The sequence below is a fragment of the Heptranchias perlo genome, chromosome 37 (assembly GCF_035084215.1).
Source record: "Heptranchias perlo isolate sHepPer1 chromosome 37, sHepPer1.hap1, whole genome shotgun sequence".
Classification (NCBI taxonomy): domain Eukaryota; kingdom Metazoa; phylum Chordata; class Chondrichthyes; order Hexanchiformes; family Hexanchidae; genus Heptranchias; species Heptranchias perlo.
The window spans coordinates 913658-1202015 of record NC_090361.1 but is presented as its reverse complement, the minus strand read 5'-3'; the positions used below and the strand labels follow the sequence as shown (position 1 = coordinate 1202015).

At 46.5% G+C, this 288358-nt stretch overlaps 3 protein-coding genes and 2 long non-coding RNA genes across 5 annotated transcripts in view; 3 read left to right on the top strand and 2 right to left on the bottom strand.

Moving 5' to 3' along the window:
* Positions 1–130198, bottom strand: part of pde4a (phosphodiesterase 4A, cAMP-specific) — a 245506-nt gene extending 115308 nt beyond the window's left edge. Inside the window, exon 1 of the mRNA XM_067972902.1 lies at positions 128878–130198. Within this exon, the coding sequence (XP_067829003.1) occupies positions 128878–129140 (263 nt within the window). The 5' untranslated portion in view covers positions 129141–130198. The remainder of the gene's footprint in view (positions 1–128877) is intronic.
* Positions 14758–26807, top strand: LOC137304260 (uncharacterized). The gene is made up of 2 exons (XR_010958532.1): positions 14758–15543; positions 26271–26807. It is a non-coding gene; the product is annotated as an uncharacterized lncRNA (long non-coding RNA).
* Positions 130199–163862: 33664 nt separating the features above from the next.
* Positions 163863–236166, bottom strand: LOC137304259 (uncharacterized). Its single transcript, XR_010958531.1, has 5 exons — positions 235941–236166; positions 235479–235578; positions 225943–226085; positions 196265–196373; positions 163863–164150 (listed from the first exon to the last, which is right to left on the bottom strand). It is a non-coding gene; the product is annotated as an uncharacterized lncRNA (long non-coding RNA).
* Positions 208635–234875, top strand: LOC137304257 (heme-binding protein 2-like). Its single transcript, XM_067972810.1, has 7 exons — positions 208635–208702; positions 220664–220720; positions 223882–223960; positions 225573–225693; positions 231619–231758; positions 232741–232904; positions 233606–234875. Coding segments are annotated over exons 1-7 (645 nt in total). The 5' UTR covers positions 208635–208700; the 3' UTR covers positions 233688–234875.
* A 104-nt stretch (positions 236167–236270) lies between the features above and the next one.
* On the top strand, positions 236271–277883 carry LOC137304231 (uncharacterized). Its single transcript, XM_067972788.1, has 7 exons — positions 236271–236397; positions 237884–237997; positions 239754–239849; positions 240705–240812; positions 244743–244841; positions 273666–273827; positions 277798–277883. The coding sequence occupies exons 1-7, from the start codon at positions 236271–236273 to the stop codon at positions 277881–277883; spliced, it is 792 nt and encodes a 263-aa protein (XP_067828889.1).
* Positions 277884–288358: the final 10475 nt, after the last annotated feature.

Sequence of the window (288358 nt, the reverse complement as noted above, 5' to 3'; positions counted from 1 at the left end):
TGGAGGGAGAGGAGGCCCCACTAGATCCCCCTTCCATCCAGGGACTCAGGGATTTTCCTGTCACCACCCCAGGGACTGCTGTCAGTCTTCCCCTGGCAGTAAGAGGGTCGGACGATGGGGAAACAGGCTGCAAATGGCTGACATCTGCACGGGGGCTGGGGAGGGAAATTGACGTCGGGGCAGGAAGGCAGTGGTAGGCCTCATTGCCAAATTTCCCCGTTTCCGATGCTATCCCACCTGATTTGGGGCGGGGCAGAAGAGGAAATTCCAGCCATTGGTCTCTATTATTCCAAACATTTTTCACACTTTGAGTAAATACGTGCTTCCCAGTATCTGTTTTAAATTTACTTTTCGTTAGGAAGAAAGGAGTGTACAGGTCTGGAGAACACTCTCAGTCCACCAGGCCAGTCCCAATAAGTCGTACTCCTCAATCACAAACTCCCTCAAATATCCATCCATTTCTCCCTTACTTGTTTCCACACTCTCTGCCTTCCTCAGCAGTCTGTTCCATGCACCCACCGCCCTCTGTGTAAAGTAATCCAATCTAAACTGTCTGCATCTTCACACTCTCGGCCTGAGCCCGTGTCCCCTTGCTCTAGAGTCTGTGGCAATCTGGACTATATTATCAGGTTCAATTTAACGTTTCCCTTAAGGATCTTAGATACTTGAATAATCTCTCCCGAGACAGTTCTTCCCCACGGTAAACAATCCCCACTCTTCACTCTCTCCATAGCTGCTATACCTGAGGGTTGGCATCAGCTTGTTGTCTCCTTCTGCACTGCCTCCAGTGCCTGGACATCCCTGCACAAGTATGGTGCCCAGAATTGTACCCAGTACTCCAGGTGTGGCCATACCAGTGCCCAGAATTGTACTCTGTACTCCAGGTGTGGCCATGTTGGAGCCCAAGGCCATTAAGTCCCATTATTTACTCCCCTCCCTAATTTGAGTCCATCTTGTCTGGTCCTGTTTCCATGGCTCACTCTGAAGTAATATTCCTGGTTCACATTTTTACACTATCTGATATTTAATGACCTTGATGAAGTCCCCTCATAACCCCCTTCTCCCTAAACTTCACAGTTTGTGTTTTGATAATTTTTCTACAAAGCTCATGCTTTACTCGTGTTGTTTCCCCAATATGGCATGGTAACCACAACTGAATATAAACCTGGACACACATTTTAAAATCTAATTGGATGTATTTGTAACATTATCTGAAGCCTAGACTTTGTACGTAAATTAGGCAGGGCTAAAATTACGCAGTTTCAAGCCTGTAATTTTATACTTAGTGATAAACTTCAGTGTCTAAGTGGTTGGAGACATTTTGGACCTGCACTGTGCTCTTTCTCTCTGCCTATAAACCAAATCTAAAACCATTGGGACAAACTCTTCAGGGAAAGCCCTGGAGACACCATCTCAATTTCAGAGTGTCACTTCTGGGGGTCAGTGTGACCCCCGTGTGTTTTAATTCACACGCGTTCTACTTCAGAAAAGGCACGCAGCAAAGTGACCCAGGATGTCAAACTCTGCCTCTCGAGTTCTTCAACTGAAGCCTCTGAGAAATCAAATCAACTTATTCCGTCTCTTGTTACAAAGGTCACATCAACACATCACATCCACAGCTCTGTCCAAGCTTGGCCGAGAGAATACTGGCTCATCGCTCAGCGATTGTTCAGAGCTGTGGTGAGATTTCCTGACAGGCAGCGGCTCTTGTGCTGATGCTCATTTTTCTGGCTATCTGATAGGACCTGTCTCTCGGGATCTTCCTCAGCATTGTCAAACTAAAGTCTTCTTGGGATTTTTTCAGGATCAATGCACTTTTCAGTTTTTGCAATGCTTATACTTCTGACAGGAGCATTTACAAGGAGGTGTCCGGCAAATGTTCATGCTGCCAGTTCTAAGGGATGGTTTAAACTGTGTGAGAGGCAGCTGGTGCTCTGAATTTGTCCATTTTACATCACGGGGCACAGACACAGCACTAGTGGCAGGGCTGAAACAACACTGGCTCGCCCGGTCACACACACACGTTGAAAGATCACCAATCTCTGGCCGAGGCTTTCCTTGATGTCAAAGTGAATGTCAGAGGGTTATTTGGTATGGGTGGACATCGCAGCAGGCCCAATCCTATTCTCATCTAACGGCCACACACATACACTCCTCCAGCAGGGAGAGTGGTTTACGGATAATGATCAGAAGCAGAGACCGGAGCTAACTTGTCCCCTCCCTAACCTCTACAGCTGAGAATTGCTAACAGCTCAAACCTGGGATCAAACCTGGAACCTTTTTGGCCTGTACTGTCCAAGCCTCACTCCAGAGACTTGAGCACATAATCCGGGCTGACACTCCAGTGCAGTACTGAGGGAGCGCTGCACTGTCGGAGGGTCAGTACTGAGGGAGTGCTGCACTGTCGGAGGGTCAGTACCGAGGGAGTGCTGCACTGTCGGAGGGTCAGTACCGAGGGAGTGCTGCACTGTCGGAGGGTCAGTACCGAGGGAGTGCTGCACTGTCGGAGGGTCAGTACCGAGGGAGCGCTGCACTGTCGGAGGGTCAGTACTGAGGGAGTGCTGCACTGTCGGAGGGTCAGTACCGAGGGAGTGCTGCACTGTCGGAGGGTCAGTACCGAGGGAGTGCTGCACTGTCGGAGGGTCAGTACTGAGGGAGTGCTGCACTGTCGGAGGGTCAGTACCGAGGGAGTGCTGCACTGTCGGAGGGTCAGTACCGAGGGAGTGCTGCACTGTCGGAGGGTCAGTACCGAGGGAGTGCTGCACTGTCGGAGGGTCAGTACCGAGGGAGCGCTGCACTGTCGGAGGGTCAGTACTGAGGGAGTGCTGCACTGTCGGAGGGTCAGTACCGAGGGAGTGCTGCACTGTCGGAGGGTCAGTACCGAGGGAGTGCTGCACTGTCGGAGGGTCAGTACTGAGGGAGTGCTGCACTGTCGGAGGGTCAGTACTGAGGGAGTGCTGCCCTGTCGGAGGGTCAGTACCAAGGGAGCGCTGCACTTTGGAAGTGCCGTCTTTTGGATGAGACATTGAATCGAGGCCCCGTCTGCCCTCTCAGGTGGATGTAAAAAATTCCATGGCCACTATTTTGAAGAAGAACAGGGGAGTTCCCCCAAGTGTCCCAGCCAATATTTAGCCTCCAACCATTAGCTAAAACAGATTATCTGGTCATTCATTGTCTCACTGCTGTTTGTGGGATCTTGCTGTGCACAAATTGGCTGCTGTGTTTCCTACATTACAACAGTGACTACACTTCAAAACTACTTCACTGGCTGTAAAGTGCTTCGGGACGTCCTGAGGCCGTGTAAGTTTCCACACTTCTGAGGAACACTAGCTGAAAGGAAGGATGTAATGGTCACTGTGCGGTACAATCTCATTTAATTGGAAAAACACTGTTTTACATTAACAACAAAACATCTTTTGGACCGTTTAAGGGTTTGGATGAACTGGATTCTAGCAGATAATTTAAAGTTTGCAGATCAGCATCAGTGATGGTTAGACTGGGGCTCTGGATGGCAACAACAGATATGGGAAACAGAGCAGCACTGTTTACATACCGTGCTCTGGGGCTCACAGTAAATCACAGCAGAGAGTGGGTCTTTTGTAAATTTGAGGCTCAATGGAGAAGATTGAATGAGGGAAGGGATCCCACAGTTCTGAGGTCCTAGAACACACTGGCCCAGAAATCGTTGGAGCGACACATCTCGCGGTGAAGGCCCTGAATTGGATTTTTTACCTCACCTATTGGGTCATATTATCTTTGAGCCGCAAATTGCTGGAAGTGCGAATCGATAACAGGGCAACTGAGTCCTCCTGGACGTCAGGTCCAAGGGTCTATCTCCTTAACCAATGAAAGCAAAGGAGAGAGAATCAGGCAAAGGAAATCGGGTGAATTAGAGTCAAATTAGATACAGAAAGAGAAATAAAGAGAGGGAAAGAAAGAGAGTGGGTTGAGAGAGAAAAAAGAGACAGAAAGGAAAAGTAAGAAAGAATTAATTAGAAGAAGCAGAAGATGAGGATATTGTAACCCAGATGTGTTTGGGAATTGTTGTATTGGTCTTTGAGAAGTTATGAGTGAATGGAACGGTAGGTGTGTGAAACGTACAAACATTCTTGACCCATGATGTATAGAACCAGCGGCCCCGTCCATCAAGATCAGAAACAGTGGAATCGGTAAATGAAACATGACCAAGTTCCATCTAGTTCGCCTTCTACCACCCTGGTGATACAACGATAATGGATTGTTCACTAATCATAGCAATCAATCTCCATCAATTAGTCTAAAACAGACCCAGACATGAGGTGAGGAAACCCCCAGTGGTGGAGAGCTTTGGGATCCATAGGTCCAAAGTCACATTTATCCTCACCACGTCATGTATCAAATTACTCACATACTGTGTCCCAAAATGTGATCCAGAAATCTATCTAATTTGCATTTCTGGGTGTTGAAACAGCTTTGCATCCTGAAAATTATTGTCTTCCAACACTACCAGGAGTGCGGATGGCAAGACTGGCACAAAAATACTGCCAAGATCGACAGATGTTAAAAAACTTCTAGGAACAATTTATTACCTGCAGGAGTGAGACACCACAGCTTCATTGCTCCCTTTCGGGATCTCCAAGGTTGCGTGTCATGTCAGGACCATAAATCATATGATTAACAGGGTCCTTACGACACAAATTACCAGCCCATAGTGGTTGTGGCAAGACACATTACTCGTAAATCCAGCAATTTCAAGACACATGATCTATTTGAATGGAGAGGCTCACGGCGAGGTTGCAATTTTTCTACAACCGAACACTCAAACCACCCAGGAATAGACTCCTCGGACACTCCAGGAACAGGAACCCACCCCACTCCTCAACACCTTTAAGTAAACCGACAGTAGCCTCAAGTGAAGGTTTCTCAGTTCCACCAAGCCTGTCCTGTCCTGATCCGCTTCTCAGAGTTGTGAAGGTGACCCTGAACTCAGGCCTTTCTGGGATGAAGTGAGTGCTGTTCTCTACTCATTCCAGCTGTGCTCCCTTTGCTGTTCTCTACTCATTCCAGCTGTGCTCCCTTTGCTGTTCTCTACTCATTCCAGCTGTGCTCCCTTTGCTGTTCTCTACTCATTCCAGCTGTGCTCCCTTTGCCGTTCTCTACTCATTCCAGCTGTGCTCCCTTTGCTGTTCTCTACTCATTCCAGCTGTGCTCCCTTTGCTGTTCTCTACTCATTCCAGCTGTGCCCTTTGCTGTTCTCTGCTCCTCATTCCAGCTGTGCTCTCTTTGCTGTTCTCTGCTCCTCATTCCAGCTGTGCTCCCTTTGCAGTTCTCTGCTCCTCATTCCAGCTGTGCTCCCTTTGCAGTTCTCTGCTCCTCATTCCAGCTGTGCTCCCTTTGCATTTCTCTGCTCCTCGTTCCAGCTGTGGCCTCTTTTGCAGCAGATCACTTTTCACAAATCAGGAGTGAGAGAAAATCACTTGGTTCTGATGGGAGTAAAAGGGACTCACTTGAACCCAACAACAAGAGGTTTATTGACAATAAACACAAAATCGATTGGCCGGCTGTCTCCAGCGCTGGCAGAGGGTTTTGTTTTTTGTGGCAGCTCCTCAGTGAAGACCAATAGAGACAGAAATCCCCGGTGTCTGTCACCAAAGATGAGAGCCGTACACACAGAATCGAGCAGTGTCACCAAGTCTCGGGTCTTTCCGATCATCACAGAACAGAGCTGTTGAACTCCACCCACCACAAGCATGCTGGAAATGTGAAATGAAAATGAGAGAGTGCAAGTTATTCTTCCATGGCCAATTTCCACCCCCCCAGATTTACTGTATTCAATCTCACAACTTTGAACACACGACTGCTGGTCCAGTAAAAAGGAAGAACTTGCGTTTTTACAACCTCAAGATGTCCCAAAGAACTACTTCTGAATTGTAGCCACTGTTGTAATGTAAGAAACACAGCAGCCCATTTGCGCACAGCAAGATCCCACAAACAGCAATGTGATAATGACCAGATCATGTGTTTTAGTGATATTGGTTGAGGGATAAATCATTAGCCCAGGACACCGGGGTGAACTCCACTGCTCTTCTATGAATAGTGCCATGGGGTCGTTTACATCCACCTGAGGCAGCAGACAGGGCCTTGGTTTAATATCGCATCCGAAACACAGCCCCTCCGACAGGGCAGCGCTCCCTCAGTACTGACCCTCCGACAGTGCAGCGCTCCCTCAGTACTGACCCTCCGACAGGGCAGCGCTCCCTCAGTACTGACCCTCCGACAGTGCAGCGCTCCCTCAGTACTGACCCTCCGACAGTGCAGTGCTCCCTCAGTACTGACCTCCGACAGGGCAGCGCTCCCTCAGTACTGACCCTCCGACAGGGCAGCGCTCCCTCAGTACTGACCCTCCGACAGGGCAGCGCTCCCTCAGTACTGACCCTCCGACAGGGCAGCGCTCCCTCAGTACTGACCCTCCGACAGTGCAGCGCTCCCTCAGTACTGACCCTCCGACAGTGCAGTGCTCCCTCAGTACTGACCTCCGACAGGGCAGCGCTCCCTCAGTACTGACCCTCCGACAGGGCAGCGCTCCCTCAGTACTGATCCTCCGACAGGGCAGCACTCCCTCAGTACTGACCCTCCGACAGGGCAGCACTCCCTCAGTACTGACCCTCCGACAGGGCAGCGCTCCCTCAGTACTGCCCCTCTGACAGGGCAGCGCTCCCTCAGTACTGACCCTCCGACAGGGCAGCGCTCCCTCAGTACTGACCCTCCGACAGGGCAGCGCTCCCTCAGTACTGACCCTCCGACAGGGCAGCGCTCCCTCAGTACTGACCCTCCGACAGGGCAGCGCTCCCTCAGTACTGCCCCTCCGACAGGGCAGCGCTCCCTCAGTACTGCACTGGGAGTGTCAGCCTAGATTTTGTGCTACAAGTTTCTGAAGGGGGGACTTGAACCCACGACCTTCTGACTCAGAGGCCAGAGTGCTCCCCACTGAGGCACGGCTGTCACCAAGTACCACCACCTGTGCATTACTGCTCGCTCACCTGTACACTGTGGTCTCATCAAAGAGGGAAGGCTCATTTTAACATATGCCACTAGAATAAAGGCAGCTTTTAATTGAGCAATATAATCTGCCAGCCTGTGCTGCCTCAGTCAATGGAGGACAGGTGGTTGACTAAAGCAACCAGCTGCCGCCCCTCCCCGTGGCCTTTCACTCTCTGGGACAGCACAGGCTGATTGACGATAGTATCACACGTTGATAGACAACTCTTTCCCCCATAATTTTCTTTTCTGACTGGGATTAATCTGAGTGGAGGCTTTCTGTTTTATCACATTTGTCCCCTGTTTTTTTGGTGGCAGTCACACACCGAGAGATTCCAGCCCACTCCTGAGAAAGGAAACTTGTGGACTATGTGAAGTTTTTCACTTTCCATGTAAGCTTATTCTGCTTGCCATTACATTCTGGGGAAACTCAGTTAGATGCCATGTACACAGCCCGATGCTTTAGTCCTGTGAAATCCCTCTGCTATGTTAAAGGCCTGTTACATCGATCAGGCCTGCTACGTTGAGCTGAGCCTGCTGTGTGAATCTGGCCTGCTACGCGGGTCAGGCCTCCTACACTGAGTCGGGCCTGCTGCACGGGTCGGGCCTGCTGCACGGGTCGGGCCTGCTGTGCTGAGTCAGGCCTGCTGCGCGGGTCGGGCCTGCTGCCTACATTGAAATGCTGTGAAGAGCACATTATGCTGCATAAATCGTACACCGATGTAGGAGCGAGGATCCAGGGCCCTGGAGTGAGGGTTCTGTGTGTTTGAATTCAGAAAGATTCTGTTAGTCAAACAACCTGCTTGACCTCCGAACTCTGTGGGGGTTTGGGGACTTGTGACTTCAGTGCCCAGGTGGGAAAGTTGAAAATGACCCCCGTAACTGAGTTAGCTCCGTACACAGGTGCTGGGGACCCTGACTAACTCCTTTATTAGTTTCTTTGAGTAATGTTATCCAATGAATGCAAATTATGGACAATCACAAACTGGGCGGAGCAACGCCCAATGGTTCCATGAAGAATGAGAGAGAGCAGAACTCCGACTTAAAGTCTGGATTTGAATCTTGTTTTAGGGACAGGGTAAAATTCTAGCACATCGCATAAGACAGCCTGAGAGCTGATTATCACACAGTTACATCTCAATTAGTTAACAGCTACCTCATAATCGGCATTACAACACACATCAATAAAGCTTTAGTGATGCCGAGCAGGATACTGCAATTCAGATTTACAGTTCGGTACCCAGTATATTACCACATGTGAGTGCAGTTGGACGCAGCTTGTTTCTCAGGGGTACAAGTTGTTATACACAGGCTCTCGAAGGGTTAGTGTATGGTAAGGACTCCTACTGCCCCCAGAGTGGGGGGGTTTCATTAAGAATTCATGAGGCTCGGCAGCTTATCGCTGCCCAGAGAAACAGCCGACAGGTTGGAAATATGTCAAAAGCAAAATACTGCGGATGCTGGAAATCTGCAATAAAGACGGAAAATGCTGGAAAGCTGAGCAGGCCAGGCCTCGTCCGTGGAGAGAGAAACAGAGTTAACGTTTCAGGTCAAAGACCTTTCGTCAGAACTGGAAGTATGTGACTGTGTGACTCCCATGGAACCTGTAACAGGTCTCATGTGACCAAAGACTATGAGGTGGGCAGTGCCATTCGATTTGGACCATTTGAGCTTAGAGTCAGCTGGCCATATAAGTAGGATGGGAGGAGACGCTGTGTAACACGCTGTGTGATTGCTGTGTACAAAACAATTCATTTTCAAAGACTAAACCCCCAGCACCACCACCTCCCCCAATGACTAAGGAGGTAAGTGCTATCCATCATCCCCATTGGACAGCGGGTGTTGGGTGAGGACAGGATCAGATTGTGCTGTGATGCACCCATGGTTGAGTAGCTTGTCAATGCTCACTGTGCAGTTTAGCAATGGTCATTAGGATGAAGTACCAGAGAGTGCCTGTAGCACACCCTGCACTCCAGCAAGAGTTAGCACCTTCTGGAAAGAGGAGAAGAGAGAGAAGCAGAGAAGATAATTGGAGGGAAACATTCTAAAATAAATGTTGTAAAAAGACACCAGTTTGGGGTGAAGTGAATTCAAAGAAACTTGAAACATATGTTCCTGATACCCACAATAAATAGTGTTAAAACCTATAAATAATGGATAAATTGGGATTTCTCCACCATCTGGAATCTTCAGGATTTAATGCAAGTATCTGACACTGGAGGAGGTGTTCCCAGCCCCACATCTCTGCCGTCTGCTTCTTAATTCCATTTACAGCTCTATTTCCCCATTTTGCAGTCAGCTGCACATTTCAGGTACATTACTGCTTAAGCACTGAACAGGGAATTGAGATTTTACAGACAGACAGACAGAGACACACACACAAACACTCCTGCACAGATAACAATATATAAGTGAGGGGTGTTATTTTTCTCTCCTTGGCTGTCACCTGCCATCAGAAATCATGTATAATTAATTCACCTGCCACTGTGAATGATTAAACTTGGATCAAGCTACTTCATCAAAATAAACTCTGTGCAACCTGAGACTTGAAACGGCAATTCTCCAGCTAAAACCGACTGCAGACAGCTGACAGTGCTGTGTATTGAGTGGTGTTCGGTGCTGTGTATTGAGCGGTGTTCGGTGCTGTGTATTGAGCGGTGTTCGGTGCTGTGTATTGAGCGGTGTTCGGTGCTGTGTATTGAGCGGTGTTCGGTGCTGTGTATTGAGCGGTGTTCGGTGCTGTGTATTGAGCGGTGTTCGGTGCTGTGTATTGAGCGGTGTTCGGTGCTGTGTATTGAGCGGTGTTCGGTGCTGTGTATTGAGCGGTGTTCGGTGCTGTGTATTGAGCGGTGTTCGGTGCTGTGTATTGAGCGGTGTTCGGTGCTGTGTATTGAGCGGTGTTCGGTGCTGTGTATTGAGCGGTGTTCCGTGCTGTGTATTGAGCGCTGTTCGGTGCTGTGTATTAAGCGGTGTTCGGTGCTGTGTGTTGAGCGGTGTTCGGTGCTGTGTATTGAGCGGTGTTCGGTGCTGCGTGTTGAGCGGTGTTCGGTGCTGCGTGTTGAGCGGTGCTCGGTGCTGTGTATTGAACGGTGCTCGGTGCTGTGTATTGAGCGGTGTTCGGTGCTGTGTGTTGAGCGGTGTTCGGTGCTGTGTATTAAGTGGTGTTCGGTGCTGTGTATTAAGCGGTGTTCGGTGCTGCGTGTTGAGCGGTGTTCGGTGCTGCGTGTTGAGCGGTGTTCGGTGCTGCGTGTTGAGCGGTGTTCGGTGCTGTGTATTGAGCGGTGTTCGGTGCTGTGTATTGAACGGTGCTCGGTGCTGCGTGTTGAGCGGTGTTCGGTGCTGTGTATTGAACGGTGCTCGGTGCTGCGTGTTGAGCGGTGTTCGGTGCTGCGTATTGAACGGTGCTCGGTGCTGCGTATTGAGCGGTGTTCGGTGCTGCGTGTTGAGCGGTGTTCGGTGCTGCGTGTTGAGCGGTGTTCGGTGCTGCGTGTTGAGCGGTGTTCGGTGCTGCGTGTTGAGCGGTGTTCGGTGCTGTGTATTGAACGGTGCTCGGTGCTGCGTGTTGAGCGGTGTTCGGTGCTGTGTGTTGAGCGGTGTTCGGTGCTGTGTATTGAACGGTGTTCGGTGCTGTGTATTGAGCGGTGTTCGGTGCTGTGTATTGAGCGGTGCTCGGTGCTGCGTGTTCAGCGGTGTTCGGTGCTGCGTATTGAGCGGTGCTCGGTGCTGTGTATTGAACGGTGCTCGGTGCTGCGTGTTGAGCGGTGTTCGGTGCTGCGTGTTGAGCGGTGTTCGGTGCTGTGTATTGAACGGTGTTCGGTGCTGTGTGTTGAGCGGTGTTCGGTGCTGTGTATTGAGCGGTGCTCGGTGCTGTGTATTGAGCGGTGCTCGGTGCCGCGTATTGAGCGGTGCTCGGTGCTGCGTGTTGAGTGGTGTTCGGTGCTGTGTGTTGAGCGGTGTTCGGTGCTGCGTGTTGAGCGGTGTTCGGTGCTGTGTATTGAGCGGTGTTCGGTGCTGTGTATTGAGCGGTGCTCGGTGCTGCGTGTTCAGCGGTGTTCGGTGCTGCGTATTGAGCGGTGCTCGGTGCTGCGTGTTGAGCGGTGTTCGGTGCTGTGTATTGAGCGATGTTCGGTGCTGCGTATTGAGCGGTGCTCGGTGCTGCGTATTGAGCGGTGCTCGGTGCTGTGTATTGAGCGGTGCTCGGTGCTGCGTGTTGAGCGGTGTTCGGTGCTGTGTATTGAGCGGTGCTCGGTGCTGCGTGTTGAGCGGTGTTCGGTGCTGTGTATTGAGCGGTGCTCGGTGCTGCGTGTTGAGCGGTGTTCGGTGCTGCGTGTTGAACGGTGTTCGGTGCTGCACGTTGAACGGTGTTCAGTGCTGTGTATCGAGCGGTGTTTGTTGCTGTGTATTGAGTGGTGTTTGGTGCTGTGTTTTGAGCGGTGTTCGGTGCTGTGTATTGAGCGGTGTTTGGTGCTGTGTATTGAGCGGTGTTCAGTGCTGTGTATTGAGCAGTGTTCAGTGCTGTGTATTCAGCGGTGTTCGGTGCTGTGTATTGAGCGGTGTTTGGTGCTGTATATTGAGTGGTGTTCAGTGCTGTGTATTGAGCGGTGTTCGGTGCTGTGTATTGAGCGGTGTTTGGTGCTGTGTATTGAGCGGTGTTCGGTGCTGTGTATTGAGCGGTGTTTGGTGCTGTGTATTGAGCGGTGTTTGGTGCTGTGTATTGAGTGGTGTTCAGTGCTGTGATTTATTACACACTGTGTCAGATAGTCCAGGGACTGCTGGTGTTCATATAACTGTACAGCACAGAAGGAGGCCATTCGGCCCATCGTGCCTATGCGGGCTCTTTGAAAGAGCTATCCAATTAGTCCCACTGCCCTGCAGATTTTTCATTTTCAAATATTTATCCAATTCCCTTTTGAAAGTTATTATTGAATCTGCTTCCACCGCCCTTTCAGGCAGCGCATTCCAGATCAGAACAACTCGATGAGTAAAAAATTCTCCCCATTTCCCCCCTGCCTTTTTTTGCCAATTATTTTAAATCTGAGTCCTCTGGTTACCGACCCTCTTACCAGTGGAAACAGTTTCTCCCTGTCTACTCTATCAAAGCCCCTCAAAATTTTGAACCCCTCTATTAAATCTCACCATAACCTCCCTCTGCTCTAAGGAGAACAATCCCAGCTCCTCCAGATAACTGAAGTCCCTCATCCCTGGTATCATTCTAGTAAATCTCCTCTGCACCCTCTCTAAAGCCTTCACATCCTTCCTAAAGTGCGGTGCCCAGAATTACATAGGAACAGGAGGAGGCCATTCAGCCCCTCGTGCCTGCTCCGCCATTTGATAAGATCATGGCTGATCTGTGATCTAACTCCATATACCTGCCTTTGGCCCATATCCCTTAATATCTTTGGTTGCCAAAAAGCTATCTATCTCAGATTTAAATTTAGCAATTGAGCTAGCATCAATTGCCGTTTGCGGAAGAGAGTTCCAAACTTCTACCACCCTTTGTGTGTAGAAATGTTTTCTAATCTCACTCCTGAAAGGTCTGGCTCTAATTTGGGACACAATCCTCCAGCTGAGGTCTAACCAGTGATTTATAAAGGTAAAGCATAACTTCCTTGCTTTTGTACTCTATGCCTCTATTTATAAAGCCTGCTTTTTGAACAGCCTTCTCAATTTCTCCTGCCACCTTCAAAGATTTGAGTATGTAAACCCCCAGGCCTCTCTGATCCTGCACCCCCTTTAAAATTGTACCATTTGTTGATATTGCATCTCCTCATTCTTCACATTTCTCTGCATTAAATTACATCTGCCATGTTTCTGCCCATTTCACCAGCCTGTCTATGTCCTCTTGAAGTCTACTACTGTCTTCCTCACTGTTTACTGCACTTCCAACCTTTGTGTCATCTGCAAACTTTGAAATTATTCCCCCGATACCCAAGTCCAGGTCTTTAATATATATCAAAAACATGTATTAATGTTCAGTGCTGTGTTTTATCTCCCAATGTCAGGTAGCCCAGGGACAGATTCTAGAATTCTAGATTCTAGAACGGTCCCAGTGGATTGGAATGTAGCAAATGTAATCCCGCTATTCAAAAAAGGAGGAAGAGAGAAAACAGGGAACTACAGGCCTGTTAGCCTCTCATCGGTCGTTGGGAAAATGCTGGAATTCATTATTAAGGAAGTGGTATCAGGGCACTTAGAAAATCATAATATGATTAGGCAGAGTCAACATGGTTTTATGAAAGGGAAATCGTGTTTGACAAATCTACTGGAATTTTTTGAGGGTGTAACTAGCAGGGTAGATAAAGTGGAACCAGTGGATGTAGTATATTTGGATTTTGAAAAGGCATTCGATAAGGTGTCACATAAAAGGTTGTTACACAAGATAAGGGCTCATGGGGTTGGGGTAATATATTAGCATGGATAGAGGATTGGTTAAAGGACAGAAAACAGAGAGTAGGGATAAACGGGTCATTCTCAGGTTGGCAGGCTGTAACTAGTGGGGTGCCACAAGGATCGGTGCTTGGGCCTCAGCTATTTACAATCTATATTAATGACTTAGATGAAGGGACCGAGTGAACTGTATCCAAGTTTGCTGATACAAAGCTTGGTGGGAAAGTGAGCTGTGAGGAGGACACAAAGAGTCTGCAAAGGGATATCGACAGGTTAAGTAAGTGGGAAAGAAGGTGGCAGATGGAGTATAATGTGGGGAAATGTGAGGTCATTCACTTTGGTAGGAAAAATAGAAAAACAGAATAATTTTTAAATGATGAGAAATTATTAAATGTTGGTGTTGAGAGAAATTTGGGTGTCCTCATACAAGAAACACAAAAAGTTAATATGCAGGTACAGCAAGCAATCAGGAAGGCAAATGGTATGTTGGCCTTAATTGCAAGGGGGCTGGAGTGCAGAAGTCCTGTTACAATTGTATAGGGCCTTAGTGAGACCACACCTGGAGTACTGTGTACAGTTTTGGTCTCCTTACCTAAGGAAGGATATACTTGCCTCAGAGGCGGTGCAATGAAGGTTCACTAGATTGATTCCTGGGATGAGAGGGTTGTCCTGTGAGGAAAGATTGAGTGGAATAGGCCGATACTCTCTGCAGTTCAGAAGAATGAGAGGTGATCTCATTCAAACATATAAGATTCTGAGGGGGTTTGACAGGGTAGATGCCGAGAGGCTGTTTCCCCTGGCTGGAGAGTCTAGAACTAGGGGGCATAGTCTCAGGATAAGGGGTCGGCCATTTAGGACTGAGATGAGGAGGAATTTCGTCACTCAGAATCTTTGGAATTCTCTACCCCAGAGGGCTGTGGATGCTCAGTCGTTGAGTATATTCAAGGCTGAGATAGATACATTTTTAGGCACTAAGGGAATCAAAGGATATGGGGATCTGGCAGGAAAGTGGAGTTGAGGTCGAAGATCAGCCATGATCTGACTGAATGGCGGAGCAGGCTCGAGGGGCCGTATGGCCGACTCCTGCTCCTATTTCTTATGTTTTGATGACAGCTGGTGAGCTGCCGTCAGCTCTGGTGATATTGCAAGGCTGAACCCACGTCAGCAGAGAAGCTGAGATGATTGTTTTTAGAGGCTCTGAGAGATCGTCAGTGTCAGATACAAGATCCTCCTCCGTCGCCAGCACTCACAGTATAAATAGCCCGGGGTCGTCACTTCTGACAACAGCACAAACGTCGCTTTTCTTGAGTCTTGTGATCTGCCATCACATTAGCCGCCTCCTGGGCCAGCCAGTTGAACATGTGGAGCAGGGTCTGTGTGTTTGCTGTTTTGGCTTCAGAACTCAGAGCTGCTCCGTGTTTTGGTTTTTAAATAATTTTATTTATCTACAGCTTTTGATGCTCAAACACGCTAGACGTGCAGTCCCAGACACACCAGATGTGGAGTCGCAGACACACCAGATGTGGAGTCGCAGACACACCAGATGTGGAGTCGCAGACACATCAGACCAGGAGTCGCAGACACACCAGATGTGGAGTTGCAGACATACCAGATGTGGAGTCACAGACACATCAGACCAGGAGTCGCAGACACACCAGATGTGGAGTTGCAGACATACCAGATGTGGAGTCGTAGACACATCAGACCAGGAGTCGCAGACACACCAGATGTGGAGTCGCAGACACATCAGACCAGAGTCGCAGGCACAGATTGAAGGGATATTACCCCTTACAATTGTCTTGAATTTCACGGCTTCCTGATTCCATCCTTGTCCAATTCACAACTAAACCTGCTCATTAATTTGAAAGGATAGCTGGGCAGGATAGGACACGAGTTGAAAACAAGTTCACGCAAAATGTGACTGTTTTGACTCCTGTCGTGGTGGCTTAATTTAATTTTTTGAGTAAATCTTGTTCTTAAGGAACTTTGGTTGAATTTTCGCTTGCTCGTCAACAAGTGAACAATGTGGGTGAACAACAGTGTGTGGTCATTAAATCATCCTGTGCTCTATCGATTACTAGTGAAACAAATAACACAAGCTAACAACTGGAGCAGAGGCCGGTAGCATTAAAATGACAGGTAACATCGTACTGACACCTTTATACCTTGTAAACTGAGGGTTCCCAGGTTCAGTGACACAGTGAGTTGCATCTCATGTTGTGATACAGACTGTATCCTGAGCAGACCCTTGGAGGGGGTGGGAGGCAGAGGGGGACTTGTTATAATTATTACTTAGGAGGCTGTACGTCACGACCCACTCCCCTGTGAAAGGGGACCGAATGGATAGATCTGTTAGCCAACAGGACATGGAATAAATCAGCCTGTGTGCTCCCCGTTCCATCCTGGCTTTGAGCTGCGAAGAGTTTTAATGATGGTTTATTGATAAACTAATTAATTTTATGTTCATGAAAAGGAAGGATGTTAATGTTGGAATGAAACAGTTTACATTTCAGGGACCCAGTATCAGCATCAGGTCAGGTACAATATCAATAGATCCCTCTACAGGGCAGGTCAGATACAGAGTAAAGCTCCCTCTACACTGTCCCATCAAACACTCCCAGGGCAGGTACAGGGTTAGATACAGAGTAAAGCTCCCTCTACACTGTCCCATCAAACACTCCCAGGGCAGGTACAGGGTCAGATACAGAGTAAAGCTCCCTCTACACTGTTCCATCAAACACTCCCAGGGCAGGTATAGCATGGGTTAGGTACAGAGTAAAGCTCCCTCTACACTGTCCCATCAAACGCTCCCAGGGCAGGTACAGCACGGGTTAGATACAGAGTAAAGCTCCCTCTACACTGTCCCATCAAACACTCCCCGGGGAAGGCATAGCACGGGTTAGATGCAGAGTAAAGCTCCCTCTACACTGTCCCATCAAACACTCCCCAGGGCAGGTACAGCACGGGTTAGATACAGAGTAAAGCTCCCTCTACACTGTCCCATCAAACACTCCCAGGGCAGGTACAGCACGGGTTAGGTACAGAGTAAAGCTCCCTCTACACTGTCCCATAAAACAATGAATTCAAAGTCAGGTCCAGAGGTAAAAGGCCGACTCCAATTCTCTGACCCATTCAGACTTGTGCCATGAAAACCTCTGCTTAACTGTTTGGACGTACGAAAAGTGTCACTGGGGAAAATCTTGTGCTACAATTAGTGTCCTCAAATCGAGTGGTTTCCACACCTTTATAATTACAAAAATATACTCTAAATTGCATATTCTGTGACATGGATAGAACATGATAAAAGCATGTTGTGCAGTAAGAAAGTCAAGGCCCATGAAGGTGAGTTGAACTGTGAGACTCTCTTATATCTGGATAACCTTCATTTCTCCAATGACAGCACTTCCCTCATCAAACTGGCACGCAGAGCTCCTGAACTGGAAGGTGCTGTTCGCTCAAACTCTCAACGTTCTATAGGAAGAACCATTCGCAAACAGCCCTGGGGTCTTATACATGTTTAATTAGCTTTGCCATTACAAGTTTATCTCTGTAACGGATATAGTTATGAAGACTTCCCAAATTCCACTTAGAGGGTACGACATGGTGGCCATTATTGAGACATGGCTGCAAGACGGTCAGGACTGGGAACTGAATATACCAGGTTATAAGGTCTATGGGAAGGAGAGGGAAACTGGTAGACGGAGGAATAGCCTTCGTGATTAAGGATGAAATTACTTCAATGATAAGGGAGGATATAACGAGAGGTAAGCAGGCAGAGGAGACTTTATGGGTAGAATTAAGAAGTAGAAAAGGATTTAAGACTGTAGTGGGAGTTGTGTATAGGCCCCCTGGTAGCAGCTGTGAAGTGGCAGAATGTATAAATGCAGAGGTTAGACAAGCATGTAGCAAAGGCAGAGTGGTTTTAATGGAGGATTTTAACTTTCATATTGATTGAGATAAGCAGACGAGCTCATGTCAGAAAGTTAGTGAATTTCTTGAGTGTGTTCAGGACAGCTTTCTGCAACAATATGTCCTAGAACCAACAAGGGGGCAGGCCATATTAGATTTAATAATGAGCAATGAGCCAGATTTAGTTAACAGCCTAACGGTGTGTGAACATTTATCTAATAGCGATCATAATATGATCGAGTTCAACGTCGTGTTTGAAAGGGAGAAACCCGTATCGGTTACTAAGATTCTAAATTTAGGTAAGGCCGACTTTAACGGGACAAGACAGAGACTGTCCACAGTAAACTGGGCAAATCTGTTAATGGGTAAAACGACAGAAGATCAGTGGGAGTGTTCAAAAAAGAATTTAACGTGATACAGAACCAGTTTATATCCCTAAGGGGCAAGAGCTCTACTTGCCAAAAAAAACAGCCATGGACGACAAAAGAGGTAAAAGAACAACATCAAACTAAAAGAAAAAGCATTCAAAAACGCAAAAAAAAGCACAGATTCTGGCGACTGGGAGAGATACAAAGAACAGCAAAGGGTGACAACACAGATAGTAAGAGCTACAACAAGGGAGTATGAAGAGAAACTTGCAACAGATATCAAAATCAACACAAGAAACTTTTACAATTATATTAGGAAATAGAGGGTGGTCAAGAGCAATGTGGGCCCCTTAAACACTGATAATGGTGATATTGTAAATTAAAATAAGGAAATGGCGGACATGTTAAATAATTACTTTGCGTCAGTATTTACAATAGGGGAAGAGGCTAGCATGCCGGACACCCCAAGAAAACTAATTTTGAATCAGGGATGGGGACTCACGTAAGCAAATTAACAGTAATGAAGAAAATAATGGCTCTAAAGAGTGACAAATCCCCAGGACCAGATGGTTTCCATCCCAGGATTTTAAAGGAAGTAGATGAGAACATTGCAGAAGCCCTAACAATAATCTTCCAAAATCCTCTTGATTCTGGAACCGTTCCTTTAGATTGGAAAATTGCACATCACTCCACTATTTAAGAAAGATGAGAGAAGGAAACTGGGGAATTGTAGACCAGTTAGCCTAACATCTGTTGTTGGGAAATTACTAAAGTCTGTAGTTAAGGATAGAGCGACTGAACACCTTGAAAATTTTCAGCTGATCAGAGAGAGCCAGCACGGATTTGTGAAAGGTAGGTCGTGCCTGACAAACCTGATTGAATTTTTTGAAGAGGTGACTAAAGTAGTGGACAGGGGAATGTCTATGGATGTTATTTATATGGACTTCCAGAAGGCATTCGATAATGTCCCACATAAGAGACTGTTAGCTAAAGTTGAAGCTCATGGAATTGAGGGCAAATTATTGACCTGGTTAGGAAATTGGCTGAGCGGCAGGAGACAGAGAGTAGGGATAATGGGCAGGTACTCAAATTGGCAGGATGTGACTAGTGGTGTCCCACAAGGGATCTGTGTTGGGGCCTCAACTATTCACTGTATTTATTAACGACTTAGATGACGGGATAGAGAGCCACATATCCATGTTTGCCGATGACACAAAGATAGGCAGCATTGTAAGCAGTGTAGATGGATGCATAAAATTACAGAGAGATATTAATAGATTAAGCGAATGGGCAAAACTGTGGCAAATGGATTTCAACGTAGGCAAGTGTGAGGTCATCCACTTTGGACCTAAAAAGGATAGAACAGAGTACTTTCTAAATGGTGAAAAACTCAAAATAGTGGAGCTCCAAAGAGACTTAGGGGTTCATGTACATAGATCATTAAAATGTCATGGACAGATACAGAAAATAATCAAAAAGGCTAATGGAATGTTGGCCTTTATATCCAGAGGACTAGAATACAAGGGGGCAGAAGTTATGCTGCAGCTGTACAAAATCCTGGTTGGACCACACCTGGAGTACTGTGTTCAGTTCTGGGCACCGTACCTTAGGAAGGATATATTGGCCTTGGAGGGAGTGCAGTATAGATTTACTAGGACTCCAAGGGTTAAATTATGAGGAGAGATTACACAATCTAGGGCTGTATTGCCTGGAATTTAGAAGATTAAGGGGTGACTGAACAAAGTTTTCAAGATATTAAGGGGAACTGATCGGGTAGATAGAGAGAAACTATTTCCGCTAGTTGGGGAGTCTAGGACTAGGGGACACAGCCTAAAAATGAGAGCCAGGACTTTCAGGAGTAAAGTTAGGAAACACTTCTACACACAAAGGGTGGTAGAAGTTTGGAACTCTCTTCCGCGAACAGCAGTTGATGCTAGCTCAATTGTTAATTTTAAATCTGAGATTGGTAGATTTTTGTTAACCAAAGGTATTAAGGTGTGGAGATGCCGGTGATGGACTGGGGTTGACAAATGTAAGGAATCTTACAACACCAGGTTATAATCCAACAGTTTTATTTGAAAATCACAAGCTAACCTGACGAAGGAGAAAGCCTCCGAAAGCTTGTGATTTTCAAATAAAACTGTTGGACTATAACCTGGTGTTGTAAGATTCCTTACAAAGGTATTAAGGGATATGGGGCTAAGACGGGTATGTGGAGTTAGGTCACAGATCAGCCATGATCTCAATGAATGGAAGTACAGGTTTGAGGGGCTAAATGGCCTACTCCTGTTCCTATGTTCCCCAGTAGACACAAGGAAATTTGCTCTGAATGAACTCATTCTCAAGTCTTTCAAACTTGTACAGTGTACGTTGATCATGATGGATATAAAGCTAAAAAATGAACTATTCTGGGTAGACATCACTAATGCTAAAAATCACTGGGAATATGCTTTGGATCACATGGTCAGCATAAGGAGGACAATTTTCTCCATGAAGAGATAGAAAGGGTATATGAGAACAGGAAAGTTACGTGAATGGCAGACTTTAATCAACCTAATATAAACTGGGAATACCCAAGTAGTTTAGAATCGGTGTTGACGATGTGATGCAGGACTGTTTCTTGACACAGTGCTCAAGGAAGCCAAAAGAGGCAACATTCATCTTGACCTGGTATTTGGAAATGGCCCAAGAAAGTGTATAAGATATGGACCAGGGGGAACTCCTTCGGACAGTGACCACAAGCTGTTAGTGTGTGTGTGTGTGAGTGTGTCGGTGTGTTGTGTTTGTGTTGAGTGTGTGTGTGTGTGTTTGTGTGTTGGTGTGTGTGTTTGTGTTTAGTGTGTGTTGGTGTGTGTGTTTGTGTTTAGTGTGTGTGTTTGTGTTTAGTGTGTGTTGGTGTGTGTGTTTGTGATTAGTGTGTGTTGGTGTGTGTGTTTGTGTTTAGTGTGTGTGTTGGTGTGTGTGTTTGTGTTTAGTGTGTGTGTTGGTGTGTGTGTTTGTGTTTAGTGTGTGTGTTGGTATGTGTGTATTAGTGTTTGTGACCCTCCGCGATCTCTGCGGCCCTCCAACTCTTGCCTCTGGTGCATCCCCCACTCCCTTCGCCCCACCGTGCCTCCAACTGCCTAGGGCCTTTGCTCTGGAATTCCCCCCTAAACTTCTCCGCCTCTCTCTCCTCTTAGAAAGAGCCGGCACAGGCTCGATGGGCTGAATGGCTTCATTCTGTGCTGTAACCATTCTATGATTCCTCTTTTAAGATGCTCCTTAACACCTACCTCTTTAATAAAGCTAAACTGTCCTAATATCTCCTTATGTGGCTCGGTGTCAAATTTTGTTTGATAATCACTCCTGTGAAGCGCCTTGGGACGTTTTACCACATTAAAGGCGCTATATAAATGCAAGCTTTTGTTGTCGTAATGTGTGTGTGTGTGTTAGTGAGTGGTGGGTACTGTAACGATAGGGAAGACACTTTAATAATATTATTAAAATATCACAGGAGAGCAATATCCTCTCCTTGCTATTTGTACAGATATGTTGAACACACAGACAGGACACATTTACGAGGTAATTATTCCCCAGCTGACAGTTACCCTGAAAAGCTACAGCTGTGCGCACCGAAGCAGAGAAGAATAAGGGAAGATCGAACAGGAGTACGGAAATTATGAATAGGTTTGAGAAGATAAACAGTAAAAGATTATTTCCACCAGTCAGTGAATAAACTCAGGGTTAATACTCGAAGCATAAAGGGGGAGAGGAGAAGAATCTTTTCACACAGGGAATTATTAGAATATAGAATACATTACCACAAGATGCAATCGAAGCCAAGTCTGTCATGGCATTTAAGAGGAATTAGGTTAAAATTTGAAAAGGAAAAATAATAATAGATTTGAGGAAGAGCAGGGAAATGGAAGTAGAGACTCTAACATGGAGCTGGCACAGGGACAGGCAGGGTGGGCCGAGTGGCCTCTTTGTGTGCTGCAATTTTTATGGTTCTTGAACAAGTTAAACTTTCTGTCTCCATAACAACAGTCATTGCACTCCAAAAAAAGGAAGTGTTGGATGAGGCATTGTAGAGGGAGCTTTACTCTGTATCTGACCCTGTACCTGCCCTGGGAGTGTTTGATGGGACAGTGTAGAGGGAGCTTTACTCTGTATCTGACCCTGTACCTGCCCTGGGAGTGTTTGATGGGACAGTGTAGAGGGAGCTTTACTCTGTATCTAACCCATGCTGTACCTGCCCTGGAGTTCTTGAAGTTGACACTAGTGCCTGATTTCTCTTACCTCGATAAGCACAAAATTCACTCAAAAATACAGCATTAAAATACCCTTAGAATGGAAATTGCAGCACACAGTACAGAGTGCGTGAGGTCAGCACAGACGCTGATATAAAGGTCAGTGTTGGGAAGGTGAAGATATGATTGCAATGAGGAGACAGCTCTCAAACTGAAATGCATCATTTCACTGCCTCTGGGACAGACAGCACCGTGCGTGTCAGCACCAATCTCCCATCCACTCAACGGGATCACACAGATCACAGCACATTCACAGTATCACAGGCATTCACCCAGACAGTCAAACAGGGCCTAACAAAACAGGCTGGAGAAATTGGGATTGTTGTGCTATTTTGCCATGTATATTTAACACCGCTGATGCCTCAGCTAGCGGAGGCAATGTGTAGCCAAGAACGCAGAACAGGCAGGTCTCAGGTTCAACTCTTCGTCTGCGCTGATCTCAGGGAGCTGTTGGCCTCAGTACCCGTGAGCAAGGGACGGGAGGAGAAAAAAAGTCAGCTCCTGATTCCACTCCTCATTCCCATCTGGTGACCCCATGTGGAGGTGAGGACAGGTCTGGAGCAGGCTCCGCCGTGAGGTTCTGACCAGATACCCTACTGACAGTCCTACGATGTGTTGGAGAGCTGCAGCTGTGGTGGGACTGACCCCCAGCAAGAATTAGCACCTTCAGAATTGTCGAGTGCAAATTGCCTGCCGTAGCTGAGGCTCATACAATCATAGAAAGTTACAGCACAGAAGGCGGCCTTTCAGCCCATCGGGTCCACGCCGGCCAAAAATGAGCCATCCAGCTTAATCCCACTTTCCAGCACTTGGTCCTTGCTGGGGGTGAGTTCCACCGCAGCTGCAGCCCTGCAACACATCGCAGGACAGTCCACTCTCCCTATGTGAGAGTCAGCAGGGTATCTGGTCAGAACCTCACGGCGGAGCCTGCTCCAGTCCTGTCCCCACCTCCACATGGGGTCACCAGATGGGAATGAGGTTACAGCACTTCAGGTGCTCATCCAGGTACTTTATAAATGAGTTGAGGGTTTCTGCCTCGACCACCCTCTCACGCAGTGAGTTCCAGACCCCCACCACCCTCTGGGTGAAAAACATTCTCCTCAGTTCCCCTCTAATCCTTCTACCAATTACTTTAAATCTATGCCCCCTGGTCACTGACCCCTTTGCAAAGGGAAATAGGTCCTCCCTATCCACTCTATCTAGACCAGTCATCATTTTATACACCTCAATTAAATCTCCCCTCAGATTCCTTTGTTCCAAAGAAAACAACCCCAGCCTATCCAATCTTTCCTCATAGCTAAAATTCTCCAGTCCTGGCAACACCCTCATAAATCTCTGTACCCTCTCGAGTGCAATCACATCTTTCCTGTAATGTGGTGACCAGAACTGTACACAGTACTCAAGCTGTGGCCTAACCAGTGTTTTATACAGTTCCAGCATAACCTCCCTGCTCTTATATTCTATGCCTCGGCTAATAAAAGAAAGTATCCCGTATGCCTTTTTAACCACCTTACCTACCTGTCCTGCTACCTTCAGGGATCTGTGGACATGCACTCCAAGGTCCCTCTGTTCCTCTACACCTCTCAGTATCCTCCCATTTATTGTGTATTCTCTTGCCTTGTTTGCCCTCCGCAAATGTATTACCTCACACTTCTCTAGATTGAATTCCATTTGCCACTTTTCTGCCCGCCTGACCAGTCCATTGACATCTTCCTGCAGTCTACAGCTTTCTTCCTCACTATCAACCACAAGGCCAATTTTTGTATAATCTGCAAACTTCTTAATCAAGCTCCCCACATTCAAGTCCAAATCATTAATATATTCTACAAAAAGCAAGGGACTGAGTACTGAGCCCTGCGGGACCCCACTGGAAACAGTCGTCCAGTCACAAAAACACCCATTGACCATTACCCTTTGCTTCCTGCCACTGAGCCAATTTTGGATCCAATTTGCCACATTCCCTTGGATCCCATGGGCTTGGACTTTTTTGACCAGTCTGCCATGTGGGACCTTGTCAAAAGCCTTGCTAAAATCCATGTAGACTACATCAAACATGTCACCCTCATCGACCCTCCTCGTCACCTCCTCAAAAAATTCAATCAAGTTAGTCAGACACGACCTTCCCTTAACAAATCCATGCTGACTGTCCTTGATTAACCCGTGCCTTTCTAAATAATGATTTATCCTGTCCCTCAGAAATGATTCCAATAATTCGCCCACCACCGAGGTTAGACTGACTGGCCTATAATTACTCGGTCTATCCTTTTCTCCCTTTTTAAAGAATGGTACAATGTTAGCAGTCCTCCAATCCTCCGGCACCACGCCTGTATCCAGGGAGGATTGGAAAATGATGGTCAGAGCCTCCGCTATTTCCTCCCTTGCTTCTTTTAACAGCCTGGGATACATTTCATCCAGGCCTGGCGATTTATCCACTTTCAAAGATGCTAAACCCCTTAATACTTCCTCTCTCACTATGTTTATCCCATCCAATATTTCACACTCCTCCTCCTTAACTACAATCTCTGCATCGTCCCCCTCTTTTGTGAAGACAGACGCAAAGTATTCATTAAGAACCAGACCCACATCATCCACCTCCACACATAGGTTACCTTTTTGGTCTCTAATGAGCCCTACTCTTTCCTCAGTTATCCTCTTGCTCTTTATGTATTTATAAAACATCTTTGGATTTTCCTTTACTTTACTTGCCAGTATTTTTTCATGCCCTCTCTTTGCTTTCCTAATTTCCTTTTTAATTTCACCCCTGCACTTTCTATACTCCTCTAGGCTTTCTGCAATATTGAACTCTCGGTGTCTGACATAAGCTTCCCTTTTTTGCCTTATCTTACCCTGTGTGCTCCTTGATATCCAGGGGGGGCTCTAGATTTGGGAGTCCCTCCCTTTTTCTTTGTGGGAACATGTTTACTCTGAACCCCTTGAATCTCCTCCTTGAATGTCTCCCACTGCTCTGACACTGATTTACCTTCAAGTAGCTGTTTCCAGTCCGCTTTTGCTGAATCACTTCTCAGCTTAGTAAAATTGGCCTTTTCCCAATTGAGAACTTTTACTCCTGTTCTATCTTTGTCCTTTTCCATAACTACTCTAAATCTAACTGAATTATGATCACTACCAGCAAAATGCTCTCCCACTGATACCCCTTCCACCTGCCCAGCTTCATTCCCTAAAACTAAGTCCAGAATTGCCCCAGTGCTTGTGTCTGAAGTGGGGCCTTACTGTCTGCCTCAATCACTGGACAAAGCCTTGAGCCCCATTGACAGGCCAAGTGCTGCCACGCAGATAGCATCAACTTGAGTGACACCGTGTCCTATATCACCACAGGGATCAGAATCGCATCGAACACAAGTGCCTCGACTCACTTCAAGGATTACACTGCACAGATTCAAATACTCTACTGACAACTACCAGCTCCAGAACTATACTCAGCCCCACTGACAGTGGCAGGGATTGGTGTTTGTTAAAAATATATATCCCAGACCTGTTAATGCAAGAAATGGACTGGGTCAGGCCATCGCTCCCAAACGGCTGCAGGTGGGGGCGCACCCAACAGATGCCTGGCAAAAAGCACTGAGTGCACAAGGGGTGCGTGATGGCCTCGGTTGTGGAATAAAGGAGCAGCGGAGAGAGCACAGTGAGAGCGGTGGGAATATAAAGTGCGGCAGCAGCGGAGATCGGGGAATAAAGGAGCAGCGGAGAGAGCACAGTGAGAGCGGTGGGGATATAAAGTGCGGCAGCAGCGGAGGCTTAGGAAGGATGTCAAAGCCTTAGAGATGGTGCAGAGGAGATTTACTAGAATGGTACCAGGGATGAAAGACTTCAGTTATGAGGAGAGACTGGAGAGGCTGGGAGTGTTCTCCTTAGAGCAGAGAGATGCTGTCTTTTGGATGAGACGTTAAATCGAGGCCCTGTCTGGCCTCTCAGGTGGATGTAAAAGATTCCATGGCATTCGACGAAGAGCAGAGGAGTTCTCCCGGGGGTCCTGGGCAATATTTATCCCTCAACCATCATCACTAAAACAGATTATCTGGTCATTATCACATTGAAGTTTGTGGGATCTTGCTGTGCGCAAATTGGCTGCCGCGTTTCCTACATTTCAACAGTGACAACACTTCAAATGTACCTCACTGACTGTAAAGCGCTTTGGGACGTCCTGAGTTTGTGAAAGGCACGATATAAATGCAAGTTCACTCTTTCTCTCTTTCTTTCTAGTGGAAATCCTGAAGTCTACAGACCGTTAAAACCAAACTTCACCTAATTACCTCTTCCTGTTCTATTTCAACCTCAGAGCTGTCCTGCACGATGGACCCGAATCCCCCAGGAATGGATCTGGGTGGGTGGGGTAGATACCTGCGCCTTCTCACGGTCGCCATCGTTTTGCGGGAAGTGTCTACTCCACTGAAGAAGTGTGGAGAGAAGAATCTAACAGCCAAGGGAAGGGGCACTGGTAGATGTGAACCAGTGTAAACCATTTCTTCAACAATCACAGACACTGCTGTCAACTGAATGGGAAATAAGAGACATTTTATAACTCAGCTGGCAGTCGCTGTGTGATGGTGAACAATGCTCCTACAGCCCAGCCCTCAGCAGTAATCACAATCATCAGCAGAGTCAATGTATGAGTCAGCGGCACAAACAGCACAGGGGCTGCACACGGCCGACAGATACCTTCACTCATCACCAACCGCAAGATTTATACCTGCCCTGACTGCACAGACTGGCCTGAGACTGACCCATGTCCTTCTATAACAATACAATTATCAAAAACGTTCATTCAAGGCATTAAATCAGATGAAGCTGAACAAATAAAACATGTTCTTGCTCAGTCACTTGTGCAACAAGTAAGAAAACGATCACAAATAACTGGATTGTTATTTTAGACACCACCACAAGCAGGACCTCAAAGGTAGTAATCTCCGGATTACTCCCAGTGCCACGCGCCAGTGAGTATAGAAACAGGAGGATAGAGCAGATGAATGCGTGGCTGGAGAGATGGTGCAGGAGGGAGGGCTTTAGATTCCTGGGTCATTGGGACCGGTTCTGGGGGAGGTGGGACCTGTATAAGCCGGACGGGTTGCATCTCAACAGGGCCAGGACCAATATCCTCGTGGGGAGGTTTGTGAGCGCTGTTGGGGAGGATTTAAACTAGATTGGCAGGGGGATGGAAACCTGAGCTTAGGTTCAGAAGGGAGAGAAGCAGAGCTGGAAATGGAAGGCAGAAAATTAGTGAGCGAGTTTGGAGGGCAGAGGAAACAAGGGTTAGAAAATAGACAATAAAGGAGTTTGGCAGTGCTTAATGGTATATACCTCAATGCGAGGAGTCTAGTGAATAAGGCAGATGAGCTGAGGGCACAGATAGACATGTTAAAGTACGATATCTTAGCTATTACTGAAACATGGCTTAAAGAGGGGCAGGAATGGCAGCTCAACATTCCTGGTTACAGGGTTTTCAGACGAGATAGAGAAGGGGATAAAAAAGGAGAAGGGGGGTGACAATATTGGTTAAAGGAACAATTACGGCTGTGAGGAGGGATGATATGTTAGAAGGACCATCAAATGAGGCCAAAAGGATAGATCCCCAGTCAGAGGGAGATAGAAGAGCAATTATGTAGGCAAATTTCTGAGAAGTGCAAAATCAATAGGGCAGTAATAGTCGGGGATTTCAACTACCCTAATATTAACTGGGATACAATCAGTGTAAAAGGTATAGAGGGCACAGAATTCTTAAAATACATTCAGGAGAATTTTTATACCAGTACATAGCAAGCTCAACAAGAGGGCGGGCAGTTCTGGACTTAGTTTTAGGGAATGAAGCCGGGCAGGTGGAAGGGGTATCAGTGGGAGAGCATTTTGGTGGTAGTGATCATAATTCAGTTAGATTTAGAGTAGTTATGGAAAAGGACAAAGATAGAACAGGAGTAAAAGTTCTCAATTGGGGAAAGGCCAATTTTACTAAGCTGAGAAGTGATTTAGCAAAAGTGGACTGGAAACAGCTACTTGAAGGTAAATCAGTGTCAGACAAGTGGGAGGCATTAAAGGGGTTCAGAGTAAACATATTCCCACAAAGAAAAAGGGTGGGACTCCCAAATCTAGAGCCCCCTGGATATCAAGGAGCATACAGGGTAAGATAAGGCAAAAAAGGGAAGCTTATGTCAGATACCGAGAGCTCAATACTGCAGAAAGCCTAGAGGAGTATAGAAAGTGCAGGGGTGAAATAAAAAGGAAATTAGGAAAGAAAAGAGAGGCCGTGAAAAAATACTGGCAAGTAAAAATCAAGAAAAATCCAAAGATGTTTTATAAATTCATAAAGAGCAAGAGGATAACTAAGGAAAGAGTAGGGCCTATTAGAGACCAAAAAGGTAACCTGTGTGTGGAGGTGGACGATGTGGGTATGGTGCTTAATGAATATTTTGCGTCTGTCTTCACAAAAGAGAGGGACGATGCAGAGATTGTAGTTAAGGAGGAGTGTGAAATATTGGATGGGATAAACATAGTGAGAGAGGAAGTATTAAGGGGTTTAGCATCTTTGAAAGTAGATAAATCACCAGGCCCGGATGAAATGTATCCCAGGGTGTTAAGAGAAGCCAGGGAGGAAATAGCGGAGGCTCTGACCATCATTTTCCAATCCTCTCTGGCTACAGGTGGGGTATCGGAGGATTGGAGGACTGCTAACTTTGTACTGTTGTTTAAAATGGGAAAGAGATAGACCGAGTAATTATAGGCCAGTCAGTCTATCCTGAGGGTTAGTGTTAATCGTCATTTAGAAAGGCACGGATTAATCAAGGACAGTCAGCATGGGTTTGTTAAGGGAAGGTCGTGTCTGACTAACTTGATTGAATTTTTTGAGGCGGTAACAAGGAGGGTCGATGAGGGTAGTGCATTTGATGTAATGAACATGGATTTTAGCAAGGCTTTTGACAAGGTCCCACACGACAGACTGGTCAGAGAAGCAAAGCCCATGGGATCCAAGGGAAAGTGGCAAGTTGGATCCAAAATTGGCTCAGTGGTAGGAAGCAAAGGGTAATGGTCGATGAGTATTTTTATGACTGGAAGGCTGTTTCCAATGGGGTTCCCTTGGTTTTTGTGGTATATATTAATGATTTAGACTTAAATGTAGGGGGCATGATTAAGAAGTTTGCAGATGACACAAAAATTGGCCGTGTGGTTGAAAGCTGTAGACTGCAGGAAGCTATAAATGGACTGGGCAGAAAAGTGGCAAATAGAATTCAATCCGGAGAAGTGTGAGGTAATGCATTTGGGGAGGGCAAACAAGACAAGGGAATACACAATAACTGGGAGGATACTGAGAGGTGTAGAGGAACAGAGGGACCTTGGAGTGCATGTCCACAGATCCCTGAAGGTAGCAGGACAGGTAGATAAGGTGGTTAGGAAGGCATACGGGATACTTTCCTTTATTAGCCGAGGCATAGAATATAAGAGCAGGGAGGTTATGCTGGAACTGTATAAAACATTGTTTAGGCCACAGCTTGAGTACTGTGTACAGTTCTGGTCACCACATTCCAGCAAAGATGTGATTGCACTGGAGAGGGTACAGAGGAGATTTACGAGGATGTTGCCAGGACTGGAGAATTTTAGCTATGAGGAAAGATTGGATAGGCTGGGGTTGTTTTCTTTGGAACAAAGGAGGCTGTGGGGTGATTTAATTGAGGTGCATAAAATTATGTAGGGCCTAGATAGAGTGGATAGGAAGGACCTATTTCCCTTAGCAGAGAGGTCAATAATCAGGGGGCATAGATTTTAAGTAATTGGTAGAAGGATTAGAGGGGAGCTAAGGAACATTTTTTCACTCAGAGGGTGGTGGGGGTCTGGAACTCACTGCCTGAAAGGGTGGGAGAGGCAGAAACCCTCAACTCATTTAAAAGGTACTTGGATGTGCACCTGAAGTGCCGTAACCCACAGGGCTACGGACCAAGAGCTGGAAAGTGGGATTAGGTTGGATAGCTCTTCTTCGGACGGCACAGACAAAATGGGCCGAATGGCCTTCTCCTGTGCTGTAAATTTCTATGATTTTATGATTCACTTGTGTATGAGGCACTCCCCAGACCTAAAGCTCACTGTGGTGCCCTGCTCTTCCATGTTGAGAAGATTCCTTCAACCTTCAAACGGCATCGTGCGGAGGGTGAATCTGCTCTGCTGGTGTGGGGATTTCTGACAAACCATTTGGCTGTTGTGGGATTGTGAGCACGGGCTGTGAACGTGACAGAGTGCCGCGGTCAGCTTTTCGTTGCTGGAGAACTCAATTATTGGGCTGAGTCCCAAGCGGAAGAAAGGGTGATGGGAATGGGATTAGGATAGACATCACCAGTTAAAGAGCTAGCAGCAGCTCAGGCACAATGGGCTGAATGACCTTCTACTGTGCAGTATCTTCTATGATTCAGTGAGTCTTGCTGGGAAGTGTGGCCGTTGTGTGAGGTCAGGAATGGGCTCAGCAATGAAGCCTCTCTTAGTCTAATAGCCTGCAAACATTTTACTGTCTAGATTTGCACATGAAAAATGTCCCTTTAGGTGTGGTTCTGGGAACTGTACCCCAGGGAGAGTCAGTGCCTTCAGGAGAGGAGGTGGAAAACACAGTTGCAGACTATCAGCAATGCGAGGGTTAATGTTTCAGAGGCTCCCTCCCGAGCGCTTTTTCCCACGGCGAGTGCTGTGTGTACAACAGTGACACAGAACACTGCCTCTGATTTATCTCCATATCTCTCCTGATTTATGGGAGCTGGGCCAGTCAATAATAGTTTTGATTTGTTTTTATATTGCAATTTGTCAAAATGCTTCACAGACCTACAAACAGCCTGAAACTAATCCCGAAACGAGAAGCATTCTGCAGCTTTCCTCAGCTGCAATTACCCAGCAACCTTTCAAATCATTTTCCACAAAAACTCACAGCACAACTCTGACCAACCAGAACAATGGGGCAGGACTACAAAATTCAATCATAAGAAAGGCAATCTTCCTGGCCGAGCTCGCATTCCACAATTTACCATCATCAACTTTCCATGTTATATTAGGCTAACCTGATAGGAACATTAAACCCACATCATGGAGAGTGGGGGTAATCAGTAACCACTTACAGGGTGAAAGGGCAACTCAACAGTTCCACCATGGAGAGAGAGAGGGAGCAAGAGGACCACCTGACAGTCCCACTACAAAGAGAGGGGCAGTACTGAGGGAGCGCTGCACTGTCGGAGGGTCGTTACTGAGGGAGCGCTGCACTGTCGGAGGGTCGTTACTGAGGGAGCGCTGCCCTGTCGGAGGGTCAGTACTGAGGGAGCGCTGCACTGTCGGAGGGTCGGTACTGAGGGAGCGCTGCACTGTCGGAGGGTCGGTACTGAGGGAGTGCTGCACTGTCGGAGGGTCGTTACTGAGGGAGCGCTGCACTGTCGGAGGGTCGTTACTGAGGGAGCGCTGCCCTGTCGGAGGGTCAGTACTGAGGGAGCGCTGCACTGTCGGAGGGTCGGTACTGAGGGAGCGCTGCACTGTCGGAGGGTCGGTACTGAGGGAGCGTGGCACTGTCGGAGGGTTAGTACTGAGGGAGCGTGGCACTGTCGGAGGGGCGGTACTGAGGGAGTGCTGTACTGTCGGAGGTTCGGTACCGAGGGAGCGCTGCACTGTCGGAGGGTCAGTACTGAGGGAGCGCTGCACTGTCGGAGGGTCGGTACTGAGGGAGCGCTGTACTGTCGGAGGTTCGGTACCGAGGGAGCGCTGCACTGTCGGAGGGTCAGTACTGAGGGAGCGCTGCACTGTCGGAGGGTCGGTACTGAGGGAGCGCTGTACTGTCGGAGGTTCGGTACTGAGGGAGTGCTGCACTGTCGGAGGGTCGATACTGAGGGAGCGCTGCACTGTCGGAGGGTCGGTACTGAGGGAGCGCTGCACTGTCGGAGGGTCGGTACTGAGGGAGTGCTGCACTGTCGGAGGGTCGGTACTGCGGGAGCGTGGCACTGTCGGAGGGTTAGTACTGAGGGAGCGTGGCACTGTCGGAGGGTCAGTACTGAGGGAGCGTGGCACTGTCGGAGGGGCGGTACTGAGGGAGCGCTGTACTGTCGGAGGTTCGGTACCGAGGGAGCGCTGCACTGTCGGAGGGTCAGTACTGAGGGAGCGCTGCACTGTCGGAGGGTCAGTACTGAGGGAGCGCTGCACTGTCGGAGGGGCAGTAATGTGGGAGCGCTGCACCATCGGAGGGTCAGTACTGAGGGAGCGCTGCACTGTCGGAGGGGCAGTACTGAGGGAGCGCTGCACCGTCGGAGGGGCAGTACTGAGGAAGTGCCGCCTGTCTGTGGCCAGTCTGTCTATTTGATGCTAAAATGTCTGTTTTTAAGATTCAATTCAATAGATAGCTGTCAGCCCAGGTCCAGCTCTTTGCTCTAGTCAATACCACAATCTGGATCCTGTGATGGTTTCTTTGAGCTGAGTTTAAGGAATGACACCATGAAAGCCACAAGTGGTTGTTCCGCACAGTGCCGACTTTGACCTGAAATTTCAGCGAGAGCTCACAGTCTTTTAACGTGGTAAATTTTAGTGACACGGGTACCAGGAAGGCAATTGACTGGCGTTAATTTAATCATGCAATTGTCTGATGTTAATCACCCTGTTTGCTAACAAGTACTCATCAAGTCAACAGGTCAGTATTTTCCTTTCATACTGTTGGGACTAGTTCCATAGCTTCGTTGCTGCAAGATTTGGTACAGCCCAGGGAGTGCACAGGCCAGTGAGAACAGCACTGGGAAAGTTAGGAACTTAGGAACAGGAGGAGGCCATTCAGCCCCTCGAGCCAGTTCCGCCATTCAATTAAATCATGGCTCATCTGTATCTTAACTCCATTTACCCGCCTTGGTTCTGTGACCATTACTCCCCTCACCCAACAAAAATCCATCAATCTTAATTTTGAAATTTTCAATTGACCCTCAGCCTTCACGGCTTTTTGGGGAGAGAGTTCCAGATTTCCACTACTCTTTGTGTGAACAAGTGTTTTCTGACATCAGCCCTGAACGACCCAACTCTAATTTTAAGGTTATGTCCCCTTGTTCTGGACTCCCCCCACCAGAGGAAATAGTTTTTCTCTAATCCTTTAATCATCTTAAACACTTCAGTTAGATCATCCCTTAATCTTCTATTCGGTTATAAATATATCTTAAACATGCATCCCTAGATGCAGGATGCTCGGAGGAGCTCCACGCACTGCGGGACGCTCGGAGGAGCTCCACGCACTGCGGGACGCTCGAAGGAGCTCCACGGACTGCGGGACGCTCGGAGGAGCTCCACGGACTGAGGGACGCTCGGAGGAGCTCCACGCACTGCGGGACGCTCGGAGGAGCTCCACGCACTGCGGGACGCTCAGAGCAGCTCCACGGACTGCGGGACGCTGGGAGGAGCTCCACGGACTGAGGGACGCTCAGAGCAGCTCCACGGACTGAGGGACGCTCGGAGGAGCTCCACACACTGCGGGACGCTCGGAGCAGCTCCACGCACTGAGGGACGCTCGGAGCAGCTCCACGCACTGAGGGACGCTCGGAGGAGCTCCACGGACTGAGGGACGCTCGGAGGAGCTCCACGGACTGAGGGACACTCGGAGGAGCTCCACGGACTGAGGGACGCTCGGAGCAGCTCCACACTCTGCGGGACGCTCGGAGGAGCTCCACGGACTGAGGGACGCTCGGAGGAGCTCCATACACTGCGGGACGCTCGGAGGAGCTCCACGCTCTGCGGGACGCTCGGAGGAGCTCCACGGACTGCGGGACGCTTGGAGGAGCTCCACACTCTGCGGGACGCTCGGAGGAGCTCCACGCTCTGCGGGACGCTCGGAGGAGCTCCACGCTCTGCGGGACGCTCGGAGGAGCTCCACGGACTGCGGGACGCTCGGAGGAGCTCCACACTCTGCGGGACGCTCGGAGGAGCTCCACGCTCTGCGGGACGCTCGGAGGAGCTCCACGGACTGCGGGACGCTCGGAGGAGCTCCACGGACTGCGGGACGCTCGGAGGAGCTCCACGGACTGCGGGACGCTCGGAGGAGCTCCATACTCAGACTGTGGGGTGCTCCGAGGAGCTCCATACTCAGACTGGGCGATGGTGCTGTTCTTTAACTGATCCTTGTGGGAATTGGAGGCCGATCTAGTTATACTAAGGCTGTATTGAAAATATTACACTCTACAACCTGTTATAAAGAAATCAATGAGTATTCAACTCGATCTTGCTCCCTTCCGGCTCGCAACAGCGTGAGGAAAAAATGATTTCCCTGTTAGTTTTGCAGCAAATTTAACCCTAAGAGTTTTCTGTAAACACAGTTTTGAGAAAATCTTTTGAAAAATCCTAGCCGAGCAAACTGTTGCTTGTGGAAAAAAATCTAGTGACAGAAGTTGAATTTTATTTCTCCAAGTTCCTCACAGTCTTTTAAGCAGAGTTCACTGGATAGTGATCAGGGGCAGGAACCCTGGCTGATATTTTCTCTTCCTAACGCAGGGAACTGAGGCCAATTCTAATGACCCTTCTGCCACTGCAGCTGAGATCAGCTCACGGCTCTGACTGGGGATGAAACCTGGGAGGCTCCTGGAAATAACTTGCATTTCCACCCCACTTTTCACAACTTCAGGATGTCCCAAAGCGGCAGCCAATGAGGTACTTCTGAAGTGTAGGCACTGTTGGAATGTAGTGTGATTGGCTCAGCACACCAGGCATTGCAATTACAAACTGAACCATCCAGGGACCTTTACAATTGATTTTCATTGACTTTAAAATGACCAATAATTCTTCTCCCACCTTCTCCAACTCTACGGTTTAGTCCGAGAGGAAATGTTAATTCACGGTGCAACACACCGAGACGCAAAGCATAAAACCAACAGCTCTATCATCAGAATACAGATGTGCAGCAGCGACTAATCGTCCAGTTGTTCTAATGAAGCGCATGGTAATTAATGGGCTGGAGATCAATTAGAAAAGATGCACAAAGTTCCATATCGATTCCGAGGAAGTGTGCCATGTGTGTGTACACAGCCCCCTGCCCCAGTAATCTGGCCCCGACCGGTATTTGTGTGTATGTTTGTACAGTGAAGCCAAATACTCTTATCTACCTAGAAACAGAGACCAACCCGTATAGAATTACATAGAAGTTACAACATGGAAACAGGCCATTCGGCCCAACCAGTCCATGTTGGGGTTTACCCTCTATGCGAGGCAAATAATCAATCACATTTACCCACCTTCTTCAACCCCTTTTCCTTCGTCCCCCTATCCAATCTAATCTTGAATGTTGACATTATTTCTGCCTCAACCACTAACTCAGGAAGTGAATTCCACAGCCTCACAGTTCTCTGAGTGATGAAGTTTCTCCTGCTCCCTGCTCTAAATGTTCTATCGATGGCCCCTTACTCTTGACCTGACAACCACTGGAAACACTCTGCTTCTATCTACCCTATCCCATCCTTTCAAGATTTTTAAACACTTCTATCATATTGCCCTTAATCAACCAACACCTAAAACAGATGGGGGTTAAATTAGTTAACCCCCGAAAATGGGCGCTGGTATTACGGTGCACGATTAACCCGTGCCATTGGTTGAGATGCAGGTAGCACGTAACATTCGTGCTGCCTGATGATCTACACGATTGCTGCATGCAGCCAGCGCTACTTGTGTTGTTGATTGGCTGCATTCACCAGCATAGGGCCCCGATATCAGGAGTGGCTGATGCTACTTAAAGGCATTCTGCACCTCTTAAAGGGGAGGTGCACTGTGGCTGCAGGAAGTGCTGGAAGCGCCTTGGGAAGTGAATTTGTGGTGGAATATACTGAAGAATAGCACACGTGGCAAGAGAGCGTGCACCAAGGGTCTCGGATGGTGCAGTAGAGGCCTTGGTGGAAGAGGTGGGGGGGCAGGAGGCCCTCGAGACACGTGCTGAAGAGGCAGTGGGAGGCTGTGGCAGATGAGGTCAATACCAGGAAAGTTGCACCACGTACATGGATGCAGTGCAGAAAGAAGTTCAATGATTTGATACGAGTGGTCAAGGTGAGTGAGTTCAAGTTTCAAGTGGCATCTCCTACCAACTGCACCGCTAGCCTCATCCACTGCTCCACGAACTACAACCCCCATCACCCACCGACCAACAAACTCTTTCAATCACTACTCAACCCTTCAAATCACATGCTGCATCTCACCCTCACACATTACCACACTGGCAAGCAGCACACCCACAACTCACAGGTCACACACACTGGCAACTTTTCAACCATGATAGCCACCTTACCCAAACATCTTGCAGGACACTCACTGACACATTTCCCTCTTTCGTGTAGGAGAAGGTGGCGCACAACAGCAGGCAGCAGGAAAGAACTGGGGGAGGATAGGCACGCCAACACGTCCTCACCCCCATGGAGGAGGCAGTGCTGTCCATCATTGGACGAGCCATCGCTGAGGCCATGGCCACTGGCGGTGCTGGAGTTATGGATGATGAGGGTCTCTGCATATCTAATCCTCTTTCTCGCTTCCCATTTCTCCCTCAGCCCACAATCTTTTCTGACTCACATGCTGCAATGGTGTGAGCACGCATGTCTTACTTTCTCCTCTCCCCGCACCACAACTCAACCCATGTCCCTTTGTCATTTCAGATACCTAAGAACTGGAACTGGCACCGTCAGAGGAGGAAGAGGAATCTGACAGTGATGATGCAGGCATACCTTGACTCGATCTTACACTCGCAGCCACCAGCTCAGATACTGACACTGCGCGTATTTTAGAGGCTAGGATAGAGGAGAGATCTGCACGTGGTGAGACACTGGGCACAAGTGCGTAGGAGCCGGGGCGGGGGGGTTGGATACCACAGGTGCCAGCGCGCCGGAGGGTGAGGTCGCTCACTAGTTCTGCTGCAGAGGAGTCAGGTGATGACTTCGATGGGCGAGGCTACAGAAGAAGGCTGATGGACGTACAAAGCCAAATGCTTGGTGCATTGGAAAGTCTGCATGGAAGCCTGTGCACAATGTCAAGGGGCAGGAAGGGATTCAGCTCCAACTTGGCACAGGGCTTTGCGCAGAGCTTGGAGCCCATCCTTTCCCACATGGAACAGGTGGTCACCTCCATCAGCACACCATGATGCAGCATCTGATGACTGATGTCACAGCTTCCATTGCAGCACAAACATCTGCCATCAAAGGTCTAACTGCTGCTTTGAAAGGTCAGACTGCCGCTATCGTGGTTCTGGGTTCCACTGTGGAGCGGGGCTTACAGGGCTTCACAGCAGTCCAGCAAACTGTTCTCCAGTAGATCACCAGGATTGCTGAGGCACCGCCCCGGGAGAGTGGCAGTGGCGCCATGGAAGACGAACTTCTCTCAGGATGACAGCATTCCTGCTCCCACTCCTGCCTCTCTACCAGTGCCCTTGCTGTTACCTGTCAGCCAGTCAGGCCAGACTGCTGCAGCTCAGGCCGAGATGGTGCAGTGTGAAGCCGGGCCTCCCGGCCCAGAGCTGCTCGAGGTCGTCCTCCACGGCCATCTTCTCGCCCCTCAATTGAAGGTCAGCAGCCTCCCACCACCCATCCTCCAGCCACTGGGGATGCACCTCGTAGGAGCACTAGGATAGGTAAAGGCACACGATTGATGGGCTCTAAGGCAATGCACAGGAGTGAATAATATCAGTTTGTATGAATCAGTTAATCAAAAGTAAATTACTGCAGATGCTGGAAATTTTTTTTAATTCATTCATGAGATATGGGAGTCATTGGCGAGGCCGGCATTTATTGCCCGTCCCTAATTGCCCTTAAGAATGTGGTGGTGAGCCGCCTTCTTGACAACTGAGTGGCTTGCTAGGCCATTTCAGAGGGTGATTAAAAATCAACCACATTGCTGTGGGTCTGGAGTCACATATAGGCCAGACTGGGTAAGGACGGCAGGTTTCCTTCCCTAAAGGGCATTAGTGAACCAGATGGGTTTTTACGACAATCCAGTAGTTTCATGGCCACCATTACTGACACTAGTATTTTTTTTATTCCAGATTTTTATTTAATTAACTGAATTTTTAAATTCCCGAGCTGCGGTGGCGGGATTTGAACTCATGCCTCTGATTACTAGTCCAGTAACATAACCACTATGCTACCGTACTCGTAATCTGAAATAAAAACAGAAAATGCTGCAAATACTCAGCAGGTCAGGCAGCATCTGTGGAGAAAGAAACAGAGTTAACGTTTCAGGTCGATGACCCTTCGTCAGAACTGGAAGACGTTAAAGAGTTAACAATTTTTAAGTAAGTACAGAGCCGGGGAAGGGGGAGGGGAGGGGAGGAAAGAATAAAAGGGAAAGTCTGTGATTGGGGAGGGAAGGAGTGATTAAATGACAAAAGGGATGATGGTGCAAGGCAAGGATGGTGGTAATAGGACAGGTAAAGAACAAAAGATGGGTCTAGAGGAGCTGTAAATGGGAACATCAGAACCATTACCAGCGCCTGCTGTCCAAAAAAATGGGAGCAGTGGTTATGATCCCACTGGTACCCCCGCGAGAGTCAGTACCGGTGGGAGTCAATGCCCCTGGAGGGAGTCAGTGCCCCCCGGCGGGAGTCAGTGCCCCCCGGCGGGAGTCAGTGCCCCCGGCGGGAGTCAGTACCGGCGACAGTCAGTGCTCCCGGCGGGAATCTATACCCAGCGGGAGTCTGTACCCTCGGTGGGAATCTGTACCCGGCGGGAGTCAGTGCCCCCCGGGGGGAGTCAGTGCCCCCCGGCGGGAGTCAGTGCCCCCTGGGGGAGTCAGTGCCCCCCGGGGAGAGTGAGTGCCCCCCGGGGAGAGTCAGTGCTCCCGGCGGGAGTCAGTGCTCCCTGGGGGAGTCAGTATCGTCAGGGGAGGGGGGGAATAATGAGGGGGAGAAACGTAGCTAAACCTGGAATGTGGAATGTTTAAGTCAGCAATGTTTACTGAGGTGTGAAGGATGACACCAGCACGTTGATACAGCCCAAGGTCAGGGATCAGCTTCTTTCGAGAATTGCTGAGACGCCGGCTGTGTGTGCAACACACCGACTACTGCACTTCAGCAAGAATGGCCCAATCCCAGTCAACAGGATGACATCAGCTAATGAGTGCAGCACTAGACTAACTTTCCCCGACCTTTCCTCAGCCCCACACACTCACAATATTTTCTATTTCTGGGTCTATAATTGACCAAAGTGAGGATTTCATTTAGAGCGAAACACTTTCGGGGTCGAGGCTGGAAACTGAATTCGACACAGGCCCTGAACAGAGAATGAGATTAATGAAGATTATAAAATAAGCTGCATTTATTTCTGGAAGCTTTCTCAGACTGAAGCACAGCCAGGTCTGATTTCCACAGTTTCCACAGAACTCCTGACATTTACCTGAGGAAGGAGGAAGCCTCCAAAAGCTTGTAGATTTCAAATAAAATCGTTGGACTATAACTTGGTGTTGTAAAATTGTTTACAATTGTCAACCCCAGTCCATCACCGGCATCTCCACATCGTGATTTCCACAGGACAGCTGTGTTAGTGAGGATGGAGGAACCAGTGCACACACTCTGTGTCGCTGTGCATTGACTGTGGGCTGATGTGATTCACCACTCGCTGTTTACCATTCGCTAAATCCGAAAGGTGACAAATTACTGGAACTATTTTACTATTTAGATTGATTAACAATGTCTTTGGGCTTCTCCACTCTAGCTCAGTAAGCAAACAGTGGCCGGAGCGATAATGAGCCACACAGATCAGCAGGTCCTGCGTTTGATCCCTGATCTGTGCTGAGTGAGTTAATCGCAGGTATAAAGGGGTCCATGGTGACAGTGGCAGTGCTCTTCCCCCACAGGGGTTCAGAGTTTGGAGCAACAATGTGCTCTCTCTCTCTCTCGCGCACGCTCTCTCTCCCCACAGCAGGCACAGTTTGCACTCTCACTGCTCTCTTTAAAGCGATGATGTGGAGATGCCGGTGATGGACTGGGGTTGACAATTGTAAACAATTTCACAACACCAAGTTATAGTCCAGCAATTTTATTTTAATTTCACAAGCTTTCGGAGGCTTCCTCCTTCCTCAGGTGAATTTTGTCCTGAGGAAGGAGGAAGCCTCCGAAAGCTTGTGAAATTAAAATAAAATTGCTGGACTATAACTTGATGTTGTGAAATTGTTTACAACTCTTTAAAGCAATGCTCTTATTAAAATAATGAGCCCCTTATAAATGTCTCACTACACCAGGGACAGGAGGAATCGCGCACTAGAACTGTTGCCAGCCAGCCTTGAGACAGCTGCCATGAAATATGCAAGAGTAACATAAGAACATAAGAAATAGGAGCAGGAGTAGGCCAATCGGCCCCTCGAGCCTGCTCCGCCATTCAATAAGATCATGGCTGATCTGATCCTAACCTCAAATCTAAATTCATGTCCAATTTCCTGCCCGCTCCCCGTAACCCCTAATTCCCTTTACTTCTAGGAAACTGTCTATTTCTGTTTTAAATTTATTTAATGATGTAGCTTCCACAGCTTCCTGGGGCAGCAAATTCCACAGACCTACTACCCTCTGAGTGAAGAAGTTTCTCCTCATCTCAGTTTTGAAAGAGCAGCCCCTTATTCTAAGATTATACCCCCTTGTTCTAGTTTCACCCATCCTTGGGAACATCCTTACCGCATCCACCCGATCAAGCCCCTTCACAATCTTATATGTTTCAATAAGATCGCCTCTCATTCTTCTGAACTCCAATGAGTAGAGTCCCAATCTACTCAACCTCTCCTCATATGTCCACCCCCTCATCCCCGGGATTAACTGAGTGAACCTTCTTTGTACTGCCTCGAGAGCAAGTATGTCTTTTCTTAAGTATGGACACCAAAACTGTATGCAGTATTCCAGGTGCGGTCTCACCAATACCTTATATAACTGCAGCAATACCTCCCTGTTTTTATATTCTATCCCCCTAGCAATAAAAGCCAACATTCCGTTGGCCTTCTTGATCACCTGCTGCACCTGCATACTAACTTTTTGATTTTCTTGCACTAGGACCCCCAGATCCCTTTGTACTGCAGTACTTTCCAGTTTCTCGCCATTAAGATAATAACTTGCTCTCTGATTTTTCCTGCCAAAGTGCATAACCTCACATTTTCCAATATTGTATTGCATCAGCCAAATCTCCGCCCACTCACCCAGCCTGTCTATATCTCCTTGTAGGTTTTTTATGTCCTCCTCACTCTCTACTTTCCCTCCCATCTTTGTATCATCTGCAAACTTTGATATGTTGCACTCGGTCCCCTCCTCCAAATCGTTAATATAAATTGTAAAGAGTTGGGGACCCAGCACCGACCCCTGCGGAACACCACTGGCTACTGGTTGCCAGTCCGAGAATGAACCATTTATCCCAACTCTCTGCTTCCTGTTAGATAACCAATCCTCCACCCATGCCAGAATATTACCCCCAATCCAGTGATTCTTTATCTTGAGCAATAATCTTTTATGTGGCACCTTGTCGAATGCCTTCTGGAAGTCTAAATACACTACGTCCACTGGTTCCCCTTTATCCATCCTGTACGTTATGTCCTAAAAGAACTCAAGCAAATTTGTCAGACATGACTTCCCCTTCATAAAGCCATGCTGACTTTGTCCTATTAAATTATGTTTATCCAAATGTTCCGCTACTGTCTCCTTAATAATAGACTCCAAAATTTTACCCACCACAGATGTTAGGCTAACTGGTCTATAATTTCCAGCCTTCTGCCTACTACCCTTTTTAAATAAGGGTGTTACATTAGCAGTTTTCCAATCTGCCGGGACCTTTGCCGAGTCCAGAGAATTTTGGAAAATTATTACCAAAGCATCCACAATCCCTACTGCCACTTCCCTCAAGACCCTAGGATGTAAGCCATCAGGTCCAGGGGATTTATCCGCCTTGAGTCCCATTAATTTACTGAGTACCAATTCCTTAGTGATTTTAATCGTATTTAGCTCCTCCCCCTCTAGAGCCCCCTGTTTGTCCTGTGTGGGGATAGGACGATTCAGCCCCTGTCCCTCTGTGGAGACTCTGTCTCCGGGTCTGTCCCTCTGTGGAGACTCTCTCTCTGGGTCTGTCCCTCTGTGGAGACTCTCTCTCTGGGTCTGTCCCTCTGTGGAGACTCTCTCTCTGGGTCTGTTCCTCTGTGGAGACTCTCTCTGGGTCTGTCCCTCTGTGAAGAGTCTGTCTCTGGGTCTGTCCCTCTGTGGAGACTTCCTCTCTGGGTCTGTCCCTCTGTGGAGACTCTCTCTCTGGGTCTGTCCCTCTGTGGAGACTCTTTCTCTGGGTCTGTCCCTCGGTGGAGACTCTCTCTCTGGGTCTGTCCCTCGGTGGAGACTCTCTCTCTGGGTCTGTCCCTCTGTGGAGACTCTCTCTCTGGGTCTGTCCCTCTGTGGAGACTCTCTCTCTGGGTCTGTTCCTCTGTGGAGACTCTCTCTGGGTCTGTCCCTCTATGAAGACTCTCTCTGGGTCTGTCCCTCTGTGGAGACTCTCTCTGGGTCTGTCCCTCTGTGGAGACTCTCTCTGGGTCTGTTCCTCTGTGGAGACTGTCTCTGGGTCTGTCCCTCTGTGCAGACTGTCCCTGGGTCTGTCCCTCTGTGGAGACTCTGTCTCTGGGTCTGTCCCTCTGTGGAGACTCTCTCTCTGGGTCTGTCCCTCTGTGGAGACAGTCTCTGGGTCTGTCTCTCTGTGGAGACCCTGGCCCCGATATTATCGGGGCGCGGGATGGCAGCGGGGGGTGATTTGGCGTGTGGGTAACCAGCCCAATAAAAAATGTCTGTTTCCCACGCGATCGCGGGTCAATTGGAGTCACTTAACGTGACCTCCGGGTTTCCCGTTGGAAAGCTGCACAGCGGGCAGACTGCGCACCCGCATCACAGGCTGTCAGCTGGAGGAGTTCTATTTAAAGGGGCAGTCCTCCAATGGCTGCTCTTGGAGCAAACACCCACACATCACAATGGAGCAGCACAGGGGACAGTACTGGATGGGGTAAGGAGGAGGAGGGATGTCTTCTACCCGGCGGATGGGAGGAATGGCCTGCCAAGAAGGCCTGGCTCGTGGTGGCAGAGGAGGTCACCAGCAGCAGCAACATCTCCCACACCTGGATCCAGTGCAGGAAGCGCTTCAATGACCTAACCAGGTCAGTCAAAGTGTACACGTACTCATTCTCCTACACTCCGTCTTCCACATCATCGCCCCCACCCACCAACTCATTCTGCACTGACAACACTACTCTATCACATCACTCCTCACACCCACTCAAAGCTCATCCTCATCTTACCTGCACGACCTCACCTCCCCATTACTCAACCCACCACTACCACTCAACCCAATCCTCATACAAGGTCATGGCTCTGTCTCATACGCACCCTCTGATGCACCTCTTTCACGGTCAGCCGTACCCAAGGCAATGCATTCAACGGTTGGCCACGTCACCATCACTCACTCACACGTCTGTACTTTCTCCCGTTACAGGAGAAGAGAGCCCAGAATCCCCGGGAGAGGGCGAGGACCGGAGGGGGGCTGCAACAAATCGTCGTCCTCACAGACAACAAGCAGGAGGCGCTGGAGCTGAGCCGCACCCTCGAGTGCCTGTCCACCGGGGACGCCGAGACTGGCACCCGACAAACGTCTGGTACCCGACAAACATCTGGTGACAGAACTTTAACATTCAGCACACACAATATGAATTGATGTTAACATGCCTTGCCATCTTCAGCACCTCAGTATGCTCATTGCAACATGACACATCTGTGATCATGCTTAATATTGCCTTCTGTTCTCTTGCAGGGCCTTCAGCGACCACTGTGACAGCAGAGGGCGATTCCTCAGAGGACCTGCCGGCCTCTGAAGGTGCACCGTCACATCTGAGCGAGCCATCCACCAGCGCAGATACACGCACCTCGGTGGGTCCTAGTCCGCAGTTAGTTGGGGTCGCACATGGTGAGTTATCACACACATGTGAGCACGAGCAGACACTGGTGGCAGGGGCAGCTGTGGAGAGTCCCCGTCGGTGGGAGCACTCCTCTCCAGGCTATGCTCAGCTGGACACAGTTGCTGAACCCTGGGGGCCATCCTTTAAAAGGAGAATGATCAAGGGGCAGCAGCACATTTGTGAGGTGCTGGAACATGTGCCACGCGCACTCTCCACAATAGCGCAGAGGGTGGAGGAGTCCAACTCCTGCATGAGTGGAATGGTGGCACAGGTACGGGAGGGAATCTCTGAGATACTGTCACAGGTACGAGAGGGAATCTCTGAGATACTGTCGCGGGTAAGTGTGGGAATGTCTGCGATGGAAGGAAGGCTAACCTCCATCAAGCTTCAAGCATGGCTCACAAAGGAGTCCATTCAGGCCCTGACAACGGCTGTTCGGACTCACAGTGAACAACATTGTGCCGCCTTAAACAGGCTGACAGATACACTGGCACTGGCCTTACAAGGCTTCACACATGTCCTCCAAACTGTTGTCCAGCAGAATGTAGGAGTGGTTTGGGCCTGGCCCAGGGGAGGGATGATGGCGAAAGGGGACATAGAAGTGGGGACGCCACTCAAAGTGCCCCCACGTCTCACCCGTTGCCCCCCTCCTCTCCACCAGTACCCGCAATGCTGCTTCCTCTCCAGGTGGCCGAGTCTGCCCCTGCACAGGTGCAGGTGGAGCAGTCTTTGGAGGGGCCCAGATGGGCACCGAAACCCAGAGGGCGTCGGCCCAAAGCATCTAATCGGTCAGGACATGAACAAGAGCAACCTGCCACTACCTCTGCTGCAGCCACAGGGGAAGCACCACGTAGAAGTAGTCAGAAGCGAAAGGCGAAGGTTTTGTGAGCACGAAGGTGATGCACAGGGTGTTTGACGGTTGGTCATGTTTTTTATTTATATTTGCTTTTTGTTAAACTCACATTAAGTATTATTATTGTCACCACTACTGCCACATCTTGACCATTCTTGACTGGCTTGTGTAAAAAGGCCCTTTCATGAGGTTCACCATGAACGCCCACACTTGATGCCACCCATTGGGTCACTCTACAGTGGGTGTATGTGTAGTTGCAGGACTGTTTTGTGCAGGGACGGGTGAGGCGGGGGCGAGGCTGGTGTGGCCGCGCCTCTGTCCAGGTGGTGTGAGGACTGGACTCTTCACACTGTCTGATGTTTGGAGAACCGTTCGTATATCAGTGACTCCCTGGCCTCACGAGCATCCAGGTGAGCCGCTGCTCTGCCCATGGGTTGTTCCTGCTCCTCCTCCCCCTCCTCCTCCTCCTCCTCCGCCTCCTGCTCCTCCTCCTCAATGTGGGTGGCAAATGTGGATGGGGCCTCCTCAAATGGCATCCCTCTCTGTTGTGCTATGTTGTGCAGGGCACAACACACGACTATAATGCGTCCCACTCTGTCTGGTGCGTATTGAAGCGCTCTCCAGAATGATCAAGGCACCTGTAATGCATCTTGAGCAGCCCTATAGCATGCTCAATTGTAGACCTGGTGGCGATGTGGCTGTCATTGTATCGACGCTGGTGGTGGGGTTCCTCAGAGGAGTCATGAGCCACGTGTGCAGGGGGTATCCCTTGTCCCCGAGGAGCCAGCCCTTAAGGGTGTTCAGTGCGTGGAAGAGGGGCGGGATGTTAGACTCCCGGAGGATGAAGGAATTGTGGCAGCTGCCAGGGAATCCGGCGCACAAGTGAAGGAATCTCTTGCGGTGGTCACAAACGAGCTGAATGTTGATGGAGTGATAGCCATTCCTGTTGATGAACAGTCCTGGCTCGTGTGGAGGTGCTCATATTGCTATATGGGTGCAATCGATTACACCCTGCGCCCATGGGAAGCCAGCCACAGAGTGGAATCCCACTGCCCTCTCCGTCTGGCTGAGGTCATCCATGGGGAACTTGATGTCGTGCGAGGCCCTGCGAAACAAGCCGTTGGTGACCTGCCTTATGCACTTGTGTGCAGATGGCTGAGAGGCCCCAGCGATGTCCTTGGTGGCATCCTGGAATGATCCGGAGGCGAAGAAGTTGAGGACAGTGGTGACTTTGACAGCGGCAGGGAAGGAGATGCTGCTCGGCCCAGCCGGGAGCAGGTCGGCTGCAGATGTCTGCAACTACCCGGCGACTGACTCTGAGCCTCTGTATGCACTGCTTCTCCAGGAAGCTGAGCCTCGGTCTGTAGACCCTGTGGCGAGGGTAGTGCCTCCTGCGACACCGCTCTCTCTGTTGTTGCCCTCTGTGCTGTTGTGCAGATGCCTGTGGCGCAGCACTGTGTTGTGGAGCTCCACGTGGCGGAGGTGGAAGCCGTGCCTGGCGAGGCTGGTGATGTTGCTCGTCCTCAGATGTAGTGGTGAATGCAGCCATGGCGCCCCCCCCCGATCCTGACGGTGTGAGTTTGAGGGGGTCTTCAAAGCAGTTAAATATGTTGAACAGCAGCGTTTTGGGTGGAAAGTAAGAATTTTGAGTGAAAACACAAAGATCTTGCAGCCAAAACTTTGTGTGAAGTGACAGTGAGCTCTGCTGCAATAGATGACATTTGCTCCCCACCTGTCAAATAAGCATTTGCATCAACCACTGGCTGCTGGCTGAAACACATCTGTTGCAACAGGGAGCGTTTCCCACAGCACGGAAACAAGCTGAGGATGCTTCAAAATCGCACCCGTCAAAATGTCGGCTCAATCAAGTGCTTCAAATATTTCAACCAGCTGACAAATGCAAAGTATCGTCCCGCCGGCTTTAATTGCCGGTGGGACTTCCGCATTCGGGAGGCGCACACCCGGACGCGTCACTGGGGAACCCGGAAGTCAGCGAGTTGGAGCCGGGCTCTGAACCCGCTCGGGATTTCAGCGATTTTCGGAGCCCCCCCCCAATGCACCTGTTCCTTCACCCGAAAATCGAGCCCTCTGGGTCTCGGTCTGTCCCTTTGGGGAGACTCTGTCTCTGGGTCTGTCCCTCTGTGAGGTTTTGATGGAGTAAATAGGGAGAAACTGTTTCTAGTGGCAGGAGGGTCGGTAACCAGAGGACACAGATTTAAGGTAATTGGCAAAAAAAACCAGAGGGGAGATGAGGAAAATTTTTTTACGCAGCGAGTTGTTCTGATCTGGTTTGTGCTGCCTGAAAGGGCGGCGGAAACAGATTTAATAGCAACTTTCAAAAGAGAATTGGATAAATACTTAAAGGAAAAATTTGCAGGGCTACCAAGGGAAATGGGGATCGGGTGGGAAAGTGGAGTTGAGTTTGAATATCAGCCATGAGCTGATTGAATGGTGGAGCAGGCTCGAGGGGCCATATGGCCGACTCCTGCTCCTATTTCTTATGTTCCTTATGTTCTTATGCTATGGGGAAAGAGCAGGGGAGTGGGACTAATTGGATAGCTTTTTCAAAGAGGCAGAGGCACCATGGCCAAATAGCCTCCTTCTGTGCTATATGATTCTATGGAGAGGGGCGACTCTGTCTCTGGGTCTCTGTCTCTCTCTGTGGAGTTGGATGATTTGATCCTCCTATAGAGCATGGTGAGTCAGTCCTCAAGTTGTCCCATTCTGTAGCACATCTGTTAAATCTTGTTTTAATGAGTAATAGAAAGAAACACAGAGTTCAGCTGCCCAGAGACTCAGTGCTGCACTCGCTCCCACTGTTGCATTTAATAGGAGGTGAGGTACATCAGACTGTGTGATGCTCACACTCTACAGAGAGATGCTCACTCAGACACAGCCACTGTCACTCCCAGTTCTTTAATATACCCTTATTTTCTTCTTCTCTCATGTGATGAGAGAATAAACAGTGAGATAATGGAGTATTGCACACTGCCATCTGGCACAGAGACACATCCATCCTGATCTGTACACCTCATTAGTTTTTATACTGATAATAACCACTACCTTCCTTGTTCAATAGTCAGATAAATGGCAGCTCGACCTCTGTGCACAGTCTGACTACGTGTGGAACATCTTCATCTAATGTCACTATAAAGAGTCCGCACATTTCCCGATTTGTGTTTCCAGTTGTTTGTCCATCTTTCGCTCTGTTTGTGTGTATCTGATACTCTATTTACATTGCTTCAGTGCCACCATATGATCTGGTTTCCTGGGTCTCACAAACACAGCTGCAATGAAGTTACAGTCGTGATTTTAACATTTGGTTGCAATAATTATAATGCCTCATTTGTGTTGTGCTCGTCATGTCTCCAATTATCTGACACAATGAATTGTTGAAGTGCACTGATCGTTATGTAGAGCCCAGTGATGTGAATCCCTCATTGATGGTCTGTGTCGGCAAAGAGCTCAACTCAGCTACAGACAAAATACAATGGTGCACACAATGGGAAGAGGCACGGCCCGCACGGAACATTAACCCTTCACCGGCACGGAACATTAACCCTTCACCGGCACTGAACATTAACCCTTCACCGGCACTGAACATTAACCCTTCACCGGCACTGGACATTAACCCTTCACCGGCACTGGACATTAACCCTTCACCGGCACGGAACATTAACCCTTCACCGGCACGGAACATTAACCCTTCACTGGCACGGAACATTAACCCTTCACCGGCACTGAACATTAACCCTTCACCCACACGGAACATTAACCCTTCACTGGCACGGAACATTAACCCTTCACTGGCACTGAACATTAACCCTTCACCAGCACTGAGCATTAACCCTTCACCCACACGGAACATTAACCCTTCACCGGCACTGAACATTAACCCTTCACCGGCACTGAACATTAACCCTTCACCGGCACTGAACATTAACCCTTCACCAGCATGGAACATTAACCCTTCACCGGCATGGGACATTAACCCTTCACTGGCACTGAACACTAACCCTTCACCGGCATGGATCATTAACCCTTCACCGGCACTGAATGTTAACCCTTCACCGGCACTGAACATTAACCCTTCACCGGCACGGAACATTAACCCTTCACCGGCACGGGACATTAACCCTTCACCGGCACGGAACATTAACCCTTCACCGGCACTGGACATTAACCCTTCACCAGCACGGAACATTAACCCTTCACCAGCACGGAACATTAACCCTTCACCGGCACTGAACATTAACCCTTCACCGGCACTGAACATTAACCCTTCACCGGCACTGGACATTAACCCTTCACCAGCACGGAACATTAACCCTTCAGCGGCACGGAATATTAACCCTTCATCGGCACTGGACATTAACCCTTCACTGGCATGGAACAACGGGGGCGGGGGGTGGGGGTGCGGAGAACAGTATTGGTATGGGGGGGAATTACAGTATTGGTATGGAGGGGTAGAAGGCGGTATTGGTACGGGGGGAGGGGGGCCAGTATTGGTACGGGGGGAAGGGGGCCAGTTTTAGTACGGTGGTGAGGGGGGCCAGTATTGGTACGGAGGGGGGGGGGGGTGGGGGGCCAGTATTGGTAAGGGGGGGGTTTTGTGGGGCCAGTATTGGTACGGAGGGGGGGGTGGGGGGCCAGTATTGGTATGGGGGGGGTCAGTATTGGTATGGAGGGTGGGTGGGTGGCCAGTATTGGTATGGGGGGGGTCAGTATTGGTTTGGGGGGGGTGGGGGTTGGGGCTCTGTTGAATATAAAACCAACTTCCTGTTATTGTCACAAAGAATGTGACCTGACAAGGGATTACGGGAGTCAGTGTCAGACTGACCTGGCGATTACATGGACAATAACAGCTGCTGGTTTGAATTAACTGGAGCTTCATCCTCTGCCTCTGACTATTTGAGAATGAATGGGGAACAACTGCCATTTATATAACGATTTTAATACAGAAAAAAGTCCCACAGTGCTTCACAAAGGCATAAGGAAACAAATGGTGGCCGGTCCCAAGGAGTGAATCGGGGGGCTGACCAATGCCTCCCCTCCTTTAACAATGAGTAAAGGAAACCAGGCCGCTGGGGGGGAATGAACGGCAGCAACACAACCGAGAGCATCGGCCAACACCCCGATGTAAGACTGTGTCGCTGCCTCCGGCTACAACCTGTTACCATCCACCCTAAACCACAAATCGTGCATTGTACAGAATCCCTGTTTATTCAGCAGGGTGGGGATTAAAGGAGTTCCCTGTTCTTTTATTTGCAGCAGCAAGTGGGACACGTGGGGAAGATCAGAGGTCGGATTTCTGCTTTCTCCCCAATATTTTTTGGCAGAAATGTGGACCAACAATAACAACTTGTATTTGTAGATACAGAGCCTTTAATACAGAAGAATAACCCGAACATATGTCAAGAGCTCAATACTGCAGAGAGCCTAGAGGAGTACAGAAATTAAAAAGGAAATTAGGAAAGCAAAGAGAGGGCAAGAAAAAATACTGGCAAGTAAAATTAAGGAAAACCCAAAAATGTTTTATGAATACATAAAGAGCAAGAGGATAACTGGGTTTATTAGAGACCAAAGGGGTAATCTATGTGCAGGGGCAGAAGATGTGGGTATGGTTCTTAATGAATACTTTGCCATCTGTCTTCACAAAAGAGAAGGACGATGTAGGCATTGTAGTTAAGGAGGAGGAGTGTGAAATATTGGATGGGATGAGAGAAAGTATTAAAGGGTTTAGCATCTTTGAAAGTAGATAAATCGCTAGGCCTGGATGAAATGTATCCCAGATTGATAAGAAAAGCCAGGGAGGAAATAGCGGAGGCTCTGACCATCATTTTCCAATCCTCACTGGATACAGGCGCGGTACCAGAGGATTGGAGGACTGCTAACCGTTGAAGTGTTGTTTAAAAAGGGAGAAAAGGATAGACCGAGTAATTATAGGCCAGTCAGTCCAACCTCCGTGGTGGGCGAATTATTGGAATCGATTCTGAGGGACAGCATAGATCATTATTTAGAAAGGCACGGACTAATCAAGGACAGTCAGCGTGGATTTGTTAAGGGAAGGTCGTGTCTGACTAACTTGATTGAATTTTTGAGGAGGTAATAAGGAGGGTCGATGAGGGTAACACGTTTGATGTAGTGAAAATGGATTTTAGCAAGGCTTTTGACAAGGTCCCACATGGCAGACTGGTCGGAAAATTAAAAGCCCATGGGATCCAAGGGAAAGTGGCAAGTTGGATCCAAAATTGGCTCAGTGGCAGGAAACAAAGGGTAATGGTTGACGGTGTTTTTGCGACTGGAAGGCTGTTTCCAGTGGGGTCCCGCAGGGCTCAGTACTCGGTCCCTTGCTTTTTGTAGTATATATTAATGATTTGGACTTGAATGTGGGGGGCTTGATTAAGAAATTTGCAGATGATACAAAAATTGGCCGTGTGGTTGATAGTGAGGAGGAAAGCTGTAGACTGCAGGAAGATATCAATGGACTGGTCAGGCGGGCAAATGGAATTCAATCCAGAGAAGTGTGAGGTAATGCATTTGCGGAGGGCAAACAAGGTAAGGGAGTACACAATAAATGGGAGGATACTGAGAGGTGTAGAGGAACAGAGGGACTTTGGGGTGCATGTCCACAGATCACTTAAGGTAACAGGACAGGCAGATAAGGTGGTTAAGAAGGCATACAGGATACTTTCCTTTATTAGCCGAGGTATAGAATATAAGAGCAGGGAGATTATGCTGGAACTGTATAAAACATTGGTTAGGCCACAGCTTGAGTACTGCGTACAGTTCTGGTCACCACATTACAGGAAAGATGTGACTGCATAGAGAGGGTACAGAGGAGATTTACGAGAATGTTGCCAGGACTGGAGAATTTTAGCTATGAGGAAAGATTGGATAGGCTGGGGTTGTTTTCTTTGGAACAAAGGAGGCTGAGGGGAGATTTAATTGAGGTGTATAAAATTATGAGCAGCCTAGAGAGGACCTATTTCCCTTAGCAGAGGGGTCAGTGACCAGGGGGCATGGATTTAAAGTAATTGGTAGAAGGATTAGAGGGGAGCTGAGGAGAATTCTTTTGCACCCAGAGGGTGGTGGGGGTCTGGAACTCACTGCCTGAAAGGGCGGGAGAGGCAGAAACCCTCAACTCATTTAAAAAGTACATTGACGTGCACTTGAAGCGCTGTAACCTACAGGGCTACGGACCAAGTGCTGGAAAGTGGGATTAAGCTGGATAACTCTTTTTCGACTGGCACAGACGCAATGGGCCTAATGGCCTCCTTCTGTGCTGTAACTTTCTATGACTCTATGATTATGAAGGGGCTTCTCAGACACACAGGGGAGTCAATGGACGCCGGACCATAAAATGAGTGATTCGGAGGGCCGACCAGAAGCTTGGTCAAAGACGTGAGTTTTAAGGAGGATGTTAAAGGAGGAGAGGGTGGTAGAAAGGCGGAGGGGATTAGGGAGGCAATTCCAGAGCCTGGTGCCTAAGTGGCTAAAGGCATGACTGCCAAAATTGGGGAGAAATAACGCGGGTACGTAAGAGGCTGGAGTAAAGGAAAGGACAGCTCGGGGGAGTAGGGCCGGAGGAATTGGAGGTGAGGTCATGGAGGGATTTAAACACGAGGGTAAGAATGTTAAAATCGAGGAATTGGTAGACGGGGAGCCAATGTAGGTCACTGAGCACAGGGGTGATGAGTGAGTGGAACTTGGTGCAGGATAGAATATGGGCAGCAGAGTTTTGGATGAGCTGAAGTTTGAGGGTGGAGGAAAGGAGGCCGGTCAGGAGAGCAGTGGAAGAGTCAAGTCTGGAGGTAACAAAGGAAGGACGAAGATTTAAGTGGCAATGGGTTGAGGTGGGGCGGAGGCTGGCATTGTTACAGAGGTGGAAGGAGAGTCTTTGCAATGGAGAGGATATGGTTCCCATTGCCTTTTCATAAATCAACTCCACCTACCCACCTTCTCACCATGGCCCTCAATCCCTTCACTCTCCAGAAGTACATTCAGTTGGCCCTCCCGACTATGTGATTCAGCAGCCTTCCCCGCTAACTGATTCCACATTTTTGCAGAATTTTTATTTCTTGAGAATTGCATCCAATTTCCCACGGCACTGTCCTAAATTTATTGTCTGTATTGTGGGATGTGTTAAAAATACTAAACAGTTCATCAAAGTAGATGATGCTGGAAATATAGACAGTCAGGAAGCAGTGAAAAGGCAAAAGACAGGTTAGTGCTTTGGGCAGAGACCCTTCATCAGACACCCACAGTGTTAACCTGTCTGTTCTCCTTTGGATGCTGATTTCAACAGCAACTTGCATTTGTATTTAGAGTAATAAAATGGCCCAAGTCACTCTGCAGAGAGGGATGTGCTGAATGGGAGAGGGTTTGGAAGAGAGATGGACTGAGGGGGAGAGGATTTAGGAGAGAGATGGACCAAGAGGAGAGGGTTTAGGAGAGAGATGGACTGAGGGGGAGATGGTTTAGGAGAGAGATGGACTGAGGGGGAGATGGTTTAGGAGAGAGAGGGACCGAGGGGGAGAGGATTTAGGAGAGAGATGGACTGAGGGGGAGATGGTTTAAGAGAGAGATGGACCGAGGGGGAGAGGATTTAGGAGAGAGAGGGACCGTGGGGGGAGAGGATTTAGGAGAGAGATAGACTGAGGGGGAGAGGGTTTAGGAGAGAGATGGACTGAGGGGGAGAGGGTTTAGGAGAGAGATGGACTGAGGGGGAGAGGGTTTAGGAGAGAGGGGACCGAGGGGGAGAGGGTTTAGGAGAGAGATGGACTGAGGGGGAGAGGGTTTAGGAGAGAGAGGGACCAAGGGGGAGAGGGTTTAGGAGAGGGACTGAGGGGGAGAGGATTTAGGAGAGAGATGGACTGAGGGGGAGAGGATTTAGGAGAGAGATAGACTGAGGGGGAGAGGGTTTAGGAGAGAGGGGACCGAGGGGGAGAGGGTTTAGGAGAGAGAGGGACCGAGGGGGAGAGGGTTTAGGAGAGGGACTGAGGGGGAGAGGATTTAGGAGAGAGGGGACCGAGGGGGAGAGGGTTTAGGAGAGAGAGGGACCGAGGGGGAGAGGGTTTAGGAGAGAGAGGGAGTGAGGGGGAGAGGGTTTAGGAGAGAGGGGACCGAGGGGGAGAGGGTTTAGGAGAGGGACTGAGGGGGAGTGGGTTTAGGAGAGAGGGGACCGAGGGGGAGAGGGTTTAGGAGAGAGAGGGACCGAGGGGGAGAGGGTTTAGGAGAGGGACTGAGGGGGAGAGGATTTAGGAGAGAGATGGACTGAGGGGGAGAGGGTTTAGGAGAGAGAGGGAGTGAGGGAGAGATGGTTTAGGAGACAGAGGGACCGAGGGGGAGTGGGTTTAGGAGAGAGAGGGACCGAGGGGGAGAGGGTTTAGGAGAGAGAGGGACCGAGGGGGAGAGGGTTTAGGAGAGAGAGGGACCGAGGGGGAGAGGGTTTAGGAGAGAGAGGGACCAAGGGGGAGAGGGTTTAGGAGAGAGAGGGACCGAGGGGGAGAGGGTTTAGGAGAGAGAGGGACCGAGGGGGAGAGGGTTTAGGAGAGAGAGGGACCGAGGGGGAGAGGGTTTAGGAGAGAGAGGGACCGAGGGGGAGAGGGTTTAGGAGAGAGAGGGACCGAGGGGGAGAGGGTTTAGGAGAGAGAGGGACCAAGGGGGAGAGGGTTTAGGAGAGAGAGGGACCAAGGGGGAGAGGGTTTAGGAGAGTTGGCTAAAATCCCAGTGATAAAAGGCTTGAGTAATTTTTCATGGTCTATCTCTTGGGACATCGCTGGGTGAAATGAAACCATGAGAGGAGAGAATGGAGGACCTGCTCCTCCCAAAAAAATGACCAATGTGTGAATCCATCCAGAGAGCTCCAACCCATCTCATCAAACTGAGGCCCAAATCGTCAGAACTTGAAACAGAAAGCATCGGAAGGGCTGAAAGGTTTTGTTTAATATCTGATGAAATTCTACAGACAGGAAGCTTGAGCCTATCAGCTGTGCAATCAATCACATTCAGACGAATTCTAACAGTAACCTGTAGGTTTATTTGAAACCACTGTTTCAATTTACACAATGTTTTATTATATACTTTCTTTAGATTCCCGTTCTATAGACTGCGGGCAGCAGGTTTACAAATCAAGCAGCATTTGTTCCGTTACCATGTTGCATCATTCCGTTGATTACAGCAATACCTTTCTGAAGCTTCATCAACAATAAAACTAACTCTCTACAACGGGCCGTCCCCTATTCACAATGACATCAGAGAAAGTACCTCAAGCTAATCCCTCAACAAGATCTCTGCGCTCCTCCAATTCTGGCCTCTTGAGCATCCCCGATCTTCCTTAGCTGCCTGGGCCCTAAGCTCTGGTCTTCCCTCCCTCAGCCTCTCTACCTCTCTCTCCTCCTTTGAGACCCTCTTTAAAACCTACCTCTTTGACCAAGCATTTGGTCACCTGTCCTAATATCTCCTCAAATTTTGTCCGATTACGCTCCTGTGAAGCGCCTTGTGACGTTTTACTACATTAAAGGCGCTGTATAAATGCACATTGTTGTTGATGATGATCCCAATCCACGGGAATACAACCTCCTTTGGCAATACCTAAAATGTCACTGCTATCGAAGCAAGCACCTACCATTGCAGCTGGGGGTGGGCTCGGGGGTGGGGGTGAGGCATAAGGGCTGGGAAGAAAGGGAACAAAATTAAAAACTGGGCTTGTTTTTTTTACAGAAAAAAATAAAACTAAATTTTAGGCCAGGTATTCACCAAGGAATGAGAGCGTGATGCTAGATTAACATCCCTGACACGATCGTGGTATTGAAAGTACTCCAGAGAGTAAGACAGAAGAGACAGCATCGAAGTGTAAAGAATGACTGAGAAAATATAATTTAATTGCCTGTAAATCAAATGCCTGTCAAGCTGCATCAATCCTGTCATCACACACAATACATGGAGATGGCAAGGTCCTGAACATAAAAACAAGCTCACATATTGAAGATTGATATAATCAGGGAGCAGGCACCTACAGAAAATAAATCCCACTAAGACACAACAGAGCTTGTGCACCACAGGATCTGAAGCTGAGAATGAACATTCAGTTCAGCGTAACAAATGGGATATTCCACTGTTTAAACAGAGGGCTTTCCCTATGGTCATGGTTGCTGGGCTACTCCTGACTCCATAGTGATTTCTTGCTTTCGTTTTGTGTCTAGCAAAAGAAATGTCAGCAATTGCTGGCACAGTTAACATATATGGGAGATTGCTATCTTCACACAGGAGGGTGGGAGAGTTAGTACACCTGATCGGGACCCTTCACTGGGGGTAAGCCACTAAAGCATGGTTTAACACAGAGTCCTTTGACATGGGCTTAACTCCCTGAAATCCACACCAAACAGAGTTCCCAATCTGAACCTTGCCAACAGGACCAAGGAGGGACTGTTATAGTGAGTTAACCTGAGCTATCCATTCAACACTGTAACAAGGTTCAAATATTGCAGTATCCCTGCACTCTGCAATGAGGGTTGGAATATTACAAGATTCATAAACCAGGTAATGGGTCGTTGGAATACTACAGAATCCTTGCATCCTATAATGAGGGGGTTGGAAATTTAAAAAATATATTTGTTCTTGAGCTGTGAGTGTTGCTGGCGAGGCTACATTTATTGCCCATCCCTAGTTGCCCTGAGGAGTGGGTGGTGAGGCCTTCTTCTTGATTGACTACAGTCCTTGTGATGATGATGCTCACACAATGGTGTAAGGTAGGGGATTCCAGGATTTTGACCTAGCGATGATTAAGGATTGCTGGTGATATGTGTCCAAATCAAGATGGTGTGTGACTTGGAGGGAACTTGGAGGTGATGGTGTTCCCATGGCATTGCTACTCTTGTCCTTCTTGATGATAGAGGTTATGGGACTGGGATGTGCAGCTGAAGTAACCATGGTGAGTTGCTGTAGTACATTTTCTAGACAGTACATATTGCAGCCACAGTGAACCTGTGGTGGAGGGTATCGATATTGGTCTGAAAATTCCATGAGGATTCTACCGATCTCCTGCTGGAAACTGGTGGAACCCCCAACGAAATGGGGAAGACCCAGTTAATCTGGGTCTCTGCCATTTCTGCATTGCCCCTTACAAGGCAAATGACAGGCAATGGGTTGTGCCTAGGGCAAGGATAAGGGGGCTAGAGTAACCCCACAGGGAGGGTAGTCGCCGCAGTTTCCTGGAGCATGGGACAGGTGCAGAAGTGTCCCAAGTGGTACTTTGACCCAGTGGCCCCATGCAAATGAGATGCCTGCCCACTGACCCCATAAACCTCTGAAGGGGTCAGTGTTGGAGAGCACTAGTAGGTATCAAGGTCATCATCAATGTAATTTCGGGGCCACTGGGTCCAGCGGCGGGGTATCGATCAAGCTCTGTCATGGATAGTGTTGAGTTTTGTGAGTATTGTCGTGGCTGCGTTCTTCCAAGAGCGTGGTGACTATTGCATCTGAATTTTGACTTGAGCCTTTTAGATGGTGGAGAGACTTTGGGGGTTAGGTGGTGACCTCCTCGTCACAGAATACCCGATCTCTGCCCTGCTCTTGTAGCCATGGTATTGATATGAATATTACAGAATACATATTACACGATCTGTACACCAAGTAGCGGGTAATTGGAATATTACAATATCTATACACTTTGTAATGAATCATATCATAATCATAAAGTTACGGCACAGAAGGAGGTCATTCACCCAGCCTAATCCCACTTTCCAGCACTTGGTCCGTAGCCCTGTAGGTTACGGCACTTCAAGTGCACATCCAAGTACTTTTTAAATGAGTTGAGGGTTTCTGCCTCTCCCACCCTCTCAGGCAGTGAGTTCCAGACCCTCACCACCCTCTGGGTGAAAAAATTTCACCTCAGTTCCCCTCTAATCCTTCTACCAATTACTTTAAATCTATGCCCCCTGGTCACTGACCCCTCTGCTAAGGGAAATAGGTCCTCCCTATCCATTCTATCTAGGCCCCTCATAATTTTATGCACCTCAATTAAATCACCCCTCAGCCTCCTTTGTTCCAAAGAAAACAACCCCAGCCTATCCAATCTTTTATCGTAGCTAAGATTCTCCAGCCCTGGCAACAGCCTCATAAATCTCCTCTGTACCCTCTCTAGTGCAATCACATCTTTCCTGTAATGTGGTGACCAGAACTGTACGCAGTACTCAAGCTGTGGCCTAACTAGTGTTTTATACAGTTTTAGCATAACCTCCCTGCTTTTATATTCTATGCCTCGGCTAATAAAGGAAAGTGCCTTATTAACCACCTTATCTACCCGTCTTGCTACCTTCAGGGATCTGTGAACATGCACTCCAAGGACCCTCTGTTCCTTTACACCTCTCAGTATCCTCCCATTTATTGTGTACTCCCTTGCCTTGTTTGCCCTCCTCAAATGCATTACCTCTCACTACCCCAGATTGAATTCCATTTGCCACATTTCTGCCCACCTGATCAGTTGATTGATATCTTCCTGCAGTCTACAGCTTTCCTCCTCACTATCAACCATGCAGCCAATTTTTGTATCATTTACAAACATCTTAATCATGCCCCCTACACTCAAGTCCAAATCATTAATATATACTACAAAAAGCGAGGGACCGAGTACTGAACCCTGCGGAACCCCACTGGAAACAGCCGTCCAGTCACAAAAACACCCATCGACCATTACCCTTTGCTTCCTGCCACTGAGCCAATTTTGGATCCAACTTGCCACTTTCCCTTGGATCCCATGGGTGTTTACTTTTTTGACCAGTCTGCCATGTGGGACCTTGTCAAAAACCTTACTAAAATCCATGTACACTACATCAAACGTGTTATTCTCATCGACCCTCCTTGTTATCTCCTCAAAAAATTCAATCAAGTTAGTCAGACACGACCTTCCGTTAACCAATCCATGCTGACTGTCCTTGATTAATCCGTGCCTTTCTAAATAACGGTTTATACCGTCCCTCAGAATTGATTCCAATAATTTGCCCACCACCGAGGTTAGACTGACTGGCCTGTAATTACTCGGTCTATCCCTCTCTCCCTTTTTTAAACAATGGTACAATGTTAGCAGTCCTCCAATCCTCCGGCACCACGCCTGTAGCCAGGGAGGATTGGAAAATGATGGTCAGAGCCTCCGCTATTTCCTCCCTTGCTTCTCTTAACAGCCTGGGATTCATTTCATCCGGGCCTGGTGATTTATCAACTTTCAAAGATGCTAAACCCCTTAATACTTCCTCTCTCACTATGTTTATCCCATCGAATATTTCACACTCCTCCTTAACTACAATCTCTGCATCGTTCCCCTCTTTTGTGAAGACAGACATAAAGTATTCATTAAGAATCATACCCACATCTTCCACCTCCACACTTAGGTTACTTTTTTGGTCTCCAATAGGCCCTACTCTTTCCTTAGTTATCCTCTTGCTCTTTATGTATTTATAAGACATTCTGGGGTTTTCCTTGATTTTACTTGTCAGTATTTTTTCATGCCCTCTCTTTGCTTTCCTAATTTCTTTTTTAATTTCACCTCTGCACTTTCTATACTCCTCTAGGCTTTCTGCTGTATTAAGCTCTCAGTATCTGACATAAGCTTCCCTTTTTTGCCGTGGGAGTAGTATATTACAGAAAACACTTATCAAGTAATGGGTATTGGAATATCACACATCCATATATGTAATGGACAGTTGGAATATTATAGAATCCTTACACCCTGTAATGAAGGGCTGTAATATTAGTATCCTTGTATCCTGCAATAAGAGAATTGTAATTTTAAAGAAACCACACACTCTGTAATGGTAGGGTGGATTTTTACAGTGTTGAGGTACCCTGCACTGGATGTTGAAATATTAAACTATTTACACACTCTGTAATAGGGACAAGGGGCTGCTACACACACCATTTTCCATTGGTAATTAAGTGAAAGCTAGAATAATTTTACTTGGTTGTCCAACTGCAATATAAGTCAGTGCCTCATGATTTCAACTTTTCATTTATTTGCAAAGCTCAGTCGAAAAGGGGAGCCTAAATTCAATATACAGAAACAATCTCGCAGGGACATTCTTCATTATTCCCAGAGTGCCCCAAAGCTGGTGCATACAGGTCCCGATAGTGCAGGACAGTCTCCTGGGAGTGAGTGTAACACAGAGCAGAGCACTATCCTGGGAGTGAGTGTAACACGGGGTAGAGTGATATCCTGGGAGTGAGTGTAACACAGAGCAGAGCGATATCCTGGGAGTGAGTGTAACACAGAGCAGAGTGATATCCTGGGAGTGAGTGTAACACAGAGCAGAGCGATATCCTGGGAGTGAGTGTAACACGGGGTAGAGTGATATCCTGGGAGTGAGTGTAACACAGGGCAGAGCACTATCCTGGGAGTGAGTGTAATACAGGGTAGAGTGATATCCTGGGAGTGAGTGTAACACAGGGCAGAGCGATATCCTGGGAGTGGGTGTAACACAGAGCAGAGCACGATCCTCGGAGTGAGTGTATCACAGAGTAGAGTGATATCCTGGGAGTGAGTGTATCACATGGTAGAGTGATATCCTGAGAGTGAATGTAACACAGAGCAGAGCACTATCCTGGGAGTGAGTGTAACACAGAGCAGAGTGATATCCTGGGAGTGAATGTAACACAGGGTAGAGTGATATCCTGGGAGTGAATGTAACACAGAGCAGAGCACTATCCTGGGAGTGAGTGTAACACAGGGTAGAGTGATATCCTGGGAGTGAATGTAACACAGAGCAGAGCACTATCCTGGGAGTGAGTGTAACACAGAGCAGAGTGATATCCTGGGAGTGAGTGTAACACAGGGTAGAGTGATATCCTGGGAGTGAGTGTAACACAGGGTAGAGTGATATCCTGGGAGTGAATGTAACACAGAGCAGAGCACTATCCTGGGAGTGAGTGTAACACAGAGCAGAGTGATATCCTGGGAGTGAATGTAACACAGGGTAGAGTGATATCCTGGGAGTGAGTGTAACACAGAGCAGAGTGATATCCTGGGAGTGAGTGTAACACAGGGTAGAGTGATATCCTGGGAGTGAGTGTAACACAGAGCAGAGTGATATCCTGGGAGTGAATGTAACACAGGGTAGAGTGATATCCTGGGAGTGAGTGTAACACAGGGTAGAGTGATATCCTGGGAGTGAATGTAACACAGGGTAGAGCGATATCCTGGGAGTGAGTGTAACACAGAGCAGAGTGATATCCTGGGAGTGAATGTAACACAGGGTAGAGTGATATCCTGGGAGTGAGTGTAACACAGAGCAGAGTGATATCCTGGGAGTGAGTGTAACACAGGGTAGAGTGATATCCTGGGAGTGAGTGTAACACAGAGCAGAGTGATATCCTGGGAGTGAATGTAACACAGGGTAGAGTGATATCCTGGGAGTGAGTGTAACACAGAGCAGAGTGATATCCTGGGAGTGAATGTAACACAGGGTAGAGTGATATCCTGGGAGTGAGTGTAACACAGAGCAGAGTGATATCCTGGGAGTGAGTGTAACACAGGGTAGAGTGATATCCTGGGAGTGAGTGTAACACAGGGTAGAGTGATATCCTGGGAGTGAGAGTAACACAGGGTAGAGCGATATCCTGGGAGTGAGAGTAACACAGGGTAGAGTGATATCCTGGGAGTGAGAGTAACACAGGGTAGAGCGATATCCTGGGAGTGAGAGTAACACAGGGTAGAGTGATATCCTGGGAGTGAGTGTAACACAGGGTAGAGTGATATCCTGGGAGTGAGAGTAACACAGGGTAGAGTGATATCCTGGGAGTGAGAGTAATACAGGGTAGAGCGATATCCTGGGAGTGAGAGTAACACAGGGTAGAGTGATATCTAGCACTACTCAGAGTATTTAAGATTAGCACTTTTTTCCAGTCCAGAAGCAGGTACTTCCTGGCTAACCAAATGCAGAGGAGGATCCATGGGCCCAGTGACCTACTCTTGCTCCTTGTTTCTTATGTTCCTATAAAATATGGAAGCACGATGCTGACACAGATGTTTCTGGATAGCCTCCCGAAAAAACAAACAAACTCGTCCAAAACGCTGGAGGAGGAAAAATTGGAGAAACAAATCCTGGAGCCTCTCTCGCTCTTTGTTCCAATGTCTGCTGACACACCTTGACTGCACGGACAGGATGGAGTACATCAATATCTATCAGCTGCATCGAGAGGTCCATCTAATCCCTGCTCACAGAAAGTAGGCCACCAACTGGAAAACAATGCGACAAAACTCAGGGAACTTGGGATCCTAATACTGAACTGGTTCAAATCAAGGCCCTGCCTCCTGTGTGACTCAGTCCCTGCCCACCAAACCCTTTCACAATATATTAAACTCCGCACATTTTAGAATTTGTCAGGCGAAAATGTTTCCAAAAAAGCCAAAAAGCTCCTTTGCCTCAGAAGGAAGAGGTTGTGAGTGAGGGCTGGGGAGAGCTCTGCCATTCAATGTCAAAAACGAGGCTGTAACCATTTTATTCATCAGTTTTATAAAAAGGTTTGCTGAACTCGATCAGTCTCTGTCCATTCCTCAAATCACGTCCGGCCAAGATTAGAGCAGAGCTGCCAATGCAGACCGATGGAAACCGCTCTCCGCTGATCACGGCTCGCCCACCTCCCTCAACACCTCCGGCACTGGTGACTCACCTTCACATTTGATGCAATTCATTCTCAATAAAGCTTAGAATAAAGTGTTTAGCAGCGAAGCCACAGATCCCTCACACACACCACAGGACAGTGCACACTCTGCCATTTAATAACAAAGAGAGCAATTCCAATTGCACAATATTGAACTTGGAAACTAAATGATCTTTTTTGAAGAAATGTGTAATTTTTTTCACACCAATTTTATCCCCTTCTTCTGTTTAATTGATGAATTCCTCGCTGGGGTACGGTTCCAATGACCACTTCACACTAGTGGCCAGTCCTCATGTACGAGTCTGGACAGTCAGTAAGATATAATCAACCATGGCAGGCATCGCAGCCCAGGCTATCATCAACCGATGGTCACTGAATAGTGATCGGGAGTGGGAACAGGGACCAGGGCTGATTGACAGTTTCCTAATACACTGCGGGCAGCTATCACACCCTCAGCACACACCAAAACCAAACCAAGGACCTTCCTAATGTACATGATGCTGTACCAAACCAGCCAGTGCATTTACTCACTGAGCCACCAGGGTCTTGACAGGAGGGGTTGTTCCTATTAAATGGTCTTTTATGGTCCTCTAATCAGTAAGGGCAAACAATGGTTCTCAACACAGGCCCATGGGCTCCACAGCTGAAACTCAACAGGCAATGGCGACACTGGTCACTTTTCCCAAACCATGGCCTGAGTCAACACTTCCCACTTTTACAGAAACCGCAAGACAATGGGTGGAAAAACCAAGAAGGAATGTAAACAAAGTGGGAATAAATTGCACAGCAGTGATTAACTACCCATTGACTTCATATTTTGCCATCTAGTCTTCTAAAGACAATCACTGTGGGCAGAGGGACTGCTTGAACAACAGAAAGGAAGAAATGAGTTGCACTTACACAGTGCCTCTCACCTCCCTGAGATATCCCAAAGCACTTCACACTGGTCACTGGTATATAAGCAAACCCGGCACCAATATGTACACAGCAAGATCCCACAAACAGCAATGCAATAAATGAGCTTTGCGGGGGGGGGGGGGGGGGGGTTGTTGAGTGGAGGGATTCTGAGTGGAGGGGAAGGGATGTTGAGTGGAGGGGAGGGGAGCAATGTTGAGGGGAGGGGGAGGGAAGGGATGTTGAGTGGAGGGGAGGGGGGTGATGTTGAGTAGAGGGGAGGGGAGGGATGTTGAGGGGAGGGGGAGGGATGTTGAGGGGAGAGGGAGGATGTTGAGGGGAGAGGGAGGATGTTGAGGGGAGAGGGAGGATGTTGAGGGGAAGGGAAGGGATGTGGAGGGGTGGGGAGTGATGTTGAGGGGAGGGGAGTGATGTTGGGGGGAGGGAGAGGAATGTTGAGTGGCGGGGAGGGGAGGGATGGTGAGGGGAGGGGAGGGATGTTGAGGGGAGGGGAGTGATGTTGAGGGGAGGGGGAGGGGAGGGATGTTGAGGGGAGGGGGAGGAATGTGGAGGGGAGTGATGTTGAGGGGAGGGAAGTGGAGGGGAGGGGAGTGATGTTGAGGGGAGGGGAGGGATGTTGAGGGGAGGGAGGGATGGTGAGGGGAGGGGAGGGATGGTGAGGGGAGGGGAGGGATGTTGAGGGGAGGGGAGTGATGTTGAGGGGAGGGGAGGGATGTTGAGGGGAGGGGAGGGGAGGGATGGTGAGGGGGGGGAGGGATGTTGAGTGGAGGGGAGGGGAGGGATGGTGAGGGGAGGGGAGGGATGTTGAGGGGAGGGGAGGGAGTGATGTTGAGGGGAGGGGGTGATGGTGAGGGGAGGGGACGGGAGGGATTGTGAGGGGAGGGATGTTGAGTGGAGGAGAGGGGATGGATGGTAGGGGAGGGGAGGGATGGTGAGGGGAGGGGAGGGGAGGGATGGTGAGGGGAGGGGAGGGATGTTGAGGGGAGGGATGTTGAGTGGAGGGAGGGATGGTGAGGGGAGGGGGAGGGATGTTGAGTGGAGGGAGGGATGTTGAGTGGAGGGAGGGATGCTGTGTTGATATGTCGGGGCTCGGTGGGGGTTTACTGTTCTGCACCCATCAAACAGCAGATTTCTGAAGCTCGTGGGCAATCATTGATCCTCCTGATTCAAAGATAGAAAATTTGGTTTGTTTCAAATAGAAAACCTGCAATTTGTTTCCTGCCTTAAAATGAAACCGTTGCTTCGACAACCATTTCACAGCGATCAGCGTCAGCAGTGACATCACTCAGGTTCACCACCCTCCTCTCCCATTTCTCGCTCTGCCTCTCTCTGTTCGTCTGTCTCTCTTTTCTCTCCCCCCGCCACCCCCCCCACCAAATGATTCTATTTCATAAAAACCATCTGTCTCTCTGCCACCCACTGAATCAAACACGGAATGATAATTGCAGCAAGCCTGCCAGCGACCTGCGAAGTATGGTGGGAAATTAAAGAATGTAGCATCTGTCTCCATAGTGTTTACTATTGCCCTTTTTGTTTTCCACTGTGACCTGTCACTCCGGCCAGTGAGAGGCAATCAGACCTGAAAATCTATGCTAACATATTTGTGAGATCTGTAGAAGTGCAGACACCTTGCATTTTCCACCAAGGGTTGGCTTTCGGATCTCAGCCTGGACAGGGGTCAGGGTTGCAACTGGTCTCAATGCTGAAGTTACCGAGGAGAACATTAAATGGGGATAAACATCCTATTACAAGGGGATTAACACCCGTGATATACAGGGATAAACACCCGCGATATACAGGGATAATCACCCGCAATATACAGGGATAATCACCCGCAATACACAGGGATTAACACCCGCAATATACAGGGATAAACACCCGCGATATACAGGGATAATCACCCGCAATATACAGGGATAATCACCCGCAATACACAGGGATTAACACCCGCAATATACAGGGATAAACACCCGCGATATACAGGGATAAACACCCGCGATATACAGGGATAACACAGGGATAAACATCCCACTACATGGGGATAAATACCCACGATATACAGGGATAAACACCCACGATACACAGGGATAATCACCCGCAATACACAGGGATTAACACCCGCAATATACAGGGATAAACACCCGCGATATACAGGGATAAACACCCGCGATATACAGGGATAACACAGGGATAAACATCCCACTACATGGGGATAAATACCCACGATACACAGGGATAAACACCCGCAACACACAGGGATAAACACCCTCCCATTATGCGGGGATAAACATCACCATTACACAAGGATAAACATCCCAATTATATGGGGATAGAAACTCATGTTGTACGGAGCTAAACATCCCCATTACACAGGGATAAGCTCCCTGATTTTACAGGGCAAAACACCTCCATTATAAATGTTTAGTGCCCCCATTATACAGGGAAAAACATCCCCATTATTCAGGGACCACCACCCTCATTATATAGTAATAAATGGATAAAGACTCCCTTTTTAACACCTACTTCATACAAGAATAAACACCAACAATATTAGGGATAAACACCTGCTTCATACAGGAATAAGCACCCACAATGATACAGGGACAAATATAATCCTTCTGTTAATGATAAACAACTGCACTACAGAGGGTAACACTGCATTATGTTAGGTTAAACACTCATATTACTCCAGCCTTGGCTCGGTGGGTCGCACTCTCACCTGTGAGGTAGAAGGTCGTGGGTTCAACTCCCACTCCAGAGACTTGAGTACATAATCTCAGCTGTCATCCCAGTGCAGTACTGAGGGAGAGCTACACTGTCGGAGGTGCCGTCTTTCAGATGAGACGTTAAACTGAGTCTCCATCTGCCCTCTCATGTGGATGTAAAAGATGCCATGGCACTATTTCAAAGAAGAGCAGGTGTGTTTTCCTGGTGTCCCATTTATCACTCAATCAACTTCGCTAAAACAGTTTAATTGGTCATTTATCTCATTGCTATTTATGGATTTTGCTGAGTGCAAATTGGCCGCCATGTTTTCTACATTACAACAGTGACTACACTTCAAAAATACTTCATTGGCTGTAAATCACTTTAGGACGTCCTTCAGATTGTGAAAGGCACCATAAAAGTGCAAGTTCTTTCCATATTATACAGGGATAAACAACCTACATTATGTACAATTAAACATCCATATGGATAAACACTCACATTATACAGGGAAAGCCCAGTCTTAGCAGGACAGCAAGCTCCCATCACATTCCACTGATCCACGTCCACAAACATTATTCTCCTCTCTTCTTGCCTGGCCTTTTTTTCTTACCATGAATTATCTTTAAATAGCAGCAAAACAAACCATTTACTTTATGTTTAAGGATTCTGAAAGGTTGATCCACTGTCTTGTGGTGATCCTGCAAACATATTGGGCCGGATTTTGCTGTGAAAATAAGGCTAACAGCGCTCACCGTTATTTATGTGCAAATCGGACGGCAACTTCCAGTGAGCTCACACGCGCAGTTAAATGCGAAAATTTGGAAGTTGCTGTCCGAGATGTGCTGCCCTCCATAACCTGCGCAGAAATGGCATCTCGCCGTCTGGCTCACCATTCAAATGTATTGAACGGCCTGAGGTTCCTGTACTGACGTCGTAGGTACGGTCTGAACTCGCCACAAAAAGTTATGGCTTGTCCATTCCAGTCGAGGCGCCCTTTTAACAGCACGTTAAATCTTAATTACTGCCAAACAACCTCTCTGGCACTGAAAATTAACTTTTACTAGTGTGGACTCTCATTCCTTCAGCTCTTAATTATTGGTGGAGATACGTTTTTTACTTTTTTTTCTGTCTCTTTTATTGCTCTCTCTTAATCCAATCTTTCTTTCCCTCTCTATTGCACTTTCTGTACCTGATTTGATATTGAATTCACTATTCTAACTTACATTTCCTGGTTCAGACTCTGCGCTGTTCATTAACGATTCTTCAATCTGATTGGATAAGGAGACGCACAGTTGCTTGCCCTGTTCACACAGGTCCCAGATGCCCTGTAGAGGGTGATGTGCTGTTGGATGTCCCATTGACAGCAACTTGCTGTGCAAAATTTCATAGAAAGTCCATGGGCAAGTGCAACTCACAGCAAAGTCAGGCCCATTGCAAGAGTGACAAGGAAGGGTTGTGTGTGTTCAATGATCTTTGTTTTATCTTCTCATTGGAACAGGAACACAGAGTGGCCTCCCCAGCGAAGCAGATGACAAAATTATGAACTCAGTGTGTTTCAGACTGAAGAAAATCAGTAAAACTAACATGGACTCATATTTAACAGCTACACTGGGATGTCTGATGAATCATGCTAAAATATCGAGTGAAGACCGTGTGGTTTGGCCTTCTGAACACAGACCGAAGGTATGTATCATGTATGAAAATGCAACAACTAAGGATACAATCTGTCAACCCATAACAAGAACCGAAAATGCTCCACCAATTCATGGCCAACTGTGTCCTCCAACGCACTGCATCAGATCTCCAAAACAGTGATGTGGACTATCATTGCACTGACCCATTTTATGTGCTTCCAGTTTGATTTTCTTTCTCTTTTCCTAATTTCCTACCATTTTTTTTTGAATGCCTCTGTTCTCTCGTTTTTCCCCTTCCCTACCCCAATTTGCTTTGAAACTCCCCCATTTTCAGCAAGGTGAACCCCTTCTCTCGAGCTTTGGTCATTGAGTAGTTGCTGCAATGCCTGTTTCTGCCTCTGGGTGGCACTCTAATGTACTTCTGGATCCCAAGAAACAAAGATCTCTGAGGGAATGAGATCGTCCAGCAGCCCTGGGCTCCTCATCTGGGCTCCACATCTGGGCTCTACAGCAGCCCTGGGCTCCACAGCACGCCTGGGCTCCACATCTGGGCTCTACAGCACGCCTGGGCTCCACATCTGGGCTCTACACCACATCTGGGATCTACACCTGGGCTCTACACCACACCTGGGCTCTACACCTAGCCTCTACACCCATGCTCTACTCCGGCTTCTAACAAAGACTTGCTGCTGAACTAAGACATAAAATAATGTCAGAACATGGACTAAACCGCCTGAGTCAGAAGGTCATGGGTTCAAGTCCCACTCCATAGACTCAGAATCATAGAATCTTACTGCACAGAAAGTGGCCATTCAACCTATCGTATCTGTGTTGACTCTTTGAAAGAGCTATCCAATTAGTCCCACACCCCTGCTCTTTCCCCATAACCCTGCAATTTTCTCTAGGCTCTACACCTGGGTTCTACACCAATGTTCTACACCTGGGCTCTACACCTGGGCTCTACACCTAGCCTCTATACCTGGGCTCTACACCTAGGCTCTACACCCTACACCTAGGCTCGACACCTGGGCTCTACACCTAGGCTCTACACCCTACACCTAGGCTCTATACCTGGGCTCTACACCTAGGCTCTACACCTGGGCTCTACACCTGGGCTCTACACCTGGGCTCTACACCTAGGCTCTACACCTGGGCTCTACACCTGGGCTCTACATCTGGGCTCAAGGCTCTACACCTGGGCTCTACACCTGGGCTCAAGGCTCTACACCTGGGCTCTACACCTGGGCTCGAGGCTCTACACCTAGGCTCTACACCTGGGCTCTACACCTGGGCTTGAGGCTCTACACCTAGGCTCTACACCTGGGCTCTACACCTGGGCTCGAGGCTCTACACCTAGGCTCCACACCTAGGCTCCACACCTGGGCTCCACACCTGGGCTCTACACCTAGCCACTACACCTGGGCTCTACACCTGGGCTCTACACCTGGGCTCTACACCTGGGCTCGAGGCTCTACACCTAGGCTCTATACCTGGGCTCTACACCTACGTTCGACACCTAGGCTCTACACCTGGGCTCCAGATCATAGTTACTCGCTGTGTAAAAAAGTTTTTCCTCATGTCACCTTTGGTTCTTTTGTCAATCACCTTAAATCTATGTCTCTGGTCCCTGACCCTTCCGCCTATGGGAACAGTTTCTCTCCATCTGGACCCTTCATGATTTTGAATACCTCTATCAAATCTCCTCGCAACCGTCTCTGTTCCAAGGAGAACAACCCCAACTTCTCCAGTCTATCCACGTAAATAAAGTCCCTCATCCCTGGAATAATTCTAATAAATCTTTTCTGCACCCTCTCTAAGGCCTTCACATCTTTCCTAAAGTGCAGTGCCCAGAACTGGACACAATACTCCAGTTGTGGCCGAACCGGTGTTTTATAAAGGTTCATCATGACTTCCATACTTTTGTACTCTAGGCCTCTATTTATAAAGCCCAGGATCCCGTATGCTTTTTTAACCTCTTTCTCAACCTGATCTATCACCTTCAACAATTTGTGCACATATACCCCCAGATCTCTCTGTTCCTGTACCCCCTTTTAGAGTTGTGCCCTCTAGTTTATATTGCCTCTCCTTGTTCTTCCTACCGAAATGTATCACTTCACATTTTTCTGCTTTAAATTTCATCGGCCACGTGTCTGCCCATTCCACCAGCCTGTCTGTATCCTCTTGAAGTCTATCACTATCCTCCTCACTGTTTACTACCCTTCCAAATTTTGGTGCCATCTGCAAATTTTGAAATTGTGCCCTGTACACCCAAGTCCAAGTCATTAATATATATCAAGAAAAGCAGTGGTCCCAGCACCAACCCCTGGGGAACACCACTGTACACCTCCCTCCAGTCCAAAAAACAACCGTTCACCACTGCTCTCTGTTTCCTGTCACTTAGCTAACTCATGTTGCTACTGCCCCCTTTATTCCATGGGCTGCAATCTTGATGATAAGCCTACTGTGTGGCACTTTATCAAATGCCTTCTGTAAGTCCATATACACCACATCAACTGCATTGCCCTCATCTACCCTCTCTGTTACCTCATCAAAAAACTCTATTAGGTTAGTTAAACACGATTTGCCTTTAACAAATCCGTGCTGGCTTTTCCTAATCAATCCACACTCATCCAAGTGACTATTAATTCTGTCCCGGATTATCATTTCCAAAAGGTTCCCCACCACTGAGGTTAAACTGACTGGCCTGTAGTTGCTGGGTTTATCCTTGCACCCTTTTTTGAATAAGGGTGTAACATCTGAAATTCTCCAGTCCTCTGGCACCACCCCCGTATCTACGGATGTTTGGAAGATTATGGCCAGTACTGTGGAAAACCATAAAGACCACATTAATGTAGAAATACGTGAACAGTTACTTGACCATAAAAAGAGAAAAGTATGATGGGTATTTGACCAATGTTAACTCCTTGACTCCCATACATGGGGTAGTTACAATTTCACACTCACACACAGAAAGACACAATTGTCCTTGGTACGTTGATAATTAAGTTGGCTGTCCAGGTGCTTGGTACTGTCTGGCCTCCCCCCCACCCCTCCCCCTTTGCAGATAAGGGTATTGCTGGCTTATAATATAATGAAAATACAGTTTCTTGAGAGGCCATGTAGCCTTGATTCTGACTTCAGCTCTGTGATTAACCAGCTTTGGAATTTAAGGAGGTGGTGTTTTCAAACCTGCAAGGCCTGCTATGTGCCAAAACAGGAATGAGCTATGGATGTCAGAGGAGGCAGGCTCCCTGTTTGATTGACTAACCACTTGAACCAATAAGAATGTACATGTACGCCCATATTCTATGATAGACAGATATTGCTGATTGAACTGTATAAATGTGGGGGGCGTCCTTTGTCCGGGGAGGTGGTAGTTCTGACTATTGTCAGAGCAGAACTTCCCTTGAGCTCAAGTTTCTCTTAATTAAAATTCTTACTTGTCTGAAAATAAGTGTTTGGAGTTAATGCATTGTATATAAGGGGTAATTAAGTTTTCGACAGTACCTCCACAATTTCCACCCTTACTTCCCTCAGCAGCCTAGGATGCATCCCATCCGGACCGGGTGACTTATCTACTTTAAGTAAAGCTAGCCTTTCTCGTACCTCTTCTTTATCAATTTTTAGCCCATCCAGTCTTAACTATATCTTCCTTTACTGAGACTCTGGCAGCATCTTCTTCCTTGGTAAAGACAGATGGAAAGCACTCATTTAGTTCCTCGGCCATGCCCTCTGCCTCCATGAGTAGATCTCCTTTATGGTCCCTAATCGGCCCCACCCCTCCTCTTATTACCCGTTTACTGTTTACAGCCTGTAGATGACTTTTGGATTCCCTTTTACGTTGGCCGCCAGTCTATTCTCATATTCTCTCTTTGCCCCTCTTATTTCCTTTTTCACTTCCCCTCTGAACTTTCAAATTCTGCCTGGTGAGAGAGGTTATCGAGGGTGTGGTGTGTGTAATGTTGATCTCTATGAATAAAAACTTGGAAGCAACTGGAGACCAGGCTCTAGTATTCTATGCCTCACCACCTGGCTATCCAGTTTGTAACAAATACTACCTTGTGTTTTCTGATTTATATTTTCAACTCCATGCTTTTAGTTAGTTCATGGACTCAAGAGACAAAGGGAGACCTCGCACTGTAGATAACACCTTGCAGCTTCATTCATGACTTTATAGGTTGGGTAAGAACACGACAGGCCTTAAACACAAAACATTTGGTTCTAACTGTTTTAGTCCTTGGGGAGGGAAAGTTCCAGTCAGCTGATGTGTCGTAATTTGAAGTGCTGAGGAAAAGTAAAAATATCCAGGTTCTCTAAAGTTTCAACTTGCCTTGTACTTTTTGCAAAATTTCCAAGGAGCTGAATATTTTCACAGCATCAATCCTTGAACCACAGAAACATTGTCCATTTCTAGTTCTACATACATGAGCTTCACTGTAAATATTTTACCCCTTTAAAAAAGAACCAGCAATATCATTTTCTGGTTCTGATGTCAGAACATGGATTAAACCTGTAATTTTCATCTTGTGACATCATTCATCCACTGTGTTTAATTACACCCTGTTTAATATTATAAACCCACTCCCCCTCTGCTCTGCTCCCACATCTGGCCTTGGAATTACAATTCTTGAGCCCAGACAGATTAGGGGCCTAGCCGAACATAATCTGTCATCATCCAAAGTTCACAAGTAATCTTTCCAGCAGGATATTGATCAGGAGCAGGAACCCTGACTGACTTTTCCATTGTCAGCACTTTTGATCCGACTCGGTGCACTTTACACGATCAGTCTGTCCCAGAATAATAATGCAGGCTCCCCTGTGAAACTTATAAACACTCAACTCTCAACAACCCAAATTAGGTGTTGGTCTGGGCTCTCCACTGGCAATGCTCTGGTGAGGCTAAAAATGGAACATAGTGGCAGCTGCAAGAGCAGTGTGTTTATCCCTTCTCCTCTTGTTCCTTACCCTGCCTCTGGTGCTGCCTCCAGCTCGCGATACATTCCTTTGTTTATCCCTGCTCCATGTCTGGTTCCTCAATTTCCCATTGTGTCTGATGATTTATGTCTTATCATTACTCCTCCCTCTGCCAACTGACTGGGTACTCGGTACTGAAACTGCATTTACTCCTTCTTCAGATTGAAGATCAAGTTCCAACTGCTGCTGAGCGCAAAAATAATTTACCAAAATTCCTCCCAAAAAAGACCAACTCGCCAAGCACCGAGCAGCACTTTCTGCCTCATTCCGGAGTCAAATCTGCATCAGGAGCTAAACATAAAGCATGAATGTCATTTGGGAAAATCAGCAGAGGCGTGTGGAGAGGGCTAAACACTGAAAGTAAAACCATTAGTCTATGTGGCTACTGTGGTCATTACTGGCCTGGGAACATTCAGGGCTAGCAATTATCATAGTATTGAAGTGGATAGAACCATTCAATTACAATCACCATCAGGCAAACCATTAACTCACATTTTCATTCAAAGTGAATGAGGAAAATTTTTTTAATGGATTTTAAAGGTAACCCATACAAGATATATCAGTGTGAAATTAATACAAGATTAGAGCTCAGAACTCTGCTCTCCAGAAAAGTAGCATCTGTCACAATGAGAACTGTCAACCTTTCATACCACCAACAAGGTACAGAGATACGAGCCAGCTTCCTGATGCTGAGCAGACTATTCCTCATTAGCAGGTAAATTACTGAATCCTACTGATTTTCTGAGAAGAGCAAACGGGGCTTTAAATGTTGGAATAGGTTCTTAGAGTAACAGCTGGAGCTCAGCAGTTTAGTTGCCATTTATTTTCTAATGAGTGCACTGACTGTTCTAGTGCGGTTGGCACTGGTTTGGGTACCAATGTGCTAATTAAAGCAACAGACTGCGCCTCACACTGCAACCTGCTCTGTTATAATGGAACAAACATAATTTCGTTTGAAAAGGTCGACATTTTTAGGTGTAACATTATCAGTGCGTCTCCTGAATGGCTCCAGGTTGTAAGTGTTACATTTTACAGATCAGTTTCCCCACAGTTAGCTGAATCCATGTTCCGTCTGATCACCATCGTTTGGTGCCGTCAAAATCATTTCAGAACAGGACAGTAACGTGAGAGTTAGGCCTCCTCATCAATTCCAAACTGTACCTGTAACTCCTTTCAGTGCCCTTGTAGACAATCCCGATAGACCAAATCCCTTTCAATTAATTCCCGTTGTACAGAATCCCGATGGACTAAAGCACTTCCCATCACTCCCAGAATTCCTAATCCATGCAGGGCATTTGAGTGTTAATTAAAAAGCTGATTCTGACAAATTGCGGGGGTGGGGGAGGGAAATTCCCCGCCCCCCCTGATAGGGACCAGGAGGCTTTGGGGAGGGGGGGGGTTGGGTCTTTGGGTTGATACCCTAGGTCCTGGTTCACAGCCGGGAGAGACTGATGGCCTGAAAATCTTGTTTCTATGCCAGCCATGGCTCGTTCTCGCCTTTGAGTCAGAAGGTTGTGGGTTCAAGCCCCAATCCAGAGACTTGAGCCCATAATCCAGGCTAATACTCCAGTGCAGTACATGCCATCTTTCGGGTGAAACGTTAAACCGAGGCCCAGAATGCCCTCTCGGGTGGATGTCAAAGATCCCCCCTGACACTATTCAAAGAAGGGCAGGGGAGTTCTCCCCAGTGTCCTGGCCAATATTTATCCCTCAACCAACATCACTAAAACAGATTATCTGGTCATTATCACATTGCTGTTTATGGGATCTTGCAGAAAATTGGCTAGTGCGTTTCCTACATTACAACAGTGACTACACTTCAAAAGTACTTAATTGTCTGTAAAGTGCTTTGGGACGTCCTGAGGTGGTGAAAGGTGCTATATAAATGCAAGTTCTTTCTTTTTATGTCAGCTGTGAGGGTCTCAGGTGACATGTTTAGACATCTTAATCCCAGTGGGCAGGAGTCTACAACACAGACTTGCCCATAACTCAACACTAAATCGCAATTTCATTTAAGGAATTGGTGTGGCAAATGGAATCATACCATACTGAGGCAGTAGGTATAATAATAGTAGAACAAAAGGAGCTTTATTCTGCCTCCAATCCATGTTGTATTGACCTGGATAGTCACAGGGCAGTGTAGAGGGAACTTCACTATATACGTAACAGGTGTTATACCTGGCCTGGGGGTGCTTGGTGCTGTAACATCGCAAAGACTATGAAGTGTTCCATTCCCCCAGGTCTGAGATCTATCATCTTGAAGAAGTTACCAAAAAATTAATAAAGATGGAAGTGAACTGTTATTTTACAGCACAAAAGATTTCATTAGACTTTTCCTTGACATTATCAGGTATCCTAGTGATGAATTGGCTAGAAATCATTTCAAAAAAATACAAAGAGAACTCTCTTTAATACATAATCCTGATTCAGGCAGAAACTTGCAGTGCTCAGCAAATCCAAATACCATTCATCTTCCGACACATTTCACTTAAAGACAGCAACATAGTCCAGGGTATTTGAGTTTTCCTAATAAAAACTCTGGGTTGAAGTTAAAAATACTGCAATGTAAACCAATGCAGTGAGAAGTTGTGGCCTTTTTTAGTCGTTCCCCCAGAGGTTGTATTGCTGTCAGTATTCTGCCAGCACTGAGCTCAGTTGGCCTGTCAGCAGGTGTGTGAGAAAGAGGGGTAACGCCTGACCTCTGCTCAGCCCCTAACATCATCTGAGTGGCAAATCACAGGTGCAACTTGTGCCCTTTGTCTGTGTCCCAGTGTGTGGGAGGAACGTCGGACTCTCCCCACAATAATTAAGTGTATTCCAAGACAAACTTGTGTTTGTATCACACTTTATTCCATCTCTCAGAAAAGTCTCAAAGAGCTTGAGATACACGGAATCATTTGCAGCTCAGTGACTATTGTTATGAAAGGGTAAATGCAGCAGCCAATTTGTGCACAGTAAGATTTCATAAACAGCAAATGAGATGGATGACCAGTTACTCTGCTTTTGGTGGTCTTGGTTGAAGGGAATTGTTCAGCAGGACACCGGAAGAACTCTCTGCTCTTCTTTAAAATAGTACCATGGGATCTTTAACATCCACCGACACCCGCAGAAGAGGCAAACACAGCTTCAGATTAGCATTTCCCCTGATCGACGGTGCCTCAGAAAGTGCAGCACTCCCCCATTACTGCCCTCCGACAGTGGGGCACTCCCTCAGTACTGCCCCTCCGACAGTGCAGCACTCCCTCAGTACCGACCCTCCGACAGTGCAGCACTCCCTCAGTACCGACCCTCCGACAGTGCAGCACTCCCTCAGCACTGACCCTCCGTCAGTGCAGCACTCCCTCAGCACTGCCCCTCCTTGTGCAGCACTCCCTCAGTACTGACCCTCCGACAGTGCAGCGCTCCCTCAGTACTGACCCTCCGACAGTGCAGCGCTCCCTCAGTACTGACCCTCCGACAGTGCAACGCTCCCTCAGTACTGACCCTCCGACAGCGCAGCTCTCCATCAGTACTGACCCTCCGACAGTGCAGCGCTCCCTCAGTGCTGACCCTCCGACAGTGCAGCGCTCCCTCAGTACTGACCCTCCGACAGTGCGGCGCTCCCTCAGTACTGACCCTCCGACAGTGCGGCGCTCCCTCAGTACTGACCCTCCGACAGTGCAGCGCTCCCTCAGTGCTGACCCTCCGACAGTGGGGCATTCCCTCAGTACTGACCCTCCGACAGTGCAGTGCTCCCTCAGTACTGACCCTCCGACAGTGCGGCGCTCCCTCAGTACTGACCCTCCGACAGTGCGGCGCTCCCTCAGTACTGACCCTCCGACAGTGCGGCGCTCCCTCAGTACTGACCCTCCGACAGCGCAGCTCTCCATCAGTACTGACCCTCCGACAGTGCAGCGCTCCCTCAGTACTGACCCTCCGACAGTGCGGCGCTCCCTCAGTACTGACCCTCCGACAGTGCGGCGCTCCCTCAGTACTGACCCTCCGACAGTGCAGCGCTCCCTCAGTGCTGACCCTCCGACAGTGGGGCATTCCCTCAGTACTGACCCTCCGACAGTGCAGCGCTCCCTCAGTACTGACCCTCCGACAGTGCGGCGCTCCCTCAGTACTGACCCTCCGACAGTGCGGCGCTCCCTCAGTACTGACCCTCCGACAGTGCGGCGCTCCCTCAGTACTGACCCTCCGACAGTGCGGCGCTCCCTCAGTACTGACCCTCCGACAGTGCGGCGCTCCCTCAGTACTGACCCTCCGACAGTGCAACGCTCCCTCAGTACCGACCCTCCGACAGTGCGGCGCTCCCTCAGTACTGACCCTCCGACAGTGCGGCGCTCCCTCAGTACTGACCCTCCGACAGTGCGGCGCTCCCTCAGTACTGCCCCTCCGACAGTGCGGCGCTCCCTCAGTACTGCACTGAAGTGTTTGCCTAGATTATCCTGTCAAGTCCTGGAGTGGAGCTTGAACCCATAATCTAGCTCAGAGATGAGGTGGAACCTATGGTCACGTCATTATCCATGTTGAAGGATGACATTAGTCAGAATACCAATTACAAATGTATTCGTATTCAATGGTGTATAATGGTTAATCTAATTGTTACTCCACAATTTGCCTTTTAGGAGTCAAGGAGTTAACCCTCCCGACAGCGCAGCGTTAGGAGCAGCGGGCATTAAGCTATCCGTGTAATGAGTGTTCTCCTTGTCCATTCCTCTACATGTCTGACCCATGACAGCCCAAGTTAGAGTCCGTGCAGCACGATTGTGTTCCCTTGGCTGTGTCGCCTATTCTTACTGCAGGTTTACTAGATCACACACTGAGGGGGAGCTCGTCTCCAAACAGCCAGGGGCTGCTTGCCTCCCAGGTGAGCTGTTTTACCCCCATGCAGAGGATGAGGGATCCAGACTGACTGGTGGATGATAAAATATTTTATATACATTGGGTTCAAGTGCTTTTCTATAATGGTTAAAAAAGGGAAGGACATTAAGAGGGTGGGATGGCCAGCAGCCTGTAGATGGATTCCATTAGGCTACACACTGAGAGGCAATGCACAGAGTATCAAAGCAGTCAAAATCCCACCTTCACTGATCACCAGGGGTGGGGAGAGGGAGGGAAACATGGAGACATGAAGAAGGAAAGAGAGAAGGAAAGGTAGACAGAGATTGGGGGAAGCCAGAGAGAGAGACAGGGAGTGGGGGCGGGGGGGGGGGGGGAGAGAGAGAGAAAGAAAGAAAGAAAGAAAGAGAGATGGGGCATTTTGACATTTTCTGTTTCTTTTTCCTTTTTACTCTGAGAAATCCACTTGCCTGGAGAGAATTCTGTATAAAAAAACCCTGTAGAGAAAATCTAAGAGAGCCAGGGAGAGAGAAAGGCACAGGGCAAGGAAGAGACAGACATGGGACAAGGAAGAGACAGACATGGGGCAAGGAAGAGACAGACATGGGACAAGGAAGAGACAGACATGGGGCAAGGAAGAGACAGACATGGGGCAAGGAAGAGACAGACATGGGGCAAGGAAGAGACAGACATGGGACAAGGAAGAGACAGACATGGGGCAAGGAAGAGACAGACATGGGGCAAGGAAGAGACAGACATGGGGCAAGGAAGAGACAGACATGGGGCAAGGAAGAGACAGACATGGGGCAAGGAAGAGACAGACATGGGGCAAGGAAAAGACAGACATGGGGCAAGGAAGAGACAGACATGGGGCAAGGAAGAGACAGACATGGGGCAAGGAAGAGACAGACATGGGACAAGGAAAAGACAGAGTGGAAGGAAGAAACACGCATACAGACAGAGAGATAAAAAAAGCGACAGTGCAGAGAGAGAGAGGCAGCGAGAAAGAAGAGAAAAACACAGATGGATGGGAGAGGAAAAATAAGATTAAGAAACACAGCCACACACACACAGACATGCACACAGGCTAGAAAGCCTGTCGGCAGGCTATTTTGTCGTGAGGTGCACCGCAGATGAATCACACACATACACATACACACACACACACAGATACACACACACACACAGATACACACACACACACAGATACACTCACGCACACACACACACACAGATACACTCACGCACACACACACACACAGATACACACACACACACACACAGATACACACACACACACACACAGATACACACACACACACAGATACACTCACGCACACACACACACACACAGATACACACACACACACACACAGATACACTCGCACACACACACAGATACACTCGCACACACACACACACACTCACGCACACACACACACACAGACACACACACACACACACACACAGATACACTCACACACACACACACACACACACACACACAAGACAGCCTGCAAGGAGAGATTCTTAACGATTATTCAATTTATTGGAAAACCTGCTGATATTAGGATTTTCCCTTCCCACAGCTAATACACAGGGATACACTGCTTCTCAACCACATTCCAGTAACAGGACGGAGTGTGCATGCTGGAAAATTGCTATCAGCCGTTTAGTTGCGCTGAAAGGAATGGAATGTGGATGTAGAGCTGTGATGCAGAGTGTACTGTCCATTATTAATCTTGCCTTTCCCTACATTCTGGAAACAGAAATTCTCCCCTGGCCTGATAAACAGGACTGAGGAGGCTCTGGGGGAACCATCTGCTGAGCAGATTAACCATGGATTTTCCTAATGTGATCCAAATCCAATAAACCAAGTTCCCACAGACATACCCAATTCCAACTAAGATGTATCTCTCGATCCCCAGGGTCTAGTATTTGCAGTCCCCTCCCACCTGGGTGCATCTGACTCCACCCCAGTGCTCCTTTCCCATGATCAGACCTTTTCTGTCCACACATTTCCCATTCCACCCTCTGTGTCTCCTTCCCAGGAGTCCTTTACCACGTGACCTTCAGGGTCGGATTCTAATTCCAGAACGCCGGGCTGTATCTGATGTTCTTTTCTCTATATTCTCCTGCAAACATTCACCAGAGAAGATCTCTCCTCCAGTCTCTCCCCATCTCTCCTTAAGGTGCCAACTCTTGCTGGAATAGAGTCCCACAACAACAGGGAAACAACCAGTACATTAAATGGCCATTCTTCGTCAGCCTAGAAAACCTGTCCGCAGGCTATTTTTGTTGAAAGGTGCATCGCAGTTGAATCTGATCCTGTCTAGACATGATGTCTACACACAGCAGGGGTCAGTGGATAGGGATCAGGAGCAGGAAAGCTGGCGAATTTTTCCACTCCCTAGCCCAGGAGTGCTAAGGCTAATCATAGCCTGCCTGACACCTCCATAGGTGAGGTTAGCTCACTCAGCACAGACCAGCAACATTCCCGATCGGTAAGATTTGGTGCATTGACCCATTGAGTACATCGTGCAATTTGCTTTTACTTTGTGCAAAGCTGCAGTAAACAGCAGATTGAACATGAAGCAGTAATTCAAGCAATGCTGAATGTGGAAGGATGGCACACTGATGGACAGCCAGCCTTGCTGGCTGCTCGTTCCCTATGAATTTAGTGAAATAACTCACATGTTCAACAACAACGGGAATTACAATTTAAAATCTAACTCAGAACTGAGCAATTGTCATGCTTTCCAGTTCATCTACTCGCAGTGAGAACTCAGCCCCAACCCTGTGTTTGCTGTATTGTGGGATCAGTGGATTTGCCACTTGCCTCAGGATCCAACACAGGTTCTCTCTCTATTGACAAACCATGCACAATGCAGTCACCATGTGTAAAATCTAACCTGCGTTAAAAAGAAAAAATCCTGGAAATTTTAATTAAAAACAGAAAATTCTGGAAATATTCAGCAAGCCCAACGGGATCTGGAGGCAGATTAATGTTCTGGGCACGGACCCCTCATTAGAACTTTCAAACATTTTCTCTTTTGTTTTCCTTTTCACTCTGTGAAATTCACTCACCTGAAGAGAATTCTGCAGTTTAAAGATCTCGTAACACGGACAGCCTGACACAATACTGAAGTGTTATTACACGCAGAGTCTGGGCAGGATGAGAAAAGTCGCCCACTCTATAGAGTGACTGCTTTACTCAACACAACTGAGTGATTTATCTCCCCTCCCCCAGTTAATTACTTTTGAACTATTCTGGATTCATTTCATGTTCTGGCCAATATTTATCCCTCAACCAACATCACGAAAACAGGTTATCTGGTCATTATCACATTGCTGTTTGTGGGATCTTGCTGTGCACAAATTGGCTGCCGCATTTCCTACATTACAACAGTGACTACACTTCAAAAGGGCTTAATTGTCTGTAAAGCGCTTTGGGACGCCCTGTGGACATGAAAGGCATGATATAAATGCAAGTCTTTCTTTCTGGATTCAGGGTAGGGATGAAGACAAAACATATATAAATAATAAGATTTTGACTTACATTAGAAGAGTGTCAGAATACCAATTAAAAAAGCTTTAATTCCCATATCAGGCATTAGTTAGAGCCCCACCTGGAGTATTGTGCACTTACGGAACAATATTATTGCTCGAGAGGCACTAAAGATAATTCTGTGTTTCGGGAATTTACGTTATTATGAGGAAAACAGGAGACATGATAAAGTTTTTTGAGATGATGAAGGAAATTGATCCAGGCAAATTGTTCACTGCATTGAAGGGTTCAAATCCCAGGAGACACGAGATAAAAATGAGGGAGTCAGGAGCAAGAAGAGAAGTTGGGCGAAACCTTGTCACCCGACGAGCAATGGACTGTGGAGTGAGTTTCCAGAGACAGACACTGAACCAGTCAGCATAAGACATATCTACATCATCCCATCCTCGCAGCACCATTTGGATATCTGCCTTTCAATTTTCTGTTCTCCAATATAAACAAGCTCAGTTCTATGAGTCTCACCTCACAACCTGAAACCTTAAGTCCCAGATTCATCCTTGTCACTCTCTTATCAACTCTCTCCAGTGTATCAATGTGCTGGTGGAGGTCTGATGCTCCAAACTCCAAAAGCAGCCCCCACAGTGGTCTGTACAAGGTTAGAATCACTTGCTTTGATTTATAGGTAATTGCCATTAGAATGTGTCCTGGTATTTGACCTGTTAATAATAGCTTCACAATGTCTGGATACTTTCAGCAACTGGTCAGTAATCACTTTCCTTGTTCACTCTGGAGAAAGGAAGGCTCAGGGGAGATATTATTCTCATGTTCAGAGATTCTTAAGGGAATGAATTGAGTTCTGATAATATGCGTGTTTTGCCACAAACTTCAGAAGCAGGGACACAGGCTCTCAAGTTTAGGAGGGGGATGGATGCATGGAACAGACTGGCCAGGGAGAACACAGTGAGGAAGATTTACAGGAGGATTGGAATGATGTTTGAACGGGTGGACGATTGAGGAGTGTGAATTTTCTGGAACTGTGGATTCTCTTCGGCTCCTGTACTTCACCATGTCCCTGCTCCCCCTTTGCTGACCGAACCTCCCAACCATGCCCATTTGCTCCAAAATACATTACTTTACATTTATCTACATTGAACTCCATGTGGATCATTTTAACTCTACCCGCCTGGCACAAGCAAGAGGATGGGAGGGGCCAGACAGTTAAAAACACCTTAGCATCTTCTTTAAAACAGAAATCTGTCTGGGCCCAACTACCTACCAAACTGGTTTGAATTTGTGACTTGATTTCCATTTGATATCAGTGGATCAGGAAGGCAGCTACTCCTTTTTCAGCTCCAGCGAGAAAGAAGGGTTTAAGAACTGCAAAGCACAGCCTGTCAGTGCTGCGTTTTATGAATGAAGCAGCCGCATGATTTATGCAGCATTCAGTGACTCAGTGTGCAATGCACGATGTCCTGGGGACACAGGAGCCAGCACTGGCTCAGAATTATAGATAATTTTAGCCTTTAAGCGTGACAGATGTTTTTCGAAATTCAGAGTAGATTGTGCCAGCCATTGGGATCAAGGATGCAAAGTACCAATTATTTTGACAAGTAATTTCCTCGTATCATTATGTGCGTGGTAGTGCAGGGATGTGATGTGGAATAAAAATAGAACAGAAAAGAAGACATTTTGGTTTGGTGAACATGACTCAACATTGTTTTTAATAAATGAAAAATGAGAAACCCCTGAAATATATACATATATTATATATTTCAGGGGTTATATGCGTGTGTGCATCTTATGGATGTGTTTGCATGGGGTGTGTGTGCTTGTTATGGATATGTGTGCATAGTGTGTGTGGTTATGGATGCGTTGCATGGTGTGTGTGCTTATGGATATGCGTGTGCATGGTGTGTGTGCTTGTTGTGGATGTGTGTGCATGGTGAGTGTGCTTGTTATGGATGCGTGTGCATGGTGTGTGTGCTTGTTGTGGATGTGTGTGCATGGTGTGTGTGCTTATGGATATGCGTGTGCATGGTGTGTGTGCTTGTTGTGGATGTGTGTGCATGGTGAGTGTGCTTGTTATGGATGCGTGTGCATGGTGTGTGTGCTTATGAATATGTGTGTGCATGGTGTGTGTGCTTGTTGTGGATGTGTGTGCATGGTGTGTGTGCTTGTTGTGGATGTGTGTGCATGGTGAGTGTGCTTGTTGTGGATGCGTGTACATGGTGAGTGTGCTTGTTGTGGATGTGTGTGCATGGTGAGTGTGCTTGTTGTGGATGTGTGTCCATGGTGTGTGTGCTTGTTGTGGATGCGTGTACATGGTGAGTGTGCTTGTTGTGGATGCGTGTACATGGTGAGTGTGCTTGTTATGGATGTGTGTCCATGGTGTGTGTGCTTGTTGTGGATGCGTGTGCATGGTGTGTGTGCTTATGGATGCGTGTGCATGGTGTGTGTGCTTATGGATATGCGTGTGCATGGTGAGTGTGCTTGTTATGGATGTGTGTGCATGGTGTGTGTGCTTGTTATGGATGCGTGTACATGGCGTGTGTGCTTGTTATGGATGCGTGTGCATGGTGAATGTGCTTGTTATGGATGCGTGTGCATGCTGTGTGTTTTTTTTAATTCATTCACGGGATGTGGGCGTCACTGGCGAGGCCGGCATTTATTGCCCATCCCTAATTGCCCTTGAGAAGGTGGTGGTGAGCCGCCTTCTTGAACCGCTGCAGTCCGTGTGGTGACGGTTCTCCCACAGTGCTGTTAGGAAGGGAGTTCCAGGATTTTGACCCAGCGACAATGAACGAACGGCGATATATTTCCAAGTCGGGATGGTGTGTGACTTGGAGGGGAACGTGCAGGTGGTGTTATTCCCATGTGCCTGCTGCTCTTGTCCTTCTAGGTGGTAGAGGTCGTGGGTTTGGGAGGTGATGTCGAAGAAGCCTTGGCGAGTTGCTGCAGTGCATCCTGTGGATGGTACACACTGCAGCCACAGTGCGCCGGTGGTGAAGGGAGTGAATGTTTAGGGTGGTGGATGGGGTGCCAATCAAGCAGGCTGCTTTATCTTGGATGGTGTCGAGCTTCTTGAGTGTTGTTGGAGCTGCACTCATCCAGGCAAGTGGAGAGTATTCCATCACACTCCTGACTTGTGCCTTGTAGATAGTGGAAAGGCTTTGGGGAGTCAGGAGGTGAGTCACTCGCCGCAGAATACCCAGCCTCTGACCTGCTCTCGTAGCCACAGTATTTATATGGCTGGTCCAGTTAAGTTTCTGGTCAATGGTGACCCCCAGGATGTTGATGGTAGGGGATTCGGCGATGGTAATGCCGTTGAATGTCAAGGGGAGGTGGTTAGACTCTCTCTTGTTGGAGATGGTCATTGCCTGGCACTTATCTGGCGCGAATGTTACTTGCCATTTATGAGCCCAAGCCTGGATGTTGTCCAGGTCTTGCTACATGCGGGCTCGGACTGCTTCATTATTTCAGGGGTTGCGAATGGAACTGAACACTGTGTAATCATCAGCGAACATCCCCATTTCTGACCTTATGATGGAGGGAAGGTCATTGATGAAGCAGCTGAAGATGGTTGGGCCTAGGACACTGCCCTGAGGAACTCCTGCAGCAATGTCCTGGGGCTGAGATGATTGGCCTCCAACAACCACTACCATCTTCCTTTGTGCTAGGTATGACTCCAGCCACTGGAGAGTTTTCCCCCTGATTCCAATTGACTTCAATTTTACTAGGGCTCCTTGGTGCCACACTCGGTCAAATGCTGCCTTGATGTCAAGGGCAGTCACTCTCACCTCACCTCTGGATTCAGCTCTTTTGTCCATGTTTGGACCAAGGCTGTAATGAGGTCTGGAGCCGAGTGGTCCTGGCGGAACCCAAACTGAGCATCGGTGAGCAGGTTATTGGTGAGTAAGTGCCGCTTGATAGCACTGTCGACGACACCTTCCATCACTTTGCTGATGATTGAGAGTAGACTGATGGGGCGGTAATTGGCCGGATTGGATTTGTCCTGCTTTTTATGGACAGGACATACCTGGGCAATTTTCCACATTGTCGGGTCGATGCCAGTGTTGTAGCTGTACTGGAACAGCTTGTCTAGAGGCGCAGCTAGTTCTGGAGCACAAGTCTTCAGCACTACAGCTGGGATGTTGTCGGGGCCCATAGCCTTTGCTGTATCCAGTGCACTCAGCCGTTTCTTGATATCACGTGGAGTGAATCGAACTGGCTGAAGACTGGCTTCCGTGATGGTGGGGACATCGGGAGGAGGCTGAGATGGATCATCCACTCGGCACTTCTGGCTGAAGATGGTTGCAAACGCTTCAGCCTTGTCTTTTGCATGCATGTAGTCCTGAGTTGTAGCTTCACCAGGTTGGCACCTCATTTTTCGGTACGCCTGGTGCTGCTCCTGGCATGCTCTTCTACACTCCTCATTGAACCAGGGTTGATCCCCTGGCTTGTTGGTAATGGTAGAGTGAGGAATATGCCGGGCCATGAGGTTACAGATTGTGCTGAAATACAATTCTGCTGCTGCTGATGGCCCACAGCGCCTCATGGATGCCCAGTTTTGAGCTGCTGGATCTGTTCTGAATCTATCCCATTTAGCACGGTGGTAGTGCCACACAACACGTTGGATGGTGTCCTCAGTGCGAAGACGGGATTTCATCTCCACGAGGACTGTGCGGTGGTCACTCCTACCAATACTGTCATGGACAGATGAATTTGCGACAGGTAGATTGGTGAGGACGAGGTCAAGTAAGTTTTTCCCTCGTGTTGGTTCGCTCACCACCTGCCGCAGGCCCAGTCTGGCAGCTATGTCCTTCAGGACTCAGCCAGCTCGGTCAGTAGTGGTGCTACCGAGCCACTCTTGGTGATGGACATTGAAGTCCCCCACCCAGAGTACATTTTGTGCCCTTGCTACCCTCAGTGCTTCCTCCAAGTGGTGTTCAACATGGAGGAGGACTGATTCATCAGCTGAGGGAGGACGGTAGGTGGTAATCAGCAGGAGGTTTCCTTGCCCATGTTTGACCTGATGCCATGAGATTTCATGGGGTCCAGAGTCAATGTTGAGGACTCCCAGGGCCACTCCCTCCTGACTGTATATCACTGTACCGCCACCTCTGGTGGGTCTGTCCTGCTGGTGGGACAGGACATACCCAGGGATGGTGATGGAAGAGTCTGGGACGTTGGCTGAAAGATCTGATTCTGTGAGTATGGCTATGTCAGGCTGTTGCTTGACTAGTCTGTGGGACAGCTCTCCCAATTTTGGCACAAGTCCCCAGATGTTAGTAAGGAGGACCTTGCAGGGTCGACTGGGCTTGGTGTTTTGCCGTTGTCGTGTCCGGTGCCTAGTGGTCCGATGCCGGGTGGTCCGTCCGGTTTTATTCTTATTATGACTTTTCGTAGCGAGATTTTACAACTGAGTGTCTTGCTAGGCCATTTCAGAGGGCAATTAAGAATCAACCACATTGCTGTGGGTCTGGAGTCACATATAGGCCAGACCGGGTAAGGGCGGCAGGCTTCCTTCCCTAAAGGACATTAGTGAACCAGATGGGTTTGTTATGGATGCGTGTGCATGGTGAGTGTGCTTGTTATGGATGTGTGTGCATGGTGTGTGTGCTTATGGATGCGTGTGCATGGTGTGTGTGCTTGTTATGGATGTGTGTGCATGGTGTGTGTGCTTATGGATGCGTGTGCATGGTGAGTGTGCTTGTTATGGATGTGTGTGCATGGTGTGTGTGCTTATGGATGCGTGTGCATGGTGTGTGTGCTTGTTATGGATGTGTGTGCATGGTGTGTGTGCTTATGGATGCGTGTGCATGGTGTGTGTGCTTGTTATGGATGCGTGTGCATGGTGTGTGTGCTTGTCCTGGATAGGTCCATCCACCATGCTAAAGATTGTAGAACTGATGAACAAATTCCAATGCCTGCCATTACAACTACTTGAAGTTGTTACCTGAAGACTGGGTATGAGACCACACACTCATATATTTAGGGATTACCTACCAACATTGGGTTGCAGAGGAGTTACTGCTGACGATCGGCATTTCCAACCGGCAGAATCATTGTTTAATTGTCTCTGGTGTGTGTGAAATCTATGGTTTTGATCTTCTCAATGTTCACTTGAACAAAGTCATGGCTCATCCAAGACTTAATATCGGACAGGCAGTCAGACAACACAGAAGTGATCTAGAAATTGAGGTTAGTGTTAGAGATGGAGCTGGGTATTGTTAGCGTACCCATGGTTGCTAAATCATGCCAGCAGATGATGTCACCAAGCGGCTGCAGACATGTCAGAGTGCCTTGATAAAGTACCGGGAATAAACGGTCAACATTTTTCCACCAAAGCAAATGTTTTTGAATATAACTTAATTCCACATGATTGACAGTGTTCCCTAAAGACACAGCAGCTGACATTTTGAAGGAATTGGAAATTTTATGGATTTAAAAACAGACCAGTTTATTACTTGGCTGGGACTTTTATATTTTCAGTAAACACTTATCAGTACATGTACCAGTGATCCTCGGTGTGTCTGCCACTGCACACTGATCTTCTCAATCCTCTCACTTAGTTTTTATGAAACATTAAGATAGAGCTCTGGAATTCTATTACAGCACCTTCAGCTACCAGGGCCTGGAATATGTTTCAATAACCCAGTTAGAAGGCCCATTACTGATATCGACTGTCTGCCTTCTCACTTCATTCTGGTTAATGTCAGTGTGGCTCGCAGCCGCCCTCCTGTATCAATGGGAAAACTCAGCTTATTTCCACTGCACTTTCATGAGCATGAGTGGGTTTTGCTTGATGTGAACCAAAGGATAAATAGTGAGGATTTATTTTCTATCCAAAATGACGTTAAAAAGCTTCAGATTTGTTCTTGGACCTGATTCAAACCCACTGCTCCCACCCACAAACCATTACCCCACCACACAATCCTCTTCATCAAGGAAGTTGCTTAGTTAGACATCCCCCTGCCCTTCAGCCAGCCCCCATCCCACATTAGCTCAGTATGCTGCCCGCCCCACACTGCCCCCGAGCCATTCTCTGCCCTCTGGCTGAGGTGTGCCCTTGTCTGCCCTGCCCCTAGCCTGAGCGACACCCTCCACATGTTGCCCCATGGTGAACCATCACTGCACTGTCCCTGAGCCATCCTGCCAGCCCTGCACTGATCCAGCCCTGCACTGCTCTACACAGAGTTTCTTGCTTACAGCACTCATTAGCTACGTACATTGTAATAATAAAACCAGCTCTTCCCCCTCAACTGTTAGTTAGTAAATAACTGTAGCTTCCTCCTCTGCTCGCCAGTGAGTCAGAGAAAACAAGTCCCAAATGAAGACAGCTTCTCTGAGCAGAATACGACGGGGAAGATGGGAACCAATGTTATTGGCACCAGTGAGCACTGTGCCACTGAGAGTAGCCACTTGTTTGGGTTTGAATCCACAGTCCAGTTCCAGTGATGTCTGCCTGCTTGTTTTGATCATCAAAAAGCTAATAATAAAAGTCTTCACAGTAAGGCAGTAAGAGTTTGGAATTGGTCCTATTAAAAGCACTGAGTGTGCTGTGCTTGTGCATGCACGAGCAGATAGTTTTGTAAATGTGCACAGTGCTTTTGTTAAATGCCCACCCTGTCTGGTTTCACACTGGACAGAAGCTGCCTGCCCAGTAATGCTATGCCGCTAGGAGGCTGTGTTCTATTTTAAGCTCGTTGTTTGTCACTAAAATAAAGTTTGATGCATTGGAAGGGCTGGATATTTGCCAATTAATCAGCTGAATCTTGGGCTGACTGGAATTCAACACAGAGACAGTGCGTGGGGTAGAGTGTGGTCTTCCTGTGTTGATTTTGGAACTAGCACAGTCCAACCATCCCAAGATTGTGTTTTCTAGACATCAGTCGATGCAGCAACTAGGCTGACCAGCACATAAGGGAACTGTCTGTCATCCAGAAACAAAATGCGCCAGTCTTGCATGAACAATTATAAAATGAGCCACTGCACTTGTATAATGGTGGAATGGATCAAACCCACATGGACACAGTCTGTTTTTATATTTAGCATTGGGAAACTGGACTTTTCCCGTCTGCTTTTCAATCCAAATCACTGGATAGGCATTTCCGTGAAACCAAACTGTGCAGTTCACAACCCGCTGGGAAGTGACGCTATTCGACAGGAATTTCCCGCTTGTACGACCACTGCTGGTAATTATTTCCTCGGTGACGGAAAGTGACAGAAAACACAGGCAAACTCCTAAGTCAGGCAGGCTGTGGAGAGAGAAAAGGAAAAAAGGGAGGCAGAGAAAAAGAAGACAAGAGATGGAGCAGAATCCATTGACGTCACTTTGCCTTGTACGCAGCCATGTGACATAAACCGAGTATATGTTTGTGGCACAAGGTGAGCAATCACGTGTACAGCTCACACCTGGAAATCTCACACCTCAAGATCATCTGCTCTGGTAACAACAAAGTGCAGCTGGGGATAACTGTAACCAGGACAGTCCGTCTGTTGACTATGACTTTGGTGGTTGCTGGGAGCACACAGTGACCTGAATTACCTGACACATTTATCTGATTTAATTCACTGCAAAACAATCTAGGGGGAAAAAATGTCCAATATTCCAGGTGAGCTAAGTAAATGTGACCTTTAAACAAGAGAGCACAATAAGGGGACGTGGAGCAATTGATCAGTAACTTTCAACATCAACTGCGTAAATCAGACCACAGCAATGGTATCGAAACAGTTGGTATAATGGACGCTTTCATGCTTCACCAATATAAGGTCATTCTGTGGTTTCTAAATATGTCTTGAGAACAAGGAGATCGATATCAGTGCTGCAATTAACTAACAGCGTTCTAAGTATTACAGAATCAAACTATTACACCCGACCCCAACTTATTTAAAATACAGAGTCGGACCATTCCTTAAGGCTCAGTGGGTTGATGGAGTGTAGGGTGTGGAACCCTGGTTTGATCACTGGTTCCTGCTCATCTCAGCTGGGGTTACAGTAAGGGGGGGTTACAGTAAGGGGGGGTTACAGTAAGGGGGGTTAATGTAAGGGGGGGTTACAGTAAGGGGGGGTTACAGTAAGGGGGTTACAGTAAGGGGGGTTACAGTAAGGGGGGTTACAGTCAGGGGGGGTTACAGTAAGGGGGGTTACAGTCAGGGGGGGTTACAGTCAGGGGGGGTTACAGTCAGGGGGGGTGCAGTAAAGGGGGGTTACAGTAAGGGGTTACAGTCAGGGGGTTACAGTCAGGGGGTTACAGTAAGGGAGGGTTACAGTAAGGGGGGGTTACAGTAAGGGGGGTTACAGTAAGGGGGGTTACAGTCAGGGGGGTTACAGTAAGGGGGGGTTACAGTAAGGGGGGTTACAGTCAGGGGGGGTTACAGTAAGGGGGGTTACAGTAAGGGGGGTTACAGTAAGGGGGGTTGCAGTAAAGGGGGGTTACAGTAAGGGGGTTACAGTAAGGGGGGTTACAGTAATGGGGTTACAATAAGGGGGTTGCAGTAAGGGGGGTTACAGTTAGTGCCCCTGGGCTGGGGGTGGGGGGAGGGTGGAATGAGCCAGAGTTTCTGAACTTGATCACTGTCCAGCGAACCCTTTTGGGAATTATGCATTTGTGGACAGAATTAGGTTTGTGTTGCCTTCCCCAGTCAAATAGCCTGCCAACACATTCTGTCTAGGCTCACACTTGACGTATGGTCACTTAGACGAGGGAGTGTAGGGTAGAACATTACCCTCAGCAACAATCACCACCTTCAGGGGAAAATAGGGAAGACAATTGGAGAGAGAAAAAATGGGTTTCAGCACAAGGTGAAGTAAATGAGCAAAACCAATCGCTGACATGGTGCAGCCACTGATACAAAGATAACCATGCAAACGCAACTGTGCAGCGCTGCAGGCTGGGTTATTATTCCTACAACCCTCTCCAGCTTTGTTCACAAGACCATATTTATTGGAGTCGTTGAGGTAACCACCAATGTGCACAGCCTGAGCTTGTGCTTGTTTTCAGTGGGAGATCTGTGTCGAGAAATCCATTAAGATTAATATTAATGGCCACACTTTCAAAGGATTGGAGTCAGATTAGGAAAATATATTTACCAGAGTTTATGCTACCCAGGCAACATTGTCCAAACAGGTTCACAGATTGCAATCTAAGCGCAGGTATTTTCTCCGCTGTGGATTTATAGGCACATAAGGAAACATAATTAAATACTAACTCTGTAACATTTTTCTCCCAGTTTGGAACAAATGCCTGTCCAGAACCATTTAATGGGTTGGCTGGGAGCAGCGGGGTTGGACTGGATTAATTGTGGTCAGCGGTGAGTGAACCTGACTAGCAGATGGGACAACTTCCTGCTATTGAGGACCTTATCAGCATCCCGCTGGTGCATGGTGTACCTGACGCTGTATCACTATCGCTGCTTTAATCTAACCGAGGCTGCACACAGCACCACCCTCTGTGTTGCTGGTGACAGATGTAAACAGCTGGATGCCCCAAGCTGCCATGTTCTGTAGTCACAGGGCAGGTGGAGTACTCGGTCTGCCCGTACTGACCAGAACTGCAGCTCTCAATTGCTGCCTTGTGCAGACTTGTCCAGCCAGCGGGGAAGGGGTGCGCCCATTACCACTTTTGAACAAACTGTTCACACAGCGTTTCATTCCTGTGCTGCTGCCACTGCTCTAGAATCTGCCCTACTGTGTAAATAAGGAGTCCAAAACAAACAGAAACACTTCTATCTGAAGAAGTTATTTATAACATAAAAGAGGTTTCGCTGGGTCAGTTAGGGGGAAATCAGTCAGGCTTCCTGCTCCTCATTACTAACCAATGACTATGGCTGGAAAGTGCATGAGCGTAGAGGGATTACAAAGGTTGGAGAACCGTAAAGCCCCTCTTTGATTCCCCAGTGCACTGGTGGGAAGCCATCAAGGCGAACATCAAGAGGTTCTTCATCCTCAAAGGTGTTCAGAAGGTGAGAGAGAGGCAATGGGAAACATCCCGACTCCAGAAAAGCATGCAGAATCTTCTCCTGCTGCAGTCACTGGGGATCGATATCGGGGAGGAACGCAGAGAGGTGAAGGACCAGCAAGCCTCGCTCTTTGCCTCCGAGGCCTCCAAGATCATCTTCCGGTCCAGAGTCCGCTCCATGGAGCAAGGCGAGAAGTGCTCGCGCTTCTTCTTCCAAAAGGTGCGCAGAGAGAGCTCTGTGATCAGCAGCCTGAAGGAAGAGGATGGCTCGGTCACGTCCTCGTAGCCCGACATACTGAGGATCTGCAAATCCTTTTATGCCGGACTGTATGACGCGAGGTCCACAGACAGCGTGGCCTCCCAGTCCTTCTTGTCGTCTATCACAGAGGTTCTAGACAACAACAAGCGGGAGAGTCTGGATCACCTGCTAACTCTAGACGAACTGACAAAGGCTGTCCATTCCTTCGAGAGGAGTAAGACTCCCGGAAGTGACGGCTTACCGCTGGAGTTGTACTCGGCTCTGTGGGACTGGATAGGCCCAGACCTGCTGGAAGTGTATGGGAGTATGCTCCTGGCAGGCAGCATGTCAGACTCCATGAGGAAAGGCATCATCACCCTCATCTACAAGTAAAAGGGGGAGAGGGAAGAAATCAAAAATTGGCGACCCATCTCACTACTTAACGTGGACTACAAAATTCTGTCCAAGGTCATCGCCAATCGGGTCAAGTCAGCCCTGGAGGTGGTGATCCACCCCGATCAGACCTGCGCCGTACCCGGCAGGAAGATCTCTGATAGCCTGGCGCTACTCAGGGATACGATCGCCTACGTACAGGACAGGGGGGTGAACACCTGCCTGATCAGCCTGGACCAGGAGAAGGCCTTTGACAGAATATCCCACACGTACATGATGGACGTGCTCTCCAAAATGGGGTTTGGGGAGGGAATCCGCAATTGGATCCAACTGCTCTACACAAACATCAGTAGCGCAGTTTCAATCAACGGGTGGGAATCAGAAAGCTTTCCGATCAAATCTGGAGTCAGGCAGGGCTGTCCTCTCTCCTCCGTCTTGTTCGTGTGCTGCATCGAACCCTTTGCTGAGTCCATCAGGAGGGATGCGGGCATAAGAGGGGTGATGATCCCAGGCAGCGGAGGCACTCAGGTCAAGGCCTCCCTGTACATGGACGATGTCACTGTCTTTTGCTCAGATCAGCTGTCGGTCCGCAGATTGATAAGCATCTGCAACCAGTTCGAACTGGCCTCGGGGGCCAGGGTAAATCGCACCAAGAACGAGGCCATGTTCTTTGGGAACTGGACCGACCGATCCTTTGTCCCCTTCACCGTCAGGTTGGATTACCTGAAGGTGCTGGGGATCTGGTTCGGGGGGGCCGGGCGTGCACCAAAAACTGGGAGAAGTGTATTGCCAAGGTGAAGCAGAAACTGGGACTGTGGGATCGACGATCCCTCTCGATCGTGGGCAAGAACCTGGTCATCAGGTGCGAGGTGCTCTCGGTGTTGCATGGCGCAGGTCTAACCCATACCTCGCTCCTGCTAGGCGATCAGCAAGTGGTCTGCATGTAACGTCCTCGAGACCCTGCGGGAAAAGGAGATGGTGGTTCCTGTCCGATGGTTCCCCAAGCAGACTGTCAATGTCATTTGGCAGAACGCCTCATCACCAGAGCTGTCAAACAAGCACCAAGACATAGCTTGGCTGGTGGTGAGAAGGGCCCTTCCTGTCAGATCCTTCATGCACTCCCAGAGTCTCAGTGTCACCGCGTGCTGTCCCCGAGGAGGCTGCGGTGGAGACGAGACCGTCACCCATCTCTTTCTGGAATGTGCCTTTGCAAGGAAGGTCTGGAGAGAGATGCAGTGGTATCTGTCCAGGTTCGTCCCGAGTTCCGTAACACAGGATTCTGTGCTCTACGGGCTGTTCCCGGGGAAGCACACCGAGACAGACATCAACTGCTGCTGGAAGACCATCAACTTGGTGAAAGATGCCCTTTGGTCTGCCCGAAACTTGCTGGTCTTCCAGCACAAGGAGCTGTCCTCGACCGAGTGTTGCAGACTGGCACATTCCAAGGTCCAGGACTACGTGCTCAGGGACGCACTAAAACTGGGTGCGACCGCCGCAAAGGCTCTGTGGGGAAAGGCAACCGTTTAGAGCCTTCCCGCCATTGTATACCGAGGGGCTGCCATCAGGGAAAAACCCCCTTGGACAGAATGTAAAATTCAAATTGATGTAATGTACCTGTAATGAATGAATCTGTAATCAATAATCTGTATTGAGTGTAATGCAATGAGGCACCCTAGAGTGTAATGAATTATAATTATGTACAATGTGTTCATTGAACTGTACTTGATGTAACCTGCAAATTGTATAATCTGTATTGTGTACACTTGGAATGTGATATGACGACTGTATTGTATGTATTGTTGCAAATTTTATGAATAAAGTATATTTTTTGAAAAAAAATGAGTGTGAACATAGGATTGGGCACAGCTGTGATGGCTTTCAGGGTCAAATAGCTTACGAATGCTCACTGTCTAGGTTCACACATGAAGAATGGCCATTTGGCTGAGGAACTGGGGAGCAGATGAGGTTTGGGGAACTATACTCAGTAACATTTGGTGCTGTCGACAGAGTATGAACATTGATGAGAAAATAAATTCAAATAAAAGCGTCATTTCCATTGAAAACCAGTGATGTCGAGTAGTATACGTTCAACATTATTGGTCCATAGGAACAGGAGGCCATTCAGCCCCTCGAACCTGTTCTCCCATTCAATTAGATCATGGTTGATCTGTATCTTAACTCCATCTACCCGCTTTGATTCCATAACCCTTAATATCCTTGCCTAACCCGCGATGATACCGGGGCTGTATGTACCACTGTGTTCATGCTAACACCTAGCTATGTGCTGCGAACAAGAGACGTCAGGATAGATTCCTGTCTTTACTGCCTGGGTGTTAAGCATCACCTGGGTGGAGTGCAGAGAGGAATGTCTTGTTGGAAGGGTTGCACATTGGTGACAGAAGCCCCCTGATCTTCCTTCCATTTGAAAAGTGATGGTGGGGGAAACAGACAGAGGCATGTGATCCTCCCCACCATGTTTTACTTTTGTGTTCCACCCACACGGTGCTTAATGTCCAGGCTGTGAAAATGATAATCTACCCCATTATCTTCCAGGGGTCCAGCAGATCAGCCTAAAGATAATGGGGTACTTGCTTTTATATAGCACCTCATCACATCTCTCAGTAACATGTCAAAGGCTTCACGTACAACGAGCTACTTTGGAGCGCAGTGACCTGTTATGTACACAATCGCAGCAGCCAATTTGCACAAAGAAGCATCTTAGTCATCATCAGACGAATGACCAGTTAATTTCTGTTGGTTGAAGATGTTTCCAGGACTCCCTGTCCTTCAAACAGTGCCGTGAGATCTTTAATGTCAACTTAAACAGGCAGGTAGGGCCTCAGCTTAACATCTCATCCAAAGGATGGCACAGATTGGACAGCTGAAAGATTTATCCTAAATACAGCACAATCTTCAACCTTCTGACCTCACTCTTGAAGGCAGTAATAAACTCCCACAGTGAAAATTGAATGTACTTCATTAAACACATTGCTGCTCTCGGCTAGAGTGGTCAAGGAGGCTTACTTACTTAGCTTCAGAGAGCTGGCTTAGGAGAAGAGTCAACCCAGGGCCCCATTCCTGATCACTATCCTTGCTGCAAAGTGCGTGTGTGTTGACACGATGCGAGGATAGGATTGGGGCCAGATGTGACGCCCTTCACAATTGAATAGCTTGCCTAGGCTCACACAAGAGGGCAGCTCATGCCTGTGAAACCATACCCTAGCATGACTCAGGTAATTGCGTTGAATTTTGGGTCAAGTCTTTTAATTGTCCAGTTTGTACTCCGGTTTGCTGAATACACTCTGTAACATTCTAAACTGCATCATTCCCTGCAGTGATTATGGACGTTCAGTGTGGGTGTCTCCTGCAAACGCTGCCACACTCCCCGAGAAACCCTGCTCTAACTTCCAAAAGACAGTATCAGCTACCCAAAGGAAATCAGTGCTGTCATTGCATTGAACATCCTTCATTAGTGTACAGCAACAGAAGTCATAGGCTGGTAAGTCCACAAATACAGAAAGTTGTTGGTAGACAGACAGAAAGCAGAGAGTCTCCGGAGGCCCCTGGCACCTCCTCGTGGACCCCAGTTTAAAACTCGACACCCTACACTCCTGTGAGCTTTCTATTACAGTTCTTTCACTCATCTCTTTAAAATCAGTGCACTTTTCTTCCTTTTTCTCTTACCAATTTCCCCTCATCTCTCCTGAAGGCATGACTCTTGCTGGGTTACAGGTCCATAGTTGTCGATCACCTCACCTAAAGGGCCATTCTTTGTACCTGAGCCTAGACAATGAGTGCCGGCTGACTAACCAACCATCGAGGAGATCACAGTCCATGCCCCGAGCCAGTGCCCACACATGCACATTTTCTGGGGGCCACCGGACAGCAATCCAGGTTTTTCCTCCTTAGCCCAAGGGAGCTGAGGTCAATGGTTTTCTTCCTATCACTGCCTCAGCTGAGATCAGCTAACAGCATAGACCCGGGATGGTCTTTACCATCTCCCTGGTCCATGTGCCTCACTGTGGTAAGCAGCTGATGTATTAAACAGCACCGAGTGTTCTGCAGTTCCCCGTGACCTGTCTACAATGTGGGTGTGAGGTACTGTGGGTAACTCTGCTGTCAGCACAGTTTGTTCTGGTCAAGCCTCATTTGCATAAAATTCCAATTAAAACGCTGCAGAGAAAATTTAAAGGGCATAAGCATCAATTTAAATCTATGGTCCATTTGAATGAGCTCATGGAAAGTGAACACTAAGTAAACAATAATAAAACGAAGAAGCTGGCTGGGAAAAGAATCCCCCTTATTTCAATTAGACATCTTAACTTAGGATTTCCAGTTAACCCATTGTTTAAACGGGATGAACGCTGGCATTAACTTAACGCCTTTTGGGAAATCCAGGGCCTTAATCCTTAGTTATGGCAACTGGGTACGTGGGATCTGCTCTTAGGAAAATGGGTCCCCCCCTTTCTACCGCTACAAATGTCATGGGCGGTGGGGCCAGTGAGGGTGGAGTCCTTTTTACCCCTTCTCCCCTCTAACCCAGTGCTGCCCTCGAAACCTGTGCTGCCCTCGAACCCTGTGCTGCCCTCGAACCCAGTGCTGCCCTCGAACCCAGTGCTGCCCTCGAACCCAGTGCTGCCCTCGAAACCTGTGCTGCCCTCGAACCCAGTGCTGCCCTCGAACCCAGTGCTGCCCTCGAAACCTGTGCTGCCCTCGAACCCAGTGCTGCCCTCGAAACCTGTGCTGCCCTCGAACCCAGTGCTGCCCTCGAACCCAGTGCTGCCCTCGAACCCTGTGCTGCCCTCGAACCCTGTGCTGCCCTCGAACCCTGTGCTGCCCTCGAACCCTGTGCTGCCCTCGAACCCTGTGCTGCCCTCGAACCCTGTGCTGCCCTCGAACCCTGTGCTGCCCTCAAACCCTGTGCTGCCCTCAAACCCTGTGCTGCCCTCAAACCCTGTGCTGCCCTCAAACCCTGTGCTGCCCTCGAACCCTGTGCTGTAAGTTTCTGGAGTTCTGTACCCAGTTCAGTTGCTACCTGCACTGTTAAGCAGTATTGCTGATAGCTAGTGTAAGAAAAAGGAAAGTTTATCTAGCTCACCCCATTGTTTAGTCCCCTCTACAGAGCAAGTTCAGACAACTCACATCTCCCTCTCAACATCGCAGCAGTTTTACACCCCGCTAAATCAACAATCTTTCAACTTTGAATGGCTTGATGGAGTCACTACTTCAAACAATCTGTGCAATGCATTAAAATGTCAAATGCAAAGTAGTTATTAAATGTTCTTGCTTTACAACTATATTGTCTCGTTCCCTCCTGCTGAAGGAGCATCCTCATGTCCACCCCATCCATTCACTTCAATTTAAAACTGGGATCATCATCCAATCACTAAGAGTTCCCCACTACCCACACGAACACTCCCAAAGACAGCACAGTACCTAAACCTCATCTACTGCCAACAAGCCCCCTCACCCATCCTCCCTGTCTGTCTGTTTCTGCATCTTGTGATGTACTCAATAAGAGTGTGGAAAATTCACAAAATCCAATTAAAACCTTTAATAAATCTTGGATCATTCACCCCGTCCAGGATTTATTTTTTACTTTGAGGAGATTTATCTCCCTCACTTCCTATGTAGTTGCCTGAAATCAGCTCCACTCCCAAACTTGTTACCCTTCTCTGAACCCTTTTCAATGTCTGTCTGTAAACACAGCCAACCTAAAATTATGATGTGGAGATGCCGGTGATGGACTGGGGTTGACAATTGTAAACAATTTTACAACACCAAGTTATAGTCCAGCAATTTTATTTTAAATTCACAAGCTTTCGGAGATTTTCTCCGAACATTTGCCTGAGGAAGGAGAAAATCTCCGAAAGCTTGTGAATTTAAAATAAAATTGCTGGACTATAACTTGGTGTTGTAAAATTGTTTACAAACCTAAAATTAGACCTGGTTTCCCAGGTGTGGTCTCACCAATGTTTCCTAGAGAGTCACAGTAACCCCCTTCGATTGGTACTCCACGGTTCAGTTTATACTCTAACATAATATTCACATTGACAATTCGATATAGTCAATGTTTTTTTATTCAAGGCACCCAAATCTTCACCCTGACAGTGTTTTTAAATAGAGAGACCCGCATGTCAGGGCTCCTTGCCTCAAGGCTGCTCCTGCGACATGAGTGACGGGAAGGAGCCTTGTGTCTCCCATGACACCTCCATTCAATGCAGCGAGGGCCGCAACCTCAGACTGGCCCGGGAACTAATCTGAAGATGGCCAACCCCAGGAAAGTACACTGCCTCTTTGTGTGGTGCGTGAATCCTCAGTGGGTCCCAATTCCTCTCTAAGTCCATTGTAGAACATTCAGCTATTGCAGAAGATTATTGATTATAGAAACATTATAATGCAGTGTAAAATATGTTCTTATTATGAGCTGAAAAAAATTCAAGACTTCTTAAACAATCTCATGAAGATGTCAATCCCTCTGGTTATTCTATCAATGGAGACACATATCTGACTGTAAGTGTAAACGGGACAGGAATTAATAGGCAAGGAGCCTAACACTCTCAATAAAGAGTAATAAGTTGTCTAATTTACAAAGAAAATCAGTCTATTACTGAACCAATCACACAGCTAAATCTCACACAGATTCAAGCAAGGAGCTTCACACTGACTTCAGCACTCAGCTCACTGAGGTATTGACGTGATAAAGCGATAAAAAAAAATCACATTGCTGCATCAGGAGTAATCGATCGCCATGTGATAAAGAACAAATTATTGGACTCTGCTTAATCTCACATCAAAACATGACATATTTTCTTGTATTTTTACAATTCTGACATCGTACGGCCTTGTTGCAAACCAGCTGTGTTCAAGGCATCCAGACACAAGACTGCACCACACCCTCGGTGACTGCACGGCACCCTCGGTGACTGCACCACACCCTCGATGACTGCACGGCACCCTCGGTGACTGCACGGCACCCTCGGTGACTGCACCGCACCCTCGGTGACTGCACGGCACCCTCGGTGACTGCACCGCACCCTCGGTGACTGCACCGCACCCTCGGTGACTGCACGGCACCCTCGGTGACTGCACCGCACCCTCGGTGACTGCACGGCACCCTCGGTGACTGCACCGCACCCTCGGTGACTGCACGGCACCCTCGGTGACTGCACCGCACCCTCGGTGACTGCACCGCACCCTCGGTGACTGCACCGCACCCTCGGTGACTGCACCGCACCCTCGGTTACTGCACCACGACTGCACCGCACCCTCGGTGACTGCACCGCACCCTCGGTGAATTCCCCCTTTCAGCCACTCCTCCCCATGTGGGGACCTGGGTTCATACCCAGCCTGCACTGCTGTGATGAAAGTCTTTTCTGGCCATTGGCTGAAATTATCTTGGGGCAGTCTCAACCCAGTTCCCAGTGGCCAAAGACCCACAGAACCAAACTGCACCTGATTTATCATAAAACTGGTACTAAGAGAATGAAATTGCATTCTGGGTGGGCACTGGCAGCCCTGAAGCATTCTGACCAGTGCCAGGCTCTAGGTTTTTTTGCTGTCCCCTCGTTCTCAATGCGATTTGCATCATGCACTGGGAGTACAGGAGATGAGCTAATGTCCAGGGAACAGGGAGGACAGCCTCTGTCAGGCAGAGAGACTCGAGTGGTGTGGTGCAGACACAAAGTTGAAGCCAAACATAACAAATAAACATCCAATTCAAAGAAACTTCCAATGCCAGGAAGCAAAAACAACAAAAGCTGAAGATTAATCCCATCAACAGGTCAATTTGGACAGTTTTGCCGCAACTTCGGGTAGCTGTGTATCTGCAGGAGTGCGTTTTGCTCCAGCTTTTAAAGGCGCAGAGTCCTGGCCTCCCACCAAGGGCACAACTCCTAGGGCAGCAAGGACATGCCTCCAACATGGCCCAAAGGCACGCTCTAATGAGGTTTGTACACAAGCCTCCTGTGCCCTCCAAGAGAGTAAAAAGCATGGAGTAAAAAATGTTTACGAAGGAAATTTCTGGGTGTTTATGATTGACAGCAAGAGTGGCCATTTACAGATGATGCTGGCTCCAAGCCCTGCGCCTCACACCCACTTTCCATGTGATGCCAAAAATTGCTGACTGAATTCTTCTGTTTGAAGGTAAAAATACATTTGTATGAAGCAACCCGTGTGTTTACTGTTCCAGAGAGGCTCAGGCAGACACACCGAGAGTGCAATTTGATATGTTTATGTCTGCAGCTGTTGTACTTATTTATCTGAGGAAAACAGTATTTACTTCATTTCCAGGAACCATTAAATGCTTATATTTCAGTATTTATAGAAACTCACAAACCAGTGCCAGCACATACAGGAACTCCTGCCCCAATACCGTCAGAGCCGTGCCCCTCCCTCTACCCCAATACCGTCAGACCTGTGCCCCTCCCTCTACCCCAATACCATCAGAGCCGTGCCCCTCCCTCTACCCCAATACCGTCAGACCTGTGCCCCTCCCTCTACCCCAATACCATCAGAGCCGTGCCCCTCCCTCTACCCCAATACCGTCAGACCCGTGCCCCTCCCTCTACCCCAATACCATCAGAGCCGTGCCCCTCCCTCTACCCCAATACCGTCAGACCCGTGCCCCTCCCTCTACCCCAATACCATCAGAGCCGTGCCCCTCCCCCTACCCCAATACCGTCAGAGCCGTGCCCCTCCCCCTACCCCAATACCATCAGACCCGTGCCCCTCCCCCTACCCCAATACCGTCAGAGCCGTGCCCCTCCCCCTACCCCAATACCGTCAGAGCCGTGCCCCTCCCTCTACCCCAATACCGTCAGAGCCGTGCCCCTCCCTCTACCCCAATACCGTCAGACCCGTGCCCCTCCACCTGCCCCAATACTGTCAGACCCGTGCCCCTCCCTCTACCCCAATACCATCAGACCTGTGCCCTCTCCCTGCCCCAATACTGTCGGACCTGTGCCCCTCCCCCTGCCCCAATACAGTCAGTCCTGTGCCCTTCCCTCTATCCCAATACCATCAGAGCCGTGCCCCTCCCCCTGCCCCAATACTAACAGACCCGTGCCCCTCCCCCTGCCCCAATACTGTCAGACCTGTGCCCCTCCCCCTGCCCCAATACAGTCCGACCTGTGCCCCTCCCCCTGCCCCAATACTAACAGACCCGTGCCCCTCCCCCTGCCCCAATACAGTCCGACCTGTGCCCTTCCCTCTACCCTCAAAATGCTGTGGAGATGCCGGTGATGGACTGGGGTTGACAATTGTAAACAATTTTACAACACCAAGTTATAGTCCAGCAATTTTATTTTAAATTCACAAGCTTTTGGAGACTTCCTCCTTCCTCAGGTAAATGTTCCAGGATCTCCTTGAAGCCTACGCATTTATACATATAGAACAATACATGGTGTTTACAGACTGCCCCTGCAACTGCCCGTTGCCAAGGCAATCACCGTGTTCAGACAGAGAAGTGTCACCTGCAGAACCCCCGAATACACATTCAACAAAAAAACAAACAGGGAAAAAAAACAGAGAAGAAAAACAGAGAGAGGCAGAAACATCCGGAAGGCAGAGAGAGCCAGCAAATGACCCATTATATGACCCTCAAAATGCTGACAGACCTCAGGAATCCCCCAGTGCTCCCTACCCCAGTGCTACCAAATTCCAGGATTCCCACCACAGCTCTGTCAAACCCCATGCACCAGAGATACCAAAGTTCAGGAAAGCCCCTGCGCTGCCAAACTCTATGACCCTCCCCCTTCCCCAACCTGCTCCATCTTGCCTGCTATCTTTCTATGCATTCTTAACTTTATAAAAGGTAAGAGATATAATTATCTAGAAAATTGTCTTTTGTATTGTTGGGTTGGAGCCTGACCCTGTAGTTGCTAACTTGCCCCCAGATCCATGTCTCTGTGCCTGCATGACACAGTCTGAGCAGGTACAGCAATATCATTTTCCACAGCAACTTCCCAAGTATGTGTCTTTATATTACAACAGGATTTTGGAGTTTCCTTTGTTATTCCAAATAATTTGAAAATCTGCTGGGGAATGAATTTTGTTCAGGTAAAGTTTTGCATTTAGCAACAACAACTTGCATTTATATAGCGCCTTTAACATAGTAAAACATCCCAAGGTGCTTCACAGGAACGGTTATTAATAAAATTTGACACCGAGTCACATGAGGACAGATGACCAAAAACTTGGTCAAAGAGGTAGGTTTTAAGGAGTGTCTTATAGGAGAGAGAGGCGGGGAGGTTTAGGGAGGGAATTCCAGAGCTCAGGGCCGAGGCAGCTGAAGGCATGGCCGCCAATGGGGACGCCAAGAGGCAAGAATTGGAGAAGCGCAGAGTTCTTGGAGGGTTGTAGGGCTGGAGGAGGTTACAGAGATAGGAGGGGCGAGGCCACGGAGGGATTTGAAAACAAGAGTGAGAATTTTAAAATCGAGGTGTTCCCAGAGTCAATGTAGGTTAGCGAGCACAGGGTGATGGGTGAACAGGACTTGGTGCGAGTTAGGATCCGGTTGGCAGAGTTTCGGATGAACTCAAGTTTATGGAGGATGGAAGATGGGAAGTCGGCCAAGGGAGCATTGGAATAGTCGAGTCTGGAAGTAACAAAGGCATGGATGAGGGTTTCAGCAGCAGATGAGCTGAGGCAGGGGCGGACACGGGCGATGTTACGGGGGTGGAAGTAGGTGGTCTTTGTGATGGAGCGGATATGGGGTCGGAAGCTCATCTCAGGATCAAAATGGAGCTATAAGCCATTTAAAGTTCAGGTGTCAGCAGGACCCAGTGGGCAGCACTCTTGCCTTTTAGTCAGAAGGTCATGGATTCAGGTCCCACTCCAGAGACCTGAGCACATAATCCAGGCTGACACTTCTGAGCAGTACTGAGGGAGTACTGCACTGTTGCAGAGGCCGTCTTTCGGAAGAGACGCTAAACTGAGGCCCCGTCTATCCTCTCAGATGGACGTAAAAGATCCCATAGCAGTATTTGGAAGAAGAGGAGGGAGCTCAACCAACAAAACTAAAACAGATTATCTGGTCATTATCACATTGCTGTTTGTGGGATCTTGCTGTGCGCAAATTGGCTGCTGTGTTTCCTACATTACAACAGTAACTACACTTCAGAAGTACTTCATTGGCTGTAAAGCACTTTGGATTGTCAAGAGGTCGTGAAAGGCACTACATATATGCAAGTCTTTCTTTCTCTTTCTTTATATAAATTAAAGATTGCACAGAGATTCTAAAAACAAGATCCTGGGATTTTCTGTTAATCCTCAGGGATTTTGTAGCTTTGCTTCTCAATATTTCCAATTACTGGATCAACTTTACAGACAAGATTCACAACCCAGTCTCAGCACATGTGAGGATTGTTTCTTCTTTTGTGTAGTCCCCAGTCTTGCTTTGATTCTGATTAGATTTAGATTGAATGGTATAGAGGGCACAGAATTCTTAAATTGCATACAGGGGAATTTTTTTAGCCAGTATATAGCAAGCCCAACGAAAGGGGGGGCAGTTCTGGATTTAGTTCTAGGAAATGAAGAGGGGCAGGTGGAAGGAGTAGCAGTTACAGTTAGTTTTAGCATAGTTATGGAAAAGGACAAAGACAGAGCAGGAGTTAAAATTTTCAATTGGGGAAGGCCAATTTTACTAAACTGAGAAGTGATTTAGCAAAAGTAAACTGGAAACAGCTACTTGAAGGTAAATCAGTGTCAGAGCAGTGGGAGACATTCAAAGGGGTGATTCAAGGGGTTCAGAGTAAACATGTTCCCACAAAGAAAAAGGGAGGGGCTGCCAAATCCAGAGCCCCCTGGTTGTCAAGCAGCATTCAGGGTAAGATAAGGCAGAAAAAGAAAGCCTCTGATAGACACCGGGAACTCAATACTACGGAAAGCTTAGAGGAGTAAACAAAGTGCAGGGGTGAAGTTAAAAAGGAAATTAGGAAAGCAAAGAGAGGGCATGAAAAAATATTAGCAGGTAAAATCAAAGAAAACCCAAAGATGTTTTACAACTACATTAAGAGCAAGAGGATAACTAAGGAAAGAGTAGGGCCTAATAGAGACCAAAAAGGTAACCTATGTGTGGAGGCGGAAGATGTGGGTATGGTGCTTAATGAATATTTTGCATCTGTCTTCATAAAGGAGAGGGACGATGCAGAGATTGTAGTTAAGGAGGAGGAATGTGAAATATTGGATGGGATAAACATAGTGAGAGAGGAAGTATTAAGGGGATTAGCATCTTTGAAAATGGATAAATCACCAGGGCCGGTTGAAATGTATCCCAGGCTGTTAAAAGAAACCAGGCAGGAAATAGGCTTAAAAAACATTTTCCAAACTTCACTGGATACAGGCGTAGTACCGGAGGATTGGAGGACTGCTAACGTTGTACCGTTGTTTAAAAAGGGAGTGAAGGATAGATCAAGTAATTATAGGCCAGTCAGCCTAACCTCAGTGGTGGGCAAATTATTGGAATCAATTCTGAGGGACAGGATAAACTGTCACTTAGAAAGGCACAGACTAATCAAGGACAGTCAGCATGGATTTGTTAAGGGGAGGTCGTGTCTGACTAACTATTTTTTGAGGAGGTAACAAGGAGGATTGATGAGAGTAGCACAATTGATGTAGTCTACATGGATTTTAGCAAGGCTTTTGACAAGGTCCCACATGGCAGACTGGTCAAAAAAGTAAAGGCCCATGGGATCCAAGGAAATGTGGCAAAATGGATCCAAAATTAGCTCAGTGGCAGGAAGCAAAGGGTAATGGTCAACGGGTGTATTTGCGACTGGAGGGCTGTTTCCAGTGCGGTGCGGCAGGGTTCAGTACTCGGTCCCTTGCTTTTACATTAATGATTTGGACTTAAACGTAGGAGGCATCATTAAGAAATATGCGGATGACACAAAGATAGGCTGTGTGGTTGATAGTGAGGAGGAAAGCTGTAGACTGCAGGAAGATATCAATGGACTGGTCAGATGGGCAGAAAAGTGGCAAATGGAATTCAATCCGGAGAAGTGTGAGGTAATGCATTTGGGGAGGGCAAACAAGGCAAGGGAATACACAATAAATGGGAGGATACTGAGAGGTGTAGAGGAAGTGAGGGACCTTGGAGTGCATGTCCACAGATCCCTGAAGGTAGCAGGACAGGTAGATAAGGTGGTTAAGAAGGCATACGGGATACTTTCCTTTATTAGCCGAGGCACAGAATATAAGAGCAGGGAGGTTATGCTGGAACTGTATAAAACACTAGTTAGGCCACAGCTTGAGTACTGCGTACAGTTCTGGTCACCACATTATGGGAAAGATGTGATTGGACTAGAGAGGGCGCAGAGGAGATTTACAAGGATGTTGCCAGGACTGGAGAATTTTAGCTATGAGGAAAGATTGGATAGGCTGGGGTTGTTCTCTATGGATCAGAGGAGGCCGAGGGGAGATTTAATTGAGGTGTGTAAAATTATGAGGGGCCGAGATAGAGTGGATAGGAAGGACCTATTTCCCTTAGCAGAGAGGTCAATAACCAGGGGCCATAGATTTAAAGTGATTGGTAGAAGGATTAGAGGGGAGCTGAGGAGAAACTTTTTTCACCCAGAGGGTGGTGGGGGTCTGGAACTCACTGCCTGAAAGGGCGGGAGAGGCAGAAACCCTCAACTCATTTAAAAAGTATCTAGATGTGCACCTGAAGTGCCAGGACCTACAAGGCTATGGGCCAAGTGCTGGAAAGTGGGATTAGGCTGGGTGGCTCATTTCCAGCCGTAAATTTTCTATGATTCTATGAGGGGAGCTCAGGAAGGAATTTATATCAAAATAAATCAACTAGGCCACTTACAGCTGGCTAGTCACCCACCTGCTCTGGAGGTGGTGAATAATATCCGGGATCTCTGGGGATGGGGGGATGATATATCGTATCTCTGGGGGTGGGGGACGGTATGGGGGATATCTGGGAGTGGGGGACGGTATGGGGGATATCTGGGGGTGGGGGACGGTATGGGGGATATCTGGGGGTGGGGGACGGTATGGGGGATATCTGGGGTTGGGGGATGGTATGGGGGATATCTGGGGTTGGGGGATGGTATGGGGGATATCTGGGGGTGGGGGACGGTATGGGGGATATCTGAGGGTGGGCGGACGGTATGGGGGATATCTGGGGGTGGGCGGACGGTATGGGGGATATCTGGGGGTGGGCGGATGGTATGGGGGATATCTGGGGGTGGGCGGACGGTATGGGGGATATCTGAGGGTGGGCGGACGGTATGGGGGATATCTGGGGTTGGGGGATGGTATGGGGGATATCTGGGGGAGGGCGGACGGTATGGGGGATATCTGAGGGTGGGCGGATGGTATGGGGGATATCTGAGGGGGGGCGGATGGTATGGGGGATATCTGGGGTTGGGGGATGGTATGGGGGATATCTGGGGGTGGGCGGACGGTATGGGGGATATCTGGGGGCGGACGGTATGGGGGATATCTGGGGGTGGGCGGACGGTATGGGGGATATCTGGGGGTGGGCGGACGGTATGGGGGATATCTGGGGGTGGGCGGACGGTATGGGGGATATCTGGGGGTGGGCGGACGGTATGGGGGATATCTGGGGGTGGGCGGACGGTATGGGGGATATCTGGGGGTGGGCGGACGGTATGGGGGATATCTGGGGGTGGGCGGACGGTATGGGGGATATCTGGGGGTGGGCGGACGGTATGGGGGATATCTGGGGGTGGGCGGACGGTATGGGGGATATCTGGGGGTGGGCGGACGGTATGGGGGATATCTGGGGGTGGGCGGACGGTATGGGGGATATCTGGGGGTGGGCGGACGGTATGGGGGATATCTGGGGGTGGGCGGACGGTATTGGGGATATCTGGGGGTGGGCGGACGGTATGGGGGATATCTGGGGGTGGGCGGACGGTATGGGGGATATCTGGGGGTGGGCGGACGGTATGGGGGATTTCTGGGGGTGGGCGGACGGTATGGGGGATATCTGGGGGTGGGGGACGGTATGGGGGATATCTGGGTGTGGGCGGACGGTATGGGGGATATCTGGGGGTGGGCGGACGGTATGGGGGATATCTGGGGGTGGGCGGACGGTATGGGGGATATCTGGGGGTGGGCGGACGGTATGGGGGATATCTGGGGGTGGGCGGACGGTATGGGGGATATCTGGGGGTGGGCGGACGGTATGGGGGATATCTGGGGGTGGGCGGACGGTATGGGGGATATCTGGGGGTGGGCAGACGGTATGGGGGATATCTGGGGGTGGGCGGACGGTATGGGGGATATCTGGGGGTGGGCGGACGGTATGGGGGATATCTGGGGGTGGGCGGACGGTATGGGGGATATCTGGGGGTGGGCGGACGGTATGGGGGATATCTGGGGGTGGGGGACGGTATGGGGGATATCTGGGTGTGGGCGGACGGTATGGGGGATATCTGGGGGTGGGCGGACGTTATGGGGGATATCTGGGGGCGGACGGTATGGGGGATATCTGGGGGCGGACGGTATGGGGGATATCTGGGGGCGGACGGTATGGGGGATATCTGGGGGCGGACGGTATGGGGGATATCTGGGGGAGGGCGGACGGTATGGGGGATATCTGGGGGAGGGCGGACGGTATGGGGGATATCTGGGGGCGGACGGTATGGGGGATATCTGGGGGTGGGCGGACGGTATGGGGGATATCTGGGGGTGGGCGGACGGTATGGGGGATATCTGGGGGTGGGCGGACGGTATGGGGGATATCTGGGGGTGGGCGGACGGTATGGGGGATATCTGGGGGTGGGCGGACGGTATGGGGGATATCTGGGGGTGGGCGGACGGTATGGGGGATATCTCGGGGTGGGCGGACGGTATGGGGGATATCTGGGGGTGGGGGACGGTATGGGGGATATCTGGGTGTGGGCGGACGGTATGGGGGATATCTGGGGGTGGGCGGACGGTATGGGGGATATCTGGGGGCGGACGGTATGGGGGATATCTGGGGGCGGACGGTATGGGGGATATCTGGGGGCGGACGGTATGGGGGATATCTGGGGGCGGACGGTATGGGGGATATCTGGGGGCGGACGGTATGGGGGATATCTGGGGGAGGGCGGACGGTATGGGGGATATCTGGGGGAGGGCGGACGGTATGGGGGATATCTGGGGGCGGACGGTATGGGGGATATCTGGGGGCGGACGGTATGGGGGATATCTGGGGGAGGGCGGACGGTATGGGGGATATCTGGGGGCGGACGGTATGGGGGATATCCGGGGGTGGGCGGACGGTATGGGGGATATCTGGGGGTGGGCGGACGGTATGGGGGATATCTGGGGGAGGGCGGACGGTATGGGGGATATCTGGGGGTGGGCGGACGGTATGGGGGATATCTGGGGGGGGGGCGGACGGTATGGGGGATATCTGGGGGTGGGCGGACGGTATGGGGGATATCTGGGGGTGGGCGGACGGTATGGGGGATATCTGGGGGAGGGCGGACGGTATGGGGGATATCTGGGGGGGGGGCGGACGGGTTGCGGAATTCTAGGATAAACAATAGGAAGAGGAAAAGTGAAGTGTAATTGATTAATCTAATGAGGTAGCCCTTAAAATTCTACATTTATAATCGTATCTAAGGCAATCAGTAACCAGGTTAACTCACAAGAATACCAACTGGAAGCGATCGAGGTGCTCCATTTGCTCATTTTACAAAGACTTAAGATAGACTTACCACATGGTTCTGGGCACCTTTGAAGACAGGAATGAGAAGCCTGTGAATAACTCACTGATGGTGCCCTAAAACTAACGGTCAAAAACCTAAGACCTCAATGTCCAGGGCCGCCCTCACCCTCCTAACCTCTGTTCAATGGCTTTTGTAGCGGCAAAGTTGAGACTAGGCATTCAACATGTGTGGTGATGTGGGTAGAAACCCACAGCTTAACACACACAGCACCACGTGTGATGCTCTATCATGGTTCCCCGCCACTGACCTGCATACTTTGAAGAATATACAAGGTGCTGTTCACCATCTGGTCTGGTACTGACCCATTCAGACCAGATGGTTTCAGGTTTGATTCCCAGACTGTGTAGTTAGCTGATGCCAGCCATGGTGCAGTAAGGGTGCAGTAAGGGTGCAGTAAGGGTGCTGTGAGGGTGCAGTAAGGGTGCAGTAAGGGTGCAGTGAGGGTGCAGTAAGGGTGCAGTGAGGGTGCTGTGAGGGTGCAGTAAGGGTGCAGTAAGGGTGCTGTGAGGGTGCAGTGAGGGTGCAGTAAGGGTGCAGTAAGGGTGCAGTGAGGGTGCTGTGAGGGTGCTGTGAGGGTGCAGTAAGGGTGCAGTGAGGGTGCTGTGAGGGTGCAGTGAGGGTGCAGTGAGGGTGCAGTAAGGGTGCTGTGAGGGTGCAGTAAGGGTGCAGTGAGGGTGCAGTGAGGGTGCAGTAAGGGTGCAGTGAGGGTGCAGTAAGGGTGCAGTGAGGGTGCAGTGAGGGTGCAGTAAGGGTGCTGTGAGGGTGCAGTAAGGGTGCAGTAAGGGTGCAGTGAGGGTGCTGTGAGGGTGCAGTAAGGGTGCAGTGAGGGTGCAGTGAGGGTGCTGTGAGGGTGCTGTGAGGGTGCAGTAAGGGTGCAGTGAGGGTGCAGTGAGGGTGCTGTGAGGGTGCAGTGAGGGTGCAGTAAGGGTGCAGTGAGGGTGCAGTAAGGGTGCAGTGAGGGTGCTGTGAGGGTGCAGTAAGGGTGCAGTAAGGGTGCAGTAAGGGTGCTGTGAGGGTGCAGTGAGGGTGCAGTAAGGGTGCAGTGAGGGTGCAGTAAGGGTGCAGTGAGGGTGCAGTAAGGGTGCTGTGAGGGTGCTGTGAGGGTGCAGTAAGGGTGCAGTAAGGGTGCAGTAAGGGTGCTGTGAGGGTGCAGTAAGGGTGCTGTGAGGGTGCAGTGAGGGTGCAGTAAGGGTGCTGTGAGGGTGCAGTAAGGGTGCAGTAAGGGTGCTGTGAGGGTGCAGTGAGGGTGCAGTGAGGGTGCTGTGAGGGTGCAGTAAGGGTGCTGTGAGGGTGCAGTAAGGGTGCAGTAAGGGTGCTGTGAGGGTGCTGTGAGGGTGCAGTAAGGGTGCTGTGAGGGTGCTGTGAGGGTGCAGTAAGGGTGCAGTAAGGGTGCAGTGAGGGTGCAGTGAGGGTGCAGTAAGGGTGCTGTGAGGGTGCAGTAAGGGTGCAGTGAGGGTGCTGTGAGGGTGCTGTGAGGGTGCAGTAAGGGTGCAGTAAGGGTGCAGTAAGGGTGCTGTGAGGGTGCTGTGAGGGTGCAGTAAGGGTGCAGTGAGGGTGCTGTGAGGGTGCAGTGAGGGTGCTGTGAGGGTGCAGTAAGGGTGCAGTAAGGGTGCAGTAAGGGTGCTGTGAGGGTGCTGTGAGGGTGCAGTAAGGGTGCAGTAAGGGTGCTGTGAGGGTGCAGTGAGGGTGCAGTGAGGGTGCAGTGAGGGTGCAGTAAGGGTGCTGTGAGGGTGCTGTGAGGGTGCAGTGAGGGTGCAGTAAGGGTGCAGTGAGGGTGCAGTGAGGGTGCAGTAAGGGTGCTACAATTGGCATTAGTGGCCCTTGGCTAGGAAGGAGGGAAAAATCAGTCAAGGTTCCTGCTCCTGACTGTGTGGACATCAGGTGAGCACAGGATCAAGCTGAGCTGTGATGCCCCTCATGGTCATGCCGATATTCAATGTCTAACTCAGACATGAAGAATGGTCACTAAGACACGTCTTAGAGCCCATGGAACTGTCCCCAGTAGGAGAGAAAAATGGTGGTGAGTGGGGTCGGCGGGGTTGTAGGCAATGATAATCCAGAGTTGATTATTTGGAAAGTACGTGTAACAGAAATATAACTGTAGGTGGGAGGGAGGTACTGACGGTAACACAACACTGAGTCACCAATAACACATTTACATTACTTCAGCTTCACATCAGTCCTACAATCATGTTGGTATCACAAAGAGGTCTTGATGATTTGATTAGGTTTCTCCCTCCTACCCATCCATTACTCCATATCTACGCAACGGCTGACAAGGGACCATCTGTCCTTGGCACCAGTATCTCAAGGCTCATTCACACAGCTAGGCAATAAAACACAGAGCTGTGCTGTCAGCCACCAGGTTTTAAAGTCCATCCTGATAGAGGCTGCTTTTAAACAGAATCACAACAGTCACTCACCATTTCCAATTACACATTTCCCACCACTCATGCACCTGGAGCTGTGGGGCAGCAACTCGAAACTTTATTCCTATCCTCATTTGCTTCCTGTTTTGTTCCTGCCTCCATCATTGGGTTGCCCACCTGTCTGGTTTAGGACCAGACCTCTCTTTAGCCTGGAGATTTCCGAAAGGTATGCGAAGCACCGCAACCTACAACTGCCGCTCCTTTTTGGAAATCAGGCATCCTGGGAGCAGAAGGCCTGGAAATTGGACGAAATCCATCTCCACCAAGTTTCCATGCCTTCGGAGAGGGGTGGAGGCGGGGGCAGGGGGCAAACCAGTCTGCCCCAACACACTTCCAACAGGTCAATGGCATCACCAGAACTTCTATGCTCCAAACTCTGCTTTCAAAATAAAAATCATTTTTTCCAAATAGTTCTGCGTTTCATGATGCAGTGGTTCTAGTTATTAAAATCTTCAAATGCATTTTCATCAGCAGCAAAGCAAACACTAGAATTTAAATCCTGCTCCTATCCCACCCTTATCCTGCTCCTATCCCACCCTTATCCTGCTCCTATCCCACCCTTATCCTGCTCCTATCCCACCCTTATCCTGCTCCTATCCCACCCGTATCCTGCTCCTATCCCACCCCTACCCTGCTCCTATCCCACCCTTATCCTGCTCCTATCCCACCCGTATCCTGCTCCTATCCCACCCTTACCCTGCTCCTATCCCACCCTTATCCTGCTCCTATCCCACCCTTACCCTGCTCCTATCCCACCCTTAACCTGCTCCTATCCCTCCCTTTACCCTGCTCCTATCCCACCCTTATCCTGCTCCTATCCCACCCTTATCCTGCTCCTATCCCACCCTTACCCTGCTCCTATCCCACCCTTAACCTGCTCCTATCCCTCCCTTTACCCTGCTCCTATCCCACCCTTATCCTGCTCCTATCCCACCCTTACCCTGCTCCTATCCCACCCTTAACCTGCTCCTATCCCTCCCTTTATCCTGCTCCTATCCCACCCGTATCCTGCTCCTATCCCACCCTTATCCTGCTCCTATCCCACCCTTATCCTGCTCCTATCCCACCCTTATCCTGCTCCTATCCCACCCGTATCCTGCTCCTATCCCACCCTTAACCTGCTCCTATCCCTCCCTTTATCCTGCTCCTATCCCACCCGTATCCTGCTCCTATCCCACCCGTATCCTGCTCCTATCCCACCCTTACCCTGCTCCTATCCCACCCTTACCCTGCTCCTATCCCACCCTTATCCTGCTCCTATCCCACCCTTATCCTGCTCCTATCCCACCCTTATCCTGCTCCTATCCCACCCTTACCCTGCTCCTATCCCACCCTTAACCTGCTCCTATCCCTCCCTTTATCCTGCTCCTATCCCACCCTTATCCTGCTCCTATCCCACCCGTATCCTGCTCCTATCCCACCCGTATCCTGCTCCTATCCCACCCTTATCCTGCTCCTATCCCACCCTTATCCTGCTCCTATCCCACCCTTATCCTGCTCCTATCCCACCCTTATCCTGCTCCTATCCCACCCGTATCCTGCTCCTATCCCACCCCTACCCTGCTCCTATCCCACCCTTATCCTGCTCCTATCCCACCCTTATCCTGCTCCTATCCCACCCGTATCCTGCTCCTATCCCACCCTTATCCTGCTCCTATCCCACCCTTATCCTGCTCCTATCCCACCCTTATCCTGCTCCTATCCCACCCGTATCCTGCTCCTATCCCACCCCTACCCTGCTCCTATCCCACCCTTATCCTGCTCCTATCCCACCCGTATCCTGCTCCTATCCCACCCGTATCCTGCTCCTATCCCACCCTTACCCTGCTCCTATCCCACCCTTAACCTGCTCCTATCCCTCCCTTTATCCTGCTCCTATCCCACCCTTATCCTGCTCCTATCCCACCCGTATCCTGCTCCTATCCCACCCTTATCCTGCTCCTATCCCACCCGTATCCTGCTCCTATCCCACCCTTATCCTGCTCCTATCCCACCCGTTTCCTGCTCCTATCCCACCCCTACCCTGCTCCTATCCCACCCTTATCCTGCTCCGGGCAGTTGGAAAGATTATCTGTAATCACCAGGTATTGTTCTCTGACTATAAATGCGGCAACCTTCCATGGAATCCCAATCCCACACTCACCTGACGAAGGAGAAAGCCTCCGAAAGCTTGTGATTTTCAAATAAAACAGTTGGACTATAACCTGCTGTTGTAAGATTCCTTACATCTGATATTATTTGGTGGGGAAGGGGTCAGAGAAGCAAAAACTAGCAACTTACTATTGCTTGGACAGCACATTGTAGAGCTACACAGCACTAGGCCAGCTCTAGTGAGTGAGCGGGAATTGGAAAGCTACATTATCTATCAGCTAGTTACCACTGTACTGTGGACTGGTGCCTGTGTGTACAGTGTTATCTACAATTGAAACATGGAAGCAATACTCTATGACAACAGCAAGACTCAGAATCAGCAGCCACCACATGAAAATACTATTAATATTGTTCAGCTCATTCCTCTCTGAACCTTAAAAGATCAAAAAAACTGTTCAGTGATATTTGACACTCAGTTTCCAGTCTTCACAACAAAAATTGATTAAACTGTGCTAATTAGCAGTAAATCATTAGTGTTTGTTCAGCTCATTTACATGGATCCCACACGATTCCATGTTGTTCCATTAAATTACACCTAATCATCTCTGTACTAATGTAATAGGACCCCAAACTGCATAAGCACACATCTCAGGTGCAATATAATCACCGCTCAAAGTACAAACACCTCACAACACTCATCACAGAAACGAGTCCAACACTGGCCTGTCGTCTGACATCTGGGTTCAAATCCAGACCAGACTGATGGTGTGACAATCTATGTGAACTGAGGTTAGGTAGTCTTAGTCCAGTCTTAGTCCAGCGTACTGCACAAAAAAAACTACCCTTAACTAGGGTTAAAGATTAATCTCCTGGTCAGCAACCCGGGAGAAAAATCATAGGCACATTAAAAAAATTATGTATGTTTTTCGTGTTCTTTAAACACTTCAGATTATTAGTTATAGAAGTATTGGAAATGGGAAATAAAGGCTGGGCAGGGCGACTGGAGGTGAGAGGTCTTGAGATGGAACCAGAGTTGGCAAGCCTACCCTTAACTGGCAACCTCACTCAGACAGGTCAAGAAAGGCTGTTGAGAGACAAGAAGCAATATCACACTGATGTACTGATGGGGCTGAATCACATTGACATGGCAGCGTGGAGAGAGTGTACCTCAACTGGGGGTGTTTGCTGTTGACGCTCAGTGCCTGAAATGGATCAGTAATAACCTTCTGGTTGACGAGAATAAAAAAAGAATGGAAACAAGATTCCTGTAAGATCTTTTAGCAGCACAGTGTCTGTATTCTTTGGTCAATACAATACATTATTAGGACAAGGTTTCATGAGCTACTGATACACAGCAAGTTCCTGATTTCAGTCTGAATGCCAGGAGGAAGTGCTTCTTATAGGGGAAGCATCAATCCTTGGTGCAGTCATCACACAACTCTGAGCCCCCGCCCCGACCCCTGCAACCCCACTTCGCTAAATCCATCATTCTGCAAAGCCTATTTGAGGTGGCACAAAGCACGACTGGCAGGATCTAGGAGCAGACTGCCTGGGAATAAATCGTAACACAAGAGGGAGGGAGGGAAAAGAGCCGACAAGAGCTCCTCCAATGGCGCAGTGGGTAAAGTCACAGCCTGCCATGGTACTGAGTCATAGAGGTGGAAGGTCCGAGGTACAATACCCAGTCCGTGTTGACCGAGCTGATCTCAGCCAAAGTGGCAGGAGAGCTGCTGCAATTGGAGCTGGCGTCCCCAGGCTAGGAAGGGGTAAATCCAACAGGATGCCCGCTCCTGAATACTGTTTGCTGGAAAGTGCGAGCGTTGACATTGGGTGAGGACAGGGTTGAGCTTGGCTGGAATGTTCCACATGATGGAACAGGCTGTCAACACTCAATGTCTAGGCCCTTGGGCAAGGTCCCTGCAATATTACCCTAGCAAGAGACAGAGTCCTTAGGGGAGGGGAGAAGATTGGAGACTAAAATACTTCAAAAGGGTGGGAGTAAACACATGAAACATAGGAACATGGGAACAGGAGTAGGCCATTCAGCCCCTCGTGCCTGCTCCGCCATTTGATAAGATCATGGCTCATCTGTGATCTAGCTCCATATACCTGCCTTTGGCCCATATCCCTTCATACCTTTGGTTGCCAAAAAGCTATCTATCTCAGATTTAAATTTAGCAATTGAGCTAGTATCAATTGCTGTTTGCGGAAGAGAGTTCCAAACTTCTACCATCCTTTGTGTGTAGAAATGTTTTCTAATCTCACTCCTGAAAGGTCTGGCTCTAATTTTTAGACTGTGCCCCCTAGTCCTAGAATCTCCAACCAGCAGAAATAGTTTCTCTCTATCCACCCTATCCGTTCCCCTTAATATCTTATAAACTTCGATCAGATCACCCCTTAACCTTCGAAACTCCAGAAAATACGACCCCAATTTGTGTAATCTCTCCTCGTAACTTAACCCTTGAATAGAATCATAGAATCATAGAAGTTTACAACATGGAAACAGGCCCTTCGGCCCAACATGTCCATGTTGCCCAGTTTATACCACTAAGCTAGTCCCAATTGCCTGCACTTGGCCCATATCCCTCTATACCCATCTTACCCATGTAACTGTCCAAATACTTTTTAAAAGACAAAATTGTACCCGCCTCTACTACTGCCTCTGGCAGCTCGTTCCAGACACTCACCACCCTTTGAGTGAAAAAATTGCCCCTCTGGACCCTTTTATATCTCTCCCCTCTCACCTTAAATCTATGCCCCCTCGTTATAGACTCCCCTACCTTTGGGAAAAGATTTTGACTATCTACCTTATCTATGCCCCTCATTATTTTATAGACTTCTATAAGATCACCCCAAAACCCCCTACTCTCCAGGGAAAAAAGTCTCAGTCTATCCAACCTCTCCCTATAAGTCAAACCATCAAGTCCCGGTAGCATCCTAGTAAATCTTTTCTGCACTCTTTCTAGTTTAATAATATCCTTTCTATAATAGGGTGACCAGAACTGTACGCAGTATTCCAAGTGTGGCCTTACTAATGTCTTGCACAACTTCAACAAGACATCCCAACTCCTGTATTCAATGTTCTGACCAATGAAACCAAGCATGCTGAATGCCTTCTTCACCACCCTATCCACCTGTGACTCCACTTTCAAGGAGCTATGAACCTGTACTCCTTGATCTCTTTGTTCTATAACTCTCCCCAACGCCCTACCATTAACGGAGTAGGTCCTGGCCCGATCCGATCTACCAAAATGCATCACCTCACATTTATCTAAATTAAACTCCATCTGCCATTCATCGGCCCACTGGCCCAATTTATCAAGATCCCGTTGCAATCCGAGATAACCTTCTTCACTGTCCACAATGCCACCAATCTTGGTGTCATCTGCAAACTTACTAACCATGCCTCCTAAATTCTCATCCAAATCATTAATATAAATAACAAATAACAGCGGACCCAGCACCGATCCCTGAGGCACACCGCTGGTCACAGGCCTCCAGTTTGAAAAACAACCCTCCACAACCACCCTCTGTCTTCTGTCGTCAAGCCAATTTTGTATCCAATTGGCTACCTCACCTTGGATCCCATGAGATTTAACCTTATGTAACAACCTACCATGTGGTACCTTGTCAAAGGCTTTGCTAAAGTCCATGTAGACCACGTCTACTGCACAGCCCTCATCTATTGAAGTCCGGGTATCATTCTAGTAAACCTACGCTGCACGCCCTCCAAGGCCAATATGTCCTTCCGAAGGTGCAGTGCCCAGAACTGCTCACAGTACTCCAGGTGCGGTCTAACCAGGGTTTTGTACAGCTGCAGCATAACTTCTGCCCCCTTGTACTCCAGTCCTCCAGATATAAAGGCCAGCATTCCATTAGCCTTATTGATTATTTTCTGCACCTGTTCATGACACTTCAATGATCTATGTACCTGAACCCTGAAGTCCCTTTGGACATCCACTGTTTTTAACTTTTTACCAGTTAGAAAGTACCCTGTTCTATCCTTTTTTGATCCAAAGTGGATGACCTCACATTTGTCTACACTGAATTCCATTTGCAACAGTTTTACCCATTCACCTAATCTATCAATATCGCTTTGTACTTTTATGTTTTCATCTACACTGCTTACAATGCCACCAATCTTTGTGTCATCGGCAAACTTAGATATGAGACTTTCTATGCCTTCATCTAAGTCGTTAATAAATATTGTGAATAATTGAGGCCCCAAGACAGATCCCTGCGGGACTCCACTAGTCACATCCTGCCAATGTGAGTACCTACCCATTATCCCTACTCTCTGTCGCCTTTTGCTCAGCCACTTTCCTAACCAAGTCCGTACTTTTCCCTCGATTCCATGGGCTTCTATCTTAGCTAACAGTCTCTTATGTGGGACCTTATCAAATGCCTTCTGGAAGTCCATATAAATAACATCCATTGACATTCCCCTGACCACTACTTTAGTCACCTCTTCAAAAAATTCAATCAGGTTTGTCAGGCACGACCTACCTTTCACAAATCCATGCTGGCTCTCTCTGATTAACTGAAAATTCTCGAGGTGTTCAGTCACCCTATCCTTAATTATAGACTCCAACAATTTCCCCACAACAGATGTGAGGCTAACAGGTCTATAATTCCCTGGTTTCCCTCTCTCTCCTTTCTTAAAAAGCAGAGTGACATGCAATTTTCCAATCTGGAGGGACAGTTCCTGAATCTAGAGAACTTTGAAAGGTTATAGTTAGGGCATCCGCAATGTGCTCACCTGCTTCCTTTAAAACCCTGGGATGGAAACCATCTGGTCCTGGGGATTTGTCACTCTTTAGTACTATTATTTTCTTCATTACTGTTGCTTTACTTATGTTAATTTTATCGAGTCCCTGTCCCCGATTCAATATTAGTTTTCTTGGGATTTCCGGCATGCTTTCCTCTTTTTCTACTGTAAATACTGACACAAAGTAATTATTCAACATGTCCGCCATTTCCCCATTGTCAACGACAATATCCCCACTTTCAGTTTTTAAGGAGCCAACACTGCTCCTGACCACCCTCTTTTTCCTAATATAACTATAAAAGTTCTTCGTATTGGTTTTGATATCCCTTGCAAGTTTCTTTTCATACTCTCTTTTTGTAGCTCTTACTATCTGTTTTGTGACCCAAACACACAGCCACAACACACTGCCTAGCAGCACCATAGCATTAGAGGGAGCAAAGCATCACTGGGCACAGCAGAGCACCATAATATATAATGTAACAACCCACATTAGATCAGCATGTTCACAAGATGTGGTGTTTTTTTAAATTATTATTTCATGAGATGTGGGCAACGATGCCAAGGCCGGCATTTATTGCCCATCCCTAATTGCCCTTGAGAAGGTGGTGGTGAACCGCTGCCTTGAACCGCTGCAGTCCGTGTGGTGAAGATTCTCCCACAGTGCTGTTAGGAAGGGAGTTCCAGGATTTTGACCCAGCGACGATGAAGGAATGGCGATATATTTCCAAGTCGGGATGGTGTGTGACTTGGAGGGGAACGTGCAGGAGGAGGTGTTCCCATGTGCCTGCTGCCCTTGTCCTTCTAGGTGGTAGAGGTCGCGGGTTTGGGAGGTGCTGTCGAAGATGCCTTGGCGAGTTGCTGCAGTGCATCCTGTGGATGGTACACACTGCAGCCACAGTGTGCCGGTGGTGAAGGGAGTGAATGTTTAGGGTGATGGATGGGGTGCCAATCAAGCGGGCTGCTTTGTCCTGGATGGCTTTGAGCTTCTTGAGTGTTGTTGGAGCTGCACTCATCCAGGCAAGTGGAGAGTATTCCATCACACTCCTGACTTGTGCCTTGTAGATGGTGGAAAGGCTTTGGGGAGTCAGGAGGTGAGTCACTCACCACAGAATACCAAACCTCTGACCTGCTCTTGTAGCCACAGTATTTATATGGCTGGTCCAGTTAAGTTTCTGGTCAATGGTGACCCCCAGGATGTTGATGGTGGGGGATTTGGCGATGGTAATGCCGATGAATGTCAAGGGGAGGTGGTTGGACTCTCTCCTGTTGGAGATGGTCATTGCCTGGCACTTGTCTGGCGCGAATGTTACTTGCCACTTATCAGCCCAAGCCTGGATGTTGTCCAGGTCTTGCTGCATGCGGGCACGGACTGCTTCATTATCTGAGGGGTTGCGAATGGAACTGAACACTGTGCAATCATCAGCGAACATCCCCACTTCTGACCTTATGATGGAGGGAAGGTCATTGATGAAGCAGCTGAAGATGGTTGGGCCTAGGACACTGCCCTGAGGAACTCCTGCAGCAATGTCTTGGGGCTCAGGTGATTGGGCTCCAACAACCACTGCCATCTTTCTTTGTGCTAGGTATGACTCCAACCATTGGAGAGTTTTCCCCCTGATTCCCATTAACTTCAATTTTACGAGGGCTCCTTGGTGCCACACTCGGTCAAATGCTGCCTTGATGTCAAGGGCAGTCACTCTCACCTCACCTCTGGAATTCAGCTCTTTTGTCCATGTTTGGACCAAGGCTGTAATGAGGTCTGGAGCCGAGTGGTCCTGGCGGAACCCAAACTGAGCATCGGTGAGCAGGTTATTGGTGAGTAAGTGCTGCTTGATAGCACTGTCGACGACATTTTGCTGATGATTGAGAGTAGACTGATGGAGAGGTAATTGGCCGGATTGGATTTGTCCTGCTTTTTGTGGACAGGACATACCTGGGCAATTTTCCACATTGTCGGGTAGATGCCAGTGTTGTAACTGTACTGGAACAGTCTGGCTAGAGACACGGCTAGTTCTGGAGCACAAGTCTTCAGCACTACAGCCGGGATGTCGTCAGGGCCCATAGCCTTTGCTGTATCCAGTGCACTCAGCCGTTTCTTGATATCACATGGAGTGAATCGAACTGGCCGAAGACTGGCTTCTGTGATGGTGGGGATATCGGGAGGAGGCTGAGATGGATCATCCACTCGGCACTTCTGGCTGAAGATGGTTGCAAACGCTTCAGCCTTGTCTTTTGCACTCATGTGCTGGACTCCGCCATCATTGAGGATGGGGATATTTATAGAGCCTCCTCCTCCCGTTAGTTGTTTAATTGTCCACCACCATTCACGACTGCATGTGGCAGGACTGCAGAGCTTTGATCTGATCCGTTGGTTGTGGAATCGCTTAGCTCTGTCTATAGCACGTTGCTTCCATTGTTTAGCATGCATTTAGTAATGAGTTGTAGCTTCACCAGGTTGGCACCTCATTTTTATGTACGCCTGGTGCTGCTCCTGGCATGCTCTTCTACACTCCTCATTGAACCAGGGTTGATCCCCTGGCTTGTTGGTAATGGTGGAGTGAGGAATATGCCGGGCCATGAGGTTACAGATTGTGTTGGAATACAATTCTGCTGCTGCTGATGGCCCACAGCACCTCATGGATGCCCAGTTTTGAGCTGCTAGATCTGTTCTGAATCTATCCCATTTAGCACGGTGATAGTGCCACACAATACTAGCACACTCTCGTTATTGTTATAACAGCAAAGGATGGACAGCTTTGTATTTTTAGTCTTTAATACATTTTCTGAGTCAATGATGTGAATACAGAATAACCTATATTATCTGAGGGAGAGGGCCATGGTCAGCAGATAAAGGTATGACAGTAGATAAGCAATGGCAAACATTTAAAGAAATATTTCAATATTCTCAACAAATATACATTCCACTGAGAAATAAAAAATCCATGGGAAAAGTGATTCATCCGTGGCTAACTAAAGAAGTTATGGATAGTATTAGATTAAAAGAAGAGGCCGATAATGTTGCAAAGAAGATTAGTCAGCATGAGGATTGGGAGAGTTTTAGAAACCAGCAAAGGATGACCAAAAAATTGATCAAGAGGAAGAAAATAGAATATGAAAGTAAACTACAAGAAATATAAAAACAGATTTTAAAAGAGCTTCTACAAGTATGTAAAAAGGATAAGAGTAGCAAAAGTAAATGTTGGTCACTTAGAGACTGAGGCAGGAGAAATTATAATGGGGAATAAGGAAATGGCAGAGATGTTAAACAAACATTTTGTATCTGTCTTCACAGTAGAAGACACAAAAAACATACCAGAAATAGTAGGGAACCAAGGGTCTAATGAGAGTGAGGAACTTAAAGTAATTATCAGTGGAGAAGAAGTACTGGAGAAATTAATGGGACTAAAAGCCGATAAATCCCCTGGACCTGATGGCCGACATCTGAGGGTTCTAAAAGAGGTGGCTGCAGAGATAGTGGATGCATTGGTTGTGATCTTCCAAAATTCCCTAGATTCTAGAATGGTCCCAATGGATTGGAAGGTAGCAAATGTAACCCCACTATTCAAGAAAGGAGGGAGAGAGAAAACAGGGAACTACAGGCTAGTTAGCCTGACATCAGTCATTGGGAAAGTGCTGGAATCCATTATTAAGGAAGCGGTAACAGGGCACTTAGAACATAATATGATTGGAGTCAACATGGTTTTATGAAAGGGAAATCGTGTTTGCCAAATTTATTAGAGTTTTTTGAGGATGTAACTAGCAGGGTAGATAAAGGGGAATCAGTGGATGTAGTATATTTGAATTTTCAAAAGCCATTCGATAAGATGCCACATAAAAGGTTGTTACGCAAGATAAGGGCTCATCGGGTTGGGGGTAACATATTAGCATGGATAGAGGATTGGCTAATTGACAGAAAACAGAGAGTAGGGATAAACGGGTCATTCTCAGGTTGGCAGGCTGTAACTAGTGGGGTGCCGCAAGGATCGGTGCTTGGGCCTCAGCTATTTACAATCTATATTAATGAGTTAGATGAAGGGACCGAGTGTAATGTATCCAAGTTTGCTGACGATACAAAGCTAGGTGGGAAAGTAAGTTGTGAGGAGGACACAGAGTCTGCAAAGGGTCTTACTTGAAATAAGTTTAGGGCAATTTTATGGTGTTGATAGAAAAGCGAGGCCAGTTCCTACTGGACACAGGTGCAATTGTATCTAACCCGTGCTGTACCTGCCCTGGGAGTGTTTGATGGGACAGTGTAGAGGGAGCTTTACTCTGTATCTAACCCTGTACCTGCCCTGGGAGTGTTTGATGGGACAGTGTAGAGGGAGCTTTACTCTGTATCTAACCCGTGCTGTACCTGCCCTGGGAGTGTTTGATGCTGACACTGACTGCTTGAAATAGAATTATGGATTATCCTGCTCCCTTTTTTGTTAAGATTGGGAGAGGAGGGAAGGGTACGAGAGGTTTGAAAGTACATCAATTAATACTTAGGAAAAAAATTCTCAAAGTGACCTTCAAACTTGCCAAAAAGTAGTTTCTTGAATTGTGAAACTGAAAATCTTTATCAACAATCTGTGTTATATTATCAACAGGAAATTAGTGAGGAAATGGCAGCAGAAGTGCACCGTAACAATGTACAGAACTGTACAGCGCCAACATACTAGAGAGTGGACAGCAGCACGGGGGGAAGGGCAGTGAATGGCTAATGGTGGGAGCCAGCACCAGAAAGCAGTCCCTGTAAAATCAGGAGGCTGCCATTCAGCCGGGAGCACAGAACAAACTGCTCGCAATGTGCATTTGATCCAGTTTTGAGCCCCAGGATTGAGAGACTCCACTCCCAGTGCAGAACTCCCGATGTGATAAAATCAAGGGCTAGAAAACCAGACGCTCGGTGAATCGGCTTTGCTGACCTCTGCCTGATCCTCAGATCTGTGCTCCTGCTGAGTGAGGTTCCCAATTTGAGGGCTTCCCAATCAGATTGCCGCATCCCAGGTTCAACAATGGCGTGTTAGTGGTGAGCAGTTAAAAGAGAAAGCACGGATGTGGAGGTGTGCAGCAGTCTATCAATATCTAAAAGAGAAAAGACAAGTTAACATTTGAAGCCAGCTGTGGTGAAGGGTCTCCACCTGAAATGTTAACCTGTCTTTTCCCTTTCAGATGTTGAACACCTGCTGTTCTTATGATTGGAATGATGGTGGTGTCCATTTTGCAGCCCGCCGCTCTCAAAATGGACTGAGCCTCCCTCCAGGGTTGTCGGGCAGCTGGTGGACGCACTCTGCCAGACTCCCACCGGGGGAGAATCTACCCCAATGAGTCTGGCGATGTTGTTATGTGTCGGGGTGGGGGAGGGGCGCAGAATTTCCCTCATTGCATCAATTTTGTTTGATGGTTTAAAATTCTGGGCACAGGATTTCATAAAAGGACCCAGCTCTATCCCTGCTGTTTGCACCTGTACAATAAATGGTCTTGCTGCTCATTGCCTGCAGCAGCTCATACATCAGCCCTCACTGCCCTAAACTCATGCATTAAGTGAAACTACTTAAGAATCAGTTTGCGTTTTACTCCGGTGAATGTGGACTGCACTCGGGGATTCTTCAGGCTGCAGCGACTTAGAGAATGCTGCTACCTAAAGAAGGAAAGACCTGCATTTATATAGCGTCTTTCACAACCTCAGGACGTCCCAAAGTGCTTTACAGCCAATGAAGTACTTTTGAAATGTAGTCACTGTTGTAATGTAATAATCTACAGAACAAATCTAAACACCGGATCAGAGGTGGGAGAATAAATAAAATAATGTTATTATTAATGACAATATCTACAGTGCCCTGCCATTTCAAACAGCTGTTCTTGTTCCACAGGGTCTCAGAAACTGAACTCAGAAGTGAAATACAATCTACTGGCCCTTGCTTGTCTGTTTTCGGAACACTAATTTGGGTGATAATTTCAATCTACATAAGTACTGACACCAACCACCTGACTGTATAAATCAGCCAAAAGATCAGCCCCTCCCTGTACTGTCAGTGAATCTGTTTAAAATCAGCCCCTCCCTATACTATCCGCATCTGTTTAAAATCAGCCCCTCCCAGTACTATCCGCATCTGTTTAAAATCAGCCCCTCCCTATACTATCCGCATCTGTTTAAAATCAGCCCCTCCCAGTACTATCCGCATCTGTTTAAAATCAGCCCCTCCCTGTACTATCCGCATCTGTTTAAAATCAGCCCCTCCCTGTACTGTCAGTGAATCTGTTTAAAATCAGCCCCTCCCTATACTATCCGCATCTGTTTAAAATCAGCCCCTCCCAGTACTATCCGCATCTGTTTAAAATCAGCCCCTCCCAGTACTATCCGCATCTGTTTAAAATCAGCCCCTCCCAGTACTATCCGCATCTGTTTAAAATCAGCCCCTCCCAGACTATCCGCATCTGTTTAAAATCAGCCCCTCCCTATACTATCCGCATCTGTTTAAAATCAGCCCCTCCCTATACTATCCGCATCTGTTTAAAATCAGCCCCTCCCTGTACTATCCGCATCTGTTTAAAATCAGCCCCTCCCTGTACTGTCAGTGAATCTGTTTAAAATCAGCCCCTCCCTATACTATCCGCATCTGTTTAAAATCAGCCCCTCCCAGTACTATCCGCATCTGTTTAAAATCAGCCCCTCCCTGTACTGCCAGTGAATCTATTTAAAATCAGCCCCTCCCAGACTATCCGCATCTGTTTAAAATCAGCCCCTCCCAGACTATCCGCATCTGTTTAAAATCAGTCCCTCCCAGGCTATCCGCATCTGTTTAAAATCAGCCCCTCCCTGTACTGTCAGTGAATCTATTTAAAATCAGCCCCTCCCAGACTATCCGCATCTGTTTAAAATCAGCCCCTCCCTATACTATCCGCATCTGTTTAAAATCAGCCCCTCCCTGTGAATTGCTTTTCCTCTTTATTCCTTTCTACCGCATATATTTATCAAATTCGAGTATATCCTCTTATACCCTGGTGCTGTTTTGGTGCCAGCGATTCCCGGTATCTAATCCCAAAGGGCCATGCTTTATGTGTGAGTGAGTGTCGGACTGAGCCTGCTGGCCTTCACTGTCTAGACTCAGATAATGAATGGCCAGTTGGTTGGGGTTCTGAAGGGCAAACAGTGCCCATGGATCAATAGCTGAGCAATTGCCAATTACTCCGGGTCAGAGGGGGTGGTAATAATGGTAGTTTATGGAGAGAATAATGTTTCTTTAGCATTACTGAGTTGCTGGGGCATAAGTAATATCACTAAATTCATGTTCTTTGTCACCCTGTTCCATAAGGAATCTCGGGGAGATTGTTTGGCAACTCTGATTGAACCCACAGCTTCTCTCACAGAAAGAAAATGATTCCAGTATTAGGGACTAAAACCACTGGTTCCCTTTTTAATATAGAGTCCCTCCTACAATCAAATCATGGCATTTAGAGGCATATATAGAAAATGCAGTGTTATAAAAAGAGCTGCACAGCCACATAATAGCACGTGATTTAGGAATTTAAAATAAATTAAGTGTAATCAGTAGGTCTCCTGCAACAATGCGCATTGTGAGTCAGAGGTTTTAAAAGGCACTGAGAACGTGGTCTTAGGATTTGTGAGTATTGAGAGAGCTGCAGAATCTGCGGGGCGGGACGGAAGAGAGGAGATCTGAGGAGGCAGATCCTGAGGTGCAGCACTGGGGGTTGCTAGAATCTGACAATATTGGGGAAAGCAGGTTCTAACATCTTCTGAGGGAAGGGGGCCCAGCAGAATGGGACCCAAACTGCCGTTGGCATATATTGAACTATTGGGCCCATTCCCATGTATTCTCTGATTTCAGGTACTCCCACCACCACTTTCCCCATCCTCAACTGGTACTGATCTTTATGCTGCTTCCTTTGGCCACTTAAATGTATATTTTATGCTTGTTAAAATTAATGGACATAAAATCATGGGCTGGGGTGTGTAATTTCCTGATATGTATTTCCCTTAAGTGAGTTAGCCAACAAAATTTGCGCCATAAAATTCTTAAATTTCCTCATTTATGCAATTTCCGGGTTTTTATATTAAAAAAAGTTGTTAAGTCTCAAAAACGATTCAGGAGAGGTTTTTAACTGAATAATCAAACGCAGTGTGGCCCCCTTTTGCCTTGCACCTTCACCCCTTTTGTCATTTAATCACTCCTGCCCTCCACCCTATCACAGACCTTTCCCTTTGCTCTCCCCCAACTTTTCCCCTGACTCTGCAGTTGCTTAAAAACTTTTAAATCTCTAACTTCTTCCAGTTTTGATGAAAGATCATCGACCTGAAACATTAATTCTGCTTCCCTCTCCACAGATACTGCCTTGACCAGCTGAGTGTTTCCAGCATTTTCTGTTTTAACCAAAAGCAATGATTGACTAAAAAATGAATTCTCTATAAACAGTATATTTTCTTTTCTAATCATCAATAAAAACAATAACAGCTGTCATTATTCCCACTACTGGGAATGATATCTCACTCGATAATAGCTGTTCCTGTTCATTTGTGCTGCTTCAGTTTTTCTGTGAGCAACCCATAACAGAAAAGCACAATTGTAATATATTTATATAAATTCACCTTGCCTGAAATAAAGTTTACAGAATTCAATCTCCAGTTTCTTTCAAAGTCTTTGGTAAAAGCAAAGACACTGTCCAATCCTCACAGGATGAAGCACACTCATCCTTCTACCCTTCCAACTTCTGTTGATGCACAGATTTCATGCTGGCAAATTTTGCAAACACGTTTTCAAAATGCATAGATGTGATTGAAAGCCCTCGCAACAGTTAAGGGTGGGCGGTAAAAATATCCAGTCGAACCCCAGGCCTTTGAGCGAGGCTAAGGCCTTCAAGTAAAAACGTTAATGAAATCATTGAAAGACACAAAAGAAAATTCAATGATTAAATTTAATCAATTTATTGCCTCATTTTTAAAAATTTGTTTATTTTATTTAAACCCTTATTTTGGAAATTAGAAATTTCAGTTAATGAGAAAAAATTGGATCAAAAATATTCGGAGGAAAGTTGACAAATGTGCTCCATTAGCTGGTGGCCAGAGTCTGAACCAGCTGTCACATTCATCGTATTAAAGACATGACAGGGCAGCATCATAAGATGCTGATACAGTTAATATTGAAACCCCATAGGCAATGTTGACTAGGACTATTTAAAATAAATAGATATCGAAGATTTTGAAAACTATTGTGAGAACGGCCTAAAAATATACCGAAACTCGTTAAATAACACACAACCAAGTTCCCCAATGGATCCATTGGTAACGGCACCACAGTACTAGTACCACAGCACAAGTCAGCACTTTCAGGAGAGAGAAATTTGTCTAAAACATTCAAAAAAAAGTGTGATTATTAATTTTAAAAAACACAAGCAGCAGTAGGCAGATTTGGTTTGTCAGTGCTGGAGGCATGGGCACTCAGTTTGTGTAGGGAGTGTCATTTGTGCTATGGCATCACATGCATGTGATGTAATGGTACTTGCACATGTGAATGTCATCAAATCATATCCATAAACAACAAATGAAAATAACAACATCTCCCCAGACACTTCCCCCACTGCACAGACCCTGCCCAGGCACTGACCAGACCCTGCCCAGACACTGACCAGATCCTGCCCCCACGCGCAGACCCTGCCCAGACACTGACCAGATCCTGCCCAGACACTGACCAGATCCTGCCCCCACGCGCAGACCCTGCCCAGACACTGACCAGATCCTGCCTTCACCACGCAGACCCTACCCAGACACTGACCAGATCCTGCCTTCACCACGCAGACCCTACCCAGACACTGACCAGATCCTGCCTTCACCACGCAGATCCTGCCCCCACGCGCAGACCCTACCCAGACCCTGACCAGATCCTGCCCCCACGCGCAGACCCTGACCAGATCCTGCCTTCACTGCGCAGACACTGCCCAAGCACTACTCCCACTACCCACACTGCACAGACACTGCCCCACTGGGCAGACACTGCTCAGACAATTACCCCACTGGGCAGACACCACCCACATCTTCTAATATAGCACCCAACCTTTTAAGAAGCAGTTATAAAAAACTTTCGAAAAACTTTTTAAAATGTGCCTATTTGCTGAGAATAATTTAAACATGTTCACAGTAAGTTCTGAGGTTTTAGCCGCACAGGAAGGGACCCTCCGTTACTCTTAAGCCGATTGATGGGAAACTCATCCATACCAAACACTTGGGATCACTACAGCCGCCCACAAAACTGTCCAAATCACCAGTGCGAAATCAGTGAGTGCAAACTACACCTTGGGCTCTTTAACGAATTCTTTCTAACATCATTAAGCAGTTAAATGAAGCCAGTTCCTACCGCCTGGTAGTTCCTTGAAAGGAGGATGGCCAGGACATTCGGGATTTATTCAGCCCGGGTCTGTCACTTGTATCCACGGCGTTGGACCGTTCCATCTGACGGTGAACATGTCGGTCTGTGTCCGAGTAGCCGCGGTGTTTGATTTTGATGGGAGTCCGAGGCTGTCTCCACAAGTGTTGCGGGGGTTTGAGGGTGTTCTGCCCCTCTCTGGGGACAGGCAGGGACAGGGACAGGCTCTTCTTGGAGCAGGAAGGAGGATCCATCGCCCAGTGAAGGGAGGGAGGGAGGGAGGGAGCTGATCTGAATGGAGTGGGTAACTGTCGATCCCCGCTCACTTCACCAGCAGGACAACCACTGGGTCCCGGAGCAGAAATATCCCAGCTGGAGGTCACTGAGGGGGAAGTTTGATCTCAGCAGATCCGAATAATGCTGAGGATGCAGGGAGTCCAGGAGAGCTCCTCATACCCACCCACTCAAGCTCTGGTCGGGCTGCAGGTGACTCCCTCCCTGGTTTGGGTCTTGCAATAACTCAGTCCCATCCAGGGCACTCACACCTCACTTGGATCTTTTCCGAAACACTGTCTTTTCTGATGTGACCTTATTCTGTTTTACTCTTTTTCTCAGTTTGATTCATTCGGTGCCTCCACAGCGCACGGTTCTCCACTCAAACCTCCTCCCTCTTCTCTCGGTTGATTTTAACACTTTCCCTCCTCTCTATCTGGGATTTTCCCCCGGGTTCTTGTACCTGCGGCTTTGAAATAACAATGTTCAGCAGTTATGTCTCGTACGGAACCCGCTGCTATTCAAGTCCGAATAGTCGCCTCTTCCTCTTCATCTTCTGTTTGTTTCTATTTTTGATTCCGTCTCAATCGGCAGCGATTCCTTTCCTGCTGCACTCTGTCCGCCTGATTTGCTCTGATAGATTGTAGTCTGGCGGAATACTGCCCCGCCGTCCCCTCTTTAAATGCCTCTCGGTGCCTCTCCCATCCTCCCCCGGTCCTCACACCCTCCTCTGCTCGGGATTCGGGGCTGGAATCGGTAATAAACTTCAGCCCGGCTCCTCACCAGTGCCGTGTTTCCAGACTCATCTTTCCTCTGTCGCTCTGCTTCTATTTTTATTTCGCTTTTATAAAATCCGCCTCTTCCCGTCCCACGTATTTCCACCAAACTTACAGATGTAATTTGCTTATTGTGTTTGCTTCTCCCGCAAGGTCTTTCTGCTTTGCAGCTTCTTCTCCAGGTGCGGGGACCAGACTATTCTCCCCTCTCTCCAAAGCTCCCCCTTCCCCTCAGTCCTTCCCTTGCAGTCTCTCTGCTTCTCTCTCCCTCTCACACAGAACATCAGGCTCTTATTTTTTGGTAAGAAATACTCGCGAGCGCTCTCTGGCACCGAGACACACAAACCACACTGTCTGATTCACAGCAATATCTCAGGAAGCTGCTTAATCTCTCCGTCCACCTCTCCCTGTCTCTATCTGAGATGAGGGGAGACTGAGGGAGGTGAGGGGAGACTGAGGGAGGTGAGGAGTCCCACAGTTTGAGGGAAGACTGAGGGAGGTGAGGAGTCCCACAGTTTGAGGGAAGGCTGGGGGAGGTGAGGAGTCCCACAGTTTGAGGGAAGGCTGAGGGAGGTGAGGGGAGACTGAGGGAGGTGAGGGGAGACTGAGGGAGGTGAGGGAAGACTGAGGGAGGTGAGGAGTCCCACAGTTTAAGGGAAGACTGAGGGAGGTGAGGAGTCCCACAGTTTGAGGGAAGACTGAGGGAGGTGAGGAGTCCCACAGTTTGAGGGAAGGCTGAGGGAGGTGAGGGGAGACTGAGGGAGGTGAGGGAAGACTGAGGGAGGTGAGGAGTCCCACAGTTTAAGGGAAGACTGAGGGAGGTGAGGAGTCCCACAGTTTGAGGGAAGACTGAGGGAGGTGAGGAGTCCCACAGTTTAGAGATCCTGGGAAAGAATGGGTTAGAGTAAGAGTGCAATGTTTGTGCATTGTGACTTGGCATTTCAGTCATTTGCTTCCTCCCCTTGTCTTTCTCTTCCCACTCAACATGTCCTTCTGTGGGAGATACTGGCTCTCTTTTATGTAGTGAGAACTTAATGCAGAAAAGCATGTCAAGGTGATAACTCATCTGTCATCAGTCTCCGTCGCACACCAACACTCATGTTCTGCAGTGGGACATGACAGGTGATGTTTTACGGGTCTCTGGTATGACTGCTGGGATTCTTTGTGAATGTTCACACACGCCTGTACCTCACTTCCCACCACTATAGTTCCTCCACCAATGTGTCCTGTTCCGTTTTGATATTTTCAGCCTCTTCTCTGGATTATGTTTTTCCCTCCAGTGTTCACTGTCTTTCTTTGGTGTATTCCCCTTCAATCCAGTGGTTCACCGTCCCTCCTTCCTGGCACTTTGTGTTGCTACAGTCTTTTTCAACTAACGTTCTGAAAAATTTAGCAACTATTTTAAAAACTAAACATTGCAAGTTTGAGAAATCTTAAATTCACTGGCCTCAGCCTCCCCTGGTATATGGAGAGGAGAATCAGCCAGGATTCCTGCTCCTGATCATTATCCAGTGACTCCCACTGGATGGTGGACATTGGGTGAGATCAGGTTCGGGCTTGGCTGACACCCTCTGTGACTGAATATCCTGCTGACACACACTTGTCTAGGCTCACTCATGAAGAATGGCCACTTGGGCAACCGGCATGTGTGGAACTGTACCCCAGGGAGAGTCAGGGCTTTCAGGGGAGGAGGGGGGACTGTACCCCAGGGAGAGTCAGGGCTTTCAGGGGAGGAGGGGGGACTGTACCCCAGGGAGAGTCAGGGCTTTCAGGGGAGGAGGGGGAACTGTATTCCAGGAAGAGTCAGTGCCTTTAGGGGAGGAGGGGGAACTGTACCCCAGGGAGAGTCAGCGCCTTCAGGGGAGGAGAGGGAACTGTATCCCAGGAAGAGTCAGTGCCTTTAGGGGAGGAGGGGGAACTGTACCCCAGGGAGAGTCAGTGCCTTTAGGGGAGGAGGGGGAACTGTACCCCAGGGAGAGTCAGCGCCTTCAGGGAAGGAGGGGGAACTGTATCCCAGGGAGAGTCAGTGCCTTTAGGGGAGGAGGGGGAACTGTACCCCAGGGAGAGTCAGTGCCTTTAGGGGAGGAGGGGGAACTGTACCCCAGGGAGAGTCAGCGCCTTCAGGGAAGGAGGGGGAACTGTATCCCAGGGAGAGTCAGTGCCTTCAGGGAAGGAGAGGGGACTGTACCCCAGGGAGAGTCAGGGCCTTCAGGGAAGATGGGGGGATCTGTACCCCAGGGAGAGTCAGTGCCTTCAGGGGAGGAGGGGGGACTGTACCCCAGGGAGAGTCAGTGCCTTCAGGGGAGGAGGGGGGATCTGTACCCCAGGGAGAGGCAGTGCCTTTAGGAGAGGAGGGGGAGAAAATTGAATAGGAAAAGGGCTAGTTGGGCCTAACAGTCTTTTTTTCCATTCCTAAAAATTTTGGTAAGCACCAGACGAACTCAGCAATGTTAGTGCTTTGAGTCCTTTCAGCCCTCACTAACGATAAATTTCTCAATTTCAATGCGTAGAACATTATGGATTCACTAAAAAATGACAAAGGGAAAATTAAACAATCTGGTCATGAATTGAATTTGAATGAAGTTGTGTTGTTGTGCTGAAAACTGCTTAACCTGTTTGTGAATTAAACGATGCATTTGTCTCCTGTACTGCTGTGTTCATTAGTTTAATTAATACCATGCAAATGATGTACTTCAGGCGACCAAAATAATCTAATAGCCTTTTTAATGCTGCTTTTTCTAGTGATTAAATAAACGTGAGGATTTGCATGAAGAAAAAATATAATCAATTAACATCAAAATAAGTCCTAAAAATGTTTGTTCCATTTTCTTCTCTCCTTTCCTACAGGTGCTGAATCTCACCGTGGAACAGTTCCACATCTGCTAGACTCCCTTTGATATCGCCTCAAGTGGTTATTCTTCAAGTGGGAGCCTAGAAGTAAGTGTTGGAAGGATATTAATTGGAGGCCATCACAGCTGAGGCCAATCCTACCCTCACACACATACTTCCAAATAAATTCAGTGAATAGTGATCAGGAGCAGGAATCCTGGCTGATTTTTTCCTTCCTTAGCCAGGTGCTGCACCTTATGCCAGCGGACTGAGATCAGCTCTTTTTTTCATTAATTCTCGGAATATGGGTGTCGCTGGTGAGGCTGGCATTTATTGCCCATCCCTAGTTGCCCTTGAGAAGGTGGTGGTGAGTCGCCTTCTTGAACCGCTGCAGTCCGTGTGGTGAAGGTGCTCCCACTGTTGGGTGGGAATTCCAGGATTTTGACCCAGTGACGATGAAGGAACAGCCGATATATATCCATATCAGGATGGTGTGTGACTTGGGAGTGAATCTGGGAGGTGATGGTGTTCTCATGCACCTGTTGCCCCTGTCCTTCTAGGTGGTGGAGGCCGCGGGTTTGGGAGGTTCTGTCGAAGAAGCCTTGGCGACTTGCTGCGGTGCATCCAGTAGATAGTATACATTGCAGCCAGTTTACTTACCATTGTCCAGGTGCTGAACCTGGGTCCTTCCTGATTGGTATGCTTCAGTTACCCAGTGCCTTTGCCAGCTGAGCAATTGGGGGATTCCCAAAGCGCGTTTTTACAGTCCCACCATATCAACGCTGTAACATCGGAAAAAGCAGAGCAGTGGCACAGGTTTCGTGGTATCAAGGAGCAGCAGGACACAAGGATTCTCACCCATTATCTCCTCACATGGTGTGCTCCTGATGTTAGTTGGGTAGAGGTGCCCAATTCAGTTGGGAGTTTTATTTACACTAACCACAACACCAATGTATGGTACAAACAGAATCACCTGTATGGACACAATCAGTCACAAAGATCCAACTTGTGGTGTCAGGACAAGGTGAAAGTCACATCTGTTACCTGCTTCCTGACCGTGTCTTTTTTCCATAGCAGTAGAACATCACTGGAGGATTTGGAAAGAGACACTCAGCCAATCTAACTCACCCTGCTGCTCAGCTCCGTGTTCAGGAACCTGCTCAGATTGTTCTCCCTGCTGTTTCGCTACCATGAATATTTTCCCTCCACACCCTCTTGGATCAAGAATCTGTCCAACTCCTTTTTGAATGCTTCAACGTCATCTGCACTCACTACGCTGAGTAGCAGTCCCTTTTATAACTTTCCTTCATTATGTTATGGGGAGCGGACAGGAAATTGGACATGAAGCTGAGTTCGGATCGGTCAATGCCCTGTGGGTGGCGGAGAGGGCCCAGGGGCTATGTGGCCGGGTCCTGCTCCGACTTCTTGTGTTCTTTAGATTTGTGGTTGGGATCAGATCAGCCATGATCTTATTGAATGGCGGAGCAGGCTCGAGGGGCCGATTGGCCTACTCCTGCTCCAATTTCTTATGTTCTTATGTTCTTATGTATGAAGTAGTTACTCCTGGAGTTATACCTTAGTTTCAACTGATCGTCGTGACCTCAGTCCTCTGCTCCAGATATTACAAAAACAATTTTTCCAAGTCTATTCCATCGATTCTCTTCAGGATTTTAAAAATCTGGATATTGTCCCCCCATTTCATTAATTTTGTTTATTCCAACACAACAGGTTTATTGTCCTTAGCCTGTCTTCAAAACTGATCAATGTTAGCCGTGGCTCAGTGGTAGCATTCTTGCCTCTGAGTCAGAAGGTTGTAGGTTCATAGTCCCACTCCAGTTTGTGAGTACAAAATCTAAGCTGACACTCCAGTGCAGCACTGTCAGAGGTGCTGTTTTTCAGATGAGAAGTTAAATCAAGGTCCCATTGTCCCTCTCAGGTGGTCATAAAAGATCCCATGGCACTATTTGAAGAACAGCAGGGGTGTTCTCCCCATGTCCTGGCCAACATTTATCCCTCAACCAACATCACTAAAACAGATTAGCTGGTCATTATCACTCTGCTGTTTGTGGGATCTTGCTGTGTGCAAATTGGCTGCTCCTACAATACAACAGTGACTACTCTTCAAAAGTACTTAATTGGCCGTAAAGCACTTTGGGACACCCTGAGGCAGTGAAAGCCACTATATAAATGCAAGTCTTTCTTTCTTTTTAACATGTAGCATAATTTTTGTGGCCAGCACTCTATATGCAGAGACACTCCTGCTGTATAAAGTGTTGGTATCCCTTCCTGGCCTTATATCGCTGGGGCTCCATGCACACAGTACTCGGCCTCACTATGCTTTTGTGTTATTAGCAGATGACTCGACAATTCTAGCGCTGGTCAGCTAACAAGTGATGATATGCCTTTTGGTATGTATTTAGATTTGTAATTTCAAAAAAGGATTATCATGTATGGGATATTAAAAAACATCTAATTACTGCAGTTAGAAGAATCCTGCCTGTAGTGAATTCCATTGATTATAAACATCAAGAATTACCTGGAATTGTTGATTTACATTCTTAGCATTTTGTTCCTTTATTTTCTGAACATCAGCTCTCTCCACACGCTCTGACTTGTTCAACATCTTACTGAATTTACTGGCTCTCAGTGTATTCCTTGTGGATCCTGACTGGATGCCATGTTACTGTTGCAGTGCACAATGATCAAGGGTGTTGGGTCTGAGGTTTGTGTTGGACATTTACAAAATGTGACGTTTCTTAGAAAACAGTCTTGCTGTGGGGGAAGGCTTAATGTTACTGGATTGGAAGCAGAAAAAAGAAAGTTACTATTTTAATCCATTGAAAGAAGATAGAGGCAGAGAGAAGTACCCAAGGCTACCAAGACATGGCACTGTTTTCATTCTCAGCTGACTTAGTTTAGTTGAAATGAAAGAGTTTCTAAGCAGATAGCGAGGAAAGAGAGAATTACAGCACTTTATTCTTCTACTTCATAGAATGGTTTATGTGAGAGAGGTTATAAAACCCACTGAAGTGCTGAGATATGTTCTAACTCAGGCCTGCTCATCCTGCCTCTCAATGTGTGTGATTCAAGACCATTGGGTTTCCACCCATACCGGATTCCAGCAGAAGAACCACTGACTGTAGTTTCGCTGGAATCTGGTTTGCCTCACATTTAAGAGGATCAGGTGTCATTGGCAAACACACTGCAACAGCACTGGAAAACCGTTCAGTTAAAAACAGATGGCTGAGGAGGTAAATACATGCCTGGTTTGGTATAGGGCCGTAACAACCAGACAAATCCCAGGTTCCACCTTTGGTCAGTGCAAGTTAGCAGATCACAGCTGGACAATAGTAAGTCAGTTACAATTCGCCTCATGGCTACCATGGGAAGGGAAAGATCAGACAGCACTTCTACTCAGCATCGCTATCCAGTGACCTCAAGTGGAAAGTGCACATGTATGGGCATCGGGAGAGGACAGCTCCAACTGTGATGCTCCCATGGTTAAATCACCTGCCGACACTCACTGAATGGGCTCACGTGAGTAGCCACTTGGCCAAGATACCAGATGGTCATAACCGTACCCCACCACGAGTCAGCAGAGAAAGGGGGAAAAATTCTAGCCACAAAGTTCAGTCTTCCCTTACTGCGATTCTAGAACAGCCTGCCTCTCTGATCATTTCTTTCATTCTTTTACAAATTACATTGTTTTCCAGCAGAAAGAACACTTTGTTCCTGTACCCCACAAAAATACATATTTGGTTTTTGCATGGTCATGATGCCGACGTATCTACTTGCTGATCTGGAAGGAAGTTAATTAGCGCCTGCAGCTAACAGCGCTCACTGAAAAGACCGGCATACAATACAGGAAACAACTGGAGAACAAGACCGAGGTGATTGGACTGTTAGGGCAGGCTCCAGATGGGGAGTGGGAAACATTTGGAGTGGACCTTCCAACCTGCGGAGAACTTTATAGGAGTGAAGACTCAGTCAAGTGTCAAAGGTGTGAGTTGTAGCCAAATTTACTGGGGATTGAGGGTATGTTTTAGAACCCCAGAAGCTTTAGGTTGTCACAAACTATTGTGCATTCCATTTGATGCAAAATATCTCCATAAACTAAGGAATGAAAGAAGTTCTGTATATTAAAAAATGCAGGGGATTGTTGTAAACGAGGAGCAGAGCACATCTTCTGAATCCTAATATAAAAGGCACACGGTGAAATACAGTAGCAGCATTTTAAATCACAAGCCCATAAACTTCCAACATACTTGGGACCATTTTCACTGTGCTGGAGGAATTGCTGAGGACAGGGCTCTTTATATTGTATATTCTTCATTGACCCAGAATTAAGGGCAGACATGGTTTACTGAAACTTGTCCCCTGAGCATATCAGTCACCTCCTAGGGGAACTAACCCCTTTAATAAGGAAGATGGCTCCAGGGCTGGTAGCTCCTTAGTGAGATCCTCTCTTTTGCAACTGCCCCCCCCACCCCCCAATCTCCACACCTCCAGTGCTTACAACCCCCTGCTCCAAAATATCACAATCTACAAGTGCAAGCTACCTGTACAGAGCACATTGCCCATTCCCCTATCCTGCTTGTTCTCTATTTTTACCTGTGATCTTTTCAACGGTTAGAAATCTGCTCAAACCATCACAACACCTCTTTCTTCCTACTCTCCTATAAGAATATAAGATATAGGAGCAGGAATAGGCAATACAGCCCCTCGAGCCTGCTCCGCCATTCAATATGATCATGGCTGATCTTTGATCTCATCTCCACTTTCCCGCCTGATCCTCATATCCATTCATTCCCCTAGAGTCCAAAAATCTGTCTATCTCAGTCTTGAATATACTCAACAACTCAGCATCCACAGGCCTCTGGGGTAGAGAATTCCAAAGATTCACAACCCTCTGAGTGAAGAAATTCCTCCTCATCTCAGTCCTAAATGGCCGACCCCTTATCCTGAGACTATGCCCTCTAGTTCTACACTCTCCAGAAAGGGGAAACCACCTCTCAGCATCTACCCTGACAAGCCCCCACAGAATCTTATATGTTTCAATGAGATCACCTCTCATTGTGCTAAACTCCAGAGAGTATAGGCCCATTTTACTCAATCTCTCTTCATAGGAGCCGCTGTACCAGAGTTGAATCCCCCTTGAATCAACCTACAGCTACTCTCTGTGCCTCTCTCCCTGTATTATCCAAAGGGCCCACTGAGGCACCGATTGCTGCCTCCTACAGCCCCAACTGTCCCTTCTTCCTCCACCTAGCCTTCACCCCTGGCTAAACTTTCCACCACCTGCCCCACCCAAGCAGCCACGGTGGTGGTGTGGCCCTTATTACCAAATCACATTTCGGTCTCTCCCCCTACCCCTCTGGCACCTTACCTTGTTCAACCCCTCTCGCCTCTCCTTTAAAATCCTGCTCGTCTACCACCCCACCCCAATATCCTCCCCCTTTCCTCCCTCAGCCTCTGCACTGAGTGACTCAATACTCAGTGATTTCAAGCCTCATCTCAGTTCCCCATGCCTTCTCTCCATTGAATTCACTGCCCGCCCTCCATATAAACTCTCCAACCCATTTCCATAGCCACCCCCGCAACATTGCCATCTCTACTCCCCTGGTCTCAATCACTGAAAATGCCATCCAGAACCGTTTCATTGTATCTCTTAACACCCATATCCTCCTACCCTCTTCGTCTAGAGTCTGCCCCTAGAAAAAACTTTCCCCCAGACACTTACAACTGCACTTTCAAACTCCCAACTGCCGAGCCTTTGACTCTCTATTCGCCACAAGGGGAGGAAGGGCGGAAGTTATGCTTCAGTTGTTCAGAGCCTTGAACAGACCCCATCTGGAGTTCTGCGTTCAGTTTTGGGCACCGAATCTAATGAAGGATACACTGGCCTCGGAGTGGGTACAGCGCAGATTCACCAGAATGATACCGGGGCTTAGAGGGTTAAATTATGAGGACAGGTTGCATAAACTTGGTTTGTATTCCCTTGAGTTTAGACGGTTGAGGGGTGATCTGATAGAGGTGTTTAAAATGATAACGGGAGTCGATAGGGTAGGTACAGAGAAACTATTTCCTCTGGTGGGAAATCCAGATCAAGGGGGCACAATCTTAAAATTAGAGCCGGGCGGTTTAGGAGCGAAATCAGGAAGCACTTTTTAACACAAAGGGGAGTGGAAATCTGGAACTCTCCCCCCAAAAGGCTGTGGATGCTGGGGGTCAATTGAATTTTCAAGACTGAGATCGATAGATTTTTGTTAGGCATGAGTATTAAGAGATATGGAACCAAGGCAGTGAATTCAAAGGAGAGATAGTATGGGGACCTGAGATGAGGCTTGAAATCACTGAGTATGGCGGTGAGGTACAGATCAACCATAATCTTATTAAATGGCGGAACAGGCTCAAGGGACTTAATTGCGCACTCCTGTTCCTATGATACTTCTCAAGACATGGATTTGCTCAACCACTCCCTCACATCTGCCTTTAATGCCCTGGTCCCCAGCAATACCTTTACTGTTTCATGGCCTCTGGTATCAGCCCTATCTTTCCTCACTTGAGGCCAAGGGACACAGACGTGAGTGTATCTGGTGCACAACTAACTTAGCCATCTGTGAATGAATAAAAAAATCTGGCTGGACCATATTGAGTGGTATTGGGCCCGATGTTAGCAGGGCTGCGGGTTCTCGGCAGGGGGGCTATCGGGCGGGTGGGTAACGCGCCCGGTGGATGGTGAGGCTGTTCGCCCTCCGAGGAGGTCATGACTGCAGCTACGGCAGCCCCCATCCGCAAGATGTACATGTGAGGGGGTCAGCAAGGTAGGTACATGTCTCCGGACCCCGGGGTAAGTGTGCAGGTTGGTGACTTTGACTGTCAGGAGGAGGGTGGTGGAGGCCAAACTTTGTCCCAAGTGACAGAGTGGCCTCCTGCAATGGGTGAGGGTCTCCCCCCCCCACCACCTGTCAAATGGACCTTTGCAGCTGCCACAGGCTGACAGCTGCAACACGTCCATTTGATCTGGGAGTGTTTCCCCCAGTGTGGGAAACAGTCCCAGTTTGCTCTAAAATCCCACATAATCCTTTAATCAGGTCAGTTAATGACCTGAAATACCTAAATAAATACCTTCAAGTGGAACCCCGCTGGCTTTAATTGCCTGCGGGATTCCTACCAGCGGGGGCTGCACGCGCACGCCGGCGCGTCAGCGGGGAACCCGGAAGTGCGCGGGTTCGGGGCGGGCTCCGGTACCGCGCCGGGATTCTCCGATTTTCGGACCCCCCCCGCCAGGAACGCACCCGATAGCGGGTGCTAAAATGACGCCCATTGAGTCTCATTCTCCTCTGTCACAACCACCCACTACTTCAGGATCATGCTGGAGAGTGAAGATAACCATCGCTTCTTTTCTCACTACCTTCTCCTTAAACTCCTACCCCTGCTTCCTCTAAACTCACCTCCAAGAAGTGCGAAAAGCTCGTGGATTTCTTTGTCACAAAGATTGAGACTATCCCGTTCAGCTGTCTCTGCTGCTTCCCTGCTCTCCCCTTGCCCACCTAGCCAAACCTCCCCTAAGGTTCCCCGGCCTTAGCCCTGAACCCACGTCTTTCCCTAGCTTCTCTCTCATTTCCACCTCCCCTACTCCCCATGCCTCCTCTGAGCTCATCCTCTACATGAGACCCTCCTCCTGCTCCCTTGACTTCATTCCCACTAAACTGCTGACCACCAACTTCCCTTCCTGGCCCCCAGGCGAGCTGACATTGTAGTTCCCTCTGCTCAGGTACTGTCCCTCTCCCTTTCAAAACCACCGTCATCACCCCCTCCTCAAAACAATTACCCTCCACCCCTCGATCCTTGCAAACAACTTTCCCATCTCCAACCTCCCTTTACTCTCCAAAGTTGTTGAACACATTGCCGCCTCCAAAATCTATGCCCATCTTTCCCGCAATTCCATGTTTGAATCTCTCCAAACTGATGATTAAACACAGAAAAGCAATTTTTAAAAAATTAAGTGCATGTTGTTTTCTGATTGGTGTGTGACTGTTCAGTAAGTCCTTGCTCGGGACTACACCCTCGACAGTAAGAGCTAGTTCCCTGTTATAGCAATACACAGGGATCAGCTTCGTCGCTCTGCTTCATGATATTATAACATGAAGTCAGTGTGGTCTGCAAAGGTCAGAGACAAAGCTCCTATGAATAGAACGGGACATCTGACTCTAAACAGGAACACCCTGCAAACAGATGTCTGTAACTATGAAAGATGGATATGCTGCCCTGGGGGTGGACTTCTGAATCGCTGTAAACATGAATATGTCAACTAGGAAACATGCATGAGCAGACAACAATCTTTAAATAAGTTGTTGACAGGATGTCCCCTGTTGATTCAATGGGCAAACTCACCACTCAGTGTGGTACAGAACAATGCAGATCAGAAGGCCTGTGGAGTTCACTGGTCTCTGCCAGAGGCAGTAGTAGAGGATACAATTGACCTCACTGCCTCTCGATCAGGAAGGCATGGTTCTCCCCACCTGATTGCACATGAAGTGATCCCTCCGTGTGTGAATGTTGGGTGAGGCCAGGATTGGGCCTGGCTGTGATGCCACACTTAGTGGAATAGTCAATGCCTAGCCCGTAGATTTTCAAACTAGGATCCCTGGGACTCCACGAGGAGATCCTAAATGGTCCGTGAAGTCCTCAGATTTCCATTCATCTGCCACTAGATTTCTAAATCTTTTTACACGCAGCATGTTGTTTCTTATGTTGTAAGCTAATACAAATGTTTTCTGCAGTGTTCACATTGTTTTCCTTTTCTTACAGGAGTTGGGAGTGCCCCAACTCTACATCGCCCAAAATCGGGCAGTAACACCGAGGAAAATCCAAGCTGTAAATTAGCGGTCGTAGCCCATCTGTAATCCCAGACCGAGAACAGTACAAACAGGAGCTGCACTCTGCTTGAGATTAAATTTAAATTATATATTTTCAAATCAGCAGAATTACAATATTTGGAATTGTACCACCAACAACAGCAATTATGGAACTTTGTGCTTTTATTAAAAACTAAATGAAGAGTTTCGGGACTGAGCTGGTGAGCTCAGTCACACCGCTGAACAGCTCTCCCTGCCCCTTATCTCTGCCTTTAGCTACCAGGCATACATCAGCCTCTGCCTCTCTCTTTGTCTCTAATCACCGCAGGGAAACTTAACCTGAATAGACTGACGGATTAATAGTCAGAAACAGCATTTTACACAAACACTGTGCAATGAGTTTGAGAAGCAACAGAGCTGGAGTATTAAAACACATTTATAAACATTAAAACAGCAAATTATTTTTAAATTCTTTTGCACAAAAAATAATTTGAAGCGCACAAGATCTCAGTGAAGTGAAATTTTGTACAAATAAAGACATAATATATTTTGCTATTTTTATGCAACATTCTAACTCGCACATACACACAAGCACATACAAACTTTCACTCTCACTCTACGGGTACACTTGCATGCACTCACACACACATACACTCAATCACAAACACACTCACTCACACATACATGCACACGCACATGCCTACTTTCACTCACACACGCAAACTCACAATCACACATACACTCACTCACATACATGCACACACGCTCACACTCACACACATGCTCAAACATACACACAATCTCTCACACACAAACATACACTCACATGTACACTCACAATCACACACACCACACACACACACACACACTGACAGGATCAAGGCTGATAACATCAGCAATTTTCAGAGGGAGTTGGACAGGAATTTGGTGAGAAAGTTAATTGAGGGATATCGGTAGTGAACTACTTTGTTTTTGACCTCTGGGGTCAGCCAGTTAGATCAAAATGATCTTTTCCAGTTTTGTACATTCCAAGGTTCCTGGCTGCTGACCTTAATGAATCTGCCAAGTATACTTTTGTGAGCCTTGCATTAGGATGCAGTGACTGCCATGCTGCTAAAGCAACATAAAGCAGCAAGTGAATACATGAAACAGAAAGGGGGTCATTTTGACTTTGGGCGATAGTGTAAAACGAGCGATATCGGATCAGCCGCCCGTTATACATCGCTCCCCATTTTCATTTCCATCGGCTGATCTGATATCGCCCAAAGTCACATTACTCACAAAGAGTTCAATTCCCTGACACTAACATCCCTCACCCCAATGAGCAGAAAAATTCATAGAAAATAAAAATCATTTAAAATACCCTCCTAAGCAGCCTGACTGCCACATTACCAGAGTGATTCACACACTGCACCAACCCTTTTTTATTTTGTGAATTCATTGTTGCTGTTGGGTCCCAGTGGAAACACTTCATCACATCACATTAAATGTGAGGAATTAAATTCCAGGATTGTGATGCTTTCCTTGGTTCTGTCATCATCCCATGGGAGATTAGGTTGGCTGTACCACTCTAATTTCACTGTAAGCTGTTACTATAGTGATGATGCAGTTTGGTTTCATTCTGAAAGCCCATTTACATTGCTGGACTGGCTGTATGTTTAACTCCAGAGTCCAGCCTGTAGCAACTTCTTACTGTGGAGTTATCCTAGTACAGATACTCACCTCATCAACTGTCAGCCTTCACACCCGACTAATCCCTGCATGCCCTCATTCTGTGGCAACAAGTTCCCTACAGGGACAAAAAGGCACTCACCATCTGACTCAAGATCAGTGTTTGCAATCTTTAGCTCCCACCAGTGCTGTGTGAAGGCAATGCCTACAAAGGCCAGGACGTTCCAGATTCAAACCCTGGTCTGTGCTGAGGAGGTCGATGTCAGACAAGGCACCAGTTGAGGCTACAATTGGCCTCAGCATTCCTGGGCTGGAGCGGAGAAACAATCTGAATGGATTCCTGCACTTGATCAATGACCAATTATTCCTGGAAAGTGTGTACGTGGGGACGCTGGATGAGGATAGGATCAGGCTCAGCTGGGAAGACTGTCCAATCGAAGAGTGCTGACGCTCAATCTCTAACTTCACACATGAAGAGTGGCTACTGGAGCGAGGGATTGGAGGGGAGAAAAGGTGAGCAAGTTGGAGGGAGTAGCAGCCTACTCCTTTATCAACCCTGTCCTGGTTTTGGTGAGCAGCATGTTTACTTCCAGCTCAGCTGCCAGTGCATGTGATGGGATGATTGTATCTCACAAATGATTCTCTAAGTTATATGTTTGAATTCTGGGGTGAGCCCAGTCAGGTTCAATGAACAGTCAACATTCCATAGACTAGTGTTATTGACTAAGTTTTCTATGGGCCACACTCCTAGTCAACATCTTCCTTGAGGGCCATTCTCAGGATTGCTGCAACACAGAGTTGATAGGACACTCATCTGAGTTGCGATTCCCCACACGGTGAGCTCCTAATGTCAATCATGCCACTGTGGGCAGTGGACTTTCTTTTCAAGTTGTCAAGTGGGGAGAAAAGAAAGTCCACAGGCTCATTAGTTCCATTTCACTCGGACCTTTTCACTTATAATCCTGCCTCCGGTAACATTCTCTTGCCTTCTTTGGCTGGAAAGCAAGAAAAGGAGGGAACACAAGAAGAAACGGGGAAGTGGGGTTACCACAAGTGTTAAAAACCCATTTAATTGTGGGATTTTGTGCTGTTCTTCCTAACCCCTGCCCCAGACATCTATACCCAATTATAAACCAACTGAGATCAGAGCTCTCACTCTGAATAGCCAGTTCCAAGCAACAACTGACAGCAATTAAATTCTTGGTGCCCATCACCACAGCAAATGAACAAGTCAACCAGCAGAAAATATGTTGGAGCCAGTCATTCTGGGGTCAAAGCTGGCGCTAGTGGGGGTGATTTCCTCTGGTCACTGTGCAGCCACATCGTATCAAGTTCAGGACAACCTCTTGAAGCCAGAGAAATTGTAAAGATTGTCGATGAAAATCTTTTTTACTTGGGAAATCAAAGTGAAGGGCTGAACCACACAGCGCACACAGGGTGCCAGCAAAGGTGAAAAGAGTAAGAGAGATTAGGTAAATCAGGAAGTAGCGACGAGGTGAGTGACATTTAGCTTGAGTTTTAAAAGTAGGTGGAAGGGAAAATGAAGGAGGTGGGGAGTTGCACAGTTTTGACATCCTGAGAAACAATGATTTAGAGTAGGAGTTGGTATAATAAACTCTTAACTTCAATACAGTGAGACTGCAGGGAGGAGGAAGAGCATGTAGGATGTAGAAGTTGCAGCAAGAGCAGAAAGTTTAGAGAAACACTGACCATAGTGGTATTGATAAGAGAGTGAATTGGAAGGCTAATGGTAAGAGAGAGATTACCTATCAGACAACAAGCTTTTGCCCACTCTTCATTCACTCCTTGAATAAACTCTACTCTGACACCCAGGAAAATGAGCAGCTCACTGCTGCCACATAGTGGTATTGGTGTGGATTCATGGAAATCAACTGCTTAGCCAGCAAGTTAGTTAACACTCAAATCCCATGAGTAAATCATTCATATTGTTTAGAAAGCATGAAGACATTTGATACTTAACCTGAAATATCTCTTTAAATCTTTAATTCTATTTGGAAACTTCTATTTGGGAGGTTCTCCCTCCCACCCACTGCCTCCCCAACCATATGTACAAGCACTGGGAGGGGGGAATGAGTACCAAAATATTTGGAGGTTGCATTCCCCCCAAATGTAATGTTCCGTCTATATGTGGTGCACCCCTTATCTCCTTTGCTATCACCCTGTTACCTACTCACTCCACCCCAGTCTCAACCTGATCACCACATCACTTAGAAAAACCCAACGCCTCCAAGAGTGACCAGAATAAACCAACCAACTCGGTGCGTAAGGTGCAGCACAGTGCTGCTCTACTCAATTAATTGGGTGGAACCGAAAGTTCCTGAAATTTTGTCACATCCTCTTCTGAAAGAGTGGTTTCACAGGCAACTCCTGCCCACCAGTACCTCCCCCAAAGTGATCATTCTTCACGTGTGAGCCCAAGAGTGTCATCAGGCTATTCAGCTGTGGGTAGCATCATAATGAGCCAGACCACATCCTTACCTGACATCCACTCATGTCCTTCCTGCAGGAGTCACTGGATAGTGATCAGGAACAACAGCCCTGGCCGATTACTCCCCCTCTCCACTGTAGCCCCCCAAATGCCATCCTGATTGAAATCAACTAACCACACAAACTAGGGATGGAATTTAGAACCGTCCTGGTCCTTACAATAATAGCAGTGCTTTTACCCACTAAGCTATCAGGTGCTGGAGTGAATCTCACACAGAATACAGAATGGAAGTGACTAGAAACAAGAGTTTGACCACGAGATACAGGGGCAGGTTTCCAACTTGCTGCCCATGTGTAAACCTGGCGTTGCAGATCGGTGCTGTAAGATGCGATATTAAAAAGACAAAAGTTTTGGGTCTGGGTTTAATATTTTCAGATGCACTGACATCAGATTGCTCCCCCCATCCTGGAACCAGGCACCATTTCATTCCCACTGTTGTACCAGCTCCATAAAACACTCCCATCTTATCTTGTTTTTTTGGAGTGACATTCACCCCTCACAAAAATTGGATTATTTTCCTGAGCCAGACTTTATTGATTTCAGATTCCACTACACACTGTAAGAAACATTCACCAGGGACAGGCTGGTATCCAGCTCAACGTGAACAAATGGGAGTTCTGTTCTGCCCTGGATTGGCCCAGTATTCCCAGCACTGCTCCCCTTTGAGTTCTGACCTTGGGAGGGAGGGTTGGGGCTGATCTAATACATTGTCAAGTAGGATACAGAATAGTCAAGGGGCCTCTCTTCCCCAGTGCATATGTCAGCCATGTGCTCCAAAGGTCTTCCTCATCCTTTCCCAAATTTGACGGAGTTCCACTCTTGGTACATTCTAACATATCAGTTTCAAGGACTACATTCCACTCGGATGGCTCCATGGGTCAGTGGGGATGGATCCATCTGATGTTTATTCTGTATGCTACTTCGATGTGTACATTTTTGGCAGTTTATGGGGAGGAAGGTCAGTCTGAGAAAGTGGGGAATCCCCATTTGTTGTGATGTGCTTTGCACCATCTGGTGTCATGTGTTAATTCCAAACTGTAACCACCTCGCTCTTACCTGGCCTCCTCTTGGTCTGCGTATGTGATAGCTATACGGGGAGGGATCAGCAGCGGCAGAGTGCTCGGCCTCTGGAACCTGTCCAGCTCCGGTGATCTGGACCTTGTCCTCCACTGTGGTACTTGCAGAGTGCCAGAGAAGGTGCGCCAACCTCGGCGTGGGTCCACGCCCAGCGTGCTGCTGGAGGTGTACGAACGGCTGCATCGCACCGGGTCCAAAGTCTCCTTATTTTTCTGGCGAAGAAACAGAATAGAATGAATCACACTGAGTGGTTCTACCAACAACTAAGAGGACTGTGAATCTCCTTCCTTTCGCCACCCTCAGCAGCCTGTGACCAATGAATGAACAGCAAGTGTACCAATGTCCACATTTGCAATGTCCTGCCTGCCATACTGTGCCCGAAACACGGCTTATAATTTTCACTGCTGCTGTAAATGCTGACACTCCACACAAATCTCTTCATTTCTCTCACTCTCTTGTGTGTGTGTGGAATTGAGTTATGAAATTGAAAAGAAACCAGGACTTTGATAAGATCACCATCTATGTGTTTATGTCCTTCAGCAATGTGTGTTGTAATTTGTTAAAACTTCACCTCTCACCAGGAATTTATAAAAGGATGACAGCATTGGCTCTAGGAATAGACTCCCTCTGCAGGGTGCTTATGTAATCATATAATATACAGTCCGCAATGCTTATAGCGGGCGTATTGGTGTTAATGCGATTTGCTCGCTATACGTGGTGGACCATTAAACAAAAAAGCAAAGCAATGAATTTTTTTTTAAAAACAGGAAGTCTCCACTTAGCAACTGCTTCTCCTAATTGTTAGCAGTTACATCCAGAATCTCATCACTAAGGTAATCGCACTTTAACTGGGTGCAAGCAGCTGATTGAAACTGCTTGAAGACCCAACCTTGGCTAAAATCAGCAGAGTTTTTAAATGCGTAAGTACAGACCAAGAACTTATTGAACTGACCGAAACAGTCAGAGCGTTTAACACGTTATATGCGGCGCCTTTGTAATTGACTCCGACGGTAATGGTAGATGGTTGGTGCCATTTGCCCGATATTGGCAGCTGCCTGTGATAAGCAAGGACGGTGTAAGTGATAGGGGCTGCACTCAAATAGAGACCTCTCCGGTGAGGGAAAAAGATCACAAGATAGATACAGATTAGAAAGGCCATTCAGCCCACCTTATCTCTACAATCCCTTCATCATTACATCCAACTTTTTCTTAAATGAGGCCCTTGCCCTTGGCATTAGCACCTGAGTGCAGTGATGAGGTGCCACCTTTGGGTAATATCATGGTCCAGTCTGCCTGCTCCAGTGGACATAAAAGATGGTGGGGTGCTATTCAAAGAACGGCAGTGAGTTTTCCGAATATCCTGGGCTGACATTTCTCCCTCAACCAACACAAATAAAAACAGATTATCTGATCATTTGTCCATTTGTTGTTGATGGGGCAAATTGACAGCCACGTTTGCCAAATAACAGTAGTGACTACATTTTGAAAGTAATCCATTGATTGTTAATGGTTTTGTAACATCCTGAGGATGTGATAAGACACTATATAAATGCAAGCTCTTTCTTTTACCAGTAAGAAAGAACTTACATTTATAAAGCTAGCAACCCACCAGAGCCATTCCAAGTATTGATCACTCTGTGCAAAAAGAGAAAGAGATCAGAAAAAAGTAAATAACAAAAAGTGACAGAACAATACATATCATCACACGGCCATCCCCACGTGACAGATGCAACTCTCTGCTTTTTGCTGAGCTTATCCTCGCCATATGAAGAACCAAAGGACCAAGGCATGTTTCCATGGGATAGGATGCTGCTAACATTTGCTACCCATTGGGTTAGCAAATGGCACTTTTATATCCCTTATTTTTTTCTTTTTTGTGTTAATTTTGTGCTCATCAAGGTACGGGGTCTTATTCCATTGGAATTGAAGACTTTCCACTTCAGGCATTCTGTGTTACCAATCAGTTCCCAATAAAGTACACTACAGTTACATACTGAGTAAAGCGCCCTCTACACTGCCCCGAACACTCCCAAGGCAGGTATAGCACGGGTTAAATACCGAGTAATGCTCCCTCTACACTGTCCCGTCAAACACTCCCAGGGCAGGGACAGCACGGGTTAGATACAGAGTAAAGCTCCCTCTACACTGTCCCATCAAACACTCCCAGGGCAGGTACAGCACAGGTTAGATACAGAGTAAAGCTCCCTCTACACTGTCCCATCAAACACTGCCAGGGGAGGTACAGCACGGGTTAGATACAGAGTAAAGCTCCCTCTACACTGTCCCATCAAACACTCCCAGGGCAGGTACAGCACGGGTTAGATACAGAGTAATGCTCCCTCTACACTGTCCCATCAAACACTCCCAGGGCAGGTACAGCACGGGTTAGATACAGAGTAATGCTCCCTCTGTACCCCTGTGAGGGGCCAGTGCCTGTGGAACTGACTTCAATGGAAATAAAAATGGGGAGAGATGTAAATGGGCTGCCAACTCGCTATCACCTGTTTTACACTAATCACAAAAGTCAAGATCTGCAGATCTACCTCCATCTATAATTGAGAAAATTTACTAATTATGTTGGAATATCTGCTAAATAGTAAAGTCTTGAGAGTCTGTCTTGGCTGCACTGATTTAGCATTTACAGTGCGCTTAGAGGGGACAAATTCTCGCTCCCTCCCCCCGCACCGCACCCCCCCACTTCCCTCCCGCACCGCGCCCCCTCCCCCCGCACCGCACCTCCCTTCCCTCCCACACTCCCTTCATTAAATCAGCACCAAACCCACTGTTTCAAATGTGACAGGTCTGTACAATAGGCTGGGTGGCTCATTTTCAGCTGGTGCGGACACGATGGACCGAATGGCCTCCTTCTGTGCCATTAATTTTCTATGATTTTCTCTACACTGTCCCATCAAACACTCCCAGGGCAGGTACAGGGTTAGATACAGGGTAAAGCTCCCTCTACACTGTCCCATCAAACACCCCCAGGGCAGGTACAGGGTTAGATACAGAGTAAAATTCCTCTACACTGTCCCATCAAACACTCCCAGGGTCAGGTACAGGGTTAGATACAGAGTAAAGCTCCCTCTACACTGTCCCATCAAACACTGTGCACCTCCATCTGGTGGATCCACTGCTCAGTGGGATCTGTTGTGTGTCCATGCTGTGATCAAGAGAATGGTGATAACATACTTGCACATTTTATGGTGTGTTCTGCTGCTCTTTGTGCTGATGTGTGGATCTTGAGGTATGTACTGTCTAAGTAGAGAGGGCTCCAACCCATGCTCGTCAGTTGTCTAATGACCAACTAACTAGCCTTAGGGGGGATAAAGTAAGCTGTTCTTTTTAGCTCAAGGTGGCTCCAAGATGTCACGACTGGCAATAGAAGTTTGGAAGCAAGCAATCTTCTGTGGTAGAATTGATTATCTGATACGTGAGCCAAGCAGATGTACAGTACACCAGCCACTTGTTTCATTAATGGGGGGTGGAGGGTAAATCTGTCACTGGCAGAAAGGATTCTTCCTACTCAGTGCAAGATAACCATCCCTAGGTAGAGTTGTCCTGGCTGGACAAGCAGTGCAAAGCTCCTCGGTGCTCTGTAGTGAGCTGTGAAATTCTAGCTGGTTAAACTGTAGCAGCATCTCTGCCCCTAGGCCTTGGCTCTGAAGTTTGCCTGAACTCTCTGGACTTCGGTTAAGTGGGATGTGTCCTAATGGGAAGAGTGTGCGCTCCATAATCACTACACAGAAACTCCACCTGTGTGGATTTCTTAGAAACATGATGATGGGTTTCCACATGTCAGACACTCACCTGACCAAAACAAATGACGGGCATATGATGGACTCAAATCTTTTATTGATACATATGTTAATGTTCTTAATAATGCAGCACCAGATGATAAAGGAAAACACTTAAATTTATTATCGTTGTAAATAACTATACATACAGCAGCATTCAGTAGCTCACTACAAGCTTATAAACTCCATCTTGCAGACTGATTAGCTTCTGTCTGGATCTAACTGGTTTATTAATTGTACAGTGATTTTAAAGGAAGGCCTCTAAATTCTCATGCTCAAACTGCCATATCTTTACAGGTCCCAGAGATGAAAGGTCAGTGTCCAATCCACTGCACCAGCCACTTCCCTCCCCCTCAATTTTGTCATTAGCTTGTTGTTAAGGGACACATCAGGCTTTGTGCAGCTTTGACCAGCTTGCACTGAGTGAGCCCCAGTCCCATTCAGACAATATAAATTAAACTATTCACTTTCACTCGGGACAGGTAAGAGCAAAAAAACAGCCACAGGAAATCCAGCAGCTTCAGTTTATTTGAGAATGAGCTGCTGTCGGAGCCTCAGCAAATTGTCACTTTAGTGCCAGGTGTCTGAATGCAGAAAGACAATTTTCAGCATGCAAACTGTGACATGACAATTCGTCAGTGTGCAGTGTAGCATCGCTCATCAGTACAAAGCAAAAATAAACACAGTGAATCACTGGGAGAAAAGACGAACAATCTGAGAAGTGTTGAGGCGGTGAGGGATGCTGCATGGCCAGCGTTATGAGATAATGGGAAAGCCTGTATGTGTGTAGGAGTACTGTACAGAATAAGAGCAATTTCTTCAATATAAACGCCAGTTTTCAATTTCACGCTGCGATGTACAAGCATGTTTAATATTGTGATTTCTATTTCCATTTTGTGATGCGATATCTCTAGTAATTTGCCTGTGACGTGTTCACCGTCCATCTCTCTCACAGATAAACATGGCACAGTGCGTGGTGCTGTCATTAATGGAACAAATTATTCTTTCCCAAAGTAAACTTGGCCAAGCTGCCCCCCCAATAGCTCAATGTACCACTTGCTATGGTACTGAGCCACACGGACAAGAAAGGCCCCAGGCTCGATCCCCAGTCTGTGCTGAGTTAGCTCATATCAGAAGGTGCAGCAGCTGAAGTGCCAGGTCTCATCAGCCTGGGCTGAAAGGTGAAAATCGTGTTAAGATTGTGAGAATTTTTAGCAGGAGCAGATCATTAGTCCATCTAACCCAGCCATCCAACTTCCCACAAGATTATCTTGATGCATTTCCTAAATTAACCCTGAAGGAACTTGCCTTTTTGAATCCTGTCACAATTTCTTGTTTCCCTTCCATTGCTGGTAGCCTGTTCCATCTGTTTATTATCTTTCATGGAAAAAAATTGTCTGAATTTCCTATTTTCTTTTGTGATCCTTAATTTGAAACTTAACCCCCCTCCCCCAGTTCTTGAATTTTGTATATGGCAGAAAAATGTACTGAATCCCTCATACTTCAAACTGGTCTTAATCCTAAATACTTCCATCAGATCACCCCTTAGTCTTCTCTTTCTGAGATAAAAGTTCCAAAGTAGCTAATCTCTCCACATAGCTCCGTTCACAGTTCCAGAAATAATCCAGTGGCCTTTCTTTGTGCTCGCTCCAATTATTTACCATTATTGTTAAAATGCGAGCACCAAAACTGTACACAGCTCTCCAGGTACGATCTCACCAAGGCCAGAATTCTATAATTACCTCTGTTGACTTATATTACACCCCTACCTACACAACCCAATTTTGCTTTCCCAGCTGGTTTTAGTGACCTGGCCACCCAAACCCCAGGGTCTTTCTGTTGCAACACTAGAAGCACATGTCCATTTAGCACATAATCCACATGATCCTTTCCCCTGCCAGATTTCATAACTTTACAATTCTCTATCAAATGCTATCTGCCACTTTACTGCCCACAAATCCTACTTTCTCCAGATCCCTTTGGATCTGTGCATATTGATAATCATAATTTGCCACTGCCACCAGTTTAATGTCCTGCAAATTTAGATGCCTTCAAATAATTTATAAAAATTATAAATTATAGCGGTCCCAACACCAAACCCCATGGAACACCCTTAACAACAGCTGCCACTTAATCACCTCCCCACTTACCACAACTCCTGCTGTTAACTAATCCAGTCCAATACACTGCCATCTATCCCATGGGCTGAACCTTATGCAGTAGTTTATTATGTGGGACAGTGCCAATGCCTTTCTGAAATCCAGATATACAACATCCACCGTCTCACTCCAATCCCATTGTATCTGTAACCTCCTCAAGAAATCCACTACATTGATTAAGCACGACCCTCTGCCGCTAAACCATGCTGATGATGTCTAATTGATCCCTGTCGCTTAAAGTGATCCCTTACAATATCCCTCTTCATAGTTTAAATCAATTTTCCCACAATCATGGTAATGCATATAGGTCCATAATTGGCAGTTTGTCCTTGGCACCTTCTTTAAAAATAGGAATCAGCCTTCTGTTCCTGATCAGTATCTAGTGACCTGTACTGGGAAATGCTCATTGATGGGCATGGGATGAGTAGCTTGCTGACACTCACTGTCCAGGCTCACAAATGAAGAATAGCCACTTGGGAGAGGTATCAGAAAACTGTCCTTGCCCACGGAACCGTCTCCCAGCAAGAACCAGCACCTTCAGACAAGATAGGGAGATAACTAGATGGCAAAAGGAGATGGTAAAAATATGTCCATATAGCAGGAAAGCATGACAATTTTTAGTCTCAACTACCTGTCTTTATTTGTGGATCTTAACCCCACCTTCTCACCATAGCCGCTGGTCCTCTCTCTCTCCACAAACATATCTAGTTGCCTTTTGAAGTGACCACATCAGTTCCCTTCCTGGGAACTTATTCGACACCTGAATTACTCTTGGCTGAAAAAGTTCTACTTCACCTCCTTCTTATTCCTGACTCCTTCATTTTTAACTCTGTCTGAACCCTTCACCGCGGTGGAAAAAGAACGGTGTCTGTACACTCAGATTGGCATCAACAACGCTATTAAGACCTCAAATACGGGCTGAGAATTGTGGGGTTTAGGACCGAGACTCTAACAGTCACAGAGGGAGGATGTGTAATTTGTCAGCTTCATTGCGTTAAATGATGATGATATTTATTTTTATTCACTAATTCATCAGCCATTCAATGAGGAGAATCTCTTGAGTGGTGAATCAGTCTGCTTTATTTAACTTAGATTAGGATGATGCTGTTTTATCTTATTCTAGATCTAAATCTATGTGAGCTGCAATCTTCTGTACAAAGTATTAAATTAATGTGTTTCCCTTTTCAGAAATGTTCTAAATGCAAAGCTATTACCACATTAATCAAAAATGATTAACTCTTGCTTAACGTTTAACATTTTTGCAGGGAAATTATAGTTACCTAAATCTCAAAATAGAGAAATTGAACAAAATTTTCCTAACACTAAATCGGTCTGGGTGTATTATCATCCATTATCGCCCATTTTGAGTCCCCACTGGATGTAGAAAAAATTACTGGAACATGCTTCAATTGAACATTTCTATTTTAATGGGTGATTTTGACTTATTGTATGAAAGCTGGGATAACTCTACCTCCTAATAAAATCCTATTGCCCTCTTTTACTGGAGCAAGAAAAGGAGACTTTTCTTGCTCCAGTAAAAGCAAGAATCCCAGCTCAGTTAACAACCCGGACACATGGCACAGAAAGTCTGCCTCGAACCACAGTGATGGGGAGCGAGGCTGCAAGGGGTCTTCACACAACACTGCACCAAGCAACACAACATCGAGCAGCATCTGGCTTACCTTTGATAAGGAAACAGGTTTTTGATTGATTCTAATTCATTGTGGAGGGTGTGTTGCTCAGAACGGTCTCAGTGAGGAAAAGAGGAGCAAATTGACAAATTGGAATAGTTTTACTGAGATCGCAGTACACGAATGGTTCGTTAAATAAATGGGTACACAACTGGAACATGGCATGACACGATGTGGAATTAAAAAGAATGGATGAGTGACATTGCAGGATGGAAATTATAATGTGGTACTGAGCCATGGAGACCTAAAAACTCCCAGGTTCCATCCCCAGTTTGTGCTGCTAGCCGATCCAAGCTTAAAACTAGGGTAGATGCACTACAATTGCCCTCAGAACCCCGGGGTTAGGAAGAGGTAAAATCAGCCAGGTGCCTGGTCCTAATCGCTATTCATGTGTGGGCGTTGGGTGAGGATAGGATCAGCCTCAGCTGTCGTGCTCCCCACAACTGAACACTCACGACCCAGGCCCACACAAGAAGAATAGACACTTAGATAAGGAACCAGAGGGCAGCCCATTCCTATGGAACTGAATGCCAGCGAGAGTTAACACCTTCAGAGCAGCATAGGAGGAATGTGGAGGAAATGGAAAAAAACATTTTTTAAAAGGAGATTGCGATATGAAGGTGTGGTGTGCTCGTGTTCTCGCACTGTGGTCCGCGTTGCTATAGAAACAGCTAGCCATGTCCTAAATTGTTCTGACAGAAATGAAAACATTGGTGGGAAGAGACACAGCATTTAATTTATGACCCTCTCACCTCTGTAGGCGTAGGCATCCTGGAAATCTCTCAAATCTTTCAGCTACCTGCGATATTATCCTGCTGTGAGGATGGAGAGTGAAATAAGTTAAAGAAAGACGCAGCATTCCCACTCCACCCTCCTCAGCTCCCTGACAATGAGTTTCCTCTTCTCCCAGCCCAGTTTTGTTTTCTCCTGGGGAGAACCTCAGCAAGGCTCTGTGACTGACAAGGACTAGCCTGATCTCAGTAAGTTTTCTGCTGAGGCTCCGCAGTGTAATTACACTGCCCTCATCTACTAGTTCCAACTAACCTCTGTTATAGCCCTGACCCACCAAGGCTAATGGACCCTCAACATCTCATTAAGCATGTGCCTGACAGATAATCATAAACAGCAAAGGCATGATAAGTTTCCATGGGATGCAGCTCTGCACACAGCATCCCATCAAATCACTGCAACACCAGCACTCAACTCCCGTCCTCAACCCATGCACTACTGTTCTGTTTAAAAACTGAAGCAAGGTCTTACTCCAGTGACACCACAGTTCCACTGTCAGTGGGTTATTAGAATCTTTATCACTAATACAGGAATAAGGCCTAGAAATTAGTGCTGGCAACATTGGTGATTGAATACTTAAGTTTTCTGTATGACATTCCTCAGCGATTTTAGCAGAAACATTGACCTGTTTAAAATAAATGGGTAAAGCCTGCACTAAAATTGCAGACAGAGAAATGTAACAAAATACATTGAATGTTCATTTGTTAATACCAGTAACAGTGGCTCCTAGGTTTAAAAGCTACAGTATTACAGCACGATATTCAACCTGCCTAACAGAGTCACAGCGTAATTTTCAATGTCCCTCAGTGCAGCTAAGACAATCTGAGCTAAACATTATTTGCAGGCGATGCAGCATTGCTTTAGGTGATCGAGGGCGATAAGATGGTGGATGACAGGGTCAGTCGTGTGCCAGGTGCTCTCCAGTGTGTGGCCCTCAGACTTGACGGTGCGAAGGTGGAAAATGTACTTGGGGACTGGCAGGGGTGGGAGACTGGGAGTCTGTTAAAAGCAGATCCACGGGAGCTGTTGAGCAATTTGACAGTGTCAGCGGTGTTGTGGCAGATGGAAGGCCAAAGGAGAGGAAGGTGGGAGTTAGAGAGTACATCTGTGAGGAGCGGGCAGGGAGCTGTGAGGAAAATAAGATATCCCCATCATTACTTGGAGTTGGCAAGGCCTCATATGATGACATGGTCAAGTGCTTGGCCATGCGAGCGTTCATGTGGAGGATGTGGTTGAGTGCAGACAGGAGAGTGGAGAAGTTGGAGGAGTGGGGCTAGGGGGAATTGAGATACTGGTTGATTACAAGATCGGAAGATAATTACAGATTTTAATTCATTCATCCAGAAATACCTTACATTACCCCCATTGCTGCATCTAATTGTTTCTTCAATGATTTCAGGGTTTTTGCTTCTGCTACTCTATCTAGAAGCCCATTCCATGTGTTGATCACTCTTTGTGAAGAATCATTTTGATATTAGTCCTAAATTTGCTTTTTACGTTTTTGAAACTGTGACACCACAGTAATGATGGGGATATCTTATTTTCCTCACATCTCCCTGCCCGCTCCTCACAGATGTACTCTCTAACTCCCACCTCCCTCTCCTTTGGCCTTCCATCACATTTTAATTTATAGTAATATTATCCATTTATCTTTTCCATACCTTTGTAAAGCTCTATAAGGTCATTTCTCAGATACCTCCTTTGCAGGCTGAAAAGCCTAAGTTTCTACCAGTTTTTCCCCATAACTCAGACTCTCAGGCTAGGAATCAGCCTCTTGCCTCTTCCCTGCACAGTCTCCAATGCTTGAATGTCTCCCTTGAGTCTGAGAACTGGATGCATTATTCAAGGTACAGTCTGACCAGAGCACTGTATACTTTGATCACAACTTCCTCTGACTTGCATTCTATTGGTTTGGCTACATGGTGCAACATTCAGTAATCCAGAGGTCTGGAATAATAATCCAGAGAATGTGAGCTCAAATCCCACCATTTGAATTTGAATTCAGTTTTTAAAACAACGCTGATACTGGTATCAGTAAAAGTGACTGTGAAGCTGTCAGATTGATAAAAACCCAACTGGTTCACTAATGTCCTTTAGGAAGAAAATCTGTCGTCCTTGCCCAGTCTAGCCTATATGTGACTCCAGTCCCACACCAATGCGGTTGACTTTTACCTGCCCTCTGAAGTGGCCTAGTAAGCTACTCAGTTATCAGGGCAACTAGGGATGGGCAATAAATGTTGACATTGCCAGCGAGGCCCACATCCTGAGAATGAATCATTTTTAAAAATTCTGTTGGCTTTATTCATTGCTGCTCTGCATTGATTGGACATGTTTAGCATCGAGTCGACTAAGACTTCTAGGTTGCACAAACAGCAATGAAATGAATGACCAGCTAATCTGTTTCGATGGTGATGGTTATGGGATGAATATTGGCTACGACACTGGGAGAATTCCCTGTTCTATTTTGAAAAGGGGCATAGGATCTTCTGAAAGACAGTACAGTACTTCCAACAATCTTCCAGTGCTACACTGAAGTGTCAGCTTAGATTATGTGCTCAAATCCTGGAGTGGGGATTGAATCCCCAGCCTTCTGACTCAGAGGCAAGAGTGCTATCAACTAAGACAAGCTGTTACCTCTTCCCTCAATGCTAGTTTAAGCATGAAATAAATAACCACAGGCAACGGGAGCCAAAATACAGAGTAGTACCATGCAAAAAAACAGCAGTGCCAGCAAAATCAAGTTCACCTTTTAAACAATTTAATAAAGTGAGCAGAACTCAAAGCGTGTCACCGAGGTGATGAATGAATCAGAGGCTCCCCCGATTCTTATCCAGGCACTTAATTACATTACTGCCGCAAACACAATTCCAGCCAACTGGCTGACTTCATTTTGTTCCTTTTCAAACATACAACCATTTTATTAACAGCAAAAAGATGTTTTCATGCTCAGAGGCACAAAAAGGAAGACAGTGGATGTTAGGCACTGTAATTCAACAATTTCCTCACTGATTACTTCAGATCCTAAAAGAAATAAGCCTATTATGCTTGCAAACGTCAGCAATTTCTCAGTTTTTAAGGAATAGGTGTTGTGATTTTGAAGCCTTATCACAGGAAAGCAGAAAAAATTCTTCCAAGATGCAAATTTCAATCTCTGCTCCTCATTTTCCAATTTTCCCGAGTGGCTGCTCTTCATGTGTGATCCTAGACAGTGAGTGGCAGCAGGTTATTCGCTTGGGCAGGGTATCACACTGAACCCAATCGTTTCTCACCCAATCTCTAACACACACACACACACACACACACACACACTTTCCATAGTGATCAGAAGTTGGAACTCTGACTGATTTTCATCCCTCCCTAGCGTAGAGATGCTGAGGCTAATTATAGCATCCCAAGTGCCACCCTGCCTGAGATATACCATACACAAGGGATGCACCCTGGGATCTTCTGGTCAGTAGGGCTCAGTACCACACGCAGCATTCTTAAAACCCTTTTGTAGGGAAGCAGTCACAGGCCCTCATTGTCTACAAAAAACTGAAAAGTAAATGCTGCATTAGTTTTTAGTCCAAAATAAAAATAGGAAAATTATGGAGTGGAGTTAGACATGGATCCTGCACCAACAGGGAGGGGTGGAGTGTGCTCGCTGCAGACCCTCTGCCTAGATGGCGGGGGTCACCAGTGAGTTATCCATGGACCGTTCATCTCAAGGGGGCACTGTGATAAACATGGACCCTTTGCCTTGAGAGGGGTTACTTGTTACAGATCCTTCACTTCGTGGGTGCAGGAAGATGTTCTTTAGAGTCCCTTAGCCTCGAGGGAGCAGCGTGCTGTTCATGTACTCTTCATGTCGGGTGGGAAGTCTTCTATTACCACAGGTCCTTCTCCTTGGAGGGGGGAGTGTATTTGTTATTTCTGTTGGAATGCAAATTCTTGGAAAAAATAATATAAGTTGAGGCACAACAGCCTTAAATGAGGTGTTAAAGAAAGAAAGACTTGCTTTTGTACCTTTCATGACCTCAGGATGTCCCAAAGCGCTTCACAGCCAATGAAATACTTTTGAAGTGTAGTCACTGTTATAATGTAGGAAACGTGACGGACAAATTATGCACAGCAAGGTTCCCACAACAGCAATAAGATAACGACCAGATAGTCTGTTTTTTAGCTATTGGTTGAGGGATAAATATTGGCCAGGACACTGGGGAGAATATCGCTGCTCTTCTTCGAAATAGTGCCATGGCATCTTTTACATCCACCTGAGGGCAGATGGAGCCGCAGTTTAACATCTCACCTCCAACAGTGCATCACTCCCTCAGTACTGCACTGGGAATGTCAGTCTAGATTATGTGTTCCAGTCTCTGGAGTGGGACTTGAACCCACAACCTTCTAACTCAGAGGCAAGAGTGCGACCCACTGAGCCACAGCTGACACCTAAAATCAGCACCATCTCAAAAACCATGAGAAGCAACTCTGGCTGCACCTGTGGCAGGGGATTAAGAGGGTATAGGAAAGGATTACATTTTAAGAAGGAACAGGTCAGAGGGGGAAACGTTACTAAATACACAGGATGGGAAAGGAAAATAAAACAACATCAATGCTAATTTGATAACTTTGTGTTGGTGGCAGTGTTAGACTGCAAGGAACCCAGGACCAAGGCAAAAATTAGAAGAAGGGCAGACAATCATTTTAAAGGGCTTAGGTTTTCTTCAGTAAACTTCAACCAGTTATTTTAAAAGAGATTATTACGAGGTGCCTTTAACATTGTGTGGTGGACCCCAGGCTCTACAGTACTGTGATTATGGGCTCGATATTACCAGGGCTGCGGGTTCATGGCGGGGGGGCGACTGGGCGCGTGGGTAACGCGCCCGGTGAAATCAGTCTGCCCCGCGCGCGATCGCAGCCTAATTGGATCCACTTACCTCGTCTTCCGGGTTCCCCACTGCTGAGCTGCGCATCGGGCGGACTGCACATGCGCAGTAAGGTCTGTCAGCTGGAGGAGCTCTATTTAAAGGGGCAGTCCTCCACTGACAGATGCTGCAATAAATAGGAAAAAATACAGCATGGAGCAGCCCAGGAGGAAGGCTGCTCCCAGGTTAATGATGCCTCACTCCAGGTATCATTAGATGGGGTGAGGAGGAGGAGGGGGAGGACAAAGATCCTCCCCCTGGCGGGCGGGAGGAAGCGGCCTGCCTCTGCCACCAAGAAGGCCTGGCTCGAGGTGGCAGAGGAGGTCACCTGCACCACCAACATATCATGCACCTGCATACAGTGCAGGAGGCGCTGCAATGACCTAAGTAGGTCAGCCAAAGTGAGTACACTTACTCATTCCCCGACACTCCGTCTGCTACATCATTGCCCCCACCCCACATCTCCTTCTGCACAGCCAACACTACTCTGTCACATCACCCCTCACACCCACTCAAACCTCATCCTCATCTTACCTGCACTTACTCACCTCGCCAGTACTCATCCTGCCACTACCACTCAACCCAATCCTCATATAATCTCATGGCTCTATCTCATACTCACCCTCTCATGCATCTCTTTCACAGGTCAGCCTCACTCAACCTGCCACTACCTGTGCTGCAGCCACAGGGCATGCATCACATATGTGCAGTAGGAAGCGTACGGCAAACGTGTTGTGAGCATGAAGGGGATGCACAAGGGTGTTTGAGGGTTTGTCATGGTTTTTACTTATATTTAATTTCTGACCAACTCACATCACATATTATATTGGCACCACTACTGCCACGTCTTTGCGAATCTTGTCTGGTTTGTGCAATAATGCCCTTTCCTGAGGATCACAATGAAGACCCACAACTGATGCCACCCATTGTGTCACTGCAGGGTGGGTGTAGGTGTATTTGCAGGTCTCTTTTGTGCACCCTGGAAGAATGCGGAGGAGAAGTTGTTGAGGGCAGCGGTGACTTTGACAGCGACAGGTAAGAAGATGGTGCTCGGGCCAGCCGGGAGCAGCTCAGCATGAAGGATGCTGCAGATGTCCACGGCTACATTTAGAGTGACTCTGAGCCTCCGTGTGCACTGCTGCTCAGAGAGGTCCAGGAAGCTGAGCCTCGGTCTGTGGACCCTGTGGCGAGGGTAGTGCCCTCTGCGAAGCATCTCTCTCTGCGGTTGCCCTCCCTCCTGCTGTGCAGGTGGATGTGTCACAGCACTGTGTTGTGGAGCTCCACATGTCAGAGGTGGACGGCGTGGCCGGCGAGGCTGGTGATGCTGTTCGCCCTCCGAGGAGGTCATGACTGCAGCTACGGAGGCCCCCATCCGGAAGATGTACATCTGAGGGGGTCCGCAAGGTAGGTACATGTGTCTGGACCCTGGGGTAAGTGTGCAAGTTTGTGAATTTGATTGTTAGGAGGAGGGTGGTGGAGGCCAAACTTTGTCCAAAGTGACAGAGTGGCCTCCTGCAATGAGTGAGGGTCTCCCCCCACACCTGTCAAATGGACCTTTGCAGCTGCCACAGGCTGATGGCTGCAACACGTCCATTTGAACTCGGAGTGTTTCCCCCAGTACGGGAAACAGTCCCAGTTGTTTCTAAAATCCCACCCCTCCAGAAATATTCCCTTAATCAGGTCTGTTAATGACCTGAAATACCTAGATAAATATTGTTAAGTGGAACCCCGCTGGCTTTAATTTCCTGCGGGAGTCCCACATGCGGGGGCTGCGCGCGCACGTCGGCGCGTCTGTGGGGAACCCGGAAGTGGGCGGGTTGTTGCCGTGCTCTGGACCCGCTCCGGGATTCCCCGATTTTTGGAGCCCCCCCCCGCCATGAACGCACCCGATAGCGGGTGCTAAAATAGAGCCCTATGTGTTTTCTGTCATTGTGTGCTGTGTATAAAGCTGGATTCTAGGTGCACTGAGTTTGATGCAAAAAACAGCCACATATTGTCAAAGAGGAGCAGAAATGGTGCATCCCCCTTTCGAAGGGCAAACCAGAATTGCTAATACAGTCAATAGAAGGAAACATCAGGCACAGAACAAACAGTATCTGACAGCAGGCGCATCCTTTACAGAGTCAGAATAAAGAAACAAAATGGGATTTTCATTGATTCAGAAATAATGTACATTATCAAAATTCAGAGCTGAGATTTGTCATCTCTTCAAACTTAGCTGCAATCATAAAAAAAAGTTTTATTTATTCTAAATTTAGATTAATGATCCAGTTTTCTTTTGAATTTGGTTTCAGACATCAGCTCAGGGCAGATCGCAGCTGCTGCAGTTCAGCTTTCCATTCACCAGAGGGTGTCCTAGCTCTAGTTTCCAGTCGTCGTGGCTTGATGCTGAATTTTTCACAATATTTCAACACAGCTTACTGTGCTGCCTCATGAACAACTCACATTTTAATGTAAGAAACACCCCAAGGCGCTTCACAAATAGGGGCACGGAAATCTGATGTCGAGCAGGCAACGTAGAGATTCGGAGCTGTGATCGAAAGCTCGGACAAAGAGATAAGTTTTCAAAAGATTTTTGAAAGAGAGGCCGAGAGGTTTCCAGGGAGCTTAAAAGAGCAACATATCAAAGTGGCCAAAAGCTCTGCCACTAATGGCAGGACAAAGGGAGGAAGGGATGCACAGAAAGACAGAGTCAGAGGAATATGGTGTTCGGAGCAGGGAGGCCATAGGACGGGAGAAAATTGCTGATGTTACAAGTGCTCATTCTGCAGATCCCTTCTATTGACTGTATTCACAATTCTGGTTTGCCCTTTGAAAAGGGGGATGCACCATTTCTGCTCTTCTTTGAAAATGTGTGGCTGTGCTTTGTATCAAACTCAGTGCATCTAGAGCAAGACCAAGGAAGGTTTTAGAGATGAGAAGAACGGTTTTGACCATAAGCCAGTGTAGGTCGGTGAGGACGGGAGTGATGGGCAAGTGGGACTTAGTGCAGGACAGGGTACTCGCAGCGGTTTTGGAAATCTGGAGTTTACGTAGGGTGTAGGGTGGGAGGTCAGCAAGGTGAGTGTTAGAGTAGGCGAGTCTGGAGGTGATGAAGGCATATAGCAACATTTCAGCAACAGAGTTGCTGAGGAAGGGGCAGGTGGACAATGTTGTGGAGGTAGAACTGGTCTTAGTAATGGATAAAATATGGGTCTTAAAGCTCAGCTGAGGGACCAACAGCCAAGACAGTAGTAGCAACCCTGCATCTGGCCTCAACATCTCTGGGTTAGGGAGGGGAAAGTTCAGCTGCAATATTCCTGTTACTGATTTTGAAGTGTGTGTATGGAAGTCTGGTGAGGACAGGATCAGATTTGGCTGCGATGTCTTTCATGATCAAATAGCCTGTTGACACACATTGTTTTGGCTGACGCGTTATGAATTGCCATTTGGGTGAAGTACCAGGGAGTTATCAGCATCTGTAGACACATCCCCCAGTGAGAGGCAGCAGCCCAGAGAGAGGGGGGAGAAATGGTGTGGAAAAAAAAATCACCATTTAAATATTCAAATATTTAGTGTGAAAGCAAATCACAGAACAGAATACAATCGCTTAGCTGAAATACAATTCATTTTTCAGCATTCGCTGTACTTACATCTTCTGCATTCACAGCCAGGACACTCCTACTTTTTTTCATTGTGTGCGATAGCTTGGCCCAGTCCAGTGACAAGGAGATGGGTGGTTATTATGTCTAAAACTCAAGCCAGTTCTGTGATGAAAACGGTATGCTGTTTACTGCTGTGGGAATCGCCAGTCCTGGTCTCAGCTACATTAAGATTCCGTTGCCTGGTGCCCTGCGAGTACTGGGGCTCCTGGACTCTAATTTCAACTTCAGCCAATTATTGTCAAATTGTCAGCACCAGGTAAGAAATATTTGCATTTTCTGCTCACCTCCTGAAAATAAAAACAAAGGAAAACGTTACTGTTGAGCGAGTGCAAATGGGTATGAATGAAACTGATGAGAAGTCATGGATTTTACAGGATCCCTGAGGGACAGTTCCTCTGTGCCATGTGCTGTATAATGGTAAACCTGCTCTTTACATAAGGCTTTACCACTTTGTGTCCATCCCTTCCAACTACCACCCAATCTCCTTTCTTATCCTTTGAACGTGTCGTCACCTCCCAACTGAATGCCTTCCTCTCTCTCCACTTCCTATTCCAATCCCCCTTAATCTGGGTTCCTTCCAGTGTGCAGCATCGAGACAGCACTAGTCAAGGTCACCAATGATATCCTCTGTGACTATGACCATGCGCATTATCCCTTCTTGACTTCTCTACTGCATTTGACATGGTAAATCACACCATTCTCCTCTACTGCATCTCTTCTGTAGTCCACTTCAGTGGTACTGCCCTTGTGTGGTTCCTTTCCTTCCCCTTTCCAAAACAGCCAGCACCCTTTTAGCTTCTCTCCCAGCTCCCAAATGGTCACCTCCGGAGTCTCCCAAGGGTCCGTCCTTGGACCCCTTTATAGGCTGCCCCTCAGTGACATCATCTGTAGATATAAAGCCAGCTTCCACATGTATGCCGATGACACCCACAATTCCCTTGAACGTGCAACCCTCTATGCCTGTCTGACATTGAGTCATGGATGAGCCACAATTCCAACAAGTGAACATCAGGAAGATCGAAGTCATCATTTTTCACCCTTGTTAAAAAACTCTGCATCGTTGCCATCGACTCCAACCCCCTCGCTGGCTGCTCACAACTTCAACATCCGGCTCGCCCCACAGCTGTGCTCCAAATCAGACATCTTATCCACGACTAACATCTCTTACTTCCACCTCCACAATACTGCTCACTTCACCCACCTTACCCCCACTGCTATCAAAACCTTTATCCACACAATCGTTATCTCTACACTCGTTTGTTTCAGCCTCCACCTTCCACAAATTCCAAATCCATCAAAAGTCCATACACCAGCAAAACAGTTTTCACTGAAGAAGTAGAGATAAAAAGAAAAAGCTATAAAGACTGGAAATCTGAAATTAAAAAAAACAGGAAATACTGGAAATAAACATCGGGTCTTCACCATCTGAACCAGAAAGGGTGGGTTAAGATGTCGCGTGAAACCCTTCATCAGAATTAACACTGAACGTTAATCTTTTCTCTCGAAGATACTGAATGATCTGTTGTATATTGACAACAATTTCTGTTTTTATTTTTGCACTGAACTATTCACCAAGAGAGTGAAATTGCGCAGTGACAAATTAGTAACAAACGTTTTAACGTGTTTGTACAAAATTGCTTTGCCTGCTAGTAACACTTTCATTAACAGAGAAATTTCATCCAAATCGTTAACACATTTCACCCATGACTTCCAAAGCAACAGTGGGTACAGTACAGCACTACAGAAATAAACTTCCCAAATAAAAAGATGTTCCTTCCTTCTTGCTGTCTCCTTAAGTGCCACTGAGTACTTGGCTATCTTTGCTCCCCACCCCCTTGGTGTGTCATTTACCTTACTGCAGCTTAACCAGCTGGAGATGTTCAGCATTTAAACCCTTCCGCGCCCACATTTTACAACATCAACAAGACCTTGAAATTATATGCGCCTAATGTAGAAAAACAGTCACAAGGTGCTTCACAGAGGCATAAACAGAAAAAGATGGACGGCCATCCAACCGCGATATCATCGGGGATCCAAGAGGTGGGTTTTACACGAGGGTCTTAAAGAAGGAGAGAGAGGCGGATAGATTTCGGGATGGAATGCCAGAGCATGCGGCCTAGGAAGTTGAAGGCAGGTCCACCAACGGTGCGGGGAAGGGAGGGATTCACAAAAGGCCTGAGTCAAGGGAACACAGAGGTGTGGCCGGGATGTAGGACATTAGAGAGATAGGGCAGGGCGAGATCATGGAGGATTTACATATGAGGATGAGAACTTTAAATTTGAGGTATTATGGTACCAGGAGCCAATGTAAGTCAGCAAGGAAGTGGTGATGGGTGATTGGGACTTGGTGTGGGATATGATGCAGGTGGACAGAGTTTTGGATGAGCTTAAGTTTACGGAGAATGGAGAATGGGAGGCTGGCCAAGACAGCATTTGGAGTTGTTGAATATCAAGGTGGCAAAGGCATGGATGAGGGATTCAGCTGTAGATGGCTGAGGCAGGCGATGGAAATAAACGGCTCTTGTGATGGGGAGGATATGCGGTCTGGAGCTCAGCTCAGGATTGAATACAATGCTGAAGTTGCAAACAGTCTGGGTCAGCCTGAGACAGTGGCTACGGAGGAATTCAGTGGTGAGGGTACAGAGTTTGTGGTGGGAGCCAAAGACGATGGCTTCAGTCTTCCTAGCGTTTAACTGGAGGTAACTGTGGCTCATCCAGGACTGAATGTCAGACAAACAGTCCAACAACACAGAGGCAGTGGAGGGGTCAAGAGAAGTGGTGGAGAGGTAGAGCTGCGTGTTGACAGTGTACCTGTGGAAGCTGACCCTATGTCTTTGAGTGATGTCGCCATGGTGCACCGTGTAGATGAGGAATGGAGGGGGCCAAGGATTGATCCTTGGGACACTTTGGAGGTAACGGTGTGTGGGGTGGGAAGAGAAGCCGTTGCTGGAGAGGCTCTGGCTACAATTAGATAGGTCGGAGTGGAGTCGAGCGAGGCCAGTTCCATTGCGATAAACAATGAAGTAGAGGCGTTGGGGGAGGACGATGTGGTCGACCGTGTCAAAAGCTGCAGAGAGGTCAAGGAGGACGAGGAGGAATAATACACCACGACCACAGAATATGTAATCTGTGACTTTGATTAGGGCCATTTGCTGCTATGGAAGATGCAGAAATCTGTTTAGAGAGATTCAAACATGGTGTTCTGGGAAAGAGGGGCATGGATTTGGGAAGCAACAACACATTCAAAGACTTTTGACAGGAAAGGGAGTTTGGAGATGGGGAGGCAGTTTGCAAGGACCAAGGGGTAGGGGATGTTTTTCTTGAGGAGGGGGTGATGACGGTGGTTTAGATAGGGAGGGGGACAGTTCCTGAGGAAACTATTTACAATGTCAGCTAGTATGGGGGCCAGGAAAGGAAGTTGGATGGTCAGTATTTTAGTGGGAATAGGATCAAGGAAGCAAGAGGTGGGTCTCGTGGACAAGATGAGCTCGGGTAGGGCATGAGGGGAGATGGGGGAGAAACTAGAGAGAGATGCAAGTTCAGGTCTAGGGCAGGGAGGTGCCTGGGAGGAGGTTTGGCTTGGTAGGCAAGTGGAAAGGGGAAGCAGCAGCGATAGCTGAACGAATGGTCTCAATCTCAGTGACAAAGAAGTCCTTGAACTCCATGCACTTTTGTTGGAGGTAAGGGTGGAGAGGGCACGGGAGAGGAGTTTAAGCAGATGGTTGGTAATGGTGAAAGGAGCTGGGGTACAGTTTCACAGACACTCTTTGATACTTGCCCCAGCGAATGTAGGCGGACTATTCTAACATGGGGGCACAACAGCCAACTCGACCCTCCTCATCCAATGTCCACATTTACGCTGGAGAGTGATTAGGATTGGCAACCTTGGCTGATTTTTCCTCCTCCCGAACCAATTCTGGCTCGGCTACCATTCACTGGCTGAGATGAGCTAACTCGACACAAACCAGGGATTCAACCTGGGACTTTCTCGCCCTGTGTAGCTCAGTACATTTACAATTACCAACTGAGCCACCAGAGTGTTTGGAAAATGTAATTTAAACAAGCTGGCAGAATGGTGAGCACAACAACAGCATGTTACTGATTTTAAAATTTTCAAATATTTGAAACGTTTTCCTCACCTCCCCCCATCTGGTGTCTGTTGATGTCCTCCGTGGTCGGACTGCACCTGCTTCCCTCAGATTCTCTAACATGTCCACGTCATGCTGAACAAACCCCAATCGGTTCAGATTACATTTCCAGCCAATATACACATCTACTGCCTGAGCAAGAAAGTAAACAGCAGAATCACATTTGAATTTGTGTTTGATTTTTGCAATGTTCCAGTGTCCTGTGGAACAGGACTCACACAAGTCCAATGACACGTTGAGAGGGTTGGATCACCTCCAGAGCAGGTGAATGGAATGCAAATCGGTGAATCATTATTTGAATTTATTATATTTGTTTGTTAGAAATATTACAGTCAATCCAACTATTCTCTCCAGGGGTGGGATATAAAGGGAGAATGCATTCATTCAGAATGGCCACCAGTAAACAGATCTCTAGTTAACATTCAGAACCATGACTGGCAGAGAAAGATGAATCGTTGGTGTCTAATCTTGGCTCTCTTCGAGGAACCGTACACCGTGGCAGAGACTTTCATTGATTCAAGAGAAGAAACAAACAACAGGACAATTTTTACACTGCCTCAAGTAATGTAACCATAGCAACTGCATAGAAAAAAAAGATTATGAAGGGAAAAGAATCCCCTGAGAACAGCACAGAGCGAAAGCAGTCTCTTCCCTGCCCGTCTGACAGGAGCCCAACAGGAAGCTGTGAAACTATGTTTTAAAAAAAATGTATTCACTCCACTCCACCTGAACTTTGTTTCTCCCCCAATTGATGGTTTGCACTCCTAAAGCAGCTCACACACCCATCGCTAATCTGCATCAAGTTACACACAAATCTCTCTGAGCGTCTCACTAACATTTAGCCTCTAAGGTTTGCAAGTAAATTGATTTGTTTCAGTGCAATTAAATGACAGCATTATTTTCTCCTAAAACTTGTCATGAAATTTATAAATGTTGAACAGCCTGTAAGGAATTGAGAACAGAGTGAACTGATTAAAAAAAAAAAATTCTTGACAAGACAACAAACACCTAGTGCCTTTAACATAGAAAATGTCCCGAGGCGCTTCACAGGCACAGAAAAAAAGTCCGACTGAAGGAAATTGAGGGAGTTGACCATGGGAGCTCGCAAGCAATGTGGATGCCATCTATTGCACTCTGGACCTTGGGGAATAAGCAGTGCCATAAAATTTGACGGCCCTATCTTGCCCTGGCGAGAGTGCTGCACTGTTGCAGAACTGGTCCTGCACTGGGAAGGCGTGTGGATTGGAGAACATTGTGGTGCTGATTGTCTAGCCTATGCTCCATTTTAGCATAACTCTGCTGGGAGACCTACATCAGTAAATCTGCCCTCCAGCGTGTGGCGACAGGATGACCGAATGTTTGGCAACATCAGGATGTACTGACAGGGCTTCAATCGGGGTCTCAGCAACAGGAAAAGCAGCTTTACAGACAGTTAAATATTTTACAAACATGGAATGCTTCTCTATATACTCAAAACATTTAGCACTAAACCCTCCATATCACCAACATTTTCAGCAGGCTGTCTGAACATTTCTAAAATCTAAACTGGAACCAAAAGTCTGTTTTACACCAGACGTCTCTTTCTCTCCCTGTGCTTCTTTGTCTCATGTGAAAATATTAGTTATCAATTAATTATTAAACATTCCAATAACCCTTTCCATCAGCAGCCTTAATCCCGCCCTTGCCCCACTCTTATCCTATCCCACAACCCACTGCGAAACCATCCCCTCCCCACTCCTATCCTATCCCATGCCCCATTGCTAAACTGTCCCCTCACCACTCTGCTCCTATCTCACTTCTGCCTTGCTGTTATCCCACCAGGCAATGCTTCTTTCTTGTCTCTGTTGCATTCCTACTCCAGCCCCTTGCCCCACTCATATTACATCCCGTTCCTAGTTATAGACTCACTAAAAGAAGGCAACCTTTGTTATCACAGACAACTTAATAGACGCCTCTCACTATGAGCTCCCAATCCCCCATCCCCTTGGTCCTAGCTGAAGCTTAGAATCAAACTTCAATTCATTGAATTCCACACTCTTCCCCTATCTCCAAGTTTGTAATTATGAGATTTCAATGTAATGTAGAGCTCGAATCGCAGTCCACTGACATACTGGATGGCTTTGCCACTATTTGCAATAATGTGGTTGTTACATCAATAACCCAAATGATGCTGCCCTTTAAGATGAACAATCTGTCAAGTCGAGCATGGGTCCTAGTTAACTGCAGCCTGCCCAGCAGGGTGGGGATTTCTGCCAAGGTAGATTTGAGCTTCAACACCTGTTCAGCCTAGAAAGTGAAAAAATCCAAAGCAGCTTCTGTGTGATAAAGGAATTAACCCATCAAATTCTGGACATTCTTTCTTACTCCTCATTTTGTTTGTTCCAATTTTCTCTCCACCTTTCCTAAAAGGTGCTGAATCTTGCCAGGATATAGGGCAGGCACCCACCTAAGTACCAGAGGGTATCTGACACCTGTAGAAAGTGAGGAGAAACAATACCCAGAACTTTAAGGGTCATTCTTTATTTATGAGTCCGCAGGATGAGTGTTGGCAAGCCACCTGACTAAGAATTAATAACTAAGTCTGATCCTGTCCTCACCAAACATCCACCCAGCAGGGAACGTTGGATCGCAGTCAGCAACACAAACCCGAGCTCATTTCCCTTCCACCTCCCACTGGCCCAGCAAAATCGCAACTCAGCACAGACCAGGGATGGACCTGAGGCCTCCTGGTCTGTGCAGCTAAGTCCTATACCACATGTTGTGCTGCCAAATTGAGGAGGGGACTTCCTCCTCAATTGAAAAGTTTCTCTCCTTTTTGGCCCTCCCCCCATCACGCTGCTAACTGACTAAAGCCAATGACCCAGAAATGACTGCTGCCAATAGTTGCGGGAGAACGCCTGTTTCCTCTGCCAGCTATTTCACCACGTGCTCCTCTGGGCCCCACAAAGAAACCGTTGGCCTCCCCCGCCCCAGAATTCCCTCCCCCTCTCTCGACCGTGATCTTTCCGTCCCCCTCCTCAACCCCTCAGGCGCTTACCTACGTGCCGGGGACCATTTCTTCTGGTCCCCAGTGTTGGCCGCCTAGCGACCCGAACTCCCGCTCCCATCAACCGAATGATTCCCGCTGGGCTTGGGCGGGAGACTGACAGGGGCCGTGCAGATGAAGTCTCTGGGGCCTCAAGCTGCACAGGACCAGTGGTTTCCCGTCCACCTCAGACCCGCCCACGCGGCTCCCACCCGCCAGGAGTTTAAATCGGGGATTAAATATCTGTCCCAATATTATCTGAACAAATGCAGAAACATTGATAACGTTTAATTCTCAGAGGATTTAACAGTATCTCTTTCAGGTTATGGTGTGTTGTTCTTCATTAGCTGAGAAATGACGCGGAAAAGGGATGTTTGTTTGTTAATTTAGCCCAAGGGGTTTGCCAGCTAACAGCGGAAAGCAGTAAGTTACAGTGCCTAACAGTAATTCCAGGTTTCTGTTAACGCCTCCAGTTTAATCCCATTACAATGCTACACGATAATTCAAGACACGGGTCTCCCTAAACTGTGAGCATTGCATATCATTGAAATGGACTCCATGCAGTCGGAGTCTGTGGTTTTCAATGCATATGCTTGTCGTGAGTATATATGGGTCTGTTATTCTGTATGCATATCTTGCTTATGCATGATTTGTGCTTGTATATGTCGGTATAATTTTCTTTTAACCCATTTATACTATGCAACTGTGGCCCAGTTTAGACTACTGGGCAGATTATGCAAAGCAACATGTGCAAGATTTGCATGTGATGGAGACATAAGAAAATGAACATGACTGGCGGCTAGAAGTCATGCGTTTTAGCATTAGAATTACGTCATCAAACCCCGACATTTCAATATTTACGAGGCCCTCGCCTGCCTGCAGCTGTCCAACTCCGCACTCCCCAAAAGCCGCAAGTTACAATCGCAGAGGGCGGGAACGCAGTAGGTTCTGCCCGGCCGCCATTTTATCCCCTCGGGTGGGCGGGTTAAACCGGGACTTTACTGTCCAGGCTCACACATGAAGGGCCACTTGGGTGAGGTACCAGGTACATGTGATTAAACTACACAAGAGTGGGAATAGGCTGGATGTGTGGCATTGCTTCTTTTCCCAGAGAACAGTGAGCCTCTAGAATGCGTTGCCAGCTGCTGTGGTGGGTGCTGACTCTCTGCACAAGAGGGAGCTGGACCGGTTTTTGACTGGAGCTGAGATCGCATCATATAGAAGGTAAGTGGATTAACAGTTAACGCACCCCTGGTCCATGTGATCTCCTGGACTGGTTTCAATCGCCTGAGGGGGTCGGAGTCAATTTTCCAGATTTTTTTCCCCTTATTGTCCCTGGGATTTTTTTTCTCTTCCATGGCTGCGGGGGGCAGGGGGGGTGCGGGGTAGGGGGGAGTAGGAAGGGTCTAGTCACGATGTTCCAGGCATCGTAGATGTGGGGCAGGCTTGATGACCAGCTGGTCTTTTCCTACCCCTCATTTTCATATGTTCATAGTTGCAGATGGTGCTGCACCAGGACCTTATCGTCCACCCCTATATTTTTGCTACTGATTAAAACAAAATAGGATTCTGTTTGTCCCAATAGCCACACATCTGGAAGTAAATCCATTTTAAAAGGCAAAGATCCCACTTATTGCAAACTGGAATCTGGTAAGCTTCTGTGACTGTTGCTGCTAACAATCTCTGCAGAGTATTTAATGTGTAGATGAAGTGATAAAAACTGATTAGTGTCTGGCGCTTGATATTGGGGCAAAGTTACATGTTTGAAAGAGTCATCAACTCCGGCAAAGAGTTTTAATTAAAGTCTGAAGCAACAGGCAGAATATTAGTCCCAAAGGTAGCACAAAAACTGACATTAAACACATCGGCAAACGGTGTGTAAAAAGCAACAATACAGGCCATCCGAGGCCAGGTGCCGTTCACTGATTGACTCACACTGAAGTGGTACACGTTCCCCTTACAGGGTCCAAGCACCAAGTCAAAGGTCAAATGTTATCTGTTATACTCCCTCAGGGATCCCAGCACACTCTTTTTTGTAAAATTCCAGCCCTGTAACTGTCTTTATAGAGAAAGGCTTCACAATATGGGAGGAAAAATTATTGTAAGGATTGCAGAACTGCAAACAATTCAGAAGGGAAATCCTCAAACTTTTTACCACCCCAGCCTATGTCCTCTCCTGTTGTTGCCTCCCTGTTAGGGAACCATACAATTGGATTCAGCGTCTTGGGCTAAAAGAGTAAAAGTGGCCAGGGCTCCTGTTTGTAAGTGATTTACTGGAGAGCTCCTGCTGCTCATCAAACCACGTGCAGCATTGACTCATCACCCACAGAATAGGGACAGCAATGGGAAAAACCAGAGGCAGCAAAGGGGCGCAAAAGCTCATCAACAAATACCGGCCACTCACCTTTACACAAATACCGGCCACTCACCTTTACACAAATACTGGCCACTCACCTTTACACAAATACTGGCCACTCACCTTTACACAAATACTGGCCACTCACCTTTACACAAATACCGGCCACTCACCTTTACACAAATACTGGCCACTCACCTTTACACAAATACCGGCCACTCACCTTTACACAAATATCGGCCACTCACCTTTACACAAATACCGGCCACTCACCTTTACACAAATATCGGCCACTCACCTTTACACAAATACCGGCCACTCACCTTTACACAAATATCGGCCACTCACCTTTACACAAATACCGGCCACTCACCTTTACACAAATATCGGCCACTCACCTTTACACAAATTGACACCACATTAATCAACAAACTGTGTTTGTTGCAGTCATTCGTTCAGAAATTTGCAGAATGAATTGAAATTTCACCATTTCCTGATTCTCTTGATCACAAAACTAATCAATACCTAGAGCATAGATTTTTCACATCTACTGATATATTTAACCTAGGTTAAATTTAGCAGTTCCGTGCTTGAAGGGAGCATGAGTTGGAGATAGGCCTACAACACTGTAGCACTAATTTTCCAACCCACACTCCCTTCAAGTGAGGCTCCCTGCTGGGAATGCAGGATTGCTGAATTTACCCTCGATCATCGACTGTACCCCGGGCCCTGCAAAATGTTGAAAGGGTGGAATTGGAGTCAGCGCTTGGGGTGAGAGCAGACTTTTTGTGGAACCGGCAAATCAGCTGATTTCACAGGTTTAGTAGTCCAATATCCTATATTTTAAGAGGTGTTACCCTGATCATTTTAAATACATTACCATCTCTGTTAAATCAGTAAATATATTTGTACAAACAAGTTAAGCATCCACATGTTAATGTTCACAGTCTAATTTCAAGGCTGTAGAAATTAAAATTCTTACCTACAGGGTTAGATACTAATTTTAATGTTAGATTAGTATTTTTAATTTATTCAATTTTATTTAAATCATTTCTCTTTTGCTCTTTGAACCTCATAGTCTGTTCTTCTGAAATTGCTTTTGGTTACTGCAGCATCAATGCGGATGTTTTTTTAATAAAACTCAATTGAATTAATAATAAATCCAAAGCTGTCCTGCGGAAATGTGAATTGCAGCTCCCTGGTGTGTGTGAAGGACTAAAAAACTGCAGTCTCATTTCTATTTTACTTCCCACCTCTTCTGAAAGCGTGGATTCATGCCGAGGAACAGCTCTACCGGCACCAGTGGTTTTCAAACTTTTCTATATGGGGGACCCCCTCCAAATATTGACACATTCCCGGGGACCCCCTCCAAATATTGACACATTCCCGGGGGCACCCTCCAAATATTGACACATTCCTGGGGACCCCCTCCAAATATTGACACATTCCCGGGGACCCCCTCCAAATATTGACACATTCCTGGGGACCCCTCCAAATATTGACACATTCCCGGGGACCCCCTCCAAATATTGACACATTCCTAGTCCTAACTTGGAAAAGACAATGTCAGCTACCCAAAGCAAAGCAGTGCTATCATTGTAGAAAATGTGTTTGGTTAACACGCAACAGAAAAATCTTCAAAAAATACAGAAAAATTCAGAAATCTGATAAGTGGCCAAAATATGATGTCCTGAGGACCTCCTCACGGAAGCCCTATGCTTCAGGTACCCTAGTTTGAAGAGGACCAGCCTAGACAGTGACTGTCAGCAAGCTATTCGGCCATAGGGATATCACAGCGGAGTCCAATTCTGTCCTCACCTGGCACCCACACATGCACACTTTCCTTCAGGTGTCACTAGATACATACAGAAGCAGGAACCCTAGTTAATTTTTCACTTTCTGGTCCAGAGAAACTGAGGCCAATTGTAGCACTCTTAACTCCCCTGGCTGAGATCAAGCTAACTCAGCGCAGGTAGGGAATCAAACTTGAGGCCTTCTGGTTTGCATGGTTCAATTTTTCACTTGTTTTGTCAAATGTGATTACAGGAGCTGAGCCTTGCTTCTGCTGCCAAATTTAACATGGCGCACAAATGGTACAAGACAGTGATCAAAAGTTGCCACAATTGCACCCACGAAGGCACAACTACACTTTCAGAAATCAAGTCCAGTCAGGCAGACAGTTGCAATATATTATGTCTAAGTGAAAGGCAACCACTTAACTGAATGGATTTTTGGCATGAAAACACAGAAGATAATTCATAGATCTGTCTCTCAGACTGAGGGATGCTAACTGTTAGAGAGAGATGACCTAGAGGAAATGGTTTGCAAACAGCTGCAGCTGTGTTATTAAAACCAACTGTGCATCGAGGGCCACAATCTCAACCAATGTCCACACTTAGGAATGTTGCACCAAAAAGTGATAGGACATGGTTCACTGGCCAGCTAGAGAAGGCAGCACTGAATCCCAGCTTGGGCAACATCCTACAGCTAGGTAGGCAACGAAACCCAGAGACACAAAGAGCATCATTCTGCTGAGAACCTCAGGTGATGGGAGGTGGGTTGCTAAGGCTTGCAGATCCTATTACAAGTATCACTGAGTTACTGTAAGACAAAATGCACATGTGACCAGACTTGCTGATTTATAACCAGTTTAATTACACAGGTTGAGTGTATGCCAGGTGTTTTTTTTATCATTGAGGAAGCTAGGTGAAGTTTCAGGGCCATCACGCAGGACACCAAGATTGAAAACAGTAGGAGAGAAGACGTGGGTAAGTCAGGAAATCATGAATAGATGAAGCCAAGCTTGGGTTTTAAAAACTTTGAAATTGTAGGAAGCAAACACCAAGGAAATGGGACTGATGTCCTGGGAAAGAAAGAATGGAACAGGAGAGAGTACAATGAGTCTTGATTTCAATACAGTTAAGATGCAGAGGAGGGAAGATGTGTAGAACAGAGTAGCTTGCAGTTTATTGAACAAGGAGAGGATAGTTCAGAATATCTGAACAGAAGAGTCCATCAGTTCTTCAGGAAAGGGTCACTGGCTGCAGACTGGGAAGGTGTAAGATACTAGGTTGAAATTCAAATTATTAAAGTTACACTATAAGGCTAAATTGCTAACCTGGAGATTTTGCTTGATTACAGTTTGGGGGGAGGAGAAGGGATGACGCAGACAAGAACAATAGAAAAAAAAATAATGCTGAGTCCCAGCACTACCATAACCACGGCCGGGCAGCTCAAGAATGGAAGCGTAGAAATGCAAGGAAAGTGTAGTTGATTAGACTGGCTGGAAATTTCCAAATGTAAACTGACATCAAAAACATGATTTTTAAAACAAAAGTTCACTTTTACCATTCGCTCCTGCATCTCAATGTCTGAAGGAATTAGTTATTTAAGAGTATTAATGCTTTTGATGAATTTTCATGATCGTAAATCACAACTCAAACCCTGATCCTAACACTAGCCCTGTCGGGTCTTGAACTTGGCAAAAGGAGGCAGCTCTAGTCCAAAACCAGGCAAACTGTAACTGTTGAACAGAGGAGCCAAACAGCTGTACCTTGCAGTGCTTCAATGAATGTAGCGGATCCTTGGAGAGAGGATCCACTCAGGACTCCTGGTAAAGGGCACTAGCTGCAGGTTCCCAATAGATGGAGGAAGGCTTCTCTCAATTCTGCTGGCAGTAGGCATTGAAAATAGGATAACAGAAAAGCCAAAGAAATAAATGCACTGCAGGGTTTATAAGTACAAATCAACAACTATGAGATTAAAGCAGAGTGGGCAAGTGTTTGGAACACCACCAACAACTGCATTTTTCAAGTGGATTATTCATATCGCTGGGTTCAAGCTTTTAGTGACTAAATCCTATATTGTACTGATACAAGTTTGATCTGCTGAAAACTAGCGCTGCTGAATGAAATGAGGGATAAATGTTTTAGATTCAATTTGACAACATTTGGAAGAAATGTTGGGGCAGATAACTAGAGTATTTGATGTAAAGGCACCTTCCCAGCATTAACCACATACATTCGCCCATGAACTATAGTGAAGGATTCAAATACTTAGAAGTGAGGTCATCTAAAAGATAATGGAGTTGTGGAATAAGTTAGCAGGGAAGGCCATCAAAGAGTATAAGAGACAATTAGAGAATAAATTCACTGGTCCCGCGTTCCTAGAGGAGAGCCGCACTCAGAGGGTGAAAGGTGGAGATTTGGTGCCACAGTGTTGTAGCCCTACCCTCAGACACATGTCTGCTTTTGAGTTTGACTTCCCACTGGGAGTATGGGATGAGTGAATTTACCCATAGATGTGTTTCTGGAGAGAGAATGGATTGAGGTATATGGGGAGAAAGCATCTAGGTGGGGTTGATCTGTAAAAACAAAAGAGATGGACTTCTGGACCTACGGGTGTTTATGTCCTTATTGCAATTCACTGCATCTTAATTTAGTAGTGGAAATAAATTAATACAACAAATCATCAGACAGCACAACACTCATAACCGAGTATCCGAATGAGTTTGAAATGAAATCTTGAAAGAAAGAACTTGCATTATATACCACCTTACACGACCTCAGACTTCCCAAAACATGTCACAACCAATTAGGTACTTTTGAAGTGTAGTCACTGTTGTAATGTTGTAAATGCAGCAGACAATCTGCACACAGTGGGGTTCCACAAACAGCAATGAGATAATGACCGGATAATCTGTTTTTTAGTGATGTTGGTTGAGGAATAAATATTGTCCAGGACACCAGGGAGAACTCCCCTGCTCCTCTTCAAATAGTGCCATCGGATCTTTTACATCCACCCGAGAGGACAGTCGGGGCCTCCGTTTAACTTCTCATCTGAAAGGCATTGGCTTCCATTTTAACTCTCAACACCTAGCGGAAATCTTGGGGGCGGGGGGGGTAGTAAAATGGAGCAGGGGATTTACCCACTCCTTTCCCACCCCGATCTAGCCAATTTCAAATTGCAGGAGGCAAGGACACTTAACCCAAGCTAGTGAGCTCCTCTTTAAAAATGCATACCGGGTTTTGATGAAGTCATCGGAGCCTGATCTGCCATTTTAGCATGAGGCCTGAGCAGGGGAGCAGTGGTGGCTTCCCTGCCAGGCAAAACCTGCCAGGAACAGCTGCCAAAGCTGGAAGAGGCCCAGCAAGGAAAGTTTTAAAACTTTTTTTTTAACATGTTTCCCTGTGCCTCCCCTGCCCCGGGGTTCCCCACCTGGACCACTTATCTCCATTCTCCTGGGTCTCCAACGGCGGTCTCCCCCTGTCCAATTTTAACGGCCAGGCAGCCGCTTCCCGCTGACATCCCATCTGCTAACATTGGCCGAACCTCCATGCTACCGTTCTCGGAGAGGGCATGCTGCTCGCTCCGCCGCGTTCCCACCTGAGAGTTAAAATCGAGCTTCCGACAATGCGAGCGCTCTCAGTACTGCACAGGAGTGTCAGCCTAGATTATGTGCTCAGGTCTCTGGAGTGGGACTTGAATCTATGACCTTTTGGCTCAGAGGTGAGAGAGCTACCACTGAGCCATGGCTGGCACATAAGCACATAATCAGTGTGCAGTAATATTAGAGTGTCAAGAGGTGGACTGGACTGTAATAAGCCTATGGCATTAATCAGCCGCATGCACCAGAGCAGCGAATTCCTGGGAGGAGTTCCCTTGATGATTGATCACAATCTCCCAGAATAGAAGACCTGACCTGTTAGAGTTCCTCCTCATCTGCATCCAGGGCACAGATTTGCTCCTTGCAGATGTAATCTGTACGCCACTCTGAATGGTAATGTTGCACAACATACATCACACCACAAAGAATTCACAAATGTTGGCCGCTTCAAGACACTTAATTAATGGTTTTGTTTCGCAAAATCCTCTCCTTCACCTCCTGAAAGTGAAGACTCCTTGGTGGGGTAGAGTTCCACAGCTGCCTGCTGCCTCTGCTATCTTGTCCAAGTGACGATTCAGGTGTGAGTCCTGACATGTTGGCAGGCCATAGCCGAGCCTCCATCCATACACACGTAATGGCGTCAGGAATAATTGGATAGCTATCAGAAATGGGTATCTTAGGGGATTTTCTCCTTCCTTTCCCAGGGAGCGGAAACTAACTGCAGCACCACTACCACTACACGAACTCCGCACAGATCAGAGATGAAACCTGAGGCTTTCCCAGTCTGTGTGGCTCAGCCACTCACTGATAATCCTGCTGAGCCCTCAGGGGAGCGATAAATCAAAACAAACAAAACAAATGTCTGCTCTACAAAGGACCATGCGCGTTTGAGAGTCTCGCTGCACTTGTGCTCTGTACAGGGTGACCAAGAAAGGTGAAATCCTTCCACCTTACAGAAGTATCACATTCAAACAGTTACATTTCAGACATCTCTGAGCTACGGACTACAATTACACCATTCTTCATTGTTTCAGGAGAATGAGGAACAGCAGAACCCAGCTGGCTGCATGAATCCAAACACTAGCCAGCCATATATGTTACACCTTACTGCGACCATCTTTACTGCCGGCATTTTACTGTCACAGACAATTTGCAAAGTCCAATTCATCCACTGCACTGTGCTGCTAGGTACAGTCAACTTCTGCAGCAAGACAATCACTAAGGAAATTCAATTTTAAGAGTTCAACAATTGGAGTCCAGTGAAGCAGTGACTTACTCACTCCTACACCCACAGGTAAACATCCAACCACAGAAAGAGACGTTTCAACCTGCTTGTAGAAAGGCAATTAAAATCCTTCAGCTGACACCATGAGGGAAGAGCAACTCCTTCTCTCATACTGCCCTCATTATGCACATTTCTTGCATAGTCATTCACCCTCACATGGAAATGCAATGTGAAATCTCCTGCATCCTCTCAGCACTAATTGTCTCCCATTGATTTTTTTCGCCCGTCAAGACATGAGCTGTCCAAGTTCATAAATTCCACAATGCACTGGACTGGTTAAGATGACGGAGAGGAGAAGTCTTGGCCATAAGTGTTAAGCTCCACAAAGATGGCAAGTGTTGGCCAATGCGCTACACCGCGATGGCGATGGCTGCGACTGTCCAATTTTGGTTTTCTTCACCCAAGCTAGGGAAGCTGTTTAAGTTCCAACCTATAGAGTTGATGATACTAACCCCGCCTCCATCTACCATAATGAGGTCATACAACAGAGACCAACCTTATTAATCCTGAAGTGTTAGGATGTAGGGATAATTTACTTAATGGTGTGGAAGAAAGGTTCGGTAGTGCTGGGGTTGTAGCTGCCATTGAACTGCTGATGATAACACTTTCTGATACCGATGACTCTATGCTGCCTCACCATCCAGATCAGAGCGAGGGGAAAGGTTAAGTAGCTATAATATTAGTGCTGGTCCCAGTTATGTTCAGGTGTTGGGTCCCCCCTCTCCTCACAACTTGCACTGGACAATGGCCTGTTACTCCTCAGGGCCAAGCTGAACAAGGAATTCTGCCCTCCAGTCTGTATAAGCCTACTTTGAATTTCAGCCAGTTTCTTCCTCCTTCTTCACTTCAGGTTATTGTAGTACCTCAGAGTCCGTCTTCAACTTGGGCATCCATGCAGTGGACAATCAGAGCCCACATTTTTTTTTAGGACACTAATTTTGGACACAAGATTCCATTCCCAAATAATCTTCCTTTGTACATTACATTTGCCATAATGAACTCCAGCCCTCCTTAATGAACAAGCCTCCCTCCTTTCTGAGTGCTCAGTATTTCCTTCTTCAACTATTTTACAACTCAATGTGTAATTGACAAACTCATACAAAGGACACCACCAAGTTGAACAGAATAGGGGTGAGTATAAGGTAAATCAAGGAGTAACTAAGTGACCCACAAGCTTTCCTTCCACCTAAAATCTTCAACCTTTTAAAACCTAAGCTTGGCATCACCAAATCACCATTTCCCTTTCACCCTTCATGGTGTCCTGCCTTGGCCTTTAACCATAATTTCTTAAAAAATGGCTTGATTTTAAAAGCTCCTAAGTGTCAGTTTGGCTCAGTTGGTAGCACTCTTGCCCCTCAATCAGAAGGTTGTGAGTTCAAGTCCCACTCCAGAGACATAAGTACATATTCTGGCTGATACTCCAGTGCAGTACTGAGGGAGTGCTGCATTGTTGGAGGTGCCATCTTTCAGATGAGACGTTAGTGGTCCTATCTGCCTGATGGTAGATCCCATGGGGCCGCTGGAAGAAGAGCAGAGTTCTCTTGGTATCCTTTCCTCAGCCAATGTCAGCAAAAGCTGATTACCTCATCTTTCATTTTCTGAGGTAGAACCTTGCTGTGCACAAACTGAGTTTCCATTTGCCTACAAAACAACAGTGACTACACTTCAAAAGTAATTCATTAGCTGTAAAGCACTTTGGGACATGAAAGGTGCTATATTATACACACACACACAGACACACACAAACACAAGTTTGTTCTTTCAACTAGCAAGGTTAACACAAAAAATGGCACAGGAAGGCAGACAGTGCCTATGGAACTGTACTCCAACCTTCAGGAGAGGAGAGGGAGAATTGGAAAAAGAAATGCTGTTGTGTTTCTCAGTTATATAGGCATGCATACATGGCCATGCAAACACACAGGGGTGCACTCAAACACATGTCTGCAGCCCTGCAGTAGTGGGTCCTCTCAGGCCTATTCTGGAAAGCATTAGTTTTTTATGCTATTGCTGCCAGTGAAACTGTGCAGTAAATAATTAATGCCCAAGACCATCTGCAGATCTGAGGTTCTGAGAGATGTCAGTTTTCAGCTGCCTTCCTCTGCTGTCTTTAATACAAGGTTAGAAATTGTCAAGCTCAGCCAATTTTACCAGAAATAAAATCAGAATCTGCCCTCCAACATCATCGTTTTGATGCCAAATACTCTTATCAGATCATCTTGAATAGTGATTACCAGTGAAACGTCAAGGTCACCTGACACTGTTAGCAGAGTTTCCCGATTTACCCCCTTCCTAGCCCAGGCACTAAGCCAATTGTAGTATCCCTACACCTCCCCCCTTAACTGAGATCATCAAACTGAGCATACAGACAGAGTACTTTATTACATCAAAATACTCATTGAGCAAGATAGGAAATGCAGACACCCTGAGCACACAGGCTAGAAAGGGGGAAAAATCAGTCAGGGATTACCACTCCTGACTGCAATCTGGTGACCTCTTCTGGAAAGTGCTTGTGTGAATATGGTGTTAGGAAATAATTGGACTAGGCTGGGCGGGGCTGTGATGTTTCCCCATCCTACATAATCTGATGGCATTTGCAGTCTAGGTTTATACATAAAGATGACCATTTGGACAAGATACTAGAAAGCAGCCAGTGGCCATGGAACTGTCAGTGCCACAAAATCAGTGCCTTCAGAAGAGGAGGGAAGGAAATTATAAGTAAACTTACTCTTAGCCAATTATAGTTCTTTATCATTATACATATTAAACTAAATGATTAGGTTTTGAATTTTATGCAGCAGAAGCACTCATTTTAATAAAATGTTGAGGAAGATGTAAGAGTTAGGGTATTTGAGTGTTGCTTGTATTGGAGAAGGGTTGGAATTGGTGTACTTCAGAAGCCAGTGCTTGGTCCACTTTTGTTCTCAGTATATATAGATGATTTGGACTTCGGCAGGGGGAGCACAACCGTAAAACTTGTTGACAACATAAAAGTAGGGGGTTTGGCAAACAGCATGGAGGCCTGTCAAAGATTTCAGGACATAGACAGGTTAGCAAAATGGGCAGACAGTGGGAGATGCAATTTAATTTAGATGTGTGAGGTCATATATTTTTGGGAAGAAAAACAAGGTATGGGAGTATATACTCAATGGAAAGGGTGTAGATCAGGGATTTCAATTTAAACTTGTTCCTAGAAACTGATGAGAGGAGTTGGATGAAATACTTTACACAGATGGTTGTTGGAACATGGAATGCTTTGCCACAGAAAGAGACCATTAGGAAAAATTGGATAAATATTTGAAGCTGGGAAGATACATGGCTATAGGCAGAGAGCAGGGCAGTGAGGTTAATTCATTGCTCTGACAAAGAGCTGGCACAGACACGATAGCCCGAATGGCCTTCTTCTGTGATATGAACTTCTATGGTTCTATACAACATCACCCAATGTGCATGACAGCAATGACAAGGTGTTTTTGAACCACAACTGTGTTTTTTTAAATGAGAAACCAAGACCTACACTGCAGCACACCACTAAGGTTGAAAAGGGTCAGAGAGAAGTAATTAGGTTCGTGTAATGATTAAGTTCGGGCTTTAAAAGCTTGTCGATTTTAGAAGGAGGCAAAGTGAGTGTGTAGAACGATGTATTTGGAGCTTAGAAAAAACAAGAGAAAGGTTCAGAAACCACAATAGAGAGAGAGGGACAAGAAATCATTCCATGTGTATTATACAAACCAATATTATCATCAGTGAAACATTTCCACTATGGCCTGCTAACAGCAATAACAGCACCTGATATGTTTCACCCGCTCCCCCTAACACATATGGACAACACAGTGCTACGGATTTATCTCAAATCTGGATTTTCTAAACGGGAAAGGACTCAAAACTATCTGGGACATAAATGTACAGAAAAAAGTCAAACATTCTCAGCACACATTTTAAATTCATTCTGGAACAGCACACACTTGTGTGAACCATTTCACGTTGGATCCTTACAGACAGCAGAGAGAGGACACATTCATCCCATCAGTTTGGGCTGAATTGAAAACCAAGTCACAGACATGAATGAGCAGTGCTCTAACTGCCCACATCAGCCTTTCCCCCCGGAATTCCTGCTTTTGACGTCACACACAAAATATCAATACTGGCAGTGAAAATATAGATCGGGCCAAACGGCAAATTAAAAATGCTCCTAGTGTTTAATGATAAATGGCTTGCACCTTGAGACTATAAAGAGCTTTTCTATTTTAGCTTACCTCAGATTCTGCTATCCTTAATATGGAAAGTAAATCATTATATCATTCACAATTATTAATTCCCACCAAATCCAACAGAAACAGCATCCTACCTGCCTAAATAACACTGACACAGCTCTGCATTCTCAACAAAAAGTTAATCAATGACAGACGACTTGTTGCTAAAGAGGATATGGACACATTTCTATTTGTTTGTGTTTGCATGTTTACATGTGTGCATGTTTGTATGTGTGTGTATATGTGGATGCATGTTTACATGTTTATGTGTGTATGGGTGAAAGGACTGGTGCTGCCTCACAACTTTCAGTGAAGTGATAAAGCAACTGGGTGCAGGTTGGTATTGTTATTAAATGAAACAAGCTCCACGAGGTTGCTCTTACACCTGGAGTATAATTGGTCCCGATAACACTAAATAGAGATGGGTTTCTTTAGGCCTTTCCCTCCTCTTATTGTTCAGGCAGGGAGGACAGCTGTTCCACTTCGTAACTGCAGTGGGATAAGATGAAGTAATCAGCCGTAACTATAATAAGCACGACTCACACTGAATGTGGTGAAATCTGACCCTATTCTAACTGTTACAAGTCAGAGTCCTAAAACTATAACAAAACCTACCTTATCACTGACAACAGTTATTGCATATTTGCACATTTTTTTAATTGGCCCATTTTAAAACTTTTTTTATTTCTTTGTTTATGTCCCTTCCCACTCTCTAAAAAAAAATGTACATGGCTTTTTGATTTGTTCATGGGATGTGGGCGTCGCTGGCAAGGCCGGCATTTATTGCCCATCCCTAATTGCCCTTGAGAAGGTGGTGGTGAGCCGCAGCCTTGAACCGCTGAAGTCCGTGTGGTGAAGGTTCTCCCACAATGCTGTTAGGAAGGGAGTTCCTGGATTTTGACCCAGCGACGATGAAGGAACGGCGATATATTTCCAAGTCGGGATGGTATGTGACTTGGAGGGGAACGTGCAGGTGGTGTTGTTCCCATGTGCCTACTGCCGTTGTCCTTCCAGGTGGTAGAGGTTGCAGGTTTGGGAGGGGCTGTCGAAGAAGCCTTGGCGAATTGCTGCAGTGCATCCTGTGGATGGTACACACTGCAGCCACTGTGCACCGGTGGTGAAGGGAGTGAATGTTTTGGGTGATGGATGGGGTGCCAATCAAATGGGCTGCTTTGTACTGGATGGTGTCGAGCTTCTTGAGTGTTGTTGGAGCTGCCTCATCCAGGCAAGTGGAGAGTATTCCATCACACTCCTGACTTGTGCCTTGTAGATGGTGGAAAGGCTTTGGGGAGTCAGGAGTTGAGTCACTCAGCGCAGAATACCCAGTCTCTGACCTGCTCTTGTAGCCACAGTATTTATGTGGCTGGTCCAGTTAAGTTTCTGGTTAATGGTGACCCCCAGGATGTTGATGGTGGTGGATTCAGCGATGGTAATGCCGTTGAATGTCTCTTGTTGGAGATGGTCATTGCCTGGCACTTATCTGGCGCTTGCCACTTATCAGCCCAATCCTGGATGTTGTCCAGGTCTTGCTACATGCGGGCACGGACTGCTTCATTATCTGAGGGGTTGCGAATGGAACTGAACACTGTTCAATTATCAGCAAACATCCCCATTCCTGACCTAATGATGGAGGGAAGGTCATTGATGAAGCAGCTGAAGATGGTTGGGCCTAGGACACTGCCCTGAGGAACTCCTGTAGCAATGTCCTGGGGCTGAGATGATTGGCCTCCAACAACCACTACCATCTTCCTTTGTGCTAGGTATGACTCCAGCCATTGGAGACTTTTCCCCCTGATTCCCATTGACTTCAATTTTACTCGGGCTCCATGGTGCCACACTCAGTCAAATGCAGTCACTCTCACCTCACCTCTGGAATCCAGCTCTTTTGTCCATGTTTGGACCAAAGCTGTAATGAGGTCTGGAGCTGAGTGGTTCTGGCGGAACCCAACTGAGCATTGGTGAGCAGGTTATTGGTGAGTAAGTGCTGCTTGATAGCACTGTCGACGACACCTACCATCACTTTGCTGATGATTGAGAGTAGACTGATGGGGCAATAATTGGCCGGATTGGATTTGTCCTGCTTTTTGTGGACAGGACATACCTGGGCAATTTTCCACGTTGTCAGGTAGATGCCAGTACTGTAGCCGTACTGGAACAGCTTGGCTAGAGGCGCGGCTAGTTCTGGAGCACAAATCTTCAGCACTACAGCTGGGATGTTGTCGGGGCCCATAGCCTTTGCTGTATCCAGCACACTCAGCCGTTTCTTGATATCACGTGGAGTGAATCAAATTGACTGAAGACTGGCTTCTGTGATGGTGGGGATATCGGGAGGAGGCCGAGATGGATCATCCACTCGGCACTTCTGGCTGAAGATGGTTGCAAACGCTTCAGCCTTGTCTTTTGCACTCATGTGCTGGACTCCGCCATCATTGAAGATGGGTATGTTTGCAGACCCTCCTCCTCCCGCTGGTTGTTTAATTGTCCACCACCATTCACGACTGGATGTGGCAGGACTGCAGAGATTTGATCTGATCCGTTGGTTGTGGAATCACTTAGCTCTGTCTATAGCATCTTGCTTCCACTATTTAGCATGCATGTAGTCCTGTGTTGTAGCTTCACCAGGTTGGCACCTCATTTTTAGGTACGCCTGGTGCTGCTCCTGGCATGCTCTTCTGCATTCCTCATTGAACCAGGGTTGATCCCCTGGCTTGTTGGTAATGATAGATTGAGGAATATGCCTCCTTAGCGGTTCTCCACAGGGGATGTGCCAGAGGACTGGAGAACCGCTAATGTGGTACCATTATTCAAGAAGGGGAGTAGGGAAAAACCGGGGAACTACAGGCCAGTGAGCCTAACATCAGTGGTAGGAAAATTATTGGAAAAAATTCTGAAGGACAAAATTAGTCTCCACTTGGAGAAGCAAGGATTAATCAGGGATAGTCAACATGGCTTTGTCAAGGGAAGATCATGTCTGACTAATTTGATTGAATTTTTTGAGGGGGTGACTAGGCGTGTGGATGAGGGTGACGCAGTGGATGTGGTATACATGGATTTCAGTAAGGCCTTCGATAAAGTCCCCCACAGGAGACTGGTCAAGAAGGTACGAGCCCATGGAATCCAGGGTGCCTTGGCACTTTCTATACAAAACTGGCTTAGTGGCAGAAGGCAGAGGGTGATGGTCGAAGGTTGTTTTTGTGACTGGAAGCCTGTGGCCAGTGGGGTACCACAGGGATCGGTGCTGGGTCCCTTGCTGTTTGTGGTCTACATTAATGACTTGGATATGAATGTAAAAGGTATGATCAGTAAGTTCGCTGATGATACAAAAATTGGTAGGGTGGTAAATAGCGAGGAGGATAGCCTCAGTCTGCAGGACGATATAGATGGGTTGGTCAGATGGGCGGAACAGTGGCAAATGGAATTTAACCCGGAAAAGTGCGAGGTGATGCACTTTGGAGGGACTAACAAGGCAAGGGAATACACAATGAATGGGAGGACCCTAGGCAAGACAGAGGGTCAGAGGGATCTTGGTGTGCAAGTTCACAGATCCCTGAAGGCGGCGGAACAGGTAGATAAGGTGGTAAAGAAGGCATATGGGATACTTGCCTTTATTAGCTGAGGCATAGAATATAAGAGCAAGGAGGTTATGATGGAGCTGTATAAAACACTGGTTAGGCCACAGCTGGAGTACTGTGTGCAGTTCTGGTCGCCACACTACAGGAAGGATGTGATCGCTTTGGAGAGGGTGCAGAGGAGATTCACCAGGATGTTACCAGGGCTGGAGCGCTTCAGCTATGAAGAGAGACTGGGAAGATTGGGTTTGTTTTCCTTGGAGCAGAGGAGGCTGAGGGGGGACATGATTGAGGTGTACAAAATTATGAGGGGCACAGATAGGATGGATACTAAGGAGCTTTTTCCCTTCGTTGAGGGTTCTATAACAAGGGGGCATAGATTCAAGGTAAAAGGCGGGAGGTTTAGAGGGGATTTGAGAAAGAACTTTTTCACCCAGAGGGTGGTTGGAGTCTGGAACTCACTGCCTGAAAGGGTTGTGGAGGCAGGAACCCTCACAACATTCAAGAAGCATTTGGATGAGCACTTGAAATGCCACAGCATACAAGGCTACGGACCAAATGCTGGAATATGGGATTAGAGTAGACAGGGCTTGATGGCCGGCGCGGACACGATGGGCCGAAGGGCCTCTATCCGTGCTGTATAACTCTATGCCGGGCCATGAGGTTACAGATTGTGCTGGAATACAATCCTGCTGCTGCTGATGGCCCACTGAGCCTCATGGATACCCAGTTTTGAGCTGCTCGATCTGTTCTGAATCTATCCCATTTAGCACGGTGGTAGTGCCACACAACACGTTGGATGGTGTCCTCAGTGTGAAGACGAGACTTAGACTCCACAAGGACTGTGCGGTGGTCACTCCTACCAATACTGTCATGGACAGATGCATCTGCGACAGGTAGATTGTTGAGGTCGAGGTCAAGTAGGTTTTTCCCTCGTGTTGGTTTGCTCACCACCTGCCGCAGGCCGAGTCTGGCAGCTATGTCCTTCAGAACTCGGCCAGCTCGGTCAGTAGTAGTGCTATCGAGCCACTCTTGGTGATGGACATTGAAGTCCCCCACCCAGAGTACATTCTGTGCCCTTGCTACCCTCAGTGCTTCCTCCAAGTGGTGCTCAACATGGAGGAGGACTGATTCATCAGCTGAGGGAGGGTGGTAGGTGGTAATCAGCAGGAGGTTTCCTTGCCCATGTTTGACCTGATGCCATAAGATTTCATGGGGCCCGGAGTCGATGTTGAGGACTCCCAGGGCCACTCCCTCCTGACTGAATATCACTGTACCGCCACCTCTGGTGGGTCTGTCCTGCCAGTGGGACAGGACATACCCAGGGATGGTGATGGAAGAGTCTGGGACGTTGGCTGAAAGATATGATTCTGTGAGTATGGCTATGTCAGGCTGTTGCTTGACTAGTCTGTGGGACAGCTCTCCCAATTTTGGCACAAGTCCCCAGGTGTTAGTGAGGAGGACTTTGCAGCGTCAACAGGGCTTGGTTTGCCTTTGTCGTGTCCGGTGCCTAGTGGTCCGTCCGGTTTTATTCTTATTATGACTTTTTTTAGCGAGATTGTACAACTGAGTGGCTTGCTAGGCCATTTCAGAGGGCGATTAAGAATCAACCACATTGCTGTGGGACTGGAGTCACATATAGGCCAGACCGGGTAAGGACATTCTCTGCTAAGGTAATTATACCAGTCAGCCAGCTCCCCACAAGCCCTCTCCATGCCAGTCCACTGTCCGCCACTATCCTCCTATCCAACCTGCCTGGTGCCTCCCAGCACATCCTGCCTGCCTGCCTGCTCCCATCCAGTTTGCTCCGTACCTGCTCCCATTCAATCTGCTCCTTGCCTGCCTGCTCCCATCCAGTTTGCTCCGTACCAGCCTGCTCCTTTGTCAACGCTGGTTTCTAATTGTATGCCAGTAGATACCCAAAAGCAGAGTCGACTCACACGTTGATTTGTCAATGGGAAAATACCTCACCTTCCCTCGGATGGTAACTCCGCAAGTAAAGGCATTGTGGTGTGGACACAATATCTTCTCCATCAATTTTTTAGTTTTAACAAAGAATAAACACCCAAAAGGCATCTTTTCTTTTCTCTGACACTGAATTTTCTGTTTTTATGCATTGAATTGAGCCCATTCCTTGCTTTTATATTAATCTGTTGTTTTTTTGCTTCCACCCATTTTCTGCCTTGAAGGCACTGACTCTTTCCAAGGTAGAGTTCTATGGTGCCAGCCCCCCTCCAGTTCCTCACCCGATGGGCCATTCCTGATGTGTAAATCTCGACAGTAAATGTTCATGAGCTGTTCAACCATAGAGACATTACGGCCAAACCCAATCCTGTCCTCATCCAGGACCCCACAAGCACCCCTTGCAGCTGAGGTCACTGGATAGTGATCAGGAGCAAGAACCCTAGATGATCTTCTCCTCCTTCGTCCAGGGGCACTGAGACCAATTGCAGCACCCCACCTGTTCCCGCTGGGATCAGCTAACTCGAGAGAGAGACTGGGAGACACAGCCTGGGACTTTCTGGTTTGTACGGCTCAATTACTCACTGCCTTTAACAAATGAGCCATCAGGGAGAAACAAGACCATTTCTATCCAATTTGAGCATTGGGTTTTGAAAATAAACTGGCGTACAACAACGCGCCACACTCACAACACGAAGGCAGGAGAGCATAATATGGCACGATACAAAATCTGTCAACTGCCATCCACCCCCCCACCCCCCAAACCAACTAAAAAGCCCCACAGGCTACAGTGGAGCCATACATTTCTTTAAACGGAAACCTCTTGCCCACTGCCTCATATTCAAACTGCAACATGACTTTTAAACAGCTAATCAGTAGCTGCAGTGAACCGTGTACAATAAAAAAACCCTCACTGATTAGGTTAAAAATATACATAAAACACACAAGACATTAATGGGTCCCACAGAAATTAGATTTTAAAAAAACATACATGAATAAGGCACGATCATCATCATTGGTTAAAATCCAGCCAGACTCTGCAGCAGCTCAGTGTGAGATCCAAACACGAAGCATACGGCTGTATAAAAAGGAGGCTCACCTTAGTAATAACTGAGCATGGATGGGTCAGTCTGCTACAATGGGAGATTCCATTAAGGAAAGATTGTCCAAAGAAAAATCCCCGGCTCCCACAGAGGACCACCCCATTCACAGAAGCTTCTCTTTGTTTACCAATGTGCGCAGCCTGATGATGTGACAGCCCAGTTAATCACTGTGTGCAGAGAGAGAGTACAGAGAAGACAGGGTAAGGAGGGAAAGACTGCAGATCCAACAGGGCTTGTGAATAAAAAAACAAGCTGTGAAATCTCTGATGTACGTGGAGTAAGTGAGGGAGGGGGGGGATTGCTCTCATTATACAGAGCGACTATCACTGTACCTGTTATAGAGTCACATCCCACAGCCGCTCACCTGATGAGAGGCAGTTCAGTAGAAGGTTTTGAACTAGGAAGCTAAGAGGAAGAATTCATATCACCGTATCTATTCCTTCATAATGTGTGGGTGAAAATATACAAATCAATCCAAGGAAACAGCTAGTTACCCCCAAATTCAGAGATTGAGACGTTCAATAGCCCCGTAGTTTCAGCTGAGAAAATAGCATTCTGCCTTTTTTCTAGGTTTGATTTTTAAGGTTTCCCCAGCATAATGAAGCTTAAAATGTTGAATGAAAATGGCAGTTGTTATCTCACCTGGGGATTCAGCTGGTTAAGGCAATAAGTTGCCGAGCCATATGAACCCGGAATGTCCCACCTTCGATCCCCAGGCTGTACTGAGTTATTGCATGAATTTATGTCAGAGCACCCTGTGTTAAGAAAGAGAAAATTAGCCAGGGCTCCTGTTCCTAATCACTACCCAGTGACCCCTGCTGCAAGTCTGTATTTCTGTAGACATCAAGTGAGGTGAGGATTGGGCTTAGTTCTGGTGCCTCCCACAGTTGAATAGCCTGCTGACACTCACTATCTAGACTCACAGGTGAAGAATGGCCACTTGAGAAAGGTAGCAGAGGGTCTTATCAGAAACTTCCTTGATTTTTTTTTTCTAAACATAAAATTTATCATCGCCATGGCGAACCTCAAGTAGTGTTCCCCCCACCCCCGACCTTGCTGGAACATAATGTCAGTGAGCATCCAGAGTGGCTCCTCTGCAAACGGGTGGGGGATGAACTGCAGCAATCCAGCAGAGAGGAACACCTTCCGTGAGGGTCTCAATGGGGGCAATAAAATTGATGATTTAAAAAAAAGTTCAAGAAATTTCTGGTAAAACTCTTTTTCTTACATTCCTCATTCTGCAAAGAATGACTTCATTGCTGGGTCCTGTACTTTTGAACATCCTCAAATGATCACAAGTAATGTAATTGAGGGTTTGTGTTCTTTTTGAATCATTCTTGGTGGAATAATAAAATCGATGATATGAGAGGAGAGAACCTAGGGATAAGTTCGATACTAATGTGCCAATCTTCACCCACAATTTACCGCATTCAATTTATGAGAGTCATTTTGCAACTGTAAATCACAAACTCTGTGTACTATTTGCAAAAATTGTTCTTAAAGTCTCTGTGCTTCAATCTTTCCCCCACTCTAAAATGGAATTATGTGACGAGGCTCAGTGTGAAATGGCTACTGCCTTACTTTTGTTTTCATCTGGGGAGCGTTTGTAAAATGGATATGTGGTATTGAAGTATAGAATTCGGGAAGTAGGAGAGCTCTGTTGAGGTGGTGGGGGTGATACTTAGGCTATTCAGAGATTAAGCAGGTATTTTATTCTGTTTACTGGGTTATCTTGAAGGGTGCGATGCTGGGGTAAAATTGGAATGATATTTTTAAACATGTACTGCTGGTATTATACATGCTGGGCGAGGATATCAACCTGAGTTTATGCTGTTCAACGTTCCCTGTAGTTTATGGTCAATCTTAAATCAATAAATTTTAGTTATTAAAAGAAATTGACAAAGTAGAGTTCCCATGAAAGGTCATCGACCTGAAACACCAGGCCCGATATTACCATGGCGGCGGGGGGTAGATTGGGCACGTGGGTAACGCGCCCGGTGAAATCAGTGTGCTCCGCACGCAATCGCAGGCTGATTGGATCCACTTACCTGTTGTTCCGGGTTCCCCGCTGCTAAGCTGCGCGGCGGGTGGACTGCGCATGCGCAGTAAGGTCTGTCAGCTGGAGGAGCTCTGTTTAAAGGGGCAGTCCTCCACTGACTGATGCTGCAAGAAGTAGGAAAAATTACAACATGGAGCAGCCCAGGGGGAAGGCTGCTCTCAGGTTAATGATGCCTCACTCCAGCTCTTATTGGACGGGGTGAGGAGGAGGGGAAGGACACAGATCTTCCCCCCGGCGGGCGGGAGGAAGCGGCCTGCTTCTGCCACCAAGAAGGCCTGGCTCGAGGTGGCAGAGGAGGTCACCTGCACCACCAACATATCGCCCATCTGCATACAGTGCAGGAGGCACTGCAATGACCTAAGTAGGTCAGCCAAAATTAGTACACTTACTCATTCCCCGACACTCCGTCTGCCACATCACCGCCCCCACCCCACATCTCCTTCTGCACAGCCAACACTACTCTGTCACATCACCCCTCATACCCACTCAAACCTCATCCCCATCTTACCTGCACTTACTCACCTCGCCAGTACTCATTCCATCACTACCACTCAACCCAATCCTCATATAATCTCATGACTCTCTCTCATATTCACCCTCTCCTGCATCTCTTTCACAGTCAGCCTCACTCAACCTGCCACTACCTGTGCTGGAGCCACAGGGCATGCATCACATATGTGCAGTAGGAAGCATAAGGCAAACGTGTTGTGAGCATGAAGGGGATGCACAAGGGTGTTTGAGGGTTTGTCACGGTTTTTACTTATATTTAATTTCTGATCAACTCACATTACATATTATTACTGCCACGTCTTTGCGAATCTTGTCTGGTTTGTGCAATAATGCCCTTTCCTGAGGATCACAATGAAGACCCACACCTGATGCCACCCATTGTGTCACTGCAGAGTGGGGGTAGGTGTATTTGCAGGGCTCTTTTGTGCAGACGACTGAGAGACGTTGGCGATGTCCCCGGTGGCACCCTGGAAGGATGCGGAGGAGAAGTTGTTGAGGGCAGCGGTGACTTTGACAGCGACAGGTAAGAAGATGGTGCTCGGGCCAGCTGGGAGCAGCTCGACATGAAGGAGGCTGCAGATGTCCACGACTACATGTCGAGTGACTCTGAGCCTCCGTGTGCACTGCTGCTCAGAGAGGTCCAGGAAGCTGAGCCTCGGTCTGTGGACCCTGTGGCGAGGGTAGTGCCCTCTGCGACGCATCTCTCTCTGCGGTTGCCCTCCCTCCTGCTGTGCAGGTGGATGTGTCACAGCACTGTGTTGTGGAGCTCCACGTGTCAGAGGTAGACGGCGTGGCCGGCGAGGCTGGTGATGCTGTTCGCCCTCCGAGGAGTTCATGACTGCAGCTACGGCGGCCCCCATCCGGAAGATGTACATCTGAGGGGGTCCGCAAGGTAGGTAAATGTGTCTGGACACCGGGGTAAGTGTGCAAGTTGGTGAATTTTATTGTTAGGAGGAGGGTGGTGGAGGCCAAACTTTGTCCAAAGTGACAGAGTGGCCTCCTGCAATGAGTGAGGGTCTCCCCCCCCACCACCTGTCAAATGGACCTTTGCAGCTGCCACAGGCTGATGGCTGCAACACGTATATTTGAACTGGGAGTGTTTCCCCCAGTACGGGAAACAGCCTCAGTCAGTTGCAAAATCCCATCCCTGCTAATATAACAGGTCAATCAGGTCTGTAAACAACCTGAAGTACCTGTTCAAGTACTTTAAGTGGCACCCTGCCGGCTTTAATTGCCGGCGGGAGTCCCACATGCGGGGGTTGCGCGCGCATGTGAGCGCGTCAGTGGGGAACCCGGAAATGGGGCGGATCCCCGATTTTCGCAACCCCTCGCCATGAACGCACCCGATCGCGAGCACGAAAATCGAGCCCACTAACTCTGTTTCTCTCTCCACAGATGCTGCCTGACCTGTTTCCAGCATTTTCTGTTTTTATTTTAGATTTCCAGCATCTGCAGTATTTTGCTTTTGACAAAGTAGATACAGCATTCAAGGTTTCCAGATGTTGCACTAATTTTATTAACTGCTCAGACAGCCACTGTTTGCAGATTTAGGTTTAGTAACAGGATGCTGGATGGTTTTTATGGCAACTTAAACCAGGAACAGTCACAGCTCTGCCATATTACCTATTACCTTTACATACCTCCTCCTTACAACTTAAGCAGTGTTAGGAACTGAAAAGGGCTATTAGACTCTGCGCCACAGCGCTGAATATGAAAACTTACCCCCTTTTTTTAAACTTGTGAACCTGATACTTGAATCCCTCAACGGTGAGCAATTTGCTTGGATTAAATTGGTCAATTCCCTTCATAATCTGGAAAACTTCAATGCAATCCCCTCAAAGTCTCCTCTTTCCCAAAAAGAACAAATACAGCCTCCTTACGCTTTCCGCTTTGTAAACTTCTTTAGGGAATTTCCCCAGGTTTGCTGAAAATTTGCCCTGCAACCCACAGTACAAATCTGGGGTGTGAAAAGCTGTTTTCTAGGCATTCCTATAAAAGTCTCAACCATGTCACTCCTGGCTTGTCATGTTGATATTTTTGACAAGAACAACTTATATTTATATAGCACCCCTCATGCAGAAGAACACCTCAGACTTTTACAAGGAGTGAGGATCCTGAGCAGGAAGTGAAGGGATTTGGAGGGGAAGGGTGACTGAGGCATGGCCACAGAAATAGGCTTTCAGGTGGCTTCTGAAGTTAGGTAAAGAGGTAACAATGCAAAGTGGTTTCAGAAGAGAATTCTTCAGTATACAAGTGGAAGTTGACCTTGTGCTGGTGGATGACGTTGCCAAGAACCAGATGGCAGAATCATAGACATTTTAGAAGAGAAGACTACTCAACTCATCACCCCGTGCCCGATCCATACCACAGCTATCCAGTCTAAATCCAATTTCCATGTTCTTTCCCATACTCTAATATTTTTTCTTTCTCAAGTGTTAATCTAATTCCCTCTTAAAAGTTGTGATTGTCTCAGTTCAATGGCCACCTGTGGTAATGCATTCCATATTCTAATAAAAATTTGCTTGACAAGGTTTCTTCTAACTTCCCCTTTTATGCTTCTAGTAGTAATTTCAAATTTATGTTCCCTTGTTACCTATTCACTGACCAATAAAAATAACCTTTCACTATTAACCCTCAGAAACTCTTTCATAACTTTGCAACCTACAGTTATATCTCCCCTTAATCTTTTCTGCTGCAATGAATACCATCCTAATTTTACAAGTCTCTCGCTTAACTGTATCATCTCACCTCAGGTATCAATCTGCCGAATCCACATTGCACCTTTTCTATGGCTCCAATCCCTTTCCATAATGGGACGACGAAAAGGCAGGGACGCTTGAGGTACAGTAGAGGTAACCTTGAGAGATAAGAGGAGAAACTGTTCAAGAATAAGTAATGATTGTACCGGAACAGAGAGAAGTGCCACAGAACCAATGATAGACATGCTGGAATTGGGCAGATATGTTAATAAACATATCTGACTGGTAAAAAGTGAATTTTATTTATAAAAGACATTTACTTCCTTTAACCACAGGCAAAAGGTTTTATCCTCAACAAGGCAGTGAATACTCCGCACTTCTCCCTTTCCCCTTCAGATTTGCTGTTCAGCACAAAACAAATAGAATAAAAATGCACACCCTTCATTTAGATTAGAATTTATTTGCCAACTACTTAAGGGTTGATGTAGAATCAATGTAAGCACAATGGAAACAAAATCACTCCACAGCTTTCACAAAATACAAAGGCAAATGGATCCTGGATCCAGCAATAGACTTTCACAACAGTTCAGTTCAGTAACTAAACTTGTTTTGCTGTTCCAATCATAGTGCTTGTAAACCATTAAAGAGATTGCAGAGAAAGTAAACTGCTAATACATACAGATTTGCCACACTCATATATATAGACCTTTAGTTCCAAAGCCATTCAGTGGGTAGCAGGTGGAGGTCACAAAATGCCCCACATATTGGGCTTCCACTCCTTGCCCCACATATTTGTTTCATTTCTCCACTGAATATTGCTGGGTTTTATGTGGTTCCAGGGGTGTGAGCAGTGCTCGAGTATCTTTTTCAAATGGTCATTCCTCGTGTATGACCCTGGGCAGTGAGTGTTGGCAAGGCTGGACGGCATCACAGCCAAACCTGATCTTATACTCATCCAAAGTCCACACACACACACACACACACACACATATTTTTCAGCAGTAAATAGTAGATAGTGATCAGTAGTGGCAAATCTGACAGATTTCTCCCCTTGATAAAAACAGAAAACGCTGGAGAAGCTCAGCAAGTGAGGCAGCATCCGTGGAGAAAGAAACAGTTAATGTTTCAGGTCCAAGACCTTTTGTCAGAATTCAACAATGTTAAAAGTTAAAGTTTTTAAGCAAGTACAGAGCCAGGAAAAGGGGGGTGATGAAGGGGAGGGGAGGAAAGGAAAGAACAAAAGGGAAGGTTTGAGATAGGGTGGAGGGCAGGAGTGATTAAATGACAAAAGGAATGATGGTGCAAGGCAAGGAAGGTTAAGAAACAAAAGATTGGTCAGGAGTAGCTGTAAATGGCAGCATCAAAAACATCACCAGCACTTGCTGTCCGAAAAAATGGGAGCAGTGGTTATGATCTGAAGTTATTGAAATCAATGTTGAGTCCGGAAGGTTGTAAAGTGCCTAAACAAAAGATGAGGTGCTGTTCCTCGAGCTTACATCGAGCTTCAATGGAACTGTGTAAGAGGCCGAGGACAGAGGAGTGGGACGGGGAATTAAAATGACAAGCGACCGGCAGGTCAGGGTCACGCTTGCAGACAGAGCAGAGGTGTTCAGCAAAGCGATCACCCAATCTGCATTTGGTCTCCCCAGTGTAGAGGAGACCGCGCTGTGAGCAGCGGATACAGTATACTAAATTGAAAGAAGTACAAGTAAATCGCTGTTTCACCTGGAAGGAGTGTTTGGGGCCCTGGACGGTGGGAAGGGAGGAGGTGAAGGGGCAGGTGATGCATCTCCTGCGGTTGCACAGGAAGGTGCCATGGGGAGGAGAGCGGGCGTTGGGGTTCATGGAAGTATGGACCAGGGTGTCGCATTTACAGCTATTCCTGACCAATCTTTTGTTTCTTAACCTGTCCCATTTCCGCCTTCCTTGCCTTACACCTTCATCCCTTTTGTCATTTAATCCCTCCTGCCCTCCACCATATCACAAATCTTCCCTTTTGTTCTTTCCCCCCCTCCCCTCCCTTTCCCTGGCTCTGTACTTGCTGAAAAACTTTAATCCTTAACATCGTTGAGTTCTGACGAAAGGTCTTTGACCTGAAACGTTAACAGTTTCTTTCTCCACAGATGCTGCCAGACTCCTCCAGCATTTTCTGTTTTTATTTCAGATTTCCAGCATCCGCAGTATTTTGTTTTAGATTTCTCCCCATTCCTGGTCCAGAGATACTGATGCCAATGGTAACACCCCCACTGTCACATCAGGGGTTAACTAAATCAGACCAGGACGGGGCCGGACCTTCCTAGTGGGTATCATCGATCACAACATTAGGCAATGCTTTTGTCAGAAGAGCCACTGAGGAAGCTAAACTTCCAATTACTGTATTAATGCTCCCCTTACCACTGGTTATACCACAGAACTAGTCAGAGTTACAAGCCCCGTTGTAAACCTAACCTGCCCGGTGGGAACGGGGGAGGCCCGGGATGGATGCCCCTTTTTACTGAGATTAGCTAAGTTCAGCAAAGATGAAGGACTGAACTTGGAGCTTCTGGCTCGAACGGCTAAGTTACACTCTGCATTTATCATCTGAGCCACTAAGAGTGGCATCTTTTGTGCCACGTATTCTGTACAGGCACCTGCACTCAGGAGTTGAAAGACTTTGTTCGAGAGCATACTGGTTCAGAAATTTCAAGCTTCAACACATTCAGGTACTGAGATAAAATGGAGAGATCAGCTCAGTCTGGTGTTGCTGTAGTGCACTTTGTCTATCACTAGAGGCTACTACAGAGCTAAATAAATTCTATATTCCCCTCTTGTGGCAGGAATCAGACACTTGTACCTCTACATATCATCACCTGTTTTCCAATGGTTCTTCACATATTAACCTAATTTTTTCAGCAACTTCTGGTATAAATGGAATTTTCAACTACTTTAGCAGCACAACAGGAATTGATTTTCAATCATATCCCTTTGTCCCACCTGATTTTTTTAAATTTAATGTGATGCAACAATATTTGTCTGTTAGCTGAACTCAGCCAGGGTGACACTAGGGTTACTGCAATTGACCTCAGAAGCCCCGAGCTATGGGGTAAAAATTAGCCAGAGTTCTTGCTCTTGATTGTTACCCAATGACTTGTTAGAAAAAGTTTACAATTTTATAGCACCTTCAACATAATAAAATGCCCCAAGCTGTTTCACAATTGGCGCTCAGTCTCGAACAGGAGTAGAAGGGAAGTCAGGTGAGGTGAGTGAAAATTGGATCAAACAGGTAGGTTTTAAGGATGCTTTTGAAATGAGGAAGAATGTAGCAAAGTGTAGGAAAGGTTTGGGAAAAGAGTTACAGAGTTTTGGGGGAAAGAGAAGGATGAAGGATCTGTCACAGATGGTAGAGCAGGGGAATGCGAGAAAGCACAGTACAGCACCATTGGAAAAGTGGAGACTTTGGGCTGGAGGAGGTTGCAGAGGTGGGGAAGCACAAGGCTATGGAGGGGCCTGAAAATGAAGGCAATGATTTTGAAGTTGATGCCCTAAGCAATGGGGAACCAATGGAAGTGAGGAAATTGGTGAGCGGTACTTAGTAAGAAAAGAATATATCCAGCAGAGTTCTGGGTGAATTGGAGTTTATGTTGGTTGGTACTGAGAAGGCCAGCAAGATGGGATTTGGAAAATTCTGACAAAGGGATTTCAGGCAGCAGTGGGAGTGAAGTAAGGACAGAGGCAGGTGATGCTTTGGAGGTGAAAGGGTCAAATTGTGATGCCCCCTCCCCTGTGGTAAAATGGCCAACCAACATCACTGTTTAGGATGACATACCAATGGGCACACAACATGCATGGTACCATACTTCAGTACAAAGAGGAGAGGCAAATAATGGCAAAAGGATTTGATTTTAAAAAAAAGGATTTTTCAGCCGAAAATATTAGAAAGTGATCAGGAGCGGCAAATCTGGCAGATTTCAGATGATAGCAGAACTGAGAGGATATACTTATCAGGAAAGGCTGAACAGGCTGGGGCTCTTTTCTGTAGAAAAGAAAAGGCTGAAAGGTGACCTGATAGAGGTCTTTAAGATTATGAAAGGTTTTGATAGGGTAAATGTAGAGAAGATGTTTCCAAATGTGGGAGACCAAAACAAGGGGCCATAAATATAAGATAGTCACCAATAAATCCAATAGGGAATTCAGGAGAAACTTCTTTACCCAAAGAGTGGTAAGAATATGGAACTCACTACCACAAGGAGTAGATGAGGCAAATAAACATAGATGTATTTAAGGGGAAGCTAGATAAGCACATGAGGGAGAAAGGAATAGGATATATTCTGATGGGGTTAGATAAAGAGGGGTGGGAGGAAGCTCGTATAGAGCATAAATGCCGGCATAGACCAGTTGGGCTGAATGGCCTGTTTCTGTGCTGTAGACTCGATGTAAAAGGTCTTTCTAACAAGAAATGTACAGGATTAAAAATTCAGAAATATGTACATAAAGATGTGCTGTACCAACAAGCCAGATGCTCCTTATAAGCACTGGTTCAAAATTTGGTCCATGGCATTCAAAGTCCTTCTCTTACTGAAAACAATTTAACTTTCACACATGTTCATGTTCCCAGGGATTCAAACATCTACCAACCAGGATGGCAAGTTACTTGTCCATGGCACACAATTTAAAAATGAGGAAGTTAGGAATAAGAAGGGAAGCCCACTGAAACGGGTTTGAAACTCGATGAGAAAAGGGATTGAAGGATATGGTGAGAAGGTGGGCAGGTGACATTTGTCTATGAAAAAAGGGACTGACTTGTTGGCCCTAATACCTCTCCTAATCCTAAATATTCTCACTTTCCCTGCTTTGTGAGATTTAGCACTGCCTCCCAGGATATCAAACATCTGCATGGATTCGCAGATTTACAACAGGACAACAAATATTGGGTTATTTGTTTAGTGCTCACCTGCCTGTGACCATCATCCTTCTTTCTTTGTAAAGCTTAAGAACAAGTCATGGCTTCCTCCACAGGAGTGAAAATGAGCAGCTCCTTTAGATGGGGGAATATTTCTCCTATCTCGGTCAGCATAGATAAGCAAATTAAAAGTGAAGATATATTCATTATGTCTGCATAATTGAACTGGATTAGTCAGAAATATTTCTTAAAAAGTGCTGGAAAAGCACATCAAATCAGCCAGGAAATGTTAGATGTGCAGTACCATTGAAATGGAGTGAGATGACAACTAGCAGCTTTGCAGTGTATAGGCTCTGCTATTTCCAAAATTCACTTCCTTTCTTTCTCCCACCTAGTGCTGCGACTGGTGATAATATAATTACAGTTCAGAGGTTTTCCTCTGTTATCCTGCGATGAGCCTCCGTGACTCTTTTCTCTATGTGGTGATATACTGACTGAATTTGCATAATCTTTCAAACAGATAATTACCTCACCCCCACCTCCGCCAGTCAAAAACAGCAAGAAGGAATTTTATGGAAAACAAAAATAAAGCCTGTCAGCAAACATATGAAAAGCTATAGGAACAATCTACAGTATTTGCTGCAGACATTTAGTGACGTTTGGTATGGTGCCCACCCACCATAAATATGAGCCTATACTGTGCTTGTTCATGTACTTAACTCTCCATCATGCCCATACTCAAGAAAAGTCAATCTTTGGATTCCCAGGATATGGCAGAAGTGTTAAATGGCTACTTTGCAACTATCTTCACTATTGAAGATGATGCTGACTTACCAATAATACAACATAGGGTTGATGATAAAAATGAAAGTATCAAAGTGGATACAAATACAGTCCTGGCTAGAATAAGATCTCAAAACAAGGTAGGCTGGCCCTGACAGCATTCTCCCAAGGGTGCGCTAAGGAATGGGGGCTGTGCTGAGCAAGCCCCTTGTTCATATAGTTAAGAGCTCGCTGGGGTTTAGGATTGTTCCCATGAACTGGAGAGAGGCTCATGTGGTAAAATAAGCCACCAGTCAGAACTGGGAAATTAGTTTCATTTGATTATAGGCAAGTTGTTAAAGGGATCATTTGAGAGACACTGTACGGCCACCTTGATTGAGGATGGATTAGAGAGTCTCAACATGGCTTCAGGAAAAGATCCTGCCTTACTAACCTGATTGATTTTTCTGAGGGAGTTACGAACTAAAGTTCGCAAGCGTGGCCCTAACCTGCCACTCGCTTTTAATTCCCCGTCCCACTCCCACTCTGACCTCTCTGTCCTCGGCTTCTTACACTGTTCGAATGAAGCTCAACGGAAGCTCGAGGAACAACACTTCATTTCTCGATTAGGCATTTTACAACCTTCTGGACTCATTGATTTCAATGATTTCAGATCATAACCACTGCTCCCGTTTTTTCAGACAGCAGGCGCTGGTAATGGTTCTGATGTTGCCATTTACAGCTCCTCTAGACCCATCTTTTGTTTCTTTACTTGTCCCATTACCATTGCCTTGCCTTGCACCATCATCCCTTTTGTCATTTAATCACTCCTGCCCTCCATCCTATCAGAGACCTTCCCTTCCTCCCCCCCTTTTCCTGGCTCTATATTTGCATAAAAACTGTTTCATCTTCAACTTCTTCCAGTTCTACCGAAGGGTCATTGACCTGAAACGTTGGGCCCGATTTTACCAGGGGTGCGGGTTCTCGGCGGGTGGGCCAGCGGGCGCGTTAAAAACGTGCCCGGTGAAATTAGTGGGTTTCCCGCGCGATCGTAGCAGGCAACACACTAATTGGAGCCACTTAACTGCACCTCCGGGTTCCACGCTGCTGATCTGCGCGTCGGGCGGGCTGCGCATGCGCAGTACGATCTGTCAGCTGGAAGCGCTCTAGTTAAAGGGGCAGTCCTCCACTGACAGATGCTGCAACAAATTTGAAAACTTACAGCATGGAGCAGCCCAGGGGGAAGGCTGCTCCCAGTTTAATGATGCCTCACCCCAGGTATCAATACATGGGGTGAGGAGGAGGGGGAGGACAGAGATCTTCCACCCGGCGGGCGGGAGGAAGCGGCCTGCCTCTGCCACCAAGAAGGCCTGGCTCGAGGTGGCAGAGGAGGTCACCAGCGCCACCAACGTATCGCCCACCTGCATACAGTGCAGGAGGCGCTCCAATGACATCAGTAGGTCAGCCACAGTGAGAACACGTAGTCTTTCCCCTACACACCGTCTGCCACAACACTGCCCCCACCCCACATCTCCTTCGGCACTGCCAACACTACTCTGTCACATCACCCCTCATACCCACTCAAACTCCATCCCCATCTTACCTGCACCTACTCACCTCGCGAGTACTCACCCCGCCACTACCACGCAACCCAACCCTCATACAATCTCATGGCTCTATCCCATACTCACCCTCTCGTGCATCTCTCTCACGGCCAGCCTCACTCAACCTGCCACCATCTGTGCTGCAGCCACAGGGCATGCATCACATATGTGCAGTAGGCAGCGTAAGGCAAACGTGCCGTGAGCATGAAGAGGATGCACAAGGGTGTCTGAGGGTTTGTCATGGGTGTTACCTATATTGAATATCAGAACAACTCACAGCACACATTGTATTGGCACCACTACTGCCATGTCTTCGCGAATCCTGTCTGTTTTGCGCAATAATGCCCGCTCCTGTGTATCACTATGCGGACCCACCACTGATGCCACCCATTGTCACCGCAGAGTGGGTGTGGGTGTTTTTGCAGTGCTCTTCTGCGCAGACGACTGAGAGACATCGGCGATGTCCCCGGTTGCACCCTGGAAGGCTGCGGAGGAGAAGTTTGTGAGGGCAGTGGTGACGTTGACAGTGACAGGTAGGAGGATGGTGCATGGGCCAGCCGGGAGCAGCTCGGCATGAAAGAGGCTGCAGATGTCCACGGCTACATGGTGAGTGACTCTGAGCCTCCGTGTGCACTGCTGCTCAGAGAGGTCCAGGAGGCTGAGCCTCGGTCTGTGGAACGTGTGGCGAGGGTAGTGCCCTCTGCGACGCATCTCTCTCTGCGGTAGCCCTCCCTCCTGCTGTACAGGTGGATGTGTCACAGCACTCTGTTGTGGAGCTCCACGTGTCAAAGGTGGACGGGGTGGATGGCGAGGCTGGTGATGCTGTTCGCCCTCCGAGGAGGTCATGACTGCAGCTACGGCAGCCCCCATCCGCAAGATGTACATGTGAGGGGGTCAGCAAGGTAGGTACATGTCTCCGGACGCCGGGGTAAGTGTGCAGGTTGGTGACTTTGACCGTCAGTAGGGGGGTGGTGGAGGCGAAACTTTGTCCCAAGTGACAGAGCGGCCTCCTGCAATGGGTGAGGGTCTCCCCCCCCACCTGTCAAATGGACCTTTGCAGCTGCCACAGGCTGACAGCTCAACACGTCCATTCGACCTGGGAGTGTTTCCCCCAGTGTGTGAAACAGTCCCATGTTTATCCAAAATCACACACAGTCCCTTAATCAGGTCAGTTAATGACCTGAACAAGCAAAGTAAATACTCTCAAGTGGTATCCCGCTGGCTTTAATTGCCTGCGGGATTCCCACCAGCGGGGGCTGTGCGCGCACGCCGGCGCGTCAGCGTGGAACCCGGAAGTGGGCGGGATCGAGGCGCGATTCGGTCCCGCTGCTCCATTTCGGGATTTTCGAGGCCCCCCCGCCGAGAACGCACCCGGGTGCTAAAATCGGCCCCGTTAACTCTGTTTCTTTCTCCACTGATGCTGCCTCACTTGCTGAGTATTTCCAGCATTTTCTGTTTATTTTAAACCTAGAAATATGATCACCTGTCCCTCTGCCGAGAACTGTTTGCAACAATTCTGAACGACATGAACAGCATTACCTGCCCTTGAAACCAATTCATAAGGTTTGCACAATTCAATTTTATTAACTTTTGAAAAGCACATTTGAGACTATTGTAGTTTTGATGATCTTGACTGTGATTTGAGTACGATTCAATTCACCAGGTTTTGAAGCCACTCTTTGTGCGATTCTGATAAAATCTAATCCACACAAAGAGCCTCACTATAGCTATCAGTGAATGTAGATTGATCCAGTAGCAGGGGCGGGCCAGTTTCATGGAACCGCAGCCAAGCATGAGTCAGTGCCTCCAGGAGAGGAGAAAAGGACATTGGGTGGGGGGGAGAATAAATCAGCTGTTGCTATGCTGTGCATTTTGCATTGCTTTATTTTGTCACTTGGATTGTAGTATCTTTTCCCTGCTCATTGTGGCCACATCTTTTCACTGAACCCAGTACTTCCCGTGCCTGCAGTCCAGGACCTCATTTCCTGATTGAACATTGGGCTGGTGAACAAACTGATATGATGATGTTCCAACGTAATGTTGACATAAATCAGCTGAATATAAAAGTTCAGTTAAGAAGTTAAAACTGCAATCATACCGGTGCCAGATTCAAAGAGAAGGCACAGCTAATAGAAACTGAGCAGAGGTCGCAGGCTCTTCCAAACTGTGGGAAATGCCTGAAAGTCTATTATGGCAATGAAATCAGTCAAGATAAAAAATCATGTTTCCTTCAAGCTTTTTAATTACAATAGTATAATTTGTGGTCATTTAGGCAACCGGGGACCAAGACTGTCAGCGAGGTGTAAAAATAAAACCTATTGTCTGGCAGCCAGAACAATTGTGAAAGGTCGTCAGACAATTCAATTTAGCAACACATCCAAACTGCACAATGGACAACCCTCCCGGCTTGGTTCAAGGCTAGACCATTGTGACTGTGCAAGCTCTAAATAAAAACCAGATCGAGATCAGGTTTCAATTCCTCTCAAAGGGCAGAAAAGTAGGCTGAAGCAAGCTCCTATATATTTCTGCTCAGAAACAGGAAGCTTTGGGGATTATTTTATTGAATGAGGAAACAAACAGGTGAATATCAGCTGAGCATCCACTCTGTCGCTGAGCTACAGGAGGGAATTTGGATTTAAATGGTATAGATTTGGTCCCTCAATGGGAGCTCAGTTCTAGCTCAAAGTATCAAAGCATCATGCAGTGCATTAAACTTCATAATTTGGGTCAATTAAAAGGGTTGTTTGGACAACCACATCTTTGGATGTGACTGACTACATCATTTAGAATTATTCCCAATCCGCGCGCGGTGCCATTCTGTTGTGCAGTGCGTATGTATCTATGTCTGCATTGCTCGAATCCGTAAATCTATATTGCTTAAAAACATATCATCCTTCTTGCCGACAACCAGCAAAATTACCTTTAATCAATTATTTTTAATTCTTCTCTATTTTATCAATTTTGGTTATTGCTCCACTGAACTTTCTTCTCTTGTTCCTTATAGTGCTGTTTGCACTAAATAGCTGACAATGTTGCCAGAAACAATCAAAAGCATTCAATTTGACGTCAAACTTTACAAAGCAAAGACAGTCTTCTGGACTATGTTAAATGATATGACAGAAAGTAGAAAAGCACATTGAGATTTAAGATCCAACAAACAACAAGGGACCGCACAATTTATATTCTACACAATCCAAAGGACAGTTCAATTAGAGTGGGTGAGGTTAGACATGTGGGTTTCTCAAGGATTAGGGCAAGCAGAGCAGGAACCACATCTTTGTGGAATTCTTCAGCACATGAACCAAAGATTTTCTCTAATATGCTTCTTCACACAGGTGTGACTAATCCCAGCAGATCCAAGATTGCATCTTACTGAGCTGCTTTTTCGTGTTTTGTCACAAAGTTCAGTGAAATTTGAACTTCCAAACCATAAGCATATTAACATAACTGGTGCTTAAACTGGGAACTTCCTTTGCCAAGTCTGGTATCTAAATTCCAGCCACATTTACATCCAAATTTTTTTCTTGACAAACTAAATCTTGTGTAAAAGTGCAGTTTTGGACACCATAGTGTGAATTTCAACCTACTACTATAATTACAACTAGTATTTATATAATGCCTTGAACATAGAAAAATATCCCATGGCACTTTACAGAGGCATATTCAGAAAAAGAATGGACACAGAGTCAAAGAAGGAGATATTTCAAGGGATGACCAAATGCTTGGTCAAAGAGGTGGAGAGGCAGTAGGGGTTAGGGAGGGAAATCCAGAGCATGGGGTCTAGGCGGCCAAAGGCACGGCCGTCAATGTTGGAGCAAAGGGAGGGAGGATGCACAAGAGGTCAGAGTTTTAAGAACAGACAGTTCGAGAAGTAGTAGGGCTAGAGAAGATTACAGAGATAGGGAGGGGGAAGGCCATGAAGGGATTTAAACATAAGGATAAAAATGTTTAATTTTTGGGGCATGGGAGAACGGGAACCAATATACATCATGGTGATGGGTGAGAGGGACAGTGCAGGGTAGGGTACGGGCAGCAGAATTTTGGATGAGCTGAAGGTTACGGAGGTTGGAGGATGAGAGGCCAGCCAGGAGAGCATTGGAATAGTCGAGTCTGGAGGTGACAAAGGCATGGATGAGGGTTTCAGTGGCAGATAGGCTTGTGTGGGATGGAGGTGATGTTACTGAGGTGGAAGTAGATGGTCTTTGGATATGGGGTCAGAAGATCAGCTCAGGATCAAATAGATGAGGTTGGAAACAGTCTGGTTCAGTTTAGGGCAGTGTCCGGGGAGGAGGATGGAATCAGTGGCAAGGGTACTGTCTCCCCGATGAACCATAATCTTCTGAGACACAGCTTCTCAGACATACCTAGGAAACTGTGCCTTGGTCTGTAACTATTATCTTGGAATAAAACCCTGTGCACTGCACCCTCCTGTGATGCAGGCATACCTGCCTCTGCTCCTGCTTCTCCACAGCCTCCATCTCCTGAAGAGCCAGCAGGATATCCAATGATATGACCATGATTTGGGTAAATTTGCCTAGTATGGAGTGCAGAAGTTCAAAGAAAAACCCAAATTGATGTTCTACTCAAAATGAAACAGAAGATGACCAATTTCACAGGCTATCTATCGCAAGCCAAAAATAAATTAAATTTTCAAAATGGAAAAAAGGCAAATTCAGCCAATTCAAAACTACGGTCAATGTAAGCAAATTTAAAGGCGCTTCTGGTGGCTGTACACTGACAGGACATATCTCAGCTAAAAGTGACCTGCCACTTGATGCAGCAAGGCTCATGGAAAACCTGGGGCTGGCACACAGAAAGTGACAGCATACTTTGCCCGGGTTTCTGTCCCCTCCAGCACTGGCACATCACAATCTGACTATAAACTACAGCCCAGCTCTGGTGCCAAGAAGATTTTGTGAGCATTGGGAAATCCTGGCAAATATTCACTCACATGACATGGTTAAGAAAGAGCTGGATGCTATTCTTGCAGTTTCATTGTTGAATAGCCTGTAATGTGATTTACAGTTAGCTAACATGTGGTGCATGTGATCTTCTGCAACTAATCATCACAGAGCCCTCTCTGTCACTCAGTGTTGAATGACTAACATTTTATAATCACACCCCACCCCCAATATAAAAGTTACATAAAAGGAGAGCTGTTCTTGATTTGGTCAGCACAAAATAAATAGTCACCGAGAGGAAACAGAAGCAGAGCTGAGAGAAAAACCTAGGCAACAACAATGTGAGTTTTCTGAAATAGTATTCTCTAGATTTACATAAAAAGTCACTGTACTTTTAAAAAAGAGTAACTCATTGTGTGTGAAACACTTTGAAAAGTTTCTGAGAGATATGATAATGAGCTATATAATTGCAAATCGTTTTCTTTCTTTTGTATGGAAGTGAATAATCTGTCTTGCACTAAATGTGGATCAATCGCCACAAATGCTACACAAACTATTAAAATGCAAAGTTGATTTCCAGCAACATTTTGTGCACTGATCTGCGATATACTTAACCAGAATGCATCAAACCTTTGCTGCAGTACACAAACTCATTTATTTAGAAACAAGTGATTTTATACTTTACTGATAACTCAATGGTGTTATTGTGCATTTGTTTACAAACCCACCACAGTCAACTGTCTGCTCCATTGTTAAGTACAGGTTCCTTTTAAAAGGTCACATTTAACCCAAGTCTTTTCTGTGGAATTCTGTTGAGCTTGGAGTATATTTAATAAAACTTCATTTCCACATAAGCGTGTACTTTCCAGTCTTATTTGAACACTACGTGTTTCAGCAGTGATAATTTGTTAGGTGTCTATCAAACGGGTCAGTGTTGAACAGTAAATCAAAAGCAAAATACTGCAGATGCTGGAAATCTGAAATAAAAACAGAAAATGCTGGAAAAACTCAACAAGTGAAGCAGCGTCCGTGGAGAGAGAAACGGAGCTAATGTCGAAGACCTGTCGTCAGAACACTCAGTTCTCTTGTTTCTTTCTCCACAGATGCTGCCTCACTTGCTGAGCTTCTCCAGCATTTTCTGTTTTTATTTCAGTGTTGAACAGTGCCTTCTTGTTAACTCAGTCCCAGAGTCTCCGCAGTGGAAATGTTACTTTGTGCTTCCTAAATTTCATTATTTAAGATTAGTAACTTTTAAAAAAGTACTTTTTAGTCAAGTTTTTTATTGGTCATTATCTTGACGTTGGGATCGTAGGAGTGCAGAGCTCAAAGTGGAAAGCTCGCCATCTCCTTTTTTTGATTTACCAACTTGACACCATTTCCTATTGGGAACACTCGAGGGCAGACTGGAAGCAGTCTGTTTCGCACTCTCAGAGGACCACTCTTGAGAGCTGGGAAAAGGCAGGTCTTGGACTGCCGGAGATGCAGAACGTATCTCCATTCCACTGATGGTACCAGTGGTGGAGCGAACACAGCTGTGCTAATGGTACGCTAGTGATATAAAAACTGCTTAAGTACAGAATCACTTCTATTTTTTAAAGCACTTTTATTGTATCTGTGGTTTTAAGCATTTGAAAAGAGTTAGTCCCAATTCCTTGGCGCAGTGTTAGGAAAGTAGCAGGAAACAGGACAAATCAGGTGAGAGATCTAATGGTTTGGGGAGGCTTGCAGCACAATGAGCAATAGGCCCTCTTCCTATTCTCCGTACACCCTCACTAGTAGCGCCTAGCCCTTTAAATCCCCTTACGCTGTACCATCTTCCCCACTTCTTCCCCTGCTCCATTCCTATCCCGTCATCCTACCCATTCTTTTGACTACGCTGACTTGCATCACCTTTTTGGCGCTCCTCAATCTATGAATTGCACTGTACCCTGCTCCTTCTTCTCCACCCTAAAGTTGTTGCTTTTAAAACATAAGTCTGTGATTTGGGAAACAGGTTTTTAGTTTTTTAAAAACACTTGAAGAGTTAATTCTGTATTCAGCAGCTTACTTTGAATGTCCCATTGAGGCATACTATCCTTCTGATCCCCGGTCGCCTGTGACCTGCATCATCTTGTGTGTGTTCAGAGCAGCACCAATGACACCTAGGGTTGGGAGGACTGAAAGCTAAGTATACTACCTCATAGTATCATAGAATGATACAGCACAGAAGGAGGCCATTCGACCCATCGTGCCTGTGCCTGCTTTTTGGAAGGAACATAGGAACCTAGAAACAGGAGTAGGCCATTCAACCCCTCGTGCCTGCTCCGCCATTTGGTAAGATCATGGCTGATCTGTGATCTAACTCCATATACCCGCCTTTGGCCCATATCCCTTAATGCCTTTGGTTGCCAAAAAGCTATCTATCTCAGATTTAAATTTAGCAATTGAGCTAGTATCAATTGCCGTTTGCGGAAGAGAGTTCCAAACTTCTACCACCCTTTGTGTGTAGAAATGTTTTCTAATCTCGCTCCTGAAAGGTAAGGCTCTAATTTTTAGACTGCGCCCCCTACTCCTACAATCCCCAACCAGCAGGAATAGTTTGTCTCTATCCACCCTATCTGTTCCCCTTAATATCCTTAGTACCCTGTTCTATCCTTTTTTGATCCAAAGTGGATGTCCTCACATCTGTCTACATTGAATTCCATTTGCCACAGTTTTGCCCATTCACCTAATCTATCAATATCGTAGGTCGTGCCTGACAAACCTGATTGAATTTTTTGAAGAGGTGACTAAAGTAGTGGACAGGGGAATGTCAATGGATGTTATTTATGTGGACTTCCAGAAGGCATTTTATAAAGTCCCACATAAGAGACTGTTAGCTAAGATAGGAGCCCATGGAATCGAGGGAAAAGTACAGACTTGGTTAGGAAGTTGGCTGAGCGAAAGGCGACAGAGATTAGGGATAATGGGTAGGTACTCACATTGGCAGGATGTGACGAGTGGAGTCCCGCAGGGATCTGTCTTGGGGCCTCAATTATTCACAATATTTATTAACAACTTAGATGAAGGCATAGAAAGTCTCATATTTAAGTTTACCGATGACACAAAGATCGGTGGCACTGTAAGCAGTGTAGATGAAAACATAAAATTACAAAGCGATATTGATAGATTAGGTGAATGGGCAAAACTGTGGCAAATGGAATTCAATGTAGACAAATGTGAGGTCATCCACTTTGGATCAAAAAAGGATAGAACAGGGTACTTTCTAAATGGTAAAAAGTTAAAAACAGTGGATGTCCAAAGGGACTTATGGGTTCAGGTAGATAGATCATTGAAGTGTCATGAACAGGTGCAGAAAATAATCAATAAGGCTAATGGAATGCTGGCCTTTATATCTGGAGGACTGGAGTACAAGGGGGCAGAAGTTATGCTGCAGCTATACAAAACTCTGGTTAGACCGTACCTGGAGTACTGTGAGCAGTTCTGGGCACCGCACCTTCGGAAGGACATATTGGCCTTGGAGGGAGCGCAGCGTAGGTTTACTAGAATGATACCTGGACTTCAAGGGTTAAGTTACGAGGAGAGATTATACAAATTGGGGTTGTATTCTCTAAAGTTTAGAAGGTTAAGGGGTGATCTGATTGAAGTTTATAAGATATTAAGGGGAACAGATAGGGTGAATAAAGAGAAACTATTTCCGCTGGTTGGGGATTCTAGGATTAGGGGGCACAGTCTAAAGATTAGAGCCAGACCTTTCAGGAGTGAGATTGGAAAACATTTCTACACACAAAGGATGGTAGAAGTTTGGAACTCTCTTCCGCAAATGGCAATTGATACTAGCTCAATTGCTAAATTTAAATCTGAGATAGATAGCTTTTTGGCAACCAAAGATATTAAGGGATATGGGCCAAAGGCAGGTATATGGAGTTAGATCGCAGATCAGCCATGATCTTATCAAATGGCAGTGCAGGCACGAGGGGCTGAATGGCCTGCTCCTGTCCCTATGTTCCTATGTATTATTGAGTGTGTGTAGTGGTCTGGAACCCTGAAGAAAGGAGTACATTTATTTTAAAATTGTCATTCCCCTTACACGGGGTGGGGGGAGGGGCAAAGGGGAGATGGGGCCTTGGGCAAACCACCCCCCCTACTTCTCTAATGGCAGGCAGGCAGTGGACTTTCCAGCTGCATTGGGCAGACTGCATCGGAAATGTACCCAGGGTGGTGCAGGCATCTGTCACCCCATGCAAATGAGGCGCCCTCTCACTGATCCATCAAACTCCGGGGGAGTGGTCAGTGCTGCAGCGTAACCACCAGGTTTGCAGCTCACCAACTTCTGGGGTCTCTATATATTATAAACAGATGATAGCAATAACAGGAAGCTTTGTTTACTTTTTTTTTAAAACCAAAACTCTGGGCTCAATATTAAGATGGAGGCGGGTTGGCTGCAGGGGGTCGACTGAGTGCGTGGGTAATCCGCCCAGTGAACTCGGGGTGCTCCGCACGCGATTGAAGACTAATTGAAGCCACTTACCTGTGCTTCCGGGTTTTGTGCTGGAAAGCTACGCAGTGGGCGGACTGCGCACCCGCATCATAGGCTGTCAGCTGGGGGAGCCCTATTTAAAGGGGCAGTCCTCCACTGACTGATGCTGCAGAAAGGAGCCAAAATTACAGCATGGAGCAGCCCAGAGGGAAGGCTGCTCCCAGGTTTAATGATGCCTCACTCCAGGTCCTACTGGATGGGGTGAGGAGGAGGGGGAGGACAGAGATCTTTTCCCCGGCAGACAGGAGGAAGTGGCCTGCCTCTGCCACCACGAAGGCCTGGCTCGAGGCGGCAGAGGAGGTCACCAGCACTACCAACATATCACGCACCTGCACACAGTGCAGGAGGTGCTTCAATAACCTAAGTAGGTCAGCCAAAGAGAGTACACTTACTCATTCCCCTACACTCCGTCTGCCACATCACTGCCCCCACCCCACATCTCTTTCTGCACTGCCAACGCTACTCTATTACATCACTCCTCACACCCACTCAAAGCTCATCCTCATCTTACCTGCACTTACTCAACTTGCCAGTACTCATCCCACCACAACCACTCAAACCAATCCTCATATAATCTCATGGCTCTGTCTCATACTCACCCTCATGCATCTCTTTCATGTTCAGCCTCACTCAACCTGCCACTACCTGTGCTGCAGCCACAGGGCATGCATCACATATGTGCAGTAGGCAGCGTAAGGCAAACGTGTCATGAGCACGATGGGGATGCACAAGGGTGTTTGAGGGTTTGTCATGGTTTTTACTTATATTTGATTTCTGATCAACTCACATTACATATTATATTGTCATCACTACTGCCACGTCTTTGCAAATCTTGTCTGGTTTGTGCAATAATGCTGTTTCCTGAGGATCACCATGAAGACCCACAATTGATGACACCCATTGTATCACTGCAGAGTGGGTGTAGGTGTATTTGCAGGGCTCTTTTGTGCAGATGACTGAGAGACACTGGCGATGTCCCCGGTGGCACCCTGGAAGGATGCGGAGGAGAAGTTGTTGAGGGCAGTGGTGACTTTGACAGCGACAGGTAAGAAGATGGTGCTCGGGCCAGCCGGGAGCAGCTTGGCATGAAGGAGGCTGCAGATGTCCACGACTACATGTCGAGTGACTCTGAGCCTCCGTGTGCACTGCTGCTCAGAGAGGTCCAGGAAGCTGAGCCTTGGTCTGTAGACCCTGTGGCGAGGGTAGTGCCCTCTGCGACGCATCTGTCTCTGCGGTTGCCCTCCCTCCTGCTGTGCAGGTGGATGTGTCACAGCACTCTGTTGAGGAGCTCCACGTGTCAGAGGTGGATGGCGTGGCTGGTGATGCTGTTCGTCTTCCGAGGAGGTCATGACTGCAGCTACGGCGGCCCCCATCCGGAAGATGTACGTTTGAGGGGGTCCGCAAGGTAGGTAAATGTGTCTGCACACCGGGGTTGAGGTTGCAAGTTGGTGAATTTTGTTGTTAGGAGGAGGGTGGTGGAGGCTAAACTTTGTCCAAAGTGACAGAGTGGCCTCCTGCAATGAGTGAGGGTCTCAACCCCCACCTGTCAAATGGACCTTTGCAGCTGCCACAGGCTGGTGGCTGCAACACTTCCATTTCAACCGGGAGTGTTTCCCCCAGTACGGGAAACACATTGGGCTCGAATTTAGCAGGCCTGCGGGTTCCCAGCGGGTGGTCCTCCGGGAGCGTGGAAAACGCGGACGGCTAATCGTGTGCGTCCCCCACGCGATCGCGGGATAATTGGACCCATTAAGCCCAGCTTCCGGGTTCTGCGCTCCCCAGCTGCGTGCCGGCCGGCTGCGCATGCGCAGTACCGTCGACGCGATGTAGGAGCTCCAGTTAAAGGGGCAGTCTCCCAAAGCCCCTCCTGCTACAAGCAAGCGGTTTGAGACGATGGCTCAACAAAGGGGAAAGGCTGCGCCCCGTTTTTCAGATCTGGCACTGCAGCTGATGCTGGAGGGCGTCAGGAGGAGGAGGGAAACACTCTTCCCAGAAGATGGGCGCAAGTTCCCTGCCGCCGCAACCAGGAAGGCATGGGCAGAGGTGGCGGCGGAGGTGAGCAGCAGGGGCAACACCCCAAGGACTTGGGAGCAGTGCCGCAAGCGCTTCAATGACCTGACTAGGTCTGGCAAGGTGAGTACACCAACGCACCCTCCCACATCCCGTCCCCACCATCACGCCAAGCAGATCACAACCCCCTCCTGCACAGCCACCACTGCGCTCCATCAGCAATCCTCACAGCCACTCATTCACCATCCTCGCCGTGCATGCAAGTACCCACCGTCCCTGACCCCACCCGAACACTACCACACACCCCAATCCCCATGCAATGGGATGGGCACGTGGCCCACGCTTCCCCCCATCCGTTCCGCGCCACGCTCAACCCAACCACACCGATGCTCGATGCGTCTCACGATGCAAGACGCACCCACTCACACATCTGTGTTTTGCCTTCACAGGAGAAGAGAAGCAAGAACAATAGGGAAAGGGCACGCACCGGAGGTGGGCCGCCGCAAGTGGTGGAGCTCACCGACGCAGAGGTGGAGGCGCTCGACCTCGCCCGCACGCGACATTGCCTGTCGGTGGCCGATGGCGAGTGTGTCGCTGCCGAAACGGCCGGTAAGGGAAAGCTGACACTCAACACCCATGATCGCGAGTTACCGTCTCATCACCTGCCATCAGGCGCACTGTCAAGTTGGTCCACATGCCTCAAAGTGCCCTCTGTTCTCTTGCAGGTCCGTCTTTGGGTCAAGCGAGCGTGGAGGGCGATTCCTCAGAGGACATGGCGGTCTCTGAGGGTGCATCGTCACATCAGAGCCAACCATCCACCAGCGCAGAGACACGCACCTCGGTGGGTCCCCCTCGCCAACTAGTTGGGGTAGCACTTGGTGAGTCACTGCGCACGAGTGAGCATGAGCAGACCCTGGTGGCAGGGGCAGCCGCGGAGGGTCCGCGACGGAGGGAGCACTCATCTCCAGGCTCTGCTCAGCCGGACCCAGATGCTGAACCCAGGGGGCCACCAGTGAAAAGGAGAGTCGTCGAGGGCCACCAGCTAATTGCTGAGGTACTGGCAGAGGTGCCGCGCGCTTTGTCCACAATAGCGCAGGCGATGGAGGAGTCCAACTCCTGCATGTGGGCATTGGTGGCGCAGGCACAGGAGGGTACCGGCGACACAGTGTCGCGGGTAGGTGCGGGACTGTCTGCGGTGGAGGACAGGCTGGCCTCCCTCGAGCGTCACGCACAGCTCCACTTCGAGTCCATGCAGGCCCTGACAACGTCTGTACGGATTCAGGGTGAGCAACATTCCGACGCCACCAACAGGCTGAGGGACACACTAGGGGTGGCCTTGCAAGGCCTCACACATGCCATCCAAACTGCCGTCCAGCAGGGTGGAAGGGGTGATGTGGGCCGAGGCCAAGAGAGGGATGATGGTGACCGGGGACATGGAAGCGGGGACGCCTCTCAAGGCGTCCCCACGTCCCACCCGTCGCCCACCTCTCAACCAGTACCCGCAATGGTGCCTCCTCTCCAGGTGGCCGAGTCTGCCCCTGCCCCGGTGCAGGAGGAGCAGTCTGTGGAGGTGCCGTCACGGGCACCGAAACCCAGGGGCCGTCCGCCAAAAGCATCTACCCGGTCAAGGCAAGAAGACGAGCAACCTGCCACTACCTCTGCTGGAGCCACAGGGGTAGCACCACGTAGGGGTTCCCGGAGAAGAATTGCAAAGGCCTTATAATCACAAAGGGAATACACCAGGGTGTTTATTATTTTGTACTTTGTTTCTTATATAATGTCACATTCCAGATATTAAATAGTCTATTCTCACCACTCCTGCCACCTCTCGTCCATTCTTCCGCGGCTTGTGCAGTAGTTGCGTTCCGTGGAGGCCATCATGACGGCAAACACCTGCTGCCACCCATTGGGCACACTGCTGTGGGTGCAGGATTACTGGCAGCACTCTTCAGTGGAGGGGGCTGGTATGGCCGCTCGCATGTGCAGGTGAGGAGATGCGAGCGCCTCGCAGTGTCTGACTCTAGGAGAACCGTTGACGTATGAGTGCCTCCCTGGCCCGGCGACCATCCCGGTGAGTCGCGGCTTGGCGCATGGGTCGTCCAACATCCTCTGGCGCGTCCTCCTCCTCCGCCTCCTCCTCCTCCTCCTCCTCGCCCTCGCCTTCCTCAATGTGGGTGGCGGGTGTGGATGGGGCCTCCTCCAGCGGCACCCCTCTCTGTTGGGCCATGTTGTGCAGGGCACAGCAGACAACTATGATTCGTCCCACTCTGAATGGTGTGTATTGGAGCGCTCCCCCAGAACGATCAAGGCACCTGAAGCGCATCTTGAGAAGCCCTATGGTCTGCTCAATTGTAGACCTGGTAGCAGTGTGGCTGTCATTGTACCGACGCTCCGGCTCGGTGATGGGGTTCCTCAGAGGTGTCATGAGCCACGTGTGGAGGGGATACCCCTTGTCGCCGAGGAGCCAGCCGTTGCCGGCGTTGGGTGCCTGCAGGATGGGCGGGACGGCGGACTCCCTGAGGACGAAGGCATCGTGGCAGCTGCCGGGGTATCTGGCGCACACGTGTAGGAATCTCTGGCGGTGGTCACAGATGAGCTGGGCGTTCATGGAGTGATACCCCTTCCTGTTGATGAACAGCCCTGGCTCATGCGGAGGTGCCCGTATTGCGATGTGGGTGCAGTCGATTACACCCTGCACCCGTGGGAAGCCGGCCATGGCATGGAATCCAACCGCCCTCTCCATCTGGCTGCGCTCGTCCATGGCGAAGTTGATGTAGTGGGAGGCCCTGCGGAACAACCCATCGGTGACCTGCCTTATGCACTTGTGTGCAGAGGACTGACAGACCCCGGTGATGTCCCCGGTGGCACCCTGGAAGGAACCGGATGCGAAGAAGTTGAGGGCAGTGGTGACTTTGACGGCGACAGGTAAGAAGATGCTGCTTGGTCCATCAGGGAGCAGCTCGTCGTTAAGGAGGCTGCAGATGTCGGCGACTACCTGGCGACTGACTCTGAGCCTCCGTATGCACTGCTCCTCGGAGAGGTCCATGAAGCTGAGCCTCGCTCTGTACACCCTGTGCGGAGGGTAGTGCCTCCTGCAACGCATCTCTCTCTGCGGTTGCCCTCCCTCCTGCTGTGCAGGTGGGTGTGCCGCAGCACCGTGTTGGGGGGCCCCACCTCTCCGAGGCGGACGGCGTGGACTGCGAGGCTGCTGGGGCTGGTCATCCTGTTCGTCCTCCGACGATGTCAACGCACCACCCATCTGGCAGGTGTTGGTGTGAGGGGTTGTGCAGGGTAGGTGGGTGGGTCCTCGGACTGGGGCTGCGGTTTCGTGTCGGTCTGTCCTCTGGCTTGGCGGGGGTTGGTGGAGGGCAGGGGTTGCCCTATGTGACGCGGTGGCCTCCTGCGTGGGTGAGGGCTCTCCCCCGTGGAGCGCACCTTGGCACCTGCCACAGGCTGCTGGCTGCAACACGCCTGGTTTGAAAGGTACTGTTTCCCCCAGTGTGGGAAACTGACTGCGTTGAACCTAAAATCCCACACTTCCTCTTTTGACAGCTGCTTCAGCTCATTAACTGACCACAACGAGCAAGTTAAGTACTCTCAAGTGGAACTCCGCTGGCTTTAATTGCCTGCGGGATTCCCACCAGCGGGGCTTGCGCGCGCAGCCCCGCACGTCAGCGCGGTACCCGGAAGTGGCCGGGATTTCGTCGCGATCCGGTCACGTGACCGGAGATCGGGATTTTCGGGGCCACCCCGCTGGAAACCCGCAGGTAACCCGACCCTAAAATCGAGCCCATTCAGTTTAGATGAAAATCCCACCCTCCTAAAATATCCTACAAATCAGGTCTGCTAACGACTTGAAGTATCCAATTAATTGGCTTAAGTGGGACCCCGCAGGCTTTAATTGCCGGTGGTAGTCCCGCATGCGGGGGCTGAGTGCGCATGTCTGCACGTCACTGGGGAACCCGGAAGTGGGCAGGTTGGAGCCGGACTCCGGACCCGCCCGGGGAATCCCCAATTTTCGGAGCCCCCCCCCCCACTCCCCGCCACGAACGCACCCGCTTGGACGTCCGAAAATCGAGCCCTCTGTTTCAGTGTCTATGAAAAACCACTCAGCAGCTCTTCTAATTACAGTAAAAAAGTTTAACAAAAAATTAAGCTACTTTTTCTATTTTCTCAAAGAGCTGCATTATCAAGAAAAAAAGATCTTGTGTAGCAGCTACTGTGCATAAATATAGAGAGAGAGTGTGATGCTTTAGTAACAATTGTGAGAAAGTGTGTAATCTGAATCAATGTAAAATTACAGTTCCAGCTGAAACCATTGAGTGCAGAGGCATGAGGAGATAAAAGGGTTTGAGGTTCTTCAATTTTTATTTATACTGCTGAAGCAATAAAAAAGCTAAATAAAACTGAAAAGGCTGCCATAAAATCAGGTATTCCACAAGAGGATTGAGTGAAATGCCTGGAACAAAATATTGATTCTTCATAGCTGTGTTTTGGATGACTATATCACATCTGCTAACCACACACTGATGCTGATGGCAAAAGGATACCCAAAGATATCCAAAAAAAGGGACTGAAATGTGTGAATAATCAAAGAATTAATAATAATAGCAGCAATAAATAAGAAGGGTGTAACACTGTCAATTGTATTCCTGTGATTTATATCAATTAGTGTTAATTGTATTCAGGTGGTGGGTATCAATTGGGGCTCTCTTGTATCCATATATAAGATAGCTTATCTAGTGTATGTAATGTGGATCTCTGTGAATAAAGGCTTGGAAGCAACTGAAGACCAGGTTCTAGTATTCTATCCTTCACCACCGGGCTATCCAGCTTATAACACGAGAATAGAATCTCATCAAAATAAAAGCATATACAATAAATAAATGCACTGGCTGTGTTGAGTTACGCAATGTCAAGTGGGTCAGCAGCAGTGGCTATAAGTGGCCTCAGTGCCATTGGTTAGGGAGGAGAGAATGTGCTAGGGTTCCTGCTTCTGATCCCCACCCTACTGCAAAGTCCATGTGTGAGGACAGGATCAAACTCAGCTGTGATGACCCTCACAGTCGAATAGCCTGACACCACCAATTATTATGGCTCACACACGAAAAATGGCCACTTGTGTGAGGTACCCGAGGGTTGCATGCACCCATGGACCAACCCCCAGCATGTGCCAGTGCCTTGTGGAGAGTAATGGGGAGAAAATTGGAATTGCTTTATACAGCAGAAACAATGATAACAAAAATTAAACTTTCTTTGTGCCCTAGATTGCATTGATTGACTTCTTCTATTGCCACCTAGTGCTATTTCCACTTTCACTAAAAAATTACGATTTAAATCTACATATAAAATATATATGTTGCTAAAGGAGGGATGGGCTGCATCTAATGTGTTTGAGTAGAACAGATAAAAAACTGTAAAATATCATCAAGTTTTTTTGTTTCATTTTGTTTGAATAATAAAACTAAGAAGTAATTTAAGGAATGAAATATATTTATTACATTGGTGAGTTGGCGGAGGCAAGAGTCCACGATAGAGTAATCGTATGTGGATTCTGGGTGGAATCGGACTGATGGATAGAATGGTCTTAATTTTTTTCCCACCAAACATTAGACTTTTATAATTTTATTTGATTTTTTACTTTACTCATTTTTGAAAAGACAGAAACGACTACTGAAAAATTCCAGGGAATTGTTTTGAGAAATAAAAATGGAAAATGCAAAACTTTATTCACATTGTTTTAATTAGTTCCATTTGCTTTTTTCCCCCTCAGGTACTGGGCTGGACTGATTATCCTATTGTGCCTTGGGCTGACAGAAGCTGGGACCAGGTCTGAAAACTGATAAGTGTATCTAAACTATAACGGATAGTGAAATTTAGATTATAAATAGTCTGGAACATCAACATACTCTGCCAGAGTAGCAGGATGTGGCTTTACATCTGTATTTCTCCTTGTGCTGAATTACAAATAAGTGCCTGATCACTATCTACTGACCTCTGCTGCAATAATGTACATGTTGATGTTGGGTGAGGACAGGATTGGGTTCAGGTATGATGCCCTTATAGTCAAATAGCCTGCCAACACACTGCCTACAGTCACACTTGAAGAATGGCCACTTGGCAAGATACCAGAGGGTGCTAATTACCATAGAGCCGTACCTCAAGAACAGTCAGTGCCTTCGGGAGAGGAGAGGAGAATAGGGAAGAAAATTAACAAAACAAGCACAATGCAGTCAGCTTTTGACCAGGTACGAGATGGATCGCTCCACAAAGTGAGGCACTCTGTCTTAGGCATGGATGTGAGGAGGCTGATTTACTACCTCTTCCCATGACCAATCGCAGTGTGGCATTGGTGATGGCCGAGGAATAATCTTCACCCTTCTATGTGTCGGAGAAAGTAGCCATGAACTGCCAAACAGAAACATAGAAACATAGAAAATAGGAGGAGTAGGCCATTCGGCCCTTCGAGCCTGCTCCGCCATTCAATATGATCATGGCTGATCCTCTATCTCAATACCATATTCCCGCTCTCTCCCCATACACCTTGATGCCTTTTGTCCAGAAATCTTTCTAGCTTCTTTTTAAATATATTCAGTGACTTGGCCTTCCACAGCCTCCGGTGGTAGAGAATTTACCTCTTCACCACAGGTTCACCACCCTCTGAGTGAAGAAATTTCTCCTCATCTCAGTCCTAAATGTCCTACCCCATATCCTGAGACTGTGACCCCTCGTTCTGGACCCCCTAGCCAGGGGAAACATCCTCCCTGCGTCTAGTCTGTCTCGCCCTGTCAAAATTTTATATGTTTCAATGAGATCCCCTCTCATTCTTCTAAACTCGAGTGATTACAGGCCGAGTCGACCCAATCTCTCCTCATACGACAGTCTGGTGAACCTTCACTGCACTCCCTCTATGGCAAGTATATCCTTTCTTAGGTAAGGAGACCAAAACTGCACACAATACTCCAGGTGTGGTCTCACCAAGGCCCTGTATAACTGCAGTAAGACATCCTTGCTTATCCTTGACATCCTTGAGATGAAGATTTAGGCTGTATTTTCTGGCATGCGATAGTGTTAACAAGTCTATAACTCACAAAGGAAAATACTGGGTTTATACAAAAATAACAGCAGTTTTTGGACTTATAGGTCACTTAAAAATATGTTCAATGACTCTAGAGTTAGTTCAGTGAGTAACTCAGTCATTCAAGTCAGGAAGGTGCCTGGCCTGTACTGAGTCAGCTGCTCTCAGCCAGGCCAGTCATAGAGGCCCTACAATTGGCCTCAGTGTCCCTGAGTTAGGCAAGAAAAAAAAAGGTGTCCAAGGTTCCCACTGCTGATCATTATCCAGCAATTCTTGCTGAAAAACACCCTTCTCGACACTGAATGAGCATTTATTCACAGAGATCTGCTGTGATGTCTCTTACTAAAATTGCCATAGAATCATAGAAGTTACAACATGGAAACAGGCCCTTCGGCCCAACATGTCCATGTCGCCCAGTTTATACCACTAAGCTAGTCCCAATTGCCTGCACTTGGCCCATATCCCTCGATACCCATCTTCCCCATGTAACTGTCCAAATGCTTTTTAAAAGACAAAATTGTACCCGCCTCTACTACTGCCTCTGGCAGCTCGTTCCAGACACTCACCACCCTTTGAGTGAAAAAATTGCCCCTCTGGATCCTTTTGTATCTCTCCCCTCTCACCTTAAATCTGTGCCCCCTCGTTATAGACTCCCCTACCTTTGGGAAAAGATTTTGACTATCGACCTTATCTATGCCCCTCATTATTTTATAGACTTCTATAAGATCACCCCTTAACCTCCTACTCTCCAGGGAATAAAGTCCCAGTCTGTCTAACCTCTCCCTGTAAGTCAAACCATCAAGTCCCGGTAGCATCCTAGTAAATCTTTTCTGCACTCTTTCTAGTTTAATAATATCCTTTCTATAATAGGGTGACCAGAACTGTACACAGTACTCCAAGTGTGGCCTCACCAATGCCCTGTACAACTTCAACAAGACATCCCAACTCCTGCATTCAATGTTCTGACCAATGAAACCAAGCATGCTGAATGCCTTCTTCACCACCCTATCCACCTGTGACTCCACTTTCAAGGAGCTATGAATCTGTACTCCTAGATCTCTTTGTTCTATAACTCTCCCCAACGCCCTACCATTAACGGAGTAGGTCCTGGCCCGATTCGATCTACCAAAATGCATCACCTCACATTTATCTAAATTAAACTCCATCTGCCATTCATCGGCCCACTGGCCCAATTTATCAAGATCCCGTTGCAATCCTAGATAACCTTCTTCACTGTCCACAATGCCACCAATCTTGGTGTCATCTGCAAACTTACTAACCATGCCTCCTAAATTCTCATCCAAATCATTAATATAAATAACAAATAACAGCGGACCCAGCACCGATCCCTGAGGCACACCGCTGGACACAGGCATCCAGTTTGAAAAACAACCCTCGACAGCTGAAACAAGAAAGACCGTTAGGCTCATCAATGCTCATCCTGTCCATTAGATGGTGCAACCCAATGCACAGCCCTCCCCAACTGCTAATAATGTCAACTCCTGGAGGAGGCAGTAAAACAGAGAAAAATACTGTAGCCAAACACAGGAAATTCCCCCTAGATTCCTATAGGCATTCAAGCAGGCTCCAGGAGACTGTGGTTACCCATGACAAATCACTAAACATACTTAACTATCTCCCTCCATCACATACTTATATGTCCCAATGTCTTTAGGAACATAGGACTGTACAGGACTGGAAAGGGCTATTTCTATCATTAAGTCGTATCCCAACAGTCACTGACTTCCTACCCTACTACATCTTTAATCACCTTCAATAGCGTATCTGACAAAAATGTAACTCACTTTTGAAATTTAATTAATATAATAAGACTTAACACAGCATGCAATGTAGACATGGAATGGTTTGACTAATCTTCACCTCTAATTGTTTTTTAATTTTTCTTCAAGCAGTTATTCTAAAGCACCTCCTTGCAGAGAAGTAAAGGAATGTTTCAATTATGATCTTGCTTGTGAAAACCCAGATTATGAGGTGAGATAAACAGATAAAGTGAATATCGAGAAAGAAGCTGGGATGTTTATACACCCAATATGGAATGGGTTTTTTTTTGCTTGTTGCTTGTCCCAGACAAGTAGAAATAGAAAAGGAATTAGAGTCATAGAGTTATACAGCACGGATAGAGGCCCTTCGGCCCATCGTGTCCGCGCCAGCCATCAAGACCTGTCTACTCTAATCCCATATTCCAGTATTTGGTCCGTAGCCTTGTATGCTGTGACATTTCAAGTGCTCATCCAAATGCTTCTTGAATGTTGTGAGGGTTCCTGCCTCCACAACCCTTTCAGGCAGTGAGTTCCAGACTCCAACCACCCTCTGGGTGAAAAAGTTCTTTCTCAAATCCCCTCTAAACCTCCCGCCTTTTACCTTGAATCTATGTCCCCTTGTTATAGAACCCTCAACGAAGGGAAAAAGCTCCTTAGTATCCATCCTATCTGTGCCCCTCATAATTTTGTACACCTCAATCATGTCCCCCCTCAGCCTCCTCTGCTCCAAGGAAAACAAACCCAATCTTCCCAGTCTCTCTTCATAGCTGAAGCGCTCCAGCCCTGGTAACATCCTGGTGAATCTCCTCTGCACCCTCTCCAAAGCGATCACATCCTTCCTGTAGTGTGGCGACCAGAACTGCACACAGTACTCCAGCTGTGGCCTAACCAGTGTTTTATACAGCTCCATCATAACCTCCTTGCTCTTATATTCTATGCCTCGGCTAATAAAGGCAAGTATCCCATATGCCTTCTTTACCACCTTATCTACCTGTTCCGCCGCCTTCAGGGATCTGTGAACTTGCACACCAAGATCCCTCTGACCCTCTGTCTTGCCTAGGGTCCTCCCATTCATTGTGTATTCCCTTGCCTTGTTAGTCCCTCCAAAGTGCATCACCTTGCACTTTTCCGGGTTAAATTCCATTTGCCACTGTTCCGCCCATCTGACCAACCCATCTATATCGTCCTGCAGACTGAGGCTATCCTCCTCGCTATTTACCACCCTACCAATTTTTGTATCATCAGCGAACTTACTGATCATACCTTTTACATTCATATCCAAGTCATTAATGTAGAATTGTTGGATTCTATCAGTGGTTCTTTCATTAGATCTTCAAGACAAAACAACACTGTATATACTCTTGCTGGAGAATTTATTTAATCTCTGCTAAATAATTAATGACACTTCAAAGATCAATTCATGGTATTAAAGTAGCAATTCATTGATGAAGTGGGTGAGGACACTGTTCTTTCACCACTGGATGGGATTTGGATTTGATCCAGACCAGACTGACGAACAAAAGTTTCCTTTCTCTGCCAGCTGTAAGCAACCTACAAGGAATGAGATTGGACAGTCTCAACCTAGCTTCTAGTGGGTATGGATCTAGACCACAAAAACACTCACAATTTGGTCCAAACTGTCACTGTCACTAAGAGAACCAGAAAGATAGTTGATGTGGGAAATGGTGTAGTGACGGTGTTCTTTTGAAGTTAGCGTTAAGACATATTTTGTTTGAGCCAAGTAGTTGGAGCTTTAGCTAGTTTGGAGATGAACTGGCTGCTTAGTGTTTAACCAGTACCTTTCTTTGCTGCTTCACATGCAGGTCCGTCATTATAATGCTTCAAAGTGGGTTGCAACCAACGTTACATCCCTTTTTATGGAATACGCTAGCTATCAAGGATTCACAAGGCTCTTTCAGTACATCCAGAGCAAAAACGAAGAAGGTACAAATATGGGAACAAAAATGAAATATAACTACCTACCTACCCACAATCAGATTAACTATAAGAATAATTATTTCCGAAATAAAACTCTATTTCGAAGCATAAAACTTTTCCTCTCACAAAATAAATTGCTTAACATTTGAAAAATGCATTCCAACATATCATAGTGGTCAGTTGTGCTGCTTTGGGGAAGAGACTGGTGGAGAGCAGGCACTTCCCTATAGGGAGGAAAAATTAAAGGACTCTCACCCAAGGTTGTTCTTGCACACTTTCCAGCAACTGCTTTCAGAGCAGATAAAGCCTGAGATATGGTTGTGCATCTGCTCATCCTTTCAACCAGGGACGATGTGGGGCACAAGAGCACCCAAGCAAGTTGGAGAGGCAATACCATCCTAAAAAAGAATTAAAACCGTTTTTATGGAAAGTAGTTTTTTTTTGGTAGTCCGTTAAAAGTACTTTGCATAATTACCTAACAAATAAGGCTGTGCCAGGATTCTGCCATTAGCAAAGTGGTGAGTTTTGAGGAGGATCTTAAAGAAGTGGAGGACGGTGACAAGCCGGAGCGGTTTAGGGGAGGGAATTCCAGAAAATGGGTCCTAGCAGACTGAAGCCATAACCGCCAATAGTTGGGTAACGGAAGAAAGCAATTCACAACTGGCTGGAGTCAGAGTAATAGAGAGCTTGGGAGAAATTGTAGGCTGGAGGAGCTTATGGAGGCAAGGTCATAGAGGAATTTAAAGACAATGACAAGAATTTTATATTTGAGATGTATCAGAAGTCAATGTAGGTGAGTGAGAATGGGATGATGGGGGAGCAGGATAATTTACAAACAGCGGAGTTTTGAATGAGTTATAGCTTGTGAAGGGAGGAAGGCTGGTTGGATCAGTTGAGTCTGGAGGTGCCAAAGGCATATGGTAGATGGGTTGAGGTAAGGATGGAGTCAAGAGATGTTACAGGGGTGAAAGTAAGACAGTGAGAATATGGGGACAGAAACTGAGCTCAGGGTCGAACAGGACTCCAATGATGCAAATAGTCTGTTTTAGGCTGAAACAGTGGCCAGGGAAGGAAATGGAGTCAGTGGCAAGTGAAAGGAGTCTGCGGTGGGGGCTGAATACAGTGGCTTCAGTCTTCCCAATATTTACCTGGAAGAAATTACAGATTATCGAAGATTGCATGTCAGACAAGCATTCTAACAGCACAGAGGCAATAGAGAGATCAAGGGAGGTGATGGAGAAGTGGAGCTGGGTGTAATCGGCATACATGTGGAAGCTGACCCCATCTTTGCAGATAATGTCACCAAGGGGCAACAGACAGATGAGGAAGAGGTGACCAAGGATGGAACCCTGGAGGACTCTGAAGATGATACACAGAAATACATAAAAGTTATAACATGAAAACAGGCCATTCAGCTCAACCAACCTGTGACAATCTGTACCCTCCATGTGAGCAAATAGTTATATTCACATTTACCCACCCTGTTTGGGGTTGTAACTTCTAAGTATTTCTATACATAGTGTACCATGATTGCAGTCCCGGAGAATGTCACTTGTGACTTTGATGAGGGCTATTTTGGTGCTGTGGGAGGGTTGGAAACCAGAATAACGGGATTCAAACATGCAGTTGCAGGGGAGATGGGCATTGACTTGGGACACAACAACATGTTCCAGGACGTTGGCTAGGAAAAGGTTGGAACTGGGGCCATACCTACTGAGAACAGAAGGGTCACAGGTGGGTTTTATGGGGAGAGATGTGATGATGTTGAGTTTTTAAGAGGGGGGTCAATGCCAGATGAGAGGGAACCATTTACAATGTCGGCAAGCATGTGGACCAGATGACCAAAAGCACGGTTGAAAAGATAGGTTTTGAGGAGGCTATCAAGGGCAAGAAAAGAAGTAGTAAGTCAGAGAAGTTTAGAGAGAGAGTTCCAGAAAGGGCAGCCAAGACAGCTGAAGGCTGTGCCAAATGGTGATGCAGCAGTGCCAAGGAAGACACATAGGAGACCAGAACTGGAAAACCAAGGGGAACGGCCTGGCACATAAAGTTGGAGAAGGTGCTTTATATAAATGTAAGTTACTGAGGATGTGGGGAGCAGGAGTGAATTGGACAGTATCTTGAGGTATAAAAGAACAAGAGAAAAATTTAGAGGATTAATAGTCATACTAATATCGATAAAATGGCGAGGGATAAGAAAGGATTGAATAAATAGAAAAAAGTTGCAGGCTAGAGGTGAGTTAAGCATCACCTATTAGATGATAAACTTTTTTTTAAAAAGTGCTAGAAAGCAGTTTAAACAGCCTATTTAGATACACTTGAGCTCGATGGACTTGAGCTTTATAGAGAGCTAAGAGTTTTGAGAGGGAATCTAACAATTCGCATGACAGAACAAACTGAACCTCTTGAAGGCAACTTTAGCCATGGAGATGTGATAATTCCATTGGAGATGAAAGGAGGTGGTGAGACTGTTAATAAAGTATGATTAAGAATGGAGCCATCAAATCTCTTCACATAAAAACCTGAGTGCTTTACAAGGGAGAGGTCACTGATTAGAAAGTGGGGGGAACTGGGGAGGAGACTGAAGATAACCTTGAATAGGTGTTTAGGAGGTTTATGAAGTTAGAGCGAGCTAACAAGATGAAGTAGTTTTGAATGAGTATTCCATAGGCAGGTCATAGTGGCTGAAAGTTGAGTCTCCAGTAGTGGAGTGGAGAAGGATGCGGGCTGAGAGGTATAACCAGTGAAGACTCTCTAAGTAGAGTGACGCAATACCATGCAAGGTTTTGAAAATAAGGACAAGGATCTTGAAATCGATTTGCATAGGAAGCCAGTGGAGTTGGGTGAGGACTCAGGTAGCAGAGTTCTGGATTAGCTGGTGTTTGTGAAGGGTGAACGTGTAAGCTCAGCGAAGAGAACATTAGAGATGTTATTGGAATCAATTCTGAGGGACAAGATAAACCGTCACTTAGAAAGGCACGGGTTAATCAAGGACAGTCAGCATGGATTTGTTATGGGAAGGTCGTGTCTAACTTGATTGAATTTTTTGAGGAGGTAACAAGGAGGGTAGATTAGGGTAGTGCATTTCATGTAGTCTACATGGATTTTAGCAAGGCTTTTGACAAGGTCCCACATGGCAGACTGGTCAAAAAGTACAAGCCCATGGGATCCAAGCGAAAGTGGCAAATTGGATCCAAATTTGGGCTCAGTGGCAGAAAGCACAGAATGATGGTTGATGGGTGTTTTTATGACTGGAAGGATTTTTCCAGTGGGGTTCCACAGGGCTCAGTACTAGGTCCCTTGCTTTTTGTGGTATATATTAATGATTTGGACTTGAATGTAGGGGGCATGATTAAGAAGTTTGCAGATGATACAAAAATTAGCCGTGTGGTTGATAGTGAAGGGAAAAGTTGAAGACTGCAGGAAGATATCAATGGACTGGTGGGCAGAAAAGTAGCAAATGGAATTCAATCCAGAGAGAGATAATGCATTTGGGGAGGGCAAGCAAGGCAAGAGAATACACAATAAATGGGAGATACTGAGAGGTGTAGAGGAAGTGAGGGACCTTGGAGTGCATGTCGACAGATCCCTGAAGGTAGCACGGCAGGTAGATAAGGTGATTAGGAAGGCATACGGGATACTTTCCTTTATTGGCCGAGGCATAGACTATAAGAGCAGGGATGTTATGCTGGAATTGTATAGAACACTGGTTAGGCCACAGCTTGAGTACTGCACACAGTTCTGGTCACCACATTATAGGAAAGATGTGATTGCACTAGAGAAGGTACAGACGAGATTTACGAGGATGTTGCCAGGACTGGAGAACTTTAGCTATGACGAAAGATTGGATAGAAACATAGAAAATAGGAGCAAGAGCAGGCCATTCGGCCCTTCGGGCCTGCTCTTGCTCCTATTTTCTATGTTTCTATCCAAATGACCATGGCTGATCGTCTAACTCAGTACCCTGTTCCCGCTTTTTCCCCATATCCCTTGATCTCTTTAGCATTAAGAAATATATCGATCTCCTTCTTGAATACATCTAATGACTTGGCCTCCACTGCCTTCTGTGGTAGAGAATTCCACAGGTTCACCACCCTCTGAGTGAAGAAATTTCTCCTCATCTCGGTTCTAAATGGCAAACCCCGTATCCTGAGACTGTGACCTCTGGTTCTGGACTCCCCAGCCATCGGGAACATCCTCCCTGCATCTAGTCTGTCTAGTCCTGTCAGAATTTTATATGTTTCGATGAGATCACCTCTCATTCTTCTAAACTCTAGTGAATATAGGCCGAGCCGACCCAATCTCTCCTCATACATCAGTCCTGCCATCCCAGGAATCGGTCTGGTGAACCTTCGCTGCATTCCCTCCATGGCAAGGACATCCTTCCTCAGATAAGGAGACCAAAACTGCACACAATACTCCAGATGTGGTCTCACCAAGGCCCTGTATAACTGCAGTAAGACATCCCTGCTCCTGTACTCAAATCCTCTTGCAATGAATGCCAACATACCATTCGCCTTCCTAACTGCTTGCTGCACCTGAATGCTCGCTTTCAGCGACTGGTGTACAAGGACACCCAGGTCTCGTTGCACCTCCCCTTTTCCCAATCTGTCACCATTCAGATAATAATCTGCCTTTCTGTTTTTACAACCAAAGTGGATAACCTCACATTTATCCACGTTATACTGCATCTGCCATGTTCTTGCCCACTCACCCAACTTGTCTAAATCGCATTGGAGCCTCTTTGCATCCCCCTCACAGCTCACATAGGATAGGCTGGGGTTGTTTTCTTTGAACAGAGGAGGCTGAGGGGTGATTTAATTGAGGTGTACAAAATTATCATGGGACTAGATAAAGTGGATAGGGAAGACCTTAGCAGAGAGATCAATAACCAGGGGGCATAGACTTAAAGTAATTGGGAGAAGGATTAGAGGGGAGCTGAGGAAAAAAAAAATCACCCAGAGGGTGGTGGGCGTCTGGAACTCGCTGCCTGAAAGGGTGGTAGAGGCAGAAACCCTCAACTCATTTGAAAAGAACCTGGATGTGCACCTGAAATGCCGCGATCTGCAGGGCTGCAGACCAAGTGCTGGAAAGTGGAATTAGGCCGGGTGGCTCATTTTTGGCTGGTGCGTACACGATGGGCCGAATGGCCTCTTTCTGTGCCGTAAATTTTCTATGATGTCAATCCTTGAGAAGAAGATAGGTGAATGTTTCAGCTGCAGTGGAGTGAAATAGAGAAGGCAGACGTGCAGGTGAACGAAGATAATCTTGGTAAAGAATCGGATGTGGGGTTGAAACTTCAGCTCAAGGTCAAATGGTTTTGAGAAGGCTTTTAAAAGAGAGAGGTAGAGAAGCGGAGAGGTTTAAGAAAGAAATTTCAACGAGTAGGAGCAAGTCCGTTGAAGGCTCTGCCACCAATGATGGGAACAGGGGAGGATACATAAAAGGCCGGAATCAGAGGAGCAGGGTGTTCGGGGGTAGGAATGGAGAGGTGGAAGAGGTTGCAAAGATAAGGTGGGACAAGGATGTGGTGGGATTTAAAGATGAAGACCAGGATTTTAAACTTAAGGCATTGGGGGAAAGGGAGCCAATATAGGTCAGTGAGGACAAGGATGATGAATGAGTGGTACTTAATGCAGGACACAGTTAGCCACCCCCGCTTGATTAATCTTATTTTGTCTTCTATTCTATTAAACTTGTTAGTTCCTTGCACTACAGGCTTTGCCCACCTAGTTTTTGCAGCAGAAAAAATCTCAGTATATTAACAGGGTATAAGATTTTCGCCTGAATATCTACGGGGGTTTATTCCAAACTTTCACTGTAACTTCAGTGTTTACTCCATTTCTCCAGGATTTCTGCCAATCTGATCAGGAGAATACTCATGGATAGTCTACCCCAATATGAATAAACTCTAACAGTGTAATTTAAACACAGGCAAGCATATCAACATGACAGCTCCTGTTCTGCTTAAGATTCCTCAAAATGAGAGAATAATGGAATTCAAGAAGTACATCATCTACTTTTTGCTGCCAGCTGATCATCAGCAGAGTCCCCCGGCACCCATTGACACTGATGTGAGTAGCTAGATAGTTCAACATTTATATAAAATGTACCTTGGACCAGAATTATGTTTGCCTCATTTCTTTATTTTCCTGCCCCTTTAGCTTCCCTCTGTAATATACCAATTCACTGGTTGAAGGGTGGGGCAGCTAACCTACTCCAAGACTTTGGTAAATGCCACTCATAAGGCCACCGAATAGTACAGAAGTCGAAAGGGTGCATCACTCTCCAATTTCCCTCCCTCCATGTGAGAAAAACACCTGGCCCCTCAGAATAATACCTGATGGTGAGTTGCAGATCAGGTGCTCGGCACATGGGAAATCAAAAGAAAGGGAGAGTTGTTTCCTACCCATTCAACCTTGCTGTCCTAAAGCTGGAATTAATGACAATGTGCTTTTGAAGCAGAAAAAGTGTGTGTCATTGGATCCGGTTCCATAACCCAGACAGATAACAATCACTTGTTTCTTTCCTATATATTCATGATTCAGCACGTTGGAACATAAATGCACTGCACCACAATGTCTGTAAATGACTTTTTTATGTAGCTGTCGCTGGGGAGTCACAACCACAGCTGTATCTGTCCAGGCAGCCATGCTGTTTTTGTTACCTCAAACAACAAAGTTTTATGTACATTCATTCCCTTTTTAAATTCTTTTCACCTTAGTATCTCCCTTCAGCATGCACTGGAGGTCAATGATTCCATTTACTCCCAAGCACAGGAGTGGCATAGGGCAGAACATTTGACCTCCAATTTTTCTGCCCTCGCTGAGGGCTAGCATCATGTCTCTGCTTAGTGCCTGTCAAATTAGATCAGGGCCTTATCATCTTGCGAATTAAGAGGCACAAACCTACAATCTACCATTTTATGGCACCAGACAACTAATTAAGTTTTAATGCATTGATTCCTCTTATCACATTAACCAATTGATACCTGTTCACTGTTTATTTTTCCAATTTCTACCTACCGACAATTTTTTTTTCTTTTATACTTAACAGGTTTATTTTGTTGACCTCCCAGAGATGTATGCCTATGTGAAATCCTTTGGTGGTTGGTTATTTACATGGAATTCAAAATTCTATGCCTCAAAATTGAAACAACAGCTGCATAATGTTGGCGAGCACTTTGACTCCAGTTATTACTATGATGCTGTCTACAACAGGTAACAGCTTGGTGCAAGTTTAGGAGACTGTTGCTTTAATTCAATGGTTAGCTGGGTAATGGAGTGAGCTGAATACCCATTGTGTTGCAGTGCAGGGTTGCAAGACGCATGATCACATCTGTAATCCTCTACATATAGTTCACAAATACAACCAAGCTGAAATGGGGAGACACCAACTATTCTTTCAACTCCAGGCAGCCAACTTAATTGCAGCACTGATGGGGATCTGGGAGCAGGGTGACTGCCTATGCTCTCAGGTACAGATGATGAGCGTGAGATCCAAGGAAGGTGAAGGGAATACCTTTACAAAGGTGTCTAAACAGTGACCTCAAGAGCAATGCAGTGGGGGTATAAACTGGTGCTCCAACATGGGGCAATGGGAAGTAGATGTGTATCTGTGATTCCTCATTATGATGCGATTGCAACCTTGACCATGCCATTGGCAAGCAAAAACAAGATGCTTCCCCTGTGGAAGAAAGGAAAGTCAATATGTGCACAATCTTAATAGTGGCTAGCTATGGAGAAGAATTGCATCTGTCTTGCTTGATATTTTCTGTCTCCCTCGGATTAGCTCAGAAGGGGAGGAAGTTGAAGAAAAAGATTGTCCCATTCTGTAATGTGTATATTCATTTTTAAGTATTCACTTCAATAATAAAGGGATTCTATTAAAATCAACCATTTTTTATTTCTTTTTCATGTAGCCCAATGACATTAGTTGATCGGCACAATGAAGTATGGTATATCGCAGAAGGAACTCCAGTATGTCCAACCTCAGCTCCCTGACCTCACCACATATTACCACCTGAAGAACTTTCCATGTGACTTTTTAAGTGGTCCATGGTACAACTCATAACATCTGTAACCATAGCCTATAGATTTTAGCTTCATAGAAAGAAACATGCGATTGTTATCTGTCTGGATCAAGGAGTCATATCTAATTAAATACTTTTTCTGCTTCAAAAACACTTCAGTCATTAACTCCAGTTTTAGGCGGGCAAGGTTGGACTGGTAAGGGACCGTGAAATGGAGCCACCTCTCCTGAAACCAAGCTTCAGTATAAGTGTTTTGTTTATTCAGCCAACTACTACCCTACTTCAGTTATTGGTATTCAATTACCAGAGATTAAAAAATTGTCTTCCATTCTGCAGTTGTCCCTTCCTTGTCTTTTAAATGCCATAGTTCTCAGCTGATAATTGGACTCATGAACAGCCCTCAGGCATTGGAAAAACATGTAAGAATGCCCCACACATCTCTCTAAACTTCAGATGACCTGTTCGCTGTGTGAAAAATCTGTACCCAAACACTTCATGGCACACAAAGTTACTTCACCAATGCATAACTCCAACTGTAATTGGAGGTCAGAATTTCTTTTTGAGGACATTTTGGTCTAGAGCCATAGACTGAGCTCTAGGTATACCTATCTAACAGAGGATCTAAGTAAATTATGCTGATTTTGCTTCTGAAAAGTAGTACTATTGACATTAAATAATTACTTGTTCACATTTCTCAGTCTGTACTGTTCTAGTACTCAATCCCTGCCATTAGTTGCTAACGAACCACAAAACTGCCCTTGGGGTATTCTTCAGCAAGAATTGAGTACTGCGGCATTTCAATCTAGTACATGTTCATACTTTAATTTCTGGCCTGTCAGGCTTTAATGGATAATTTCTTCTGGCTCAAGATCTCAAGATCATGGAAATGTTCTACCCATTTCAAGCTTGACTGTAGTCTATTCAAGATGCTGATATGTTGTCCTTTCAAATATACATCTGAAATTTTGGAAAGAAAATAATAACACCTCTGACAGACTAATTTCATTTTTATCCCCATAGCCCCATGACTAAGTTCAAAGTTTTGTTTAAAACAGGCCTTAAAAAGAACTGTGGGGGGAAATACACGTTTGCTTTTTATTATATGTATCATTATTGAATCTGGTCTCTATATTCTAATATTGAATAGACTATAGGAATGCAAACAATCATATAATATTTCATTTTATTTCAATAAATGAGTTACAAATTTACATCGTTTGTATGTATTCTGTGACAGGTTCTCCGTTATTGCTTCCTGTTTCTGTCGATATTACATGGTATTAGAATTGAGACGCACCTGCAAATCAGACTCTCTAATCTAATGACTGTCTGTCACACACAATTTCTGCCATGAAAAATGTTCTTTTGACACAGTAAAGGAAAGTGAGGGAAAATAAATAACATGGTAAATTTTCTGCTTTTTTTTACTGCTAGCATGAAGCCTCATTTGCTGTCCGTGCATATTGGGAAATCAAGAAACCACATTCATTTTAATAGATGCAAAATTAGGGTCTGCTGGCATATAATTTCCCAACATCCACTCCCAGCAGGTGAGGCTTCCTGCTAGGGGCACGGAAGAAGAAATTTTACCCCAATCTCTCTTCCTGTGGAAAAAAAATTACAATTCTCTACCCCACATATCATCCACTGACCAGATGGGTAATCTGCTCTCACACTTCTGTTGGCACTGTTTAGCAAATAGTTACAGGAAAAATTACAAGGACAAGCTTTCCACATGCTCTTCAGCCTCCCTGCTGCTCACCTGGCTTCAGTTTTCAGTGATGTACAGAATATTTTCCCATAAGATTACTTGAATGCACTCTTCCAGTGGAGGTCATTGTTACCTGGTCCAATACCCAGAGCTGTAACATTGGGATGACATTTATGATTAGCAACAGCTGATTAGACTGTAAACCCATTTGTACACTTGGAGTTTTTTTTAAACAAAAGGTTTTTCAAAACAGGTTGTCTTTTGAAAGCAAAACTGGCAATTGTCATACCCTTGTGGCACCAAGAGTTTGCCACATGTTCAGCATAGGGCTGAATTTTAAGCAAGCTGTCCAGATGTTCTAAAATGCACAGTTACCAATCGTCCACACTATAGTTTGTCCCCCTCCAATTATGCTGCTTGTCCAAAGCATCATTAAATCGCCCTTAAACTGACAAATTTGAACAAACTTCCATCTGCAGCAAAGTAAGTATCAGAAGGACGCGTGGCGCTTACCGGCTCTGCGGCTGATGGTGACAAAGATGTCTCCTTCTTCTCACAGGTTGTGCAACAGAACACGCTCTTTCTGGTGGGCCGCCCGCCCGCGAGTAAACTGCCCTCGAGCCCCAGGCGGGCGGGCAGGAAGGCGCGCTCCCGGCCCTCGAGCCCCAGGCGGGCGGGCGGGCAGGAAGGCGCGCTCCCGGCCCTCGAGCCCCAGGCGGGCGGGCGGGCAGGAAGGCGCGCTCCCGGCCCTCGAGCCCCAGCTGAGGATTTCCCGCCCGCAGTGCTGGTGCTGCGCTGTGATTGGCGGGCGCGGCCGGGCGGTTGAGGTGCGGTGACGCCACAATGCGGCCTCTGTTGGGCGGGAAGCGCGTGGCGGCGCCTCACAGCTGCCAGGGCCTGAGAGGCAACAAGATGGCAGCGTGCGGCTATCTGCTGCTCCTCACCCTCATCCTGGGCAACTTACCCCTGGGTGAGTACTTTACACACAATTTGGAGCTTACCTACTGCAGTCAAAGAGATTAAATATTAATTTTAAATAAATAATTCACAGATTCCACCGCCAAATGGACACAATCATCAGGTCATAGATATATGGTCATTTACCAATAAATGAAGGCCTGTTACTACTGGGTGAAGTGGATTTTGTTGAATCTGACTGTTAACGTACTGATTTAAAATAAGAAACAAAGAATAAACTTGCATTTATATAGTGCCTTTCACATCCTCAGGATGTCCCAAAGTGCTTTATAACTAATGAATTACTTTTGAAGTATAGTCATTGCTGTTACACAGGAAAACTTGGCAACTAATACACACACAGCAAGGTCCAACAACAGCAAGGAGATAAATGAGCACATTATGTGTGTTGGTTGAGGGATACATATTAGCCAGGAGAACTGCCTCGCTCTTCCCCAAACACTGTGGTATCTTTCACATCTATCTGAACAGGCAGATTGGGCCTCAGTTTAATATCTCATCCAATACACAGCTCCTACAGTGGAAGCTGTCCTCAATACTCAACTGAAGTGTCATCTTAGATTATGTGCTCATCCTGGAGTGGGGCTTGAACCTATATTCGTTTGACTCAGAAGCAACAGCGCTACCAGTAATCTAAGCTGTTACTTTTAGCTGGGATTCAAAAAAAAACTTATCAATGGGGGTATTATGCACTGAAGCTAACAGTAACCTTTTTCCAATTCCTTGCTCGTTCAGTGGGTAAAAGCACAATCAGGTGTAGCACAAAGTCATAGACCAGAAGGTCTCAGGTTTGATTCCTATCCGCGCTGAATTAGCTGGTCTCCGCTGGGGTGATACATTTGGCCTCAGCACTCCCAGGCTAGGAAGGGGAATATCAGGCAGGGTTTTCAGTTTATTCTTTGTTTCTTATTTTAAATCAGTACGTTAACAGTCAGATTCAACTATCAGTGACTCATACTGGACTGTTCATTTGTTGGTGCTGTTTGATTACTAGCTTGGTGCTGGCTACAATACCCCTTCAATAATTAAACAGCCTGCCAATACTCATTGTGTAGGCTCACACAAAGATCTGAAGAATGGCTACTTTGGCAAGGTACCAGAAGACAGCTGGGACTTGTAGAACTGTACCCTAGGACGAGTCAGCAGCTTCAGGATATACCACACAATTGACATTATAAAGTTATAACATTAAAGAAATTCCCTATATCATTTCTTTGCTAGTTGTTCTCCCCTGCATTTCTGTAAGTGTTGACCCTTGCGAGGAGGAACAAGAAAATTACAGGCCACTGTTATGAGGTGCTTCCAGTCTCATTTTTTGATTTTGGCTATGCCTTGTTTTGTTGGAGATAATTGTTTAGCTTGATTTATTCAGAAAACATCAAAGTGATGACAATGATGGCTGTGAGGTGAGAGAACAAAAGTTTGTCATCCCACACTTCCATACTTATAATAATTCCCAATAGTGTATTTAATTTCAGAGCTTGCTCGTCTACCTGAAAGGAGAGTTCTACAGGAAGAGGACAATAAAAGACAACCTAGTCAAGCCTCCATGGTGGAACGTAGAAATGAACACCCTCCCAGATTGCATGGAGGTGAGGAAAACCACTACAGTCAAACAATAGTGAGTGAAACTTTAAATGTGTCACAGATTGGGTACATTGTCAGTTAGCACACTCCTTTCACCTTGGCTGTCAAGTTCAAGGCAGTGTAAAGGGAGCTTTACTCTGAATTTAACCCATGTTATGTTTAACCTAAGAGAGAACGAAAGAACTTGCATTTCATAAAGCGCCTTTCACGACCTCAGGCCAATTAAATACTTTATTCGAATTGTAGTCCCCTTTGTAATTTAGGAAATGCGGGAGCCAATTTGCACACAGCAAGGTCCCGCAAACAGCAATGAGTTAATGACCAGATAATCTGTTTTAATTATGTCGGTTGGGGGATAAATATTAGCCAGGACACCGGGGAAAACTCCTCTGCTCTTTTTTTTTTGCATAGTGCCTTGGGATCTTTTACGTCCACCCGAGAGGACAGAAGGGGCCTCGGTTTAACGTCTTATCTGAAAGACGGCACTTCCGACAGTACAGCACTCCTTCAGTACTGCATTGAAGTGTCAGGCTAGATTATGTGTTCAAGCCTCTGGAGTGAGACTTGAACCCACCTTCTTCTGACTCAGGCAAAAGTGCTACCACTGAACCACAACTGACACCGTGCTTAATGGGGCAGTGTTCCCTCCCACTTTTCCTCCTCTGCCCCGAAAATGTTGATTCTTGCCAGGGTATGGTCCCTTCAACCTTCTGGTACTTCATCAAAATTGCAATTCTTCATTCATGAGTTTTGAGGTATTTCCTCATAACTGGCAGAATCCTAGTGAATCTGCATTGTTTCCTCTCTATTGCTTGAACACCATTCCTACTGTGGAGCCCAAAATTGCAGACAGTACTTACTAATGTTTTATATAGATTCACCATCACCTCTCGATTTTTAGCTTTTTTATACCTTTATCAACTTGCTGCTTTTAATGTCTTCTGAACCCCCAGTTACCTCTGCTCTTCCACATTACCCAATATTCCCCCATTCAAATTATAACTTTTTTAATGAAAATGTAGTGTCCAGCATTTACTGACATTGAATTTCATCTGCCACTTTTTTGTTCATTCTTATTAATATCCCCTTGCAGATTTCATCGGTCCTCAGAATTATTTACTCCGTCTCCTCTGTTAGTATCATCTGTAAAGTTGGACACCACCCCCTCTAGTTCTATATCCTAATTATTTATGTACACAGGGAACAGAAGCAGTCACAGAACAGAACCCTGTAGGACACCGCTAAGCTATTCCAACCACCCGAAGAAACTCCCTAACCCCTACTCTGGTTAGAATTGAGGAAACAGTGTTTAATTCAATTTGCTACCCATCCACTAATTCCATACCCCTTACTCTTCTCCAGTAGTCTCCTGTGTAGCACCTTGTCAAAGACTCTGAAAATCCATGTACACCACCATATCTGTCATCTCCTCAAAAAACTCTTTCAGGTTTGTCAATCATGGTCCTCATTAAAATCTGTTGACTGGTTGTAATTTTTTCTTCAGCTAGATATTTAGTAATTTCATTCTGATAGAAGAAATGGCTGAAATGTATCTGCCATGTTTCCTTTTCCTTTGTGTTATTGTTAGCTATAAAATGCCATGTGCAAAAAACAAAATATTCTATATCTAGTAAATATCTGTCAGCATGGGAAAGTTATGCAAAGAACAATGCAAAGTTACCCACAGTTAGCCAAGTGTTACATTATCTGGTTGTTCCAGCAGGCGTAGTCTTTTTAAAACTATCTTTTCCCTTATTTCAGGCCACCCAAAGAAAGTGCTCCCATTTCCCGAAGCAGAGCAGCAGAAATACATCCCAGTGCAGCTCAGGCGTAGACGGCACGGAACTCGCATTTTATGTAAGTAGCACACTATCCAAAATGGAGCATTTATCACGTAAAACATAAATTAAACAAAACATGCTACCAGTGCATCTTTGAAGAGATAGTCTTGTGGTAAGCAACATTGAAGAGGTGGGGTTATCATGATTTACAAGCAAAGTAATAGGACTGGAATGCTGATGATGACGGTATTGGGATTATAAAGACACTAAGATTAACAAGGGTTATCTAGACAGTCATGGATTATAGGTATAGCACAGGAGGGATTAAAGGGACAGCACAGAGACAGAACTCTGACTATAGCAAAGAGCATAAAGACAAAATGAGGTGGGGGGAGGAATTAGTCATTGGAGGTAGCATAAAGACAAAACGAGGGGTGGGGGGAGGAATTAGTCATTGGGGGTTAGAGAATCAGCAACCTATTTTACACTCCACTCAATTTTCTTTTCCACTGAAGTCATTGGAAAAGAAGAATACAAAATGGGCTGCCGATTCACTATTGCCCTACGTTTTGCACTACCGCCAAAGACCAATTTCACTCCCACCGTTGATACGAGATTATAGGGGCAGCACAAGGATCCGTAGAGGCAGCAAAATGTACAGGATTTCAAAATCCAAGCTTGCCTGCACCTATCTGCTACTTCTTGATTCACCTTATCTTTTTTAGTCTGTTCAACCTTGGTAATTTCCTGCATTATGACTATTCACCTTGCATTCTGTACTGTAAATTTGAAGCTCCTGTTGAATATCTGATTGCTCTGAAATATCAATAAAATGGGCGATATCAATGGATGCAGAGACAGGAAAAATATAAAATCTCAACTTGATGAGTTTAGCACATTCTGATATTAGTTTTAAAATATTTCTTTGCAGACCCTGTAGGTGGTGACGAAGTTATAGTAGGTGAGGATGCGCTGGTTGGACACAAAGAATATTACCTGCCCAGACCTCCGTCTAGAATGCATCCACATGTGTATGAAGGTGTGAAAAAAGTTACAGTATTTCACTAATTAAACTTTAAACAAACCACTGGGTTAAAATGGAAAGTACAAAGACTTTTGTAGTTGTGTGTGTATATGGAGGAATATCTCATTCTCAACCTGCAGGATATAGGGGTGGCCTATTTTTTTTAAAATGTAACTTTATATGTCACTCATGGTTGCTTACCCTATTCCAACCTTGTTTTCTGAAAACTTGTTATGTGCAATGAGACGATGAAGCACCACTGGGCAATTTATCATATGGGAGGAAATCAACAGGAAACGGTCACAAAAACAAGTACTGGCCAAACATACTTCCCCCCTCAATCAGCAACTAAGTAGATTAATCAAAATTCTATAGGTTCAGACACCAGAGACAAATCAACTTGTTGGTTTTATTAATAACAGAAAGTGCAAGCAAGTCTATACATCTATATACTTACAAGTAGGATATCCATCAGGGTCTGCAAACTACTAACCAATCCAGGCAAGTTCTCAATGCAGAATATCAAAGAACTACTAAAAGCGTATTTATACATCTAAAAGAACAGATTCTAAGCAACACTTTGAACTATCAATTCTGAGATTATTGGCATGTGATCCTTATGTCATATGCTACTACACCAGCAGATGGCAATTTTGCACCATTTATACATCATTCTGGCTACAATGTAGGTGGCATTTCAGCTGGAATAGAGTATAGATTCAGACACCAGATATAAATCAACTTGTTGGTTTGATTATCAACAGAAAGTACAAGCAAGTTATACATCTATACTTACTAGTAGGAGATCCTTCAGGTCTGCCTTTAACTCTAACCAATCCAGATGAGTTCTCAGTACAGAATACCAGAGAATTACTGCAAGTGAGCCTATTTATCCACCTAGATGGACAATCTCAGATGACTTGCTCTAAACCTATAATTTCTGAAATTATTGTCATATGATCTTTATGTGTCATATGCTATTTCTTCAGTAGATGGCAATGTTGCACCACAAAGACTCCATTCTCACTGGAATGTGGCTGGCATTCATTTCTTATCAGTAGAACGTAAGACATTTTTCCATGGTTATAAACATCACACCTTAACAGAATGATAACAGCTGAAATGTAGACATGTTGGCTCCAAACCAGCTATAATTCTTACACAAAACCCTCGATGCTTCTTAAATTGCATTATCCTGACACCTCCTGTTTGCTTAGCATTCCCATGCTGAATCCTAATGACCTAATCTAAACCACGTGTTAGCCTCTATCACACAGAATATATTTCATAATACAAAGATATTAATACTGACTTCTGTATTGTTAAGCTATTTTTAACTATTATTTCTCACCAGATGTCCTAAGCTTCCTATCGAATCACACCCAATGTACATCTGTGGTTTCTACACTTCCTCCTTTATTGTAGACCTCTATGCTAACCATCCAATAATACCCTTTGCTATGCCAAGCTGTTAACCTATTATAGTATACACTATCCTACATTTCCTACATTGGAGCTTTGCGAAACACCTTTTCCAGGGTTCCACATTCAACTATTCCTCTCACGGTTCCCGAGGAAGCGTCGCCCTGTCAGTTTCACACCATATGCCTTACTCAGCCTTCATTAGAGTGATCATCTTCATCAGAAGAAAGTACTTGCATTTATATAGTGCCTTTCACAACCTCAGGACGTCCCAAAGTGCTTTACTGCAAATGAAGTACTTTTGAAGTGCAGTCACTGTTATATTGTACAAAAAGTGGCAGTCAGCTTGCACATAGCAAGGTCCCACAATCAGCAATGAGATAATGACCAGATATTTTTTTTCTTCTTTACCCTCTTCAATGATCTCCATACTAAGCATATTAAAACCATCGAAATTACTAACATTAGTTCCTGGGCTATAAAAACAACAATAACATGAATTGTACCACGGTTGTTGCCCAAGATTATGCACTACTTCCAACCATTCGTATTTACCTAAGGCTGATATCCCTTTCTTTATCTTAACATGTTGCTGCAGCCTGTGAACTAAGTGTTTCTGAGAGGTACTTCTCCTTTCCAAGATTGAGTGTAGATAAGGACAGTGATGGGATTGGATGTCCAAATTTGGTTATGGCTCTCAATGCTTCTGCTTGGAGGGATATATTTACTTGAATCGCTGTAACATTGTGAGCCTTAACTGGCAGCAAAATTGTATCCCCAAATTTAGTTATTTCAGTTGGTGTAAATCAGAACATGTGTTTAGAATGCGACATGTGACATGAATAAATGATCTGATAATCTGTTTTAGTGATATTGGTTGGGGGATAAATGTTGGCCAGTACACCAAGAGAACACCTTGCTCTTCTTTGAATATGCCTTGGGATTTTTTTTTATATCCAACTGAGAGGGAAGACAGGACCTCAGTTTAACATCTCATCAGCGGTACCTCTGGGATACCTTCTTTTACATAGATAGCAACATCCCCTTCTGGCCTATCCTCTGTATCTATGCTGTACCTAGTATACATGTAGAGGATGAGTCCATAGATTCTATACTCGAGATGATAACAGATTCATCTATGAAAGGAAAAAGGATGCACAGTCTACTACTCTTAGTTTGAAGGCACTTCATTATCTGAATTTGAATTTTTTAGCACTGAATTCCCCCTTTGATATGTTACTTATATTGCCTAATTCAAATTATTTGGTAATTTGATTTTTTTTTAGTGTATAAGACAACTTTGGATTATCAGGAATAGATTGTATTTTTCATAGAAAAAAATATTGATTATGTGTAGGTAATAAAAATGCAAATAATGTACATAAAGCAAGCACTCACAAGGAACAGCATGTTTTCCAGCTGCTATTGTAGGCCTAGCACCTTTCCAGGTGCAATCTAGTAGAAAACATCACATAAGAGAAGACAGTCACCAGACTGAAGAGAGGATAACCCTATTTCAATCTCCATTCCCTTTTCCAGACAATGAAGGCCTAACAGTTAGATCAGAGTTTTGTCCGACTCAGTTAGCAATTGTAGTTGTGTGATCTTTCTCCCATGGCCCTCCTGTGCCTAGTAGTTCAATGCTGCTTTTTCCTTGCTAGTCATATTATCTTTAAACCTTTTTTTCAGGATTCTACTAAGTCCTTCTGTTAGTTGAGATGACAAAAATTTAACCATCTTGTTGTTTTCTCCCAGGCCTGTTTGTTGGTATGTGGAATGTGTGGGGTAGGCACTCCTTGCCAAAGATGACTGCCCTTCTTGTTGATGAATGTTAACACCAACACTGCAAAAATGCTCCTTCCATGTGTTCTGTACCATTGTGTTGGAATCCCATCCTTCAGATGAGTCATTAAACCAAGGCCTCATCTGCCTCTTTCAATGGTTCAGATGGATGCTAAAGGCTAACGGGAGAGCAGGGAGTTTTCCCAGTGTCTTAGCCAACAGTCTTCCCTCAACCAACACAACCAAAAACAGATTAACTGGTCATTCATCTCTATGCTGTTTGTGGGATGTTGCCAGCACACAATGGCTTTCATGTTTGCATACATAACTATAGTCATTGCACTTCAAAAAATAATTAATTTTGTAAAGTGCTTTGAGGCATTTTGACATAATAGGTTCTATATAAATAATTATTATATAATTGCCTGACCAATACCTCTGGGTTATTGAACATGTTATGTCTTACAGGGATCAAGAGACTCATTTCTTACTTGTGAGCTCTGATTGGGTAGCTGAACACTGGCTGGGAGTCATACTGTTATTGACTGTAAAAGGCATGTTCCCTGGTAGGTAGCAGTTGAGCAGATATTGCCTAACAAATACCTACGTTAAAGACCTTAATACCCAACACCTGGAAACTCACTCCCTCCTTGAGTTCCTAGATAAAAGAGCAAAATAGGGCAGAAAATTAAGTAAAGTGCACAAAAGTTTTGATGAGAGTTTTAAAATATTTAATTTTAGATCCTGTCCATCATGGTGAAGAGAAGATTATCAGAGATGGAACCAGAGAAGTTATCATTCCTGAATCTTCATTTGGAGTCACTCCACATATATATCAAGGTGTGAAAAGCAACATTCTCTAAATAATCAAACATTCATTAAAAATTGTAACATTTTAGGATCAAGATAGCAAGCTCTAGATTTGGGAGTATTGACCTGAGCCATGCTAGGCATGTGATGTATGGGAGCAAGGAAGTAGAAATGAGGAATGAGTAAATTGCCTCTCTCAAAAACATAAATCCTGATTATAGCTTTTTCTAAAAAATAGTATGTGACTCTTGGGAAAAGGTGGACCTAAGACAGGGTAAAAAATAACTTTAAATATACACACATGTATTTTTGAATAAAATGAAAAAAGAATTGACTGACTTTATGACTGAAAGGACAGGTGGTCCCAAAGGCATATATCGCTACTCATAACAGTAAGATTTCAATTTTTTTTTCTCTGCCTCACCTGGAGGTGCTGACTCTTTGCTGAGGTACTGTTCCATAGATGGTAGCCGCCTTAAAATACCTCGTATTAGTGGCCATCATCATGTGTGATCCTAAGCAGTGGGATATCACAACTGAGCCTGATTCAGTTCTCATCTATTAGCCACAGACACGCACTTTACAGCAAAAGTCACTGAATAGTGATCAGGTGCAATATCCCTGGCTATTTTTCCCCTTCTGAGCCCAGGGACACTGGGGTAGATTTTCAGCTTGCCGCCTAGGCATAAAACTACCGTTGCAGATCGGCCACCCAATATAACTATCTGATTTTCATTTCCACTGAGTGCAATTATAGCGTACCTACAGTTGCCCCATCTATGCAACATGATAATCAAACCTGAGACATTTGGACTGTATGACTCAATACTACACCAGGTGGTGTATTTACTCTCTGAGCAATTGATGACCATCCTTGTGGAATTTCTAAATGATGCCACAAGTTAAAGACAGTTTATTCTGCAGACCTATTTCCACTGTGAACCAGATTGAGTACTATCCAAGACCAAACCAAGGTCTTTCCAAGGGCTCAAAAGGTAGATGCACCTTTAAGTTAGACACTGATGCCATACAGACAAGTTCAATCCATGTTTTTATCTGATCTCAAACAAGGGGAAGATGAGGAGAACACATCAGTTGATCTCAACATCCTCTGACTAGGGAGGGAAAACTTAGCTTGGTCCCCTCTCCTTACGAGTGCTCCATCCACAGGCCCTCTCTGTACACGTGTGTTTTCTCTGTAGAATTGCAGTGAAGTAGCTATGTTTTATTTCTTTTACAGTTGATCAATAAGAGGTGAATTATACTCCCCAGTGGTTCATTTAGATTATTCAATGAGTAGTTGTGATGGATGTTCTAGAAAATCTAGCAAAAATGTTTCAGTCCTGAAGCTTTAAATCAAATGAGACTGAGAGAAAAGGGAAGAGAGGTGAGCTGAAATATGAAAAAGAGCATGAGTCATTGCAGGTGTGGGAGGAAGCAACGGCATGATGATGTGTACTTAGGCAAACAATGAGAAATCAGGGGAGACATAGATGACAATCGGATAAATTAGAAAGAGCAGATGGTAATAAAGAGCAAAGAAAAAGTACAGAGCAACTGAAAAGTTGATATATGAAGAAGGCACGAAGGGAAGATAGAGGACTTTGCAAAATCCAATGTGTGTAACCGTAGTGTGTTTTGTAATGTTTGCAGACATTTCCTGCTTATGGCAGTATGGTTCCTTTGCCAATTATGTAGCATAACTCCCATCCAGTGATGAGTAAAATATGAAAAAGCTAACAATTAAGGGGTAGTGCTGACAAAAATAAGTTAAGCTGCCATTTTCTGCATTTTTATGTGTGTTAAATATGCATGCTATGAAATACGGTCTAATCCTCCCAGACTGTTTAACATGAGTCACAGGAAGTCACCAACCTTCACAACGGTGCAATCTTAGAGGAATGTTAGGATCTGAAAAATTTATTTTTAAGCTACAGTTGTACCCATTTATTTGCAACTTCCTTAATTATAATTCCCGTTTTAACAACCATTTCTAAAGTCCCGTTTTTCCCCCTATATTTCCAATTGTGAAAAGTTTGTTTTATTGTAATTCCATTTATTGCAATTCTCGCTTATGTGCAAGTGTGACGCACAGGAATCCCGCTTTAATGAAACTTGTCACCTTTGAACCTTTCACCTCTCAATCTGATTGGGTTCGGTGGTCAATGTGCCCAAGAACCGGATTGACCTGGTTTTCACTGTTTGTTAGTGTTGTGTGGGTGAGGGAGGAATGAAAGTTGAATTTCCAGACGGCTCAACAAAAAAAGCGTTATTACTTGAAGCTGCGCCAGGAAGTGAATGTTTTGAACAGTTTGAAGAAATTGAGGATTCGAAAGGTAGTTGCGAAGAAGCATGACATTTCTGAATATCAAGTTTCTAGAATACTGAAAAGAACAGCGGCGTCTTGAAGGATTGGAAAAGAAATTAGATCCGGGATAGGAAATGAAAGCGTGAAAGTAAGATGGCCAATGTTGATATGGCGCTGCTTGGGTGTTTGAATCACAAAGGAGTTCAGAAAATCCCACCTGAGAGATTTGAAAGCTAAAGCTAATGAACTTGCCAAAGAACTCGGCGTGGAATGATGACTGATAGAGAAATCATTTCTTCTCTGAAAGACTCGGAAACAGAGGCTGCAGAGGATGTAAATCAAGATGTGCCAGAGCTGAAAAAGTTAGAGAGGTAGATTCTGCACTCGTGTGTTCTGCTTCGATCCATCGAGTCAAGATAGTGAAACGTTTGATGAATTTTATGCACTGAAAGGGTGAGTTCAAAGACTGATGACTTCTGGGGCTCGATTTTAGCAGCGGGTTCCCTGTGCGTTATCGGCGGGGTGGGCTCGAAAATGTCAATTTCCATGTGCGGGACTGGATCGCGCCGCGATCCCGGCCACTTCCGGGTTCCGTGCTGACGTGCGGGGCTGCGTGCGCAGCCCCCGCTGGTGGGAATCCCGCAGGCAATTAAAGCCAGCGGGATGCCACTTGAGTGTATTTACTTTGCTTGTTCAGGTCATTAACTGACCTGATTAACGGACTGTTTGTGATTTTGGATAAACATGGGACTGTTTCACACACTGGGGGAAACAGTCCTAGTTGAACTGGACGTGTTGCAGCCGTCAGCCTGTGGCAGCTGCAAAGGTCCATTTGACAGGTGGGGGGGGAGACCCTCACCCATTGCAGGAGGCCGCTCCGTCACTTGGGACAAAGTGTGGCCTCCACCACCCCCCTCCTGACGGTCAAAGTCACCAACCTGCACACTCACCTCGGGGTCCGGAGACATGTGCCTACCTTGCGGACCCCCTCAGATGTACATATTGCGGATGGGGGCCGCCGTAGCTGCAGTCAGGACCTCCTCGGAGGGCGCACAACATCACCAGCCTCGCCATCCACGCCGTCCACCCCTGACACGTGGAGCTCCACAACAGAGTGCTGTGACACATCCACCTGTACAGCAGGAGGGAGGGCTACCGCAGAGAGAGATGCGTCGCAGAGGGCACTACCCTCGCCACAGGGTCCACAGACCGAGGCGCAGCTCCCCGGACCTCTCTGAGCAGCATTGCACACGGAGGCGCAGATTCACTCGACATGTAGTCGTGGACATCTGCAGCCTCTTTCATGCCGAGTTGCTCCTGGCTGGCCCCAGCACCATCTGCTTACCTGTCGCTGCCAAAGTCACCACTGCCCTCCACAACTTTTCCTCCGCATCCTTCCAGGGTGCAGCTGGGTACACCGCCGATGTCTCTCAGTCGTCTGCGCGGAAGAGCCCTGCAAATACACCTGCACCTACTCTGCAGTAACACAATGGGTGGCATCAGTGGTGGGTCCTCATAGTGATATCCAGGAGCGGGCATTATTGCACACAACAGACAGGATTCGCGGAGACATGGCAGTGGTGGTGCCAATATAATGTGTGATGTTTGTTGCTCTGAAATTCAATATAGGTAACACCCATGGCAAACCCTCAAACACCCTTGTGCATCCCCTTCATGCTCACGACACGTTTGCCTTACGCTGCCTACTGCACATATGTGATGCATGCCCTGTGGCTGCAGCACAGGTGGTGGCAGGTTGAGTGAGGCTGGCCGTGAGGGAGATGCACGAGAGGGTGAGTATGGGATAGAGCCATGAGATTGTATGAGGATTGGGTTGCGTGTTAGTGGCGGGGTGAGTACTCGCGAGGTGAGTAGGTGCAGGTAAGATGAGGATGGGGTTTGAGTGGGTATGAGGGGTGATGTGACAGAGTAGTGTTGGCGGTGCCGAAGGAGATGTGGGGTGGGGGCAGTGTTGTGGCAGACGGAGTGTAGGGGAAAGACTACGTGTTCTCACTGTGGCTGACCTACTGCGGTCATTGGAGCGCCTCCTGCACTGTATGCAGGTGGGCGATATGTTGGTGGCGCAGGTGACCCCCTCTGCCACCTCGAGCCAGGCCTGCTTGGTGGCAGAGGCAGGCCGCTTCCTCCCGCCCGCCGGGTGGAAGATCTCTGTCCTCCCCCTCCTCCTCACCCCATCTGATGATACCTGGGGTGAGGCATCATTAAACTGGGAGCAGCCTTCCCCCTGGGCTGCTCCATACTATAATTTGTTCTATTGGTTGCAGCATCTGTCAGTGGAGGACTGCCCCTTTAACTAGAGCGCCTCCAGCTGACAGATCGTACTGTGCATGCGCAGCCCGCCCGACGCGCAGACCAGCAGCGCGGAGCCCGGAGGAGCAGGTAAGTGATTCCAATTAGTGGATTGCCTGCTACGATCGCGCGGGCAACCCACTAATTTCACCGGGCGCGGAGACCACGCACCCGAAACCCAACCCGCCAGAAACCCGCAGGCCTGCTAAAATCAGGCCCCTGATCTCAGCCAAAAAAGTACAGCATTCTCTGCAGCATAAAAAAAATGAGGAGACGTGAGCATTTTTCTTTAATTTTTAAGATGTGATACTGTTTTTACCTTTTCAAGATGTTGTAATTTTGAAGATGATACACTGTATTCACCTTGTTGTAAGATGTTATACAAAAATTAGGGAAATAAAGGTTGTTATGTTAAGTTTTGATTTTTGTTGCTTCATAGAAATTCCCATTTTGTCACAATTTGCGAGGCTGCCCCGAGCGTTTGCAATTAAGCAGGTTCCACTGTACTTATGATGGTTACATTATATTTCAGGGTTGATTTAAAGGTCAGAAAGTATTACCTTAATGGAAATTGCACTCTGCACAGTTCATTTTTTTTATTGAATCACCTGGCTCTAGGCAAGCTATCTTTTACATATATATATGTAAAGGCAGTGTGAGGACCCAGAGAATAAAAGAGGGTTACAGAATCTCAAAATGATGGATATACAGGGCCACCTTACACTACATCCTATTCCGTTTTATCCTATTCCGTTTTATTTTGAGATACTGCAGTCACCAATTTTTCATCATTGATGAGTTAGAAGCAGAAGTGACAATAATCAACGTCTTATTTTAAAAATCTGCAATTTAAAAAGGTTACAAAAAGGAGTTTAACTTCGCTACTGATTATCACTCTTGTCAACACTACTCGAAGTACAATTCTGGGAATATGATTTGTGAGAAGAATTCTCCACTGCTCAGCTTCCAAGTACACTGGCATGGGAGAATGTTCCAACAACACTGGTTGTAGGCCAATGTAGTTAGCAGGTTGACAACAGAACCAATCTAATTAGCTAACGGTTCAACTTGTGTGCTGTTATGGGAGGATAAAATATCCCTACATAGCTGGTGTGTACCATGCATGCGTAGCAACCATAGTATTTTCAGTGCTTGAGGCATTTCCTCTTTCCCTTCCTCTCAATTTCTGAGGAGAGTGAGTAGAGGGTCCAACTCCTCAGCCATGTGGCTCCTGTGTTTCTTTACATTTTTTAGATGTTTCTTTAGATGTTCTCAACCTTTTGCAAGGTGGTTCAGTGGGTGATGCTGTCACTGCATTTTTTTCCTCAATTTATTTTTTCCCTTTGAATGTTGAATCTCCAAAACTGCAAGATTCCATCCTCTTCGCTTCCTCCGCATCTTCCAAGTTATTTTGTGCCTCTTCAGGCATGATGATACATTCTTTGAAGATTCAATCTCCATTTGGGACGTAGATGAATGATCTGTGTAAATATGAACATAAGACTCTTGAATATACAACTTTGAACTGCACATTATCTGAAGAAGATTGTTGTTAAAGACTTTTGCAGAAGACTTTGCAGGAGGCTGCAGAAGTCTGAAACAGCCTGTCTGGAGAAGGGCAGCCTCCTGATGCATTGCTCCTCGGATAGATCCAAGAAAGTGACTCTTAGCCTGTGCACCCTGTGTGCTGGTTATGGCCTCCTACGAGTAGCCCCATCACCTGATGTCTTATAAAAGCACAGCTACTGCTGTTGTTCCTCTTCCTCCAAGTGTTCCTCCATTCAAATGAAACTAGCAATAATAGCACCCATGATAAGCAAGTAAAGCTCACTGATGGTATGATAAGGTGAAAAATATGAGAAAGATGTGATCTGGAAGCCCTCCTGGCAATCCAAATAGCACAAAGACCCTCTGATCCAATTTCCTGCAGGTGTGAACACCTTTAAATAATGCTTGAGTGGCTGAGAGATCAATCCCGCGAGGTTTTATTGATGGGTTGGGCACTGGTCGGGACTTACGCAGTTTTGCATTAAAATGGCGAAAGAGTGCTAATTGCATTATAGGACCCCAATTGACATGTATTCTGTCTCAGCCGACTCCAAAAACTGCACTGTTAAGATGGCGGCCCTCTTGAGCATGTCAGTAAGTACTCTACCCCTATTTTAACCACTCGCCCGTCCCGTTCCCATCAGTTGGGCAGGGTTAAAATCGGGCCTTTGACTTTCGATGTACATAGATCCAAATTTATGTTAATCCAACCAATTTTATTTCAGGTTAGCAAATTGGGTAGTAGAGTGCATCTTCTTGTGTTACTTTCTGGCAAGGGAGAACCCACTGAGGAAAGTCAGAATTCATTCCACAATGCAGTTACCAACACATAGACTAACATGCAGAATGCTGCTATTAAAGCTATCCATAAAGCAGCTACCTCGAGGGGATTGTATGCATTATTGTCTGATAGCTCAGAACATCAAGGGCTTGATTTTCCTGGGAAATTGCTGGTGCATTGGGGGGTGGGGGAGGCTCCAAAAATTGGGGAAATCCTGTTCGAGTTCGGAAGCTGGCTCCAACTCGCCGACTTCCGAGTTCCCCAAGGACGCGCCTGTGTGCGTGCAAGCGTCCCGAATCCGGAAGTCTCGCAGGTAATTAAAGCCGGCGGAATGATAGTTAAAGAGCCAAATGTACCTAAGGCACTTTACTTGTGATATATTATAAGAAATAGGAGCAGGAGTAGGCCAATCGGCCCTTCGAGCCTGCTCCGCCATTTAATAAGATCATGGCTGATCTGATCCTAACCTCAAATCTAAATTCATGTCCAATTTCCTGCCTGCTCCCCGTAACCCGGAATTCCCTTTACTTCTAGAAAACTGTCTATTTCTGTTTTAAATTTATTCAATGATGTAGCTTCCACAGCTTCCTGGGGCAGCAAATTCCACAGACCGACCACCCTCTGAGTGAAAAAGTTTCCCCTCATCTCAGTTTTGAAGGAGCAGCCCCTTATTCTAAGATTATGCCCCCTAGTTCTAGTTTCACCCATCCTTGGGAACATCCTCACAGCATCCACCCGATCAAGCCCCTTCACAATCTTATATGTTTCAATAAGATCGCCTCTCATTCTTCTGAACTCCAATGAGTAGAGTCCCAATCTACTCAACCTCTCCTCATATGTCCACCTCCTCATCCCCGGGATTAACCGAGTGAACCTTCTTTGTACTGCCTCGAGAGTAAGTATGTCTTTTCTTAAGTATGGAGACCAAAACTGTATGCAGTATTCCAGGTGCGGTCTCACCAATACCTTATATAACTGCAGCAATACCTCCCTGTTTTTATATTCTATCCCCTAGCAATAAACGCCAACATTCCGTTGGCCTTCTTGATCACCTGCTGCACCTGCATACTAACTTTTTGATTTTCTTGCACTAGGACCCCCAAATCCCTTTGCACTGCAGTACTTTCCAGTCTCTTGCCATCAAGATAATAACTTGCTCTCTGATTTTTCCTGCCAAAGTGCATAACCTCACATTTTCCAATATTGTATTGCATCTGCCAAATCTCCGCCCACTCACCCAGCCTGTCTATATTCCCTTGTAGGTTTTTTATGTCCTCCTCACTCTCTACTTTCACTCCCATCTTTGTATCATCTGCAAACTTTGATATGTTACACTCGGTCCCCTCCTCCAAATCGTTAATATAGATTGTAAAGAGTTGGGGACCCAGCACCAACCCCTGCGGAACACCACTGGCTACTGGTTGCCAGTCCGAGAATGAACCATTTATCCCAACTCTCTGCTTCCTGTTCGATAACCAATCCTCCACCCATGCCAGAATATTACCCCCAATCCAGTGATTCTTTATCTTGAGCAATAATCTTTTATGTGGCACCTTGTCGAATGCCTTCTGGACGTCTAAATACACTACGTCCACTGGTTCCCCTTTATCCACCCTGTACGTTATGTCCTCAAAGAACTCAAGCAAATTTGTCAGACATGACTTCCCCTTCGTAAAGCCATTCTGACTTTGTCCTATTAAATTATGTTTATCCAAATATTCTGCTGTCTCCTTAATAATAGACTCCAAAATTTTACCCACCACAGATGTTAGGCTTACTGGTCTATAATTTCCAGCCTTCTGCCTACTACCCTTTTTAAATAAGGGTGTTACATTAGCAGTTTTCCAATCTGCCGGGACCTTTGCCGAGTCCAGAGAATTTTGGAAAATTATTACCAAAGCATCCACAATCCCCACTGCCACTTCCCTCAAACCCTAGGATGTAAGCCATCAGGTCCAGGGGATTTATCCGCCTTGAGTCCCATTAATTTACTAAGTACCAATTCCTTAGTGATTTTAATCGTATTTAGCTCCTCCCCCCCTAGAGCCCCCTGTTTGTCCAGTGTTGGGATGTTCTTAGTGTCCTCTACCGTAAAGACTGAAACAAAATATTTGTTCAGCATTTTTGCCATCTCCATGTTTCCCACCATTAATTTCCTGGTCTCATCCTCTAAGGGACCTACTTTTGCCTTAGCCACCCTTTTTCTTTTTATATAACTATAGAATCTCTTGCTATTTGTTTTTATATTTTTTGCTAATTTATTTTCATAATCTATCTTCCCTTTCTTAAATCAATCCTTTAGTTACTTTTTGCTGTCCTTTGAAGACTTCCCAATCTTCTATCCTCCCACTAAGTTTGGCTACCATATATGTCCTTGTTTTTAGTTGGATACTATCCTTAATTTCTTTACTTAGCCACGGATGGCTGTCATTTCTTTTACACCCTTTTTTTCCTCAGTGGAATATATTTTATTTGAAAGTTGTAAAATAACTCCTTAAATGAACACCACTGCTCATGTACCATCTTACCCTTTAATCTATTTTCCCAGTCCACTTTGATCAATTCCACTCTCATACCATCATAGTCTCCTTTATTCAAGCTCGGTACGCTTGTTTGAGAACCAACCTTCTCACCCTCTAATTGGATATGGAATGTAACCATGTTATGGTCACTCATTCCAAGGGGATCCTTAACTAGGACATTATTAATTAATCCTGGCTCATTACACAGGACCAGGTCCAAGGTTGCTTGCCCCCTCGTAGGATCAGTTACATACTGCTCAAGAAATCCATCCCTAATACACTCAATAAACTCTTCCTCAAGGCTGCCCTGCCCAATTTGATTTGTCCAGTTAATATGATAGTTAAAATCCCCCATAATTATAGCAAGAGATGGGTGAGATCCTGAATGAATATTTCACATCGGTATTTACGGTTGAGAAAGGCATGGATGTTAGGGAACTTGGGGAAATAAATAGTGATGTCTTGAGGAGTGTACATATTACAGAGAGGGAGGTGCTGGAAGTCTTAACGCGCATCAAGGTAGATAAATCTCCGGGACCTGATGAAATGTATCCCAGGACGTTATGGGAGGTTAGGGAGGAAATTGCGGGTCCCCTAGCAGAGATATTTGAATCATCCACCGCTACAGGTGAGGTGCCTGAAGATTGGAGGGTAGCAAATGTTGTGCCTTTGTTTAAGAAGGGCGGCAGGGAAAAGCCTGGGAACTACAGACCAGTGAGCCTGACATCTGTAGTGGGTAAGTTGTTAGAGGGTATTCTGAGGGACAGAATCTACAGGCATTTGGAGAGGCAGGGACTAATTAGGAACAGTCAGCATGGTTTTGTGAGAGGAAAATCATGTCTCACGAATTTGATTGAGTTTTTTGAAGGGGTAACCAAGAAGATAGATGAGGGCTGTGCAGTAGACGTGGTCTACATGGACTTCAGCAAAGCATTTGACAAGGTACCGCATGGTAGGTTGTTACATAAGGTTAAATCTCATGGGATCCAAGGTGAGGTAGCCAATTGGATACAAAATTGGCTTGACGACAGAAGACAGAGGGTGGTTGTCGAGGGTTGTTTTTCAAACTGGATGCCTGTGTCCAGCGGTGTGCCTCAGGGATCGGTGCTGGGTCCGCTGTTATTTGTTATTTATATTAATGATTTGGATGAGAATTTAGGAGGCATGGTTAGTAAGTTTGCAGATGACACCAAGATTGGTGGCATTGTGGACAGTGAAGAAGGTTATCTAGGATTGCAACGGGATCTTGATAAATTGGGCCAGTGGGCCGATGAATGGCAGATGGAGTTTAATTTAGATAAATGTGAGGTGATGCATTTTGGTAGATCGAATCGGGCCAGGACCTACTCCGTTAATGGTAGGGCGTTGGGGAGAGTTATAGAACAAAGAGATCAAGGAGTACAGATTCATAGCTCCTTGAAAGTGGAGTCACAGGTGGATAGGGTGGTGAAGAAGGCATTCAGCATGCTTGGTTTCATTGGTCAGAACATTGAATGCAGGAGTTGGGATGTCTTGTTGAAGTTGTACAGGGCATTGGTGAGGCCACACTTGGAGTACTGTGTACAGTTCTGGTCACCCTATTATAGAAAGGATATTATTAAACTAGAAAGAGTGCAGAAAAGATTTACTAGGATGCTACCGGGACTTGATGGTTTGACTTACAGGGAGAGGTTAGACAGACTGGGACTTTATTCCCTGGAGAGTAGGAGGTTAAGGGGTGATCTTATAGAAGTCTATAAAATAATGAGGGGCATAGATAAGGTCGATAGTCAAAATCTTTTCCCAAAGGTAGGGGAGTCTATAACGAGGGGGCACAGATTTAAGGTGAGAGGGGAGAGATACAAAAGGATCCAGAGGGGCAATTTTTTCACTCAAAGGGTGGTGAGTGTCTGGAACGAGCTGCCAGAGGCAGTAGTAGAGGCGGGTACAATTTTGTCTTTTAAAAAGCATTTGGACAGTTACATGGGGAAGATGGGTATCGAGGGATATGGGCCAAGTGCAGGCAATTGGGACTAGCTTAGTGGTATAAACTGGGCGACATGGACATGTTGGGCCGAAGGGCCTGTTTCCATGTTGTAACTTCTATGATTCTATGTTCCCTTATTACATGCCCCGACTATTTCCTGATTAATACTTCTTCCAGCAGAATTGCAACTATTCGGAGGCCTATATACTACGCCCATGAGTGTTTTTTTCCCCTTATTATTCCTTATCTCTACCCAAACTGTTTCATTATCCTGATCCTTTGTCCCAATATCATTTCTCTGTATTACAGTGATTCCTTCCTTTATTAACATAGCCACCCCACCTCCCCTTCCTTCCTGCCTGTCCTTCCTGATTGTTAAACACCCTGGCATATTTAATTCCCAGTCGTTGTCACCCTGCAGCCATGTTTCTGTAATGGCCACAAGATCATACCCATACGTAGTTATTTGTGCCGTTAACTCGTCCATTTTGTTACGAATGCTATGTGCATTCAGATAAAGAACTTTCAAAATATGTTTTGTGACACTTAGTTCCTGCTTTTTCCTTTTTATTATATTAGGTAGTTGGAACGATTTTTAACTTACCTGGGCGGCTTTCCCACGGCTTCTAATTCACGCCAGATCAGGCAAAAAGAAACAAAATAAATTAAATAAAAAACCATTGCATGAAGTTAAAACATAAAATCAACCTATCTTTCCACCCTGCTCCAATGTCTCCCTCTCCGATCTCCCCTTCTTCACTCCCCGATGTCCCCTCGAACTTTCCCTCTTCACCCCCCCCAATCTTCCCCTCTTCACCCCCCGTGTCCCTCGATCTCCCCCTCTTCACCCCCTCCCAATGTCCCCCCAATCTTCCCCTCTTCATCCCGATCTTCCGCTCTCCCTGCTGATCTTCCTCTCTCCCCCCCGATCTTCCCCCTCCCCCCCCCCGATCTTCCCCCTCCCCCTCCCAATCTTCTGTTCCAGCGCCAGATGACGTCTCGCTCTCTCTCCTCCCCCCCCCCCCCCCCCCCGCCGCGTTGCAGCTCCTGACGGCAGCCAGCCTGTCAATCAGGCTGGCTGCCGGGTGCGAAACCCGGAGAGCACATTAATCACCATCAATTACGATGTGATCGCATCGGAAACAGTATGTTTTGTTTATGCAGGTTTGCCACACGCATGTTCACTACCCTGCTGCCAACCCGCCACCATTTCAAAATTGAGCCCCAAGTATTTACTAATTATGCTAAAAACAGCCTGAATATGCAGACCTTAAGAGTCCCACAACCAGTTCCTGCTTAACTTTGGCATACTCTTGTTTATATGTGGAGGTTAAAAGAACAAGAAGTAGGATTGTCTACAACAAGTGTGATCTTCCTCATTGTTTGAAAGGAGTTCACACTGCACATACAAAACTCCCTACTGACCAATCCCCTTCTCATCATATTGTGGTCTAATATTCTTTAGTTTGGGATTTGAGCCCTGTCCCCTCATCAATGGGCCAAAGTCATTAACAAAGGTCAAATGAGTCAGGTCTGATTGTTGAGCTAGTTAGTTTGTCTGATTTTATCAATCTGTTTAATTGGATAGTTTCACTTATGGTCTACAGCAATATATCATATGTAATCACAAAAAATAGCATTTTTACCACTCAGCGGAAACTGCATAATTCATGCTCACACAAGGACACTGAGGCTCAATGCACTGCTAATGTTAACTTTATAAAGGCAATTGAAACCATTGGGTAGGTATTGCTAGTGAAAACTTTGGGATGTTAAAACTTCCCAGAAGTTCAATTGGTAAACAAAGCATGCAACTGAACCAGTCAAACCAGAAGATCCTCCGTTCGATTCTTATTCTGTGCTGAGCTGGATGATCTCAGGTGGAGTGGCAATAGGGACACTACAGTTAGGCGCAACACCCTATGGCCAAGAAGGAGAAAATGAGCCACGGACCCTGCTCCTGATTGCTATCCAGTGACCACTGCAGGAAAGTGCATATGTATCGGGTGAACACAGGATTGGACTCAGCTCTGATGCCCACCACAGTTGAATAATCTGCTGGTGCTCACTGTCTACGTTCCCACATGAAGAATGGCCACTTTAGTGATGTGCTGGATGGATGCTAGCGCCCATAGAACTGATGCCAATGTGAATTGCGTCTCAGGAGACGAGGAGAAACCGGATGGGGAGGAAACCTCATGATGTTGATCTATATCATTCCATCAAGCTGTTGAGCCATGAGATTTAGCTTCTGGTCAGTCTGTTACAAAGTACAGTAGTTGACTATAGTGAGACCCGTTGTTCAGCTGCTCTTGTCATACTATTGTAAACAATTTTACAACACCAAGTTATAGTCCAGCAATTTTATTTTAAATTCACAAGCTTTCGGAGGCTTCCTCCTTCCTCATTTACTTGAGGAAGGAGGAAGCCTCCGAAAGCTTGTGAATTTAAAATAAAATTGCTGGACTATAACTTGGTGTTGTAAAATTGTTTACAATTGTCAACCCCAGTCCATCACCGGCATCTCCACATCTTGTCATACTAGGCCGTTTTCTTTCACATCACATGAAACTTTTCTCTACATTTTATTTCTCCCTATTTTCTACTACTCGCTCCATAGCACACTCTGATTTTATTTTCTGTCTCCATCTTTTTCTTTGTCTGTTATGTCTTTTCCCTGATTCCTGTCTGCCTTGGTCAGGATAGTGGAATTATCCAGCCCATAGACATCTCCACAAACAGTATTCATGCCATCCCTTGCATCAACTTAAATTGAAATCAAAGGATCGTTTTCTAGACAGTTTTCCTTGCCCCAGATGACATGCCCAAGACAAACAAGTTCACTGTAAGCACAAACATCACTTGAGACTGTAACTTGGTCTTCTATTTCAATTGTCTCAATGTGTTGAGAAATACAGTAATCCCATGGGTAGTGTCATTGGGTACAACATGTGAGAGGAAGCTGATCTCTCGCCTATAAGTGTAACAAATCTTGATGGTACAGTTGTCAAATCTTTCATTTCAGATCCTGCTTATCGAAATGAAGACCTTGTATGGGACATGGATGGTGAAAGCAGAAGCCAATATAGGAACAGAATGCCACATTATAGGTCATTTGAAGAGATGTTTTCAGGTGTGAAAAACAATTATAGTCAAAAAGTAAATCTTTCAGCATGTCAGAAGATAAAAAATTCAGAATTTGAGATTTCTGTGGTGGTTGTGGAGGATGGAGGTGTGGTGTATGACAGGGAAATCTGGGAAATACTTCCTTCCTGATTAGTTTTACTATGATGTGGAGATGCCGGTGATGGACTGGGGTTGACAATTGTAAACAATTTTACAACACCAAGTTATAGTCCAACAATTTCATTTGAAATTCACAAGCTTTCGGAGGCTTCCTCCTTCCTCAGGTGAATGTTGTGGAAATGAAATCCTCGAACCCTTCGCATTTATAAATCACAGAACAATGCCTGGTGATTACAGATAGTCTTTCCAACTGCCCGTTGCCACGGCAATTACAGTGTGCAGACAGAGAGGTGTTACCTAAAAGGCCACCGAATATACAAACCACCAAAAAAAAACAGAGAGAGAGGCAGAAACATAGAAAAGACAGCAAATGACCCGTTATATTAAAAACAGATAACATATGTTCGCTGGTGGGGTTACGTGTAGCGTGACATGAACCCAAGATCCCGGTTGAGGCCGTCCTCATGGGTGCGGAACTTGGCTATCAATTTCTGCTCGACGATTTTGCGTTGTCGTGTGTCTCGAAGGCCACCTTGGAGTATGCTTACCCGAAGGTACCGACGGTGGCTGAATGTCCTTGACTGCTGAAGTGTTCCCCGACTGGGAGGGAACCCTCCTGTCTGACGATTGTTGCGCGGTGTCCGTTCATCCGTTGTCGCAGCGTCTGCATGGTCTCGCCAATGTACCATGCTCTGGGGCATCCTTTCCTGCAACGTATGAGGTAGACAACGTTGGCCGAGTCACAGGAGTACCCACGGACCAGTTGAACCAGGAACACTTCTCACCACGATGGACGTCTCGGCACGCTACACCAGTATCCCCCACGATGACGGCATCGCTGCGACAGCATCAATACTCAACACCAACAACAGCCAATCTCCAGACGCCATCCTACAACTCATCCGCTTCATCCTGGATCACAATGTCTTCACCTTCGATAACCAGTTCTTGACCCAAACACACGGAACAGCCATGGGGACCAAATTCGCACCCCAATACGCCAACATTTTCATGCACAAGTTCGAGCAGGACTTCTTCACTGAACAGGACCTCCAACCAACACTATACACCAGATACATCGACGACATTTTCTTTCGATGGACCCACGGCGAGGAATCACTAAAGAGACTACACGATAACATCAACAAGTTCCATCCCACCATCAAGCTCACCATGGACTACTCCTCAGAATCAGTTTCTTTCTTGGACACACGAATCTCCATCAAAGACGGGCACCTCAGCACCTCACTACCGCAAGCCCACGGACAACCTCACGATGCTCCACTTTTCCAGCTTCCACCCTAACCACGTCAAAGAGGCCATCCCCTATGGACAGGCCCTGCGAATACACAGGGTCTGCTCAGACGAGGAGGAATGCGATGGACACCTACAGACGCTGAAAGATACCCTAGTAAGAATGGGATATGATGCTCGACTCGTCGATCGACAGTTCCGACGGGCCACAGTGAAAAATCGCATAGACCTCCTCAGAAGACTAACACGGGACGCAACCAACAGAGTACCCTTCGTCGTCCAGTACTTTCCCGGAGCGGAGAAACTACGCCATGTTCTCCGCAGCCTTCAACATGTCATCAATGACGACGAACACCTCGCTATGGCCATCCCCACACCTCCACTACTCGCCTTTAAACAGCCACCCAACCTCAAACAGACCATCGTTCGCAACAAATTACCCAGCTTTCAGGAGAACAGCGTCCACGACACCACACAACCTTACCACGGTAACCTCTGCAAGACATGCCAGATCATCGACACAGATACCACCATCGCACGAGAGGACACCACCCACCAGGTGCATGGTTCATACTCCTGTGACTCGGCCAACGTTGTCTACCTCATACGTTGCAGGAAAGGATGCCCCAGAGCATGGTACATTGGCGAGACCATGCAGACGCTGCGACAACGGATGAACGGACACCGCGCAACAATCGCCAGACAGGAGGGTTCCCTCCCATTCGGGGAACACTTCAGCAGTCAAGGACATTCAGCCACCGTCGGTACCTTCGGGTAAGCATACTCCAAGGTGGCCTTCGAGACACACGACAACGCAAAATCGTCGAGCAGAAATTGATAGCCAAGTTCCGCACCCATGAGGACGGCCTCAACCGGGATCTTGGGTTCATGTCACGCTACACGTAACCCCACCAGCGAACATATGTTATCTGTTTTTAATATAACGGGTCATTTGCTGTCTTTTCTATGTTTCTGCCTCTTTTTTTTTGGTGGTTTGTATATTCGGTGGCCTTTTAGGTAACACCTCTCTGTCTGCACACTGTAATTGCCGTGGCAACGGGCAGTTGGAAAGACTATCTGTAATCACCAGGCATTGTTCTGTGATTTATAAATGCGAAGGGTTCGAGGATTTTATTTCCACAACATTCACCTGAGGAAGGAGGAAGCCTCCGAAAGCTTGTGAATTTCAAATAAAATTGTTGGACTATAACTTAGTTTTACTATAGCAGAGCTCGGGAGGGAGAGAGGGAAAGATCGGGTCTTGAAGGGGTTTGTTGGCAGATCGCGGGGCAGGAGGCTTGAGATCGAGGTTGGAGAATGGGGGGTCGGCAGATCGCAGGGCAGGAAGCTTGAGATCGGGGGTTGGAGGGGGGGCGCTCGGCAGATTGTGGGGCAGCAGGCTCGAGATCCGAGGTTGGGGTGGGGGTTTCGGCCGATCACAGTAGCGAGGTGACGCCACAATCGGCAGAAGGCAGGCCGCAAGTTTGCTTGAGGGGCCGGGAGGATCACTCCAGTTTCTCCTGGCCCACAAGAAGTGCTCTAAAAGGCACTTACTTTCTGCAGCTGGCTGCTCCCTTCTCCATTTCGCTGCCGGGTTTCCCGAGTCCTCAGAAACCCGGACACCAACTGTTAAATTTAAATCAGGCTCCCAATTGCACTGTGGTAGCCTGATTTAAATATTGTAAGGAAGGCACTATATAATTGCAAATTGTTGCTGTTGTTGTTGAAGTGTCCTGCCTCTCCAGACAGGACACGGGCACACCAAGCAACCCGCCACCATAAGAATTGCAGCAGACGCGTACACGCCAGGTTGGGGACGTGTTCCCCAATATTTTCATTTTTAAGCTACCCTCTCTTGCCAGTCGTTGGGGGGGTGGGGGGGTTAATGTTGACCCCATTGATGCTGATAGGAGCCGGACATAATTGATTAAGTTTTGTTAATGTTAAGTTATAGCAAATTATGGAACATTCAGAACTTGAGGGAACTTGATGTCAGACAGATGGAGAGTATTGCAACAGCCCTAGAGTCAGTCGTGCTGGCGGAGAGGGGCCGTTGTACAACTGGAAGCTAACCGCATGTTTGTAGATATTGTAAATGAAGGCTAGCTTGTGAATGATGAATAGAAGGGGACTAAGTATGATGTCCTGGGGACTATATGGGCATGAAAGGAGAAACCACCTGAGGAGATATAATGACTGTGTTGGAAGTGAATATAAAGTTGAACTACAAAAAAACAGTCCTTGCTCGGTTGCAGATCCTGCCAAGCCATTCATTATATTTATTTTGATGTCACAAAAGAAGCTGTCAATAATGCAGGGGCTGTGATACAGTACGTGGTGAAAAAATATAGCCAGAAACATTTTGAGCAGAATGAAACCAGAATGGATGGTGCAGCCTACATGCATTTCCAATGTCACTGCCAAAAACATTCCCTTGGTTTGATTACTTCAAAAGACATCGCAATGGGAATGGAAGACATCCCTCTCCTTACAGTTTCCCCTCCCTCCTCCAAATGACCTGCCCAGGACAGACAACCTCACCTTCAAGGGGACTACTACATGGAAATGTCAGTAAACATTTGGTTCTTAATTTGTGTCTCTTGACTGAGAGTTCACCATTCCAGTGTTGCAATTGCTAGGCCAACTTCCAACATCTGTTTTCCTTCTTCCTTTACGGGGTAACCTGTTCCATGCCTAGTTTGAACAATAGCTGTTCATTTTCAGTGTAGATGGTCATACCCTGCCCCAATCTCATATCTTTAGACGGTGTCTGATGCTAAGACCCCAAGTGTTCATTTCATTACTACAATTCTTCAGGAAAGACGATAAAATGGAAAGTGTCACTGGGTGCAAAGTGAGAGAAAAAATATTGTCAACCCTCACCTAATAAATGTAACAACCCTTGACAGCACAGTGTTAACATATTTTATTACACAGCCTGTTGACCTACTGAAGAGAAAGTTAGAATAGACAGGGAGAGAGGTGTTGGCTCCAGAGTCGTTTTTCTGTCCTATCCTCTGAGATCTCCAGTAGTTCAATATGGTATGAAAGTGTGGAAAACAATTATAGTCTCAAAATAGTTACACTTTAAACATGTCAAAAATAAGATTTTATGGTGGTGATATGGGTGTGGGGAGAGAATATGGGAATATTTCATTAAGAGCGAACTAGAAGGGTGGGTATGGAATTTCTTTAGTATAAAATTAGAACATCACTTGTAGATATTACCTGCCCCCTCCAACCAATTTTAAAATGTGTTTTTTTTCCTCTGCATACTACAACTGCAAGGGATTGGGGAGTCTTAGGAAAAGTTGTCAAAAGTAATGAAGAAAATAATAGCACTAAAGAGTGACAAATCCCCAGGACCAGATGGTTTCCATCCCAGGGTTTTAAAGGAAGTAGGTGAGCACATTGCAGATGCCCTAACTATAATCTTTCAAAGTTCTCTAGATTCAGGAACTGTCCCTCTAGATGGGAAAATTGCACATGTCACTCTGCTTTTTAAGAAAGGAGAGAGAGGGAAACCAGGGAATTATAGACCAGTTAGCCTAACATCTGTTTTGGGGAAAATGCTGGAGTCTATAATTAAGGATAGGATGACTGAACACCTCGAGAATTTTCAGTTAATCAGAGAGATCAAGCTTGGATTTGTGAAAGGTAGGTCATGCCTGACAAACCTGATTGAATTTTTTGAAGAGGTGACTAAAGTAGTGGACAGGGGAATGTCAATGGATGTTATTTATATGGACTTCCAGAAGGCATCTGATAAAGTCCCACATAAGAGACTGTTAGCTAATATAGAAGCCCATGGAATCGAGGGAAAAGTACAGACTTGGTTAGGAAGTTGGCTGAGCGAAAGGCGACAGAGAGTAGCGATAATGGGTAGGTACTCACATTGGCAGGATGTGACTAGTGGAGTCCCGCAGGGATCTGTCTTGGGGCCTCAATTATTCACAATATTTATTAACGACTTAGATGAAGGCATAGATCTCATATCTAAGTTCGCCGATGACACAAAGATTGGTGGCATTGTAAGCAGTGTAGATGAAAACATAAAATTACAAAGCGATATTGATAGATTAGGTAAATGGGCAAAACTGTGGCAAATGGAATTCAATGTAGACAAATGTGAGGTCATCCACTTTGGATCAAAAAAGGATAGAACAGGGTACTTTCTAAATGGTAAAAAGTTAAAAACAGTGGATGTCCAAAGGGACTTAGGGGTTCAGGTACATAGATCATTGAAGTGTCATGAACAGGTGCAGAAAATAATCAATAAGGCTAATAGAATGCTGGCCTTTATATCTAGAGGACTAGAGTACAAGGGGGCAGAAGTTATGCTGCAGCTATACAAAACCCTGGTTAGACCGCACCTGGAGTACTGTGAGCAGTTCTGGGCACCGCAACTTCGGAAGGACATATTGGCCTTGGAGGGAGTGCAGCGTAGGTTTACTAGAATGATACCTGGACTTCAAGGGTTAAGTTATGAGAAGAGATTACACAAATTGGGGTTGTATTCTCTGGAGTTTTGAAGGTTAAGGGGTGATCTGATCGAAGTTTATCAGTTATTAAGGGGAACAGATAGGGTGGATAGAGAGAAACTATTTCTGCTGGTTGGGGATTCTAGGATTAGGGGGCACAGTCTAAAAATTAGAGCCAGACCTTTCAGGAGTGAGATTAGAAAACATTTCTGCACACAAAGGGTGGTGGAAGTTTGGAAGTCTCTTCCGCAAACGGCAATTGATGCTAGCTCAATTGATAAATTTAAATCTGTGAAAGATAGCTGTTTGGCAACCAAAGGTATTAAGGGATATGGGCCAAAGGCAGGTATATGGAGTTAGATCACAGATCAGCCATGATCTTATCAAATGGCGGAGCAGGCACGAGGGACTGAATGGCCCACTCCTGTTCCTGTGTTCCTAAGTGACAGTTTTGTCAGAGTGAGTTTAAAGTGTAATGCAAGAACAAAGCTCAGGCCTATTATTACTCATTTCTGATTGTCTGAGATAAAGTTACAGGGCTGGATTCATTCCTATGTATTGTTATTTTTATAACAGATACTGTATAATTCCTGGACATAGTTTGTTCTGTTTCTCCCCCCAACAAGTGCCATGGCTAACTGGCGGACAGTGTACTCCTTGCAATTGGTGCACAACAACGTCTGGTCTAACAGATTAAAGGGTGGAATATAATCTCTGCAGGTTTCTCAGAGATAATCCACATTTCATTCTCAGGAAATAAGACAGTCATTATTACATATAGCCTGCTCACACTCATTGTCTAGATTCATATGTGAAAAATGAATACTTGGGTGAGGTACTGGAGGGCAACAGTTTGGAACCTATTGCAGCAAGAGGTATCGCCTTCAAGAGGGGAGGGGAGAAAACTTGGGGGAAAATAGATTTTATATATCTAGATTAGAAAAACAAAACAGGGAAAATAAAAGAAACAGCTGTTACTCCAGCACTCTGTGCGATGGAATGGGTTAAGTTACAGGAATAGAATCCATAGATTCTGGGTAAGGCACTTCCTAAGAGGGAGGGAAGTTTAGTGGACAAGCTCACTTCAGACTGCTGTAGCTCGCCTCCTAATCATAGAATCAGAAATAGGCCATTCGGCCCATTGTGCCTGTGTTGGCTCTTTGCATTTCTGATTAGTAAATAAAAAATGAGTACCAGACATTGTCATTGGTTATGTGATCGTAATACTCATATTCGCACGGTGTATGCATGTGTACTTTAACCTTTTTGTGCATTTGTTGGTAAAATGGTAAGACGAAAAGCAGAGTGTGCAATTGTTTTTGATTGTTGCCATAATGCATTTGTGCAGTGACCAAAACTAAAATTGAACTAATTATGAGAGGACAGACCTGACTAAACAAAGGCACCAGCCATTTTCTGCATTAAATTTGCTTGTTTTTTCATGTGAGGTTAAAATCACAACTGAAGTACATTCAAATACAGCTGGCACATATTCCTCTATGTTACTGAGTTCACCAAAGTCTCAGATCAGTATTGGCTTTGGTTGAAGATGTTTTGTTGTACTGCAGTGGAGGGAGAGAATCGAGGGATATGGGGAGTCTGGAAAAGATTGTCTTTTCAAGAGAATGTATAGGTCACGGCCGAACTACTTAGATTTAAAAGAGGGGTGCCTGTCACTCAACAGAGACATGCTTACCGATAGATATTAGCTGTTAAATGCTCATTTGAAATCCACCTCGTTGACAGTAGCTGTGAAGATAACATCAGCCATGAAGTTCTACAGGAACCAGGGGTGAGTGCAGTTTACAATGTTGAAGTGCACCTAGGAGGGCTTCTTGATTAATGCAGCAATTTAGAAGACTAACAGCAATGATTTTGCACAGTACTTCTGGTGGCAAGATGGTGGGAAGAGGAGGGTAAGCAGACAAATCCAATTACTTATGGAGACATTGTTAATTAGGGCTGAAGAATGCCACTGATTGATGTCTCCATCTATGGGACATTGAGGACACCCACTATCTCATACTAGGGCCTAATGGTTTCTGCTGTCTCTTCAAAGGAAGCGTGCCTTGGTGTTGCTACCACCACAGGCACAGAACTGACCAGAGAACCGTTGGCTTGCCTAAAACATTCCAAACTTAACTAAACTGTGGTCATCATCATAGGTTATAGTGATTGAGCTCATAATCACAAACCACCAATACACCTCCAATCAGTCATCCACTAATTAACATGACAACCCTATCGTACTGATAAGAGGATACTCTTTGTTTTCAAGTTATGTTAATTCCACAAGAGAACAAAATCACATAAACTGTTAGTGAGTGAATGAATAAATAGAGTCAGCAGTCTCTTTCACACTGCAATAGACTATTCTACAACTGCATGTGTTTGAATTCCATGTTATTTTATCCAAAATTTAAACAACTTTTGAGCTTTCAGTAGTGAAGCTTTAGTCTTGTTATGATGGGCTTTCTTGTATGGAGTGGAGTACAATGAAGTAGGTCATTTATTTGGTACGAGTTCTGATTTTACAGCTGGCTATCGCTGAGTAATTAGCTGTTTGGTACCTTGTTTGGAAGAGATGCTGTACACCATGAACAGGGTGGAGTACTTATCACATAGAGGGAAGAAATGCTGTGTGCAGCAATATTGTAAATGTGTTGAGAAAAAAGTACAAACCAGAAGAAATCTCCATGAACATATTTACATCACTCTATACATAGCAGTTCTTCTCCCCAATGTGTTATATAAACTCAGTATATTATACTTCAGCATGGTATTAATGAAACAGAAATCAGAGCCAAGTTGTACAAAAACTAAGTGGGCAGGTACATTGTTGTCAGATCCTTGGCATCTTCAGCCGGTTGAAAAAAATTAGCTGACCTGCAAGTTGTTCATTGGAAATTACAGGTACATGTCATTCGGACCCAAATAAAAACCCGAATCATTATGTGTTGGTGGAAGTGGATGGAGTGGGGGGGATGGAAGGAGGGCCGTGTGTGCCAGACAGACATGAGGATGGTTTTGAGTCCCCCAATAGCACAGTGGCTCAATGCAGTGCCCACTGTGGTAGCTAGTGATACGGTAGCATAGTGGTTATGTTACTGGGCTAGTAATCTAGACGCCTGGACTAAAATCCAGAGTCATGAGTTCAAATCCTGCCACGGCAGCTAGCGAATTTAAATTCAATTAATTAAATAAAAATCTGGAATTAAAATACTAGTATCAGTAATGGTGGCCATGAAACTACCGGATTGTCGTAAAAACCCATCTGGTTCACTAATGTCCCTTAGGGAAGGCAACCTGCCGTCCTTACCCGGTCTGGCCTATATATAACTCCAAACCCACAGCAATGTGGTTGATTCTGAAATGGCCTAGCAAGCCACTCAGTTGTAAAAATCTCGCGACGAAAAGTCATAATAAGAATAAAACCGGACGGACCACTAGGCACCGGACACGACAACGGCAAAACACCAAGCCCAGTCGACCCTGCAAGGTCCTCCTTCCTAACATCTGGGGACTTGTGCCAAAATTGGGAGAGCTGTCCCACATACTGACAGAATCATATCTTTCAGCCAACGTCCCAGACTCTTCCATCACCATCCCTGGGTATGTCCTGTCCCACCGGCAGGACAGACCCACCAGAGGTGGCGGTACAGTGATATACAGTCAGGAGGGAGTGGCCCTGGGAGTCCTCAACATTGACTCTGGACCCCATGAAATCTCATGGCATCAGGTCAAACATGGGCACGGAAACCTCCTGCTGATTACCACCTACCGTCCTCCCTCAGCTGATCGAATCAGTCCTCCTCCATGTTGAGAAGCACTGAGGGTAGCAAGGGCACAAAATGTACTCTGGGTGGGGGACTCGGTAGCACCACTACTGACCGAGCTGGCCGAGTCCTGAAGGACACAGCTGCTAGACTGGGCCTGTGGCAGGTGGTGAGCGAACCAACACGAGGGAAAAACTGACTTGACCTCGTCCTCACCAATCTACCTGTCGCAAATGCATCTGTCCATGACAGTCCTCGTGGAGATGAAGTCCCATCTTCGCACTGAGGACACCATCCAACGTGTTGAGTGGCACTAGCACCATGCTAAATGGGATAGATTCAGAATGGATCTAGCAGCTCAAAACTGGGCATCCATGAGGCGCTGTGGGGCAGCAGCAGCAGAATTGTATTCCAGCACGATCTGTAACCTCATGGCCCGACATATTCCTCACTCGACCATTACCAACAAGCCAGGGGATCAACCCTGGTTCAATGAGGAGTGTAGAAGAGCATGCCAGGAGCAGCACCAGGCATACCTAAAAAGGAGGTGCCAACCTGGTGAAGCTACAACTCAGGGCTACATGCATGCTAAACAGCGGAAGCAACATGCTATACACAGAGCTAAGCGATTCCACAACCAACGGATCAGATCAAAGCTCTGCAGTCCTGCCACATCCAGTCGTGAATGGTGGTGGACAATTAAACAACTAACGAGAGGAGGAGGCTCTGCAAACATCCCCATTCTCAATGATGGCGGAGTCCAGCACGTGAGTGCAAAAGACAAGGCTGAAGCGTTTGCAACCATCTTCAGCCAGAAGTGCCGAGTGGATGATCCATCTCAGCCTCCTCCCGATATCCCCACCATCACGGAAGCCAGTCTTCGGCCAATTCGATTCACTCCACGTGATATCAAGAAATGGCTGAGTGCACTGGATACAGCAAAGGCTATGGGCCCCGACAACATCCCAGCTGTAGTGCTGAAAACTTGTGCTCCAGAACTAGCTGCGCCTCTAGCCAAGCTGTTCCAGTACAGCTACAACACTGGCATCTATCCGACAATGTGGAAAATTGCCCAGGTATGTCCTGTCCACAAAAAGCAGGACAAATCCAATCCAGCCAATTACCGCCCCATCAGTCTACTCTCAATCATCAGCAAAGTGATGGAAGGTGTCATCGACAGTGCTATCAAGCGGCACTTACTCACCAATAACCTGCTCACCGATGCTCAGTTTGGGTTCCGCTAGGACCACTCGGCTCCAGACCTCATTACAGCCTTGGTCCAAACATGGACAAAAGAGCTGAATTCCAGAGGTGAGGTGAGAGTGACTGCCCTTGACATCAAGGCAGCATTTGACCGAGTGTGGCACCAAGGAGCCCTAGTAAAATTTAAGTCAATGGGAATCAGGGGGAAAACTCTCCAGTGGCTGGAGTCATACCTAGCACAAAGGAAGATGGTAGTGGTTGTTGGAGGCCAATCATCTCAGCCCCAGGGCATTGCTGCAGGAGTTCCTCAGGGCAGTGTCCTAGGCCCAGCTGCTTCATCAATGACCTTCCCTCCATCATAAGGTCAGAAATGGGGATGTTCGCTGATGACTGCACAGTGTTCAGTTCCATTCGCAACCCCTCAGATAATGAAGCAGTCCGAGCCCGCATGCAGCAAGACCTGGACAACATCCAGGCTTGGGCTCATAAGTGGCAAGTAACATTCGCACCAGATAAGTGCCAGGCAATGACCATCTCCAACAAGAGAGAGTCTAACCACCTCCCCTTGACATTCAACGGCATTACCATCGCCGAATCCCCCACCATCAACATCCTGGGGGTCACCATTGACCAGAAACTTAACTGGACCAGCCATATAAATACTGTGGCTACGAGAGCAGGTCAGAGGCTGGGTATTCTGCGGCGAGTGACTCACCTCCTGACTCCCCAAAGCCTTTCCACCATCTTCAAGGCACAAGTGAGGAGTGTGATGGAATACTCTCCACTTGCCTGGATGAGTGCAGCTCCAACAACACTCAAGAAGCTCAACACCATCCAAGATAAAGCAGCCCGCTTGATTGGCACCCCATCCACCACCCTAAACATTCACTCCCTTCACCACCGGCGCACTGTGGCTGCAGTGTGCACCATCCACAGGATGCACTGCAGCAACTCGCCAAGGCTTCTTCGACAGCACCTCCCAAACCCGCGACCTCTACCACCTAGAAGGACAAGAGCAGCAGGCGCATGGGAACAACACCACCTGCACGTTCTCCTCCAAGTCACACACCATCCCGACTTGGAAATATATCGCCGTTCCTTCATTGTCGCTGGGTCAAAATCCTGGAACTCCCTTCCTAACAGCACTGTGGGAGAACCGTCACCACACGGACTGCAGCGGTTCAAGAAGGCGGCTCACCACCACCTTCTCGAGGGCAATTAGGGATGGGCAATGAATGCTGGCCTCGCCAGCGACGCCCACATCCCGTGAACGAATAAAAAAAAGACCAGATGTTCTCAGGGTCTATTTGCTCAGGGTTCCCTTGTCTATGCTGAGTTAGCGAATCTCAGCTCCGCAGCAGTAGGGATGACAGTGGCTGGAGTCATACGTAGCACAAAGGAAGATGGTAGTGGTTGTTGGAGGCCAATCATCTCAGCCCCAGGACATTGCTGCAGGAGTTCCTCAGGGCAGTGTCCTAGGCCCAACCATCTTCAGCTGCTTCATCAATGACCTTCCCTCCATCATAAGGTCAGAAATGGGGATGTTCGCTGATGATTGCACAGTGTTCAGTTCCATTCGCAACCCCTCAAATAATGAAGCAGTCCAAGCCCGCATGTAGCAAGACCTGGACAACATCCAGGCTTGGGCTCATAAGTGGCAAGTAACATTCGTGCCAGATAAGTGCCAGGCAATGACCATCTCCAACAAGAGAGAGACTAACCACCTCCCCTTGACATTCAATGGCATTACCATCGCTGAATCCCCCACCATCAACATCCCGAATTGACCAGAAACTTAACTGGACCAGCCATATAAATACTATGGCTATGAGAGCAGGTCAGAGGCTGGATATTCTGTGGCGAGTGACTCACCTCCTGACTGTCCAAAGGCTTTCCACCATCTACAAGGCACAAGTCAGGAGTGTGATGGAATACTCTCCGCTTGCTTGGATGAGTGCAGCTCCAACAACACTCAAGAAGCTCGACACCATCCAAGATAAAGCAGCCCGCTTGATTGGCACCCCATCCATCACCCAAAACATTCACTCCCTTCACCACCGGCGCACAGTGGCTGCAGTGTGTACCATCCACAGGATGCACTGCAGCAACTCGCCAAGGCTTCTTCGACAGAACCTCCCAAACCCGGGACCTCTACCACCTAGAAGGACAAGAGCAGCAGGCACATGGGAACAACACCACCTGCACGTTCCCCTCCAAGTCACACACCATCCCGACTTGGAAATATATCGCCATTCCTTCATCATCGCTGGGTCAAAATCCTGGAACTCCCTTCCTAACAGCACTGTGGGAGAACCTTCACCACACAGACTGCAGCGGTTCAAGAAGGCAGATCACCCGCACCTTCTCAAGGGCAATTAGGGATGGGCAATAAATGCCGGCCTCGCCAGCGACGCCCACATCCCATGAACGAATAAAAAAAAACTATTGGCCTTAGTGCCACTTCTGATCAATATCCAGTGCCACCTACTGTAAAATGTGTGTATGGAACAGGAGCTCGTTTGGCTGTGATGCCCGATGATCAAATGTCCTGCCAACACTCACTGTCCAGCCTCACACATAAAGAAAGGTTATTTGTATGAGGTACTGGAAAGCTGCAAGTGCCCATGGAATTGTATTCTATCATTAGTACGTACCTTCAGGAGAGAAGAAAATTGGGTGAAAGTGAAAGAAAATTGCTTTGAGAAATAGGATTAAAGATTTAAGAGACAGAAAGATTGTTTTGAGGAGACAACAAGCACAATCTTCCACCCGTCGGTCAATTGGATGTCAGCGTCCTGCTACTTATTGGACAATGCTGTGCCCCACATGGGCAGCAGCTGAACACATTGCTATGAAGAGATGCAGCCCAAAGAACATAACATTGCTTATTGTCTGTGTGTGGGGGGAGGGGGGAAGCTACTCTTATTTGGTCTAACTCAGTTCCAAAATCATATGCAGATTGCAAAGCGGCCAGCTATGGCATGGAGCAGGATAATTCCTTGTTAAAAAAAGGTCCGTTTCATATTTAAAGCATTGATAGATTTTATCGAAGTGTCGCCAAAATTCAAAATGATTTGTATTTCTTTTCTTGTAGTCACTGACTTTCCTAGGTGTACGTCAGAATCGTCAGTCTCAAGTGCAGACAGAAGCAAACACTGACAGACACACACACACACACACATATTCGCATACCTGAAACAAAAACAGAAAAAATGCTGGAAAAACAAAGCAGGTCAGGCAGCATGTGTGGAGAGAACAGAGAAGTTAACGTTGATATCTCTCTCTGCTCAGATGCTGCCTGATCTGCTGAGTGATTCCAGCATTTTCTGTTTTTGTTTCAAATTTCCAGCACCTGCAGTTTTTTGCTTTTTGTCCATATTCACATTCCTGCTTGATGTTATTACAGTCAGTTATTCAAGTTTTATTTGTTGTTCAAATTAACCTTTCCCTTTTTTTCAGACTTACAACAAGAAAAGATGAAGCAGGCTAATAAGCACCACAACAATGGTCATGAACATGAACACGAACACGAACGTGAACATGAACATAAACATAGGCCTTCTATTCAGCATAATAATTATTGGGTAATCGGGCAAAGACGCTTCAGAATGATCATAATCAGTGAGTAGTGAAGTGGCTAGAAACTATGGACACCCCATACAGCTCCACCAATGCTCAATATGTTTATTTAGCAAATAGCTGACCATTACAGAGCAGGAAGGTCCCAGGTTTAGATAGAGGGAGTGCAGCGAAGGTTCACCAGACTGATTCCTGGGATGGCAGGACTGTCGTATGAGGAGAGATTGGGTCGACTCGGCCTGTATTCACTCGAGTTTAGAAGAATGAGAAGGGATCTCATTGAAACATATAAAATTCTGACAGGGCTAGACAGACTGGATGCAGGGAGGATGTTTCCCCTGGCTGGGGGGTCCAGAACTAGGGGTCACAGTCTCAGGATACGGGGTAGGACATTTAGGACTGAGATGAGGAGAAATTTCTTCACTCAGAGGGTGGTGAACCTGTGGAATTCTCTACCACAGGAGGCTGTGGAGGTCAAATCACTGAATATATTTAAGAAGGAGCTAGATAGATTTCTAGACACAAAAGGCATTAAAGGGTATGGGGAGAGAGCGGGAATATGGCATTGAGGTAGAGGATCAGCCATGATCATATTGAATGGCGGAGCAGGCTCGAAGGGCCGAATGGCCTACTCCTGCTCCTATTTTTCTATGGAACACAGAGAGGAGGTTTGATTTCCAATTGGACACTGTTAGACCCCAGCATCCAGCATTGTAAGTTAATTTAAGGGGGCCTCAGGGGTTCCGATGAAGGGGGGCCAGTGCAAGCGGTCTCAGAGCATGGCTGTGCATAGACCCTACCATCATCAAGGAAAAAACAAACATTTTTTGAAGGCAATTCAGTGACTGCCTCTTCCTCCCAATGCAGCCAGCACCCAAGGCCTGCTGCTGCAAATTTCAACCCCCATTCTGGTACAACTCCCCAGCGGAGTCTGGACTGCCCACATTCCACATGCAAATGACTCCAGGGGTCGGGATCTCTCCATGGAGGGTAGACGTCCTAACCTGCCGGCAATGCACCCCCATGGGAAATTCCAGGCCAACATCCTTGACAAATTGGAGGAATTGAGGGAGTCAGTCGAAAAGGCCCAAAAAAAAGGCAAATGGGATTATGGGCTTTATATACAGGAGCAAGGAGGTGATGTTGAATTTGTACAAGACATTGGTTGGGCTATTGCAACCAGTTCTGGGCACCCCATTATAGGAAAGATGTTAGAGCCATGGAAAGGGTGTAGTGAAGACTCAATAGAATGATACCAGGAATGAGAGATTAGAGATATAAGTAAGACTCAACAAGAGACACAAACTCAAGATTATCTTTAGCGAGACAAAGGTAAAAGAAGATTTTTTTTCATACAGAGGGTTATTAGAACATGAAATCTCTTATCAGAAGGGGCTATTGAGGCAGAGACTGTAACGTTGTTTAAAATAGAATTGTATAAGTATTGGAAAAGGAGGAATATAAAAGGATACAGGAAAGGGACAGAAAAATGGAATTAGAGTTGACTGCTCCAGTTGAGAACTAGCACCCCAGCATAGGTAAAATGGGCCAAATTGCCTCCTGCATTGTAATTTCTGTGATCCTAAGAACAACAGTATAAGAGGCTATAAATAGAAAGAAAAAAACTACAAAAACAGAAAATGCTGAAAATAGAAAGTGAGTCAAGCAGCAGACTGGCTCTTTTTTCCTTATTGTCCTCACCCAAAGGTATTGACTCTTTCTGCAGTATGAGGTTGAGGCCAGTTGTAGCTCACCAATTGCTGCCCCAGCCAACTCAGCACAAACCGGAGATTGAACCTTCCTGGTCTGTATAGCTCAGTACTACATCATGCATTCCCCCATGCCACTTAAAACTACATTCCCTCTATGTTGATCGCAACTGAAAATATAATCCTGATGTGTGGGTTTATTTTATGGCAAGACCAATTCAGAGCACAGGAAAGAAAGAGTTCATGTTGGCACTCAGAGACTAACTTCAGCCTGCATTTGCCACTGTATTGGATATTAGATGCATCTTGTCACATTCTACACAAAATGGGTGAGGTTCTTGGAAAAACTAAACAGTTGGCTTGTGCAGCCTGGCTCCTGTAATCTATGAATATTAGAGGAAGCAATAGCATTAGGAAAGCTGACATCGTTCGCTGATTATAAAGACAGCACAGTGTCAGCGTTGAATTTAATAATCCTTCCTCATTTAAACTTATTTATTTTCTCCCCTCTCCTGAGAATGCTGGGTCTTCCTGGAGTACAATTCCACAGGCACTGTCACCCTCCGGGACCTGACCCCAGTAGTTATTATTCATGTGTAGGCCTTGATAGTAAGTGTCAGTAAACCATCAGATTATGGTGGAGATCACAGCTGAGCCTAATCTTGAACTCGCCCAGGGCCCATACACACACATTCTCAGTAGAATGAACCGTAGCTGACTTTCAGCTCCCTAAGGTGCAAAAAAGATTCACAAGGATGATACCAGAACTGAGAGAAATTACTTATCAGGAAAGGCTGAACAGCTGGGGTTCTTTTCTCTAGAAAAGAGAAGGCTGGTTTTGGGGGGGGGGGGGGGGGGGTCCTGATAGAGGTCTTTAAGATAAGGAAAGGGTTTGATAGGGTAGGCGTAGAGAAAATGTTTCCACTTGTGGGGGAGTCCAAAACTAGGGGTCATAAATATAAGATAGTCACTAATAAATCCAATAGGGAATTCAGGAGAAACAACTTTACCCAGAGAGTGGTGAGAATGTGTAATGCGCTACCACAAGGAGTAGTTGAGGCAAATAACATGGATGGATTTAAAGGGAAGCTAGATGAGCACACGCGGGAGAAAGGAATAGAAGGATATGCTGATAGGGTTAGATGAATAGGGAGGGAGGAGGTTCATATGGAGCATAAACGCCGGCATAGACCTGTTGGACTGAATGATCTGTTTCTGTGCTGTGGACTCAATGTAACCCCAGGGGTTCTACGGACAGTTGTGGCAGGTCTACCACTGTCCTGGCTGAGATCAGCAAACTCAGCACAAACTGGGGATTAAATCTGAGACCTTCTGGTCTGCATGGCTCAGAGATATAAATTTTACCTCTGCCCCTTCCTGATTCATTCAATCTCCACATACAATTAGGAATTGCTGTCATCCCATGGGGGAAATCACCAAAAACACTGTCCCATTATGAAAATTCACACCATGGGTGGTTTGGGGATCTTACCCTTGCTTTCCAATATTACAGCCTGAATCTGAGACAGCTCCTAGGAGCTGGTCAAGGGGTAGTACTGGTAAATGCCTAGGAACATGACACTTTGCAATTTTAGCATGCAAAGGCTCTTTTATGTTTAGCTGGGCTGCTTGGAGAGTGGCACTAAAGTGGAGATTTGCAACTTCCCAGTGCCATCTCTCCTGTTTTCTTCAACAGCGTGATGGGACCTGGATACTGTTGAAAGCACAGAGTTCGCATCCTTTACATAGAGAATGCTGTTGGCAATAGGAGTACTGCTCACCTGTTGTTGATGGGAAGGGAGCTACCATGGGCAAGTTCCCTATAAATATTCTTTTTCACATAGCTATGTTATGTATTAGGGATTCAGTTTATAGAGTACAACAGAGAGGATTGAAATGACGTGCCCGCTCCGTCGATGTAAGGTGCATTTATATTTTTAAGTGTACTTCACCTAGTTTTAGACAGTGATGTCCGTGCATCACTCTTCTACTTTTACACTCAGACTGGGAGCTGGTATTCCCGTGACTACATAACCAAAACCCAATGGCTGAATTTGTGGGCCCAGCACACCATCAGGATAAGGCAGTTTGTCTTGTTTACACAATGGAGTGTATCACTCGTAGAGTATATAAATCACCTTCAGTGAATCGAATATCCCCTCTTAAGGGATATTTTTATTATGCAGTTGTTTACTAACATGTTTGCGCTGTGCATCTACCAGGTACTGGATAGGTCACAGGACTGACACAACTCTAGTTATAATTCCTGCTGTGGTAACTCCTTTTTCTTCCTTTCTTTCCAGTTATTTTAGCTGTTATCGTGGGTTTTATTATAGTACTGATACTGGCCTGGTTCTTTTGCCCGAGAAAGTTTATAAAGAAAATGTAAGTTTTATGCGGACACATTGTACACACCAACACCCCATGTTAGGTGGGATACTTTCTGGAAATGTCTGATTTATAAGTTACAAGTATTACCATGACCCTTAAGGAAATAGGATGTTTTTCAAACTTAACTGATTATGCACATTCTTAGAGGAAAAGACAGATGTGAAGCTACAGTTTCATAGCTCTGCTGCAATACTCAGATCACACCATTTGTATATTAGTAAGAGGCTTGCATTGATATAACACCTTACCACATCTCTCAGAATGCCTCAAAGTGCTTCACATACAATGAATTATTTTGAGGTGCAGTGTCTGTTGTTCTATAGGTATGTGCGGTAATCATTATGCACACAGTAAGATCCCACAGACAACAGTGAGATGAATGACCAGTTAATCTGTTTTCGGTGGTGTTGGTTGAGGGGGGAATGTTAATCAGGAGTCAGGACAACGGGAGAACTTCCTGCTCTCCTTCGAATAGTACCAAGGAATTTTTAAACCCACCTGAACCATCAGAACAGGCAGATCTCAGTTTATCTCTTCCAAAGGATAGCATCTCCGACACTGCAGAATTCCCTCAGTACTGCACTGAAGTGTCTGCCTAGATAATGAGCTCAAATTCCTGGAGTAGGGCTCGAACCCACAGCTTTCTGAACACAGGCAAGAGTGCGGCCAAAATGAAGCATGACTTATTTATTTAATTACTTATTTATTTGGGTTACTTTTCCTTTTTTCCCTCCCCCATGGAAAAGCGATCCATCATGATTAGGAGGGTAGAGGCACTGCAGAGAGGCATCTGTGGCATAGCCTATTCCTTTCTCCCCTCCTGTTCTGAAGACATTGACTCCTTTACTGAGGCGAGGCACCATAGGCCATGGCTGCCCTTGGGTACCTCACCAGAGGGGCTATATTTCACATACAAACCTCGGCAGTTAGTCTCGCCTCTGAGTCAGAAGACTGCGTGTTCCAGTCCCACTCCAGAAACTTGAATACAAAATCTAGGATGACACTCCCAGTGCAGTACTGAGGGAGTACTCATTATCACATTGCTGTTGTGGAACCTTGCTATGTGCAAGTTGGCAGCCACATTTCCTACATTACAAAAGTTACTACACTTTAAAAGTACTTTGTTGGCTGTGAAGCGCTTTGAGATGTCCTGAGGTTGTGAAAGGCGCTATACAAATGCAAGTTTTTCTTTTTAACTGTGGGGGAGATTACAACCAAACCTCAAGCTCTCACACGCACAGATGATAGCTGCAGAAGCTAATTGTAGCACCTAATTGCTGGCTCAGTTGAGAACAGCCCATTTAATACAGATCGAGATCAAACTTGGGACCCTCCTAGGCTGTATAACTTATAGAAGGAATCTTTACTTCTCAGTAACTGAGGGGAACACATCATCTGTTCTGTTGCTGGTGCCACTTCTAGCTTAAGTAACAGTCAAGCTTTTCTGAAAGGAAAATTACTGAATTCTGTTACTTTTAACTAAGACTGTAGTGAATTCATTTGGATTAATTTTTAATTAAAAACATTAATTCAGGAGGAAAGTAAACTGCATCCAATGTTTTCAAGACAAATCTTGTCTTTTCTGTTAGTGCTGGCTTATCCATTAAATCAGTATCTAAACGTTAATTCTGTTTTCTAAGTTTGTGGAATTTCATTTAACAAATTCCCACAGAAACATTGCCCTGTTCATTCTAATTCATATTTCTGTTTAATTTTAGACGTAGCAAAAAGTGACAACGTAAAATGAGGTGAGTGATCTATGTCGCAGAGATATTTGCAGTGACTCTAGGCGCTGGTTCTACCCTTGGCCTTCTCTTAATTCTCACCATATGTTGTCCCTGAGCCATTAGCTTGGGGTTAGCTTTCATATATGAGCCAATGATACACGGGTTTACCTCATCCCATCACCCCCGATTCCGTGACTGTCACTGTGCTGTCTGATTGCCTATGCGTCACCAGGTTGTGGATGAATCAGATCATGTTGAAGCTAACATTGGCAAGACCAATTCCATCCTGTTCGGCCCCCGCCAGAAACTCCACACCCTGGGCCTCTACACTTTCTCATTCCTGTCCTTGAAGCTCAAGCCGATGGTTTCCAACCTTAATGTTCTGCTAGACCCTGAGCTTAGCTTCAAACCCTAGATCCTATCCATCCACTTTCACCTTCTACATATCATCTATCTGCATCCCTAACTACTCTCACTTCCACTGAAATGCTCATCCATACTTTTTGCACTTCCAGACTTGACTTTTCCAACACAACTTTCACAGGCCTCCTGCTGCACTCCACATAAACTTCAATTCATCCAGAACTCTACTGCCCTCATCCAATTCTGCATTAAATCCTGCCCACCTATCACCCAGTCCTTGCCGACCTCCATTAACTCCCCATCCCCAATGCATCGACTTCAAAGTCCTCATCCTTGTCTACAGATCCCAACATCCAACTCTATGTCCTGCCCCCACCCTCCCGCTCTTCCAACTGTGATTCACTGTGCTTCCCCCCCCACCCCCAGTCTCTTCACCATTGGTAACAGAGCCCTCAGTATCTGTCCCCCACGCTTTGTAACTCTCTCCCTCCACCTTGTTTCTTCCATCCCCATCTTCAGAAGCCTCCTTAAAACCTACCTTATCGACTGAGCTTTCAGTCACCTCTCTGACCTAAACCCCAACTGTGAATCACCCTGGAACTCTTTGCAATATTAAAGGTGCTATTTGAATTACTGCACCATTCATAGCCACTTCCCCTACAGATAGCTCCATTCGTCAGTAAGGGTTCAGATCTGCTCAGCTGGTTAAAGCAGTAGGTAACTGAGCCATACAGAACAGTAGGTCCCAGGTTCCATCCCTGGTTTGTGCAGAGTTAGCTGATCTCAGCAGGGTCAGTAGTTGGAGTGCTACAGTTGGTCTCATTACCCCTAGGTCAGGAAGGGAAAAATCAGCCAGGGTCCCTCTCTTGATTACTATCCATTGAACCCTGCTGGAAAGTACGTGTATACGGATGTCGGGTGAGACGGGGATTGGCTTAGCTGTCATGTTCCCCACCTTCGAATAGTCTACCAACACTAATTATCCAGGCACAGATATGAAAAATGGCCACTGGAATGAAATACCAGAGAGTTCCTGGCCCCCATTGAACTGTACTTTAGCAAGGAGAGGGTAGGGAGAAAATTGGCCAAAAAAGGATTCTGATGCTGATATCCCATTTTACCCTTTTCATTTTCATTTACAGGATTGGACCTTGTCAGGATGGAAACTCAACACCATCCAGTAAGGACTGGCAACACGGAAACTAACCATTTAATCAATTTACAAAGTATATTTTGTTGGTGTGTAGCTATAAACAGGAAGCTCTTCATGCTGATTATTTTGTATTCAGTCATTCTTGGACAAAGTGTTTAATTGTGATTTGTTTAGACCTGAGAATGTAGTACTATTGAAACCGGAGAACTGATAAATAGACACTCAAGGTTTGTAGGAACTAGAGGTAAATATAGTAGAATAAAATCACCTTCACACACAGTTAGTGAAACACAGACAGGTCAGGCAGAGACCAACCGCTCACTTTGAGTCACTGAGTAACTGACTGGGAATTCTAGTGAATGTTTGGGCTAGTGCTGTGCTGTTTCTTTCACTCCGACCATAGAAGTGCACAATAGTGCCCCAGTGACTCTAACCATCTCACCTGTGGCAGTATGAATAAGGCCAAATCTTAAAGTGGCCTCTCACCAACATTTCCTTCTGTCAGTCACAGTATAACTGAAGCGGCTACGGCACCTATGCAGTTACCTGTTTTGCAAAGTAAAGCAATTTTATGTTGCTGTGCCAGTTTATTACAGACCTTCCCTTTTTTTTCCTCCCCTCCCATTCCCCATCCCCTTTCCCTGGCTCTGTATTTACTTAAAAACTGTTAAATCTTTACTTCTTCCAGTTCTGACGACAGGTCATCGACCTGAAATGTTAACTCTGTTTCTTTCTCCACAGATGCTGCCTGACCTGCTGAGTGTTTCCAGCATTTTCTGTTTTTATTTCAGGAAAGTAATGCTGTACTGGGTTCCTGATATCTGTGGACCCATTTACTTTTCCATACACTGGCCAGAAGTGGAACTGGCAGCAATTCAAAAAAAAATCTGAATTGTCACTGAAATTAGGTTAATCAGCCGCTTTGTAAAGTACAGGGAGAACTGTGTCTTTTCTTTATTTGCTCATGGAATGTGGGCAATACTGACAAGGCAGCTTTTATTGCCCATCCCTGGTTACCCTGACAGTATTAAGAGTCAACCATGCCATGTGGAACTAAAGTCAAGTTTGTCATCTGCTGTATTTTCATAAGAGAAATGCAGCCTTGTGCTGCTTCCTGTACTGCTATTCTGTCTGGCAGTCACTCATTGTCCTTCTGATTGAAAAGAGCCCAGTGTCACTCATACTGTCCCAAAAGTTATCGCATGTTGAACTGCATAGCCAAAACAGTAGAATACACTTCAGACCAAGACGTGCTCTGGCCAGACCACACCTTGAGCACTGTGTTCAATTCTGATCGCCAAGAAACAAGGGAGACATTCAAGCACTGGAGGCAGTGCAGAGAAGAGCCACGGGGCTGACCCCTAGTGTCAGGGGTCTGAGTTATGAGGAAAGACTTGGGCTTTTCAGCTTAGAAAAAAAGACATCTTAATGGTGATCTGATAGAGGAATATAAGATAGTACATGGTATGGAACAGGTTAATGTTGAATACTTCTTTAAAATAAACAGTGGGAGTAGGGTAAGTGTACATAATTTCAAACTTGTGAAGGGTAACTTTAGGACTGAGATTCATCTTGACTCAGAGAGTGATCAACATTTGGAACAGACTTCCGGGCAGAGTGGTGGAGGTGCAAACCTTGGAATCTTTTAAAAACAGTTAGGTGTAGTAATTGTTAGTGTTGTTCTGGGTGGGTGTATTAAGAAGGACCAAATAGCTTTCCTCATCGTAAATATCTTGTGATCAGATCTTTTCAATCAGAAGAAAGCATAATGGAAGTATAAATCCTGTGCGTATTAGACAGTGCATGAAGCTATTACTCACTCCTCACCATAGCAGTGCAACTGACCGGCAAAATTAAACCCTTCCTGCACGCACCACTACACAAATGAAGACGATATTCTACCAGCAGACTTTGTATAACAAGGGTGAACGTGATATACAGTACACTGAAACTGCCCTCACACTCAGACTGTTAGGAATCAGAACAACGAACACCATTACTCAGACCAATAGGAATTAGAGTGAGGTACAGTACCCTGACTAGCCTCAAACTGTCAGCTATGGTATCTTCTTTATTTGCAGTGTTTTGGTTACATTAATGCATTGTTACTCGACATTCTGCACCACAGAGTGATGGGTCTGTGCCTCCGATTCCACATGGTGAGCTCCTGATTTCAATCATATTGCTGTAGACAGTTATCAACTGGAGTCCTGACTCTTCGCTGCAGGAAGGGTAATGAATAGTTGTATGTTAATAGGCCCCTTTCACTTACTGTGTGGGAACTGAGATAACCCTGCCTCCTAATAACATTCCCTTACCATTTGTTTTACTGGAGAGAGAACAGCACAGGCCAGTCAGCCATAAGTGGAAGACCAGAGGTACATGGAGCAGCCAAGGGTCACAGATGAATGAGTGCCAAACTACTAATGGCACCAGGCTGTATTATGAGTACCTCTGCACTAATTGTCGGCATGCAATTTCCTTTTGTTTTCTTTCATTTAAATTTCAATTTATATTAGGGAATCCAAACTTGGAAGGGTGTGGATGAACAGAGGGACCTAGGAGCATAAATATATAATTCTTTGAAAGTGTGAGTGTGAAAAGAAAGAATTTGTATTTTTACAGTGCATATCACACCTCAGGATGTCCCTAAGCGCTTCGCAGCCAATTAAGTATTTTGAAGTGTAGTTACCATTGTAATATAGCAACTAATTTTTGCACAACAAGGTCCCACAAACAGCAATGAGGTAAATGACCACATAATCTAGTTTTGGTGGTGTTGGTTGAGGGATAAATGTTGGTCTGGCCAAAGGGAGAACTCCACTGCTCTTGAATAGTGCCCTGGGATCTTTTAAATCCACCTGAGAGGGACCTCAGTTTAACATGTCATCCAAAAGACGACGCCTCCAATAGTGCAACACTGACGTGTCAGCCAAGATTATGTGCTCAAGTCTCGAGACTGTACAGGGCCTTAAACTCACGACCTTCTGACTTAGAGGCAAGAATACTACCACTGAGCTATATCAGCATGGGTAAATAAAACCAAAAAAAAGACGAGTAGCATTTTGGATTTTACTAATAGGAGAATAGAGTACAAGAGAAAAGAGGATTTGCTTGGTGTATTTTTTTTCTTCTGAAGTGTTTTGGGGCATTTGCTACTTTAAAGGCACCTTATAAATACAAGTTGTTATAGTTGAATTCTTAGCTGACCTCAGCAGCAGTAGGGACATTACAATTAGCCTCAACACCCTTGAGTTAGGGAGGGGTTCCTACTTTTAATCACTGTCTCGTGACCCTTGTCAGAAAGTACAGGTGTGGACATCAATGACGACAGGATCAGGCGTGACTGCATGGTTGAATATCCTTCCGATAGTGTTCAGGCTTGTCACAGGTGTGAAGTAATGGAGACTGGCTGTCGCTTGTGGAACCGTAGCCCAGCAAAAGCCAACACCTTCGAAAGATGAGGGCAGAAAACTGGGGGGGGGGGGGGGGGGGAATTTTACTGGAATGACCTCTGCAAACTCAAAAATTCCCATACTTTTCAAACCACATCACAAATTTTACAGTCTTGTGGTCATGCCTGGTACAACCAAGTGACTAAACATTTAAACAGTAGCAATAAGTTTCCAAAGATGACATCCGGATACCCAAAAATCACATCATAAGCTGATTTTATCACTTAATGTGTGATTGAGACAAACTTGACTCAAGCTCACTATTCATAAGACAGTGGGACGAAAGGTGTTCAACCACATTTCTGATACCAATTGCAGGGCTGGTGAGAGAAAATCATCCTGGTCATCCAGTGACCCCTGCTGGAAAGAGCATGTGTTGCATCTTGCATAAGGACAGGCTTAGAAGACATGAAGAATGGCCACTTGGGTGAAGTACCAGAGGGTGGCCAGTGCCTGTGGAGCCCATACTCCAGTAAGAGTCAGCATGAAGAGGAGAGGAGAAAGTGGGCGGGGTAAAGAAACTCGTAATTGCTTGTGAACACCACAAGATGATACAGTTTTGGATTAAGATGCAAATCCTCAATCTATTTTGGAGTGCAAGTGAAGGGTGGTTTAAAATCAGATGCAGTGCTGGAATCCAGGCTCAACACTTGAAAGCAGACTGAGGGAAGCTGACACTGCTGCATTTTAAAACTGTACATAGAAATACATACATAGAAATTACAACACGGAAACAAGCCATTCTGCCCAACCAGTCCATGTTGGTGTTTAACCGCCACACGAGCAAATACTTTGAATCACATTGACCCAACGTGTTTCCATATCCTTTCAGCCCATTTTCCTTCATCCACCTATCCAATCTAATCTTGAATGTTGACATAGTTTCTGCCTTAACCACTAACCCAGGAAGCCTCATAACTGCGCTAAATCTCTTACATTTAATCTTGCATCAATGGCCCCTCATTCTTGACCCCTCAACTACTCGAAACAGTCTGCTTCCATCTACCCTGTCCCATTCTTTCATAATTTTAAACATTTCTATTATATCGCCCATAATCTGCATTGTTCTATGTATGAAAAATGCCAGACAGGAAGAGACCAACTGGTCCATTCAGCCTGTTTCATAGAGTATGCTTCACGATTAAGACTTTCCCTACCCACCCTGGTGCATATAATCTACTGGGAGAGGCGATAAACCAGATAAAGACCCAAGGCCAATTAGGGAAAAATATCTTGAAAATTCCTCTCCGACCCTCCAAGGTGATCAAAACTAGTCCAGATGACATTGACCATGAGTAATGTTACTTAGTACCTAATTATTGTATGACGTGATCTCCACCCCAGCCAGAAACTGGTCCAATGAATCAGCACCCACTGCACGAGCTGACAACTTGTTCCATAGGTCTTCAATTCTCTAAGAAAAGATCTCTAAATATCTAACCTAGTTCTACACTTGCATAACTTACAAGCATGGTCCCTTGTACTCCTCAACCTATCTCATGTAAATAATTTGTCTCTTTGTTATTTTATAGGCCACAATCAAATCAGCCCTAAATCTGTATTTCTCTAAACTATATGGACCCAGCTTTTTAAGCCTATCTGGGAAGCCAAGGTGTTTACACTGGGAATCCATCTTGTGGCTCTCTTCTGAACCTTTTCAAAAGCCTCAATATCCCCCACCATGTGCGGAGACCAAAACTGGACACAATATTCAAAATGAGACCTGCCCAACGTCTTGTACAGGGTCAAAATGGTGTGTTCCGTTTTATACTGAATTATCCTGTGGATGCAGCCCAGCACCCTATTTGCTTTAGGTGTACCTTCACTGCATTGGTTGTGACCTTTAAAGAGTTATAAACTATGATACCCAAGTCTTTTTCTTTCACCATTGACTTTAGTTCCATTCCCTGTAGGGCGTATGCATATTTAGTGTTAGTCCTGCCCATGTGCATAACATTGCACTTGTCTAAATTGAATACCATTTGCCATTTGCAGGCCCATTCCCTCAACATATCTAGATCTGTTTGCAGTAGTTTGGTCTCCTCTACAGTCCTAACATTGCACATATCTTGGTATCATGCACAAACTTGCAGATCGTTCTCCTAACACCTAGTAAACAGCAAAGGCCTTACCATTGATTCCCGTGAGACTCCACTGGCACTTGGATACAAGGTAAAGGGTGGCAGGAGGAATTTATTTATTGGTAATTGTAGCTGATCTTATCAGGAATTTTCCCAATTAACAAATGTAAACAAATGACCGGTATTTATAAACAGACTTTAAGTTACACACCTGCAAGTTATACACCTTTTGCCAGTACAACTCACCTAGTACCCTGAATTATTAATGGACTTAAACTGCAGTAACATGACCGTCCTCGGGTTTTGTAATCTGTCACTTACAACAGTCCCTTCTCCCACAGTTGAATTTACTCGGGTTTTTACTTCAAAGAGATAATGCTACAATTGGCAAAACCTAAAATACATAGTTGAATTCTTAGCTGAATAAATACAAAACAGCAAGAAGGAATTGTGATGGAATCCTCTTTTTATTTTGTGTTACTTTTTTATAAACATTTTTTGGATCAAAAGGTTGTGGGTTCAGGGCCCACTCTAGTACTTCAGCACATAATCTAGGTTGATATACAGTGCAGTACTGAAGGAGTGCTGCACTGTCAGAGGTGCCATGAGGTTTAAACTGAGCCCCATTCTGCCTGTATCACTGGTTCCCTGTAGAGTTAAAGATGCTATGGCACTCTGAAGAAGCGCAAAGAGTTGTAGTATTCTCGTCAACATTCTTCCCACAGCCAACACCACCAAAAACAGATTAACTAATCATTCACCTCATTGTTGTTTGTGGGACCTTGCTGTTTGCAAAATGGCTGCCATGTTGCCCTACATCGCAACAGTGAATGTACTCCAGTAAGCAATTAATTGTATGTGAAGAATTTTGCAATGTTTCTGATTGATGTAAGTCTTTATAATATATTTGTTTATACATTGATGAATATTAGTATCATCAGAGGCGTTGGCAAGAGAACTGTGTGGTACAGTGGGATAGACACTGGCCTTTCACCTCTGTTGAATCAAATATTCCCTGTCTCCTGGCTGTAATGTTCTGAAATGAGTTTGAATCAAGTTCCACCAATAGGTATTAAGGGATATGGGCCAAAGGCAGGTATATGGAGTTAGATCACAGATCAGCCATGATCTTATCAAATGGAGGAGCAGGCACGAGGGGCTGAATGGCCTGCTCTTGTTCCTATGTTCCAATAGATCTGCGCTGTTGACTGATCTGAGCCAGTACCACACCACATGGCACACTTCCACACTCAACCATCAGGGGAGCTCTCTGAACAGACAAAGAAGTGAACATTTTAACTAAACAAAAATACAGATATTAAAAATGGAGAAAGTTGCTTACATACAATAAATTGGCAATGTATCTGGTCATTGGCCATCCTCACTATTGCCTGTGTAATTTTAAATGCTGCCTTTTTCTTGGAGTTTTTTTTGGTGGGAATATCAATAGTTGGAGCCTATACTGAGTAATTCTGCATGAAATGGCTCCTAGCAGCATTAGTCAATGGAAATGATTTACAAAGGGGACACTAAGTGAATAAGGAGCTGAGCAACAGTTAGATGGTTCATTTCTGGTTGTTAAGCTGATTTATTTGCATAATTTATTTGCATGATTTCAGCAATCGATTGCTTTAAACACCACCTGTGGATCTATTACACTGGCAAAAAAACAAAATATTTTTTCGTATTCTGCA

Bases quoted from the DNA above. Each gene is read 5' to 3' on its own strand.
- LOC137304231 (XM_067972788.1), top strand. From the start codon at position 236,271: ATGCGGCCTCTGTTGGGCGGGAAGCGCGTGGCGGCGCCTCACAGCTGC. The intron at 239,850-240,704 runs GTAAGTAGCACA...ATTTCTTTGCAG, and splicing joins GCACGGAACTCGCATTTTAT to ACCCTGTAGGTGGTGACGAA. The intron at 244,842-273,665 runs GTGTGAAAAGCA...CCTTTTTTTCAG, and splicing joins CACTCCACATATATATCAAG to ACTTACAACAAGAAAAGATG.
- LOC137304257 (XM_067972810.1), top strand. The intron at 220,721-223,881 runs GTCTGAAAACTG...TTCTTCAAGCAG, and splicing joins CTGACAGAAGCTGGGACCAG to TTATTCTAAAGCACCTCCTT. The intron at 225,694-231,618 runs GTACAAATATGG...ATTTAAACACAG, and splicing joins CCAGAGCAAAAACGAAGAAG to GCAAGCATATCAACATGACA.